At 48.4% G+C, this 288,358-nt stretch overlaps 1 protein-coding gene across 1 annotated transcript; it reads right to left on the minus strand.

Annotated features, from left to right (window-relative positions):
* Nucleotides 1-5,764: 5,764 nt before the first annotated feature.
* On the minus strand, nucleotides 5,765-128,520 carry SH3PXD2B (SH3 and PX domains 2B). The gene is made up of 13 exons (XM_061393217.1): nucleotides 128,355-128,520; nucleotides 94,610-94,690; nucleotides 77,481-77,556; nucleotides 70,538-70,614; nucleotides 58,632-58,723; nucleotides 50,819-50,844; nucleotides 42,799-42,933; nucleotides 37,023-37,127; nucleotides 31,894-32,011; nucleotides 28,642-28,868; nucleotides 26,995-27,044; nucleotides 25,998-26,123; nucleotides 5,765-12,172 (listed from the first exon to the last, which is right to left on the minus strand). Exons 1-13 carry the CDS (start codon nucleotides 128,427-128,429, stop codon nucleotides 10,595-10,597), a joined length of 2,766 nt encoding a protein of 921 aa, XP_061249201.1. The 5' UTR covers nucleotides 128,430-128,520; the 3' UTR covers nucleotides 5,765-10,594.
* Nucleotides 128,521-288,358: the final 159,838 nt, after the last annotated feature.

Genomic DNA, 288,358 nt, shown 5'->3' on the forward strand with positions numbered 1-288,358 from the left:
TTTAAGTATACAGTTCAGAGGTATTGCGTGCATTCACACTATGCAAACAATATACAGTGAATACACACACACGACATACAGTGAAAGTAGCTTAGCAAATCCGTGTCACAGCAGCAAGGACGGGCCTGGTTTTCAATCTTCTTCAAGAACACACAGCAGCTCTACCTACTTCCCAAGGTGCACGAGTGCCGCCCGAGGCATCCTGATCCTTCCGAGAGGCACTTCTCTGGCTCTCCAAGTGAGCATTCTTATGGTCCCGAGATAAACACAGGGAGGAAAATCAGCAAACCTGCAGCTCTTGCAAACTGAAGCCCAACTTGGCCTGTTCACTCTGCCAAAGATACTAACTAACACAGTGTCCAAGCCAGAGTTCTCAGGTGGATGCATCATGGTGGAGCATAAACTCAACTTAATACAGTGAAATGCTGAATAGCCATTAAACTCTAGAATCTACAGCAGCATTTTGCAAAGTGTGTTCTGTGAGATGTCCATAAATGTTATGTGAAAAAAATTCTGTTATGAGATACACTTTGTCACACTGGATTAAATAGGTTAAACAGCGTCTTTACTGCGGTCTTCTGAGAGCCGTGCTAGTGTGTGACCCAAGTGGGATTCCAAGCGGGGAGGCCTGGAGAACACTCATGCAAGTGTTTGCCAAATGAACCTGACCACACAGGATCATGCTTTTTCAGGATTATGTGAAGGACTGATGTTTCATAAACCCACTTTGGAAAAACTTTCATTTAGAGAAAAGTAGTAAAGTAGGAAATGGATATACACCTAGTCAGGGGTCAGCAACCTGTAGCCTTTGGGCCTACATCCGGCTGCTTGTTTTTTCACAGAATTAAGAATAACTTTTACATGTTCAAATGGTTCCATTTTAAATAGTTATGTAAATCCCTGAATAATATTCTGGTTTTGCGTTTTGGTTTCCAGAGTCCCATATATTTACTATCCGGCTCTTTAAGAAAAAGTCTTTCAACTCATGTACTAGGCAATAAAAATATTTAAAGAATGTTCATTGTTTTTGACTCTTCATAGGAGCAGTAATGATTATGATGTCCTGTTAGAAGTGCCTACTATGTGTGAGGCATGTCATTGTTTAGTTGCTAAGTCATGTCCAGCTCTTTGCAACCCCATGGACTGTAGACCGCCAGGCTCCTCTATCTGTGGGATTTTCCAGGCAGGAATTCTGGAATGCGTTGCTATTTCCTTCTCCAGAGGATCTTCCCAATGCAGGGATCAAACTTGCATCTCCTACCTGGCAGGAGGATTCTTTTCCAGTGAGCCACCTGGGAAGCCCTGTGCAAGGCATGTATTATTCCATTATACATCACAACAACTCTGTGAGAAAGGCATTTTACAGATGAGAAAGCTGAGTATCAGAGAAGGATGGTGGGGAGGAGACAGAACTCAAAGCCAGGTCCAACCCCAAAGTCGGTCATGGTTCCTTTGTCACTGGGTCCGCATGTTCCAGGGGGACAGAGAAGACAAACCACTGGAGCACAGAGGAAACCTAGATCTTTTCATTTCACATAGTTTTAACTTATCCTTCACTTTAAAATTTGAGTATCTATTTCATTATACTATGTCATAGTTATTATAATAATCAGCTAAAACTAGCCTAAATCAGTAGCCAGTAGACAGTTTTTCAGGACCCTCATAATTTGCTCCCCTTTCTCCTTACCTGAGTTCAGAAGTAGCCAAGAAAGACAGAGGGATCCAGGGACCAGAGAACAAAATGCCACCTTTCCCCTTGAGAGAGCCATGCGAGAATCTGCTTAGGTGAGGTGTGTGGTGGTTAATGGGCTTCCTAAGGCTGAATTTCAGAAATAGCCATGTCCCTTGATCCAGTCACAGGCACCCCTGAAAAGCACAGGATGGCTTCTGGGGGGGCCCTGAACTAGTAAGCCTCCCACTGACAGAGGAAGAGGGGAAGGGGTACTCCCTGAAGACATCTGTCCCCACACAGGAGAGGCGGGGCTGAGCTACACATGCCTGGCTCCTGCAGTCCCAAGTAGCAGTCTTCTGTATCATTCCCTCTTCTTCTATAGGGAGAGGGAAGAAGGGGGGGCTGGAGCAGCATGCTAATGGAGCTCTCCCTGCCTGTGGGAAGGAACCCCAGGCACGGGGTGTGAGAACTTTCCACCTAACAATATCATATATCAGGGGTCCTCAGCCTCGGTATGTAATGCCTGATGGTCTGAAATGGAACTGATGAAGTAATAATGGAAATAAAGAGCACAATAGATGTAGTGTGCTTGAATCGTCCCCAAACCATCCCCCACCCTCTGTGGTCCATGGAAAAATTGTCTTCCACCAAACAGGTTCCTGGTGCCGAAAAAGAAAGGGACCCCTGTTGTACATGATATATCTATTTAGGGATATATGTTTTTATATTATTATTATCGCATTTGTGCGAAATATTTTTCTATCAATATTCCATCAGGTATACAATGAAAACCATCTGAAGACCACTATTCTATACTAGACTGTACACATGTGTGGCTAAAGTTCCCTGCAGTTGAAAGTGAAACAGAGAACACAGTTTATTGTAGGATCTGGGCCTCCAGGGTCTTAAGAGGAGATGAATCTGGACTTTACTGACTTGCTTTTGAATGCTCTGAACACTGCCACTAATTTACAGGTCTCTGAAGGAAAACTTGTTTATGAGCTAGAAAACAAATTCCATTTCCAGGGGCTGTTTTCTGAAGTTTCCTACTTGAGTGGTGATCTTGCTATGGGGAAATCCACTTGGAGAGCTCCAAGTTAGACCAATAGCAAATAGGAAGACTTGAAGCTCATGGCTCCATTCAAAGAAGTATTAATACTTTGTAATCACAATGCTGTGAGTGACAGCACTGAAGCCTGGGCTGCAGGGAGGGGTGGAGTTCCAGCTGGAATTAGGAGGGATCAGCTTGAGTTCAGAACTCAAGGTAGAGATGAAATGTAAAGTTTGACCTTTTCCAGCATTTATGACATGAAATAGTACTCTTGCTAGATGCTTTGTGGTTTCAGTCTAGTACAGTTGAAGAATTAGCTATAAATAAACCCCCTCTCAGATAGTCATACTACATGGTTTTACACAAGGAGCTTCAAAAAGTTCTGCAAAAAAACAGAATAAAATGAAGAACCCCCACACCAAACAAAAACAGAATAACTTAATTTTACCAAGCAGTTCTCAAATGAATGTGTTCACAGGACACTTATTTCATTATGTGTTGACACTTGTTTTGGAGAGCACACTTTAGAAAATGCTGAATGGAAAAATTATAGATTTATTCTATTAAGGAGCTATAGATCCAAGGTCATCCTCATATTAGCTGTGACAATCTGTGAACAATTTCTCAGACTATTAATTTCCTCATCTATAAGTGAGGTGAAGTCGCTCAGTCGTGTCCGACTCTGCGACCCCATGGACTGCAGCCTATCAGGCTTCTCTGTCTGGGATTTTCCAGGCAAGAGTACTGGAGTGGGTTGCCGTTTCCTTCTCCAGGAGATTTTCCCAACCCAGGGATCAAACCCAGCTCTCCCGCATTGCAGGCAGACGCTTTACCATCTGAGCCACCAGGGAAGCTCAACTATAAAATGGGTATAATCCCAACCTAGAAGAATTGCAGTGAAGACTGAAGAGACAATACGTACAAGGTAACTAGCCACGGTGGCACTAGTGGTAAAGAATCACCTACCAAGGCAGGAGACACAAGAGATGTGGGTTCAGGTCAGGAAGATCCCCTGGAACATGAAATGGCAACCTGCTCTAGGGTTCTTGCCTAGAAAATTCCATGAACAGAGGAGCCTGGTGGGCTATAGTCCATGGGGTTGCACAGAGTCGGACACGACTGAGCACGCAGGCTCGCAACCAGCCAATAGCATGTACTCAACAAAAAGTAGGCCTTTCCTCTTAATTGCAGTCTTAGGTTTTGGAAACAGAAAGTAGTTCTTGAGTATGATTTTGAACCCAGGAAAGAATTACATCAGGATAAGAAATGTGCCTAGATTAGCATTTGGGAGGAGACATATTATGGGGTAAAAAAGTCAGTTTTAGGGTCAGACATGCCATGTCCTAGCTACGCGAGACCTTCAGCCAGTGTCTTCACCTTCCTGAAACTTAGCACCTTCACAAGTGTAAAATGCAGTATCTACTTCACGGAGCATTCTGAGGATGAAATGAAAGTGTAGGCAATGTGCCCCCAGGCCTGGCACACAGCAAATGCTCAGAAAAATAATGGTGACATGATCACATTAGTATGACGCGCCATTTTTGAACACTTATACAATGCCAGGCAAGCAGCTGAGTTTGGACATTTCTTCACAGTGCAGCATGCAGACCATTTCCTCACAATGTACTTAACAATTTTCTTATTTGGCTGCACCGGGTCTTAGCTGCAGTACGTGGGACCTTAGATCTTTAGTTGCGGCACGTGAACACTTAGTTGCTTCACGTGGCATCCAGTTCCCTGACCAGGGATCAACCCCAGGCCCCCTGCATTGGGAAAGCAGTCTTAACCACTGGGAAGCCCCACAATGTACTTTTAAAGGATGCAGATTCCTGCTGATTCTGACCTTCAGGGGCTGCAGCCCAGGCATGCACACTTTGGCAAGCCCCCTGACTAAATCTTCTGGTCACCAAAATTTGAGAACTGGTGACTGGGAGGCATGGGGGTTGCAAAATGACGAGGTGTCACACTTGGAGCAGATGGACATGAACTAGAGAAGGAATGGGAAGAGTGGCCCCTCGATATGAGCTTTACCCCCGAGTTCACCACGACCCCTTGGAGTGTTTGCAGCTGTGGGTGAGCAGGCTCGTGCTTGGCATGGCATTCCTGCAACAGGAGAGGACTGGTGAGTATGCCAGTGCCAAGGCAGACCTGAAGGAGGGGAATGGTAAGAGACCCCTGAGAGACAAAGTCGTAACTCCTGACCAGTTCCCATCCCAAGCCATGAGGCTGTGGGGCCACTGCGCACCTGCCCTGGGAAGCCATGCCGTGGTCATTAGCAGTTGTGCTCTTGTGACTAAGCCCTCCTGGTTTGGGAGATTTGGGAGAAAATGCTCCTTGGCAGGGGGGGAGGGGAAGGAGCAGGGGGTAAACCACATAACGACTTTTCTTATGGGAACAGAGTTTAATATATGAACAAAGATGATTCTTATGGTGCACCAGAAGATCACAGCTTTAGACTGTTTCCTCCAAGGCGGGATGAATACTGTATATAAACACTCCCCGTTGAAGTTCTTCTGTTGCAGGGGCTCTGCTTGGTTCCATTCTTCTGTTCTTAGGAAGGTGGGTGGTCACGTCCTTTTGTTTAAAGATTCACCTGGGACCGAGGAGGCTCCACACTGGTGGTTGGCTTTTCCTTAGCTCAGCCCTTTGGAAAGTCCAACAGGCAATGCTCTCCGCCTCCCAGGAGAAAGCGGCCTGGGCAGTCCTAACCCTGGCTACACCCACCACCTCCCTGTCCATCAGCAGGCAATGCCAGAGAGAGGTCCAAGCTCTCTGAACACATAAAGTTTTCCATCTTTAGACACCGGGCCAAGATGGAGGAGACCCAGCAAATACAAGGAAGCTTGCTCTTGGTTTCTGAATACTGCAGTTAAAAGAATCAAAGTGCACAAGAGCCCAGAGAGAAGTCATCCCTATTTCTAAGCAATGCCCAAATCGAGCTCACACAGGCTTCTGCTTTCTGATCTTCGAATCCAGGCCAAGACGTGAGGGCACAAAGCTACTCACCCTTTCTTCAGCCAAATAAAATCCATAGACACATCTTCACAATGAAGCTTGAAACCAGTCAAGCACTCTTTATTAAAAAAAAAAAAAAGAAAGAAAAGTCTAATGGTAAAGTATATAGTTCATACATGCTACAGCTAACTCATTGTTCATCGCCCCTCCCCCTCACATTATATATGTTCATGTATTTTTGTGTGTGTGTGAAAAGGAAACAAAAACCACCACCAGAATTTGTCAGCTTGCCACGGGTACGGGGAGTACTGAGATACCCAGAGACCTGCAGCATCGTCCTGGGAGCAGACACCAGGTGGTGGGCAATGCTGTCAGTGCCCACTGTTCTGGAGGCATGCCAGAAACATCCTAGTTACTTGGTGGCTTCCTGAAGCAGGAAATGTGGGTTGTAGCCAAGGTGACCATTGTGTCATCACCCCCTGAGAATGAAGGGGGCTGGCTATTAACGATTTCTTGGGCACAATGGCATAGACAGGCACACACCGGGATAAAATATGGACACCTTTAGTTGTGTTAGGATTGCTTATTGCTGTAGTAAGCCTGGCAGGGGCACCTCCTTTTGTATGTTTATAAAGACCCGGAAGTGAAGGATGCTGGCCGTGGCACTGGGTTTGGTCTCTTTAAGGACAACAGAAGTTGAGTCCCTTGTCCCCGAGTGGAGCCAAAAAGGCTGACTTTGGAGTATAGATAGAAGTGGCAGAGAAGGTAGGATGCTGGCACACAATGGGTGGCTTGAGAACTTGGCAAGGTAGCACCAGAAAGCCGATGTTACCCCCAGGGGCTGGATGGTACAATCTGGGGTTGGGCCACTCTGGAGCCCATTCGATTTAACCCTGCAGCTCCACAGCTCTGTGATCTTCACGGGCTGAGGCGCATCTGGACGTGAGAAGCTTAGCCGAGTTAGGAGCAATTCCTGCAGGCCACGGGAGGGCTCTCTGCACCCTCAGGCCTCAGTGCCAGCCAGTCTCCTCCTCTTTCAGGCCCCACGGTCTGACGATAGGTTATCTTTGGTCTATGTCATATATGGCTGTTTGCAGCAGAAGCCCTGAAGGGTGGGCCTGGGAAATCAAGGAGGGGACAAGACTGCCACACGTGACTCAGGCTGTTTTGTGTCCAATGTCACAGCCCAAAGTGAAGGGCGAGACCTCCCAGAGAGCAGCCCGAGACTCAAACAGAGGATGGGAGCTGAGCCGGGCCACGCACGCGCCTGTTCTTGATGTTGACTTGCCAGCTATTTGAGGGCAGGAGCCATTTCTTCTCCATCCCACTGAGTACAAACTGAATGAATACTAGACTGTCCCATCTCTCAGCCTAAGCAGAGGGCCTTCCAAACTGGGGAGATTTGGCACTGGTCCTTTAATGTGGCAAGTTTGTTTTCCTACATTCTATTTGATGAGGAAATCCCCAGTGTGCCCAGAAATGTTTTAAGGCCAAGAACTTGGCCTAAGAAACCAATCACAGCGAGAGGCTTTGACACCTAACACACCTCCTGGAAGCCTGGCAGGGCTCCAGCTGCAGCCCAGCTCTCCCCAAGTCTCATCCTGAGACTGGGACATAAATCCATCAAATGGCAAATAAATTCAGAGTAAAAAACTTGAGCAAAGGCTTATTTTAGGTCCTAAAACTGTTTTTCCCAAAGATTTAGTGTTACCACGAGCTGCAGTCTTACCCTAAGATGTAAGATAAGATAGCCATCCCAAGGATACCTGCCTTTTTTGGACTGGCATTTGGCCTGTGACCTACTGACGTGTGTGATTGTGGGGCCGGGGAGGAAAAATCTAAATTAAGAGGGAGGGTCACTGCTTCCCTGAAAGCATCATCAACATTTCACTGCTGACGGCAGAGGAAAGGTCATGGGCCCTGGGGAGAAAAATTCCCGGATTCAAGTCTTGGCTTGGTCACTGTTTGGATGATGCTGGGCATGTGACTTCATCCTCTGAACCCCAATGTTCTCACTGCAGATTGGGGCTGACCCTATGCACCTCACAGGGTTGAAGCGAAGAGGATGTTAAAGGAGGGAGTGTTGAGCACCGGTAACCTGCCCGGCGCTCGGCACGGCAGATACTCCTACGGCCCCACGCCATTCCTATGACGTGTGCCACGGTGGTGACTCCAGGTCCAGGAAGTTTGCATTTGTTCCAGCAAAGGCTCACAGAGTGGTGGCTACAGTCCTGGATGGTGTAAACCTAGGTCCCCAGGGGAGGACAGCGAGGGAGCGCCCCTGGCCACCGGGACCACCCCTTGCAGCTACCTGGGGAAGTGCTGTCACTGCGATAGGAAGAGCTGGAGAGACAAGACTCAGGCTACAAAGGCATCCTCAAGAAAGAATGGTGAACAGAGAGGAGTGTGGCTTTAGTACCTTCAGTTCACGTCAGAATAATAGTAAAAAGGCGAATTCTTTCAAGTGCAGGGAAAACTTTCTGCCCTGGAAAAGGGAGAAGCTGTCCTTCCCACCTAGCTGACCCCTCAGAGGAGGAGATGAGGTCAATGACAAACCCCTTCAGTGGAATCCGCACACAAGAACCCAAGCTCTTCACAGCCAGGCATGGAGCCACCCACGGCCTGGTCTTTACTCAGCGCCTGGCACATAGGCTCTCACAAAATAGTGAAAAGTTTCATGAAGGCAGAGAAAGAATTGGAAAAAAAAAATTGAGAGTTCTGTCTTTTGAAAGGTAGTCAAATCCTACCTAACAGCTTCACAAATGGTGTTTAAACCAACGTGGGTCAAAAACAGGGAAACATGCTACGGGGCCTCCCCCAAGACGAGGTGAACTTGGAGGGTGGGTGGCCCTCTCCCATTCTCTCTCCTGCCTCTGGCTGCTACTCACCCCTGCAAAGTTCTGGGCACAGGGCCAAGGGGCAAGCGGGTGCTGCAAGGGAACCTTGGAGCCCTGCCCCAGACTCTGGGGTGTGGGATGTACAGACCTGCTGAAGGAAGGAATAAAGATGCTACTGTGGATCAGGGGAGGCTCCTTCTCCTGCAGCAGCGTCCACAGCCCACGTGGCAGTGGGGGCGGGGGGCAGGACGGGAGTCGGGGGAGAGCGTAGAGGACTGTCTGCACATCAGTCCTTGGCACTGCGAGCAGCCCCCAGGAAGCCACAAGAGCATGGCAGCAGATGACGGCTCTGAGTCAGAGCCTCTGGGGCAGGACGGGGCTACTTCCTGTCCTGCAGGGAAGAGGGGGATAGGGTGTGTGCTGCCCTCTCACGTCGTTCCCAGCCCTACCCCAGCCCAGGCAACCTGGGCCACAGGCTGTGGGCTAGGAGCCAGAAACCCTGGGTCCTGATTCTTGTTCTGTAGTGTAACTGTGCCTCTGTGTGCCTCAGTGAACCACATCAGTCAAATGGGTGCAAGGGCTGCCCTGGGTTCCTTCCCACGAGACCACAGAGAGGGAGAATGCGTGGAAAAAAAAGAAAAGGAAGAAAACTACTCTTCGAGAACCAGAGAGCAGCAGGAAGCAGCAGCAGAGAGAGACAGAAGGTTCTGCCTGGCCCCTGGGCTCCGCTATGGGGCTACTGCTTAACTCTGCTCTGTCTGCTGGAGATCCAGCCGCTGGCCCTTGAGCCACTGGGGCCCCTTGGGACTGGCATGTGAGACCACCTTGGCTCCCCTTGCTTCATAAGCTCTATCCCCCGGGGGGCACAAGAACAAGAGCAGGAAGCAGGGCTCCGTGGCAACACCAGGGTGCTGGGCAGCCCCTGGGTGGTGCAGCTGTGGGGGTTCAGGGCAGCCTTTAGCAGATGCCACAAGGGGTTGGAGGGGTGGTGGGAGCGGGAGCAGCCACGTGGCCCCCTGACACACACCCATGGCAGCCCACCGGTATCTCCCTCTCCCCCGCCTGGTTGGCTCTCACAGGGCACAGGCATGGAGGTCAGGCCAGCCTAGACTCACACCCCCTTCCCTCCTCTTCCCAGCTAGTGTGCCCTTGGGCACACCGAACCCCAGTTTCCTCATCTATAAAACAGGTACACTGGATCAGAGAGGGCTATTGTGAGGGCTCCACATGAAGGGAAAGTGCCAAGTACAGCGTTTGGCACCAATTAGCTACTCAGCAAAGAGGAGTTCCCAGGGGGTGTGGCCTGTGAAGGGTCCCCTTTCTCAAACGAACTTTGAGATTCTGGCACTAGGGAGGCAGAAGTGAAAGGCCCCCCAAAAGCCTTGGGGATTCTTGTTTAAATGCATTGGATTGGACCAGAGTCTGCAGCAGGAAAGTGAAGCATGCTTGCAGCTGGCTGCACTCCTCTAGAACTGATCACGGTCCCAGCACAGAAGGGAGGACGGCTGGGCGGGCCTCCAGGCCCCATGCCTGGGGCAGCTGCATCTGCTTGAACCTGAGAGGCCCGGGGACCTAAGGCCTTGGGCAAGAGGACACCTCCCTGGGATCAGCAACAGAGACGACTTCTACACGAAAGTTCTTTCTGGGACCAGGCATTTGGGAAGCGAGTGAATCAAGTCGCTGGACATGAACGAACTGGGTAGGAAGCTGGGGACATTCTTAGGACTCTGTCTGATCCGAGCAACGAGAAACCGTTTCTGCAGTTTCTCCAGATGATGGGTTCTGGTCCCAGAAGCCTCAGAGAGTCAGGGTCCCACTGCTGGGTGGGCAGCAAGCTGCTGGGCAGGAATGCCACTGGCCTTAAGGCAGGGATGTTGAGTCAAGAGAAAGGGGTGTGGCCTCGAAGCCTCCAGGGGATGCTATGATGGGAGGGATCACTCTCCAGCCGGGAAAGAAACCACAGTATTCCATTCTTCCTTCCTTTGACGTTGCGTGGAGGATGATAAATTAAGAGGCATATTAAATATGTGGGTAAAGCCAGCAGGGACACGCAAGACCTCCAGGCAGGAGAGGAGGCGGCTAGGGCTTCTTTCTGAGATAGTTGGAAGGAATCCACCCTTCCCAGGACGGGGCCCCACTCTGGACCTGGCAGAACCACCAGCCGCTGCTGTTCTTTTCCCGGACCTCGAACACCGTCCCCTCCTGGAAGCTGCTGGTATCTTGGTCTCCTTCAAAGTTGGCCATGGCCACGTACAAGTCCTTCGGGCCATCGGTGCTGGGGAAGGGACCTGCAGCCACTTTCTCCTTGTTTTCTCCCGTCTTGCCCATCATCCGTGGCCCCAGCCCACCTTTGCCTCGCATGTCATCCTGGCCCCCTGAGGAGTTGGAGAGAAAAGGTTTGGCTTTCGGGGGGACAAGCAGGGCCCGGCCTGGGGCAGGAGCTGCCTTGCCTTCACTGCTCTCCCGCTGCGGCCCTCTGACCTCTGGAAGGGGCCCTCTGACCTCTGGAAGTGGACCTCTGACCTCTGGAAGGGGCCTAGATGATGAGGAGGTTTTCTTGGGGGGTGGCGGTCTCCGAGGTGGGACCACAGGTCTCTGGAGGGATGCCTCTTGGAGAGGGACTGGCGTGGCCTTAGGCACAGGATCGGTGGTCTTGGCTGGCCTTGGAGGGGCTCTGCAGGGCGCCTCCTTTGGGCTGGGCCCCTCCTGCTTGCTCGTCCTGTCCTGGGCACGGCCAGGCCCCTCCCCTGGAGGGAAGCCACGACTGAAGGCCCCATCCTGGCCTCCTCCCGCCTGGTGGCTGCTCTCTCCGTCTACAGAGGCCTTCTCCTGGGACTTGGCAGGCCTGAGCTTGCTCCGGAGGTTACAGATGTCCACTTGGTCTTCGCCCTGAGGTGGCTCTGTCCTGGGGGAAGGAGCTGGTTTTGGCCTAACCTGAGGTTTGGACTTCAAGAAAAGGTTCTGGGGAACGGCTTCCGGCTTCTCCTCCGGCAGGCCAGCTTTGGATTTGGAGATAGGTCGCAGGCTGGGCTTCTTCACCTCCTTGGCCAGCACTCTGTGGCCGCACTCCAGCCCTGTCTCATTTTTCAGCTGGAACAACTTGCTTTTCTCAGGTTTGGGCTCTGCTTTCCTGCTGTCCCGGGCTGGCAGGGCATGTTTGGCTGGGATCATTGGCAAGATCATGCCAGGTGGCTTGGGTGAGGAACCCCTGAACTGCTCCATCCTCTGCCGCTCCTGCAGTTCCTCTTCCGACTTGATGATGGATTCTTTCCGGGGAGGGAGGCTGGGTTTCTCCTCCAGGTCGGGGTCTGAGATCTCCTCGTAGCCTGCACACGAAGACGTGTCTGAAGACGCCTTCCTCAGCACCTCCTTACCACCCTTCCAGTCTTTGGCCCACGGCGTCCCGGAGTCCCCTGAGCTGTGCGGGGCGTCGGGCAGGGGCCGGGAGGGGCCGCTGGCTTCACTGCCCGAGCTGTTTTCCATTGCTGCTGCGTCCCCCAGCCGGAGCTGTGCCACCTCGTTGGGCAACGGAGCCAGGAAGTTGGGTCTTGAGGCATTGCTAGTCTTCTTATACTTGTCAATGAAGGTCGCTGGGGCCCATCCCTCCTTATCTTCAATCTGAATGTACCACCAGCCGCTTAAGTTCTTCTCAATCACCTGAAAGGGAGGGCAGAGGAAAGCTCTGAGTAAGAATGGAGGCAGGGCCAGGGGCCAGGGTGGGCCGGGAGAGCCCACGTGCGACTGAGGCTCTACAATCAGAGACTTTACATTCAGCAGGTTCCCAGACTGTATCTACCAGGCGGACCATCTATGGAGACTGCTGTGTATAAGAAACATCTTACACAGGGGTAGGTGCTTGTCTACTTTAGGATTCCTCAAAAAAGCAGTCCTTGAGACATGAACTCTGGTGTAGGTAGGTAATTTGAGAGATGGTTCCAGGAAGCGGAAGTGAGGAAAGGGAGGGCCAATTAGGAACAGGTTAAGGCTCTAGGCCTACTACTACTACTAAGTCACTTCAGTTGTGTCCGACTCTGTGCGACCCCAGAGATGGCAGCCCACCAGGCTCCCCCATCCCTGGGATTCTCCAGGGAAGAACACTGGCGTGGGTTGCCATTTCCTTCTCCAATGCAGGAAAGTGAAAAGTGAAAGTGAAGTCGCTCAGTCGTGTGCGACTCTTAGCGACCCCATGGACTGCAGCCTATCAGGCTCCTCCATCCATGGGATTTTCCAGGCAAAAGTACGGGAGTGGGGTGCCATTGCCTTCTCTGAAGGCTCTAGGCCAGCGGGGCTTAATTCAACAGGACCCTATGAGAGACAGTGCAGAATCAGACACGGGGTGGGGACACTGACCTCCTGACTCCTAGTCCCCCCACCGCCTGGACATTAACCTCCCCCCTTTCGGGGTGGTGCGCTCAGGCGAGCATAGGGGGTGGGAAGCAGTCAGGGGGCGGGGATGCAGGGCAGTCCACCAGCAGTGTCTGCTAAAATTCTGAAGTGGTTCAAGACAAACCCCCAGTACAGCCCAAACTAGCCTTGATCATTGCTCCTTTGGTTGAGCACCAGACAAAGATGCTGGCTGGTGTTTACAGACACGGTGTATGAAAAACGTGCATCCTTAACTGTGGGAGTCACACCCGCTCCTGTATGGATACAGGGGAACTGATGCTGATGGAAGTTTAACAGACCCCCCTCTCATCTCTCTATCCCTCTGGGACACAGGCTCATTGACTGGCTCGTTGACTGGAATGGTGGGTAGAATCACTCATATTATTTAAGATCTTATGTTTCCTGTCTCCTTTTTGTTTAGAACCATGTGGCTGAATTCACATGGGTGAAAAATGCACATGCTCGATATTATGGGCTGCATTGAGGCGCACCCCCCCGCCCCGCATTCACACACTAAGCCCTAACCTCCCTACCTTAGACCGTGACTATATTTGAAAACAGAGCTTTTAAAGAGGTAATTAAGTTAAAACAGGGTCGTTGGGGTGGGGTTGTGAATTGTTATCCTTTTAAGAGGAGATTAGGACACAGAACATCCAGCGTGAGGGGAGACCACGTGTGAACCCAGGGAAGTGACCGGCTGTGAACCAAGAAGAGGCTAAACCTGACACCTTGACCTTGAACATCCAGCCTTAAGAATATGAGAAAATACACCTCTGCTGTTTAAACCAACCAGTCTGTGGTCTTTGGTGAGGGCAGCGAGGGCAAACGAATACACAGCAATACGTCAGCAGGCTCTGTGCACAGGAGAGCTGACTAATCATTACAGCCACCCGAGAAGACAGGGATTTTCACGCCATTGTCCACTTGCAGAGCTGAGCCCCATGAGAGCTGAAGGACTCACAGAGGCTCACACGGAATATCAGGGGTGGAGGTGGGAGTCTAAGGCTGGGGAGCAGGCTCCAGAGCCTGGGTCTTTACCACAAGCCAGCCCTGCCCTGGAAAGTGGACCCTGCTTGGGGCGGGGGGAGGGAAACGGTGCCTGAGGTGAGAAACCACTGAGGCAGAGGGCTGTGGGTGCAGTTCTGCTGTGCGCTCTGCTGCCCAGACCACAGAGGAAGGGCAGCCACAGACCCAGCGCAGGAGCAGAGGCTGGGCTTGGTTCTGGCCGCCTGAACAGCCCCGCTCAGGCCCGGGCCTGAGACGCCATGCCACAAAACAGAGAGGAGGGGAAGAACAATCACGCCCACGAGCAGGGTTTCCATGATGACCACAGAAGGGAATGTGCAGCAGCGCTTGGTAAAGGAGGGCAAATGCTACCTACTAGTAATTCAACTTCAGGGGAGAGCACTGGGAGCGCAGCAGGCACGTGGCAGGCAGATATTTAACACGTCCCATTGGAGTCTCTCCAGGAAAGGGTAATGAGAAATGGAAGTCTCTTATGTGCAGGTGGCCAGCGTCTTACCAACACATGCTAGCTCTGGTGATGATCACAGGTGATTCTTGGTGTACAAGTCATTGCTGGCACATCCATAAATTTAAACTCTAAGTATGTACATAAGCGAATGAAAACAGAACAGCAATCAAACTAATACATCAGGGAGGGTTTGCTGAGCTTACACTCTACCATGTACCGTGGCGGAAGCTCTAAACATTTTTGTTCTTTTTAGTTTTGTTGTTGTTAAAAGGTAATTTTAATTTATCCTTTTCTAGAATTTACTTTTATTTATTTATTTGACTGCACCGAGTCTTAGTCGCGGTGTGCAGGATGCAGCATGTGAACGCTTAGTTGCGGCCTGTGGGGTCTAGTTCCCTGACCAGGGGTGGAACCCAGGCCCCCTGGACCACCAGGAAGTCCCTGTGTATCTGTGTTCTTAATCATCACGTATGGTAGTTTTCATTTACTAGAGAGAAGCTACGAGCTACTGTGAATACAGACATACCTTGTTTTCTTGTGCTTCACTCAATTGTGCTCTACAGATACTGCATTTTTTTTTTTTAAACAAATTGAAGGTCTGTGGCAACCCTGCATTGAGCAAGTCTACTGGTGCCATTTTTTCAACAGCAGTTGCTCCCTTCATATCTTCCTGTCTCATTTTGGTCATTCTCACTACAGGACTGGAAAAGGTCAGTTTTCATTCCAATCCCAAGGAAGTGCAATGCCAAAGAATGTTCAAACTACTGTGCAATTGCACTTATCTCAGATGCTAGCAAGGTTATGCTTAAAATCCTTCCGGCTAGGCTTCATCTGTATGCAAGAACTTCCAGATGTACAAGCTGGGTTTACAAAAGGCAGAAGAACCAAAGATCAATTTGCCAACACTCCTTGGATCACAGGGAAAGCTAGGGAATTCCAGAAAAACATCCACTTCTTTTTCAATGATTATGCTGAAGTCTTCGACTGTGTACTTGTTGTGTGTGCCTGTGTTTAGTTGCTCGGTCCTGTCTGCCTCTCTGCCACCCTTTGGACTGTAGTCCACCAGGCTTCTCTGTCCATGGAGTTTTCAGGCAAGGATACTGGGCTGGGTTGCCATTTCCTCCTCCAAGGGATCTTCCTGACCCAGGGTTCAAACCCACGACTCCTGTGTCTCCTGCATTACAGGTGGGTTATTTACCCAGTGAGCCGTCAGGGAAGCCTTTGACTGTGTGGATCACAACAAATTGGAAAACTCTTAAAGAGATGGGAACACCAGACCACCTTATCTGTTTCCTGAGAATTCTGTATGCAGGTCAAGAAACAACAGTTAAAACTGAATATGGGACAACTGACTGGTTCAAAATTGGGAAAGGAGTATGACAAGGTTGTATACTGTCACTCTGCTTATTTAATTTATATGCAGAGTACATCATCAGAGAAGGCAATGGCACCCCACTCCAGTACTTTGCCTGGAAAATCCCATGGAAGGAGGAGCCTGGGAGGCTGCAGTCCATGGGGTGGCTAAGAGTCGGACATGACTGAGCGACTTCACTTTCCCTTTTCACTTTCCTGCATTGGAGAAGGAAATGGCAACCCACTCCAGTGTTCTTCCCTGGAGAATCCCAGGGACGGGGGAGCCTGGTGGGCTGCCGTCTATGGGGTCACACAGAGTCGAACACGACTGAAGTGACTTAGCAGTACATCATGCAAAATGCTGAGCTAGATGAAGCACAAGCTGGAATCAAGATTGCTGGAAGAGACATCAACAACCTCAGGTATGTAGATGATACCACTCTAATGGCAGAAAGTGAAGAGGAACTAAAGAGTCTCTTGATGAGGGTGAAAGAGGAGAGTGAAAAAGCTTATTAAAATTCAACATTTAAAAAATGAAGATGATGACATCCAGTCCCATCATTTCATGGCAAACAGGGAACAAATGGACGCAGTGAAAGATTTTCTCTTGGCCTCCAAAATCACTGTGGACAGTGACTGCAGCCATGAAATTAAAAGACGTATGTTCTTTGGAAGGAAAGCTATGACAAACCTAGACAGCATATTAAAAAGCAGAGACATCACTTTGCTAACAAAGGTCCACATAGTAAAAGCCATGGTTTTTCCAGTAGTCATGTATGGATGTGAGAATTGGACCATAAAGAAGACTGAGTGCCAAGGAATTGGTGCTTTCAAATTGTGGTGCTGGAGAGGATCTTCAGAATTGCTTGGACTGCAAGAAGGTCAAACCAGTTTATCTGAAAGGAAATCACCCTGAATATTCATTGGAAGGACTGATGCTGAAAGTGAGGCTCCAATGCTATGGCCTCCTGATGCCAATAGCTAATTCATGGAAAAGACCCTGATGCTGGGAAAGATTGAAGGCAAAAGGAGAAGGGGACAGCAGAGGATGAGATAGTTAGATAGCATCATTGACTCAATGGACATGAATTTGAGCAAACTCAGGGAGATAGTGAAGGACAGAGGAGCCTGGGGGGCTGAAGTCCATGGGGCTGCAAAGAGTCTGACAGGACTTAGTGACTGAACAAACATCATATTTCAAACTCTTTCATTGTTATCATATAAGTAATGGTGATCTGTGATCAGTGATCTTTGATGTCATTGTTACAAGAAGATTATGACTCACTGAAGTTTCAGATGGCTGGTAACATTATTTTAAGCAATTAAGTGTTTTTAAAATTAAAGTCTGCACATTTTTTTTAGACATAATGCTTAATGGACTACAGTGTAGTGTCAACATAACATTTTTTTTTGGCTCTGCTGTTTGGCATGTGGAATCTTAGTTCCCTGACTAGGGACTGAACCCACAGTCCCTGAAGTGGAAGCATACAGCCCTAACCACTGGAGCACCAGGGAATTCCAACACGATTTTTATATGCACTGGGAAACCAAAACATTCACGTGACTCGCTTTATTGTAATTTGGCTTTATAGTGGTAATCTGGAATTGAACCTGCAATCTCCAAGGTTGGTTTGTAAAAGCAAATGCAAAATCATAAGAATGGAGATGAAAGAAAAGAGCATGGACTTTAAAACAGGAGAGATCTAAGCTCAAATCCTACCTCCACCACTTCCTAGATATGTAACTTTGGACATTTACCTAACCTCTCTTTGTCTCAAACACATGTATAAAATGGGCTAAACATATCATCAACCTCTTGGGACTTCTGTAAAGATTAGTTATCAAGGATATAAGGGATCTGGCACAGATAAGTGCCTGTATCATCATATCATCACTAGTTAAACATGTCTTGAAGATACATAGACCACACAAAGAACTAAGCTATTCCTATAGCTATACTGCTAGAATGCTGTGCTTCCATTAATGAATTCTGAACACTAAGATGGTGTTGAATTGAACCAGGAAGCAAAACTGAAAGAGAAGAAAACAAAGGATAACAGTGTTTATCATGTTAAGAGAAGACTACCTGGTTAAACCAAAAACTTTAGGGACAACTATTTCTCACCTGAGTCCTTCAAGTCACCACTGGAAGAACCTATGCCAACATCATAGAACAATAAAGCAGAGAAGTTTCAAGGATGGGTTACATCTGTCCTTCTGGAAAAGAATGCTGGCTATGTGAGCTATTTATTGGCTCAGCTTGAGCAAAAGCAGACAGGATAAAAGCCAGAAACAAGAAAGGGGAATGGGTCTGCTTGAAGTGGGGTTGGGGCCTTGAAGGGAGACTCCCCAGCTCCCCAGAAAACCCCAGGGATCCACTCACTACCTATGGCACACAGTCAGCCCTCAGCATCAGCACAGTGTCTGGGATTCCCTGGTGGATTTTGTAACGTTCTAAGCCAATGAGTGCTGGTACTTATCAGCAAATGTCCTGTTAGCTGGCATGCTCAAACAGTGGTGTGTGTTTGCACAAAATCCTGGAAACTCCTCATCTTAAAGGAAAAGGTTTTATCATGGTTTTCAGCACTCTTGGGGAAAAAAGCAAAACACTTTTATAATTTGCAAAGCGGACTTCTGGTTTCAAGATGGGAGATGGAATGAACAGCAGTTTTCTTTTAGTGCAATAAAGCCAGGAAATGAATAAACGAACACAAAGCCAAGCTCAGAAGGAGGCAGACAAGAAGTCGGTGGACCAGGAATTGTGAGGAATCACTAATGGATGGAAGCTGTAGTGGGGGCAGTGGCCCAGGAATACTACGGGAGTTCTGCCGCAAACGGCCTGCCAGGCTTCCAGGAGGTGGAATCTGGGAGTAGTGAGGTCCGGGGGGAAGTCACCGGGGATTGATTACCCGCGATACCAGGGCAGAAGCAACCACGCTGGTTGACCCCTCTGTGCCCTCCACTCCGTTTCTGTAAAGCAGGTGGAGAGAACGAAGTGATTGCTCACAAGTGGAAACAGTGGAAAGGTAAGCTTGGGTCAGAGACATGACATTGCTCATCGTCTCTAATCTGGCCCTGAAGCCACTGGAAGTCAACCAGCCCCTTGGAGATACTCCCCAGCTGGGCTTTTGACTGTCTGTCGCCTCTTTTTGTACAGCCCAAGTACTAACACCATGAAAAGAACTGAAATAAATACCAACACCACTGCAAAGGATTTAACATTGAGGAAAGAGATCATGAACAGTAACACATTTAATATTCTTAGATAAAGAACAGTATAGAAATCATGAAAGAATGGGCTATTGTGAAACATGAACAGGTAACTATGAAAAAGAATTGGTAAGAGCTTTTGGAAATAAAAATGATAATTGCTGAAATAAAATAATAAAGAGACTGAATTGTTAAAAAAAAAACAATTAATGGACTAAAAGATGAAGCAGAATACGCCAGGAATGCAGAACAAAGTGATGAAAATGAAAAAACGGAAAGTTAAGCGACATGGAGTTCTCATACTGTTTCATAACCATTCCAGAGGGGAAGAATAAAAAGAGCAAAGATAGTCAATATTTAATTATGTACAAGTGGGAAATTTTATAGGTAGATCTCCTAGTCCTACAATTGGAAAGATCCACCATATACTGATCAGGATAAAAATAAAGGTACCTAGACATGCTGTAGAGAAATGCCAGCATTTTAAAGACAGTGAGGAGCTCCTGAGAAAATCAGAAGAATGACAGCTAATGAGAAAGAACAAGGAACAGGTGATAGCAGCACCGGCTAGCAACGGTCGACGCAAGAAGAGAATGGAATAATCTGTTCAGCACGCCAAGGGAAGACGACCGGAATTCAAAAGTCAATCCCTGAAGAATGGGGGAGGATAACATTCACTCATCATAATGCCAGGAAAGCATTATGGGACGTCCCTGGTGGTCCAGCGGTTAAGGATCCTCCCACCAATGAAGGAGACACAGGTTTGACCCCTGGTCTGGGAAGATTCCCTGCTTGCTGCAACTAGAGAAAGCCCGTGTGCAACAACAGAGACCCAGCACAGCCAAAAATAGGATTAAAACAAGAAAGCATTCTGGACACAGATAAGGGCCTGCCCTCAGTTAAGGACTGAAATGTATGGACCCATTGTGCATATGTGTGTGTTTGCAACGCTATGGACTGCAGCCTGCCAGGCTCCTCATCCATGGAACCTTTCAGGCAAGAATACTGGAGTGGGTTGCCATTTCTTCCTCCAGGGGATCTTCCCAACCTAGGGATCAAACCCATGCCTCCTGTGTCGGCAGGCGGATTCTTTACCACTGAGCCACTTGGGAACCCCATACAAACCCACAGAAACTACCAAAGGGTAGAGAAGGGACACCATTGTGAACCCAGGGAGGCTTCCCAGATGAGGCAGGGATATGAAGAATAAGTTGGATTTTGATATGCCAAGTTCCATTCAAAGAACGGCCTTGAGTGCTTTCCACGAGAAAGCAGGTAGTGGGCTAAGAGCTAGGTTAAAGGCAGAGAGGGATAGGGAAGCCTAGCGTGCTGCAGTCCATGGGGTCACAGAGACTCAGACATGACTTGGTGACTGAACAACAAAAGGCAGAGAGAGCAAGAGAGGTGGGGCAAGGGTTCAGTGGAAAGCAGTGAAAATAAGGCTGATCAGTAGTGGGAGGAGGAACAGCCCTTGATGTGGAACGATGTTAAGAAACAGGCATATGTTTCACACCAGAACATCAGTACATGTTTTGCAACAGCAAAATGGGAGAACTGGACATAGAATTTATCTTGAAGCCCAAGCAGGATATCTTGAGAATTTGCTCTGTGGACTTGAAGTTAGTAAGAACAGATTGGGAGAAAAATAATAGGAGCAGATGAAGACCCTTTTAGAGTCTTGGAGGTACTTCTACTGTCCCCTCAGTTTCTCTGTGAGAATTGGGATTTGAATTTTATAAAAATAAGTTTGAGAGGCTTCAACTCAGGTTCTTTAAATACCACTTCAGACAGCCCCTCTGATGCCTGCATGGACTGAAGAGCACAGGGCGTAAAGCAGCTTGGGTGAGGCACGGGAAGCAGCTCCTCCAGGGCTCACCAGGCCACTGTCCCGGGACGTGAGAGGAAGACAGAGGGAGGCAGGCGGAGTCGGAGCTGAGGAAAAATGGTGGGTGCTTCAGAGATCTAGAAAAGGGACTGAAGACCCTTAGGGGACTTCCCTGGTGGTCTAGTGGTTAAGAATCCACCTTCCAAGCCTGGATGGGAGGGAAGTTTGGGGGAGAGTGGATACATGCATATGTACTGCTGAGTCCCTTGACTGTTCACCTGAAACTGTCACAGCATTGTTTGTTAATCAACTGTGGTGGTGTTCAGTCGCTCGGTCCTGTCTGACTCTATTCTTTGTGACCCCATGGACTGCAGCACACCAGGCTTCTCTGTCCTTCACCATCTCCCGCAGTTTGCTCAGACTTATGTCCATGGAGTCAATGATGCCATCCAACCATCTCATCCTCTGTCTCCCCGTTCCCCTCCTGCCCTCAATCTTTTCCAGCATCAGGGTCTTTTCCAGTGAGTCGGAACTTTGCATCAGGTGGCCAAAGTACTGGAGCTCCAGCTTCAGCATCAGCTACACCCCAATATAAAATAAGAAGTTAAAGAAAAAAAAAAAAGATCAGCTTTCCAAGGCAGGGGACATGAGTTCTGTCTCTGGTTGGGGAACTAAGATCTCATATGCTGTGGGGCAACTAAGCCCACACATGGCAACTAGAGAAGCCCACGTGGCATAGGGAAGCCCCAGCATGGCCAAAAAAAGACGCTTAGGACACACACCACACTCATGTACTGGCTCATAATCATCTGTTCACTCTCTGTACCTGTCATTCATTCCAATGTGCGTTCACAAAGGAATGGCTCTCTGAGTACCTACTGCGGACCAGACAGGGTTAGAGGCGAGAATGAAGAGGAAAACATTCCCTGGTTTTCTGGGTATTAGCAGGAGGCTAGCGGGGAGATGGATTTTCATTGATTTAACAACATTTATTGCAAATCCACCATGTGCCAGGCACTGTGCTAGCTCTGGGGTTACAGAAGTAAAAAAACAGATACGGTCTCCATCCTCCTGAGATCCTCAAATACTGGGCAGATAACCAGCAGGCTGTCAATACGTCTGGTTCTAATCCGGAGACAGACAAGGGTTCAAATCCTGACTCTGTCACCTTTTGGCTGTGTGACTTTGAATAGCACCTTTTTTCTGAGCCACAACTTCCTCATCTGAAAAACAGGGATTGAACCATTCCTGCCTCATAAGAATAAATGATAATATGATTAAGGGAGACACAGCCTGCGAGGTGCTGAGTGCTGTGGCTGGCACCTAACTGCTTCTCCGTTACTTATGGACTTCCGTTCAAGCTCTAACCCCATGAGAAAGAGAAGAGAAATGGGAGAGGAGAAAAAATAAAAGAGAGAAGAGGCAAGTAGGGAAGGAGGTGATCAAAACAGAATACAGGTCAGTCACAAAGGCCACACAGTATATGATTCCACGCATATGAAAAGTCCAAAATTGATAAGTCTCTGGACACAGAAAACAGAGAAGTGGTTGCCTGAGGCTGGGGCAGGGGCACTGAGAGGGAATGAGGAGAAATGGAGAGGGACTGCTAACGTGCACAGGGCTTCTTATGTGGGTGATGAACTGCTCTCACGTTGATTATGGTGATGGTTGCATAACTTTCTAACTATACTAAAAAACCACTGAATTTTATACCTTAAATCACTGACTTGTATGGTATGTGAATTATATCTCAATAAAGCTGTTACCAAAATTTTAAAAATGCAGAAGTAGAAGATGGTGGCTATACCAAGAATCCCAAGTAGAACAAGCTTGTATACAGCAAAGGAAACTGTGAACTAAAGGAAAAGCCCACAGACTGGGAAAAAAATATTTACATATGATGCAACTGACAAGGCTCAATTCCTAAAATAAATAAACAGCTCATTCAACTCAACAACAAAAAGCAAACAGGCTAACTGAAAAACGGGCAGAAGACCTAAACAGACATTTCTCCAAAGAAGACACAGAGATGGCCAACAGGCACATGAAAAGGTGCTCACTATCACTAATTATTAGAGAAATGCAAATCAAAACTAAAATGAAATATCACTTCACACGGGTCAGAATAGCCATCATTAAAAAAATCTACAAATCTACAATAACAAATGCTGGAGAGGCTGTGGAGAAAAGGGAACCCTCCCACACTGTTGGTGGGAGTATAGATTGGTGCAGCCATGAGAAAACAGTAAGGAAATTCCTCACAAAACCAGTAGACCTGCCAAATGATTTAGCAATCCCGCTTCTGGGTACATATCCAGGGAGACCTCTAACTCAAACAGATAAGCACCTCAGTGTTCAGTGCAGCACTATGAACAGCCAACGGGTAGAGACAACCTACAGGTCCACTGACAGATGATAAAGATACAGTGTGCACACACAGAGATACAATGGAGTACCACTCACTGACGGATGAGTGACAGATGATAAAGATACAGTGTGCCCATATGGAGATACAATGGAGTACCACTGACAGATGAATGACAGATGATAAAGATACAGTGTGCACACACAGAGATACAATGGAGTGCCACTCACTGACAGATGAGTGCCAGATGATAAAGATACAGTGTGTGCACACAGAGATACAATGGAGTACCACTCACTGACGGATGAGTGACAGATGATAAAGATACAGTGTGCGCACACAGAGATACAATGGAGTGCCACTCACTGACGGATGAGTGACAGATGATAAAGATACAGTGTGCACACACAGAGATACAATGGAGTACCACTGACAGATGAATGACAGATGATAAAGATACAGTGTGTGCACACAGAGATACAATGGAGTACCACTCACTGACAGATGAGTGCCAGATGATAAAGACACAGTGTGTGCACACACAGAGATACAGTGGAGTGCCTCTCACTGACAGATGAGTGACAGATGATAAAGATACAGTGTGTGCACACAGAGATACAATGGAGTACCACTCACTGACAGATGAGTGACAGATGATAAAGATACAGTGTGTGCACACACAGAGATACAATGGAGTACCACTCACTGACAGATGAGTGACAGATGATAAAGATACAGTGTGCGCACAGAGATACAATGGAGTGCCACTCACTGACAGATGAGTGCCACTCACTGATAGATGAGTGCCAGATGATAAAGATACAGTGTGTGCACACACAGAGATACAATGGAGTGCCTCTCACTGACAGATGACTGACAGATGATAAAGACACAGTGTGTGCACACACAGAGATACAATGGAGTACCACTCACTGACAGATGATACAGTGTGTGCACACACAGAGATACAATGGAGTGCCTCTCACTGACAGATGAGTGCCACTCACTGATAGATGATTGACAGATGATAAAGATACAGTGTGTGCACACACAGAGATACAGTGGAGTACCACTCACTGACAGATGAGTGACAGATGATAAAGATACAGTGTGCGCACACAGAGATACAATGGAGTACCACTCACTGACAGATGAGTGACAGATGATAAAGATACAGTGTGTGCACACACAGAGATACAGTGGAGTGCCTCTCACTGACAGATGAATGACAGATGATAAAGATACAGTGTGTGCACACAGAGATACAATGGAGTACCACTCACTGACAGATGATACAGTGTGTGCACACACAGAGATACAATGGAGTGCCTCTCACTGACAGATGAGTGCCAGATGATAAAGATACAGTGTGTGCACACACAGAGATACAATGGAGTACCACTCACTGACAGATGATACAGTGTGTGCCCATATGGAGATACAATGGAGTACCACTGACAGATGAATGACAGATGATAAAGATACAGTGTGTGCACACAGAGATACAATGGAGTACCACTCACTGACAGATGAGTGCCAGATGATAAAGATACAGTGTGTGCACACAGAGATACAATGGAGTGCCACTCACTGACAGATGAGTGCCAGATGATAAAGATACAGTGTGTGCACACACAGAGATACAATGGAGTGCCACTCACTGACAGATGAGTGCCAGATGATAAAGATACAGTGTGTGCACACACAGAGATACAATGGAGTACCACTCACTGACAGATGATTGACAGATGATAAAGATACAGTGTGTGCACACACAGAGATACAATGGAGTACCACTCACTGACAGATGAGTGACAGATGATAAAGATACAGTGTGTGCACACACAGAGATACAATGGAGTGCCTCTCACTGACAGATGAGTGCCAGATGATAAAGATACAGTGTGTGCACACACAGAGATACAGTGGAGTGCCTCTCACTGACAGATGACTGACAGATGATAAAGACACAGTGTGTGCACACACAGAGATACAATGGAGTGCCTCTCACTGACAGATGAGTGCCAGATGATAAAGATACAGTGTGTGCACACACAGAGATACAACGGAGTGCCTCTCACTGACAGATGAATGACAGATGATAAAGATACAGTGTGTGCACACACAGAGATACAATGGAGTGCCACTCACTGACATACGAGTGACAGATGATAAAGATACAGTGTGTGCACACACAGAGATAAAATGGAGTGCCTCTCACTGACACATGAGTGACAGATGATAAAGATACAGTGTGTGCATATAGAGATGCAATGGAGTACCACTCACTCATAAATAATGAATGCCAACTGCAGCATCATGGATGGCACAGAATTATTGCACTAAGTGAAGTAAGTCAGAAAGAGAAAAACAAATACGGTATGATATCACTTATGTGTGGAATATAAAATATGACATAAATAAACTCATCTACGAAATAGAAATAGACTCACAGACATAGAGAACCGACTTGTGGTTGCTAAGGGGAAGGGCGAGTAGAAGGAAGGATGAATTGGGAGTTTGGGGTCAGCAGATACAAAGTACTACATACAGTATGGATAAACAACGGGGCTCTACTGGATAGCACAGGGAACTATATTCAATATCCTGTGATAAACCATATGGTAAAGAACATGAAAAAGAAAATATATATAAGTTTTGGGTTGGTTAAAAAGTTTGTTCAGGTTTTTCTGTAAGATGTTATCAAAAACCTGAACAAACTTTTTGGCCAACCCAATAAACCCAAATCACTTTTTGGTACCACAGAAATTAACACAACATTGCAAGTCAACTATACTCCAAAAAAAAAAAAAATAATTGAGAAAGAAAAAGAATCACAAGTAGGCAAAAGAACACCAGGTCTACTCACTTCAACCTTGAGGCCCGCCTGGAAGCTGATGCCATCAGGGATGGTCGTCTGGAATTCGGCAATGGTGTAATACTCTTCCTCCACTTGAGGTGGGATGGGAGGCTTGGGCAGGTTGAGACCTCGAGGCTGGTACAATTAAACACAGTGTTAAATCCAATATAACTCCATTCCCTAGTGCTGAATGAGGGGCTAAGGGACAGGGGCACACAATCACCTTTAAAGGGGTGCTGGTGGGCCCATTTGGATTCTAAGGGACAAAACAAAGGGGATCAATGACTATCATCTTCTAGATAAACCCTTCAGCTTTAGGGTGATAAGGAAAAACCTGGGACATTTGCCCACAGTCATGAAAATCAGGTGCAAGACAATACTCTCTGAACCTAAGAAGTAGCGAGGGTTGTGAAATGAACACAGGTTTCCAAGTCAGACACACTGGTGTGACTTTGGGCAAAGCCCATCCCCTCCTGAGAGCCTCAGTTCCATCTCCTGTAAAATGGGGATAATAACAGGATCTACCTGGTGGGGTCACCCTGAGCATTCGATGACTTCACGTAGTGAAACATGAGCACACTGCCTAGCACCCAGTAGGTGCTCCGTAGATGGCAGACACTAAAAACGAGAGGCCCATTTTTCACGGTACTGCTTAAAGAGGTACCTAAGAATTAAAAATGGAATATGAGAGTAAAATGCCAGAATGGCACCAAAAGAGAAATGTGTCCCTCATTCTGTTTCAGTCTTAAGTCACCTTATTGGAGAAGACTCATTTACGACAAAGCAGAGTGCGCTCAGGAGGCAGAGAGCACACACCCAGGCCTAACTGTCACAAAGCCATAGGCCAACTGTGCGATCTCCCTGGACCCGAGTTCTTCCACCTGTCAATGGGATTAGCTTCACAAGGCTGCTGTGTAAAAGAACCCATCCTTGGAAAGGGCTAGGTGAGTGTTGGGGTCCAGTCTTAGGTCGGGGGCTGGCTCCCCAGTTGCAAGGGTCCACTTACTATGGTCATATCCCGGCGAGGAGGGGGTCTCTGCCTCATCTTGGGTGATCCTATAAAGAGACAAGATATTGTTTCACAAACGATGAACATAATCCCTGAGGTGGACACCATGACAGATCCAACCTCTCCTGCAGGAGATGAGGTATCATGTTTTGCACAAGCGTCAGGGAGCGGCTGTGACCCTTCCTGTGGGAGAAGCCTGATGGGGGCGGGGCCACGAAGATTGGGTCCAGGACTCTCTATTAGCAATGGGATGCTTCTGAGTCCTGGAGCGACGGAAAGCCTTCCAGGAAAGGCAACAAGTGTAATGTGAGGTGGGAGGCAACAAGTTATGTGACTTTGAACCACGCAGCCCTCTTCTGAGGAGTGGGGATAATGCCTGCCTCCTGGAGGTACTGGTGGAGATGAAAGTCAGCAGTACAGGCTTGCCTCTTGGCACGTGGCAGGGACGCATTAATGTTACTGCCCCTGTCTTTGTTTGCTCTGGAGCAAACCCAAATTAAATAATGCATAAACAGAGCCAAACAAACCTGGATTGATGACTTCAGGGGTTTTTACTCTGAAATTGGGCTGCTCCTGCTCTGGGTCAGGAAGAGGATGACTCTGCAGTGGGCCAATGCTCCTGGCTAAAGGCAGACTATTGAGGAAGGCACCCCACATGCTGCCAGAGCTGATTTAGTTTGAGTCTACACAGAGGGGTGGTTTGTCAGTTGGGGTGTGGGGAAGACTGCTAAACTCTTAAATACCCATTTCCTCTGTCTCTTATTAGAATAAATAGCAACAGAATTTTAGCCAGACACTTGACTGCCTACATAAAGATGACATTTCCCAGACTCCCTTGCAGCTAGCTAACGGCACGGGACTCAATTCATTCAGTTCGGTTGCTCAGTGGTGTCTGACTCTTTGTGACCCCATGGACTGCAGCACACGAGGCTTCCCTGTCCATCACCAACTCCTGTAGCTTGCTCAAACTCATGTCCATCGAGTAAGTGATGCCATCCAACCATCTCATCCTCTAAGTCTGGCCAATGGGATGTGGCCAGACAATCTACTCTCAGGTGTGCTGGGAACATTCAGTCGTAAAATATATACAACAAAGTTCTGAAAAGCAAGCTAAGTAAAGAACTATCTTTGGAGTAAACCCAACACAAGGGTCCATTTTTTCTTCCCCAGGCTCAGAAATGAGGCCCTGCAGACAGAACACTGGCCCTTGAGTCAGAAGGCTGTGGGTTTAAGTCCCACTGTTCACTATCTGGGTGGTTTTGGACAAACCACTTCATTTCTCTGCTTCCTAACCTGTAAAACAAAAGCAGTGAGTCCTACAAAGTTTGTTATGAAGGATTAGTAAGACTGATTATAACATTCCTGGCACACGGTAGGGGCTTGAGAAACAGGAGGTCTGGTGATTATCATGAGACAGTGGAAAAACCACAGCTTGAGTAGGAGAGCCACATTTCTCCACTCAGGTTCTGTAACTTGCTGGTGGGATGATCTGGAAACAAGTGACCTGGGGCTGTGAGCCCATTTTCTTATCTACAGGATGGAGGGCCACAGGGCTGCTGTGAGGGTGAGGGATAGCGACAGCCTGTGAGCAGCTCTGGACACAGAGCCTGCCGTGACTCTGGGAGCCAGGTGGGTGCCACTTACTCTGCCTGATGTCACCGTCGGGCACAGGGCGGCCCTCCAACCGGCCATCCCTCTGGTTGTTAAGCAGCTCCTTCTCCCGGCCCACCGAGTTCTGCTGCCGGGAGACGCCGTCGAGCTCCAGGACGCCCACGTGGGCGGGTGAGCCAGGGGCCAGCTTTGGGGGTAAGGGTTCCCCGCTGCTCTTCCTCAGGTAGGAGGCTGGGGCCCAGCCCTCTTTGCCCTGGTACCTGGGAGGAGGGGAAAGATGTCGTCCAGCCTGCTCTGCCAGGCCCATGGGAAGAAGCCGAGCTTCTACAATGAATCTCCCTTCTGGCCCCAAATGGTAGGAACGATGGACCATCATTGCCCAGGGCCAGAGGCTGGCACACTGCTTGCTGCCTCCTGCTGAAGCCTAAGCCCCTAGCTGGGCATTCAAGGCCTCCCCAGTCTGGCCTCTCCTTGCCTTCCTGGCCTTGGCTCTCAACAGCAACCTCCACATCCCACCCACCCCATGTAGCCTGCAGTCTTGCAAATGCTCCACGATCTCTCACCCTCTCGCCCCAAGCTCCTGCTCTGGGAGACCCTCTGCCTGGAAAGCCCATTCTCTATCATCCTCCTCTCTATCATCCCAGCTCTGCTTAAGGTGCCCTCTCAAGGCTTTCCTGAGCCTCCTTCCACAGTGCCCCGGTGGTCTTGCCCACACAACAGCATCCCATCTAAAATGCACAGTGACACTTGGCAGTGATGGTCTTGTCTCCCCACTTAGAATGTGAGGTCCTGGGGGTGGAGATCACGAGCGATTCATCTCTGCGTGGGCCTCACTGCCCGTGAGCTGAATGAAGAAAAAGGGGACAGTGGACAAACTGTCGACAGAACTGGCAGGAGTGAGCGGCCACGGAGCTCTGCTCAGTCCTCACACATCCCACAGTCACCACTGCAGTGACAACAGCGATGGGAACCGCCACTGAGGCACACCACTCCGTGTCAGTCCTGTTTCAAGCACTTTATAGCCATTGATGCATTTCATCCATCCAATCTGTTGGGTGGGTGGCAGGAGTGGGTTCAGCCCTAGACAGCTGGCACCTGTCTGTGCTGTTCACCTCTGCTCTGCAGCCTCTTCCCAGCAGCCACAGCTGCTGGTACAAAGCCTGGTATAGGCGGGGTGGGGCTCCGGTCACAAGCAGATTAAAACATGTTCAGATGGGACTGGAGCAGGTCGGAGGCTGGTTCTAGGGTAACCAAGGGTCACTGAACTCCAGAATGACTGACACCCTAAGAGCCCAGCTCACTGAATTCCAAAGGGAATTGAACAAGTGTAACAATCATTTAATTCTCTGCATGATGGAGTGTGGTTGAATAGCATTACCGGAGGGGCTGACTGGGGACCACAGGTGTGCAGGAGGTAGCTCGTGAGAACCAACTGTTCATGTCCCTTCCCAGCTCCACGTTTAGCACAATCACAGTGGAAGCCTGAAATCTACCCCGGAGGGATGACGTACACCATGGAAACTGGCAAACACCACAACTCAAGAGCACTTTTTCCTTCTGGGACTGGCTGTGAAACATTTGCCAGCAGACCACTAGTCTGAACCACAAAACAGGTGCCCAGACCTTTGGGGAATAAGCCTAATGGACTGGAGATTGCACAGAGCAGGCCCATCTCTCATCAAGAATCACTTTAAGTGCTAAACAGCACTGTGTTTCAATAAAAAGGGTCCTTTTTAACTAGAAGCAAACTTATAAGGAGACAGAAATCTGCAGATTTTGGTGTCTATCAACCTTAAAACACCCTTTGAGAAGGACTAAATCTCGTGCCAGCTGGAAAATGCTGGGCGCCACACAATGCAGGCATCACCATGAGACAGTTCATCATCTGGAGGCACTGCTGAGTGGGCTCTGGGGTCGGAAAGGTACAGGTTCACATCCTGGCTCCGTCACTTTCCAGCTTCGCTCAAAGCTTCTGATGACCACGGCAGCATCCCGCTGCCGCCTCGTGAGGGAGCCTGAGCCCAGTCAAGCCACCTGCATTCCACAGCCACTCAGTTTGGGGATAATTTGTTATATCACAAGATAAAACACACTCAAGACATGTGAGCCGCCACTGTCATTGTAAGCGTATGCTGAAGTGTTAGTGGCTCAGTGTGTCCAGCTCTTTGCAACCCCATGGACTGTAGCCCACCAGGCTCCTCTGTCCATGGGATTCTCCCAGCAAGAATACTGCAGTGGGTAGGCATTCCCTTCTTCTCCATCCAGGGATCGAATCTGGGTCTCCTACATTGCAGGCAGATTCTTCACCGTCTGAACCACCAGGGAAGCCCATCACTGTCCTAAATATGCCTTCATACCTCAGTTCTGAGGTCCTGACTCTAAGGAAGCCTTCTTTGCAGGCTGAGGAGCTGTCTTCTGGGCTCCAAAGTCCCCTATGCATTCCTCCTGCACTCACTCACTGCCCTGCCCTGTATGTGTGTCCGAGTCTGTCTTCCACACCTGAGGGTGTAAACTATTGTGTCTTTCTCACTGTTGAGTCCCAGTTTTCACAATACAGCTTGGCCCAGAATAGATTCTGGTGTAGGTTGGCTCAGTGAATGAAGCATCACACACTCAGCCCCAGTGACTGGCCCCAGTGTCTTGTCTCACACCAAGGCACAGACACCAGGGGGTAGGGCCCCCAGACTTCTTCTCTTGCCTAAAACTCCTGAGGTTGCCGCCTGCCCACCAGAGTAACCAAGGAGGGAGTTCCCAGGACACTTATTACTAAAACTAGGAAAGTCCCAAGCACAGCAGGATGAACTGGCCACCTTACCTACCGATGAGCTTTTGATTCCATCACATAGATGAAAGAACTGTAACAAAGTGTTGGAAATGCCGGTCTCCACCAGACTCGCAGAGATGACGGCAAATGATGAGCTTTAGGACGGGCTACAGTCCGTGTGGTGTTACCCACCCTGTTGCTCTCAGAGTGGGGCTGGAGTAGGAAATCACTCCCACACGGCAGCTTCAGCCTCCAGTTACTCATTACGAGACACACCTGGAGGTGAAGACCAGTCTTGCTCAATGGGGTTACTGCTATCTGTGGTTCAGTGTGTTCAGAGACAGTTTTGCTTACTATGGCTTTTTAGAGAAGGATATGGGTATGGAAGGACGCCAAATAGCACAGAGGAGAAGTGTCCTTCCATGGCTCAGGCTGAAGCCTCATCTCCTCTGCAATCGTTTACAGACACCTGTGCAGCTGGAGTCCACGTGGCCTGAAACCCACCCAGCTGCAGAGGGTACCTGATCTTCCACCAGCCTTCCAGGTTTTTCTGGATGACCTCCACCACGGCTCCTCTCTCCAGGTTCATTTCATCTTGGTCACGGGCTGTGTAGGGGTAGATGACTGTGTACTTCTCTTCTGTGGGGACAAAGGTATGCTGGGGTAAGTCAAGGATGCTGTAAGCTTGGAATGTTGATGGCCAAGGCTGTGATCCTGAGATGCCCTTGCAGGGAAGGCTTTCTTCCAGAGGCTTCTGTGCACCATCCTTCCCCCAGTCCCCCACCATGCCCCAGTGACCCTCACTTAGCCCTGGATGACCCTGGTCAAGCAGCAACAAGACACAGGACAAAGGGCAGGTCCTCAGAAATCCCTCAGCATTACACATCGCACTCACCTTCCTCCAATCTGTGCCTCAAGGTCACCTTCCTTGAACGTGCCTTATGTAATACCCAGATCCAGGGCACCCTCACCCTACTTAACAGGAACAACCTTCTAACATACCAGATTATTTATTTATCTATTATGCTTCATCTCTCTTTCCCCAGATAGAATAAAGAGTTCCAGAAAGGCAGGATTTGAGTCTGTCTTGTTCATTCCTCTATCTCTAGCACTGGGAATATTTCGGAACTATTCAGTAAAATAGCCAAGGTTTAGTAAATGAATAAGTCCTGAAGGCCTGGTGGGAGTCACCTTGCTCATGCTGGGGTAGAGGACCGGTGTTAAACCCTTGTGGTAGCTCCTCTGCAGTCCTTGTTGGTGAAGGGGTCAGGAACAAGCTGGACTTGGCAGCATATGGTTTGGGGTTGAATCAGTATCACGGAGGAGATAGCCATTTTTCATTACCTAGCTGGTAGCTGATTTCCACTTTTCATTTATTTTCCAGTCCCTGGATCCAACCATGCCTGCAGCTTGCTGCTAAGTCACGTCAGTCGTGTCCGACTCTGTGTGACCCCATAGATGGCAGCCCACCAGGCTCCCAGGTCCCTGGGATTCTCCAGGCAAGAACACTGGAGTGGGTTGCCATTGCCTTCTCCAATGCATGAAAGTGAGAAGTGAAAGTGAAGTCGCTCGGTCGTGTCTGACTCTTAGCAACCCCATGGACTGCAGCCTACCAGGCTCCTCCATCCATGGGAGTTTCCAGGCAAGAGTACTGGAGTGGGTCGCCAGTGCCTTCTACAGCCTGAAGCTTAAGTTTTATTAAAAAATTATTTTTTAATTGAGATATAATTGACACCTAACACTGTGTTAGTTTCGTGTGTACAACATAACGGTTTGAGATATGTATCATGAAAAGATTGCCTGCTTCTGTTTTTATTAATGTCACCGGGGTGCTTTCCATCCCCGTCTCGGTGGATCCCGGCTCCCCTTACCCCCAGAGCCAAGAGAATTGCCTCCAGCAGGGTCACTCCCACTGCCCTGCAAGCCCTGCTGGAAGGCTGTTCACTGTCCTCCTCAGACGGGGCCCTCCCCAGAGCAAGGGCACAGCTCCCACCCCCGGCACTGCGGGCAGTGACTGCTGAAACAGATAACAGATGAGAGTCCCAGGGGAGACAGTGAGCAGGGGAAGAGGGCCTTCCTGTTTCAGTTACATTCCAGACCCCAGGGAGTCACCGAGCCAGCTGTGCACCGATGCTGATGGTGAGTGTGTCGGGGAAAACACCACGGGCTGCCTGTGGCCTGCCCAGCTGGTGCAGAGGGAGGCGGAAAACACACAGGGCGTTTATTTATTTATTGATCTAGCCCCCTGACCTGCGCGGCGGGGGCTGAGCTGACTCAAACGCCACACATCCTGTGTACAGCAGAGTCAGCGGTTCTCCTCACTCACGGATGCAGGCTGTGAGGGCTGCCGCGGGGAATCCAACCCCGTGGAGGCAGAGAAGTTCTGTCTGGCTAGGTGAGAAGGGCACTGCCTGGGCCCCAGAATAAATAGGGTCATTACTACGGGCTCCAAACTCCTGGGGGTTCTCTAGCACCCAGAGGCCTTTCTGGACTCCATCGAAAGTCCAGTGATCCCTAACAAAGCTGAAGGCGGGAGACCTTGTGGACTGCATGGTGGTGACACCACCTGCTTACCATCCATCTGCCCTTCCCCTGGTGGCACCGCCGACCTCCAGCCACATGTTTGGGTGAGGCTGCCCTCGCCAGCACCTAAAGGGAGGGTCCAAAGTGACTGGCCACTGTGATTGGTTTAGGGATGGTACATGACCCAGCTGGCTCAGCTGGAATCAAATCCTGGGACTGTGTTGAAGGAGAAGCATGTTCTTTGGTGGGTGTCCCCAAAGAGTGCCTGTAACTACCATCACCATGAGAGAATGGTTCCAGCAGGGCAGAGAATGGAGCTGAGGGTGGCAAGCGTGAGTCTCAGGTGCCAAGGGCAGGTGGAAAGGAAATGTTACCTGCCAAGCCAGTAAACAAAGAATGATGCCCACCATCAAGCCATCAGCCACTGCAGCCACCCCCAAGAGTGCACCCTGAGGGTAATTCAGATGTATAAAAACAGGAAGCATTCTTTGCTCTGGGTACTGGCCCAAGATAGATAAGGTACGTATCAAAGGAGTAATTTCAATGAGTCCAGACTCTTGCATCTTTCCACTCACAGAAAAGCATGAAAACCATTAACTTAAGATGTTTGCCTTCTGTGATTAGCAGTAATCTTTCAATGTTAGACTACGTGTTTTGTTTTTTTCAGACAAAACTCCCCTATATATCCTGGCTCCTCCCTTACCTCTTTGGGGGCGGTGCCTCAGATCTGTCTGAGAGACTGTCTCCCAGGCTACAGTCCTCAGTAAGGTGCCTGAATAAAACTTAACTCATAGCTGTTAGGTTGTGCATTTTTCTTCAGTCGACAGATGTTTTCAAGCTCCCGAATCCAGCCATGCTTGAAGCTGCCTCTACCTAGAGTTTTCAGCGACCTGAGTCAACACGCTTCCCTTTTGCTTAAGCTGGTGTGACATGGGTTTCTTTACCCTTGTCACTCAAATGTGCCAGATACAGGGAACAGATCACTGGATCAACATTATAGAGGCCTCTGGGAATCATTTATTTTTACTTTATTTTATTTTAGAATCAAATGATCTTTATCCTTCTTGCAATAAATTTGACTTGTTTTTTACATTTAACTTTTCTTGCTTTTATATTTTTGCTTTATTTTTTAAATATTTTGCTTTTGATTCGATATAAAATACAGTTGGCTTTGATAGTTTTGTCTCTGCAACATAACACAACCTTAGGAAAAGGGTTTTTATTTTGTTCATTAATTTTAGCACCTACACCTCTAGGTATCATTTTCTAACCTGGGAAATTTTAGGGCCCCAGGTCGAGAAACACCCCAGGCTCCCTCCTCCCAAACATACATGCCGACACACACATGGTACAGACCAGATCACCGTTTTTCACATGCAACAGGCACAGGCAGTCCTGGAGCAGGGGGATGCATGCAGATGCAGGATCCGGTTCTGGACACCGAATGGGGAGGAAAACTCCAAGGTAGGCACCTTGACGCCAGCTGATGGCATACAAGTCCCCCAGTGTCCGGCGGCGACCCGCAGGCTGGGGCAGAGACCAGTACCTCCAAGACACTGGTCGGGCAGCATGTGGAGGTGAAGGGCAGAAGGAAGAGGTGAGAAGAAAGCACTTCCAGGGTCTTGAGGCAAAGGCAGCAGCAAGCACGTGCTCCCACTTAGGAGCAATTAATTCTGTGTCTCTGCCAAGCCCTAGCTGTCTCAGAAGGACCAAATTCCTCAGTATTAGCCCTGAACTTGAGTGAAGAGCCACCCAGGAGACACAGTGCTATTCCCAGCATGATTATGAAGAGGCCCTAAGAGAAATCCTCACGGCAGAGGGAAAAAATGTACAGACCCTTAGGAAAATGTGGTCCCTCTCCCATCTTCTAGCTGTGTGATCCCGAGCCAGTGTTTCTACCTTTCTGAGACTGTTTTCCCATCTGTAAAATGGGGATAATAATCAGTCCTTTACAGAGACACGCCCCATGGTGGGCATCATTAACTGTCTAAGAGAGCTATAGTTTCCAGGCAGCACACCACTATCTTTAAGCTGAGTTGGTTTTTGTACTTTTTCTTCATTAGCCCCGCCCCTAGAGCCTGGTGGCCCTGCAAACACAGAGCAAAAAAAATGCATTTTACTCTGCTGGTGCTGGCTGTAATAAAACTAGATGTAAAACCACGTGTGTGCTTTTTTGAGAACCTTTGAGCATAGAAACCCCTTTTCCTCACTCTCTCTTATATTAAATACATACATAAGAAGCTCTGTGCTTTCTAAAAAGAGTCAACTAGAAGCAGCAAATATTCAACCCTAGGTAAGCCACAGCTCTGATAAAACGGTGGTAAAAACCGTTCCTAGTTATTTATTATTTTAGGTTCTTGCCAACTGCTTTGCATGTGGGATCTCATTTAACTTAAAAGAATCCCATGATGTCGATACCATCATTTCCATTTTTAGAGGAGGTGGCTGAGGCATAGAAAGGTTAAGTTGCTGGTCCAAGATCACTCAGCCAGTTAGTGGTACAAATTCAAATTCAGTGGTGAGAGTCAAATTCAGGCCTGACTCCAGAACCCCTTTGTTTAGTATTTAAAGTGAGTTCATAGTCTCGATTTAGGAATTCTTGGTGGGTGAGGGGAGGGGAGGTGGCTGGGTTAGGATTTCTGATGCAGCAGGAACCACTCTTTAGGACACCTGTGGGGAAAATTCTCTGGGAAACAGAAGTGAGTGGAGAGGGTCAGTTCTGATCCTGACACCCAGGCAGGGCCATTAAGCCGACACAGAAAGCAGACAAAGCAGAGATCTTTACAGATGGCTTCAGATGTTTTGTAAACGAGCCAGAAGCAGTGCCAGCACCTTGGCCATCAGAATAATTCAAGGGAGGATGAGTGGGGTGTGGACAGCAATCCAGCCGGGCCCGCTGAGGCCCCACGGAGGCATCAGGGCCCCAGCTCTGGCCAGGCTCACCTGGGCTGGCTCCCCAAGGCCACCAAGAGCGGGCGGGCTTGCCCTGTCCCAGCCACAGGGCCTGGCTTCCTGTCCACAGGCTACAGAGCCTGAGCCAGGAAGCTGCTGAGACTGCACTGGGTGAGGAGGCCCCCGCGGGTGACGGCCGGCGGCACAGCAGGCCCGGGGGCCTGGCCCCTCCTACCTTCTTCAGGCTGCAGGGAGAACTCATCTTGCACACCGTCCTGCCCTTCCAGGCAGGTTGCAGGGACCCAGCCTTGCTCTTCAGCAGTGCTGACGAACCACCAACCTGAGAAAGTGAGAGTGCAGACTGAATGTAGTTGGGTCAAGTATGAGCCCTGTGCGTCAGAATATAATAACAGACTCAGCCGTGAGAGGAGTCAACACTCAGGGTGAGGCTAAAAAAGTCACCACTTTATTAGAGAACACAAATACCCATGCAGGGCTTCCCAGGTGGTATTAGTGGTAAAGAACCTAACAACTCAGGAGACATAAGAGATGTGGGTTTGATCCCTGGATTGGGAAGGTTCTCTGGGGGTGGGCATGGCAACCCACTCCAGTATTCTTGCCTGGAGAATCCTATGGACAGTTGAGCCTGGTGAGCTACAGTCCGTAGGGTTGTAAAGAGTTGGACAGGACTGAAGTGACTAAGCACACCCGTGTTTACCGACTGTTAACTGCTACAGACAGGCTAACGGGAAACCTGCTCTTGAGCCTGGGACAGGGCTGGGGAAGGGAGTCAGGGGTGGGGATGTGGAGAAAGGTTGTTCTAAAGGACGAGAGTGAAGAAAGTAGCTACCTTCACTAAGGTGAGCAAAGCACTTACCATTTTACTTGTAGTTTATTATCCCTATTGCGCAGACGAAACTGAGGCTACAAGAGACAAGACTTGTCCAAGTTCACAGAGCTTATGGCTGGGCTGAGACTTGTACCCAGGGCTCTCTGACACGGAAACCACTGCCCTAGTAAGTCATCTGAGACACTGATTTTGCCTCTGTTCATGTCAAGGTAAACCTGACTGCAGATGTAACAGTTTGAGAGGCTGTTCACTCAGACTCAGGCCCTCCCTGTTTAGAGAAGGGGCTGTCATGGGGCCTGTGGTAGGCAGAGTAATGACTCGGGTGGCAAACAGTTACAATTAAGGTTGCAGACAGGATTAAGGGTGCTAATGTGCTGAACTCAAACAGGAAGATCCTGGCTTATCTGGATGCTGCTGTTGCTGCTAAGTCGCTTCAGTCACATCTGACTCTGTGACCCCATAGATGGCAGCCCACCAGGCTCCACGGTCTCTGGGATTCTCCAGGCAAGAACACTGGAGTGGGTTGCCATTTCTTTCTCCAATGCACGGAAGTGAAAAGTGAAAGTGAAGTCGCTCAGTCGTGTCCGACTCTTAGCGATCCCATGGACTGCAGTCCACCAGGCTCCTCCGTCCATGGGATTTTCCAGGCAAAAGAGTACTGGAGTGGGGTGCCATCGCCTTCTCCATATCTGGATGGGCCCAATGTAATCTCAAGTGAGGCAGAACAGTTCGAGGGAGATGTGGTAAGGAAGAAAGGCAGAGAAGGGGGCAACTGCTAGACATAAGATGGAGGAAAGGACCACAAGCCAAGGGATGTGGGTGGTCTCTAGAAAACGGAAAAGGGAAAGCAGCAGATTTTATCCAGAACCTGCAGAAGGGAACATAGCCCTGACAGTACCTTTTCGTCCAGTGGGACCCATTCTGGACTTCTAACCCCTCAAACCATATGATGATAAATCTGTGTTAAGTCTGTAGTTTGTGGTATCTCATTACAACAGTCATAGCGCATCAACTCAGGGCCCAAACAGCTCATGCACAGCATGAATGGGAAAAACAGGATCTGCTTTGCAGGATTACAGACCTCCAGGCTCTGGAGACCCCAAAGGAGAAGAGCAAGAAGGGGCAGACTCTGAACTAGCTTCCTGGTCTCACATGGAGGCCTTGGCTTTCAAGCTCCTTGAAGCAGAAGCCACCTTCGGCTTTGCTTGACTGGGTGCACCTCTTAATACATGTTTTGGTGGCTGAGCAGTGTGGGTGTGTATGTATGTGTGTATATGAATGAATGGCGTTGATAAACCTGTGGAAAATCAGGAAATATGCCATATATGTCTTCCTAAGGACTCATCTTTGTAGGTATGTGTGTGGCAGATAAAGAAACTGTCACGATAGCAATATGTGTTCCATTATGAGCCCATTTTACAGATGGGGAAGCAGGGTTCAGAGAGGGGCAGTGACTTGACCAACGTCACAAAGAAAGTGGGAGAGCTGAGATTCACACCCAGCCTGTCTGGCTTCGAAGCCTCCGCTCTTAACTTGGCACTAATGCCTCACACATTGCTGGAGGAAGAGTAAATGGGTTTGGCCACAGTTTGGAAGCAGGTTGTTTGCTGTGTCTTAAGATTTAAAATGTGCCTATCTTATGGTCCTGCAGTGTTCTGGGTATGTGCGTGCCAAGTCGTTTCAGTCATGTCCAACTCTGTGAGACCTCCTGGACCATAGCTTACCAGGCTCTTCTGTCCATGGGATTCTCCAGGTAAAAATACTGGAGTGGACTGCCATTTCCGCCTCCAGGGGATCTTCCTGACCCAGTCATCGAACCCATATTTCTATGTCTCCTGCACTGGCAGGCAGGCTTTTTACTAGTGCCTCCTGCGAAGCCCACTGCCATGCCAGCCTTCTGGGTTTCTAACTTAAAGAGACAGTCACAGTGTATACATAGATACACTGTTCAAACTAGAGGAAGAGAAGACTTCTAGTATGCCATCTCTCCAAGTAGGGTGCAGATGTTATGGGAATAAGAGCTAAAAGTTGACTTGAGAAAGAGCACGTTGGGACTCCCCCAGGGGTCCAGTAGTTAAGAGGGCTTCCCTCGCAGCTCAGTCGGTAAACAATATGCCTGCAATGCAGGAGACCCAGGTTCGATTCCTGGGTTGGGAAGATCCCCTAGTGAAGGAAATGGCAACTCACTCCAGTATTCTTGCCTGGAGGATCCCATGGACAGAGGAGCCTGGCAGGCTACAGTTATGACTGAGTGACTAAGCATACACCAGTAGTTAAGACTCTGTGCTTCCACAACAGGGGGTGCAAGCTCGATCCCTGGTTGGGGAACTCGGCATCACCAAAAATAAAAAAAATTTAACAACAACAACAAAAAACAAAAAAGGAAAAGCAAGCTGCAGGTCAAAATGCATAGAATGATACACCACTGGGGTTAAAAAAAATCTATAAATATGCATGAAATATGACCTGTATGCGTGTGTGTATAGTTATACATGTACACATGCATATGCAGGTGTGCATGCACATACACACGTACAAATGTGTACACTGTGCATATACATATATGTACACACACGTGTACACACGCATATACACATACTTATATACACCTGTGTATACAATTATCAAGAAGCATTCACCCCAAACTGACAGAAGAGCAACCTGTCTGGAAAGAGGACCAGGCAAGAAGTTGGTGGGAAAAATTACATTTTAACTTTATCATTGATGTTTCAAGAGGAACATATCCATATATTACTTGTGTAAGTAAAACATAATTAAAAGTAATTGTTGACTTTGTGGACCACTTGAAGATTTGAGCATCTGCTCTCTTTCCCCTGCTGCCCTCTGGACACACCAGGCTCGTCCTCCACCCCATCCCTGCTCCTCCTCTCCTCCCAGCAACATGTTCTTCCTAACATCACTCAAGGGGCTGAAGCAAAGCGGGGGGGGGGGGGTGCTCCCTTCTTCTGTCTCCATGGAGCATCCCAGTCACACCCATGAGCTGACTATACTCATTTCCAGGAATTAGAACGTCACATGGCCTTGGGGCCAGCTGGAACTGGTTAGGAGTTCCAGCTCGGCAACCTGTCACGAGATTCTGGATGAGTGACCGAGTCACTTGGAGTCTTAGCGTCTTCAGCTGTGAAGCAGGAATAACAACTGCTATATTGAGTAATCAAGGAGTTTTGGTTGGCTAAATGCTCATCTCCTGACTAAAGGGAACACAATCCAGAGACTGCTGGAAATGATTTTTCCCCTTTTTTTGGACCTTAGCTAGTCACTGCGGAGAAGGCGATGGCACCCCACTCCAGTACTCTTGCCTGGAAAATCCCATGGACGGAGGAGCCTGGTAGGCTGCAGTCCATGGGGTCGCGAAGAGTCGGACACGACTGAGCGACTTCATTTTTACTTTCCACTTTCATGCATTGGAGAAGGAAATGGCAACCCACTCCAGTGTTCTTGCCTGGAGAATCCCAGGGACGGGGGAGCCTGGTGGGCTGCCATCTATGGGGTAGCACAGAGTTGGACACAACTGAAGCAACTTAGCAGCAGCAGCTAGTCACTGGGATATCACAGAGATAGGCCCACTAATACCAGCCCACGTCACATTTTAGCCACAACAAAGTCAGTGGGTTTATGCCTCTTTCTCCTGGAGAGGGTCCACTTATGCCCTGCTCCTTGATCTGTCTTCAATGGTGCCAATGGCCTATTCCGGCTAAAAAAGACAAAAGGGAAGGAAATTCATATTTTTGAGCACTTGCTGTGTGCCAAACACAGGCTTGGGCACTCTCTATGTATTGCCTCATTTAATCCTTGGAGCACCCTTTTTGATGAAGCGACCTGCATGGCTGTGAAATGCAGAGTTCAGGTAGGAACCCAGGCTAAGTGCCTCAGCGTCTCATCACACTCTGTCCCGGCCAGTAACCAGACAAATGTTTTATGGTGCTTCTCTTTATTGCATTTCACAGATAATGTGTTTTATTTTTTTTTTAATTGGAGGTTTGTGGCAACCCTGCATCAAGTAACTCTATCAGTACCATTTTTCTTACAGCATTTGCTCACTTTCTGTCTCTGTGTCACATTTTGGTAATTCTCCCAATATTTCAAACTTTTGAATCTTAGCCACTGGACCACCCTGTGATTGGTGATCTTTGATGTTAGTACTGCAAAAAAATTATGACTCACTGGAGGCTCAGATGATGGTCAGCAGGGAGTATTTTTAAAATTAAGGTACGTACGTTGTTTTTTTGACACAATGCTATTGCACACTTAACAGATTACAGTACTATATGCTGTGCTGCTGCACTGAGTCGCTCAGTCATGTCCGACTCTTTGCGACCTCATGGACTGTCGCCCACCATGCTCCTCTGGCCATGGGGATTCTCTAGGCAAGAATACTAGAGTGAGTTGCCATGCCCTCCTCCAGAGGATTTTTCCAACCTAGGGATGGAACCCAGGTCTCTTGCATTGCAGGCAGATTCTTTACCATCTTAGCCAACAGGGAAGCCCAAGAATACTGGAGTGGGTAACCTTTCCCTTCTCCAGGGGAACTTCCCAACCCAGGAATCCAACCAGGGTTTCCTGCATTGCAGGTGGATTCATTACCAGTTGAGCTACCAGGGAAGCCCACGGTATTGTGGGCTTTTATTTGCATGGAGAAACCAAAAAAATTCACGTGATTTGCTTTATGGCAGTGGTCTGTAACTGAATCTGCAACATCTCTCAGGTCTGATGGTATGTGAATAGAGGTTCCTGTGACAGCAAGAGGGCTGAAGCAGGGTGTGCATCCCGCCAGAGCCCACAGCTGACAGAACCTGCATGAGGACTCCCATGGTAGCCAAAGGCAAGCCAACAGAGCAAATTTCCGCTGCAATGGGGGGCTCTGTCTCCAGGTGCTTTGAAACCAGAAGGAATGTCCATCAGATGTGAACCTCAGGACAGTTGATAACATATGAGCCAAAGGATGCTGGTGAGCTGTGACCAAGTGGAGTACTCAAGCATTGTGATCAAACAAGGTCAGATTTCTAGAGAGTCATCAACTGGGTCTGTGGAAAGTGACCAGCCTGGATTGGCTACTGCCATTTCTGCACTCCCCAGTGTTCCCTGTCCCAGGGGCTTGCTGACAGTGTAGGGTGGAAGGGAGGGAGTCCAGGCCTCCTACCTGACTCGTTCTTCTCGATGATGTCCACCACTTGCCCCACGCTGAGGCTGATCTCCGAGCTCTCCTGCTTCTGGTAGTCTGCCACCACCACATACTGCTCCAAGACCATGGGGTCCACTGAGGTCAGGTCGCCCCCTGGGGGTACAAATTGTCATCACACAATCCATGTGTGAAGGACCAGGAGCCGGGAATAGCGGGCAGGTGGGTCATGAGGATATTCCAATTAGAGACAGAAGCTGTGGCAGGGCTGGTCTCAATGGTCACCTCATCCATTTATTCTTTCACTCATTTGCTCCCTCAACCACTGCAATTTACCAAGTGCCCGTCCTTTGGCAGGCACTGAGGATTCAGAGTTCATTAAGATATGGTACTTGCCCCAAATAGGATGACAGCCTAGTGGGAAAGTTCATTCATTCATATCTATTTATCTATCGATCTGCCATTATTCATCCATCACATCCACTCAACTAAGCATCCACTCATCATCCATCCAACCAAACATCCATCTGTTGCCATCCATCCATCCGAAAGGAAATCAACCCCGAATATTCATTGAAAGGGCTGATACTGAAGCTGATACTTGTCCACTTGATGCAGAGAGCCAACTCATTGGAAAAGACTCTAATGCCAGGAAAGACTGAAGGCAAAAGGAGAAGGAGGTGGCAGGGGATGAGATGATTACACAGCATTACCAACTCAACGGACATGAATTTGAGCAAACTCCAGGAGACAGCAAAGCACAGGGAAGCCTGGCGTGCTGCAGTTCATGGGGTCACGGAGAGTTGGACATGACTTAGCGACTGAACAACAACAAGTTTTTGATTGATGCATTGCTGGAAACAACCAAGATGGCAGACAAAGAATGAGCAGGAAAAGGAGGTTACATTAAATGGAGCGGTCAGCGGACCCCTCTGGGAGGTGACGTAAAGCAAAGACCTCTGAGACAAGAAGGCATAAAGAAGTGGGGACAGAGCAACGCAGGCACTGTCGGACAGGACAGGCCGGGAGCCTTCTAGGAACTGGAATGGGGTGGCTGAAGTCCAGGAACAAGGAGAGGGCATTCCTGTCTGAGATCACTTTTGCAGGCATGGGCCAGAGCAGGGAGGGTCTGCTGGACCAAGGCAAGGAGTCTGGATTTTTTTAAACCCTAAAGGAGAAAGCCATTGAAGGGCTTTAAGAAGGGAATGACAAGATTTACATCTTTCCAAAGACAATTCTGGCTGCCACACGGAGACTGGATTAGAGCCTAGCAAGAAAAAAAGCAGCAGACCAGATGGAGGCTGTAGATTTGCAGACAAGACAGGATGGTAGCTTTGAACGAGGGCAGGGGCAGTGGGGGAGAGGCGACCCGAAGGAGGCTGTTTCCACAGGATGCAGTGCTGTGCAGCCCTGGTTAAGTACTAAGACATATCTGATAGATCAATGAAAAGCTATCACAGGATATGGGTAATGTAAAGGGACATCAGACACTCCAAACAGAGGGGGCAGCACTTTCAGAGCAGCAAGCTGAATGTGGTGGGAGGGCAGCCTGGCTCTTGTTGCCACCAGGCCTGGTTTTCTGAAAGTCCTGATTCGAAGTATTTTCCCTTATATTGTTTCCATAAACCGCTAAAATAGCCGTTTATATTCTGTGTCCAAATACACCCATACGGAGCTGAGTCTGTGCATCTCTTCCCAACTCTGCTGGGTGGTGCCTTACTGAAACTGGCCATAGTGGGAGTATTTACACCATGGAAATTGGCAAATGCTACAAAGCTGGGCTTTCCATCAGAAGGCTGGTTGTGAAGTATTTACCAGCAGGCCACTGCACCCAGCCTCTGGCATTCAGAAGCAACACAAGAGCCCTTTGTTAGAACCAAGCTTTCTGCATTTCTGAGGCAGAAAATCAGAGCAGGGCATGGTAGCCGGGTGAAGGGTCACTGCATTTTGGCTCTCTGACCACGCTCTGGCCATTCACCCTCCCAGGCTGAGGGTCACAAAGCAAAATGGCAGGGCCCCAGGGTAACCTCGCTACACACTCCCTGGGTGGAGAAAGCGTGAGAGCAGAGAAAGAGGGGAAAAAAGAGATGGAAGATGTGGAATGAAGGTTCAGAAGATTGGGAGGGAAGTGGCCCCACGTGAACGCCTACCACAGGCTCCACTGTTCATAAACCACCTCGACACAACCGCCCTGAAGGTGGGTATTACCACTCTCCTTTTATGGACAAGAAGACACAGGCTCAGCTATCAGGTGACTTGCCTCAGATCCCGCAGCCAGCTGGTGACAAGGCCAGATCTGAAGCAGGTCCATGGGTGGCAGCAGGTGAGAAAGAAAAGATGGTAGGAAGGAAGGGTGTCTGAGGTCTTGCTCTCCTCCTCTGTGGGTTCCCCCCGACTGCCCCCAAGTCTTATTTCTTTGTAGCTTCAGGGTGGTCTTCACTACTGCCAGCCCTCTCCTCCTCTGTTACCTCTCACCTAGGTCAGTCTGCAGAGCTGACTTCCTCCCAGCCTCAAGCAAGACAGACAGCCCAAACCAGCCCGGCCACTTGAGCGCTAACACCTTACAGTGGCCGCAGAGCAGGCTGGTGCCTGGCCTCCCCTGCTGCCCTTCTGGACAGTGACCTCCTGACCGGCTCCTTAACCCCCCGGCACTGTGCTCCTAGGAGGTACTCTCCTGTGAACGAGTAAAGCAGACGCTGGCTTGCTGGAGGCTCTTGGCTCAGGTCATTGTGAGCAGGAGACACATTCTCTAGTGAATGCAATAGATAGAAACCATGGGTCTACAGGTTTACCCCAGAATACAGCCTGCCCTGGGGTCTGCAGCCCCACGAATGCAGCTACTCTTCTGCTTTAACCCCTTTGGGGCTGGGTTCATTTTAACTATGCTTCCCTGGGTCTCCCCTGGAGACAGAGAACTAGAGAGACAGAAGAGAAGCGCCCACGTCAGTCAGGCTGCACGCGGAGACTGCTGCTCGGGTTAGTGCTCAGACAGCCCAGGTCTTCTGGGCAGGCTAGAGGGGGCAAGAGGTGTCTGCGCACATGTGTGTATGTGTGTGTGTGGGGGGTGGTTCTCTGCTGCCCCTAGAGGTGGCCGTCAGGACTCACCCTCCCAGAGCCGCAGGCCTGATGTGGGAGGACCTTCTTGCTAGCACTCTATCACCTCGCTTCACCCACATCCTCATGAAGCCACATCCTCTGCACCAGGGTCTGAGAAAGGCTTCTTGGGGCCGGGGGTGCAGAGGTGGGGCACCCTGTGATTGCTCTCCATCGCGCCCCTCCAGTGGGTCCTCCACACTGCAGGCAGAGTGCTTACTCAGAACCGCTACTCTGGTCACGCCACCCTCTGCTCAGCACCTGCTGTGGCTCCCTTGCGCCCTCAGGTCCTCCATGACCTGCACTGTTCTCTTCTCTCTGCTTATACTTTTTGGCCACCTCATTCCTGGCTCACTTGTAAAACTGGAAAGCATGCAGGTGCCTTTGCATAGCTGTTTTCTCTGCCTGGGATGTCTCCTCTTCTCCTCCACATTCAAATAGGAACCACCTATTCTTAGCCTCCTAAGTGGCCTCCTGCTGCCAGCCTTGACCCCTACAGTCTGTTCTGGACACAGCAGCTAAAAGAATCACACTTAAAAAGAAAGTGGATCACAGTTCGAAATTCAAGGCCTGGCAATGGCCTTCACTTCACTCAGGAAAAGTCCCACTGGCCTATAAGCCCTCCCTGGTCTGTGCTGATAGTTACTTCTCCTCCACTCTCTCCAAGGTGGCACAGATGGCTACTTCTCCCCCATTCTTTCTTCTGCAATAAATAGACTTGCCTGGGTTTTAGCTTGGCACAGGGCTACTTGGAATGAGACTCCTTCACACTGGGAGTGGTCACATGACTAACTGTTAGCCAGTAGGATATAAGTAGAAGTGTTCTATGTAACTGCTTGGTAAGGATCATTACAGGAGGGGCTTACTGTATTTCACCCTTTACTTGATACTGCTCACTAAAATGTGCAAGTGATGGCTGGTGCTGCAGCAGCCACCTTGGGCCATGAGATGACCTCAGAAAATGCTGGTCACGTGTGGCAAAGCAGCAAGACAGGAGTCTGGGTCACTCCTATTGTGAAACACAATATTACTTCTGGACTATCTATGGAATGTGAACTAAGAAACACAATTAAAAATTTAAAGGCACAATTATTTTTAGTTACTATGCTCAGGCCTCCTTGCTACTGTTTGATAACACAAAGCAATGTCCACCTCAGGGCACAGTGAATTTACTGTTCCCTTGCCAGGGACAAGTTTCCTCTAGATATCTGCAGGGCTTCCTCCCTCCCCCCTTCCTTCAGACTCCTGCTCAAGTGGCATCTCATCAGAGATGTCCCCTGACCACCTGCCCTACTTCACGCCTTTTTATTTCGTGCCACCATGCTTTTTTTTTAAACCGTCATGGGTTCTATATATCTCCTTGTCTCCTTGTCTGTTTTCTACTCTGGAACATAAGCTCCCGTCGGGCCGGGGACTCAGTTTCTTGCTTACTGCTGTACCCACACTCCCTAAAGGCTCACAGGCCCATGCTCCATTTTTGTGCAAGGGGAGCAAAGAATGTACTTTTATGTTTTAAAACCTTGTAAAGAATAAGAGAGAGAATAAAAAGAAGAGGAAACAAAAAAATTACTATTAGTGACAGAGTCTGTATGCAGCTTGCAACGCCAAAAATATTTACTATCTGGCCATTTAGAGAAAAAATGTTTGCCAACCCTTGACCCCAGAATATGAATGGCATCCGCAAAGGCTTAATAAATATTTGAACAGAAGAATGAATATTTTAAAACAGCTTTAAATGACTTCTGACCTCAGGGAGACACTCAAATGCCTTCTCACACGGCATTTACAGTTTTATTTTGTTTACACATCTGTCTTTTCTACCCAACTGTGAGGTTATTGCCCACATGATGCTGGCCTTTGCATTCCCTGGGGACCTAGAACACTGTCAGGCACACAGTAGGTGCTTAATAGACAATGAACGAATAACCATGTTGGTCTTATTCACGCAGCACAGAGGCTCAGTGAACATTTGTGGTGTGAATGAACAAAGGGGGAATGGAGACATCTAGAAACCCTTCCTGCTCTACACAGCTCGGGCCTCTTCCTGAGAACACTCCGTGCTGAGTCCATCGGCAGGCACCGGTCCACCTCACAAGCAGCCAAAGACTACTCCTTCTTATCTGTAGGCAGGGACACAGGCTCTGGTTAAGTCAGGGTCCGGGTAAGTTGGGTTACTCTGTTCAGAAAGTTTAGCAGTTGCCACCTGCTTTCAACAACTGACGGTGGTGCAGTGGTACCAGATACAATTGTCAGGACTCTGGTCAATGGACTGATCTATTCATTTCTGCACCAACTCTCCTCACCAAGCTGCCAACCAGTCTAGGATAACCATGAGCAGTGACGGGACCGGAGAGTGAGGGGACTCACGGTGAACAAGACATGAAGTCAGGAAGTGAGGAGGGCAGGGGGTAGGGTAGGGGACTCAGCGCTGGCCTGAGCGGGCCAGGTGCTGGCTCAGGGCTCAGGGCTGGCACTCCTTCCAAGTCTTGCTCAGGGGCCAGGGCTGAGCCTTACCTACATCTCCTTCCTATTCTTCTCTAACAGTAGCTTTAGACTGTAGTTTCCTGCCACTAAGTGGCTCAGAATTGGAGCTGCTTTTTCAGCATCAGTTCTTCCAGGGCAGGTTACCTTCATTTTACCCAGAGGACTCAACTTATCAAAAACATCATTCGTTTGATCTACAAGGAGTCTCAAACTAGGCCACAGGCCATTTAAGTGTTAGGTGGAGACATCTACTAGAGGACTATGATATTGCAACCAGGCTTTATAATGCATAGTAATCACAGTACTTAGAAGCTGATACAGAGAGAACTAAGTTCTAGGAGTTATAAGCGTGAAACCAAAGTATTTCTAGATAAGAAATGTCACTCCTGTGGTTCAGCAGGGAACAAGAGAGAAGGGAAAGGTCAGGAGAAAGGAGGAGCTTTGACAGTGGAAGGGCAATTTTATCATTAAGGAAGTATTATACTATAAAATATCCTCAAAAGGTAATAGCTTTCACCTACCACAAAAGCTTTCTGTTTGGCTATTTTTTTTTCTTCATGATGGTAGCTTTAGAATTTTTTAACTGATGAGTAATGGTAAAGCAGGGCTTTATTTCTAGAAATTCACTATACTGTCTGTCTTGCTGAAAGAGCCCCCAAACAAGAGACTACTTCGATAAGTAAAGGGTAGAAAAAGCAGAAAGAGATGGTCCTTAAATAATCACATGCTCTGTTAAATTTTGGTAAGAGGATTTTTTTTTCCCTGCAGGATGAGCAGAATTTGAGACCACATTAGCCAACGTCTGCAGGAACCAGCCAGCCAGCCACAACAGGCACGTTCTGGAGAGATAAGCCTTCTCCAACTCACAATTCGGGCACAGAAACTGCAGGGTTGGGCTGTCAACATTAAATCCTTTTTGAATTTAATCAGGGAGGCTTGTTCTAACTTAAAGGAAGTGTTCAAAGGTCAGATAAAAAAATAAGGCTAATCCCAGCAAGGATTCTTAGTCTGAATGAAGAAAGATGCTATTTTCCACCCAGTTGAACTATGAATAAATCTGTCCCCCATCATTGCAGGTGAATGATGTAACAGTGGTCACCACAAATTATAGAGCTCCTTCTTTCTTCTCCAGACCGGTCCCCTCATTAAGCCTGTTCTGACTGAATACCTTGGTTTTCACCAACCAGAGCTGTCTGTTTCCTCCCTCCCTCCCACCCGTCCACTCCAAGAAAGTCTCCGCACACTCAAAGCCAGAAACTCTATGACCGGCCTAAGACTGTCTGCTTCTCTTCTCCTCTCTGCTCTTTTCTAAGAAACCTATCATTATCCTCAGGGTTCAAGGGCTATTTGTAGATTTAGCAGGATGTCACGGCTCCAGCCAGTACCTATTAAGCAAGAAAGCAGAGCTATAAACAGACTGATGGGGGAAAGGCTGGAGTTCATGCATGACCCCATACCTTAAGGCAAAGAGATGCAGTTCTTTTCTACTCTTCCCTGCAAGAATAGCCTTGGGGCCTGTAAAGCTGACCACAGGCCTGGTACCCAGGGGGAAGTAAAGGGGTAAAAGATGTTGAATTTGGCATTATTACTGATGCTGGATGAGAACACCTTTGTGCGTTGAATGAGTAATTCAACATAAAAAGAGCATATATATCCTTAGTGCATGCCACACACGGTTCTAAGTGCTTTACATATTATTATATTAATAAATCCTATAATAATCCTACAAGGTAGAATACTATCCTTATCCCCATTTTACAGATGAGGAAACTGAGGCCCATCATAAAGAAGGCATCCTTTTTCACTTCGGGGATCTCTGCTTGGCCTCCTCTCCCCTCTTCCTTATCAACCCCCTCAAACTTCTTTGAGTTCTAGATAAATAAAAGAATTTAGAACTCTGGAAAGCTCTGAAGGCCGTGTTGCCTCCAGATGTGGCACGGGCTTGGGCCTTTGCAGACATGCAGGATGTTCTTGGGCTGCAGGAGGATAAAGTTGGGCGATTGTAAATCTAAGCTTATCAACCCCAGGTCTGTGAGAATTCAATCTTTACTCTGCACATACTCAAAATCTCACCTTCTTTTTTTCCACAATTGCTCCTGATGAAAGAGTCATGCTGTCCAGGGAATGAAAGTGCATTAAGAAGGCAGAGAACTGACTATGTGGAAGTGAGTACGGGAGCTGCCTGCAAGAACAGTCATCACTGCCCAGATCAGTGGCTGATCGAAGGAAGCACACAGACAGGCCTGGCACAGAGGCTGGCAAATGGATCAGGCCCAAATCTACTGCACACTCGCATTTCTGAGCTTGCACGCTGTCCCCTCAGCCCCGAGTGCTCCTCATTATCCATCCATCCATCCATCCATCCCATCGCTGTATCCCCCATGTGGTGCCCAGGGCCTTGGACATCACTCAGTAGGGGTATACTAAACATCAAATCAATAGAAGAAATGGAAAATATTCTTACCAGATTTCTTTTTCCCAACATGTTCCCTGTATAGGAAAGAATGGGGGTGGGGAAGAGTAATGAGTCAGTATCTCTTGTGTATTGCTACAAGTTATTCCATTAGGAAAAGGAGATTTTTCCCTCCCACAACATCTCCAGTGAATGAAGGTAAGATCCACGTCAGCCCCAGGGACCCAGACCTCCTTAAAAGAAGGAATTCCTTTTAATTTTCTCCTTTTGCTCTGGTGCCCTGGGGACAGCATCTGCACTCTGTTTGTAGAGGAGGGTGCTCCAGGGAGTTGATGGGCAGGGGTGGGTACGCAATCTGAAAACAGGAGGTAGACCCCCACGCTGCACGGGGCCTGAGGCCACCTCATCAGGCTCGGGGGCGGCCTCGCCTACCCTGAGCAGTGCCCTGAGCTGAACAACTGGAGCAGGAAACTCTTGGTGGTGAGGGGAATACATTGCACCCCTCCCTCATGGCGACACCCAGGACACCATTACAGGCTGGAACCCATACAGAATGAGCAATCACGTTTTATACTTGTGAACCACGGCAGAGTTTATATACACAACTGCGTTATGAACACAATGTTACAAATGAGGGTTTACAACATACTTTTAAGTAAATTATCCCATTGGTAAAGAGCTTTCTAGTGTTACAGAAAGTAAGATGAGATGGTTAGCTTGAGATAGATACTGTGACAACAGCAGTATTAGCTAATACTTAAATTTCTGATAAATACTGTTAACTTGTGCCAGGATCCTGCTAGGTATTTTGAGTTCACTCACTTAATACTCATAATAACCCTCAGAAATATGTGCTCTCTGAACACCCATTTTACAGATGAGGAAACTGAGACACAGAGAGGCTAACTAACTCACACAAGGTCACACAGCTTGCAAGCAGCATGGCCAGGGTCTGAATCCAAGTCTGTCTAAATTTTTAAGGATTGAGATGCAACTCACTTGCGTAAATTTCATTCTTTTAAAGTATAGAATTCACTGTTTTTTTAGTAATATTCACAAAGTTGTGCAACCACTGCCACCATCAAATTCCAGGAAATTTTCATCTAAAAAGAAACCCCGTACCGCTTAGCAGCTCCTCTCCATTGCCATTCCTTCCAGCCCTTGACAACTATTAACACACTTGCTGTTTCTAAGGCTCTGTCTATTCTGGACGTGCACTATGAATGGAATCATACAATAGGTGGCCTGTAACTGGTTTCTTCCATGTAACATAATGTTTTCAAGGGTCATCCATGTGGTAGCTCACATCAGTGTTCCATTCCATTTTATGGCTGAATAAAATATTATTCAATGGGATACCACTGTGTGGATAAATCACACTCTTATCTGTTCATGGACATTTGGGTGGTTTCCACTTTTTGGCTATTATAAATAATGCTTTATGAACGGTATACACAAATTTTCATGTACATATTTTTATTTCTCTTGGTTATATACATAGAGATGGAATCGCTGATGAAACAGTAACTCTAGGTTTAATTTTTGAGGAATTGTCAGGCTGTCTCCCACAGCAGCTACACCGTTTACATTCTCAGCAGCAACATGAGGAGGTTTCAATTGCTCCATGTCCTCAACACCACTTGTTACTGTCTTATCTTTCTGAGTCCAGCCACGCTAGTGGGTATGAAGTGGTATCTCCCTGTGGTTGGGACTTGCATTTTCTGATGGCTAAGGATGCTGAGCATCTTTTCATATGCTCACTGGCCATTTCTGTATCTTTTCTGAAGAAATGTCTATTCAGTGTCTGATTTTAAAGTCTGGGTTTTTTAATAATGTTTTGGTGTAATCTGAAAAGTTGGGGAGCAGGGAGCTAAGCTCTGGAGCCCGGGGCTGCCCTTCTGCATGTCTGGAAGCAGCGGCAGGGCTGGGCCGGTCAGGAGTGATGTCCTCTGGCCAGGTGTTGTCCAGCGAGGCCCAGTGTCACACTCTGTGTGGAGGAAGGCGAGGGTGACAAGGGAATCTCCCGCTCACTGTCCCTGCCGTCCACTGCGGACAGGGTCCTGGTCGGAGCGCTGTACCTGGACTGACCCCCAGAACCCTCCCATCACTCCACTCCACAGGTGGAGACATGGAGGCCCACTGAGGTGAGGCGCTTCTCCCAGGACTGGAACCCGGCAGGCCTGGCTGGAGCTCACTCTCTGACCAAGCCCCGTACAGTTCTGCGGGAGGAGCTATCCTTAAAACGGCCGGGTTCAGGACACACCAGCAAAGGCCTCTAAAGTCTGCTTCTAAGCAGAGCACCCTCTGTCCGCATGGCTGTCCAGGCTGTGACCTAGACTGTGGTCCGGGACACCTGAAATCCCGGCTCCTGCCCTGCCCTGTCCCCGCTGCTACCGCTGCACTGGCCCAGCTGGAGCGGGGAGTGAGGGGCGGCAGGGGGCTCTCGGGGTCAAGCAGCAGCTGGTGTGGGCTCAAACAAGCACACTATTTCCTCTGTGTGACTTGCTCAGGGTGATCCCAAGTTTTCCCAGGTATGGCAGCAAAAACCCTCCCAAAAAGCACCATTTGGAACCCATGATGTCTTTGCTTAGAAATGCTGGGCAAATCTCCCAATCTCCACTGCAAGCCCTTACTCAGGGCTGAGCATCAGAGACTTGATCAAGGGACTAACGCCACTGAGCGGCTGCCCTCACAATTCAGTACTCCCTAAACAACAGCTAGGTGACGCTGTCTGCTGTGGCCCCAGAGCCACCCCTTGGGCTCTCAGCCACTAACTTCCTTCCTTCCTTCTTTCCTCCCTTCCTTCCTCTTCAAAGTCTGGCTTAAGGACAGGAAGGCATCACTAGGAAAGTATCTGTCGTGTGCCTGACACCATTATCACCCTTCATGAGCAGGATATTGCTTCACCAAGATGTGAGCAAGGTTAGCTGTGCCCACTTTACTGATGAGGAAAGAGAAATTCAGAGATGCCAAGTCACTTGTCCAAGGGCAAAGCAGGGAATGGACAGAGAGACAGGAAACTTCCCTTTCCTTCCAGGAAACCTCTGGGAACCAGATAGACACACTCCGCAGGATGCCGGTTAGCTTATCCTAGCTGTTACCTTGTGCTTTTGCGGGGTACAGTCTAGGCTGTGTTTTGCATTTTTAGTGGATGTTCTTATTTGTGGGTGTGCTTGTGTGTGTGCATGCACACCTGTATTCACATGCTCACACAGCCTTTCCCACAAGTATAGCAATCTCCTGAGGGCAGGTGCTATATTTCTCTTGTATTATTCCTGAGGGAAGAAAGGGAAATGATCATTAAACGCTATAGGTTGTGGTCTTTTTTATTTTTTGTTTTTAAATAATTGGAGCAGTAAGATTCCTTTTAGCACTCAAAAGGTTATAACTGTAGAAAAAAACTTTAGATTCTCAGCACATACCGTCAGTTGAAATGAATGCTAATCGATTTCATGAGTAAATATTAAAAGAAACCCCAAACCATAAATCAACTAGAAAAAAATTAAGGGAACTATCTTGTGTCTGAATGGTAACTGCCCTTCTTAGACTGAAAGCAAGTGAAAGAAGTCACAACTAAAAAAACTGGGCACCGGATTTGACTTCGCAAAAATATAAAACTTATGCATATCATAAAATCCAGAAACAAAACATAAATGCACGATAAAAGGTGCACATATTTACAACAAATACAGCAAAGCTAATTCCTTACTATATAAATAATAAAATATTCCTTACTATATACAACAGTAAAACCAACAGAAAAACCGAGCAAAGAGATTTTCCCCTTCCAACCATGAGTCAAGAGCTTCTTTTTTTTTTTTTTTAAGAGCTTCTTACTCTTGAACTTTAATGCCAACCAGCTTGCCTCTTTTCTAGCTCAAAAAGTGCCCACCAGCCTGTAAGGCTCCCCAAGGCAAGAACTGGGATTGTTTTCCAGGCTTTCAGTGTGGGTGGCACTTGTGGGAAACATTTAGGAAATTAACTCACTTGAATGGGTTGACCCTGTCTCTGCTGGGTTTCGCCCGGAGATGTGGGGGATGGGAGAGCCATCTGGAAGGCCTGCGAGGAAAGACTCTGGTCCTCCCATAGGAGAACAAGCATCTACACACGGTACCCACTCCTTCCAGGGACGTACTACAACCAAACAGACCAACTAGCTTCTTTCTTAGCATCTCATAAAAGACTGCAGAATCCAAGCATCTTGGCCCTGACAGCCAAGGAGATGTGAAAACTGAGTACCTACTATGTGTCAGGCACTGTGCTAAGCCCTTCACACATACAGCCAAACCTCACAATGACTGTGGGTCCCACATCCGTGGATTCAACCAACCTTGGATTGAAAATGTTTGGAAAAAAATTTCCAGAAAGTTCCAAAAAGCAAAACTTATATTTGCTGTGTGCCTGGTAACTATTTCCAGAGCATTTATATTGCATCAGGTATCATAAGTAATTTGGAGATGATTTAATGTGTATGAGAGGATGTGTGTGGGTTTCATGCAAACACTGCACCATTTTACATAAGGGACTTGAGCATCCGTGGATTTTGGTATCTGTGGGGGGCCCTGGAACCAATTCCTTTGTCAATAATGACAGTACTATTATTCCCACCTAAGAGGAAACGGATTCACCTGAAAAGTATAACTAACTCCAGGAAACTGGAGAAAATCTATGTTTAGAATTTTCTAATAATACCGAGGGGGCACCATCATGATTTCAGCCCCCAAACTCCAGAAAACCAGCACTGATCATGTCCTAATCTCCCCATTGTTATTTCTGTTCAGTCTCCCGGTAACCCCATAATGTGGGTGGGGCAGGGGACGCGGTCTCATTTCACAGATGAAGTCAGTGGGGTGGGAGGGGAGGAGAGGGGGTCGTTCTGCCCGGGGGGAACAGCTGGCTGCCTGGCCAGCAGACCAGAAGTGCCCTGTGGGCACAGACTGCATCTGCCACGTCATCTCCGTGTCCCCGTGCCCAGCCCTTGGGCCTGGCAGGGGGCAGGACCTCGATGCCTATTTCCTGATGGATGAACAATGCTGGCACTCCTAACCGGGAACACCACTGGCTTTAGACCTCCCAGTCCTGTGCTCCTTCTGCCAGCCCGAGCCAGCCAGTAAGTGGGGAAGGTCACGCCATGGCACCAGTCTCTCTTGACACCCCGGGCCCTCTAGGGGGCTGGCTTCCACCCCGCGTGCCGCAGCGTCCTTCCTTCCTGCACAGAAGTGGCCAGACTCTTCTCCAGCACAGCAGGCTGCCCCAGGCCTGGCCCTCGCCCATCTCTGCAGATGAGCTGGGGTGAGGCCTGCTCAGAGGCTGAGGATGCACACACCATTCTCGCCAAGCAGGAGGCTGAGGACATGCGAGTGTTAACACTCACAAAGGGCGCCTGGGTGGCGGTTCTTAACTTCAGGTCCCTGAATGGGATCTGACAGAACTGAGGACCTCCAGAAACTGGGGCATTTTTTTTTTTTTTTTTTGAGAAGGAAGAAAGCATTTATTGGGTTCTCTAAATGTTCTGTGATCCTCCTCAAAGTTAAAATCCCTGGGATGCTGAGATGAGGCAGAAGAAAATCTGGATGTTATGGAATCCAGTGGCCCAGGGAAGCCACACCCAGGTCAGATCTGCCCCTCAGGGGCTGGCGTTTTGCCCTTCCTCCCGTGGGTGCCGAGTCTGGTTTGTAGAGTGCTGGCCAAGCACTTCTCTCTGCATCTTGTCATTGGACTCTTGAGCAAAGCTGCAAGGGAGGTGCAATCAGATCCACCCCATGAGACAGGAGATGGGAGCAGGCGTGAGCAGCAGCCTGCCCAGAGCCACTCGGCTTAACAGTGGCCCAGCAATCCTCCTGGTGAGGGCCTACCGAGGGGCATCCTGGACAACTCTGGGATATAAACAGCTATGGCTGGGCACCCAGAGAGGAAAAAATACCATGGGCCACCACTTTTTGAGCTCTTGGCAGGTTCCTGGAATTTCTACTTGTGGTAGCCACTCCATCGTCACTATAACCATAAGATACATTGCTATTTCCATTTCACAGGGATGGAAATCAAGGCCAAAGGCTACACAGCCCATGTGTGGTAGAGGCGAGATTTGAACCTGGATGTACCTGATTGCAAATCCAGACTCTTTCTCTTTAGTCTGGTTGTCCCTTTGGTGGAAGGAACACACAGAGCTTACGTTCAGACTCAGGGAGACCTGGGGAAGAGTCACCTCACCTCTCCCAAACTGTGTGACCTCAGGCAAGTGTCTCTCATTACTGTGAACCTCAACTTCCTCACCTGTAAAATGGAATGACAACTCCTCCCTGGCAGTTCTGTGAGACAATGAAGTAGGAACCGAACACGCTATGCTCCATATCCTTTGATTCACATCCCCACCCCACCCCACCCCGCCCCCCGCCCAGAAATGAGACTCAAAGCCACGGGCTACAAGCCTGAACTTGACAGTTTAACTCGACTGCCTGGAGCACTGCAAACAAAGATCCCTTGAGAATATTTCACCATGTCTTGTTCTGTCCATAAAAGCTGGGGAATGTTGACCAGGCACAAATGATGAAGACACCAGGAACGGAAATATCAGCCAGGATGGGCTGCAGGCCCAAGAACAGATTTATACTTATTCTGCATCTTTCCAAAAAAATCCACAGGTTGGCAAGGCATTCCCTTGTGATGTTCTGGTTCAAAAGATTTACTGGGGTCCCTTATGAAATCGCCCCCACACTTCTGTAGGCTGTCTCTGAGAAGGTATATTCGCTTATGCTGGGCTTGTCACAGGAAACGATATTTATTCCGGAAAGTTAAGTTTATCAGCCATGGATAACTAAGCCATTAGTCCTGAGCGAGCAGCTCACTTGGGTGACCTCCAAACCTGATTCTGCGTGTCGCTCTGTGAGTGTGTATACATGGCTTGATTCTACTTGTTAGAACTCTTTGCTGCTTTCACCGTACAGGACTATTAAAAAACTAAGCTTTGTGTCTTCACCAGATTCACTTCCAGAAGGCAATGTGGGTCTTTCGAGCCCCACCTAATACTGAACCCACGAGAGCCTGGGTCACCGCTGCTGCTCTGGGCAGTGAGTTATGCTCAGAGCTAAGAGGAACATTCGCACTCCTCCCAAAACTGTGCCTGGCTGGCACTTCTCAGCTCTTCCTGCCAGGGTCCCAGTGGACCCCCAAGCCTGCCAGCTCTTGCTCCTAGGACCCAGGAGAGCCCAGCACCTGTGATCTGTGTCCTCCACTCCCTCTACTGTGACTTCTCCATTAGACAGATCCCTTTCTGCAAACAGGCAGGAGGCCTCTTCCCCCAAAAGGGCTTTTTTTAAAAAGCACCATGCGTAAGTCAGCGTTTCCTGCGGGTGCCAGCCACTGCTGGCACGAGAAGGCCGGCAGGCAGGGCGTGTTGGGTTCTATGCGATGCGCACTGCACGTTGCGGGGCGGCGGCGGGGGGCGCGCAGGCTGTCTGCTGCAGAAGAACGCGACCACACCCTGGTCCCGCCACTCGCTAGCAACGGGGCCTCCACGGGGTCTCCCTCACTCACACCCCCGGTGGTCGTGTGCACATCCGCCCTCGAGGACAGGGCACACGGTCCCACCTCGGGGGCTCACCGTCTCCCGTTCACGTGCCATGGGGAGCGTAGGGCGTTAGGGATTTCAGAGGTGCATGCGGCCGGCTTCCTTCACCTGTAAAACTCGCCTACGCCGCCTGTGGTCACTGAGGAGGCCGTAAGAGGTAAGGCCTGGAAGGGGCTCCAATGAGAGAATCTAGTTCCGTTTTTACTTAGCTTTCCTGTAATTGATCCTGGGCTGGCTGGTCCGGCAGGAAGGAGGGCTTTGAGAACGCGCCTGAGGGAGATCCACAAACCAACTTACTCTTTGGGGGGATTCAGGTCCTCCGGTCTTGTTTCAAAGAACTGTAGCACCTCATCACACTGGGAGATATACGGGGGCAGCTGGATCAGGGCCTGGGGAAGAGACAGGCAGGCGAGCTCAGCGGAAGGGAAGAGGGGTCAGGATGCAGAAAGTCAAGACTCCATCGCGATCACCCACCCCCCAGAGTTTCAGATTCAGTAGGTCTGGAGTGGGGCCTGAGAATGTGCAATTCTAGCAAGTTTCCCGGTGATGCTCCATGGCTGGCTTAGGGAACACACACACACAGAATATATACACACATATATTACAGGCATACTTTGACAAATAATATGTACATATTTAGACAAAACAATAAATTGTGAACAAGGTCCTACTATAGAGCACAGGGACTAGTTCAACATCTTGCAATAAACCATAATGGAACAGGATATGAAAAAGAATATATACACACATACATATAGCTAAACCACTTTGCTGTACACCAGAAACTAGCACGACATTGTAAATCAACTAAACTTCAATAAAAATGCTTTTAAAAATTGTGAATTTCATGCCCTGTCATTATTCCTCTATATCACCATCTCTACGGGACACTCAGTGTCTGCTGGATAGAAATCTCAGGCTTTATTCAACTAGCTGCCTGCTGACTGGTGACAGTTAGGTTGTCTCCAACGTGACCTGCCCACATGTCCTAACTCACGGATCTGAGGGGTCAAGCGAAGTGACTATTTTATGATTTAGGTAGAGGTCAGAGAGGTTGAGATACCCGGGACGTCCTACTGCTCATGTCCATGTTCATCTGCCCCTGTGGCTCATCATTTTAAGGAGCTTCAACTGTCCCAACCAGCTAGATAAGGAGGCAGCGGGGGTGGGGGGAGGAAACAAAGTGGACCCAGGCATTTCTTATGCTGATTTATCTACCAACAGCTATTCAGTGATTCAACAGACATTTACTTATGCCCAGCACTGACTGATTTCTGGGTCAAACAGGACAGAATTACAGGGTACATCCCATCATGAAAAGATCTGAAACAAAGACCATGGCTCCAAAATGAATAAACAATTTAGCAAATATTCACTTAAACCCCCTCTGGCACAGGTTCTGAGGATGCAAATCTGAGTGCAGTAGAGCTGTTTCATGTACACACTTTATTATAAACTTCCGAGCAGGGAGAGGGCCAGTGCAGATACTGGAATTTAAACAGCACAGCTGTGCTATGGAGTGAGGCAGGACCCTGCTCTCCCCGCAGAAGGCCTCATTCCCTGGTGCTTCTCCTGTGCCTTCTTACCATGTTGATGTTGAGTCTGGAGTGAAAAAGATTTGTCTTGTAATTTCTGTGAAACAAGGCTCTAAAAGCCATCCCCATGCGAAGTGATTTTCTAACCCTACCACGGACGATGATGGACTATGGAGAAATGGCTGTGGGGTCTCGATTGTGGCACCTTCTACAGCATTTTCAGGGGGTATTTTGCCCATCCATGATTTATCCTTCTGGTTTTAAAGAAGTTTTAGTTGTGGTAAAATATACATAACATCATCACCATCTTGATCATTTTTACGTGTCCATTCAGTGGCATTGAGTACAGTCACGCTGTGGTGGGACCATCACCACCATCCACAGGTCTCTTCTCATCCTGGGAGACTGCAACCCCGCACCCAGCAAATAACAGCTCTCCACTCCCCTCCTGACCGGGCACAGCATTTCACTTTCTGTGTGTACGCATCTGACTGTTGCAGGCACCTCGTTGATATGAGGGCAATCACACAGTACTAGTCTTCTTTTGACTGGCTGGTTCACTTAGCATCAGGACCTCAAGGTTCACCCATATTGTATGCAGTGTGCCAGAATCTCCTTCCTTTTCAAGGCTAACCGGTATTCCATTGTATGTATATGACACATTTGTTTATTCACCCCTTGAGATTCAAGTGGGTTGCTGATCCAACAGGACCTTTGAGTCAGGCTCTGACTTTAAGTCACCTCCCTTCTCCTGATATATGCTGCTGCTGCTAAGTAGCTTCAGTCGTGTCCGACTCTGTGTGACCCCATAGACGGCAGCCCACCAGGCTCTTCCGTCCCTGGGATTCTCCAGGCAAGAACACTGGAGTGGGTTGCCATTTCCTTCTCCAATGCATGAAACTGAGAAGTTAAAGTGAAGTCGCTCAGTTGTGTCCGACTCTTCGCGACCCCATGGACTGCAGCCTACCAGGCTCCTCCATCCATGGGATTTTCCAGGCAAGAGTACTGGAGTGGGTTGCCATTGCCTTCTCCTGATGTATGACCTGGCCCAAACCTAAAGTGGAGAAGTGGGTGGACATGTTTTAGTAGTGTGCCTTCCTGGTCACTGTCAACTTTCTACAATGGATAAGGATAGAAGGATAAAGGATGTTGGCTTGAAGGGCCTGGTATCTGTGACTCACTGATATTTTTTATTAGCCTTGCATAAGTATCTTCTGCCCTGCAGCAACTTCCCAGAACCAGTCTTATCCAGGCCAGAGGCGGAGAGCTCAAGAGGGAGAAAACGGATACCACCCCCCCACCTCCCATTTCTGACCCTCTTTCTGGTTTGGAACAGTATTTATTCTCATGCTGTCCTGGGGCTCCCTGTGGGTCGCTCTTTCCTCTGAAATCCTGCAGTTCTTGCAATTGGAACCACATAATGAAGGAGCTGATCATACTATGCTGGACTGTGGTGTGTCCTGGCTGCCTCGTGGGCAGAAATCTTGCGGCTCCCCCCAGACTGCAAACACCACATTCCCTTTCTGTGGGCTCAGCACTTGACGGCTCCTAAAATACATCTGTCTGCATCATGTCATATCATCCTCAGAGGGCTGGCCCACTCTAGAGATGGGGAAATGGAGGTTCTGGGGAGGTTAACTAGGCCACGTGGGGGCCAAAGGAGCTGACTCCAGCTCCTCTACCTCAAATCAACAGAGGGTTTCCTCCTGTACCTTCCCTAGGTGCCTCGACAGTGCCAAGAGGGCCTTGATATCTGGTCCAAAGTGTCTGCTGGATAAATGAGGATGAGGCCTGGAGGTGGCCACAGTCTCTGCCTGGAGGGGGTCTGTCTGCTAAAATGGGCAGAGACCCCAAAGGACCAGTGAAGAAGGGTCAACGAGGCCCACAGAAGACAAGACCACGTTCTCTGTTTCTGAGCAATTCCTAAGGAGGTAAAAGCCCAACCAAACCCCTGAAGCATAAAATAAATCCAAGTTACTCATAAAGGGCGGCTCCAAATGCTTTGATACTTCCAAAATCATGACCCAGGGCACAGCAACAGTTCTGCTTCTGAAATACCCCAGAATCATTTCGTGTTTGGTCAGTAATGACAGAGAACCACAGTTCCAGGAAAACTCTGGTTCTGTTCCCCGTGGAATTGATAGATGTGGCTACATGACATAGGGCACAAGGAGAGGTGAGGAGAGCAAGTCCTGCTTGTCTGTGTAACGTCAGACAGGTCCTGGGTCTGCGCTGGCCACATTCTGGCACCTCTGAGCTTCAGTCTGTAAAACGGAAATAAGTAACACCCTACCTGCTACAGAACAAGTGAGCAAGTGTTTATCACACACTAGCTGCTTGATAAACATGTGGTTAACCCTCTGGCCCTCTGGACTGTACCAAGAACGACAGTGTGCTGCTTGCTTCCGGGGTGACTTTAGAGTCAGCAAGGTGATTCAGTTCAGTAACAACGCCTCAGCTAGAGAGACAGAGTTTGTGTCTTCAACAAAATTTTAAGCGCACAGCACAGTACTATTGGCTGCTGTACAGCAGATTTCTAGAGCTGATTCGTCTTGCTTGACTGAAACCTTGTGCCTATTGATTACTAACTCCTCACTTTTCCCTCCCCACCAGCCCCTGGAAACCACTGTTTCACCTCTTCTCTTTTTAGGTCACACCTGCAGCATTCAGGATCTTAGCTCCCTGACCAGGGATGGAAACTGTGCTCCCTGCTTTGGAAGCGCTGGAGTCTTAGCCACTGGATGGCCAGGGACGTCCCAACCATTTCACTCTCTGATGCTACAAATCTGACTATTTTCGATGTCTCAAGTGAGTGGGACCATACAATATTTGATCTTTCTGTGACTGGCTTACTGCACTTAGGGTAACGGGCTTAAGGTTTACCCTGTTGCTGTGTATGGCTGGATTTCTTCTTTGTATGGGCTGAATAGTATTCCACTGTATGTACAGGCCACATTTAGGTTGCTTGTACATCTTGGCTATGGTCAACAGTGCTGCAATGAACATGGGTGTGTTAACATCGCTTTCAGATCCCAATTTCAATTCCTTTGACAAATACCCAGAAATAGCATTGCTTGACTACATGACAGCTCTATTTTTAATTTTAACTGTTTTCCATAGCGGCTGCACTTTGCACACCAGCACAGTGTGCGAGGTTCCAATTTCCCTGTATCCTCACCAGCATGTTGTCTTGTTGCCGTTGTTTTTGATACCAGCCATCCTGACAGACGTGAGGTGATATTATATTGTGGTTTTGATTTGCATTTTCCTGATCATTAGTGACGCTGAGCAACTTTTCATATACCTATCGGTCACTTGTGTATCTTCTCTGGAGAAATTCAAGCCATTAGCCTATTTAAAAATTGGGATATTAGCTCTTTTTGTTTATTGAGATGTATGAGTTCTTTACATATTTAGGGGATTAACCCCTTATCAGATATTTGATTTGCAAATATGTGATTTCCCATCTGATAGCCTGCCTTTTTACTCTATAGATTGTATACTTTGTTGTGCAGAAGTATTTTAGTTTGATTTATTCCCACTTCTTTATTTTCGTTTCTGTTCCCTGCACTTTTGGTGCCATATCCACGAGATCATTGCCAAGTCCTGAAATAAAGCCATGCATGTGGTTAACTGATCCTCAACAAAGGCACCAAGAATACATACAGGGACAGGACAATCTCTTAAACAAATGGCGCTGGGAAAACTGATACCCATATGCAAAAAAAATGAAATTGCGCCCTTATCTTATACCATGCAAAAAAGCAACTCAAAATGGACTAAAGACTTAAATGTAAGACTGAAACTATAAAATTCCTAGAAGAAAGTACTTCCCAACTTGCTTCCCACGAGCAGGACCAGGCTTTGCAGACCTTCCTCCAATAGTAGGTAACAGCAGCTGGCTACATTTAAAAATATTTCTTGTTGCTGTTGCATCACTGATTTAATTTTTACTTTTGGGGTAAGTGAAATCAGTTTTATATTATGATTGTGCTATAAAATTTCCTCTAAAATATATATTCTTAAAAAAGTTTAAAAAGTGAATAATTAAAGAAAAATATTAATAGTAATACAGGTGGTTGAATATGGTAAGAACCTTCAGGTGAGGTCTCAGGGACTAGAGTCTGATAAACACTGTTGTTACACTGCCTATGTTGTTCTTGTTAGTTGCTCAGTCACATTCAGCTCTTTGTGACCCCCTGGCTTGTAGCCCGCCAGGCTCCTCTGTCCATAGAATTCTCCAGGCAAGAATACTGCAGTGGGTAGCCATTCCCTTCTCCAGAGGATCTTCCCAACCCAGCAATGGAACCTGGGTCTCCCGCATTGGAGGCAGATTCTTTACCATCTGGGCCACCAGGGAAGTCCCCACACTGCCTACAGCACAGTAGAGGCAGTGGGGGAGGGATAGATTGGGAGTTTGGGATTAGCAGATAGAAACTATTATATATAGGATGGTTAAATAACAAGGTCCTACTGGATAGCACGGGGAACTATATTCAATATCGTGCAATAAACCATAATGGAAAACTATGAAAAAGAATACATATGTGCATAACTGAGTCATTTTGCTGTACGGCAGATATAAACAAAACACTGTAAATCAATTATACTTGAATAAAATAAAAAAATCAAGTACCATGGCATGAGCACATACACTCACAAACTCAAAGGAATGCATATGTGTGTGTTAATGTAACCTATACTCTAATAATGGTGAGTTAATATCTGAAGGACCTTCATCAGGAATGAACACTTTAGCAAGTAATAGACTCTAATCACAAGTTCTCACTTCAGAAAAGGCAACTTTGGGGCTTCAGGTATATCCCCCTCTGACCAACACCACAGCCTCTATCCACTAGCATAACAGTTGTCAGAAACCATTTTCTTCACTGGCAAAATGAGGGATGGCCCTTGCGTGAACAGAACGTGCTGAGCCCAGCATTAAACACCCTTCGACATGGTGTCCTAGCTCTTGGATTCTGAATCCTCTGTGTTCGGCCTTTTCCTGAAGATTTTACTGTCACACCATGGTTAGGATTAGCTGATCCTGCCACTATGATATCATTGCATCTGTCTTGAGAAAACTTTCATGCAAAGTGGTGTCAGACAAGACAGCTGGTATTTCACCGAGTTTACAGAACAACTAGAGAAGCTGTTTAGGGAACTGCTTGATAACAAATGCTTGTGTGTGGGGCAGGATTTGGCTGAGTCTTGTTTTCATTGTGTCTTTTGATGAACAGAAGTTCTTAAACTTCATGTAGTCCGATAAATCAATCTTTTTATGCTTGGAACTTTTTGTGTCTTTAGAAGTCCCTCAATACCTTGAGATTATGAGGAATTTTCCTATTTTTATTTTCTAAAATCTTTTATAATTGCCTCGTACATTTAAGTCTTTAATGTACTTGGAAATGATTATATGTGTAGTGTGCTGCTGCTGCTGCTAAGTCGCTTCAGTCGTGTCCGACTCTGTGAGACCCCATAGACGGCAGCCCACCAGGCTCCCCCGTCCCTGGGATTCTCCAGGCAAGAACACTGGGTTGCCATTTCCTTCTCCAACGCATGAAAGTGAAAACTGACAGTGAAGTCGCTCAGTTGTGTCCGACTCCTAGCGACCCCATGGACTGCAGCCCACCAGGCTCCTCCGTCCATGGGATTTTCCAGGCAAGAGTACTGGAGTGGGGTGCCATCGCCTAGGCAGGAGTTATCCTGTTTGTTTTTTCCCAATACGGACATCCATTTACTGAGGAATCCTGCCTTTCCTCAAAGATCTACAAAGCTGCTTTTGTTAGTATCAAAGTGTCCAAATACACATGGATCTGTTTTGGGTTCTCTGTTCTGTTGCAATGGTTAGTCTATCCTTGTGCTGACAGCATATTGTGTTAATCACCGAAACTTTATAATAGGTCTAAGGGAGCAGCAAGTTACTTCCTAGCTGGTAGGTAGTTTTAGGGACATCTACAGCCCTCTTCTATCTTCATCTATTGGAAACTGCCCAATTTCTACCAAAATAATGCTAAGACAGAGATAGATCAAATTGGCTTAAGTCAGCTCACAACGATGTCAATAACAGAGCCCAAATGTTACATAAAGGTCTATGCAGTCTCTAAAAGACTCCACAGGCCTTGAGATAAAAGGCATAAGGTTTCATCTCCTTCCAGGAGGGCAGTGTCCCTAAGCCAAGTTCAGGGAATCTGGCCAACCAAACCCCCCAAATATCTGCTCTGCTTCTTATGCTGCATTAATAGCTGGGGTGGTAACTTCTACATGACTCATATAACATAAGCAGTTTCTCTCCTATGGTTAATCCAGGTCAATTCATGATCTCTGGACTGCTCCAAGCAGAGCAGATGCAGGCAGCTGCCGCTGTCCCTTACTTCTCCTGCATTTTATACTTCCTCTTTCAAATAAAATGTCCAGGGGTTCAGGGAACCCCGGGTGTGAGAAGAAGGTGTGACTCTGGAGAGAAATTGGGTGGGCTGGGGAAGAAGCAGGAGAATGCATATGGGCTGAGAGATAACACTTTCTGGGAAGGTACCAGGTAGAACTTGCCAGTTGGCTAAGATGACTCCAGAGTACGAAGTTTCTGCCAGCAGGGCCTGGACAAAGGAATTTCAGGCTCTAGACATTTGAAAAAGGACAAAGAGAAGAAGATCTGAATCTTCCTCTGAGATCTGGGAGGCAGAAGCGGTTTCTTTGTGCCTGAGAGACTGGCCCTGCCCCTCATCCCCATCCCTTTTAAAGGCATCCTTAGGAGAGGGAAAAGTCTACTTCTATGAAACTTGTGCTTGACTCTTTGGGCCTCTTAAGTTTGTACTTTCTCGTTGTTGTTGTTTAGTTGCTCAGTCGTGTCCAGCTCTTTGTCACCCCATGGACTGCAGCACGCCAGGCCTCCCTGTCCATCACCAACTCCCGGAGTTTACCCAAACTCGCATCCATTAGGTTGGTGATGCCATTCAGCTGTCTCATCCTCTGTCGTCCCCTTCTCCTCCTGCCCTCAATCGTTCCCAGTATCAGGGTCTTTTCCAATGAGTCAGCTTTTCGCATCAGGTGGCCAAGTACTTTCTTAGAGAGGCAGTAAGTGGTATGTGAGTGCTGAGTCCTAAAAGGCTCGGGTTTAATTCTCAAAGCCTCCAACACTGTTACTACAAGTAACTTGACTAGGTCTCCATTTTCATCAACACAAAGGGAAAAAGAAAACCTCCTCCTCAAAGTTACTGGAGGGACGAAACAAGGTCATGTCTGATAAAGAGCAGAGGCCCAATCAGAAGTAATGTTCTGCCCTTGCGTGACATCTCCTGCCAAGAGAGGGGGCATCTGTCCCCACACTGTCCCCCTTCAAATTTTTCAATAGACTTACTGAAGTAAAATTTATGCACCATAAAATTCACCCATTATAAGTGTACAATTCAATGATTCAAATTCAAATTACAGAGTTGGGCAATCATCACCACACTCTAGTTTTAGAACTTTTCCATCACCTCAAAAATTTCCCCAACCTCATCTGCAGTCAATCTCCATTTTCACCGCCCCAAGGCCCAGGAAACCACTGACCTGCTTTCTCTAAATTTGCCTTTTCTGCACATTTCATGTAAATGGAATCATACAATATGTAGCCTTTTGCATTTGGCTTCTTTTGCATAGCATCATGTTTCTGAGAGTCATTCATTTTGCAGCACTGATCAGCATTGCTCTGTTGAATAATATTCCATTGAATGCCTATTGAACATTTTCTTTATCTATTCCCCAGATGATAGACATACGGATTGCTTCCACTTTGGGGCTATTATGAATTAATGCTGTGATGAACAACTGCATCCAAGTGTCTGTGTGGACAGAAGTGTTCACTTCTTGAGAGTATACACCTGAGACTAGCTGGGTGGTCAATTTTACTTTGGAAGAAACTGCCGAAACTGGTTTCCAAAGTAGATTCCCTCATATGTCCCCGGCCATCGGCGGTTGAAACCGCGTGCTTCCAATGCGGGGGGTGCGGGTTTGATCCCCGGCTGGGGAACTGAGATCCCACTCGCCACGTGATGCGGCCACTCACCTAGCAGAATGAGGAGCCCATTGCTCCACATCCTCCCCAGCTCTTGGTCTTGTGTGCCTTGTCAGTTACAGGCATTTGGGGTGCTGTGTTGGCATCTTATGATGATTTTATTTCATGTTGCCCTAATGACTCATGATGTTGAACAATTTTCATGTGCTTAATAAGCATTGTATGTCTCCATGGATGAAATTTCTATTCAATCTTTTGTCTATTGTTAAACTGGCTGTGTTTTAAAAAAAAAACAACTATTTACTTATTTATATATGTATTTATTTAATTTTTTTGATCATGCTGCATGGCATGAGGAGTCTTAGTTCCCTGATCAGGGATTGAACCTGTGTCCCCTGCAGTGGAAGCTTGGAGTCCCAACCACTGGACCACCAGGGAAGCCTTAGCCTGGTTGTCTTTTTATTTCGAGGTTGTAAGCGCTCTTTATATAGTCGTAACACAAGTCCCTTCTCAGACAGGATTTACAGATATTTTCTCCCATCTGTGGCATGTCTCTCCCTTTCCTTCATGGCATCTTTCGAAGCACAGAAATGTGTAAGTTTAATGAGGTCCAGTGCATCACTTCTTTTGGTGCTGTATTTATGAACTCCTTGCCTAAACCAAGGTCATGAAGATTCTCTTCTATGCTTTCTTCTAGAAATTTTATAGTTTTAGCTTTTATATCTAGGTCTATGATCCATTTTGACTTGAGCTTGAGCTTTTGACTTGATTTTTTAATCATGTGTGTGAGGTCAGGGTCCAATTTAATTAAAAAATTTTTTTTTGCCTACGAATATTGCATGATCCCATCATTTGTTAAAAGACTACACGACCCTTGCCCATTGAATTTCTTGGTATTTGTGTTGAAAATTGACTGAGTATAAACCTAAAGAGTTTATTTGCAGACTCAATTCTCTTCCCCGGGTCCATGTGCCTTTCCTTATGCCAGTGTCACCATCTTGATTCCTGTGGCTTCATAAGAAGTTTGGAAAATGGGTAGCACAATTTCGTTCTTTTTCTTTTTTTGCAAAATTGTTTTGGCTATTCTGAGCCCTTTGTACTTCCCCATATACTTTTGGATCAGCTTGTTCCTTTCTACAAAAAAGCCTACTACGACTTTGGCAGAGTTTATACTGACTCTGTAGATCAACTGGGGGAGAACTGCCATTTAACACTATCGAGTCTTCCAATCCATGAGTATGGAATATCTCTCCACTAATTTAGTTTCTTTAATTTCTCTCAACAATGTTTTGCAGTTACAGTGTATAAACTTGGTATTTCTTTTATTAAATTTATTCCTAATTACTTCATTCTTTTTGATGTTATTGTAAGTGGAATTATTTTCTTAATTTCATTTTTGGGATTTTCACTTCTAGTATATAGAAATACAATTGATTTTTTAAATATTTGTCTTGTAGCCTATAATCTTACTAAGTTCATTTATTAGTTTCTGCAGGGTTTTTTTTGTGGATCGCTTATGATTTTCTATGAGAACTTCCCTGGTGGCTCAGACAGTAAAGCATCTGCCTACAATGTGGGAGACCCGGGTTCAATCCCTGGGTTGGGAAGATCTCCTGGAGAAGGAAATGGCAACCCACTCCCAGTATTTTTGCCTGGAAATCCCCTGGATGGAGGAGCCTGGTAGGCTCCAGTCCATGGGGTTGCAAAGAGTCGGACACGACCGAGCAACTTCATTTCACTTATGATTTTCTAGAGTAGAATCATGTCATCTGTGAATCAAGGCAGTTTTACTTCTTTCTTCCTTTCATTTGGCCATGCCACACAGATGTGGGATCCTAGGTTCCTGATCAGGGATTGAGCCTCAGCATTGGAAGGACGGACTTCCTACCACTGGACTGCCAGGGAAATCCCTACTTCTTCCTTTCTAATCTGTATTCCCTGTATTTCTTTTTCTTGCCTGCTTACGCCAGCCACAATCTTCTGGAAAACACAGAACAGAGGTGGAGAGCGCAATCATACTTGCTTTGCTCCTGAGCTTCGGGGGAGAAAGTGGTCACTGCTCCATTGTTAAGGCAGTTTTTGCTGTTCCCACCCTTCTCCAATCAAACTGCTAGTTGAGTCAGAGAAACAAATACTAAAAATTAGGGAAGCTAAATAAAAGAAAAATAGGCTTCTTTCACAACCACAACCTCAAATCAAATGAAATAAAAGCAAGAGGCAGACAGGCTCCATGTGGTTGAGAACATTCAAGGGACTGGAAGCCAGCTGCACTGTGCAACAACAGGAGCTGGCTGAATAGCTTCTAGAACATTCACGCACAATGGAATACTATGAAGCCACGAAAAGCAGGTTCAAGGAGATTTTTTAATAGCACAGGAAATCCTTATAATGCAAAAGAAGAGAAAGAGCGACAAAAATAACATGTCGGATGGTCTCAACGTCATAACGAAAGGCACACAAAAAGAAAGGAAATATGTAAACACCTTCACGATTGTCGCCTTTGAGGTGAAGGATCATGGGTGATTGGTTTTTCTAATTTCTTTACATTTCTTTCACCTGTACAGATCTTTCACAATGGGCATCCTTCAGTCAGAAAAAGAGAAGGGGAAAAACAAAAAACTATCCAAGGAGAAGACGAGAAACAGGGAAGTACTGGAATTTCTCAGACTTACCTTACAGTATTCGTCTATTGGGATCAGGCGCTTGACGGCCACGTCCCGAATGTGGCTTCGTCGGAAGAGAATTTTGCCTGCGGAGGACAAGAGTGCGTACAGTGTTGAGAGGCAGCGGTGACAAGCTCTCAGCGGCTTGGGAGGATGAGGACGTGCCTGCCTCTGGCATGCTTGTGTGCGCGTGCTCAGTCATGCCTGGCTCTTTGGGGCCCCATGGACTGTAGCCTGTCAGGCTCCTCTGTCCATGGATTTTCTAGGCAAGAATACTGCAGTGGGTTGCCATTTCCTACTCCAGGGGATCTTCCCGACCTAGGGCTTGAACACTTGTCTCTTGGGTCTCCTGCACTGGGCAGGTAGATTCTTTACCACTGCACCATCTGGGAAGTGGTCCCTAAATTCCTGGCTGCCATCAAAACCCACTGCTGCTCATCCACAGGGTTTGGATGACCCCATGCCTGGTCCCCCAAAACCTTGTTCACAGCTCTAGTACAAGAGTCTGATGAAGTCGGACTTAGTGGTTAAGTTTTGGTGAGATAAGGGAGACTGGAAGCAAGGAAGACCTGATGCTCAGAGGCCCCCTGTCTAAATATAACATTCTCAGACCTGTGAGCGGTTCAGTGAACACTCAGCTGTGCCCTCAGCCAACAGCTCAGCCTCCTTCCCTCCTCTTCCTGTGTATATTTCCTGCCCTCACCTGACGTGTCCCCGGTGTGCTCTGCTCTCTCGTAGTTCTGCGCCTTTCCCTCTTCCTGGAATACCTTCCCCATCCAACCTCACCACTATCCCTGCTGGGAAACTCTTACCCACTTCAAATGGGTTATGAGTTCCTGTGGCTTTCGGAACAGACTTGTGGTTGCCACGGGATGGGGGTGGATTGGGAGTCTGGGATTAGCAGAGCAAACTAGTACATAAAGGATGGATAAACAACAAGGTCCTACTGTATAGCACAGGGAGCTACAGCCAATATCCTATGATAAACTGTAATGGAAAAGAATATGAGAAAACGTATATATGTGTAACTGAGTCACTCTCTGTAGAAATTAACACTCTACCTGCCAAGACGACAAATCCCTCCCATCCCTTCCCTAGTCGGTGTGTAGCAGAGGCTCCATGCCTCCCCCCACCAAACACTAAGAGATGGTCCACTCACTACTTGCTTGGCGACACCTGAGTGCTGGGGTGTGATACCAGAGCCTCCAGTGTGACGTAGAGGCAGAGGATGTGGGTCATGGGCAAAGCTAAGTATGTAAATGGTGCCACCAAGGGTCTTGGGAAATATCCAAGAGGCTGAAATGTTACAGGTGAGGTTTGTTTCAAGCACATCAGTGGGTTCCCTCTGATTTGCCACTTCTCACGGGGAGATGGTGGCAAGGTTCACGCACTGAAGATCCAGACAGTGTGGCCATACCACACAGACAGGGGGCAGGCAAAATCAGAAATAAGACAGCAAGGAGGGGGAGACGGGGACAAGCCCCCACGCCATGCTTACGCAGGGCGACCAGGGGGTCTCCAGGGCTCAAAGAGGACAGCACGGGCAGGCCACAGCCCTCCAGACAGCAGAGCGCGGAGACCTACTGAGAACTTCACCTACTTCTGGTCCGAGGAGGCAGGTCATGGAGACAAATTTGGGGCACGAAGCTGGCAGGGGGAGGAGAGATGGCACTGGAGGGACTGCTGTCTGCCTGGGTCACGCTTGGGTGAGCAGGGACAAGACGGCAGGAAAGGTCCATAAAGAATTTCATCATAGGACAGAATCGGAAGGGATAACGGAAAACAGCCTCTTGACTTTTGAAGATTTGCAATCTAAGGTGCTCAGGAGATGTGCACCCAAAGAGGCCATATGCTTAATGTCACATGTAAAATAGTCGGACAGCTTGCTCTTGGGCAAAAGGGCACAATTAGGAAATTAGGTAGATATGATAGACCTAATAGTCATCCTTTCTTTGTTCATTTCCATCAATTAAAAATAACCCACAAGGAGATGAAACATGTATTTCTTAATAACGAAGATCTCCTTTCTTTATAGTGGTGATGGGCTTAATTCTGATGAATCAGTCAAATTTCTGATATACCACGCCTGTTAGAAGAGAGAAAAAATCTAGAGGAAAATGCATCACGGTTCAAAGTGCTTGTCTCTGAGGGTGGAAGACAAAGCTTTCTTGTGTTCTTCTTTATACTTTCCCCAAAGTCCCTACCCTAAACATTGATTACTTGTGCTATCAAAAACATTCATGTCATTTAAAACAAAGAAAGGAAATTACGCAGGAAGTGAGAAGGGGTTTACAACCTGGTCTCCGTAGAACTGATGGCATTCCCTCATTTACTCCCGAGGCGCAGGCTCTGCGTGAGCCCCATGTGTGCAGGGTGCTGGGGGCCTGCCTTTTCTACACTTGACAGTCGATGTTTCCCAGTAGGGGAACAGGGCCCCTGCCCTGCAGGAGGCTTGCATCCTTGGCCTCCAATCCAGAGAAGGCCGCTGGCCTTCCTGTTTCCATACCAGCCCTAGTCACTGTGATAATCAAATCACCACTCTCACGGGTGGGACCACCTGAAGATCACAAACTCTAGGAGAGTCCTAAGCCTTTAAAAAAAAAAGAGAGAAATCCCACAGGGCAAACGCTTCCTGCCTCTAATCCATTTCTCAAAATGGGAGGAGTCCCTATCAAAAACATTTTGCTCTCCGTTTAGTATAATTTCCCCTTCTATAAAATCAGAGGAAGTGGGCAGAGTGGGGTGTACAGGCTTGGCTGAGAAGGCTGCGACTTACAGCGGCCGTGGTGCTAGCCCTGGCCGGCGGGAACAGCACAGGCCGCCTCGGAGCCACCACCACCCAAGAGAATCTGCCTGAGGCCTGTCCTGCAGAGGCTGGGAGAGGACAGAGAACTCAGGCGCCTTCGTGTCTCCTGGGGTGTGACACAGCAGTGTCTCTCCTTTCCCTGTGTGGCCTCAGTGGGACCAGTCTCTGGGCTCATGTCAGGGCCCCTGCACAACACAGGAGGCAGGAAGCCCCATGGCAGGATTAGCATGTGCCGGGGAGACGCACAGAGGCTCTGGGGTGACGAGCAAGGCCCCCCCGGGCCAATCCCAGGGGGTCCTCTTCCTTCCTGCGCTGCCTTGGAAAATGCATTTACCTGCTGGAGCCTCAGTCTCTTCATCTGCAAAAAGGGAGAACCGCCCCCATGTCTTAGTAATCTCCAAGACACATGGGCACTGGGCTTGGCCCTTGCTAGGTGCTTAAAAAAGGGTAATTACTTGAAAAAAAAAAAAAAGTTACAGGGCACTGCCTGACTCCCCGCTAGGAAGGGCACATGTCTTTTCTTCAACTCCCAGCTTGGTTTCTTAAGACCTGTCACCGACAGGCTCCCTTATCATTTACCCCCAGCAGAGCTGGAGTGCCGCTCAGGCTTGGGGGCAGAACTGCGTGGCCAGCACCCCCTTGGCTGGTGCCTCTGGGCAAAAGGCTGGGAGGGCCACACCCGCAGCCCGCGCCTGTGTCCAGGTGTTTCTGTGCGAGTTGTGGGGAAGGAAGGCAAGCGAGCCTGCACCCAGCCCTCCCAGGCAGGCCAGCCTTGCTGGAATGGAAAGGGTCCTCAGAGAAGAGAAGAGCCTTTGGTGGGAACGAGCAAGCTTTTGTTTTCCACAGTGGAGAAAGGCCAAACTGTAATTCTTATTTTTCAAGCCACATCCTCTGCCAAGTTGGCTTTCCCCAGCTCTTGCTGGGATGGAAAATTGCACAGGCCTGTTCTCCCCTCCCCTCCCCCGCCTTTGTGCTAACAAGAAACTTGCTTTTGTTCTGCTGACGCGGCAGTCTTGGCAGAAAACTGACCCCTCGGAGTGGGGGACGTTTCTCCCACCCGTCCCTGCCCTTGGCCTTGGCCTAGAGGAAAAGCTAAGAGGTGGGTTGGTAAAGGATGCTCCAGGGGTCCTGGGGCCCAGCAGGACCTCTCCAAGCTGCAAGTGGGTCTCCTGAGCAGGGACAATGGAGCCGAGTCCCTGAGAACGGCATCTCCATGCACTCGTGGGTGGATAAGGATTACGTAACCACGAAAGCTTTCAGGGGCTGGGGAGAGGGTCGGCTCAAGTTCTTCCCTGTTCGGGGAAGTTTTTCCAGAGCTGGTTTTGCCTTTCATCCAGCAGAGTTCTAACTCACGGCTTTCCTTTCCTGTCTTGAAGAAAAATATACATTCAGAGCCCATTTCAACTTGAATATCCAGATGGATCACTTAAGCAGGATTCCATGATACAAAATACCCTGAAATTCCAAAAGAATGTCCCCGGACTCTGTTTCTGCCTTTACTGAGAACCTTCTATGTGCCAGGGAGAGAAGCTTATGAAGCAGGGGTCACTGTTCCATTTTACAGATGAGGAAACTGGGGCTCAGTGGTGGGAGATGTTGTCTGCTTGAGGTCACAGGACTTGGTCCACTGGACTCCAAAGCACACGCTTTGGGTGCTGAGATTTGACTCCTGCAGCTGGCACACTGGGTTATCTCCAATAGAGGAAAATTCCAGTGTTCTTTCCCCATGGAAGAACTAAAAACATTAATTTTTTTAGGTAAACGATGCTCCCAGTAAATGGGGGCCTGGCAAATACATCTGCTGCTGCTGCTAAGTCGCTTCAGTCGTGTCCGACTCTTTGCGACCCCATAGACGGCAGCTCACCAGGCTCCCCCGTCCCTGGGATTCTCCAGGCAAGAACACTGGAGTGGGTTGCCATTTCCGTCTCCAATGCATGAAAGTGAAAAGTGAAAGTGAAGTCGCTCAGTGGTGTCCGACTCTTAGCGACGCCATGGGCTGCAGCCTACCAGGCTCCTCCACCCATTGGATTTTCCAAGCAAGAGTACTGGAGTGGGTTGCCATCGCCTTCTCTGAGCAAATACATCTACCCTGTCTCTAAACTCACTCAACAATGACAATATTTGAAAGAACACAATGATATGCTGATAGCAGGATCTTGGAATGGGAGAGGGGAGAACGAGCTCCTGGGTGACTCAGAGTCTCCCCATCTTGGTGCTTGCCCCCCTGTCCCCTCAAAATGAAAAAGACTGAAGGGCCAGGAAAGTGAAGTCACTCAGTCGTGTTCGACTCTTTGCAACCCCAGGGACTGTAGCCTACCAGGCTCCTCTGTCCATGGGATTTTCCAGGCAAGAGTACTGGAGTGGGGTGCCATTTCCTTCTCCAGCAGATCTTCCTGACCCAGGGATTGAACCTGGGTCTCCCTCGTTGTAGGCAGACGCTTTACCATCTGAGCCGTCAGGGAAGTCTAAGGGCCAGTCTAGCTCCAAATATTTGTGATTTAGGTTGATTGTCAATCTGCTGATCATCTGTACAGAAAGGTAGTAGTAAGTGCTTACTTGTTGCTAGCTACACACCAGGCACTTACCTAATCCTCAGAACAACTTCATCATTTATGTACCGTTATGATCTCCAATGTGCAAGTGTAGAAATCAAACTCTGTGCGCTCACATAACTTACCCAAGAGAACAGACTGGATGATTAGGGACACTGGGGTTTGAGCCTGCGGTGTGTGACTTTCAGGCATAAATTTTAGAGCCTGCCACACCTGTGTCTGAATCCCAGCTCTGCCATTTGTGCAAGAGATCATAATTTCTCTCAGTCTTCATTTCCTCATCTGTGAAATGGGCATAGTAATGTCTGCCCTGCCGGGTTGTTCTAAGGACTAAATGAGCTAACGAAAGCACCTGGCCCAGTGACTGGCCCACAGCAGATATCTAATGGTAGCTATTATTATTGGAAGCTATAACACTGGTTTGGGTAGCTCATTTTTTTGAGTTGAAGCCCTGATGCTATTTCTTGGGTAAAAAAATTTTGGGGGGGATGTACTGAGAGCAGGAATGAGCGATGGCTGCATTGAGCCTGGCCCTTAAAAGGTGCTTGGTGGCTGTGGTAGGCGGGCAGGCAGGCAGAATTTCTTAAATGGCTCCCGAAGATATCTCTTCTCAATCTCAGCACCTGTCAACAGAGTGGGAGCTCCCGCCTGGGATCATGTTACATGATATGCCTCAGTTCATTTCAAGCGAAGGAGATTATCCTGGATTAGCCAAGTGGGTACAAGATAATCCCATGAGGCTTTAAACGCAGACAACGTTCCCCATTGGAGGCAGGCGGGGGAAGTCAGAGCGATTCCGAGCCCAGGAGAGATTCCATGCCCTGTTGCCAGCCTGAAGGTGGATGAGGAATACAGGCAGCCTCTGGAAGCTGAGTTCGCAGCGCACAGCCAGGAAGGAAACAGGCATCTAGGTTCTAGAGCTGCAAGGAACCGAGTTCTGCCAACAACCTAGATGAGGTTGGGAGGGATTCTTCCCTAAATCCTCCAGGTAACTGTCCAGCCCAGGCAAGACCCTGACTTTGGTCTTCTAAAATGCTAAACAGAGAAGCAGGCTGAGCCTGCCTGGACTTCAGACCAGCAGAGCTGTGAGATAATAAACGGGTGTTATTTTAAGCTGCTAAATGGGTAGTAATTTGTTATGCACAACAGAAAACAAATATTTTAACAGAAGCTGTTAAAATAGGTGCCACTCACTACACAGACCACATGAGCTCGAATTATTCCTTTTATTTTGTTATTAATTTATTTTGGAAGGCCTTGCCACGTGGCACGTGGAATCTTAGTTCCCCAACCAGGGATTGAACCCGTGCCTCCTGCGGTGGAAGCATAGAGTCTTAAACATTGGGCGGCCAGGGAAGTCCCTACTCCCAGAGATGGGAGAAACTGAGGATCCCAGAGGCGAAGTGTCTTGCCTAAGGTCACGCAGCTAGTAAATGGCGTAGCATCTAACTCCAAAACCCGTATTCTTAAGCACTGAGTTCTACAAAAGACTGAGGTCTGGTCACCGGGACAATGGACAGGGACAAAGAGGGGAGCGATCCAAGAGCTGTATGAGAGCCTAGAGGCCCCATCTGAGAGCACGCGTCTCACTCACCGGGGAGAAAGGGAATGATCCGCTGTTTGGGGTCCTTCTGTCCTCCTTCCATGGGAAATTTGTCCAACATCTGCATCTAAATGGGAAGAATAACAAAATGAAAGCCTTTAAATGATAAAAGCGTCTCTGACAGTTTACAGGAATTACGTGAACTACGTGATTTGATAGAGAAAAGCTCACTTTGCTCAGTGTTCCAAAAACCCAAACTAGCGGAAGACAAAGTCAACCAGACCTAGGATCTCCATACAAACAATTCTCTAGATCCGCAACTGGCAGCCTGGTGCAGGCTCAGGGCTGGGAGAGACCAATCTCAGTTTTCCCGTGGGCTCTAGTCACAGGACCTGAAGCATGAACAACGCCCACTAGAGCCCCCCAAATTCCACGGATGGCAGGTCATCCTGTTTCCTAAGAATTGCCGGGTGGTGCTCAAACCACGGAGACTCAGTTAATCTGGTTAGGTCTCTACCTGTGAGGTCATGACACACTCCTGCCGCAGGAAAAATTGCCCTGGCTGGCTCAGCTCCGTTCCTAGCTCTGAGTCAGGCACATGGGGTGCAGCAATGAAGCAACTCAGAGTCTAGGGAGAGACTGAAAAGTAAACTGATCATTGACGGGTGGTGTAGGAAGCATCTTGAGAGGTAGTACAGACTGCTGTGGGCACAGAGGAAGAAGAGGGATGGAACACCCCAAACAAAAACCTTTCATGTCTTCTGATAACAGCAAATGCATCCCTGATATTTTAAGGAATTAATGTGAAGTATCTGATCGGATATACACAATCATCAGGATCTGTTATTTGTGATATCTTGCGCCTCATCCTTAGTTGACCATAATGGTACCCACTGCCAGCGTTGCTTTACAGATTAAAGCTGGGATGTGGTGGTCATTAATGCTGTCGCCAGATTTCTGGTTCTTCCTTTCAGCACGTGGTAGATTCCTACCTCCCCACCCCCCTGAAATAAGATGCGGCAAATTCAAGGTGAGCAGAAGGGACATGGCTCACTTCGGGGAGAAGAGCTAGGAGTGGTACTTTACCCATCCCTCTCCAGTTCTGCCTGCCATGTGACAACCATGCTCCATAGTGTGGCTTTTCTGTCAGCAAGGGACCTAGAGCGAGGGCCCAGGGCCCCCAGCAACCTCTGTGGACAATCTTTATTTCCCAAGCGAGAAGTAAACCGCGTGTACAGTGAGGCTGTCTGTCATAGCATCGTATCTTTTTTAAAAAAATTGGATGTAACTGCTTTATGATGTGCTAGTTTCTGTTGTACAATGAAGTGGATCAGCTCTAAGTACACATATAGCCCTTCCCACCCCTCTAGGTTCACAGATCGCCGAGTTGAGCTCCCTGTGCTGTGCAGCCGCTTCTCACCACCTGCTTCACATGTGGGCGTGTATATATGTTGGCACCACTCAGTTCGTCCCACCCTCCCCTCCCACCCGCGTGTCCACCTGTGTCTGCTGTATGCCTCATAGCAGACCATTTTAAGCCACTCTGATTAGTATGCAGGCCCAGGATTCAAGGAGAAGAAAAGGGAGTCCTGAACCTCCCACAGTGGTGGCCGAATGTGAGAAACCTGTCCATCATTTTGCCTCAAGGAGAAAGGCACCCTGGATCTTCAGATGTGTCCCTCTGGATGTGGAAAAAGGGAACTTTTGTGCACTGCTGGTGGGAATGTAAATTGGTACGGCCACTATGGAAAATGGTCTGGAGGTTCCTCAAGAAACTAAAAAAGAACTACCATATGACCTAGCAATTCCACTCCTGGGCATATATCTGAAAAGAATGGAGACGCTAATTTGAAAAGATACACGCACCCCAACATTCACAGCAGCACTACTTACAGTAACGAAGACAAGGAACAACCCAAGGGCCCGTCAAGAGATGACTGGATTAGGATGGCGTGGGGTGTGTGGGTGCATATATACACATATAACACACACAGACACAGTGGAATAGTATTCAGCCATAAAGAACGAAATTCTGCTATCTGCAGCAACATGGATGCACCCAGAGAATATTGTGCTTAGTGAAATAAGTCAGAGAAAGACAAATATTATATATTAACAATATCACTTGTGCTGCTGCTGCTGCTGCTAAGTCGCTTCAGTCGTGTCCGACTCTGTGCGACCCCATAGACGGCAGCCCACCAGGCTCCCCCGTTCCTGGGATTCTCCAGGCAAGAACACTGGAGTGGGTTGCCAGTTCCTTCTCCAACGCATGAAAGTGAAAAGTGAAAGTGAAGTCGCTCAGTCGTGTCTGACTCTTAGCGACCCCATGGACGGCAGCCCGCCAGGCTCCTCCGTCCACGGGATTTTCCAGGCAAGAGTACTGGAGTGGGGTGCCACTTGTATGTGGAACCTAAAAAATAATACAAATAAATGTATATGCAAAACAGAATCAGACTCAGAGACACAGAAAGCAAACTTGTAGTTACCAAGCGAGAAAGGCAAGGAGGGAGGGGCTAATTAGGGGTGCAGGATTAACAGACACCACTACTATATATAACGCAGATAAGCAACAAGAATATATGGTACAACACAGAGAATTACAGCCATTATCTTGTAAAACTATAGTGAAGTATAATCTACAAAAATCCTGAATCATATGTTGTACACCTAAAACTAACATAGCCCTGTGAATCATCTACATGGTGGTGGTTTAGGCGCTCAGCCGTGTCCAACTCTGCGACCCCATGGGCTGTAGCCCACCAGGCTCCTCTCCCCATGGGATTCTCCAGGCAGGAAAACTGGAATGGGTTGCCATTTCCTCCTCCAGGGGAATCTTCCCAATCCAGGGATCAAACCTGGGTCTTCTGCACTGCAGGCTGATTCTTTACCCACAGAGCTACTAGGGAAGTTGGTGAATCAACTATACTGTGATTAAAAAAAAGATGCGTGCCTCTGATAGCATGAAAGCAGCTTTGAATAGCCTGGGAAAAATAAGCACAGCTATGGTGCAGGGGGACGGAGGAGAGGCCTGAAGTGGGAGAGCAGAGAAACATGTATACATGCCAAGCCCAGTTAGATTCTTCGGACACATCCTCTCACAAAACCTGCAGAATACCCCTTCAAGAGACGGACATTATCATGTAGGGAACTGAAGTCCAGAGTGAAGAAATCCCCCATGGGCCTGCAGCCAGCAAGGGGCAGGGACACAGACAGAAGCCCATGGCTTTTCTGCCATTTTATCACCTGCCTCTGAGATGCTACAGTGGTAATTAAAAAGGATTGGTCCCCAGTATTCAGGAAACAGGGTCATTTAAGAGCACCTTGCCTCCTTAGTACTGTTCAGTGTGACACCCCTGGGTAGGGGGTGGGTCACCCTCAGCTTGGCTGACAACCCTGAAGGGCTGCCCATGAGGCTGTGGTTTTATTTGTGATTGCCAACTGGCCCTTACTCTGTGCTATGCTGTGCAGTGATGGGGAACTGTGGCTTACCAGCATCTGGAAAGGACTTGCTGGAAAGGCAGGCTTCCCTTTTTAATCCAAGAGTTTTTCAATGCTGACACATAGTAGGCATGCAATAAAAATTGGCTAAGCCAATGAATGCACGTAAATGAAGTCTGGAAATACGGGCAGCTTATTTGCGAAGATATTTGCAATGCACCCCTGATTAATAATATTCAATTTACTAATGCATGAGTGTGTGCACTAAGTCACTTCAGTCGTGTCCGACTCTTTGTGACCCTGTGGACCGCAGCCCGCCAGGCTCCTCTGTCCCTGGGATTCTCCAGGCAGGAAAACTGGAGTGGGTTGCCATGCCCTTCTCTAGGGGATCTTTCTGACCCAGGGATGAAACCTGCATTTCCTGTGACTCCTGCATTGTAGGAGGATTCTTTACCACTGAGCCACTGCATTACTAATAATAAATAATAATTAGTAATGGTTTTAGAAAAGGCAGAGGAACCAGAGATCAAATTGCCAACATCTGCTGGATCATGGAAAAAGCAAGAGACTTCCAGAAAAACATCTATTTCTGTTTTATTGACTATGACAAAGCCTTTGACTGTGTGGATCACAATAAACTGTGGAGAATTCTGAGAGATAGGAATCCCAGACCACCTGACCTGCCTCTTGAGAAACCTATATGCAGGTCAGGAAGCAACAGTTAGAAGTGGACATGGAACAACAGACTGGCTCCAAATAGGAAAAGGAGTACATCAAGGCTGTATATTTTCACCCTGCTTATTTAACTTCTATGCAGAGTACATCACGAGAAACGCTGGGCTGGAAGAAGCACAAGCTGGAATCAAGACTGCCGGGAGAAATATCAATAATCTCAGATATGCAGATGACACCATCCTTATGGCAGAAAGTGAAGAGGAACTAAAAAGCCTCTTGATGAAAGTGAAAGAGGAGAGTGAAAAAGTTGGCTTAAAGCTCAACATTCAGAAAACGAAGATCATGGCATCCGGTCCCATCACTTCATGGGAAATAGATGGGAAAAACAGCATCAGACTTTATTTTTGGGGGCTCCAAAATCACTGCGGATGGTGATTGCAGCCATGACATTAAAAGACGCTTACTCCTTGGAAGGAAAGTAGATAGCATATTAAAAAGCAGAGACATTACTTTGCCAACAAAGGTCTGTCTAGTCAAGGCTATGGTTTTTCCAGTGGTCATGTATGGATGTGATAGTTGGACTGTGAAGAAAGCTGAGCGCCGGAGAATTGATGCTTTTGAACTGTGGTGTTGGAGAAGACTCTTGAGAGCCTTGGACTGCAAGGAGATCCAACCAGTCCATTCTGAAGGAGATCAGCCCTGGGATTTCTTTGGAAGGAATGATACTAAAGCTGAAACTCCAGTACTTTGGCCACCTCATGTGAAAAGTTGACTCATTGGAAAAGACTGATGCTGGGAGTTATTGGGGGCAGGAGGAAAAGGGGACGACAGAGGATGAGATGGCTGGATGGCATCACTGACTCAATGGATGTGAGTCTGGGTGAACTCTGGGAGTTGGTGATGGACAGGGAGGCCTGGTGTGCTGCAGTCCATGGGGTTGCAAAGAGTCGGACACGACTGAGTGACCGAACTGAACTGAAATGAATGACTATGAATGTTGGTTTGACAGTTTACAGCTAACAAGCCTTCTCAGACACCTGGATTCATCTGTCCTTCAGAATAATTCTATGAAATCAGTGCACAACCCCCAAGTCACAGATGGAGAAGTTACAGAGCAGAAGGACACAGTGACCTGCCTGAGGTCACACAGCTAAGTGGAGGTACAGCCAGTTCAGATATCTTAGCCTAAATCCTCTTCTTTTCCCCTCAGACCACTCTCTTAGGCAGCTTCAGAGCGTCACATGAACATGAAAAATCAGCCAGGCTAAGTTTCATGTTCCATGCACAGGTGGAGTATGCTTTCTGTTTAAATGCAGAGTGATTAGTCAAGCTCAGCTGCAGAGTCTTTCTGGCACTGTTTAAGTTTTGTATTTACGCTATCCTTTTTTTCCTGGAGGAGGGCATGGCAGCTCACTCCAGCATCCTGCCCTGGAGAATCCTGTGTACAGAGGAGCCTGGTGGGCTGCAGACCCCAGGGGCGCACAGAGTCAGACCCAACGGAAGCGACTTAGCACGTACGCATCTTCTTTTCTTCCTCTCAATTTTACTTGTGAAGACAATGTTGGAATACAGGGGAACATTTTCTTAGAAGGTATGCCCTGGTAACCCATCAACCACACCCTGCCTGTGTGCACTCGTCGAGGCTTCTGCTGTGCTTCTGTCTGAGTGCGCACGCAGGCTCAGCGGCCCAACCCACTGCTGCGTTGCCCTGTGGTCTTCACCGCTCGGTCAGGAAGTTATTCATCCTCTGTCCTGACTTGCTTTTACCCACATAAGTGGAGCTCAAAGAGCTGAAGTGTCTCCCCAAGTGGTATTAATTTGAGGCAGGTATTATTAATTTGAAGCAGTAGTCTCGGGTTTAATGTTGCAAAGTCTAACCACAGACATTATCCCTGAGGACCAGACAGCCCCGGGGTTTAATCCTGATGTTTCTTCATGCCAGCTGTGTGTCCCTGGCCAGAGACCTAGCCCAGTGAGTCGGAGTCACCATTTGCAGACCGACGGATGCGGCCTGCTGGGCAGGGGGGTTTTGTAAATGATTCTGCATGTGAGCTGGACACGGGGGCGCACCAGGTGCCCAACAAGGAAGGCCCCTCCTTGCACTCTGCCCACAAAGAATGCTGTTCTGAGAATCATCTGGGAATAATTATCAGTATTTTATAAGACTGCATTTTGGGGTTAAGCATACATAACATGAAATTGATCATTTCAACTATTTTAAGTATACAATTAAGTGGCATTAAGTACATTGTTGTACAACCACTGCCACCCTCCATCTTCAGAGCCTCTTCATCATTCCACATTGAAGCTCTATGTCCATTAAACACGAACTCCGCATTCCTCTTCTCCAGACTGTGACAACCACCACTCTACTTTTTATCTCTGACTTTACATCTGACTATTCTAGGGACCATATGTAAATATCTGTCCTTTGTGTCTGGCTTATTTCACTTAGAATAATATCTTCAAGTTTCATCTATATTGTAGTATGCACTGTAATTTCCTTCCTTCTTAGGTCTGAATAATATTCCACCATGAGGCTGTGTTTTAAGGTTGGCCAAACTCTTCCCACTATCAAGGTCCCCACAGTGGCCAGAGCTGGGCTTTCTAGTAGAATTTTCTATGATGATAGAAATGTTCTACATCTGTGGTGTCCCTTACAGTAGTCATTGGCCTTGGATTGCTATTAAGCACTTGAAAGGGAGCTCCTGTATTGGAAGTGGAACCTTCACTGGATGGAGGAACTAACCTTTTAATTTTATTCAATTTTAATTAACTTAAATTTAAGTAGCCTCACATGACTAGTGGCTACTATATTGGATAGCACAGGGCTGGACTATAATACTCATTCTCCTCTTTTAGCCATATCTATCGGAGAAGGCAATGGCACCCCACTCCAGTACTCTTGCCTGGAAAATCCCATGGATGGAGGAGCCTGGTGGGCTGTAGTCTATGGCGTCGCTAAGAGTCAAACGTGACTGAGCGACTTCACTTTCACTTTTCACTTTCATGCACTGGAGAAGGAAATGGCAACCCACTCCAGTGTTCTTGCCTGGAGAATCCCAGGGACGGCAGAGCCTGGTGGGCTGCCGTCTATGGGGTCGCGCAGAGTCGGACACGACTGAAGCGACTTAGTAGCAGCAGTTTTATTTCTGGAGAAGGAAAGGCAACCCACTCCAGTTTTATTTCATTTTCTTTATTATCCCATCAGTGGTAACTGCAATCTGTATGACGGCTATTCGCCAGGAGAGGCGAGCAAAGCCTGGGAGCTATTTGGCTTTAGGTCTCAGTGTGTTGGGGTTCACAGGCCACAAGCTACTTCTAGCCAGGGAGCTGTCACACTTGGCCCCATAGGCTTTGAAGCAGACACAGGCAGCATCCAAGACCCTCTGTGGGGACCCCAGGCGGCCTGCGGCAGCAGGACCAGAGGCATGCCAGGCAAGTCCGACGGCAGACGGTGTCCTTGGAGACTGGACGTCCATGCCCCGCCCCTCAGAGAATGAAAGGAAGTGGTGCTGAGAGTGAGGAGGACTGGAAACCCCGGAGGAAAGTGAGTCAGTCTCGGGGGTGGGAAGGGAGAGGGAGCCACGTCAAGCAGCCACATCACAAGGGAACGGGAGAACACTCCATCAGCAGTTTTCAGGACGCAGCTTGTGGTGGAGGGAGAGGAGACGGGCTGTCCAAGGAAAACATCGTGGAGGCTGGCGTGGAGGTCCACACGTGGTTTGTGTTAGCGGCAGACTGGACTTGGAGGGGTGTACTACCGCACTGGGACAAAGGCCCCGTGTCCCAGGAGAGCCAGGGCAGGCAGTGTGCAAGGGCCCAGGTGACCGTCACGGGCAGCTGCAGGCTGGCAGGGAGCCATGTGGTTCTCGGGGCAGGACACGCTAAGACCCAAAGCAAATCAGCTCCCAGGCTCTGATCGCCTCTCCTTGCAAACAGCTGTCTCACTGCAGTTACCATCGACTACAGTTACCACAGATGGTGCGTTGCTGGTTGCCTCTGGGGATCCTGTCCCCTCGACGACCTTGCTTTGCTAAATGTCGGCATGTCCTGGTCTCCACTGGAGCCCGCTGTCCGTCCTGTCTGTCCCCAGCCCCACTTCTCTCCTTCTTACGGCCCCTTCTCAGTCAGGGCAGCATGTTCTCAGCCTGACTCCCTTACTGGGCGGCCCTCTGGCCCACCCCCTTCCCCATCACCTCCTCTCTGGTACATGGTAGGCCCTTGGGATATATATGTGCAAAGAATGAATGAATAATGGACGAACAAATGAATGAAGAACTGGTTAACTGGCTTGTCAGCTGCTGTCTAGAAATGGAGACATTATTTTCCAGGTGGTGCTAGCAGGCCCTGGTTTGGGCCTTAGATGCAATCAACCAATACAACCTTCCCTCTTTCTGTTTTCCAAATAAAGAATTGCAGTTGGCCCTCCATACCCTCAGGTCCCCTACTTGCAGATTCAACCAATGGCAGATCAAAAATATTTGAGGGAAAAAAACTTTCAGAAAGTTCTAGAAAAGGCAAACTTGATTCTACTACGGTTGGCAACCATTTACATAGCATTTACCTTTTATTTACATAGCATTGACACCGTGTTAGGTATAAGTAACCTAGAGATGATTTAAAGCTATACAGGAGAATGTGTGTAGGCTATATGCAAATGCTACACTATTTAATGCGCTTCCCAGGTGGCACTAGTGGTAAAGAATCCACCAGCTAATGCAGGAGATGCAGGTGTGACTCTGGCTCAGGAAGATCCCCTGGAGGAGGAAATGACAACTCACTAGAGCGAGTATTCTTGCTTGGAAAATCTCATAGACAGAGGAGCCTGGTGGGCTACAGTCTCATGGGGACCACAGAATCAGACACGACTTAGTGACTGAGTACGCATGCACAATATTTAATACAAGGGACTTGGGCATCTTTGGATCTTGGTGTCTGTTGCGGGGTGAAAGGGAGCGGTCCTGGAATCAATTCTCCCACAGATGCTGTGAGAAGAAAGGTAACGGTTACATGTTCTCAGCTCTACACCATCAATATGGCAATGGTTTTCAGACACAAGGGAACAAATATGCTGGTGTGTATAACACCCCAATTTCAGAAGATAATGTCTGGGGAAAGAAAGTGCGTCTGAGGAGCCAGCAAAGACAGTATCTGGGTAAAGATGCTTGGTGGAATCCCAGGCCAAGTGTTGGCTACGAGCTCGCCGGGAAGTCTTCCCAACTGGGCGAGGCCTGCCTGCGGAGCGAGAGCTTCAGCTGTGCCCCTCCTACACCTGGTCCAGAAAAGACGGGAGAAAACACTCCCTCCCCGTGGCTTCTGTGGTGCAGCCTAGGGGCTTCCGGCAGTTCCCAGGGCTCATGAAGTGCGTCAGGGGCTGTCCTATCTCAACAGAGAGTGGAAACAAGCGATGCTTGCCATGCGACACTGGACAGCCTCTCTCGTCTCCGGGTCTGAGTTCCCTTCTCTGGGGAGAAACAAAAGGCTCAGACCAAGATGTAGCAGCCTGCCTTCAGCTCTGTGACGTGCTACGTTTGGGAAACAGACCCCGCTGAAAGCACCCATGCCCAGAAGCCGTCCCCACAGTGTGGAGGGCTCCTGCTTACAGGACACAAGCAGTCAGGGCTTCTCTCGCCAGCTCCCTGCCTGGCAGGCTGACCGGCTGGCTCGTGCGCCACGGGAATTCTGCAAGATGCCAAGCTAACAGTCCTGCTCTCTCACGCTTCTGCATCTTTGCACACATGATGTCCTCTGTGTGGGATGACCTCCCCCACCCTGTCGGTGAGGCAACTCCTTACTCATAGTCAAGACTCTGCTCAGCTGCCACCTCCTCCAGGAAGCAAGCCCTGCCTGAGTTCCCTGGCTAGGACAGAGGACGCAGGGACAGGCAGTAACTGGAGTCTGGTTCAGCAAACCTTTAAGTGTGCCCTCCATGAGGGAACCCTTGGTTCCAGGGACGACCATCTCGGCCTTGAGGATGCAATGAACTCTCGGGAAAACTCAGAGGGCAAAGGTCGCAAGGCACAGATCCATCATACACTCAGGGTCTGTCTGTGAGGGGCCGCGTCCTGCTCAGAGCAGCCCTCCACAGGACAGATGCTACCTGAATCTCACAAGGAGGTGCTAAGTGGGCCTTCAAAGAGCAGCTCTCTTCAAAGGGCAGAACTCTATGAGGAGACAGACTCGAAGGCAATCCTGGGCCTCCAGGAGGTGGGGGTGCAGCGGTTAGGAGCACAGGCTTCAGACTCAGCCACCCCTAGGGCTGAATCCCACCCACGCTGCCTTCTAGGCACATGATTTTTGCCTCTCTGAGCTTCCCTTCCCCCATCTGACTTTATGCCTGTAAGTGAGGACTTAATGTACGTGTGTGTGCACTTACTCGCTTCAGTCATGTCTAACTCTTCTCGACCCCATGGACTGCAGCCCACCAGGCTCCTCTGTCCATGGGATTCTCCAGGCAAGAATACTGGAGTGCGCTGCCATGCCCTTCTCCAGGGGATCTTTCCGACTCAGGGTCCAACCTGCATCTCCTGCCTTGCAGGCAGATTCTTTACCACCGAGCCACTGGGGAGGCCCAAGGACTATATGAAATGATGCATAAATCAGGCAGCTAGCATGTTTTAGTAAACAGCCACCAATACTGTTTGTTATTACATTGCTCAGTTCAGTTCAGTCGCTCAGTCGTGTCCAACTCTTTGCGACCCCATGAACCGCAGCACGCCAGGCCTCCCTGTCCATCACCAACTCCTGGAGTCCACCCAAACCCATGTCCATTGAGTCAGTGATGCCATCCAACCATCTCATCCTCTGTCATCCCCTTCTCCTCCTGCCCTCAATCTTTCCCAGCATCAGGGTCTTTTCCAACGAGTCAGCTCTTCACATCAGGTGGACAAAGTATTGAAGTTTCAGCTTCAACATCAATCCTTCCAATGAACACCCAGGACTGATCTTTAGGACAGACTGGTTGGATCTCCTTGCAGACCAAGGGACTCTCAAGAGTCTTCTCCAACACCACAGTCCAAAAATTACATTGCTCAAAAAAAATTACATTGCTCACCAACCACACTTCCTCAAGGCTCCGCCCTGGGCCCTTCGGGCTCTCCGGGCTCTCTTGTCCCCGCCCAGTGCCCTGCTCTGAGGCCAGCTCTCTGTTACACTCTGCGAGATTCTCCAGAGAGGCTCAGATGAGGGCAGAAAGGGAGGTTCAGAGAGGCTGAGGGGCCTGCCCAAGGCCACACAGAGGGTCAGACAGAGGACTGGGACGGCACCAGGCCTTTCACTCCAAGCCCAGGGCTCTCCCGCTGACACCCTCACACAAGTCGTATGGTCAGATGTCAAGCAGCAGCAGTGGGCGTGACTGTCCCCAGAAAGTGCCAGAGGGGCCCTTCTTGCTGGGAACTGTGAGTCTCTTTTCCCACAGAGGAGTCTGAGTCATGCTCCTTCCTTCCACCCTGGTGGCCTCTGTGCAGACCTTCCCCTCTGCCTGAGTGTCCTGCCCCCACCAGAGGGGGCAATTACTGTTGTGTCACCCACAGGTTATCTTCTCTTCTCTGGCAGCAAGTCTCTGACTTCTTCTGGGGGATCTTCTACTCCTCTGCCAGTCAACAAGCATGGATGTGGTAGGATTCCTCCACTTCCTGGGCTCTTCCTGGCCAGACACCCAGGATGAACCCCTAAGACTTGTGCTGAAACCGCTGGGGTGTTCTGTTTTTCCCTGAAGTCACTGAGCTGAGTTGTTCGATAAGCTGGGAACTGTATGGCCACCACCATACAGTCAACACCCCGTCTGGACACAGAGCAGGCCGAGAACCAGAGGAAGGCAGGTCCTCACTGACACTGTGCCCCTAGATCCAGGCAGACCTGAAGCCAAGCACCCTCAGTCTTCTCAGTTCCATTTAGCTAATCAATGTTCTTTTTGAATAATCCATACAGACTAGGTTTCTGTCATCCATAACCAAAACACTTCTGACTAAAACAAGGTCTCATGGCCAGGAAGTGGCAGCATTTGGATCAAAGCCCAGGATCCTAACCACTCTATTAAACTGGCATCATCTCCTGCTCTAATCTTCATGCCAGTTCCTAACAGCAACCCATGCCCATCAATAATCCCAACAGCTGACATTTGCTGAGGGCTTGACAGCCCAGAAACTGCTCTCGCACACATCATCACTTTTCTACAAAAAGGAATTGAGATATACTTCACATACCATAAAATTCACCCTTTTAAAGTGTTCAATTCAGTGGTTTTTAGTCTATTTACAAGGTTGTGCAACAATTACCACTATCTAATTCCAGAACAATTTCATCACCCCCGAAAGACACCCAGTACCCATTAGCAGGCTCTCCTCCTCTCTCTCTCCCCCTGGCTCCTGGCAACCACTAATCTGCTTTCTATCTGTATGGATTTGCCTCTTCCGGACACACGTCATCACTTTTAACTCCAGAGGGGCCTTGTGAAGTAGTGACTCACGAGGGGCGCACAGGCCAGCAGAGTGGATGAGGCTGTGGACCCCGGTGGTACCGCCCAGCTTCAAATCCAAGCTCTAATGCTCACCGGCTGTGTGACCTTGGGCAGATGCCTGAACCTCTCTGAGCCTGGGTTTCTTCATCTGTATGATTTGATAACCTTGACAAGAGGATTAAACAAGTCATTTTATCTTGAGGCTGAGTGGGCAACATCCCAGCAATGCCAGCTGTTTCTACTATCGCCACCCCCATGCTACTGATGAAGAAATGTGGGCACAGAGGGGTTAAGGGGTGTGCCCACGGCCACACAGCAGAGGTGGCTGGGTCCCAAGTCTCCTGACCGAGTCCTCTGCTGTTTCCATTACGCCACACTGGCCAAGCTGCTCCTTCACGAAAGATCGACTGTCCCCTATACTCTGAGCCAAGCTGTCTGAAAAAGCCAAGGCTACTCCCAGCCAGGAGTGGGGGTGGGGTGAGTCATGAAATCACCGACTTCAGGGTGCTGAGGTCCCATGCGGGCGGCCTCCTCCTGCCTGGTCCTTGGGATCAGCCCACGTTGGCGGATGGGGTCCTGCCTTGACTTCTTCCAGTTTCCCCCAATCAGGCAGGTATGGGGTTGGAGGCAGGGCAGGCCCCTCTGGAATTTCAGAACTCTCCCACTCCAGCTGCCCATCTGGAACTCTTTAAAGCTCCCTTAAGCCCTGCTTCTAGACGACTTTGTTTTGGGAGTGGAGTCTCAGGCAGCTTTATGTCACAGTAAACCTCCAGTTAATACCTATTATGGCGAGGCGGGGAGGAAACCTCACTTTTAAGTTCTGGGAGAAGTAAGAAAGTTGAGTTAGAACAGGAGAGTGGAGGGAATACAGGCTCTGGGCCAGGGCGCCCTGGGATCCAACCCCACCTCAAATGTTCCCTTAATGATGTCACTTTGGGCAGGTCCCATCTGGGCAGAGTGACAGCAGGTGACTGCTCCTGCTTACTGAGCCAGGCACTGCTCAGCGAACTGTCAGGGGGGATGCGGGGAAAGCGCTTTCATTCTCAACATGAGGACGGGGAAACTGAGGCTCAGAAACAGAGCGGGACACCAAGCTGAGACTGAGACGGCAAACTGAGATGTGAGCCCAGGTCTGTCAAACCCCGGAAGTCAAGGTCAGAAGCCTTGAGCGCAGCTGCAACGGGCAAATCGATGACCCAGTCAAATTCCCCACACACTGCCCGGCCCACGCTCCACCCTTCGGGCCACAGACGGCAGGCTCGGGGGTGGACTCTGACCCCGGACACTGACACTCAGGTGCTCTCTCTCAGACACTGGAATCGGTACCCAAACTCCACTGCCTGGACACGGGGAAGGGCACTTCACCTCAGGACTGAAGGGGCATGTAGGTCAACGGGCCAGCAGAGGAAGCTGGTCCAGAGGGGTTGGCAGGAAAGGGAGCTTGTTCGGAGAGTTTCTGGCCATGTGACACGTGGCCTGGGGGCTTCTGGAGGATCACTCTGTTGCTGGCTCCGGGACCCTGTGAAGCCAACTACACCCCTCGCTCTGGGTTCCAGGGGGGCACACCTGCCTCCTCGCATCAATCCACCCCACTGCTGTCTGCCTCAGCTAGCTGGGAAACTGTCTGTTCTGTGCACGCCATTATTCTCCAGGCGAGCAGTCACCCACGTCACCCGTCTCTGCCCCCTCTGTTCCTTCTTGGATGCATCAGGCAGGGAAGAGGCCTCTGAAAGCAAAATACAGGCAGCACTCCCCACTCCCCCCAGTGCATAAAAAAATCAGTCTAACAACTTGCAAAACATTTACCCAGCACCTATGCTTTAGAGATCTGCCATAAAGGGTCTGCATAAACCACCCGTGTCTGGGAAAGAGGGTGTGGATCTCCATCAGTTTCACACAGGACTGAGGTTTGGCTCATGGTGTCTGGAGGTGTTGGGCATTATAGCTATCACCTTCCCTGCCTTTGCCCAGGGTCAGCCCTACCCGACACCCCTCACCATGCCTGTGTCTTCTCCTTCCTTTATTTATTGGCTGTGCCACACGGTTTGTGGGATCTTAGTATCTTAGTTCCCCAAGCAGGGATTGAACTCACGCCCCCTGCAGTGGAAGCCTGGAGTCTTAATCATAGGACTGCCAGGAATGTCCCCTGCCAAGTCCATTTTAGATAGTATCTTAGCATCTTTAACACAGAGCCTCTTCGGGTATTGACATTCGGTTCATGTTTGCTGTGGACCAGAAGAAAAAATCAGAGAAGGCAATGGCACCCCATTCCAGTACTCTTGCCTGGAAAATCCCATGGATGGAGGAGCCTGGGGGGCTGCAGTCCATGGGGTCACGAAGAGTCGGACACAACTGAGTGACTTCACTTTCACTTTTCACTTTCATGCATTGGAGAAGGAAATGGCAACCCATTTCAGTGTTCTTGCCTGGAGAATCCCAGGGATGGGGGAGCCTGGTGGGCTGCCCTCTATGGGGTTGCAGAGTCGGACACGACTGAAGCGACTTAGCAGCAGCAGCAGCAGCAGAAAAATATTGTTTGTATATGACCCTGTTTGGTTTTATTGCATCACTGAGTTCATCACATTTTAAGTAGTTAGGCAACAGGGGTTAAGGGCTGGCCCGTGTGCAGTGACTCTTGGCAGTTTGTAATGTAGACTGCTCGGTGACTGTTTGGGGAAACTGGTTAAGAGCACATTAACATTGCTCCTCCCCCTTTAAAATACTGGAACACAGGCTCTGAAAATCGTCCATTTGACATTTTCAGGAACAGATCAGGTCTGCTCGACCAAGGATGCCTGTGGTTAATATCACCTAACCTTCAGAAAGCAGGTGGGCGGCACAGAGGCAGGCTGGTGTGTGGAGGACGAGGGCTCTTCTGGCGGCCCCACAGTGCCCCTTCTCCCTCGGATCCCAGCTGTTCTCGCCACGTCTCAGCCCCTGCCCCGTGCCTGAGAGGCAGAGCAGGGACCGGACGAGTCCACTGGCCGCCACGTTCGTCAGCCCTGTTGACTGGCTTAGAGATGAGCCTAGAAAACACTGTGTTTGCTGGCACTTCTGTGAACTGACCTTTCACTCTTTCCTGCTGAGTGTGAGCCCAGAGCATTTTGCAACCACATGAGACCCAAGATAAAGCCAATGCAAGGGAACTGGGAATCCAGAACAAGAGAGAGAAGCTGGACAAGAGGACACAGTGGAAAACCCTGGATCAAGCTGTGCCTGAAGCCTGCCAGTTTCCCTCTCCCAGGGCATTCTATTACAACAGTCCCCTAAATCCTCCTGTTTACTTAGGCCAGTTTGAGTCGGGTTTCTGTCATTTGCAACAAAAGCAGCCTAATTGGTACAGAGGAAAAGAAGACAGTCATCTCCACGAGCCCTCACACTGGTCTGTCGGGTATGTGAGCCCCTCACCACAAGGCACGGAACACTTGTGGATTCAGGAAGCCAAGCCAGTTCCCATCTCCTCCTAAGGCCTGTGTTTCCTAAAGAAATTTGCGACATGATATCAGGCACTGTGACTTCTCATCGAGATACACTTGCTCTGATTTGCTGGCTGTTGGTGATGTCAGCATAATGCTACTGATCCATGGATTAGAGTTCTTTTGCCCTAGTTGGGAGGGGCTAACACGGAGCTGTCCACAGAGGCTCCCTATGAGACTGGTGGTGCTCGGTGTGGGTATTAGTTCGTCCCTTTGTTCATTTGTTCATTCATTCATTCACAAACGCTGACTGGCTACATACAGTGTCCTTGAGTAAAACACAAAGGAGGGACAGAAAAAAAAAAAAAAACAAAGGAGGGACAGGATAAAGAAGATGCGGTTCCTGCCCACAAGGGTCACGGATTAGAGCAGGACAGGCAGACAACTTCAAAAGAGTCAGCACAAAGGGATACAGAGCTGTGGGGATTAGGGGACATGGCTCTCTCTGGCTGGGAAGTGAAGTCAGACCAGGCTTTCCAGGGGATGAGAGCCCTGAGGGCGGCGAGCCGACAGGGCCTGCAGGGTGCAGGAGGCGTTTCAGGTGAGGACAGGCCTTAGGAAAGGGCAAGTGCGATGCCCTCAATACACAGCAGGTGTTTCAGGCTAAACATGGAGCCTGATGGGGAGAGGAGGCCAAGGTGAGGAAGATTTGGGTCTGTCTTGAGAGCAGAATGGCCCCATAAAGTCTGATCACACGTAACTCACCAGCAAACACGATTACACAAGTTTACGATCTGAACGCCAAAGCCAAACACAAACAATTTCCAGATTAGCCTCCATTCTGGAGCAGGCAACATGAGACTTTATTTTATTTAAAAAATACTGAATACCAAAGCAAAAGCAATACAGCCCATCACTTATGTCCCCAAAGTGATGGACACCTTTTTTTTTTTAATATGGAATGCTCCACAAATTTGTGTTATCCCTACACAGGGGCCAGACTCATCTTCTCTACATTTTTATAGTATGTGAGCTGCTGAGGTGAGCAGATGGACATCATTTTTAAGTCTAGGAAATAAATACTGCGCATCCCCTGTGGGTGAGGACCCAGGCTCTGAAGTCAAAGCGGAAAGTAGATCCATACACACTCTTTCCTACCCTGCAGCTCCCTGGAGACCCCACATCCTTACCTGGAGATCGAAGAACTTGCTGTAGCGCCGGTAAATGGCCTCCGTAGAGCCACTGGACCACGTGACCCGGATGATGTAGACCTGCAGGGAGGAAGGGAGACAGCCGTTAACGCCGAGGCAGCCTCTCCATCGCCAGGGCTCTACAGCAGAGCACCAGGGTTAGAGGCAGCAAGGCCTGGGCTTGACTCTCAGCTCTGCCCCTGACCAGCTCTATGACTTGGGACAGGCTACTCGCCCTCTCTGCGACCCAGCTTCCTCTTCAGTAAAATGGGTATAATACCCTCACCTCTGAGAGCTGTGCAAAGGATCACAGGAAATCAAGTCTAGGAAAGCATAAGCACCCTGCTTATCTCAGGAGATGCTGCTATTTTCAGGATTTCTTACTCTCCACTCAATTCAGAGAGCCATCGGGCTGGCTATTTTGTCAGCATCATTCTTAAAACTTGGAATTGTCAGAAGTCACAGCAACCTGTGGCTCTCAGCTCTCCCGAGTTTCTCATAAGCTTAGCCATCGTGTCGTTTCCTCCAGTTAGGGCCTGGGCCGAGTCATCATTTCCCTCTATGGGCAGTTTCTCCGTCTGTAAAGTGTGCTAATAACAACTGTTTCTGCTGCCTACCAGGATAGCGTGAGGCTCTGATAAAGCAGAGGATGGGAAACCACTCTACAAACCACAGGGCCATGTTTCTAATCTCTGTCACTAACTGAAGCACGCACAGAAAATAATACATCGACAACAAATTCAGGCACAAAAGGTGACGACGGGAGGTCAGAGGCCTCTGGCTGGGGACTCTGGTGACCTTGGACCCCACCTGGGTACTCAAGGGATAAGGGATGAGCACATCTATTTCTGCTTTGCACAAATGATCTGTGGTTACAGGGCGATTTTGACATGTAAAACATACATGTGTGAAAGCCACCTAGAAAGAGAAATAAACCCGAGGGGCTGGGTGTTGTTAGAGGCACAGGAATACACAGGCAAGGCTTCTGACTCCATGAGTGGAGAGTGAGCTGGGGAGACAGCATGTGCATAAATGAAGATAAATAACATGTGGACGGTGGAAATTACTGCAGATGCTGACTGCAGCCATAAAACTGAAAGACACTTGCCCCTTGGAAGAAAAGCTATGACAAACCTAGACAGCATATTAAAAAGCAGAGACATCACTTTGCTGACAACGGTCCATCTAGTCAAAGCTATGGTTTTTCCAGTAGTCTTGTACCAATGTGAGAGTTGGACCATAAAGTCTGAGTGCTGAAGAACTGATGCTTTTGAACTGTGGTGCTGAAGATTCTTGAGAGTCACTTGGACTGCAAGGAGATCAAACCAGTAAATCCTAAAGGACATCAACCCTGAATATTCACTGGAAGGACTGATGCTGAAGCTGAAGCTCCAATACTTTGGCCACCTGATGTGCAGTGCTGACTCATTGGAAAAGACCCTGATGCTGGGAAAGACTGAAGGTGAGAGGAGAAGGGGGCAACAGAGGATGAGATGGCTGGATAGCATCACCGACTCAACAGACAGGATTTGAAGCAAATGCCATGAGATAGTGAAGGACAGAGAAGCCTGTGTGCTGCAGCCCATGAGCTTGCAAACATTCAGACGCAACCGAGTGACTGATCAACTACAGTAGACATCATTATTTTTTGCATTTAATTTTTTTTAAATTGGAGCATAACTGCTTCACAATGTTGTGTTGGTTTCTGCCATACAACAATGTGAATCAGCTATAAGTATACATATATTCCCGCCCTCATGAGCCTCCCTCCCACCTCCAGCTCTATGTCAGTAGAGTGCTGAGTTGAGCTCCCTGTGTCATACAGCAGGTTCCCACTAGTTATGTTTACACATGGCAGAGTATACATGTCAATGGCACTCTCTCAACTCATCCCACCCTCTCCTTCCCCTGCTGTATCATTATTTTACTGTGTTAATAAACCTTTCTTTCAACCAGAGTGCCTGGACTTTTCTCCTGGGAACCTCCTTTCCCACCTCAACACAGTCCTTTAGACACCACGCTGGGTACCACTGTCCACGGTGACTGGTTAAGGAGTGATCACGTGACTCATGCCAGGCCAATCACAGGCACTAAGAACCAGCCCTGGGACTTCTGCTCCCACCCTGAGAAAAACCAGTTCTCTCTTCCTTGAAGTTGCTCTGCCATTAGGACACGACCTGGAGTCGCTGGGGGATCACAGCATCATCACTTGGGAGGAATGTGCCTGAGAATGAAATCAGCAGATTTCTGATGACACAGTCTGACCCTTAGATCCAGCTTTGCATGTAGCTCCGTCTACTCCTGGTCTCTCCTGAGCCAGTAAATCTCGGGCCACACCCACACTCCGGGAATATTTTTGAAGCCAGTTTGAGTTGGGTTTTTGACACATGTAATTTAGTCCTGACTGGCACAGGAAGCGGGGCAGGAGAGCTCTCTAAAGCTTGAAGTCATTGTGGTGTACCTTGAAGGGCATGTCGATCCAGAGAGCAGGAGAGGAAGGAAGAGGCCGTGGGTGGTGGGGGACGACGGTGGAGCAAAGACCAGCTCAGGGAGTACGGGGGGCCACACCTGGCAGTGGTTTCCAAGGTGGCGGTAAACAAAGTCTCTTCCCAAATGAGTTCTTGCTAGGATACCTTCATTCAAAACAGGAAAAGGAGGAGCAGCTTTGGGCAGAGGGAGCCAGAGCCCACTGTAAACACCAGGGACTTATGGGAGAAGTTTCTCCTGGTGAGAAGAGATGAAAAATTGAAAGACGAATCAGGACAAGGTGGGAGGTGCCCTTGAATGCCCAACTCAGAGGTTCACCGGGGACTCTCCAAATCCAACATCTATTTCATTTCAGTGAAGCACAGCAGGGAGGAAGGGACTTGGGCTCTTGAATCACAGTCTCCCAACCCCCAGAGCCTCAGTTTCCTTATCTGTAAAATGGAGTCATCAAGCCCACCTCACATAGCTTTATGATGATTATCAGAGATAAAGCTCTGAGTTCCTTGCCTGGCAGAGAGGAAAGGTTCAAGAAATCTTAGTATCCTGCACCCTGATTCCCCAATGCCTACCCAGCCCCTGTTTTAGAAAGAAATGATTTCATGATTTCACCAGGGATTCATGTATCTTGGCCCTTTTCTCTCCCACTAGTCCTGGGTCACTCATGGAGCCAAAGAACAGGTCAAGGCATCCTCTGGGAGACAGTCACCCTGGAAAAGTGATTTTACAACAAAAAGAATTGTTATCAAAGCCACGCCAATAGTCATTAGTGTTATGAAAAAGAAAACACCAATTCTAGTTCACTAGAATGAAGTAGACAGTCGGACAGTCCGGACCTTACTCTTGGAGAGTGGGAAGATGGGCAATAAACCAGCTGATGAAGAAATATGTGTATAATTTAAGTTACAGTCCGTGCTAGGAAGGACCCCAAAGCCTGCTGTGAGAGTGCAAGACACAAGTGGTGGGGGTGAGCGTTCCTGGAAAGGAAAGTCCCTCCAAGGAAGCAGACTCTGAACTGACACCCGAAAGATGAGGAACTGGTCTGGAGAAGAGCTGAGGAATGTGTATTCCACACAGAAAAAGAAGTGCAAACAACGATGCGCAGGCTGGAAAACGCTTGGCCTGTCGAGGAACCAGAAGACCATTATGGCAGAACAGCACTGGCGGGGAAGGGGGTGCTCCCAGGCGGGGAAGGGGGTGCTCCCAGGAGGGGCAGCGAAGGCATCACCGCAGGCTTACACACCAGGGCGAGGAACTTTATTCTTCTGAAGGTTTGTGAGGCACAGGGGTTGGGGAAAAAGCATGAGATATAATTTAATGTATATTTAAAAATAAATACATATATATATATATATAGATAGATAGATAGATAAATATACCCACAGGCATACCTCTGGCTGTTGTGTAGAAAATGGTCTTGAAAAGGGGCAGGGAAACTAGTAAACGGGCTTCCCCGCATCTGAAAGGGACCACGGAACTCAGTCAACCAAATGGTCCCACCTTCCAGATGGGTAAACTGAGACCCAGAATGCACCTTACCAAAAGCCCCCATCCTGGGGGATGTACAAGCAAAGTTTAGATGACTATCTGTGAAGGACAATGCCAATGTGGATTAAAAAACAAGAAAAAAAAAAGATAACTGAAGATGTAAAAGCCAACACAGAGCATACACCCATAAATGGAGAAAAACAATTCTGCTTACATAATTCATTCTTGACCTCTTGCTTACAATTTTTAAAGTTCTGTCCCTATGGTACAAGAACTCTGCAGCAGATCTAATTGGTTTACTGGAATCAACCTCTGAACACAATTTGATAGCTTCACTTTTTAGGCACAGATCTAACTTTTTAATAAGAATGGTCCCACTGCAGAGCTTTGGCCTTTCCCAGGGCTTGGGGGCTGGTGAAGGAGCCCGTGTGATGGGTTCTAATGCCAGCCCTGCTGTGGTTGAAACTCACAAGGTATCAGTCTCTCTGGCCACAGCATCCTCCTCTCTAACATGGGCACAGGAAACCAACTTATGGTTCCCAAGGGGTAAGCAGAGGAGGGATAAACTGGGAGGCTGCTGCTGCTGCTGCTGCTGCTAAGTTGCTTCAGTCGTGTCCGACTCTGTGTGACCCATAGACGGCAGCCCACCAGGCTCCCCCGTCCCTGGGATTCTCCAGGCAAGAACACTGGAGTGGGTTGCCATTTCCTTCTCCAATGCAGGAAAGTGAAAAGTGAAAGTGCGGTTGCTCAGTCGTGTCCGACCCTTAGTGACCCCATGGACTGCAGCCTACCAGGCTCCTCTGTCCATGGGATTTTCCAGGCAAGAGTACCGGAGTGGGGTGCCATTGCCTTCTCCGAAACTGGGAGGTTAGGATTGACATATGCACACTACTATATATAAACTAGATAACTAATGAGAGCCTACTGCCTAGCACAGGAACGCAATACTCTGTAATGACCTCTCTGGGAACAGAGTCTAAAAAAGAGTGGATATACGTTTAAGTACAACTGATTTCACTTTGCTGCGTACCTGAAATTAACACAACAGTGTAAATCAAGTATACTATAAAAATTAATTTAAAAACAAATAAAATGGAATGGGGATAGTATTTCCCCCGAGGACTCACTATAACAACTGAGGTACACAGGGCCTTGTCCAGTGCCCAGCACCCACGAGCTGTGTCTGGTGTTCCGGCTGGCCTGGCTCCCCGTCTCTCCTTTAGGTGGCGGCCCCCAATTCCCCTGGCTGGCCTGGCGCCCCGTCTCTCCTTTTGGTGGCGGCCCCCAATTCCCCTTGAAAAGCCATGCCCCTTCTTTCCCTTGTCTTTGTGACAGAGAGTGTCACGTTCCAAGCCTGGCTACCAGAGTACTATCGGTCCCTGGCTTCAATAATGGCTCAGGGATGGGCACGTCACCCACGCCAGGGTGATGAGACTCAGTTCTGGATGTCTGACGGCACAATCAGGAAAGAGACTGCTTTCCTCACTGCAGCGACTAACTGGGAGACCATCACACCGAGACTTAAGACGGAGAAAGCGCAGAAGTAAGCAGAGGTCAGAGCAAGAGAGACGCGCCAAGTCCCATGACATTGTTTGAATCCCTGGATCCAGTATCCTGGACATTACCTAGACACAGGCCCAAATTTTTCCTTACTTATTTAAGTCAGTTTGAGTGAGTTTCTGTTACTTTCAACCAAAGCAATCCTAATACATCTGATCTTGGCTTTTAGATTATATCTCCAAAACAGTTTAATACCCAGTGGCCTGGCATTAAGAAATTAAAAGTAGACTTCACAACAGCCAAAAGGTGGAAACAATGCAAGTGTCCACTGATGGATGAATGGATAAGCAAATTGTGGTATATTCATACAATGGAATATTACTCAGCCTTAAAAAAGGAAATTCTGCCATATGCTACAATATGGATGAAACTTGAAGACATGAGATGCTAAGTGAAATAAGCTGGTGCACAAAAAGACATGCTGTGTGATTCCACTCATAGTAGGTACTTAGAGTAGTTAAATTCCTAGAGACAGAAAGTAGAACGGCGGTTGCCAGGGACTGGGGAAAGGGGAACGGAGAGTTAGTGTTTAATGGGTTATGCAGGTTCAGTTCCGGAGATGAAAAGAGCTGTGGAGACGGATGGTGGTGATGGAGCACGACGATGTGAGTGCACTTAACACCCCTAAGCTGGACCCTTAAAAACGGCTGAAATGGTAATGTTTATGTTATACATATTTTATCACAATTTAAATAAATAAATAAGCAGACATCCTTCAGAAATTTACACAGTACCTGTCATACTCCCTGGACACGACACTATAATTTTATAGTGTAGTCCTCAAAACATGGACTGCATACCTGAAGAACTTTTATACCCAGAATATATTTTCAAAAACACAAAACCGGCTCAACAGTAAGGAAACAAACCGACCTGATTACATGATGAAAAAAGACCTAAACAGACACTTTATTGAAGAGGATATATGGATGGCAAGTAAGTGCATGAGAAGATGTTCAATACCATTAGGCATTAGAGAAAGGCAAATGAAAACCATGATGAGGTATCACCAAACACCCATTAGAATGGCGGAGATAGGAGATGCTGACAAAAACGTGGGCACAGGAACTCTCAGACATTGCTGCTGGGAAAGCAAGGTGGCACAGCTACTCTGGAAAGATCCTTGATGGGTGCTGGACCACTGGGTGAATGGTTATTGGAGAAAGGGAGGGTCACACAGGCTGAAGATATCACCCCAGGAATTACTCTCCCAGCAAAGGGGGAAAATATCCCTTTTCAGTGGAGAGATCTGGTGACCACAACTGTAACAGTGATCAAACCTAATGTCACCAATAAGAGGGATAATTAGACACTGAATGGTCCCTGAGGTGATGCAATAGGAGTATACAAAATCTGTCAAGTATCGATACCAAAACATTTAACCTGAATCTCAAGCCTCTTGACCCAAGTTTCAATTCATAGGAAATAGAGGAGGTAGAGAAACAAGCTCAATGACACCAAAAGGAAACAATCAGACAGATCCAGAAGATGGGATGGTTTACAAGTCCACTCACAGGGCAGAGTTCAAATGCTACCTCCTCCAGAAAGCCCTCCCTGACTGCTCCCACCCCATCAATATTAGGTTGGGTCTCCGTGGCACATGTCTCCTTGGAACCCACCTCCTCATCACAAAGTCAATCACATTTTACAGCAATTGCTGAGAGCAGGAACCATGACTGTCTTGTACACACATTGAATGCCCAGCACTGAGGTCAATGGAAAAATCTATACTTTGTGGGAAAAAAAATGAGGAAGAAACAGAGAAGCCAGGAAGTCCAGCCCTCTCTGGCTCTGTCCTGCTTCAGCATGGGACTCCCTTCAGCATGGGACTCCCTTCCTCTGGGAATGAGGAAGCAGAGACCATACTGGTGTCTGAAGGCCACCGAGGGCTTCCTCTCGCTCCCCACAGGAGGCTCTAAACTGGAATTAGCCACCATCAAAATCCCTTCTTACACAATCTCAGCAGCAGAGTCTGAATGATTAACCAAGTCTAGACTCCCCAGGCCTGGGTTTCCCACAGGGGCTCAGAGTCACCAGGGCCAGACGTCCTGAGCTTCTACTTCCTCTGAGTCCACAGGGAGATGAACTGGTGGCGAGGGGCAGGCTAAGGTGGGGGCGATGAGCCATAACAGGGTGCTTGGGGTCAAGGTGGGCTTGGTCTCCCCCAAATCCTCGTGAGCTTGCAGGTCAGGCGAACACCTTTCACGCTGTCCTGTTGAGGCTGGAGGTTCAGAAATGTAGTGACTTGCCTGAGGTCACAAGCTACGCTGTGCAGTCCAAGGACTCTGCCCTCCCATTACTTCCAACCCCGACAGCCTTGCCACCCCGGGGAACCATGCCCTTGCCCAGCAGCTGGGCCACAGCTGACTTGGCAAGGTGCCTGCTCGCTTTCTATCTTAGAGCTCCTCCTGAGAGCCTGCTGGAGGCTTCTGAGTTCAGGGCTTAAGAGGGCCTGGACTCACCCTCTGCCTCCATCTCAGCTAGCTGCATGGTCTTGGGAAAGGGGCCTGACCTCTCTGCAACTCAGCTTCCTCCTCCGTAAAAACAGGGGGATCATAATAGCATCAACCTCAGAGCTTGTGTGATAATTAATGGGAAAACGCACAGAGAGTGCCTAACATGGCCCTGGCACAGGGTAAACGTTCCATGAAGAGAAGCCACCATCGTCGTCATCCTCACTAAGAGCTAAACACAGGGACATGAAGCTGAGGGGACCTTGCCCCTGCTCTCCATCTTGACAGGGGAGCCCCCCAGAGTCCCCTCTCCAGTCCCCATCGCCCCAGGGCCCTGCCCCTTCCACTGTCTTCTCTGGGCCCACGGCCGTGCAGAGGGACTGCCCCTCCAGGGCCTGGGCACGGGTCTCCCAGCTGTTGGATGAGCCAGGGTGCTGCCCCTCCCACCCCAACCCCTGGCCTCCGTCTTGAGCCTGCTTGGTGCTGGGGCTTCAGCGGCCCTGACCCTTCCTCTCTCCGGGCTGAGGACCATTCCAGGGAGGCCCAGGGCAGTGTGACCTGCCAGGAGTCATCATAAACAGGGTGGAAACCCCACCTGCTCATAGATGCCATTAGGTGTCCTGAAGCCTGGGCCACAGGAACCCACCCTGTCCTGGGGCCTCCAGAGACCACTTTTCTTCAAGTCAGACTGCTTCTGGGAGACATAGAAGCCCCCTGGGAGACGCCAAGAATCCATCCATGGACCCCCTACATGAGAAGTGCCCCCTCTCCCATCCCACAGCCAGGGATGGTCAGTCTCTCTCAGGAACCTGAAATCAGACCTGAATATGCTGGCTCTGAGAGGATACTGCTGCAGCCCGAGCCACCTCCAGTTTGCGACAGACGTCTGGTCTGCAGAGCGGGATGAAGGAAGGAGACAGAGGGGAGCCTTGCTCGGCTCCCACGCACTCTCCAGATCCTGCTTCTGGGGCCCGCCCGGGGCTGCTGGGACACAGGACAGGGGACTGGCCTTCCAGTTAACGCCCCTCCCGGCATGAAGAAGGTCCGTGTGCAGCTAAAAGAATTCTGTAGTTTCGGGGAAAGTTCAGGCATCATCTTAGGTATAAGAACAGATTTCAATCTCAAAAAAACTATGTATACAATATATACATGTATGCATGTGCTTGTGTATATTTAATCTGTGTAGTTACATTCTGGAGAAAGAAATAGCAACTCATTCCAGTATTCTTGCCTGGAAAATTCCTTGGACAGAGGAGTCTGGTGGGCTATAATCCATGGGGTCGCAGAGAGTTGGACACGACTGAGCAAGTGTGCATGTGCACACACAGAGTGACATTCTACAGTCACTGTGACTACTGACTTAGTGAATGCAGACCTGCCACTCCCAGGGGAAATGAGGGCTGGGGCCTTGCAAGCCTCTGATGACAGCATTTTCATCTAGTAGTCAACAGTACACAGCCTGGTTGTATGTTTCTCTTTAACGACACCTTACTTAGTGTATGTTGTTCATTCACTAACCTTGACCTCATGGCCAGTGGCACTGGAACGAATGCCTGAACGGAGCTTACCTAACACCCATATTTTCTCCAAAAGGCACAACACAGCCATCCTGGTCTTAGGAACCCTAGACTGCCCTTCAGCACCACGTTTGAGGTCATTTTAAACAGTGAAATGGCTGATAAAGAGCGCAAGAATGTGAAGAGAATGTAGCACTAAACAGGCCATGACAAAGACACTTATGCAGAGTATTAAGAGCTGGAACAAGAAAGCAGAGGTCGCTGTGTTCAGCCCGAGCTGGGAACACGCACATCAGGACACACACAATTTCTGCTGCCATGCACATGCCCACATCTGCAAGTGACTGGGGAAGCACTGCAAGTATTGGCTGGATTAGAAATAAAGTTCAGCAAATAGGCAAATCCCCAAATATGAAATCCACAAATAACACGGATTGACTATATTCTATATAAATGTGCATACGTACATAACCCCCTGATATGTATAAATAAATAGACATATAAATGTACACACACGGTTTGCTCTGGGTTGGTAGGAATATTAGACTTTAAAAATTCTCTTCTTGAGACTCCCCTGGTGGTCCAGTGTCCACCTGCCAATACAGGGGACACAGGTTTGATCCCTTGTCTGGGAAGATGCCACATGTCAGGGTGCAACGAAGTCTACGAGCCACAACTACTGAGCCTATGCGCCCAGAGTCCATGTTCTCCCACAAGAGAAGCCCCCGCAGAGAGAAGCCCACGCACCACGGCGGGAAGGCAGCCCCCGCTTGGTGCAGCTGGAGAAAGCCTGGCTGCAGCAATAAAGGCCCAGCAGGGCCAAAAATAAATGAATATTAAAAACTTCTCTTCTTGATGCTTTCTTGTAGTCTTCTTCATATTTTCTATAGTCTGTTTTCTTTTAGGGGGAAAAAAAAAAGTCACTTTCCTAGGAGAACAGGAAGAAATGTGTCTGACTCAGCACCATGAACTCCAAGGTGGAACGAGCCCCAGCTTCCCGCACTACCCTGGCTCACCCTCTGGTGCGCCGGTCCGGATCACAGAGCACCCTGGGTGCAGATGCAGCTGAGGACAGAGGCGGGAGTGCGGGGCGGGGAGGAGCTGGGAGTGGGCAGAGGGGGGCCTCGGCCCTGACCGCACTCCAAGTTTGGGGAGGTCCTTTGCGCCTTTCAGCCTCTGTGTTCTCTGAGGATAATGGGATAAGGATGCTCGTCCTTCTTATCTCACAGGCAAAGACTGAATGAGGTATTTTTTTCAAAGTTCCTGAAATGGAATCTACCTTGGTCAGAATCTCTGCCCATGGCTGGGATTTGAGAGAGAATGTTCCATAAATGCTTCTTATGGCCTCCAGTCACCTCTTTTGGCAGGTCCAACCTAGCCCCATGGGTTGGGGGTTCCCAGTGCCTGGAGGACCCCATTAAACACACAGAAATTTACATTCCATTTCTAAGTGACAACAGCCAAGAGGTCACCCATGAATAAAGATTTAAACTAGAACAAAGTTTAGAGGCCTTTAAAAAATGCCTGGAACCAGGGCTGGGCATGGCTAAGTAGTGGCCCAGAAACGGGCAAGCCCCAGGCAGCTCGGTTTAACTGCCATGCCCTCTCCCTGCAGACCCACTGGCCCAGAGCTCTGCCCACAGCCGCGGCCCTGGGAGAGGCCCCAGAACTCCACCGATACAGCCTCCCCAGGGCAGGATGATATGAAACAGCTGTCTTCCCGCCTCGGGAGTGCTGTGATCTCATATGCTTTCATCATGTGAACTCACAAAACATGAGAAGGTGTTTTTGCCCTGAGAATAAAATCCCTGAGGCACGGGGGAATGGCCTCCAATCACACTTTGTTTCTGCAGATCTCTGTGGTGGGGTTTCTGGGGCTGAAATTCCCCACTGATGTTAATTAGAAGGGGCGTGGCTTCTGCACTAGTCACGGGACAAAGGGATTTCATTTTGATGGGAGGGGTGCGGTGGCCAGAGGTTTACATTTGCGGGAGGGTCTGGGGACGGGTGTGGTCCAAGCTCTTCTCAAGCGATGGTCTTTGCTTAGATGACAGTCTCAGGGCACGCAGGAGCTTGGGCACACCAGCGGGTTTCAGGTGATTCAGGGCTCGGCACTCAAACTGCAGGGAATCCCACAGTGAGAAAGTCAGTCTCTGCCATTCCCTTCCAGCCCTGACTGGCTCAGAAAGTTGGCAGTCGTGGTTTCTTAACACCCCTTCCAGCACTTGTTGGTCTCATTTCCTGAAGAAGGGACAGAAGACCTCAGGGCAGGCAACCCTTGCCAGGAAGAACTTTAACACGCTGATTTTCTTTTTCCTTTCTATTTAGTTCCCTTCTATTTCTAGCGAGGGCTGCTGGTTTTCCACTTACAGTGGACAGCTAAAATTTCCTTTAAAAATAATCTAAGTCAAAAAAAAAAAAAAGAGTCAGTTTGAAGAACAACACTGAGTTAAGGATTAAGGATATATGGTACAGGGGTTTGTGGCAGGATGGTGGCGGCGCGACAGTCCCCAATGAGGGCAGGGCTGTTTTAAGTGGAATTCCTTGCCATTCTCATCTGTCTGGAGCTGTTGTTTACAGGCCAATGAGCCCACATTTCTCAAGGTGAAAGCCCTCTCCTGGCTCTGAAGTATTGATGGGGAGCCTGGAATGACCTGGGAGACCAAAGAACACATCGAAAGCAAGGGTACCAACAGGACAGCAGGGTTGGGGCTGTTTTCCTGCAAGGGCTGAGAGAAAGGAGCAGCAGCAAGACACAGCTCTGCGGCCCATTAGTGATGCCTGCCCTGGGCCCCGGGCCCCGGGCGGACACGTACCACACAGCTCTGATTAGGGCAGCTCCTCCATTCTACAAATGGGGATTCAGAGAAGTGTCGTGACTTGCTAGGGGTTCCGCTCCCAGCATGGACTCTTTAAACTTCCATGGTAGTATGCAAATTTCCTTGCACGTTCCTCGGGGCCTCCTGCACAATGACACCCCAGAGGACTTCACATTTGGAGAGTTCTTAGGTGATTAGCCAGTGGTCAAATTGGCCTGCAAGAAGCCCGCGGCTGCTGGTGAGGTGGGTGGGTTCCCAGACTTTCCACCCTGGTTTCCACTAGGCATTGCCGCTTTTAGCTCTTCTATATGTGGAAGAGGGTGTAACTGGTCCACACTGCCACAAGGCAACCCTCAGTGGAGCCTTTAGACAGGGCTCAGGCTCCTCCATTGCTCACGGTCTTCCTTTGCCTGCTTCAAGCCGACAGCACAGGGTTCCAAGACTTTAAAATATACAAAAATCCTGCTCTAGATCATCCCTCATTTTATAGTTGGGGTTATGAGGTCATAGAGGGGAAGGGACTTGCCAAGGCCACACAGCAAGTGGGGAGGAGAGCTGGAACCAGATCTAGGGCCCTCTTAGGATGAGGGCTGAGGATGCTGGAGCTCCAATCTGGAATGCTGTTTCTCAGGTGTGGGGAGCTCTTTTTGGATTGAGAGAGGAAAAACTCCATCTTTCATGCAGCATGAAGAAAAGTGAAAGTGTCAGTCATTCAGTCATGTCCAACTCTTCGCAACTCCATGGACAGTAGCCCGCCAGGCTCCTCTGCCCAGGGAATTCTCCATATTGAGGGGCTATGACTTCTGTTCACAGACCACACGGTTCCTGCAGCAAGTCCTTAGCCCAGGATAACTAAAGCTGTCCTGCACTGCAGCCAGAACAACCTTTATTAAACACAAAACATGTGCAGCCCTGAAATCAAGCAGCAGTGTTAGTTTCAAGATCTAGATGGGTTTCTGGGGATATGTCTGAGGGCGCCCAAGAGTCTATAAACCCTCGTTTAAGAAACCGACTTTGAAAGGTAACTGCGACCTTCTGGGCCACCCCAATAAAGCTCCCACACCGGTTGGGTTTCTGGGTTGGTGGTTCCTGGGAAGAGCTTGGTGATTAAAGACTGGCTGGGCTCCAGGCCCACCTCGCTGGCTATCTGCTGCCAGGGCTTAAGGCGGAGGACAAAGTCGCTAAAGGGCGGGGAGGTGTGGGGCTGGGGTGGGGTGAAGCAGGAGGTAAGGAGGGAGAGGAGGAGAGAAGGGTGGAGGAGAAGGGGAGAGCGGGGAGAGGGCAGGGGCAGCTGGCCAGGCTCCACCAGCTTAACTAACGGGAAACATGATTCTGCCATTCCCCATGGAGACCACGCGCTCCCTTTGGTTCCCGATCTGTCAGCTCTCCCCAGATGTCTGCCCAACATCTGGCCTATGTAGGTCAGCATTCCCAACCTCTTTTTAGAATTGCAAAACCCTGCTGCATGTTTGATTTCCCAACACCCCAGAGCAGCATCACCACCGGAAGTGCTGAGAAACGTGTTATTTCTCTTTTTAAAGAAGGTCCATTAAATTTATATTAGTCACCCAGTCGTGTCTGACCCTTTGCGACCCCACGGACTGTAGCCCACCAGGCTCCCCGGTCCGTGGGATTCTCCAGGCAAGAATACAAAAGTGAGTTGCCATTTCCTTCTCCAGACATTAAGTTTAATCCTGGAGAAATGCCACTGAGTGTCATGATGCCCTTGAGACCTAGGATGTCAGAGTGAGGCAGGACCAAGCTGAGTGGTGTGTGTGTGTGTTAGCTGCTCAGTCGTGTCTGACTCTTAGCGACCCCATGGACTGTAGCCCGCCAGGCTCCTCTGTCCATGGAATTCTCCAGGCAAGAATACTGGAGTGGGTTGCCATTTCCTTCTCCAGGGGATCTTCCTGAGCTGAGTGGGGGCCTAAAATAAAAGCAGCATCCATGCCAGGAAACCTGCTGGCTACATGCTGACCCTGTGCTGGGCACTTTGTGGTTCTTTAGTCACTTACTTGTGTCCGACACTTTTGTGACCTCATGGACTGTAGCCCTCCAGGCTCCTTTGCCCATGGGATTTTACCAACATCATGTCAATCATCATGAAAGGCCTGTCAGAAGGTGGGGCCGTCCTCAGGTGGGGGAGGTGGAAACCCAGGGCCATGCTGCCATGCTCAAGGCCAGGTAGCTGGGAAGCTGGCGACCTCAGTCTCAAGCCCAGCTCCTTCAGCCCCCGAAGTCCCTTCTCCTCCTCCCAGATCCCCAAGGCCAGGCCTGGCCCCAGGCAGCGTTTTCCTGTCCCGAGTCAGCGTCAGGATTGCCAAGCTCAGGCGCCACAGCAAGTGACATACAGAGTGCGGCTGGCAGCCAAGGTTTTTTCTTTTCAATCTTTTCAATTAAGTGAATGCTTGGAAAGGGGCCCAAATACAAGTGCTTGTGGTGTTAGCAGCAGATAGAACGCTCTGGTTCAGGACTGACTGTACTCCTCGCCCCTAGGACATACAGTAAATGCTCAGGTGGGCGATAAGGCTGGTCTCAGACTGTGCCTACGGGCAGAGGGCTGCCAAGCTGGGAGGTGGGAGACAGGTCCAGTTTATCTCTAAAGTGCAAGTAGAACTGAGTCTCTCTTCTGCTACAAACACTTCAGTTCATTTATTCATTCAGCAAATATAGAGCACCTACTGTGTACCAGGCTCCCTTCCAAAGGCTGGAGATACGGCCACGAACCAGGAAGACAGAAGTCCTGACCCTTCTGGAGCTCTCAGACAGTGAAGACAACAAAGGCATGTCAGGTCTTTAGGGGGCCTCCTCCTGCTCCCACCTGACCAGGTGCTCCCCTGCCTGTGACCCCTGCGCCTCCCATTGCCTCTGGAGGGAGCATCTTCTCTCCCTTCACCTGTATAGCAACTCGTCACTTCCCAGGAGTCAGTGCAGAGGTCGCCTCCTCCTGGAAGCCTTCCTGGAGACCCTCATTCTCCAGGTTCCCACTAGGGCTGCCCTTGCTCAGCACATGTTCTTCCGGGAAATCTGTTCACATGACTTCAGCCCACTCCCCTGGGGGCCCTCAAGCCAGGCCTGTAGGGCTCACCCTAGTCTGTGCTGCGCCTGCTCTCAGGAACTGCCCAGTGGGAGACCAACAGGCGGATGGAGAGGCAGGCGGGCAGAATGAGAGAAAGCCAAGACAGGGCCACACGGTCATAAATCAAGGTGGCCTCATTCAAGGCTCTGAGTCTGGGGTAACAATGCTCTTGGAATGGCTGAGTGAACAGTTCAACCGCCAAGCATGCTAGAGACAGAATCGGCTTTGTTACAGAGAAGAATGCAGGCACAGGGCCCAGCCTGGGAGAGAGGTCCACTCTTCACCCCGAGACCTCTCTGGGCAGGCGATGGAGAATAAGAGAACAGCATAGGAGCAACTCCAACTGCGGGTGGAGGCAGCATTTCACATCATCCAAGAGTCCGGGCAGCCGAGGGGACTCTTAGGAGGTGATGGGCTCATTCTTCCTGTCTGGGGTGGTGGTTATGAGAACCTATACACGCACAAAAGCTAACAGAATGTGATACCAAAAAAGGGAATCCTCCTGCATGCTGCTGCTGCTGCTAAGTCACTTCAGTCATGTCTGACTCTGTGCGACCCCATAGATGGCAGCCCACCAGGCTTCCCCGTCCTTGGGATTCTTCAGGCAAGAACACTGGAGTGGGTTGCCATTTTCTTCTCCAGTGCATGAAAGTGAAAAGTGAAAGTGAGGTCGCGCAGTCGTGTTAGACTCTAGCGACCCCATGGACTACAGCCTACCAGGCTTCTCCATCCATGGGATTTTCCAGGCAAAAGTACTGGAGTGGGGTGCCATTGCCTTCTCCGAATCCTCCTGCATGCATGCATATAAATCAAAAATTAAAATTAACAACTACTCTTTAACGCCATTAAAAAAAAAAAAAGGCACTGGCTTTCGGGTACCTGGGTGTGATTCTGGGCTCTATAGCTTACCGCTGCTGTGGGACTTCATAAGTCACTTCATGGCTCTGAGTCTCCATTTTCTTATTTGTAAAATGGACAGAACAGTCGTACCTACTTTACAGGGTTGGCTAGGGATTCAACAGGCTAATGCAGGGCAGAATCTTGGCACACAGCCTGACTTACAGGAAGCTGCGAGTGCAATCACTAATAACTCTGTCAGAGATGGGGCCCTAGAGGCTCAGGCTGAGCCTGTCCCCCAGCCCCCTCCAGGCTGACTCAAATCTGTCGAGACAAGCTATGTTAAAGGGAAAAGTCAGGAATGTCTCGCTGTGAAATCCAATCAACTGCCCTCCCTGAAGCCCATCTTTCCCTCACTGCTGGGGTCTCACCCAGAGGATGGGCATGACCCACTCGCAGGGCCAGGGGGCCCAGCCCCTCTGTTCTTCTAGACGGAGACTCAGAGCTGGTGGAAACTCTCGCTGGACCGGGTCTGCAGCATCAGCCGGGCCTCTGGCTGCCAGCTCATGGCCTTGCACACATCTGGCCGGAGCGGCACGGGGAACTTTCCAATGGCAAGCAGAGGTGTTGGCAGCCGGAGCCCAGGCTCTGCTGAAACTAACCTGAAGGCTAGCTTTCTAGGAAAGCCTCCAGGGCAAGCACTGAGGGCTCGTGGAGATGGCCCAGGTTGCCAGGCCTCAGAGGAGCCCGGGGCAATGCAGGAAATGCAGCTGAGAGATTTTAAATCAGCGCCTCTCCTACGGGGAGAACTGGGTAGCCACCCGGAGCACCCACTGTGTGCAAGCGCACAGGCAGCAGGGATGAAGCTGAGTAACGCAAAAGAATCCAAACGGCCAGTTTACTTGGCTGACTGGGCATGGGGAGTGGTGACACTGGCTGGCACGAGGCCACACGGCCAGCACGTGACAGAGTTAAGATCTAAACCAGGGCTGTGGGGGTCTTCCCTGGTGGTCCAGTGGTTAAGATTCTGTGCTTCTACTGCAGGGGGCTGGGCACGGGTCCAACCCCTGATCAGGGAACTAAGCTCCTGCGTGCCATGTGGCACAGCCATGAAATCAACCAGGACGGTGGGACATTCGGTCCCATGGGTCTTACTGAGTGTGTGCTCAGTCGTGTCCGACTCTTTGTGTCCCCGTGGACTGGAGCCCACGAGGTTCCTCTGTCTGTGGGATTCCCCAGGCAAGAATACTGGATGGGTTGCCATTTCCTACTGCAGAAGATCTTCCTGACTGAGGGATCTCGCATCTCCTGCACTGGCAGGCAGATTCTTTACCACTGCGCTACCTGGGGTCTTGGTTCACACCTAAAGGGCCCATCACAGTGCCTGACACACAGTAGGTACTCAGCAGAGAAGAGAGTGGTGGAATCCTCTCACAGGCCACAGGCCCTCAGGGAGCACTTTACAGCCACTGATGGAGCACGGTGGAGGAGGACCTAATTCTGTTGGTGGAGCTTGGAGAGGCTCTGAATCTGGAGGGATTCACAGGGCTTCTCCAGCTGAGGACCAACACTAATGAACACTTGTGAAATCCTCAGGATTTCACTCTGATCTCAGGAGCCCTATGGAGTGAGGCTTACCGTCCATCCCATTTCACAGCATGGTGAACTGATGGTGGGTCCAAAGCCACACCGCTGCTTGAGAAGGGGGCCAGAATGCAAACCCAGGTTTGTCTGACTCCATAATGCCCCTTACAGTCCCCAACCAAAGCTACAGACACTGCAGCAGAAACTGCAGAAGCCAACTGTCCAAACCAGAACAAGAACCGTGGCATCCCACAGCGGCAGCTCAGGGAGTTTCAGTCTATAGCTGCCAGCCCCCAGGTCAGGGGCTCCAAGAGAGTGCTGGGAGCTCTCCTGCCACTCCACGGGGAGACAGGCAGCCCCGTCTCAAGACAGCAGCAAAGCAAACAGCCACAGACTCAGACAGACCTGGGTTCCAACCCTGGCTACATACTTCCTTGAGCAAGCTACTTAGGAGCCCCAGTTTCCCCATCTGGTAAGTGGGGATGCTAATACAGTCAGCCCTTTGCTTTTGTGGATTCAACCAAGCTCAGATTTAAAAAGAAAGAGGAAGAAAATCCAGAAAGTTCCAAAAAAACAAAATTTGAATTTGCTGTTTGCCGGCAACTATTTACATAGCATTTACATTGTATTTACAACTATCTACATACTTTGGCCACCTCATGCGAAGAGTTGACTCATTGGAAAAGACTCTGATGCTGGGAGGGATTGGGGGCAAGAGGAGAAGGGGACGACAGAGGATGAGATGGCTGGATGGCATCACTGACTCGATGGGCGTGAGTCTCAGTGAACTCCGGGAGTTGGTGATGGACAGGGAGGCCTGGCATGCTGTGATTCATGGGGTCGCAAAGAGTCGGACACGACTGAGCGACTGATCTGATCTGATCTGATCTGACATAGCATTTACATTGTATTAGGTATTATAAGTAACCTAGAGACGATTAAAGTATTTGCTGAGGATACACAAGGGGACTGCAAGGAGATCCAACCAGTCCATCCTAAAGGAAATCAGTCCTGGGTGTTCATTTGAAGCACTGATATTGAAGCTGAAACTCCAGTATTTTAGCCGCCTGATGTGAAGAGCTGACTCATTTGAAAAGACCCAGATGTTGGGAAAGATTGAAGGCAGGAGAAGGGGACGACAGAGGTGAGACGGTTGGATGGCATCACCAACACAATGGACATGAGTTTAGGTAAACTCCAGGAGTTGGTGATGGACTGGAAGACCTGGTGTGCTGCGGTTCATGGGGTCGCAAAGAGTCAGACACGACTGAGCGAATGAACAGAACTGAACAAGGTTATGTGCAAACACTATGCCACTGTATATAAGGGACTCCAGAATCCATGGATTTTGGTATCCACAAGAGCCTTGGAACCAGCCCCCCATGGATACCAAGGGATGACTGGAAGAGTGTTACCTGTCTCTCAGGGCTGTTGTAAAGGGATAATCTCGATAAGATGCCTGGTAGAGTGGTGGCCCCTAATCCCCTGCCGTGCAAGCAGAGTGGGTTCCGTAGGCCCAAATCAAACTAGATTATTAGGTTGAACTAAGTGAAATTGCCATTTGTTAAGTCAAAAACTGGCAATTTCATACGGTTTGACCTTGTAGCATCCCAAAGGGTTATAGTATTCCATCCATGTCCACTGGACTCTTGAGGGTTTGCTATGTGTCACTTACTGGTATGACTCCTCTATTTAAAGATGAAGAAGATACTGAGGTTCTGAGAGGTTAAGTAACAAACCCTAAACCGCACAGGCAGAAAGTAATAAAGACAGGATTTACACCCAGGCCTGGCTGCCTCCAAGGACTGTGCCTTATCCACTATGACACAATGCTTGGTCTGGTGGCAGGAGCGGGTCAACACAAGGCATCTGACTCTGTCTCAGCTGAAGGATGCCATCCATGGCCATCACCCTAGAATCATGGGACCTTGGGACTAAGAGGGTTCATTGAAAGAACAAGAACTGACTTGTTCTGGGTCAGGTCCTGGACTGTGAGGGACTCAGGGCCTAGTGGAGAGGAGACAAGTTAACAGACAACTAGACCCAATGCAGGAGCACTGAGACAGGCTTGGTCCAGTAGGAAGCATCTAAGCTGAATGCCCTGGTTGGGTGACAGGTAGATATAGGCCAATTAAGACAGTCTAGGATACTCCTTAAACATCTGCCTCCTCCATGTAAGTGCAGCTCCATCTTCCTATCCCCCTGGGCTTGAGGGCATGAGGGAGAAAAGAAACAGATGAGAATGTAGAGGGACTGAGCTCTCAAACCCTGGGGACAGCCATCTATTAGGGGTACCAGAAGAGGATTAGGGATTCTCACCCCAGATAAAGGAGGGGAGGCTGCATAAGTGGGTACCAAACTTTGCACATCCAAAGAGCCCCTTTTCCTGCATGAAACTGCATGTGGTTCCCAAAGGTCAGGTTCTGTGGATTCCTTGGCCACCCCTGTACCTGTGCCCTGCTGGTCTCCTCACCCAGCAGATTATTCCTCCTAGCCTTGATGTGAACCCCTTCTGGGGCTTCATATACAAGTCTATGAGACAGAAAAAACGGAGCAGGGGAAGGGGGGTCCCTCCTTCTCCCTCCCTTCAGGACGCTTTCCTGACTCTGGTCCTAACCCAGTCCTCTCCCCTCTAGAGACACCTGGCATAATACATAAAAATATAAAACAATGTAATTGCTCACAACCACCAGTGGTCTCCATCGTGTTTCCTACGAGGCTACACTGCATTACTGTTTCCACTCAGCAGTGGTGGAAAGTAAGACCCAGTGTGTGAAGTAACCTGTTCCGTCCAGCTGGTAATGAAGTCTGATGGCAGAGTCTGAGGTCTTAACAAGCATGCATGTTTCTACCACCAGAGATGAAGCTTTGGGTGTATTTCTTCCCAGATCCTTTTTCTATACGTTAGTTTATGAAATTAAGATCACATTGTATATATGATCTTTTTCACTTGTGTTATATGGTGAGTGAGTCCCTATTTCATTAAAAATTCTTTGAGAAAAATTTTTGAAGGATCTTCAGTAGTCCATTTATTTAATCATGCCTCTGATAAGCACTGATGTTATTTTCAATATTATTTTAATCACCACACTGCTAAACATCCGAATACATAAATCTTCAGGGAATGTTGCTTTTAAATCTTAGGAGGGGGTGTGTCCATTTAGAGACTGTTTCTCAAGGTGAGGTCATTCCAGACCACCCATGTCACATCGTCCAAGGTTGCTTATTAAAAATGCACATCATTCGTTAGGGGATGAGAATGATGATGATGATAAATATAATACTAACAGGTAACTATTCAGTACTTTATGTCCTAGGCACTGCTCTAAACCCTTTACAGGAAATAACCCACAGTGGGTACTATTCTTACCCTCATTTTACAGATGAAAAACTTGAGGCACAAAGAAGTCACTTACGAAGGTCACACACTCAGCCACTCACTAGCAGGGCCAGGTCAAATTGCCGCCTGACTCCCAAGCCCAAACTCTGACACTTCTACCCAGAAGTCTTTCATCTTTTTGCGTATATGTGCCATGGAGCCTCTTGGCAATCTGATGGTATCTATGGTCCCCTTCTCAAAATAACTTAAAAATGAATAAAGCATGTAACATTCCAAATGAAACTAATACTGAATAAAAATGTTTCAAAAAGACAATGAATAGACACACACTTTATTAATGCAATAAGTAACAAAATCCAGCAGTAGGTCAAAAAGCATCATGATTCTGAAGCAGGGGTAAGTGTAAATGATCTACTGGGGTCCATGAGACAACTGTAAAGTGAGTGGGAATACCTGTGAATTTCCACCTGTGACAAAGTCACAGGCATTAGTAAATATCCAAGGGTCGCTGTCTTCATAAAGGAAAGCAACGCTAAATTGCTATTGGAGGTTGTTGATGATAAAGATGTACTCCTCCCCCTTCGAAGTCCAAGGACCCTCCAAATTCTTCCCGTATTAAGAACTCTGCTAGCTGGCTCTCCTTGTCCGGGAACATCCATCTCCGGTGGACCCCAGCTCAGAATGCCGCCTCTCTGTCCTAGCGGGGCACAGGCAAGCCAGGCCTCGGCCCCTTGCCTTGTCCCCATGGCCCTATAGCAGGCCCCAGCACAGCCCTTACGTTGTAGTGACACGGTCTAAACAGATGGTGACCTCTGTGAGGACAAAGGCTGCCTGGTCATCTCAGCCTCTCTTTGGCTTGGGGCCAGGCCTGGCCCAGGGCAGACAACAAACCACATCTGTGCAACTGACTGGCAGCCAAGGATGGCCCAACGCCACCGCTGCTGATTCACACCCTGGCCAGGAAGGAGGAAACGGGGACGCCAGTGTGTGGGCTTCTGGCTTTCTTTGTCAGTGGAGCAGGCAGGGGGGTCCCTGCAATTCTGCCTAATTAAGCGGAACAGAAAATCCTATCCTTATGTGCTTTAAAGGCAAGTCTGAGGGGTGGAGGTGGTGGCGAGTTGAGCGTACCATTCTTTACATTCAGTGACAGGCAGCAGAGCCGAGTGTGATCCTGGGCAAAGTACTTCATCTGAGCCTCAGTTTCCATGTTTGTGAAATGGGCTAGTAACAGTGCCTGCGTAGCAGACATCTATTGTTTCCACCCATTCGGGCGCCATGCCCCACTTCTTCCAGCAACACAGCACCCCAAGTCCCCTACAACAACTACCGACAGTTTCGGTGGGCCGGTCTATCACAGCTCCTCGCCCTTCCTAACCAAAGGAGGGTCAGGTGACCCGGCTGGGCCAATCAGTTTCTCTCTCCCTGGAACTGGACTCCTGAGTGGCCACAGGGACCGAGGGATGGAGCAGGGGCCTGCTTCTCGTGATGCTGATGCCTGTTGGCAGTTTCAACTCCCTGGATGGCCCCAGCTGGCCAGGTCCTGTCTGTGACGGGGGGCTAAGCCAGTCCTGCCAGAGCCATTTATCCAATACATTTCCTCTGGCTTACGTTAGCTAGGTTCATTTCTGTCACTTGCTACCCAAGAATCCTGAGTAATACTCCTTATCTCACAGAACTGCTGCTCAGATTCTGCGACATAAAGCATGAAAAGCTTTTGAGCATATAATAAGCACTTGAGTAAATGAAAGCTGTTCAATAATAACAATAATAAGTAATTATTAAGTCTTGAGAACCAAACTAATCTGGAGTTATTTAATCCCTCCCAAATTTCAGAATTCCTACTGGCTTTCATGGTGTTGGTGGTGGTGGTTTAGTTGCTAAGTCATGTCTGACTTGTGACCCCATGGACTATAGCCTGCCAGGCTCCTCTGTCCATGGGATTTTCCAGGCAAGAATACTGGAGTGGGTTGCATCCCCATCTCCAGGGGATCTTCCTGACCCAAGGATGGAACCCATGCCTCCTGCACCGCAGGGGGATTCTTTACTGCTGAGCTGCCAGGGAAGCCCTACTGGCTTTCACAGACCCCTCTCTGTTTCCCATCCTCCACTCCTTCTCTGACTTCATCTCTCCTGTCTGCACACAGTCCTCCTGTGCACAGGTGCTCAGTCCTCCTGTGCACAGGTGTCCAGTCCTCCTGTGCACAGGTGCTCAGTCCTCCTGTGCACAGGTGCTCAGTCCCCCTGTGCACAGGTGCTCAGTCCCCCTGTGCACAGGTGTTCAGTCCCCCTGTGCACAGGTGTCCAGTCCTCCTGTGCACAGGTGCTCTCTCCCTCTAGCCTCCCAGGTTTGTTGTGTGTCTGCCCCTTCCATTCTCCTATGAAAGGTGTGCCCCCCACCCATCAAGCTGGGGGAGTGTCTTTGAGTCCCAGCTCCTCCTGACCTCTCCAGCAACTTTCATTTGGGACACCTCTGATTCTGAGCACTGGCTGGGTGTGTGTGTGTGTGTGTGTATGTGTGTGTGGGAGGAGGGGGGGAAGTGAGAGGAGCAGGGCATGGCCTTCTTAAAGGTAGAGTGTATGTTTATTTATTTAGGCTGCACCATGTGGCTTGCGGGAATTTAGTTCCTCAACCAGGGATTGAACTCAGGCCCCGGGTAGCAATAGGGTGGAGCCTTAACCATTGGACTGTCAGGGAGTCCCCTTTGCTTTTACTCTTCTGTGGGTTTTGGCCCAGTCAGAAACCCCCAGACCCTTGGGGCCCCCAGCCACCCATCAAGCTCCATCTCCATCACTCAAACCTCTCCTGCTTTTTGCAAACATGCCAGATGCCAGGGCTGCTGCTTCCTTGTCCTCTGTCCTCTCCGCCTGAAGCCCTTTACCCTTTGCCACTCGGCAGCGTCTCTCCTATGGCGTGTGAGCAGCCTTGGGTACCGTGCTGCCTTCTCCAAGTCCAGCTTCCCAGAATCCAGGGGCACAGGTCCCTGCTCATTCCTCAGTGCCAGACTAGTCCTAAACTGCCATCCATCTATCTCTCAGGACACTGGCCTCCCTGAGGTCTGAATCCCCGCTTTGCACATCTGGGTGTCATCTCTTTGCTCAAAAGCGCCTGGCCCCTGAAGGGATTTACCTGTGTTCAGTGAATTCTTAAGAACTGTCAGAATCACGAAGTATGATCGTTTCTTGGTAGTTGTCTTATTGAAAGTGGTAGTTTTAGCAGTCTTGCCAGATCAAGCACAGGATGCCCAGGGAAATTTGAATTTCAAATAAATAATGAATGATTTTTTAGTATAAGTATGTCCCAAATTTTGTATGTTTATCTGAAATTTAAATTTCCCTGGGCATCCTGTATTTTCTTTGGTAAATTTGGCAGCCCTAGGCTCTGGGACGGCCGGAGAGAGGCCTGCAAAAGCTGGCAGGAGAGCTCTGCCTCCCCAACCGCTAAACGCACGCGCGCGCGCACACACACGCGCACACACACACACACACACACACACACACACAGTAGATGGATCTCTGGTCCCTTGTCCCTTCGCTACATGAAAAAGGCCCCAGGCTTCGGTTCATCTCCTGTCTGCAGGTCTGCACCTGGGCCAGCAAGTATGAGGAGAGAACACCTGTAGCTTGGAAAATGGGACCAAAGGAGGATGGCTTCCAGCAAAGCTCGGGCCTGTGGGCTCCGGGTAGAGCCCCTGAGGAGCGGCACCAGCGCTTCCCCAGAGGCCTACTGGTGGGAGACCCCAGGCCTCCCGTCTATCGCATCAGCCAGTCCCCACAAACCAGCAGAGGGCAGGGATGCCAGCTCCACCCTGGTCTGGGTGACCCCACTGACAAGGGCTTGAGAGGAACCCCAGGGCCCCAGTTTCTGGGCACAACCCCAGGCCAGGAAGCACCAAGGTACAGCCGTGCCAGCAGCGCCCTCAGGCACTCTGCACAAAAGCTCATGCAACTTCCCCGCCAAAGCCGCCCATTTCCCAGAGGAGAAGGCTGAGGTCCCAGAGTGAGTGAAGAACAGAACCAGCCCCGGGCCCAGTCTCGGCGCAGATGCGCGCGCACCCTGACGGCCTCCGGAAGAGGCCTCCTCGCCGTGGGCCAGGGCGCGCACGCCTCAGCCTCGCGCCCGCCAGGCTGACAGGACGCTCAGTTGGCGGCTGCCCTTCTCATAGCTGCAGTGACCTGCAGCTGGCCCTGGCCTCCCAGGGGAAGGAGAAAACAGAGTCACACCACCAAGTAAGACCTTTCGCCTCCCCAGAGCTCTTTCTTCACGGAAAAAAGCATGGACGACTTGCAACAGGATACGAGCGTCCGTGCACAGAACAGTCCGCTAGGCCTTTTTGGCCGTGTGATGACTCTGCTGTGTGACGCGCCTGTGCACCTCCGGATGGGTGACAAGCCAATGGACGATCCGTCCAGGGGAGTGGGTGTGGGGGCACACCTCTAACCTGAACGACCTTTCTGGTGCCCCTATGACCTCATGGTGCAGACCCTTCCAACCTATTCCAGTATAAGCACTAGCGATATAAGAGCCCCTGGGGAGCTGCAGCAGCTCCCCCCACCAGCCGACTGGTGGGAGACCCCAGGCCTCCCGGTGGGGAGAGGGCCTGGCTCCCAAGCAAGGAGCACTTCAACCAGAAAAGCATCTGCTCTGGACTTTCTTCCCTCTTGCAACTGTGAACTCATCTCTTGCCACTTCTTGGGCTCAAGGATTGGAAAGCCACACCCAGAGCCCCAACTCCGCGGGACGAGTCAGGGGAGAGTCTCGGAGGCCAGAGCCTGTCTGCAGAGCACAGGCTCTCGGAGGAGCTGGAGAACTCGGCAGCTTCAGGACAGGACAGTGGGGCGGGGATGTGGGAACCTGGCTGGAGCTGCCATGGCCTGGCACTGCTTCTCTTTTAAAGTGAGCATTTGCTGTTTTTTGAATTTTTAACTAAAAACAGGAATATGGGTTCTCCGCAGAACATTTGGAAAACAGAGAAATGCACAGATGAGCAAAAAGAAAGTGACATATATTTCATGAGCTATGCTTCTGTGCTTTCACCGAGGCATCTTTTCAGCTTTCATTTGTAACCAGGTGGGAGTCAGTCTGAGCACGTGGTTTTGCCACTGGTTTTGCTATTTTACATTCCCGTGACAGAAGATGGAACGCATTTTTGCCATCTCGATGGTATTCTAGCTCTTTGTAGCTCAAGGTTATAGTGTGTTTTATTTATCTTATTCTCTACTGGTGGGTGTTTAAGTGGTTTCCAACTTTTACTATCATAAATGATACTACGTTTGTACACTCCTAATATAGCTCAGAGCTATTAAGCCCTTACTGTGTGCCAGGACCATTCCGTCCTCACATCAGCCCAATGAAATTGGAACCACCATTATTATTCCCACTTTACAGATGAGGAAACAGAGATGAGGTGCAGAAAAGGTAAGTAATCTGTCTGAAGTCACACTGTCGGGAGGTGGCCGGGCCGGGATTTGAACCCAGGCCGTTTGGTGCACTTTCTTTGCTTACCAGGAGCAAGGAATGGCACTGATTCAAAGTCTGAACTAAAGTGACATTTAAGTAAATATGAAGCTATGATAGCCTCACCCTCTTGGATCTTCAGACAAGTGCAGGGGTCCAGAGTATAAGACTGGCAGGCTGAGGATGACCTGGCAGGTGAGGTGAGGGGCCTGGCTCCTTGCAGCCATGGACCAGAGCGAGCAGGATGGCACAGCATGGCTGACAAAGCCAATAGCCAATGAAACAAACAAACAAACAAATCAAACCTACCCGAGGGGCCTTAATGTCTCCTGAGGGCACTAACTGTGTGCCACAGACAGGGCGCAGAACCCACCTATACGGAAGGCAGGTGGGCTCTGCCTCGCTCATGGGCCTCTCTCAGGACAGCAAGTGGCCTGCCTGTGGCAGCACCCGGAGTAGAGAAAACACTCGCAGGCTCCCAGGGCAGTAGGCAGGAGAGAGGCAGAGAGGTGGATCATGGCAATGACTATCATTAATAGTAGTTTTCATGACGGCCAACGATTGAGTGCCTTTTCTACAGGAGGCATCAGGCTCAGCAGCGTGTGAGGAGCACCAAGTCCCTGTAGGTAAGCACCATTACTGCTCCTATTTTACAGACCCTCGGGGAGCTGCTGTGCGAGGTCACCCAGGTTGGGAGCTCATGAAGAGAACTCAGAGTCAGGTCCTTCCTTCACGAAGCAATGGTGCAGCCGTAAGAAACGTGCTAGGAGCTGGCAGTTATCCCTCCGCAGGAGGGATGGAGAACGGTCAGTGCATACATTATCTAAACAAGCACACAATCATCCTAGAAGGGCGACACTGTCCCCATTTTACACATACGGAATCTAAGGCCTGGGGTTGAGTGAGTCACCCAAGACCGTGCAGAATTTGAAGGCAGAAATGTTTGTCTCTGACGCCCAAGTTCTTTTCACTCAAGTTTGTTGGCCTGCCCTGCATGTTTCTGCAAAATGGGGTGCCAGGATGTCTGGGGGGAGGGGCGGGGGAGGCTGGAAAGCAGAATGTAGCTAATTTGGGCAGCAGATTCACAGTTCGTTCCAGACCACTGAGCCTGCCAGCCAGTGGCCTCCCATAGACTGAAACAAGAATGCTGATAATGCCTCATATGGGCATGATCCATCCTGCAAAAGTCAGCTGCTCAGAGGAGAGACCCTCGGCTCTTAGAGCATGGCAAGTGAGGAGGGAGGTCTCAAAGCCAGAAGCACAGGGTCTGCCAACCCGTCACTCCAGGGCACAATCAACCTAGAGCTTTCCTGGGGTGACAATGACTAAGGGCTGGCGGCAGCTTGTGCTTCGTCAATCCAGGCTAGGCGGACAGTGAGATGAGGAAAGGCCAGGATGCAGAAGCTGGGGCCTGGAGGCTTAAATGATCCACCCAAGGTCACTTGGCTCAGGGGTGGGATCACAGGGCTGCTGAGTACACATACATCGATCCCCACCCTGCCATGCTTTGCTGCGTGACCTCAGGTATGTGCCTGTACCACTCTGAACCTCTGGTTTCAAGGGGAAAACAGGAACACTAATGAAGGACCAGGATCCCAAGTGTATAAATAAATCCTATAAATTAGCAGAAAACCAATAACTCAATATACTGAAAAAGGGGACAAAAGATAAAACAAGCAATTAACTCACAGAAGATGAAACTCAAATGGCTGAGAAAGGTGTGAAAAGGTGCTTAATTTTACTAGAGAGCAGGGAAATGCAAACACACACTGCTATGAGATACTATTCTGTACCCACTAAAAAGTCATGCAGGGGATGTGAGTCCATCCAGTAGTCATGTACAGGATGTGAGAGTTGGACCAGAAAGGCTGAGCACTGACCTGATACTTTTGAATTGTGGGGCTGGACAAGACTCTTGAGAGTCCCTTGGATGGTAAGGAGATCAAACCAGTCAATGCTAAAGGAAATCAACCCTGACTATTCATTGGAAGGACTGATGCTGAAGCTGAAGCTCCAATACTTTGGCCATCTGATTCGAAAAGCTGACTCACTGGAAAAGACCCTGATGCTGGGAAAGACTGAAGCCAGGAGGAGAAGCGGGCAGCAGAGGATGATATGATTACATAGCAACACTGCCTCAGTGGACATGAATCTGAGCAAACTCTAGGGGATAGTGAAGGACACAGACCGTGGCATGCTGCAGTCTGTGGGGTCACAAAGAGTCGGACACAACTGGGCCACAACAAGAAGTCTGACAATTCAGAGTGTTAGCAAGGACCCAGAGCAAAGAGACACACAAACACCGCTCCCAGGGACACTGAATGCACAGCTGAAAATGCACAAAGCCCAAGGCCCAGTAAGCTGGGTCTGAGCCTTGGGTCTGACCCATACTGAGCTGTATGTACAAAGCAGCTAAAAGAAAGCATTCTAAAAGTCTCCTCCAGAAGCATGAACCAACACAAACATATTCATAAATGGAATGTGAAGCAGCAGTTGAAATGAACTGGAGCTCCATATACCAACATAGATCGCAAAAGTATGTTTTTGTACAGTTTTTAAAACTTTCCATATAAGATCCTGGGGAGTGCTGAAAAGGTAAGAACATTAAAAGGTACACAGGACCTAGGTGGCAAGGGGAGTGATTGCCCCAGGGCACAGGGGATCTTTCTGGGGGTGATGGGCATATGATAAAGCTGGATTGAGATGATGGCTGCACAGCTCTATACATTTCTTTAAAAAATAAGCCAACCGTATACTTATAATGGGTGAATTTATGGTATGTAAATCATACCTCAATAAAGCTAGTGAATTAAAAAAATCATGTCTGTTGGTTATTTTTAAAGTGTGCACGGGAACGACAAGCGCCAAATGTAGGATACTGTGATTTGTTTTATAGGGGAGCTTGTTGGGATGAATGCGCAGGGGGCTTTGCAGCTGCAAGATTTTATTTCTTAAAAAATAAAAATGACTTGACTACGGAAAAATGTAAAGATCTGACAGCTGGATGGTAGATAGATATTTAACTTTTTCCATGTATCTGTATATTTAAAATTATGTATGAGTATAATAGAAATCCATTCTGAAGGAGATCAGCCCTGGGATTTCTTTGGAAGGAATGATGCTAAAGCTGAAACTCCAGTACTTTGGCCACCTCATGCGAAGAGTTGACTCATTGGAAAAGACTCTGATGCTGAGAGGGATTGGGGGCAGGAGGAGAAGGGGACGACAGAGGATGAGATGGCTGGATGGCATCACTGACTCGATGGACGTGAGTCTGAGTGAACAATGGGAGTTGGTGATGGACAGGGAGGCCTGGCGTGCTGCAATTCATGGGGTCGCAAAGAGTTGGACACGACTGAGCGACTGATCTGATCTGATAATAGAAAAGTACTTATTTAAAAGGACCACTCTGATGACTAAATATGAACACACAGAGCTCATCTAATGCCTGGCCCACAGCAACAAATTAAATTTCAGCTATTAAGATTATTGCTTCTATAACTACTGCTAGCATCTTGTTCTTCTTAACATCTAAAGATCTCAAGACAGAGCAAGCTAGTGTCTCCTGGCCCCTGCTAACAGAGACTGTTTTCCCAACCCCAAGGCTTCTGTACCTCCCTCTCCAGTGCCGGAACTGGGACAATTCAAATAAAACTTGCAAAACCTACAGGAAGCACATCCTTCTCCCCTCAAGCTGGAAGATAACCTAGCTGGGAGGGTCTCTCAGGGTGTCACACGTGAAAGCCCCCTTTCCATTCATTCAGAAAGCCTGGATAGATGCCAGCAGAGAAAGGCCAACAGACAGAGGGCAGTGGCTCCAGGGAAGTCCTCTCCAAATGATAATACTGTTGATATTATTGGCAACAATAATCCCTACCCATCCATTGGGATCTCGGAGGCCCTGGGAGCTTCTGTGCCTGAATTCTCCAAATGTGGCCTCTGGCTGTGCCCTTGGGCCCACTGATGATGTGTCTGCCCATAAGGTGAAGGAGGCTGGGACCAGGCCTAATAAAGATGCCGCCTTGATTATGGAGAAGATGCCATTTCAGATGGAACAAGTAGCCCAGTCCTGATGGGCAGCCCTAAGCTCCAGGTGCAGCTGGAGAGATACAGCATCTCTGACTTTTTCTTTCTCAGGCAACCAAGCTATGAGCAGAGGAGATCAAAGTAGCTGCAAATGGGGAGCAGGTGGTGGGGAACCCTCTGTAACTGACTTGTATATTCTCATAGAGTCATTGGAGCAGGGGGTTAGAGGTTGGGGGACATGTGTGGGGACATTTTGGACATTTTTGGTATAATTAGGGAGGGGGACGCTCTATGGGGGGCATCTCGGGGGTGGAAACTAGAGATGCTGCTGAACATCCTACAATGCACAGGACCAGCCCCCAACAACAAAGAATGATCTGGCCCCAAATATCGACAGTGTGAAGGTTTAGAAATTCTGCTCTGGAGGAAAGCAGTATTTACAATTTGCAGATATAGAAGGTGGGGCTCAGAGAGGTAAACAGAGGTACAGCAGCCCAAGGTGGCACAGCAGGAAGTGGCAGAGCCCGCGACGGGCCAACTCCCCTGCTCATGCTCTCTCTCCAGAGCGGCTGGGCCAGCTGCAGATAAGGGGACACTACGTGGGGAGAAAGTTCAGGCTCATGCCAGCAGCTACCTCCATCCCAGTTCCCAGAGTGGCGGAGGCAGGTATGACTGGAGAACGAGTGGGGATCACTGGCAGTTTCTGGTGGGCTTCTTGCCATCAAGGCACTTAATTTTCTCTGTTCCTGTGGATGACTCAGGTTTCAGTTCAACTCGCTACCCCTCTTCATCTGATAAACCCAAAAGCCTGCCTGGAAGGGAGGGGGCCCTTTTGAATCACAAGAGTGACTAAACCCACATGCAGAAAAACAAATTCTCGGTGAAATCCTCCTCACATGACGTCGGCACGTTCCCAACCAAAGTGACATGGATACCACAGGGCAGGGAGGCAGGCGGCTAGCTGTTATGGAATGTCAACCCTGCCAGTCACAAGGTCTCTCCCCCTAAGAAGTGGGCACCATTACCCCCATTTTACAGATGAGGAAACCAAGGTCACAAGCTAGCAACTTGTGATGCCAAGATTTAAACTGAAATCCATGTTAATATGTAGAGATTTATCTGAAGGGGCCCCTAAAAAGTGGTTGAAGGCTTAGAAAGATGCCCTTCAGAGCTGCAGAACCTCCAAAACACTGGTAGGGAGGGATCTAAGCAGAGAATGAAAAGCCTCAGAGTGATCACAAATGATGGCAGATTTCCTAGTCTTTGAGGGGAGTCTGCTTAGGGAAACTATGGGGCATGAAATCTGCAAAATGGTGTGGCCTGGTGGAAAACACTTTCTGGTGTTGAACAGACTTGGGTTTACATTCCCGCTTTCGCCCTGATTGTGACCTCAGGCATAGGACCTCACCTTTCTGAGCCTTAGTTTTCTCATCTGTCAAGTGGGCTTAATTAAGAACCTGCATCTGATGTGATAGGAGAGGACAGGAGCGTGGACGATGACGCCCAGTTCTTGGTGGCTCACAGATCTGGGGGGAGGCAGCATGGAGACTTTCAGACTTCCTCCTGTTGCCAAGTTGGTAAAAACTGTCTGTATACCAAAGAGGCAACTCAGTTAAGCAGTCAACAAGCTCAAACAAGAAACCAAGACTTGGCAGCATTTGAAACAGTTAAAAATAAATAAATAAGGGATTAAAAAAAAGACAGTTTAACCTAGCTTTGGAATCAAGGGAAACTTCACTCTATTTAAAGATGCCACAGGTCCAGGAAATAGCTTCCCACCGCCTGGCTAAGGCTTGAATAACTGGCTGCCCAGCCAATAACAATACAGGCTCACACAGCACAGCCTTTCTGTAGGGAGTGCAGAGTGGATTCCCGGCTATCTCCTTTCAGAATTGTGTAGACTATCTGTGGAGGGCATGTAGATCTATCTTAAAAGAAGGAGCCTCTTAAGACAAGAGACCCAAAGAGGACTTGCCGAGATGTCAAGGAGCTGAATTTAGCCAGCCAACGCCCCTTGCTCTTTATTGTTCTACACTTCTTTGTTAGGATTTTTTTCCCTCCTTCTTGCTCTTTTTTCCCTTCCCGGTTAACTTCTCTGCAACTAGGCGCTGCCACTGCCCCCTTCTCACCACCAGAGACACCAGAGCCCCTTCCCTCCTGCAGAGAGGCCTCCCCAGGGCCCAACACCCCCCAGCCCCACTAGTCCTCATCTAGAACCTCTGAGGCCCTCTGAGGGCCCTCCGAACCCACAGATTGAGCTCCTAGGCTGGTGAGGGAATCCATTCCCATGTGCGGGGAGGCGGGGTGGGGGGGAGGTCACCGTCTACCCCAGGCACATCTTCCAGAAGCACAGAAAAACCAAATGCAGCTCAGCCTTGTTACAGAACCCAATGCCTCCCAGAGTCTCAGCCTTCCCATCTGCAAAATGAGGACACCGGCCCATTTTCTCAAGTCCTCGCCAGCTCTAAACAAGTTCTCATTTTGCCAGGGAGATACCAGGAAAAAACTTTCATACATCTTTAAACAGAAGTATTGGAGAGAAGGGGCAAAAAAAAAAAAAAAAAAAAAAAAACCTTTTCATGGTGCAGGCACTGAAAGGATCCATTCTCAGAGATTTCAGGCTGCCTCTTCCAGAAGGACGGGGCCAACCTGGTGATCCCCGGCGGGGCTACCTGTGGCTGGGCACTGCGGGTCTGAGCGCCTCCGGACAACGAGGGACAGGGCAGGCGGCCTGAGAAACAGGCGCCTCTCTCTCAGCCTCTCGTTCCCTACACCGGCTGGGGCCAGACTTCTCCACGGATGGAAAGGGAGGGACTACTGGGGGACAAGAGAGAGAGGGAAAGGGGGAGATGGCACGCAAAGAGGCGATGAGGGGCGATGCCCGAGCACTGGGTGGAGGAGCTGAACAGGGCAAAAGGGAGGAGGGGGAGGGGGAGAGGGAGGAGCCGGGAGAGACCCGGGCCGCGCAGCAGCAGGGCGGCGGGGGAGCGCAGGGGCGGTGGGGGAGAAAGAGCAGGAGGCAGAAGTTTTCAGAGCTGGGGGGCTCCCGGCCGCCTCCGACCGGGCCCGGGCTCGAGGGGGCGTGGGGCCGCGAGGCACTCACATAATGCTTGTTGGGCACCCGCCGCTTCTGCACGTCTAGCACCTTCACCTCCACGATGCTGCGCCGCGGCGGCATGGCCGCTCCTCCGCGGGGCCGGGGGCGGGCGCGGGGGTTGCGGGGGCGCGCCGCCGCGGGCCGGGAACCAGGGGCCGGGCGCGATCGGGAGCCCGGGCCGAGCGCGAGCTGCCGCCGCCGCCGCCGCCCTTCGCTCCGCTCGCCCTCCGGCCCGGCCGCCGCCGCCCGCCCCCGGCCCGCCCCCGGCCCGCCCCCCGCGCTGCCGGCCCGCCCAGCTTAAAGGGCCCGGCCCCCGCTCCCGCCCCCCGCGCGGACCCGGCTGGCCGACGTCCGGCCGCCGCGGGGCCTTTGTCCCGGCGCTGCGCCCCCGCGGTCGGGGGAGGGGACGGGCGCGCGTCCGCCCTGCGATCATGATTGACTGGTGGCTTCGTTCCCTCCCTCACCCCTTGTGGTAGCCGCGGTCTGGCGCCGGATTTGAGGGGGGCTCTGCTGCTCTTCGACTGTGACCTTGGGCAAGTGGCTTAACCTCTCTGGGCTCAATTTCTTCATGTATAAAATGGGCCTAGTACTGCTGCCTTCGAAGCGGGGCTGTCTTCAGGATTAAGCGCGTGTCAGTGCACTATAAATATTGGTAATTGTCAGCTCAGCCCAAAGCCATGGGTATTCAAGGAGGAGCAAGAAAAGAGCCCCCCACCCCCAGTATGCAAGTGTGGTATAATGTCAATAACAGCAGCAAAACCGAGCAAGAGGGTGGTGAAGGGGGGAGACGCAGTGGGTGCTTTTTAACAAGAACACCGATTCCCAGATTTGGGGCACTTACTCCATGCCTGGCCCAGTGCCTCCTGTTTTGTAAAAAATAATTTCTCTTTGAATTCTCAGGCCAACTGTGGGGGGGAAAAGTGGTTGACTCATATTATAGAGGAGGTGGGCTTCCGAGGTGCACCGGTGGACGCAGGATCCATCCCTGGGTCGGGAAGACCTCCTAGAGGAGGAAATGGCAACCCACTCCAGTATTCTTGCCTGGAGAATCCCATGGACAGAGGAGCCTGGCGGGCTACAGTCCATAGGATTGCAAAGAGTACTCACACTCCGAGAAGGCAAATGAGAGCAACCTCTGGGGTCACAGAACTAGGGGAGAGACCCTGTCACCGGCCAGCCCTAGGCACAATCACGGGTTGAAGCCGAGGGTGCCTGGGGCTGCCCCACATTTCTTTATCTAGTGCCTCCCAGCTCTGGCTCCGCAGTGAGTCATTTTCAGGAGATGTTGACTGAACAGACCGTCTGAATGAGCGTACACAGTGCAGGGATGGGAAGTTCAGGCTCCTGGCCAATGTTCCCATATAGTAAGTAGTAAGCAGGTACAAAAAACCACACAGCTCCTTTCTGGGCCTGTGAGAGCCCAGGGCTCCTTACCACCCTGGGTCCAAGGTCAGCCTTTGAAAGTGGGTGGGGGTCTTTCAGAGCAGATGCTTCTCAGCAGCCCTGGCCAGGCAGCTAGAGATTTCAGTACCGTTTCCCTTTAGCTCTGTGCCACCCCTTGCCTCTCTGACTTTCTTGCCAGGTTTTACTACCCCACTCTGACCCTGGAGGCTGACTGGTACGGATTTCACTGATGGGTTCCCTGTCCTTTGGCTTCGTGTTGGGCTGGGTGAATAGAGGGGTGGCTTGGCAAGAGACTGAGGGCAGGAGGAGAAAGAGGTGTGGGAATTCACTTCCCAAACTTTCTTCCTGCCGGGTTGTCCTTACCAAAGCCACCTTCCCTTACCAGCTCTCCCAGCCTTCCCTCCAAGGGTGGTGACAGTCCTGCCTGTATTGCGCCCTTCTTTGACTCTTCGAACCCTGCCCACAACTTTGTAAACAGACTCTTCAATAAACTTTCCTCTGTAACCCAGTTTGTGGGTGACATTTGTTTTGTGGGACCCTCATTGATGTAACTCGTGTAAGGCACCTTCTTCCGCATCACAATTACAAGTCAAAGGACATGGAAATGTCCAGTGGATTGAAGGCTTGGCTTTTTTGTGCCTTTTGCCTCATCGTGTGCATGAGCCAAGCCTTCCTAATAAGGCAGAGCCGTGGAGGGCAGACGCTAGAGGAAGTCTGTGAATCAGCCTGCTTCCTCGGTTTTCCCAGAAAGGCAATGAGACCTGTCCTCAGTTGCGCCCTCCGCAGTGGAGCTGGTGCTCCGTCCTCCTGAGTGTCTTCCCCTCCTCCGCTGCGGCAGGCCTGGCTGGAGGAGGCACCGTCCCCCTACCTGCCTGTAGCAGAGACACAATCCCTGCATCCTTCCACGCCCACCCTCCCTTTTTCTTCTGTTGTACTGAAATACACATGAGATGAAATTTACCATTTGAACCATTTGTAAGCATACTGCTCTGTGGCATTAAGTGCATTCGCGTTGTTGCGCAACCATCACCACTATCCATCCCTAGAACTTAAAAAAAATACATTTTAAAATTGGAGGATAATTGCTTTGCAATGTTGTGTTAGTTTCTGCTGTACAACAACATGAGTCAGCTCTATGTACACATCTATCACCTCCTGAGCCTCCCTCCCAGCCCACCCCTGCCATCCGCCTCTTCTAGGTCATCACAGAGCACGGAGCTGAGGTCCTGTGCTGTGCAACAGCTTCCCACGAGCTATCTGTCTCACACATGGGATCCAGCTATCTGTTTTAACAACTCTCTCAATTGACATATATACACTTTCAGGACTTTTGTGATGCTCCCAAACTGAAATTCTGTACCCCTTAAACACCAACTCCCCGTTTCCTCTCCCCAAGCCCTTGGCAACCGCCTCTTACCGAGCGTATGAGTTTGGGCAAGTTACCTGACCTCTCCATACCTCCATCTCTGCATCTGTAAGATGCGATAAGAATACCCACTGACCACATAGGTTTGTTCTGAGCTCTAAATGAGATAATACGGGTTCAGTTCAGTTCAGTTCAGTCGCTCAGTCGTGTCCGACTCTTTGCGACCCCATGAATCGCAGCATGCCAGGCCTCCCTGTTCATCACCGACTCCCGGAGTTCACTCAGACTCACATCCATTGAGTCAGTGATGCCATCCAGCCATCTCATCCTCCGTCGTCCCCTTCTCCTCCTGCCCCCAATCCCTCCCAGCATCAGAGTCTAAAGCAGAGTCTTATTTTCGTTATTTTGCTACTAGCCAATCTGATACCCCTCAATATCTCCTTTTAACCTGCATCCAGATGCCAAACCTAACTTTTTAAAGTATTTTTGTTTGTTGCCTCGTGTGGGACCTTCCGCTACAGTGTGCAGGCTCAGTGGTGGTGGCACGTGGGCCTACTTGCCCCAACCAGGGATCAAACTCATGTCCCCTGCTTTGCAAGGCAGATTCCTCACCACTGGACTGCCAGGGAAGTCTCCCCAACCTAATTTTAATCCTGACTCTGCCTTGACCTATATGCACTCTTCCCAGTGCTCACCCTCTCTTTGGCCCCAGTTGCATGTCCTGCCTCATCTCCCACTGTGTGTGTGTTCAGTCGCTCAGTCATGTCCAACTCTGTGACCCTATGGACTCTCCCTGCCGGGCTCCTCTGCCTGTGGGACTCTCCAGGCAAGAATGCTGGAGTGGGTTGCCATTTCTCCTCCAGGAGATCTTCCTGACCCAGGGATCGAAACTGTGTTTCTTTCATCTCCTGCGTTAGCAAGCCTTTACCACTAGCTCCACCTTGGAAGTTCCCATCTCCCACTAGTCATCTCCACTTTCCTCGTCCCAACCAGAGAAATGGCTTGTCATCTCTAGAAGAAAACATATTCTGTTTTTTCCTACTGACATCCTTGGCATAAACTATTTATTTCCCCACCTTGTCTGCCAGTGACCTCTTATTCAGCCTTCAAAGCCCGGCTTGATGTCACTTCCTTCAGGAACCTCTGCCTCCCAGATATATCATCACTTCCTCCCATGGCTAACACTGTGTACTATTGCAGCCATTACTCTGGGCTGTAACTGCCTTCTTATAGATCTGATGACTTTGCCAGACTCTGAGCTTCCAAAGAGCTGGAGTGGGTCTCAAATGCCCCCAGCATCCGGCACAGACTAGTGTCGAGAGGCCCCAAGGAAATGTTTGCAAGATGAAAGAACGCAACTCCACCTCCCTAGCTTGGAACTCAGTCTCCACCGGCAGCATTAATCAAACCTCCAGGCAGGGCCTAGTTTTGTCCCTCCCCACCCCCAAAAGACATCTTCATCCCGAGCTCCACTGCTTCTGGGAACACTGGCATTCTCACTGATTGTGGTGTGGAGTGGACAGTGTAGAGAAGATGGTAAATCTGCTGTTTTTGCTTTAGAAGGACTTTATCCTTCCAAATTCCTCTTTCAGGAGTGCACTTTGCAAGCTTGAGAGCTGCAGACCGTGGAAAATCAGTGCCAGAGCCAGTGGACCTCAGAATTCCATATGGCAGGTTTATTTGGGAGGAGGGCTGCGCTTTCAAGGAGCATTTAGTCCATCAGCCTGAATTAGGCTCTGGTCTTTTTGTGATTTTTGGTGTCTATCGGGCTGGCAGGCTGTACTTCTACCAGATCCCAAGTTCCCAGGATGGACAGCCAGGCCCAGGAAGCTGAGGCCTGCTCCTTTTCTGCCTCTCCCCTCAACTGCCTCTGAGAAGGAACTAGGCTTCTTTCCAGGACAAAGCGGGAGACCTGGAAACAGACGCCTGCTCCCTCTCCCCCCAGCTGCTGTTTGATTGGCTGGCACGGCAAGATGCCATAATTAACAGGGCTAAGCCTGCGAATACCAAGTGGCCAGGCACATGTGGCCCTGTGGAATAGGCCATGGGTTGGAAGGAAGTAGGCCTTGAGGCAACATGGCCGGTGCCCGCTGCAGGATGTAGCTTCCAGGGTTGGGAGGAGGGTGAGTGAAGCTATAACTCAGGGTCAAGAAGGGGATCATGACTTCCTTCCTCCCACCTTCTTCCTCTTTTCTGGAAGCCAAAAATGGTCTTCCTCTGAAAAAGAAGCTCTGTCCTTGCTCCTCCCTGCTCAGAAACCCTCACAGGCTTCCACTGCTCACAGAGGTTTTCGTGCTTTAGGTTGGCATTCAAGGCCTCCACGCCCTGGTCCCTTTAGTACCGCTTTCCTCTCTCCCTGTTTTGTGTTTATTAATTGTGCATGTGGCTGTCTTTTCTCTACTTGGTAAAGGGATGTGTGTGATAATGTAACTCTTATCAAGCATCTACCAAGTGCTGTGCATAGCACCAGACATTCCGTATCCGCTTCTCTCATTTACAAATCCACAGTGTGAGTACTATCCCCCCCATTTTCCTGTGAGAAAACCAAGCTTAGAGAGGTTGCTCAGAGTTATAGCATGGGAAAGTGGTGAAGCTGGGCTTTGAACTCAGAATTGCTGGGCCGCCTGACCCTTGTTCTTCCCACTGGAGTCAGAGCTCCTTTGAGGACAGGGCTGGTATCCACTCCCTGCCGTAAAGTAGGCATCCCTCTGCTATAGACTGAATGTTTGCATCCTTCCGAAATTCACATTGAAATCGAGCCCCTCATTTGTTGGTATTTGGGAGATGGGGGAGGGGGGCAGTGGAGCCTTTGTGAACGGGGTTAGTGCCCCTTTAAAAGACACCCATAATTAACATATAAACACTATTAAAACAGGTAAACAGCAAGGACCTACCATATAGCACAGGGAACTATACTCAATATCGTGTGCTGCTGCTGCTGCTGCTAAGTCGCTCTGCGACCCCATGAACCGAAGCACGCCAGGCCTGCCTGTCCATCACCAACTCCCAGAGTCTACCCAAACTCATGTCCATTGAGTCGGTGATACCATCCAACCATCTCATCCTCTGTTGTCCCCTTCTCCTCCTGCCCTCAATCTTTCCCAACATCATTGTCTTTTCAAATGAGTCAGCTCTTCACATCAGGTGGCCAAAATATTGGAGTTTCACCTTCAACATCAGTCCTTCCAATGAACACTCAGGACTGATCTCCTTTAGAATGGACTGGTTGGATTTCCTTCCAGTCCAAGGGACTCTCAAGAGTCTTCTCCAACACCACAGTTCAAAAGCATCAATTCTTCGGCGCTCAGCCTTCTTCACAGTCCAACTCTCACATCCATACTCGCTGCTGCTGCTGCTAAGTCACTTCAGTCGTGTCCGACTCTGTGCGACCCCATAGATGGCAGCCCACCAGGCTCCCCTGTCCCTGGATTCTCCAGGCAAGAATACTGGAGTGGGTTGCCATTTCCTTCTCCACAATGTCATGTAATAACCTATAATGGAAAAGACTCTGAAAAATACTATAAATTTATCTGTAACTGAATCACTTTGCTGTTCACTTGAAACTAACAAAACATTATAAATTAACCATACTTCAATTAAAAAAGAAATTGTATAAAATAAAAATGTCATGGGATATATGTAAAAATAAGCTTATGAATTAACATTTTAACAAATGTAAATGTAAACAAAATTTATCAATTTGAATTTATTCATGAACACATTATTTACAGTAAATATACAGTAGCAAAAACTTCAGAGAGTGAAAATAAGGAAGCCCAAAGAAACAAAGTATTTCAAGTCTGCAAAAATGCACAGTGAAATGTTATATCATTACGTTGCTTTATAAGGCAAGAGAAGACAAGACATCTAGATGCATACAAGCAACAAAAACAAATCCCTTTGTTATTAAATGTAACATTTAATAAATAAATAAGACTGAAGAGAGCTTCCTTGTCCCTTCTGCTATGTGAGGACACAGTGAAAAGACAACCATTTATGAACAGGAGGCAGGCCCTCACCAGACTTGAAATTAGCACCTTGATCTTGGAATTCTCAGCCACCAGAACTGTGAGAAGTAAATTTCTGTTTTTTTTCTTTTTCCTATGAGGCAGCCAGTCTATAACATTCTGCTCTTAGCAGCCCAAAAGGACTAAGACATCCTGTAAAGCCATTCTCCATACCCAGCTAGATGGGTCTTTAGGAAAGAAAAGGCAAGCTGGATAATCTGTATAAAGTCAGCCCTCAATGGCCAGCTGGATCTGGCCTCTGCTGGCCTCTTCCCTGACACACACCCTCCACCCACTCGGGCCTTCTCTCCATTCCAAGAGCACTCACTGCTTCTCACCTGCCGTTCTGTCCTCCAGGAGTGCTTTCCCTTCACCTGGCCCATTCCTGTCTCGCAGGCTTCTAGATGCCGTCTCTTTGGGGGCCCTCCGTTAAGTAGCCCCTCGTTTCTCTCCCGTGTGTGTTTCCTTCACAGCACTCATCACCATTGTCATCGGAATGAAGAAAAATAGCGGTTCTTCCTTCCGACAGCTGTTCCTCTCCTGTTGTCTCCTTCACTACTTACAAAGGACACTTCACTCTGGCCACCAAGTATGTGGAGGTTTTCCCCAACGTCAAGCAATTGTCTGTGACACTAGCTGCTGCTGCTGCTAAGTCACTTCAGTCGTGTCCGACTCTGTGCAACCCCATAGACGGCAGCCCACCAGGCTCCCCCAGCCCTGGGATTCTCCAGGCAAGAACACTGGAGTGGGGTACCATTTCCTTCTCCAATGCATGAAAGTGAAAAGTGAAAGTGAAGTCGTTCAGTCATGTCCGACTCTTAGCGACCCCATGGACTGCAGCCCACCAGGCTCCTCTGTCCATGGGATTTTCCAGGCAAGAGTACTGGAGTGGGGTGCCATTGCCTTCTCCAGTGACACCAGCTGGGTGTCCTACAATTTAACTCAATTCTGACAAAGTCTACCTGGAAATAGTGTCAGGTCCCACAGACTAGGCATTTAGTCCCCTGAGGTTGCTCCCATCCACTTCAGACACCTAAGCAGTAGGTCCCCAGGCTACCCACGAGCCTCTCCTCAGGTTCAATTAATTTGCTAGAGTAGCTCATAGGACTCAGAGACACCCTTACTTATGTCTACCCATTTATTGAAGGATCTGATGAAGAATCCAGAGAAGGGAAGAAGAGAGAAATAAGTGACAGACATTAAGAGGCATAAACTTCCAGTTGAAAAATCCATAAGTCATGGGGGTGAAATGTGGGCATAATATAGGCAATAATTATATGACAGCTTCGTATGGTGACAGGTTATGACTAGACTTATCACGATGATCATTTTCAAATGTGTAGAAATACTGAATCACTATGTTCTGTAACAGGAACTAACACAGTATTGTAGTTTCTGTACTTCATAAACTCATAGAAAAATAGATCCGATTTGTGGTTTTCAGAGTGGAAAACCACAGGCGGGGAAAGAAGGAATTGGATGAAGGTGGCCAAAGGTAAAAACTTCCATTTATAAGATAAGTACTAGGGAAATAATGCGCAGCATGAGAAGTGTAATGAACAATGCTGTGTGTTATGTATGACAATTAAGAGAGTAAATCTTGAATTCTCATCACAAGGGAAAATATCCTTTCTATTTCTTTCGTTCTGTATCTGTATGAAATGATGGAGGTTCACTAAACTTACTGTTGCAGTCGTTTCATGATATATGTGAGTCAAATCACCATACTGTACACCTTAAACTTAGACAGTTGTTGTTATTGCTAAGTCGTGTCTGACTCTTTGAGGCCCCATGGACTTAGTGGTGTATGTCAATTCTATCTCAATAAAACCAGAGGAAAAAAAAAGAATATAGATGAACAGCCAGTTGAAGAGACATACAGGGCAAAGTCTGGGAGGGTCTTGCACACAGGAGCTTCTTAGTATCCGTGGAATTGGACTGCATTACCCACTAACTTGGAAGCTCAGAGGACCCCTTACAACTGGAACTTTATGGAGGCTTCCTCACTTAGGCATGATAACATTAATTCCATTTCTAGCCCCTTCATTTCCAGCCCCTCTCCCCTCTCTGGAAGATTGGGGTGGGCTGAAAATTCTAAGCTTCTAATCAGACTTGGTCTTTCTGGTGATCAGCCCCCAACCAGGAGGCCCCCAGCAGCCCATTCAGACCTGCCTCATTAGAACATAAGATGCTCCTAGTGTTCCTATCACTTAAGAAATTATAAAGGTTTCGGAGCTCTGTGCCAGGAACTGTGGGCAGAGACCAATGTATGTATTATCTATGGTCTTACAATGTTATTTATTTATCTTCAACTGGAAGATTGGATCCATGATGGCTGTCTACTCTGTCTCAGTAGTTACGATTCACAAACACCAGCATGGAGCCAGCAGGCTCTTGGTAAATTGTTGCTGACTACTGAATGGCTTTCTTTTCACAGGAAAGGCAGGACCTCTTTCCCCCCTCCCCCCATTGTCTGATCATTTATAGTTCAGTTTAGTTCAGCCATTCAGTCATGTCCAACTCCTTGAGACCCCATGGACTGCAGCACACCAGACTTTCGTATTCATCACCAATTCCCGGAGCTTGCCCAAACTCATCACCATCCAGTCGGTGATGCCATCCAACCACCTTATCCTCTGTCATCCCCTTCTCCTCCTGCCTTCTCTCTCTTTCCCAGCATCAGGGTCTTTTCCAATGAGTCACTTCTTCACATCAGGTGGCTAAAGTACTGGAGCTTCAGCTTCATCATCAGTCCTTCCAATAAATATTCAAGACTTATTTCCTTTAGGATGGATTGGTTGGATCTCCTTGCAGTCCAAGGGATTCTCAAGAGTCTTCTCCAACACCACAGTTCAAAAGCATCAATTCTTCAGTGCTCAGCCTTCTTTATGGTCCATCTCTCACATCCATAATGCAAAAAATCATAGCTTTGACTAGACAGATCTTTGTCGTCAAAGTAATGTCTCTGCTTTTTAATATACTGTCTAGGTTTGTCATAGCTTTTCTTCCAAGGAGCAAGCGTCTTTTAATTTCATGGCTGCAGTCCCCATCTGCAGTGATTTTGGAGTCCAAGAAAATAAAGTCTGTCACTGTTTTCATTGTTTCCCATATATTCACCATGAAGTGATGAGATTGGATGTCATGATCTTCGTTTTTAGAAAGTTGAGTGTCAAGCCAGCTTTTTCACTCTCCTGTTTCACTTTCATCAAGAGGCTCTTTGGTCCCTCTTCACTTTCTGTCTTAAGGGTGGTGTCATCTGCATATCTGAGGTTATTGATATTTCTCCCTGCAATCTTGATTACAGTTTGTGCTTCATCCAGCCCCGCATTTTGTGTGATGTACTCTGAATATAAGTTAAATAAGCAGTGTGACAATATACAGCCTTGATGTAGTCCTTTCCCAATTTGAAACCAGTCCATTGTTCCATGTCTGGTTTTAACTGTTGCTTCTTGACCTGCACACAGATTTCTCAGGAGGCAAGTAAGGTGATCTGGTATTCACATCTCTTGAAGAATTTTCCATAGTTCGTTGTGATCCACACAGTCAAAAGCTTTGGCATAGTCAATAAAGCAAAAGTAGATGTTTTTCTGGAACTCTCTTGCTTTTTCTATGATCCAATGAATGCTGGCAATCTGATCTCTGGGTTCCTCTGGCTTTTCTAAATCTAGCTTGAACATCTGGAAGTTCTCAGTTCAGGTACTGTTGAAGCCTGGCTTGGAGAATTTTGAGCATTACTTGCTAGTGTGTGAGACCTCTCATAACTGTTCAGCAAATGTTTGTTGAATGAATGATGAGTGGATGGATGAATGCATGTGTGTAAAAGATGATGCTGATCACAAAAAGGGTTTGGGCTTGCATTTCAGATCAATTGGCACATACTCCAGAGACCTCTGAGAGGGCCAGGACTGGTGACTCTCATGTTGTTAACAGCGCCTAGAGAAACTTGCAAACACTGAGTGTGTTAAGAGGTAGAGGTCACCTGCCATAGAGCCGCTTCCCAGTCAGACTGGGCGCATTTCCTCATTTAGCCACTAGGTGGAAGCCTGTAATGGCCGCAATGCACCACCAGAATCAGGTCCCCAGCCCTAACTGATCATCCTCAGGGCTTCCCACACCCCACATTCCCAGGGGAACCTAAGTGCTTTGTTACCATATAAATTTGTTCCAGTGGTTATGAAGGTTGTGACTCAACCTCGCCTACTCAAAGTGTATCAGAGCATGATCCCAAAGGGCAGGTAGCCCAGGGAGCCCCATTATGTATTCATTCCTATTTATACATCACTTGTATACAACTATTTATCATTTGTCTAAACAGGTTTTCTTGAACCCCTGATATGCGCTAGGCACAGTAAGAGGTGGTGGGAATATATCAGTGAGCTGAATAGGTAAACATTCTTTTCCCTGTGGTGCTCATGTTCTAGTAAGGAAGGCAGACAAAAAGCAATAAACATAAGAAACAAGGCAATTGTGAAGCGCATTAGAAGGTAAAGTGTGTTATGAAAAACCGAGCCAAATGAGAGGGCTCAGGAGGTGAGGCCTCCACTTCCAGAACCAGGCAGAACAAACACTGGGCTCAGATCAGTTCAGTTCAGTTCACTCACTCAGTTGTTTCCGACTCTTTGCGACCCCATGGACTGCAGCATGCCAGACTTCCCATTCCATCACCAACTCCCAGAACTTACTCAAACTCATGTCCATCTAGTTGGTGATGCCATCCAATCTTTTCATCCTCTGTCGTCCCCTTCTCCTCCTGCCTTCAATCTTTCCCAGCATCAGGGTCTTTTCCAGTGAGTCAGCTTTTCGCATCAGGTGGCCAAAGTATTGATTGGAGGTTTAGCATCAGTCCTTCCAATAAATATTCAGGATTGATTTCCTTTAGGATTGACTGGTTTGATCTCCTTGCAGTCCAAAGGACTCTCAAGAGTCTTCTCCAACACCACAGTTCAAATGCATCAATTCTTTGGCACTCAGCTTTTTTTATGGTCCAATTCTCACATCTATACATGACCACTGGAAACAAAGTAATGTCTCTGCTTTTTAATATGCTGTCTAGGTTGGTCAGAGCTTTTCTTCCAAGTGTCTTAATTTCATGGGTACAGTCACCATCTGCGATGATTTTGGAGCCCAAGGAAATAAAGTCTGTCACTGTTTCCATTGTTTCCCCATCTATTTACCATGAAGTGATGGGACCGAATGCCATGATTTTTCTTTTTTGAGTGTTGAGTTTTAAACCAGCCTTTTTGCACTGGGCTAGAGCTTCGTAAAAGCTCCCTTCCCAGAGCAAGGGGCCTCTGAGGGGTCTGGGAGTGGGAATGCCTACCAGAAAGAGTCTGAGGGGTGGACCCTCAAAGTAGGGGATCTGAAGACAGTCACAGAGACCTAAGCCAGGGACTGGGCAGGAAAAGGTCTCCGTAGTGGTGGGAAGCTTAAAGGCCCTACAAAGCTCACTCTGAGAGGAAGAGATAGAGAGGTTGCTCAGCTATGACCAGGAGCGGGCGGAGGGAGGCTGCAGCGGTTCTGAAGACCGTCAGGGATGCAGTCAGGTCAGTTCCTGCTCGTCCCCGGGGTTCCCGAACCCCTGTCTCCAGCACAGTGTTCGCCCTGGCCTCTGGTTCTGTTTTTCCAGGATCCCAGAGTGGGAGAGAGGAGTCTTGCTGAACGCTGTGAGGAGGCATCTCCCGCCACAGGGACTGAACGGTGGATCCTGTGAAACACTGGAGAGAAAAGGATCAGTCAGATCCGTGGGGAGAAGCAGGAACACACAGTCTAGGCTTCCTTTTAGGCAGGGGTCAGACTCTCCCAGAAGCCCCACAGCATCTGTCCTGAAGTTACTGAAGGCACCCCAGTGTCCCTTTAACCACCGCCCCCTCCCCGTTTTTTGTTTTTTTTTTTCTTAACCCATGCAGTAGGTATGAAACTCAGGTCACAGATGTAAGTGTCCGATAATGACATCAGTTCTAAATTTTCTTAGAACAACTTCATTTTGAATTTACCTCCTACATGCTCAACCGCTGCTGGGGTACCCCTTCCCTAGGTTCTAACAGAATTTCACATTAAGTAAAGCCCCAGTAGCTTTCCTTCCATTCATCATGTCCAGCCTTTCATGCCAAGTCACCCTTAGCTCTGGCTCTTATTGTCCCTTCATGTCCCTTGGTTGGCAGGTCCACACCCTGCTAGGGGCGCAGGATCTCGGGGGAGACCTGGGGTCCAGCCTCGCTGGTAATTCCAGAGTCCACCTCAAGGTGAAGCTGGGGAGCAGGCACAGCTCCCTTCTGCTCTCAGATCTGCAGGCCCTCCTGCTTCTCCCATGCCCAGGGAGGGCTCTTTTTGTCCTGGGGGAAATCCCTGGTTGATGCCTACAAGCCAAGCACCCCAGCACACACCTGTAGGCAGACATACCTGTGAGTGTGCCACCTGCTGCTTTGAGGTGGGGGGAGGGGATATACACCATGGGGAGCTTCGTGTCCGGGGGAGAGAGGGTGAGGGAGGGCTTGTTAGGGAATTGGAGCCTGTGTTGGAGGGTGTGGAGAGGGCCCAAGGAAGTGGGGTCTGTTCTAGATTGGGTGCTGTCAGGAAGCGGGGGTACTCAGAGGATCGGCAGTTCTTTTCACCCAGGAGGCAGGAGAAACAGAGTCACAGTCGCAAGTCAGGCAGGAGGGGGTGTTGCTGACTCAGAGGTGGTTGTCTCCTCGCTTGCTTGGGTGTGACGAAGGAGTGTTTGCTTTTCGTTCATTCCCTCACCATCACAAGACGTCCTCATCTGACACTGATGTTCTGGGAAGTTGTGTATGCTTAGGATGCAGTGGCACAGCCTGGCCAGGAGCAAGAGGCCAGCTGCCAGCTGTCGTCCAGCAGGAATGCTTCTTCCTGTTTCCCTCTCTTCTTCAAATCCTGTTCTCCTCAGCAGGCTCGAGTTTGAGAGGGAAAAGCCCTGCCTCAAATCTCTCAGGAGATAAGGAAGCGTGGAGCCTGCTACCTGCTTGGGTCAGGGGAGGGATGTCCATGGTGAGGAAACAGGACCTCATTTGTGGACACGTGTTTCCAGCCTCACAGGCTTGAGGGGGTCTCTGCAGAGTCTAACCAGGGTCCCCATGGTAGGCATGGGGCCCCTGCTTTACAGAAGCTCAGAGGAGAGAATGTGTGCTCTAAGGTCACATAGCCAGCAAGCTGTAAACTTGGATTCTGAAAATTGTTATTTAGTTGTAGAGAGTCATTTTATGTTGAGAAAGGTACAATTTGAATTGATGATATGAGTCATCAGCCTAGGTGTGCTGGAAAACATTGCAGCCAAAAAAAAAAAAAAAAGAAGAAGAGAAGAAGATGAAAACAAAATAGAAAGAAAAAGAAAGAAACCCAAGAGGGGATGGGCAGGTTTAAACATCCATCTCATTCTTTGGTAGGTCAAATAGACAACAACCGCATATGGGCACAGAGCAATGTTTCTTGACGTTTTGCAGACTTGAATGAGCCCAATGAACCCTTGCTCCAGAAAAGTGCAAATCTGATGGTAGTTTAGTATTTTACACACATCTGAGGCGCTCTTTGCCCCCAGCAGGAGCTCCGTGAATTCCTGATACTGAAGACTCTAATTATAATTCAGCCCAATCTTAAGAATCAGACTTAAATTTGAATTCCAGCTCCACATCTCTGATGGCAACCTTATACATTCTAAAGGAAATCAGTCCTGAATATTCATTGGAAGGACTGAAGCTGAAGCTCCAATACTTTGGCCACCTAATGCAAAGAACTGACTCATTGGAAAAGACCCTGATGCTGGGAAAGATTGAAGGCAGGAGACGAAGGGGATGATAGAGGATGAGATGGTTGGATGGCATCAGCGACTTGATGGACATGAGTTTGAGTAAGCTCTGGGGGTTGGTGATGGACAGGGAAGCCTGGCATGCTCAGTCCATGGGGTCGCAAAGAGTCAGACAGGACTGAGCGACTGAACTGAACCTTATACTAGGCAGCAAACCTCTCTAAGCCTTAGTTACCTTATCAGTAAAATGAGGATCACAAGAGACATTTCTTAGGCAAATATTATATGATGTCACACATAGAATCTAAAAACTAGTACAAATGAATTTATTTATGAAACAGAAACAGACATGGAAAGAAAAAGGTTACCAAAGGGGAAGGGGAGTTTGGTATTACCAGATACACATTGCTGCTGCTGCTGCTAAGTAGCTTCAGTCATGTCCAACTCTGTGCGGCCCCATAGATGGTAGCCCAACAGGCTCCACCGTCCCTGGAATGCTCCAGGCAAGAACACTGGAGTGGGTTGCCATTTCCTTCTCCAATGCATGAAAGTGAAAAGTGAAAGTGAAGTCGCTCAGTCGTGTCCAACTCTTAGCGACCCCATGGACTGCAACCCACCAGGCTCCTCCACCCATGGGATTTTCCAGGCAAGAGTACTGGAGTGTGGGTGCCACTGCCTTCTCCAAGATACGCGTTACTGTATATAAAATAGATAAGCAGCAAGGACCTACTGTATAGCACAGGGAACTATATTCAATGTCTTGCAATAAACTATAATGGAAAAGAATTTTTAAAAAGAGTAGAGGTAAATACATATATCTGTATATATAACCGATCACTTTGCTGTATGCCTAAAAACTGACAGAATATTATGAATCAACTGTACTTCAATAAAAGAATTAGAAAGCAAAAATAAATTATATTGAAAAACAAAACCCCACACCACCAGCCCCTCCCCTAGCCAAAACAAACAAAACAGCAACAACAACAGCAAGACACATGTCTTGCAGGACGCTGAGAGGGCTACATGAGAGCCTGGCACAGCGGGCTCTTCGCTTATGGCAGCTTTTACTACTGCTGCCGCTAGAATGATAGTGCGGCTCACGGGTCTTGTCCTTTGCAAAGAAATAAAATACCTTCTTTCTGGTGCCCATGTACCGAGCACAAAAGTAGAAACTGTCTGAAGCCACTAAGAACAGTTACTTTAAACCAAAAGGCAGAAAGTGGATGGTCCATACCTTTTACTCACAAACCAATACGACTGAGATGTGAATAACACAAGTTTAAGGGAAAAAACCCACATACTTATACATGGAAAAAATAAAAACAAAAACCATTCTCCTGCATAGACCTTGGACCCGAGGGAAATCAATAAACGTGCTCTCATTGTGATGAAGAATCCGCGGCAATTTTGCCTCCTGTCCCAGGGATCAGGGCGTCTCAGGCGCTCTGGGTCTGGCCGCCCCCGGGCCATTTTCTTTTCTCTGCAGAGTTAGGGTCAGACAGGGGAGATTTCTGTAAGCAAAGAGCAGTGCGGGAGGACCCGGGGACGAAGGCCAGGGTAAAAGAGCCGCCTGGGAGTGGAGCCAGGAGCATGATGGCTTTGGCTGTGGCACAGGGGCCTTTATTGTGACCTTAATCAGCGAAAGGGAAATGGGTTCCGGAAGACAGAGGCTTTCCAAATGGAGGCATTAAGTGGCACTGGGGACAATCAGGAAGTGCAAAATGGAAATGTCGATCAATATTGATTCCTTTGAATTTGAACAGGCTGGGAAGCCAGAGAGTAGAACTGGGACTAGAACATCGAGATTCTGAACTGAAAGCACGTAGAGAGAATATGGAAAGCAGGGGGAAAGAACTACTATGTATGGAGTCAGAAAGGCAAAAGGAAAAATTCAATTAGAGATTAATAATTGAGCTGTATTTAAAAGCCAACTAGAACAGGAAGGAGCTGGCGTAAATGAAGAGCTGAAAGATGGATGGCTGAGAGTTACAAGATCATAAGTAATGAGAAAGGCCCGGCTGCTGGGCACACTCGGTTTTTGCTCTGACAGAAGACATACAACGGGAGAACACATCTGTTAATGTCCTTCACGAGTTCGTCTGAACTTGAAGCGGAAGCGAGGTCACGAAGGAGTGATGCCCGACAGTTGAGAAGCATTTGTAAATCATCTCATTTGAGATGCAGTATCCAGGAAGGGGTCCTGGAGCCTCAGAGAGCTTGCCGCAGGAAAAGGTAAGATACGATCAGGGACAAAGATGAATGGTTGGAGGGAAGACCTTTTTATCCTTCAGAAAGGAACTGGGAGATTACATTAGAAATAAATCACTGCAGGGCGAGAGAAGCGCTGAACATATTACATATGCCAGAGGACTGTGGAAACCCCTGTTTGCTGTGAAGATTATAAGAGGTGCTGAATTAAATATGGAGCGTGCAGTAGCTATTGTAGGGCTTGTTTATCAGCCAACATTCCCCGTGTGCTCTTCGTGTGCCTGGCACTGTGCTCACATGACAGGTAACACTCACCTAACCCTTGTGGTTTTTCCAGTGGTCATGTATGGATGTGAGAGCTGCACTGTGAAGAAGGCTGAGCGCCGAAGAATTGATGCCTTTGAACTGTGGTGTTGGAGAAGACTCTTGAGAGTCCCTTGGACTGCAAGGAGATCCAACCAGTCCATTCTGAAGGAGATCAGCCCTGGGATTTCTTTGGAAGGAATGATGCTAAAGCTGAAACTCCAGTACTTTGGCCACCTCATGCGAAGAGTTGACTCATTGGAAAAGACTGATGCTGGGAGGGATTGGGGGCAGGAGGAGAAGGGGACGACAGAGGATGAGATGGCTGGATGGCATCACTGACTCAATGGACGTGAGTCTGGGTGAACTCTGGGAGTTGGTGATGGACAGGGAGGCCTGGCGTGTACGATTCATGGGGTCGCAAAGAGTCGGACACGACTGAGCGACTGAACTGAACTGAACACTTGCGGAGCTCTGGCATTAGTTCTGTGCACCATCATGATGATGATATTAGTTGCTCAGTCGTGTCCAACTCTTTGCGACCCCATGGACTGTAGCCCACCAGGCTCCTCTCTCTGTCCATGGGATTCTCCAAGCAAGAATACTGGAGTGGGTAGCCATTCCCTTCTCTGGGAGATCTTCCTGACTCACGGGTGAAACCTGGGTCTCCCGCATTGCAGGTGGATTCTTTGGCATCTGAGCCCCAGGGAAGTCCTCTGTGCCTATATCATCTTATTTAATACTCACAGCAACACTGAGAGGGAAGTGCTATTGTTATTCCCATTGTCCAGATGAGGAAACTAAGGTACAAAGGAATTAAACCTTTGTACAAGGCACAGCCGGAACTAGGGTGAGCTGAGTGAGGCATTCACCAGAGATGCAAAGTTTAAAGGTGGTGAGGAAGACCCTCAGTAATCAAGATAAGTACTATGTAAATACAATATTTAAGGGGATCAAAATTAATGTGAAGAAACCTATGATGAAAAAATACTAGAATTTTAAATAAAAACAGAATCAGCAAGCTCACACGGTTTGTAAGTGCAGGGGCAGGATCTGAACCCAGGCAGCTGTCTGCGGATCCACGCATTACCCACTGCCCTATCCTGGCCAGCGGGCTACATCTGCCTTTTCTGCCTCTCTCTGCCCAATCCCACTGCAGGCCCTTGCATGTAGCGGGTCCACAGTCAATGTTTGTTGAAAGAACATGGAATGAAGGCGTGGGCCTTGCTCTCAGGAGTTTTCATACCTCCTGCTGTAGGCCTGTCCTGTGGCCATGCCGAGGGCTTTCTGTGTGTCACAGACTGTATATGACGTATACTAATCAGGACAGAGTCAAGCTGAGCCACAAGTACTGGGAGCCCAGGAATGGCAAGGATGCCTTTAGTGTTGCCATGCTGTGGCAGACTTCTTTTTTTAAAAAAAGTGCTGGAATCAAGATTGCTTGGAGAAATATCAATAACCTCAGATATGCAGATGATACCACCCTTACGGCAGAAAGTGAAAAAGAACTAAACAGCCTCTTAATGAAAGTGAAAGAGGAGAGTGAAAAAGTTGGCTTAAAGTCCAACATTCAGAAAACGAAGATCACAGCATCCGGTCCCATCACTTCATGGCAAATAGATGGTGAAAGACTTTATTTTTGGGGGGCTCCAGAATCACTGCACATAGTGACTGCAGCCATGAAATTAAGACGCTTACTCCTTGGAAGAAAAGCAATGACTAACCTCAATAGCATATTAAAAAGCAGAGACATTACTTTACCAGCAAAGGTCCATCTAATCAAAGCTATGGTTTTTCCAGTGGTCATGTTTGGATGTGAGAGTTGGACCATAAAGAAAGTTGAGCACTGAAGAATCGATGCTTTTGAACTGTGGTGTTGGACAAGACTTGAGAGTCCCTTGGACTGCAAGGAGATCCAACCTGTCCACCCTAAAGGAAATCAGTCCTGAATATTCATTGAAAGGACTGATGCTGAAGCTGAAACTCCAATACTTTGGCCACCAATGTGGAGAACCGATTCATTGGAAAAGCCCCTGATGCTTGGAAAGATTGAGGGCAGGAGGAAAAGGGGATGACAGAGGAGGAGATGGTTGGATGGCATCACCAACTCGATGGACATGAGTTTGCGTAAGCTCCGGGAGTTGGTGATGGACAGGGAAGCCTGGCGTGCTGCAGTCCATGGGATCGCAAAGAGTGGGACACGACTAAGCGACTGAACTGAATTGAACTGATTTATTTTTAATTGAGGGATAATTGCTTTACAATATTGTGTTGGTTTCTGCCATACATCAGCATGAATCAGCCATAGGTATACACACACATGTCCCCTCCCTCTTGAACCTCCCTCCCACCTCCCACCCCATCCCACCTCTCTAGAGGGGTGTGTCATACAGCAAGTTCCCACTGACCACCTGTTGTGCATATGGCAGTGTATGTCTCCATGCTGCTCTTTCTGTTCGCCCCACCCTCTCCTCTCCCCACCCCTCTCCCGTGACCACAAGTCTGTTGTATGTGTCTGTGTCTCCACTGCTGCTCTGCAGATAAGTCCATCATACCATCTTTCTGGATTCCAAATATACGCGTTCATATAGGATATTTGTTTTTCTCTTTCCGACTTACTTCATTCTATACAATAGGCTCTACGTTCATCCACCTCATTAGAACTGACTCAGATGTGATCCTTTCTATGGCTGAGCTTTATTCCGTTGTGTATATGTACCACAGCTTCTTTATCCATTCGTCTGTCAGTGGACACCTAGGTGGCTTCCATGTTCCAGTTTTTGTAAACAGTGCTGCAGTGAACATTGGGGTACATGTGTCTTTTTCAATTTGGTTTTAGGGCATATGCTCAGTAGTGGGATTGTTGGATCATATGGTAGTTTTACTCCTAGTTTTTTAAGGAATCTCCACTCTGGGCTTCTCTGGTGGCTCAGATGATAAGAATTCACCTGCAACGTGGGAGACCTGGGTTCGATCCCAGGGTTGGGAAGATATCCGGGAGGAGGGCATGGCAACCCACTCCAGTATTCTTGCCTGGAGAATCCCATGGACAGAGGAGTTACAGTCTATGGAGCTGCAAAGAGTCAGACACGACTGAGTGACTAAGCACGTACTGCTCTGCATAGTGGTTCTATCAATCGACACTCCCACCAGCAGTGCAAGAGAGTTCCCTTTTCTCCACACCCTCTCTAGCATTTATTGTTTGTAGATTTTTTGATGATGGCCATTCTGCCTGGTGTGAGGTGATATCTCATTGTAGTTTTGATTTGCATTTCTCTTATAATGAGTGTTATTGAGCATCTTTTCATGTGTTTATTAGCCATCTGTATGCCTTCTTTGGCGAAATGTCTGTTTAGGTCTTCTACCCACTTTTTGACTGAGTTGTTTGTTTTTCTGGTATTGAGCTTCATGAATTGCTTATATATTTTGAAAATCCTTTGTCAGTTGTTTCGTTTGCTGTTATCTTCTCCTATTCTAGAGGCTCTTCCTTCACCTTGTTTATAGTTCCCTTTGTTGTGCAAAAGGTTTTAAGCTTAATTAGATCCCACTTGTTTATTTGTGTGTCTATTTCCAGTACTCCGGGAGGTGGATCACAGAGGATCTTGCTGTGATTTATGTCAGAGTGTTCTGCCTATGTTTTCCTCTAAGAGCTTTATAGTTTCTGTCCTTACATTTAGATCCATTTGGAGTTTATCTTTGTGTATGGTGTTAAGAAGTGTTCTAATTCCATTCTTTCACGTGGTCCACTTTTCCCAGGACTACTTACTAAAGAGACTATCTACTCCACTGTATACTCTTGGCTGTGGCAGACCTTTAGAGGGGGTGATATTTGATCTGGACTTGCAAGAGCTGATGAATTTCTTCAAGTAGGAAAGGGGGGATGTTCCCTAGCGACATGGCTGAATCCCCATGCATTATTGAGTCAAAACCATTTGTCAGCCGTGATGTTTCTAATGTAGTACTAATGTTTCTAATGTAGTAAAGAAACCTTCCCGAAGTATGCATATGGTGACACACACATGTGGGGAGAGACCTAGGAAGATAATCACCAAACTCTGGGGAGGGCTGCCCGTGGGTATGGTGATTGGAGGGGTCTTAGAGAGCTGTCAGCCTTACACGCAAGGTTCAGCTTTAAAAAAAACCAGAGGAGAGTCATTATTGATTATGTCATTAAAGATTAATTTTTCAAATAGATGGAAAGGATCTCTAGGAACTGATATGGAGTAATTTCCAAGATGTATTATTTTTTAATTATTTATTCATTTGATTGTGCAGGGCTTAGCTGTGGCATGTGGAATCTTTAGTTGTGGCATGCGATTTTTTTTTAAATGTATCTGTTTATGGCTGTGCTGGGTCTTCACTGCCGCACAAGCTTTCCTCTAGTCGTGGCAAGCGGGGGCTACTCTCTAATCGTGGCGTGTGGTCTTCCTGTTTTGGTGGCTTCTCTTGTTGGTGAGCACAGGCTCTAGAACACGCAGGCTTCAGTAGCCATGGCACCTGGGGGGCTCAGTAGTTGTGGCTCTCGGGCTCTGAAGCACAGGCTCAATAGTTGTGGCATGCAGGCTTGGCTGCTCTGCAGCATGGGGTTTTTCCTGGACCAGGGATCGAACCCATGACTCCTGCATTGGCAAGTGGATTCTTTACTACTGAGCCACCAGGAAAACCCCCACATGTAGAATCTATTAGCTGTGGCATGCAAGATCTTTGGTTGTGGCATGTGGAATCTAGTTCCCTGACCAGGGATCAAACCCAGGCTCCTGTGTTGGGACCGTGGAGGCTTAACCACCGGGGAAGTCCCCCAGGATGTATTTTTAACAATTGAATACAATTGACATGCTGTTGTTCAGTCAGTAAGTTAAGTTCAACTTTTTGCAACCCCAAGCACACCAGGGCTTCCTGTCCTTCACTGTCTCCTGAAATTTGCTCAGATTCATATCCGTTGAGTCGGTGATGCCATTTAACCATCTCTTCCTCTGCTGCTCCCTTCTCCTTTTGCCTCCAATCTTTCCCAGCATCAGGGTCTCTTTGCATCAGGTGGCCAAAGTATTGGAGTCCTTCCAATGAGTATTCAAGGTTGATTTCTTTTAGGGTTGACTGGTTTGATCTCCTTGCAGTCCAAGGGAATCTTGAGAGTCTTCTCTTGTCATAATTGACATATAACATCATACAAGTTTCTGGTGTACAACATAATGATTTAATCCTTGTATATATAGCAAAATGATCACCACAGTAAGTCTGGTTAACATGTATCATCACACATAGTTACAATTTTTTTCTTGTGGTGAGAATTTTTAAGATCTACTCTCTTAGCAACTTTCAAGTATACAGTACAGTGTTACTAACTACAGTCTCATGCATTGTTCTGCGTTACATCCCGGTGACTTTTTCATCTTAGAGCTGGAGGTTTGTACCTTTCGACCCCCTTCACCCATTCTGGCTCTCTTGCCCAAACCCTGCCTCTGGAAGCCACCCATCTATTCTTTGTATTTATGTTTCGTTCTTTGATGCTGTTTTTTACTTCCACATATAAGTGAGATCTTGCATCATGTGTCTTTCTCTGGATTATTTCACATTGTGCAGAGCCCTCAAGGTCCATTCACATTACTCCAAATAGCAAGATTTCTTTCTTTTTAGGGCTGAATTATATTCCAGTGTATACCTATATATGCATGTGTGTTAAGTTGCTTTAGTCATGTTTGCGACCCTAAGGATTATAGTCTGCCAGGCTCCTCTGTCCATGGGATTTTCCAGGCAAGAGTACTGGAGTGGGTTGCCAAGACCTCCTCCAGGGGATCTTCCTGACCCAGGGATCGAACTTGCATCTCTTCTGTCTCCTGCACTGGCAGGCAGGTTCTTTACCACTGGTGCCACCCGGGAAGCCCATACCTACCTATATGCATGAAGTGAAGTGAAGCTCTCAGTCGTGTCCGACTCTTTGCGACCCCATGGACTGTAGCCCACCAGGCTCCTCAGTCCATGGGATTTTCCAGGCAAGAGTACTGGAGTGGGTTGCCATTGCCGTCTCCAGGGGATCTTCCTGACCCAGGGATTGAACTCGGGTCTCCCACATTGTAGACAGACGCTTTACAATCTGAGCTACCAGGGAAGCCCCTAATACAGATACGATACTACATTTTTTTTTTTAAATCCATTTCACCATCCACAGACACTTAAATTATTTTATGTCTTGGTTGTTGTAAATAATGATGAAATGAAAATGGGAGTGCATTTATCTTTTTTAGTGTTTTCATTTCCTTCCAATAAATACCCAGAAGTAGAATTGCTGAATGCATAGTAGTTCTTTTTTTAAAAATTATGAATTTATTTGTTTTTGGATGCCCTGGATCTTCATTGCTGCTCACAGGCTTTCTCTAGTTGCAGGGAGCAGGGGCTACTCTCCAGCTGCAGCTAACAGGCTTTAGAGAAAGGGCACAGTGTCTGTAGCTCATGAGATTAGTTGGTGCATGGGCTTAGCTGCCCCATGGGCTTAGCTGCATCAGAGCATATGGAATCTTCCCAGAGCAGGGATCAAAGCCTTGTCCCTGACATTGGCAGGAGGGTTCTTAACCACTGGACCACCAGGGAAGTCCCATATAATAGTTCTATTTTTAATTTTTTGAGGAAACTTCATTTTGTTTTCCATGGGGCTGGACCAAGTTACATTCCTACCAAGAATACACAAGCGTTCCCTTTTCTTCACATCCTCATCAGCAATTGTTGTCTGTCTTTTTGATAACAGCCATCCTGCAGGTGGGAGGTGGTGTCCCACTGTGGTTTAGAGTTCCATTTCCCTGATGATCAGTGATGCTGAGCATGTTTTCATGTACCTGCTGGCCGTCTGTTGTATTCTCTGGGAAGATGTCTACTCAGAACCTTTGTCCATTTTTAACTGGGCTGTTTGTTTTTTCAATGTTGAGTTGTATGAGCTGTTCATAAATGTTGGATATTAATCCCTTGTGACAGGCTGTTTTTATTATCATAGCTTTGTAATATAGTTTGAAATCAGGTAGTGTGATGCCTCCAGCTTTGTTCTTTCTTATCAAGATTGCTTTGGCTATTTGAGTAATATTTATTTTTATGTGCAAAAAAGTACTTATAGCATATGATCTTTTTTATCTATGTATATATGTCTATGTATTTATCTTTTTTGTTTTGTAAAAATGAAACATGGGAAGAATACTAAAATGATGAGAATGATTACCAATGACAGTAGGTATGAATGGTGCAGAAAAGATAGGAATAGAAGAATCACTATCCTTTTATAGTTTTTGAATTTTAAATAGTTTACCTAATCAAAAATTAAGATGAAATAGAAATGATGGGGAAACAACCCTAAATTTAAATATAAATTGAAACAAATGAAGTTGTCCGTAAAATTGATACCAACTACCCAGAGATATTGATAACTTCAGATTTACAGATGACAGCACCCTATGGCAGAAAGTGAAGAAGAACTAAAGAGCCTCTTGACGAAGGTGAAAGAGGAGAGTGAAAAAGCTGGGTTAAAACTCAACATTCAAAAAACGAAGATCATGGGATCTTGTCCCATCACTTCATGGCAAATAGATGGGGAAACAATGGAAACAGTGACAGACTTTATTTTCTTGGGCTCCAAAATCACTGCAGATGGTGACTGTAGCCATGAAATTAAAAGACACTTGCTCCTTGGAAGAAAAACTATGGCAAACCTAGACAGCATATTAAAAAGCAGAGACATTACTTTGCCAACCAAGTTCCATCTATTCAAAGCTATGATTTTTTTCCAGTAGTCATGTATGGATGTGATAGTTGGACCATAAAGAAAGCTGAGCACTGAAGAAATAATGCTTTTGAACTGTGGTATTGGAGAAGACTCTTCAAAGTCCCTTGGATTGCATGGAGATCAAACCAGTCAATCCTAAAGGAAACCAATCCTGAATATTCATTGGAGGGACTGATGCTGAGGCTGAAACTCCAATACTTTGGCCAATACTTTGTCTATGTATTTATCTTTTTTGTTTTGTAAAAATGAAACATGGGAAGAATACTAAAATGATGTGAAGAGCCGACTCCTTAGAAAAACCCTGATGTTGGGAAAGACTGAAGGTGGGAGGAGAAGGGGATGACAGAGGACGAGATGGTTGGATGGCATCACCGATTCAATGAATACGAACTTGGGCAAACTCCGGGAGATGATGAGGGACAGCAAGGACTGGCATGTTGCAGTCCATGGGGTCGCAGAGTCGGATACAACTGAGCGACTAAACAACAACAACCGAGAGATTAGAAGTAGCTTCATGACAGTGACTACGTACTCTTCATCGGATATATTTTAAGGATGAAAAGAACTTCAAGTAAATCATGAACTTTACTTAGTAGCGTTTTTGTTGTTGCTGTTGCTAGTGATATAGGTGTAGTAGTTTGTATGTGCTGTGAAACAGAGTTATATATTGATGTCATTACAAGCCAGAGTTCTCACTCTGGAAGAAGGAAGATGTAAATAGGAATGGGGGAAAGTGCCAAGGAAACCTGTGGTGTTGGGCTTGAATTGAGATAATCATTATAAACTGATAACTAAAACTAAAGTAAAGCAGCGGTTAGCACATCTGTCCCTTAGGTGTTGGTTTCTAAACACCATTTCTCACCAAAAAGAACTCTGATGACATGAGAGATTCCTGGGTTGGGGCACGGAGAGCACAGGTTAAGTCTGTAGCTTAAAAGCCAACGAAGATGAGATGAAAGGACCAAAAGGAGGCTCTTCCCTTGCGGTTCAGGGGTTGAGAATCTGCCTTCCAATGCAGGAGACACAGGTCTGACCCCTGGTCAGGGAACTAAGATCCCACACGCCAAGGGGCAGCTGAGCCCACATGCCACAACCGAAGAGCAGCCTGCACACCACCAGCAGCGGGCAGCCTGCGAGCCACAGCTGAGACCCGACGCAGCCAGAGACAGACAAACAGACAGTTGTTAGAAGGACAAAAGGGACACAGAGTTTGCTTGAAGGACCTCCCACTGGTCAATTTGGACATGACTTAAATATCAAAAAGAAGAGCAATGAAAATGGATAATAATATATCGAATTTTTTAAATCCATGAATCTATAATGACACTGAAGAAGAGGAAAGAGAGCTCTCTTTTATAGTAGAGTACCAATGAATACATTTAGAAGGGATGAAAGGAGTATAAAATCACCATTTAGTAAGCAATAATTGATTGCAGGCAAAGATTGAATGAATGCTAAAGCCGGTAGGTGAAAATTTGTTGAACAGAACTGTTGCATGGTCTTGCAGAGCTGTCCTACACTTTACTCATCAGTTACAAGAGGACCAGGGTACAATGAAGCAATCTAGTGGATATTATCTTCATCAAGCATGGAGAGCTTTCCCTGTTCAGAAGGATGAGTGCTCATCTGAGAAGTTCACAGTAGACCAGTTATGTACACAGTCTCTGCCTCTGGACTACCTGGGTCAGGGCCCAGCTTAGCTCTGGGCAATCCTGGGTACTTATGCTTCCCGGGCTTCATTTATAAACTGGAAATACCAGTAGCACTTACTTCCCAGAGTTATTGTGAAGGTGAACGGAGCTGGCTTGGAGAATGCCCCTAAAACAGAATACAGTGGACTCGTAGCAAGCATTTGGAAAGTGTTGGCGGCTCTTTTCACAAAGGAGCCACGCTGTCCAGGGCACAGATGATGCTCAACAAATGCTGTTTGCATCCCTTCCTCTCTCCTCTCCATCTGGCAAATAGAGCCTGGGCTTTGGGACTCTTTGGCCTGGGTTTGACCCTGGTTCTCCTATTGAACAACTGAGTGACCTTGGCCAGAGCAGCAAACCGCTTAAAGTCTCAGTGTTTTCTTCTGTATAATGGGCACTCCAGGGTTATTGTGAGGATTAAATGAGGAGGCTCACGGAAAGAGCCCGGCACACGGCAGGTGCTCATTGAAAGGTCAATCTTACTGGCTATTTTGCCAGCTTGGGGCTGTTGGGACTCTTGGCTCTTTAATCAAGAGTCCTGTCTTCCTGTCTCCCGCCAGACGGGGGCAATCACTGCTTTCTTATTCCCCGCATGCTCATAGAAGACTTTTCCAGGAGCTGGCTCACTCGCCACCAGAGGGCTTTGTCACCTCTTTTAAAAACATTCTTGGGTGGACAGACAGAGTCCTGGATGACAGACAAAGCCATCAGATTCTAATTTGTTTCTCAGTTGATTGCGTCTTCATCTGAAACGAGCTGTCAGACAGCACCCCACTCTGAGCTCGGTCTGAGCTCACACCCACTCCAGCTGCCCTGACGGGGACCCGATTTTCTTGAGAGATGCTGCCCAGGTACACAGGTGACCCCCGCTCTGTCCTCCATGTGAGAGGGGAGTCATCTGGTGGCAGTGCCAAGCTTGAAAACGCTAGAGCTGCTTCGCCAAAGATGCACAGTCCACCCATTCATCTGCCTTCTACTCTGAGCCCCCACAGGTGCTGAAGGTGCAGGGGCGACTCAACTCCAGCCTGAGTAAGTCAGCTTTCACAACTCACAACTCATGGTGGCTTCACACAGGGGACTGGATTCATGTTTACTGTGACTATGCCAGTCTTGCTTCTGTAAGAGCAAGGAGGCGGGGATAGAGAGGAAATGCTCTCCAGCGAGCCCTACCTGGCACAACAGTGTGCCAAGGGCCCTGCAAGGGTCAGATGGAGAGAGTGACTTCCGCGGTGTCACACAGCTCGGAGTGGATCTGGATCTGAACTCCAGTTGTCGGGCTAAAGAAACATGATGCCTTCCCCGTTCTCCATCCAGCCCCAAACCGGCGGCCTTTGTGGAGAGTCAGTGCTGTGCCCAGGCCTGTGTGGGTGTCTCTGGGAGATATAGGGAGAATGATCAGCCTGCTGGCAACATGAGACCCATTTACTGCTATTGTTATTTATTATTGTGCGTGTGTTAGTTGCTCAGTCATGAACAACTCTTTGCAACCCCAAGGACTGTAGCCCGTCAGACTCCTCTGTCCATGGGGTTCTCCAGGCAAGAATATTGGAGGGGTTGCCATTTCCTTCTCCAGGGGATCTTCTGGATCAAACCCACATCTCCTGCATTGTAGGCCGTTACTATGCCACTTGGGCTACCAGGGAAGCCCTTGTTTGTTACTACTCTCTGAAATCCCGGAGGAAGAGAAACAGAACCAGGCTGGAGGAGAAGGAGCAGGATTTCTTCTCCACCAGATTGATGATTGAGAGGAAATGTTTTCCTTCATATACTTCAGTCTGGACTTCTTAAAACTGTTCTTTTTCACTAGTTTGACTAAATATATCTTTCCGTGAACATTTGCACAGATTTTTGTCTTGTCATTTTTTCCCCTGAGTGACTGGTGTCACGGGCAGAGTTTGGTTCTGGAATCACGCTGACCTGGTTTTGAATTCTGACTCTGTGGCTAAATGAGTGGTGTGACCTTGGACAAGTTACTGGACCTGTCTGTGTTTCATCTTCTTCATCTGTGAAACGGAAATTAGAGTATCTTTCTCATGAGGTTCTTTGGACAGCTTTAAAGTATACTTTCCATTATGAAACACTTCAAACACAAATAAGAAACACAGACAGGACACTTTAAAGTCCCACGTTCTCACCTTGTAGCTACAACAGTGTTGACGTTTTAGACACTTTTTTTTTCATTACTTTTTTCACCCATGTTGCCCCCATCCCACTGGATTATCCTGAAGCAAATTCCTATCATTATGGTATTTTATTTGTAAATATCGTGATACACGTCTCTCTTTTAAAACATAGCTTTGGAGAGGTTTCATGGAGCTTATTCTTTGTGACCAGGATTTTTAACAAAATTTACAGGATCTGAGGAGAGCTCTCATGTCCCACCATTAGAGTTTTCCAAGAATAATTATAATCACATGCTCTTGCTTATTGATTGTTGGATCATTTGACTGCAAACACAAGCAGTAGTGAACCATTAGACTATCGTGTTATAATCTGCTGCTAAGTCGCCTCAGTCGTGTCCGACTCTGTGCGGCCCCATAGATGGCAGCCCAACAGGCTCCACCGTCCCTGGAATGCTCCAGGCAAGAACACTGGAGTGGGTTGCCATTTCCTTCTCCAATGCATGAAAGTGAAAAGTGAAAGTGAAGTCGCTCAGCCGCGTCTGACTCTTCGAGACCCCATGGACTGCAGCCCACCAGGTTCCTCCATCCATGGGATTTTCTAGGCAAGAGTACTGGAGTGGGGTGCCATCGCCTTCTCCGGTGTTATAATCTAGCTACACTTATATACCTGATGACCATTTTTGGGGGGCAATGCTATCTACCGAGCTATGTATTTACAACCATTTAAGGTGAGAATGACTATCTCCATCTGTAGGCAAGGAAAAAGAGATATAGAGAGGTTAAGGCATTTCCTGGGTCACACAGCAGTGAGTGGTTGAGGTGGAGTTTAAAACCAAAGCCTGTTTGACTCCAGAGTCCATATCCTTTCCTCTGTCCTGTGCTGTAACCTTTGGAATTTCAACTGGCTTCTCTGTTAAGATTGTAAATTCTTCAGGGTAAGGGCTCTACCTCACATGTCTATTTCCATGGTCCCAAGAAGTTTGATGATTTGACTAATACAAAGTCCAGAGCAATCTCTGAAAATTGGTGTGTAAAAGCCAATCTTATCATCATCACCATCAGTTTGAACACACAAGTGCTAGTTACATATCTCTACATAGCACAGCACTCAGACCCTGTGGGGAGTTAAATACACAGTCTCTGTCCTCCAAGTTATTTATGGCATCTGCCAGGGATTGATTCAGACATAACAGCAATAAGATGGGGAAATGGGTTGGAAATATTCCTGCCTATGAGAGTGGTTCCTTATCTGCTTAAATGGCTTCATATTCCACATGAAGGCAAAGACGTGCATATGAGCTGAAAAATATTTATCTAGCCCAGTTTGTGCCAGGAGCTGTGCTGGGGATCTTCTAGTACTAGGGAGAGGAGGAGGAAGCAGGATGCTGGGGCCAGTGGACAATCACATAGACAGTATAGAGCAAGTGGAAAACACACACGGCATTTTGCAGCAGCAACAGCGCTGGATGAGCAGGGTGATGTAGCAGACGGTAACAAGGGAGAGGAGACCTAGTGTGCTTGTGGAGGCCAGGAGGACCCTCTTAGAGGGTGGCCTCTGAGCATGCCCAAAAGGTTGAGCCACAGGCAGCAAATGAGAAGCCACAGAGGCACATTCCAGGCAGGGAAGAGCACGTGCAAAGGCCCTGAGGTGGAGCAGGGTTGGCACAGTTGTGGGACAGCAGCCTGGTGGCTCAGCTGGTCAGGAATCCACCTGCAATGCAGGAGACCCCAGTTTGATTCCTGGGTCAGGAGGATCCCCTGGAGAAGGGATAGGCTACCTACTCAGTGTTCTTGGGTTTCCCTGGTGGCTCAGATGGTAAAGAATCTGCCTACAGTGCGGGAGACCTGAATTTGATTCCTGGCTTGGGAAGATTCCCCTGGAGGAAGGCATGGCAACCCACTCCAGTATTCTTACCTGGAGAATCCCCATGGACAGAGGAATCTGGCAGGCTGTAGTCCATGGGGTCGCAAAGAGTTGGATATGACTGAGCAACTAAGAATTCGTGCATGCAGAGGGCCAGCACATCTAGAGACTAGAACATGCTAGGCAAGGAGGAGAGCAGGGTGAGGCAAGACCAGAGACACTGGTTGGCCAAGGCCAGATCCCATGGGGCCTGTGAGGCCAGGAGAGGAATTTGGAGTTTAGTCTCTGTGTGAGGAGAAAGCACAGGATGGTTTTAGAGCAGGGAGTGGTGTGATGTGACCTGACCTTGTCACTTTCTAGAGCTAAGTCCCTCCTCAGAGTTCTAGGGGGTGAAGGCTATTGAATCTGGCCAGGGGCCTTGATGCAGCCCTTTGGCTCACCCCTCTGCAGGGAGCTAGGCCTCTGGTCTGGACGGGTCCAAACATGAGCCAGAGAGGGCTCACCTGCTTCTCTCCTGCCTCTCTGCCTCCTCTGCGCCCTCTGCGCTGCCTCCAGAGAGGCCCTTCTGAAGAGCAAAACCACATCCCTCCTTGCGGCTCCCATCACCCTCTGGAGAGAGTCCAGCCACTTTAGCTTGACCCCATGACCTCTGACCTCTGTCAGGCTCTCCCCACTGTCTGGAATGCTCTCTGCCACTGGTTTATCTGGTGACTTTCTAATCACTCATCGAGGCGCTTCCTCTCAGAAGCCTGCCCTGAGTTCCCAATGTTTGGCAAGGTGCCTGTTTCTATTGGAGTACTTTGTTGGTCAAATACAACAAAACACTCAATGAAAAGAAGCTGAAGCAATGAGGACCTTATCACTTCACTTAATGAGCAGTCTAGAGATAGGCCAGTTCCAGAATTGGTTAATTTAGGCACAACTAGGTCTTTCTTCTGTTGCATCTCGTTGATGGTGGTGACTTTCCTCAGGACTGAAAAATGGCTGCCATAACTTCAGACAAATTGGCATATGCCATCTGAAGAAGGTGCGATGGTTTCTTCCTTGTAGCAGGGGGGCAAAAGCTTTCTCAAGAGCTTCTTAATTTCCCTTGGACAGATTTGGATCAACTGTTTTAAACCAACAAGGAATATGTGATTATCTGATTAAATCAAATAAATCATATGTTCTCCTTGGAGCTAAGGAGGGATTGTCTGATTGAAACGGGGGTTTTATTAGCAAGAGACGAGGAAAGGTTTTTATTGGGTGTGGTAGTCAGCCTCCAGGGCCGCCCTGTGGTCCCTCAGGCTGTCATTCATGTCCCGTACGATCGCCTCTTCTTTGTGCATTCACTGACAACCCGGCTGCCACCCGCTGGGAGGCCTTGAGCAGGAACAACCCAGCTCGGCTGCTCACAGATACCTGATCATCCGAAACTGGGTGGTAATCAGTGTTTGTTGTTTTAGGCTGCTTAGTTTGCGGGTAATTTGCTATGTGGCGGTAGATAACTAACACGGCTGGGACACAGCACTGGCTACCATGGGGCTGCCCTCTTATGGCCTGTAAGTCACAATCAGAACATCACTTCCGTAATCTGTGGATGTCTCTTCCCCTTCCCCCTCAACCAGCTTGTGAATGCCTTGATTTTTAATTCACTTGTGTTCAAGGATCTCAAGTGTATATGTGCATGCCTGTGTGTGTGTGTGTGTGTGCGCGCACTAAAGTCACCAATCTTCTCCTTCATGGCTCCTTCTTACTGGGCTCTGCCTGGACTCAGGAACGTCTTATTTCCTCTGTATGTCCCAGGTCTGGCCCAGACCTTGGCACAAAGTTGCCTCAGAGAATACAGAGTATCAGCGATGTTAACAGGATGCTGAGGTGGGTGAGAACCCACTTGGCTGCCATGGCAACCACAACATGGAGATCTCAGAGCAGCCTGGGTCCTGCTAAGGAGCTGGGAGGTTTGCGGTAATTTTTCTGTGAGATGGCTCAGGAGGTGGGAATTAGTCTCTGTTCTCACCGCCTTGGAAAAAGGGCACCCAGAAGCATGGGGTGGGGTGGGGGAGACAGTTGAGTGGCTGCCTGCTCTGCACACTCCCACGCACAAACCCTCTCACCTCCACGTCCTCAGTGGCGCCTCATCAGAACTCCTCCAAGCCTCTCTTTTGTTTACTGAAGACCTACTATGTGCCAGTCACTTGGCTGAACATTTTATGCCCAGCTCTGATCTATAAGTCTTACAAAGATCAGCCATGGGAAGAATTAGGCAAAAGGAGATAAGCAGAGGATGGGTAGGATGGAGAGAATATTCCAGGCCAGGAAATAGCATGTGCAAAGGTCCTACACCCTCCAAAGGGGTGAGACCACAGGGAGTGCCTAGCGCCACGGCTTGGAAGACAGGCTGCCTGAGCCTGGCTCTGCCACTGCGTAGTTGCGCTTACCCGGGGTGCTGCCTCAGCCTCCTCATCTGCCGATGGGGACAATAGCAGAACCTACTCACAACGTTTTTGCATCACGAAGTGAGCGTATGGATGGAAAGCACTTACAACACACAGGTGCTATATTGTGAGGACTTCCCAGGTGGCTCAGTGGTAAAGAATCTGCCTGTAATGCAGGAGATGCAGGTTCGATCCCTGGGTCAGGAAGATCTCCTGGAGGAGGAAATGGGTAACTCACTCCAGTATTCTTGCCTGGAGAATCCCATGGACAGAGGAGCCTGGTGGGCTACAGTCCCTGGGGTCACAAAGAGGGGGACACGACCAAAGACACGGAGCATGCCTGCATTTTGTGGGTGATGGAGCTGTGCAGAGGCAGACACCAACTGTGTCCCTCCGGAGGGCAGCCAGGACAAGTAAAACATTGGCCATCGCCCTGCTGAAGTGGAAGCAGGCAGTCAGGTGCGTTCGAGCCTCCCATTTCTGCCTGAGCCTCCCACTCCTCCGCACTGATCAGAAAGGACACTTGGTGTAAGGGATTTGTCCTTTGCCTGAAGCCTCCAGTTTCTGAGAGTTGGAGACCGTGTACAGGGCCCATTGTCTCTGATTCCAGACAGTTCTAGACAAAACCAAGTGTGACTGCTTTGCAGGAGCACACGGGTGAGACAAACCTACTATTTTGAGGCAGCTGTGGGAGCTGCGTGTCCACTCTCTTGTCACAGGCCTGTCAGAGGAGCTGGAGCAAACCCGAGAAGCTGGTGTGGTGGGAGCAGGCCAGGAGCTGGGTGAGGGGAGGAAGGCTGACACACCCAGACCCCAGCAAAGTCATGGCCAGAGGGGAAGCCAGGCGCAGCAGCGGGCCTCCAGCGAGGGTAGCACAGGAGGCAGAGAAGCTGTTTTCAATCCCAAGTGCCTGCAGACATCATTTAGGCTGATACCTCCGTTTTATGGGATTCCCAGGTGGGTCAGCGGTAAAGAACCTGCCTGTCAACGCAGGAGATGCGGGTTTGATCCCTGGGTCGGGGAAGATCCCCTGGAGGAAGAAATGGCAACCCACTCCAGTATTCTTGCCTGGAAAATTCCATGGACAGAGGAGGCTGATGGGCTACAGTCTGTGTGACGCATCCTCGGTTGCTTCGGTTGTGTCCGACTCTGCGACTTCACCGACTATAGCCCACCAGGTTCCTCTATCCGTGGGATTTTTCAGGCAAGAATACCGGAGTGGGTTGCCATACTCTCCTTCAGGGGATCTTCCCAACTCAGGGATTGAACCTGTGTCTCCAGTGTCTCCTGCGTTGCAGGTGGATTCTTCACTGCTGAGCCACCGGGAAGCTGGGCTACAGTCTACAGGATTGCAAAGAGGTGGACACGCCTGAGCACACACACACACTCCGTTTTATAAATGAAGAAACTGAGGTTCAGAGTTGGGTCTGTGGTTGGAGGAGAGACCTCGTTTTCTTTATAAACTGACACACACTTTTCATTTTCTTTTAAATAATCACTGCATTAAATAGTTAAATAATGTACGCCACCTCAATGCTATGGTTCTTTATAGGATTTAAAAAGAAGAAAAAAGATGTGTATGAACCAGCAGACGTCTCTAACGCTTGTTAAGAGAAAAAAAGCTGCAGAAGAATATATATAGCATGCTACTACTTAAAAAAAAACAGAGCCAAGCCAGAATGACATGTTTTGATAGGTCTGTGTATGTATATAAAGGCCTCAAGAAAGTTCCGAAGGACATTCATCAAGTCAGGTAGGATGGTCACTTTCAAGAGGGGACCCAATGGGGAATGTGGGGCAGAGGGAATCTCAACTTCATCAAGATGGTTTTAATTTTTAAGAGAATCTTTTCATATATTATGTGTGTCATTCAAACATGGAATACAAAATATTTTTTAAAAATCATTGTCAAAAGTTTGTTTGACCCTGGGGTTAGATTTGTCTAGAAAACATTTCTCTTCTGGGTACCAGACCTAATAAAATCCTGACCTCTCCTCTCTGAAGCCTCACCCCTACGACCACTCATCATATGCTGGATTTTGTAAAAGACAGAAAAAATGATGAAAATGCTAATTCAAAGACACTCACCCAACTCCCTTTGCCCAAAGGCCGTGAGAAGATGGGTTTTCTCAGGATGTCAAGGCTTCCGGGAAATTCCCCAGTCCCGGGGGCCAGACTGACGTGGGTGCACAAGCCCAGTGTGATTAGAGGTGGGGAGCAGCGGGGCCTCTGGGCTTCCTCCTCCCTGGAGTCTATCCCCCCCTCCTGTGTTTCTTCCACTCTGCTTTGAGAGGAGCGGTCAGCACCCTGGATGCTCTTCCCAGAAAAACATAGTTATCATGAGTTAACCATGTTCCCGGATTTGATCTTTTTTCTAAATTAATCTTTAGAGCACAAATTAAACAAGAATACATTCTCCTCGGGGGATAAGCACTCTAAATGAGGCTCAAGTCCCTTTGGACAGCCCTCATCTACAGAGGTAACCACTGTTAGCAGTTTGATATGGGTCCCTGCAGAGATTTCTCCCCTGCGTTTTGTATCTAGTTATTCGTACTCTTAAAACAATGTATTTCACTGTTGTGTACTGTGTGGACATGTGTGTAGGCACTGTATATGTGTGTGTGTACGATGTGTGCACATACATGTGTGCAGGCGTGTGCACTGTGTATATGCACCGTGTACACATGTGTGTACACCGTGTGTGCACATATGCATGTGTGTACAGTGTATATGTACTGTGTGTACGTGTGTGTGTGTCCTGTATATATGTGTGCATTTATGTGTGTGCATGTGTGTACGTGTATATGTGTGCACGCACTATATATATATGTGAGCCACATGTGCGCACATGTGCACCATGTCCATGTATCTGTACTGTGTGTGCATTTGTGCATGTGCTGTATATGTGTGTGTGCCATGTGTGTACACGTGTGTGCATGCGTGTGTACTGTGTATATGTACCGTGTGTGTACATTTGCGCTTGTGTGCATGCCTGTGCAGGGTTATTAGGTGCGACTGGAGCCAGCTGTGCACACTGGATAACTGTCCTTTGATGTCATAGACTGCTCCCCCTGAGGCAGCACCGCCTTTGTCCTGTTCCTGGTTTTCCTGCTGCCTGGCACACAGTGGATGTTTACAAGAGCCCCTGCACTTCAATCTCAGGCACCGCCTCTGCCCAGGCCCCTGGGCACCGCATCGGAGACCCTGAGCTCTGCCTCTGTGCCCAGTAGTGCCTCGGAAGGGAGGCTCCTGGGTGTCTAATGCGGAAGTGGCCCGTCAGAGCCACTCCAGTGGGAGGAACAGCGCAGCAGATTTGAGCTTGTACAGTAGCCTCTCAGAGAGAAGAGGCCAGTCTGGAGGCAGCTTCTGGGTGGGAAAAAGAGAGCACTTGAGATATGAAGTAAGCCTCTTGACCACAGGAAACAGGGCTACGTTCTTATCCCACGTCTGTGGAATTAATAATCGGATCAATGGGGACCCAAGGCTCACTGGCCAATGCTGCATTTGGGGGAAAGTCCCCTCTTGGGCCTTCACTTCTTAACTGACTGACGACCCTCTGTCCCTGGCATGTAGTGGGTTCTCAACCAGCCTGGGTTTTATTTTCTTAGATCAAGGGTCCCGCTGTTTGTCAAGTCGTGGTGCTGAGCTCTGGAGCTAACTTCAGTTTGGTGCACATGTATCCGTCCTCTGCTGCATGCCTATAACCATTAGAATGCTTTCGGTTGCACATGACAGAAAAAAAAAAAAAAAAGCTCATGTAATTGAGCAGACAAGGGCAGCTTGGTCCAGGACTCCTGTGTCTCCCTCTACCTGCTTCATGGGTTAGCTGCTTCCATGAAGCTCTGCCTCAAGCAGGCCTTTCCTCTGTGGTCCCGGGAGGGCTGCCAGCAGCCCAGAGTGACATCGTTCTTCATTCCTGTTGAGCAGAGGACAAGCACGTAATTCAGTGTTTCCAGCAGAACCTTGAGATCCATCCTGATGGGTCATCTTGGGTCCCAGGCTTTCCCTAAACGAGTCAGGCTAGCTGGTGCATGGGTACTTAAATTGGCCAGGCCATTCATGGGTCAGCCCTGGTGTGGGGTCAGCCAACTTCCCCAACTGTCACGTGGACCAAGGGTTGGGAAGGATGTTGGGCGGCTAACCCCCTGTGCGTTGAAGGCTGTAGGAACACTCACCCTTTGTTCATACTCACAAAGCTGGAAGATGGGGTGAGTTTCAGTAGAACAGAGGTGAGGACTGAGGCACCTGTGTCTGTACATGGAAGAGGTATGACCACTGCAGTGCTTTAAAAATCACCTACAAGCATCATAGCTTCTAGAAACTAGATTTCCCAACAGAGAACAAGATCTATTATTTCATGAATAAGGAAACAGAAAGTCATAACTTGCCTGGGTCACACAGAAGTGCTATGATCCAGTTGATGGTAGAATTTAAGATTTTTAATTTTGGGACGAGTGCTCAGTTGGGTGGTGTAATTTGGTGCCCCAAAAGTTACACCCCTGGGGGGAGGGAAGGTGGGTAACTGCTCCTAGGTGGAGGTGAGTGGTGTATGTGCCATAGGGCATTGCCTCTGAGGGTGGGCTTAGCCCTCTCTAGTCTGAAGTGGCCCCAGGCTCTTGTCTGTTAGGCTTCGGGTCACCCCCTGGTGGGCAATCCCAGAAGCTCACCCCGAATTCCTGGTATTGTCTCTCTGGTATAGAAAGAACGTGGATGAAGAGCCAGAGAGACCTACCACTTGCTGGCTGCGTGACCTTGGGCAAGTTACTTCTCCTCTGTTGCCCCCTTAGTTGTGTAATGAGAACAATCACCCCTACTTCTCCAGAGGGTCAGGAGGAAGAAACGACGTAAGATATGAGAAGTGTCCAGCACGATGCCTGCCCATGGCCACTGCCCAATAAGTGTGCGTGGCTCCCTGTGGGGCGACAGATGGTCCATTCCCCGGGCACATGCTTGCCCCCACGGTGGCTCCAGGCTTCCTCCTGGGGAGGCATGGGGGCTCTGCCTGGTGTCTGTAGGTTGAGCTGGAACTGCATTTGGAGCGATCCAGGCCAGCCTGGGTGCACCACTCCTGGGCCAATCTGCCCACACTCCTGGGAGGTTCTTTCCCCCAGCCCTGCCTCTGGGGCTCCGAGGCGAGGCTTCTGGGCTGCCCGCCCAGAGAAGCTGCAGGATGGGTACAGGTGACTCATGCGCAGAGAGGGAGGCCAAGACAGGGCATCAAACAAGACAAAGAAAGGCTTCTCCCCCACCCCACGGATTATGAGAGGCTTCAAAAGGGACCCACACGTCACTTATTATTCATGGGGCCTAAAGGAACCCATGTGAAAAGCCCAGCTGGAGAGCAGGGTGGGATGATAGGGTGAGAACTGGGAGGCACCTCACCCAGGGGCAGCCCCTCCAGGCTGGTTCCCTCTCCAGTCGTGGGGAGCTAAGCTAAGGCCTTCTTTTTTAAATTAATTAATTAATTTATTTTAATTGGATGCTAATTACTTTACAATATTGTAGTGGTTTTTGCCATACATTCATATGAATCCGCCATGGGTGTACATGTGTTCCCCATCCTGAACCCCCCTCCCACCTCCCTTCCCATCCCATCCCTCAGGGTCATCCCAGTGCACCAGCCCTGAGCACCCTGTCTCATGTATCGAATCTGGACTGGCAATCTGTTTCACATATGATAATTTACATGTTTCAATGCTTTTCTCTCAAACCATCCCACCCTTGCCCTCTCCCACAGAGTCCAAAAGACTATTCTTTACATCTGTGTCTCTTTTGCTGTCTCACATATAGGGTCATCATCACCATCTTTCTAAATTCCATATATATGCGTTAGTATACTGTATTGGTGTTTTTCTTTCTGGCTTAATTCACTCTGTATAATAGGCTTCAGTTTCATCCACCTCATTAGAACTGATTCAAATGTATTCTTTTTAATGGCTGAGTAATACTCCATTGCGTATATGTACCACAGCTTTCTTATCCATTCATCTGCTGATGGACATCTAGGTTGCTTCCATGTCATGGCTACTGTAAACAGTGTTGCGATGAACATTGGGGTACACGTGTCTCTTTCAATTCTGGTTTCCTCGGTGTGTATGCCCAGCTGTGGGATTGCTGGGTCATAAGGCAGTTCTATTTCCAGTTTTTAAAGGAATCTCCACACTGTTCTCCATAGTGGCTGTACTAGTTTGCATTCTCACCAACAGTGTAAGAGGGTTCCCTTTTCTCCACACCCTCTCCAGCATTTATTGTTTGTAGACTTTTGGATAGCAGTCATTCTGACTGGCATGAAATGGGACCTCATTGTGGTTTTGATTTGCATTTCTCTGATAATGAGTGATGTTGAGCATCTTTTCATGTGTTTGTTAGCCATCTGTATGTCTTCTTTGGAGAAATGTCTGTTTAGCTCTTTGGCCCATTTTTTGATTGGGTCATTTATTTTCCTGGAACTGAGCTGCAGGAGCTTTCTGGGTTGCCTGTTCCTCAAGGATTTGCACTGGGAGGGGCACATGGCAGCAGGTTTCCTCAGCACCAGGCCTTTCTGCAACCTTTATGCTATGGCCGGCCAGCTGCGCAGTGTATGAAGACTAGTTAGCCCCATTGTATGGATGGGAAAACTGAGGAGCAGAGAGCAGAGAGCACACTGCTATAAAGTGACCAAACTGGGAATGAGTGAAAGGGGTCACTCATGTGAAAGGGGGTGGGTATTTGTTGAGAATCTACTGTGCGCCAGCATGGCTCTGGGTGCTGGGGACACAGTGGCGGACTATGCACGGCCTTCATCCCAAGGGGCTTATATTTTATTAGTGAGGTGAGAGGCAATAAACAAGCAACAAAGAAACATAAAAATAGTTTTAAGTAAGGGTAAGCGCTAGAAAGAAAAAAAAAACAGATGGGGTAAGGGAACAGAGAGAAGGAGGGACGGGATGGTGGCAAGGACAGGCTGCGTCACAGATGGAGTGACTGAGGAAGGCCTTTCTAATAAGGTGACATTTGAACTGAGGCCTGGATAAAGCAAGGGACCCGATCCTGTAAAGATTCAGAAAAGCATTTCTGTTGGGAGAACAGCAAGTGCAAAGGCCTTGAGGTGGAGGGCTCTTGCGTGTTCAAAGCGCTAACAGAAGGCTGGTGAGGTGCAAGGTGGGCAGGGCGGTAGGCTAAACGGGGAGTCGGGGCCGGGATGTAGGGGACCCGGCAGGCCATGGTGAGAACGGATGTGTGCAGGAACACAGGGTGCTGGGGCCGCCGAGTGGGAAGATTGGTACTGCATGCCTCACAGTCTCCTCTCCAGGTCAGCCCAGGTTTCTGGGGCTCCTTCCCTTCTGAAGCACCAGGAAGGAACCAGGGACACTCAGTCTACGGAAGAAAGGGAATGGATGTTCACAAGGCTGCCTTTGCACACCAGAAGAGATGCAGCCACCATCCTCTGCCTCACCCCTATCTTTTCTTTAGCTCAGCTCCCTGGTGCCAGGCCTGGGGAAGTGCACGTCATCTTGATTAATGCATGCTCGTGGCAACCCTGGGAGGAGGCACCCGTATGCGACAGATGAGAAAAGTGAGGCTCATCAAGACAGCCTTGAGGTCACACAGCTGGCACTGATGCTGACTCGAGCCCAGACACCAGAGACGATGCTCTTAACCTGGGGCAGGTTTTGAAGACGTGATGCACCTGCTGCTGGGGCCCCCACAAACCCACAGCACCCACAGCCCCCCACCGCTGAAGCAAGGCGTGCTTGCTCACTGGATGCTCACATCTCCAACCTCCTTCCCTCGGGCTTCCTACGGGGACCTTGGACACCCCATCAGCTGTGAGCGTTATCAGCCTCTTCTAGGGAACCACAAGCCCAGCTGACCAGGGAGTTGCTGGTGAGAAATTCCATCCCAGCGCCTTTTTGACCGATTACCAGATAAGCAGCTGGGAAAATGGAAAATGGGAATTCTGTTAGGATCATTCAGATTCTTTTAGAATCTCTTCTAAAGTGAGAGTGAGGCTTGAGACATTTAGAAGTAGATGTCACAATCTTAAAATGTTCCCTTATCCTTTGGGCCACTTAGAAATTCTGCTTCTTAGAATGTATGCAGGGGAAATCACAGGGTGTGTGCAAAGAAAAATGTGTGTGCAGTGGGGATACACAGCGCTGCCAAAGCAGCCACTTGTGACCACTGCACACTCCAGCTGGTTGGTGTCTAAGCCCAGATCCCCCCAGCTGTCACATACTTTGAAAGTCACTCAGTGTGTGAGGATGCTCATTGTACCCCTAACATTAATAGGAAGAAACTGGAAACGACCTAGGTGTGCAACAGGAGCGGACTGGTTAAATAAATGACGATATATTCATAGACTACTGCATAATGTTGAACAGTCTTTTGGACTCTGTGGGAGAGGGGAGGGGATGATTTGGGAGAATGGCACTGAAACATGTATAATATCATATAAGAAACGAATCACCAGTCCAGGTTCGATGCAGGATACAGGATGCTTGGGCTGGTGCACTGGGATGACCCAGAGGGATGGTATGGGGAGGGAGATGGGAGGGGGGTTCAGGATTGGGAACATGTGTACACCCGTGGCAAATTCATGTTGATGTATGGCAAAACCAATACAATATTGTAAAGTAATTAGCTGCTAATTAAAATAAATAAATTTTAAAAAAATAAACAAAAAAATAAGTATTAACCTTAAAAAACAATAAAAAATAAAATAAAATTTAAAAAAAGGAGAGTATGCTTCCGAAGAATATGCAAGGTTATGAAAAAATCATTATAATCTTTTGTTAGATGAAAGAGGGTTTTAACAGCACATTTCTAATCTAGAAGACCTGATATAAATTTTTCTGATTCTGACAAAATGGCAAACTGGGCTGACACTTCTCATTCCTCAACCAACAGAAACATCTAGAAGTGCTGGATAATACAAAACAAAGGTATTAAAAAACTTAGCTGAGCTTAAATAAAGGGAAATCCCCACTGGGACAGAAGACATGGGCTTGACATGCCTCTGGTGGCAGATAGAACTGAGACATGTTAATGAAGCAAGAACCTCCTAGTGTTCACCAAAAACTTCTAGAGCATTTAAGTGCCTGTGCAGATTGTCCAGACTGGGAATGGCTATTCCATCAGCCTGGGTCCTTGGGTGAGGACACATTGAACGGAATTCTCAACTGATCCCTGATGGATATGGGGAATCAGTAGGAAATAAACCTTTACTGTGTTGAGCCACAAAGAGTTTGGGCTTGTTTATCACCAAGCATAACTGTTCCTTTCCCAACTGCCATAACTATCCATGGAAGAGGGGCTGGAGGACCTTCACCCAAAATGTGGTCTCCACTTCAAGCTCTGGGTGGAAATGAATAAGTACCCCTGGAGAATTTGAAATCTCAAGCTTGTACCATGTGAGAGAGTAGAGATTAAATTTATGCTATCCAGTTAGAACAGGAAGCCCATACCAAGACAACATTGTAGAAACTGAATCTTGACTAGCGAAGACTCGGGAGCACCAAAGAGAAAATGTAAAACTGGTTTTCAAAGACACTTCTCCACAGGCACAGGATACTCTCACAAAATTCCCAGCACACAAATTATTAATATGTAAGAAAAGCGATCAACCACAGGGCAGAGTCAGCAAATAGAACAAGTTAGGAGGATGTGAATCTCAGTACTATGACATGGAAGGACAATTAGAAAAAGACTAGCATACATACATGAAAAAAATGTCCCCTTAAATTATTTTATGCAATGGAATTTGAAGCAGGAAGTTAAAGATGTGGTGAACTCCTTCCGTCAACTTTGGTCCTAAAATTATCAGTCCACCCCCAATGACTCATGCAGTACCCAGGGATCTATAATTTCCTGATACTTCTATTTAAGGTTTCATATTTGTTCTACTTGTAATATGGTATTCTTTTCCTACATATTTAAACACACCTCCTGTTGGTGAGCACAAATCAAATACATCTATATGCGTGTTTACATGTGTATACAAGTACCTAGCAAGGTACTATAGTATATGAACCATACCAAGGTACCCAGGTACGTGAACACAGCACTCTGTGTGCACGTGTGTGGGTATATGTGTAAATGTGTGTGGATACCTCACAAACAACACTTGTACAATAATGTGACATTTTATTATAAGTATGTCGCTCATACATAATTTTACAATGATTCAAGCAGATGGCAGCTCTAAGAATAAAAAAGAAGCCAAGAGACAGAAAGACAGCCACCCTGAAAGCACAGCCATCTGCACAGAAAAGTGACTGGAAGGAAATACATTCACATTCTGATCCTAATATTACCTCTGAGTGCAGCAAAAACAGGTGGTTTTAATTTTCTTTTTCATGTTCTTCTGCATTGTTTAAAAATTTGTGTTATGATTAAAAATGACTTTGTTTTTTCAATTTGCATTAGAAACTTTAACAATGGAGGTAATACATATAGATAATTAAAAGCAGGTAATATAATGAGAAAGAAGTTGAAGTATATATATGGGCTTCCCCGGTGGCTCAGTGGTAAAGAATCCGCCTGCAGGGCAGGAGATGCAAGAGATACAGGTTCAATTCCTGGGTCAGGAAGATCCTCTGGAGGAGGGCATGGCAACCCGTTTCGGTATTCTTGCTGGGAAAATCCCATGGACTGAGGAGCCTGGCGGGCTACTGTTCATAAGGTCGCAGAGTCGCACGTGACTGGAACAACTGAGCACGCATGCATGCATATAGATATGAAAACAAATTGCATTCCTTCTGTACTTAGGAAAAATATCTTTTAAAAATCCAAGATGAAAATATTACCTTTCCCTTTTCCAGTGGGTATATTGTAATTTGGGGAGGAGAGTGAGGCAGATTTTCCTTGGCTTAAGCTGGCATCAGGTTCCTAAGCCGGGGATTTTCATTCATACTTGGGGCTCTCTGGAGGGTGTGCAGTTGATGATCCAAAGTAGACTTGTCTGTGAAATCCCACACCTCCTGAAAGCTCCCATAGAGGCAGAGGATTGGGGAATCAATGAGCACTTCAATGGGGACTCAGTGGTCACTGTTTTGAGGGATCCTTAGCTTATTTCTTTAGAAGAAAATCAAGCAATACAAGTTTATTGTAGAAAATGTGGAAACTGACACAAAACGTAAAGAAGACATTAAGAATGGCGAAGGATCGCACCATCCAGGATCTCCACGCTTCTCAGCTTCTCCAACACATACCAGCTGCCTCGCTCTGGGCCAGGCACAAGGAGAATATAAAAGGAGCGTGAGGCAAGCTCATGGATCTCATCACTAGCTTGGGGGAAGCAGCCGGTGCTTCTGGTTGCAAGCAACAGAAACAGGTTGTCCAACTTCAGCTCAAAGGAACACACTGGAAAAATATGGTGTGGCTCCCAGACTCCACAGAGAAGCTGGAGGCTTCTGAAAGGGCAGGTGCTCTGGGGATCCAGGCAGTGAGGATAAATAGACACTCTCACAGGAAGCACTCAGCAAAGGTCACCGTATGGAGTCCCTCTGCTAGTCTGGGTCAAGGGTGGCTGAAGCACCCTGATGGACAGCCCTGCTGGACTGTGTGCGAGATGGGTGGTGGGAGGTGGTAATCCATAGGAAACCAGGCTGCCAGCACGAGGGCAGTGGAGGGGGAAGATCACTCCACGCCTTCCTTGACCTGGATCTGACTCCAGGCTCCACTTCTCAGCACTTGTGTGGTAGGGGGTGGGTTGCTAGCCTGTGGATCCTTCTGTTCTACCTCTAAAATGGGAATGGTAACAGCATTCTGGGGGGCTGCCATGAGAAAGAAATGAGGTACAGTTAAACATCTGTGCAATGAGTTGAGCAGGAAGAGGAGTCATGTGTCGGGAGTCCCAGAGATTGTGGGGACAAGGAAGGATGGAAAAACCCCTAAACCCTGGCTGAGTTTCATACTAGGGTCTGAAGACCACAGTTGCCTCAAGATCTGGCCACTTCTCAGCTTCAGGAGCGCAGGCAAATCGAGGGTCCTCTCTGGGTCTTAGTTTCTGTACCTGAAAGCAGGGTGAAAATCTTCCCTGCTGCCTCACGAGGCAGCTGTGAGCATCGAGAGGGAGGAAAATCTAACCGGTGCCAGATGTTACAGGAGAGGAGAGAGACGGACATATACCGTAGGGGCACCAGCAGGAGCAAGGGATGGAGGCGGAAACACACCAGCTCCTCTCCACAAGCCCTTAGATGCTAATAGTCTAATGATGGCATCTATCTGGGGGGCTCTTGCCCTGTACCTGGCTCTGTATGATGTGCTGGGCCACAGAGACAACAAAAGGGAAATGCTCCTGGCCAGATGGAGTCCAGGGATGGGGCTGGAGCTCAAATGACTAGGGGGTGCTTGTTTCTCCCTAAGCAGTAACAGGGATCTGAGCTGGTCTGAAGTCTGGGAAGGCTTCCTGGAGGAGGTGACCCTGAACTGACAGCTGAGCATGAAGGAGGTCACAGGGCCCCTAGGTGGAGGAAGAGCACTCTGAGCAGTGGCAACGGTGGTGCAAAAACCCTTTGGCAGAAGGGAGGGAGGCGTGCTGAGGAAACTCAGGCAGACTGCCAAGTGCATGCATGCTAAGATGGCCGGAGGGGGTGCAGCTGCCCTGAGGGGCCCTTTGGGAAGCAAAGACAGTGCTGCCCACGGACATTCTGCTGGTAGGGCCTCAAGACAAGCTAATGAGACAGAGACCCTTCCCCTCCCAAGGGTCTGGCCCTCAGGGAGTTTGAGTGCTTTGATCAAGGGCATTCAACCTGTGGGACAGCTGCGGAAAGATTCAGGCACAGAGGGCCGTGGCAGAGAGTGTGTCTTGACTGAGCACGGGGAGGGTGCTGCTGGTAGACGTGTTGAGGTAGACATGCTCCTCTGGGCACTGGGGAGCCATGGAGGTCTTGGAGCACCGCCGGTTCTCAGTACACGAGGAGCGCTTTAGCTCTTGTCCAGAAGCCTCAGGGTGGTGGCTGGGGACAACAGTTCGTGGCCCGCCACACCTCATGCCACGCTGAGTCACGGTCAGCAGTAAACCTCAGCCCTCTGTAAGTGGAGGTGGAGAGTGTAGTTGGAGTAAGTGGAGAACGCGAGTGTAGTTGTAGGTTGCTGCTGGGGCCACTTTGTCCTTTGGAAGAGGAAGGCCAGTTTTTCCTGTGAGAGGTCTGTTCCCGGGGAGTGAGGCTGGAGAGAGGAATTCGGGTTTCTGGCCATCTCCTGCGTACCAAGCCAGGCCGTGGCCTGTGTGCTCGCAGAGAGGTGACAAGTTACTCGGAGGGTCTCCGGATCCGGCCTTGGATAACCCAGCCTGGAGATGGGAAGGAGCAGGACGCACACGCCGCCTGTGAGAGCGGGCGCTAACGCTTTAACACTTTAACACTTGTTTGCCAGCATTCACTGTTTAAATACCTTCTATTTGTGGCAAATGTGCCCGGTTTCCTTTTTAAGGTAGCAACAGGAAGTTAGTTTCAATAAAGTTCCTATAAATATATTTGAGTAATAAATTGTGGTTCATTTAAAGAAAAAGCCTCTAGTGGTTAATGCAGGGGAGTAGTCTCCAAGTCATGTCCGACTCTTTGCGACCCCATGGACTGCAGCACGCCAGGCTTCCCTGTCCCTCACCATCTCCCAGAGTTTGCCCAAGTTCATCTCCATAGAATTGGTGTTGCCATCCAACCATCTCATCCTCTGTCGTCCCCTTCTCCTCCTGCCCTCAATCTTTCCCAGCATCAGGGTCCTTTCCAATGAGTTGGCTGTTTGCATCAGGTGGCCAAAGCATTGAAGCTTCAGCTTCAGCATCAATCCTTCCAATGAGTATTTAAGGTTGATTTCTTTTAAGATTGACTGGTTTGATCTCCTTGCTCTCCAAGGGCTCTCAATGCTGGGGAGACGAGGCCTGTAAACCAGGCGTGGTGGAGGTCTGGGAGCATTACCCTCTGTGATCCCCACGATAGCTCTGGAGTGGGGACTGTCATCCACATTTTATAGCTGGGAAAGCTGAGTCCTGAAAAATTAACGTTCCTTCTCCCCAACAATGGGCAAGGGCTGAGTCAGTTCTGGAATCTGGATGTCCCCTGACACTTGACCTCACTCCACTGAATGCCCAGGTTCCGCATATCTGGGCTGCAAAAAACCATGCCCACCTCTCCGGGTCACTCCTTAGCAGTTCAGAGCTCTCCTGATGTCACAGGTTCTAATCCAGGCCCCGGCGGCCCCTTGTGCTAGCTTGTGGCCTTGGGCTAATGTCCAACTCTCTCTCTGCCTGGTTACTCTCTTATCAAATGGGGATGTTGCTTGTACCTCAGAGGATTGTTAACAGGATTCAGTGAGATGATGTCTGTTATTATTCCCAACTTAAAAGTGAGACAATAGAATCCCAGAGCCATGAAGCCACCTGTCCAAAGGTGGAAAGCAGAGGAGCTGGTGGAACGCTGCTGTTGTGCTCGGTCACTCAGTCGTGTCCGACTCTTTGTCATCCCACAGACCATAGCCCGCCTGTCTCCTCTGTCCATGGGATTTTTCAAGCAAGAATACTGGGGTGGGTTGCCATTTCCTTCTCCAAGGGATCTTCCCAACCCAGGGATCGAACCTGCATCTCTTGTCTCCTGCCTTAGCAGGCAGGAATGTGGGTCTATGAGACTCCCAAACTGCTGTTTCCCTGACCCCGTGGTGCTGCCTCTCTTCTGTTGAAAGCCACCCATGCCCACGTGGAAGAAACTGAGAGGGTCTGCAGTGGATAAAAAAGAGGCCCTGGGGGGCACTGGTTTCCTTCAGGCATGAGCCCATAGACTCTACCCAGATCCCCAGAAGCATGCAGGGCCAGGAGTGAGGGAGCGCGCTTTCCTGTGGGAAAATGCAAGGCGTTTCCACTTATAGCCTGATAATTGGGCCCCGTGAGGTCCAGAGCACAGATGATGTAATTTATCCTCGGTGGCCTCTGGGGCCTCTGGGGAAAGCGGGAGGGGGAGGAAAGGCTAGAGGGCCGAGAATCTGGAAAGAATGACAGATGAAAACAAGAATCAGAGTTCTGGGTGTGTGCACTGTGTCAAGGGAGGTTTTTAGAGCAGTTGTAGCAGGAGACGAAATGCACAGGAATCAGAGGCAGAGGCTGGGGGCAGGGTGACAGGTGAGCCAGGGGCGCCTGAGTGGATGGTGGCTTGAGCGCAATGCTGAGGAGTGGGGAGAGATTCCTGGGAAGGCACTGGAGCCGGGACCTGGGTGCTCCGTGAGAGTGGACAGAAGGGAGTTCAAATCCCTGCTGACATTTACCAGCTCTGTGACTCTGGGCAAGTATCTTGACCTCTCTGAACCTCCATGGGGCAGATACTATCAATTGCCAACCAGACAGCCATGTCTCAAGTCATCCTGGTGAACGAAACTCTGCTCCTCCTTGGGGTGGCAATGCACTCAGCCTGAGGGCCTCTGTGTTCCCTGCCTCCCTCGCAGCGTGGGGTGGCCAAGGTGATGCCCTCAGCCTCCTCATCCCCAAAGGAAGATGATTTTTGCCTCTTTGCAGGGCTGGGGGAGGATTTCAAGGGGTGCATAAGCAGTGGTCCTGGCACACAGCCCATGTACACCGGTGAGAGTGAGGCAGACTTCTGCCCCGGGGGATGGGTCTACACTCCTGTCTCCAGCATTTGTCTCTCACTTCCCGGGACCTCCCCTTGGCAGTCCCCATCATCCCAAATGCAACAGACCCTACCTGCCCCCTCCCCCAGCTACCCCAGCAGCATTTTCCAGCTCTTGCAGGCCCTGGAACTAGCTGTCTGTCTGGACCTGAATCTTGGCCCATCTCTTCCAGCTGTGTGACTTTGCAAAACACCTAACCTGGGATAGTAATAGCACCAACCTCCTACAAGAGCTGTGAGGGTGCAAATCCGTAATTGGTGCCTGGCACTTGGCACACTGTGAGCGCTTGTCTGCGCCGTCCTGTCCTGACACCTTGGCTTGGCCTGCCACGCCCTGCGATGGGTCCTGCCTCCGTCCCCAGCTACAGAGCTGCGGGCCCTGCCCCACGCTGATTCTCACTCCTCACTCCTTGGTGCCTTTGCACTGGTAGTCCTCTATCTGGAATACTGCCCGCCCTTCTCTCTTCACTTGGCTCATTCGGCTTTAGTCTCTAAGCTGATCTCCATGTCACCTTCTCCAGGAAGGCATCTCTGGTCTCTGGCTCGCTCCTGGGCCCCACCGCCTTCCCTTGTGTGTCCCATCTGTCAGAGGCGTGTCTGAGGTTTTGTCATTGTGTTTCTGCCTCCACGGGGGCTGGTCTGTGAGCCCCTCCAGGGCCACTGCGGCCACATCGTCAGCATCCTCAGGGCCCGGCTCGGGGAGGGGAGGCGGGGGTCCTGAGCCCATGGCTCTCATGCATCTTCTGACGCTGTAATACCTGTGCAGCCCAGCTTGCAGCACCAACAGCTAAACCTTGTTTACTGTTTACTACAAGTTCCAGGGGCGGTGCCCAGCCTTCTCACACTTGCTTTCACATGGGCTGTGTCTGTTGGGATGTCCGCTGGGCAAACTGTGGTGGCCACTTGTTGGGCAAACACCAGGTGTGGCCATGAAGGTTGTTTTGTAGATGAGATTAACACCTATAATAGGTTGGTTTTAAGACAAGACTACCCTCCCTAATATGGGTGCGCTTTATCCAAAGAGTTGAAGGCCTGAAGGTTTCCCAAAGAAGAATTCTGCCTGAAGACTGTAACATAGAAACCCTACATGAGTTTCCAGGCTGCAGGCCTGCTAGGAAGTTTTGGATTTACCAGCCCTCACACTCAGTCATAGGGGCTACAGAGGACAAGATGGCTGGATGGCATCACTGACTCTGTGGACATGAGTTTGAGCAAACTCTGGGAGATGGTGAAAGACAGGCAAGCCTGGCGTGCTGCAGTCCACGGGGTTGCAAAAAGCTGGGCACGACTGAGCGACTGAACAGCACTCAATCATGTGAGAAAGTGAAAAGTGAAAGTGTTAGTCACTCGGTCGTGTCTGACTATTAGCTGACTATTAGCGATCCTACAGACTATAGCCTGCCAGGATCCTCTATTCTTGGGATTCTGCAGGCAAGATTACTGGAGTGGGTTGCCATGCCCTCCTTTAGGAGACTTACTCGACCCAGGAATCAAACCCGTGTCTCCTGTGTCTCCTGCATTGCAGGTGGATTCTTTACCTGTTAAGGAAGTCCTGAGTCAATTATATAAAATAAATAAATCGATTCTGTTCTTCTGGAGAATACAATTATCATCCCTCTTTTATAGATGGGGAAGCTGAGTCCTGGAGACGTTAAGTCTTGTGGTCAAGGTCATACACCTGCTCAGTGGTAGGGCCAGAACTGGGACCAGGAAGCCTCTCCAGGACCAACCGTCCTGACCACCCAACTGATGCTGGGATCCAGGGTCTTATCCTTCTTCAGACATTACCAGGCACCTGGAGCCAGCTTCCTGAGCCAAGGAAGCCGATCAGGGGAGTAGCCCCTTCCTGTAGAGCCAGGACAGTTTGCAGCTCTTCTCTGCACAGTGCTTCAAAGGAGAGATGTAGTGAAGCTTCTCTAGTATAAGAAAGAAGGCGGCGAGGACCTGGGAGCCCTTCCTTCCACTTCCTGGCTGTGTGACCTGGGGCGAGTATCTTCCCCTCTCTGGTCTTCAGTTCCACAATGTAAAATTCCCTTAATAAGGACTGGTAAGATACACTATGTTACCTCCAGACAGTGGGATAAAGTCAGGAGATTCTCTGTCTATTGAAATAGAAAAGTCTTCAAGGCGAATTGTAGGTTGAAAAGAACAAAGTTTTGTACAGCGTGACAAATATGTTCTATTTTATATAAGGAAAGAGGATTTTAAGACTGTGTTCTTGTATTTGCATACAAGAATGTATTTTTCTATCTGGAGAGATACACCAGAACCTATTCAGTGTGATTCCTTGAGGCAAAGAGTAGGTGGGAACAGGGATGAAATAAGACTTCTCACTTATTTCTAAAAGAAATAGTACTTTTAAGTGGAGATAGGGAGAGTATTTCCTTTAAAAACTTGTAGTTAGGATTAAATTTGAAAATACATGTAAAATGCAAAGTATTTTAGTTAGGTATTTAAAAGTAATAGCTAGCTGTCTTTTCACTGTGAACCTTCTGGGTTTTCCTCATAAAAAATAGCTCTACTTCCCACTGGAGCACCTGCTGAGTGTTTCCTGCTGAACGGGGTCCTTTGGGCTACAGATGAGATATTCCCCACAGGCTCTGGCTTTCCAGGTTTTAATAATCTATCCAGGGAACCTGGGCTAACATCCACTGACAATGTAGCGCTCACCATTCACTCAGTAAAGGGTCAAAAGGAAATTCTCACTTATTGCTGGTGGAAAGGCAAAATGGTGGTGTCACTCTCGAAGACAGCTTGGCAGTTTTTTTTTTGCAAAACTATACCTATTCCTACTATACAATTCAGCAATTGTGATCCTGGGTACATACCCAAGTGAATTAAAAACTTATGTCAAAAAAAACCACTTATGTCCATACAAAAATCTGAACATGGATGTCTATAGCAGCTTCATGCACAACTGCCAAACTGGGAAGCAACCCAGATGGCCTTCATCAGTCAGTGACTGGATGATAAACTGTGGCACAGCCAGACAGTGACATGTCGTCAGCACTAAGAAGAAATGTGGTGGCAAGCCGTGAAAAGACAAGGAGTAATCGTAAATGCATATTGCTAAATCAAAGAAGCCAACCTGAGAAGTCTACGACTGGGAGATTCCAACTATACGACATCTGGAAAAGGCGAAACTATTGTCAAAAGATCAGCGGTTGCCAGGGATGAGGCAGGGGGAGGGGAAGGTGAATAGGCAGAGCACAGAGCATATTTCAGGATGGTGAAAATACTCTATAGGATGTTATAAGGACAAATACAGGTCATTATCAGTTCAGTTCAGTCGCTCAGTCGTGTCCGACTCTTTGCGACCCCATGAATCGCAGCACGCCAGGCCTCCCTGTCCATCACCAACTCCCGGGGTTCACTCAGACTCACGTCCATCGAGTCAGTGATGCCATCCAGCCATCTCATCCTCTGTCGTCCCCTTCTCCTCCTGCCCCCAATCCCTCCCAGCATCAGAGTCTTTTCCAATGAGTCAACTCTTCGCATGAGGTGGCCAAAGTACTGGAGTTTCAGCTTCAGCATCATTCCTTCCAAAGAAATCCCAGGGCTGATCTCCTTCAGAAGGGACTGGTTGGATCTCCTTGCAGTCCAAGGGACTCTCAAGAGTCTTCTCCAACACCACAGTTCAAAAGCATCAATTCTTCGGTGCCCAGCTTTCTTCACAGTCCAACTCTCACATCCATACATGACCTCTGCAAAAACCATAGCCTTCACTAGACGGACCTTTGTTGGCAAAGTAATGTCTCTGCCTTTCAATATGCTATCTAGGTTGGTCATAACTTTCCTTCCAAGGTCATTATACACTTGTCCAAATCCGTGGAATGCGCTTAAGACTGAACAGTAATGTACACCACGGTCTCTAGGTGATAAAGATGTGTCAATGCAGCAAATGCAGGGATCTGATAGTGGGGCCGGCTATGCACGTGTAGAGGGAGGGGCTGTAAGGGCACTCTGTGTATTCCCTCTCACTTTTGTTGTAAACCTAAAACTGCTCTAAAAAAATTATGCTTTTTAAACGAGTTTTTTCTTTTAAAAAAACTTACATTGGCTGCACTGGTCTTCGTTCCTGTGAGCCGGTTTTCTCTAGTTGCGGCGAGTGGCGGCTACTCTTTGTCACTGTGCTTGAGCTTATCTTCGCGGTGTCTTCTCCAGTTGCAGAGCACAGGCTCCAGGCACAAGGGCTTCAGTAGTTGCAGCACGTGAGCTCTAGAGTGAAGGCTCAGCAGCTGTGGCACACGGGATTAGTTGCCCCAGGGCATGTGGAATCTTCCCTGACTAGGGATCGAACCTGTGTCCCCTGCATGAGCAAGCAGACTCTTATCCACTAAACCATCAGGGAAGTCCCTAAAAAATTGTCTTAAAAAAAAGATTCAAAAGGAAAGAAAGCTCACTGGTGGATAAGAAGAAGGGCTTTACAGGACAGGAGAAACATTCATTGATCTATGTTGCGTTCTTACATACACCCCCTCCTGGAGTCCTTATATCAACCCTGAGAAGAATGGTGATTGCTTCCGTTTTACAGAGGAGGAAACTCAGGCTCAGCGAATTGAACTAATCTTGCCAAGAAAACACAGTAGACCTTTGCAGAGTCAAAGTCTGACATCACATCTCTCCAAGTGCAAAGCTTTGTCTTCCCCTACACTCTGACACCTGGTCAAGGCCTAGAAGGGTCCATTGGGTTGACTAAGTGAAGTCGGGGTACGTGGTGGACAGGTGTGGGTCAGAGAGAGTGGTAGTAGCAGCATGAGAGTGAAAACTAGTCCTTGCAGGCATGCTGGGAACTAAGGACGTTAAAATGAGGACGCACCCAAGGAGTTCACAATCCAGCAGGGGAGAAAGATCCACAAATGAATGTGGGCGTTTGAACAGTGGGCTAGAGCATGAACATAGCAGTAAGAGAAGGTGGCGTGGCAGGGACAGAGGTCTTGGAACATGTGTAGGAGTTTGCTGTATGGGTTGGGACTCCAAAGGACAGCATGTGTAAGGACCAAGGTGGGAGAAATCGTGATGAGTTTGGAGAAGTGGCTCAGCGTGATTGAGGTGTATGGGGGGTTGGGTTGAGGGGTGTGAAGCAGGTAGGGAGGGAAAACAGCAAGGATGGAGAGATGGTTTGGGAAAAAGTCAGATTGTGACGCAGCATGACAGAGACTGGACACCATCCTATAAGCCCCAGCAGAGGAGCCCGGCACGTCTGGACTTTGGAATCACCACTCTAGGGGCCTGGGAAGGGGGCAGAGGGAGTGGGAACAGGGGGCCTGGGTCCATCTTAGGGTAGCTTCTGGTGACTTAGGGTACTCCAGAGTCTCTGCCACTCTCCTCTTTTTACAGAGATAATTATAGATTCATATGTGGTTATAAGAAACAGTTTGAGATAGCCCTTGCACATCGTGTCCATGTTCCTTCAACGGTAGCACATTCTGCAAGGACTGTGGATGCTGGGATGGGGGGCGTCAGTGTGCTGAAGGACAGGCGCCCCGAGAGCTCCAGTGACCTGGGACCTCCTTTCCTGTCACCTCCCCTTCTTCTCTAAGCCAGAACCACCTTACGGGTATGTCATGGAGCAAGTCTGGGAAGCCTTGTAATAACAGCTTACAAATACATTCTTCTAAACCTTGTAAAATCCCTTGTCTATCTCCTTGCAGGAGACCAGGCTACCTCCTTGGGCATCACCTTAACACGGCCTAGTAGAGTAGTTATAGATGATATGGTCAGCTGACCAACCAAGTTTCAATTCCCTTTCTATTATATGGTGGTGATGCTGGAATGTACCCACCCAGGCAGGAATTGTATCTCCCAGTCCTTTTCCTTGCCAATCATGTGACCAGTCCTCACCCATGCAATGTGCAGAGCACTTTCAGGATGAGGTGCTACGTAGTGGGTATATCACCTTCTTTCTTTCTTCTTCTTGTATTTTGTTTGGATGATTCGAAGATGACCTTGAGGCCAAAAGATGGCAGAGGAGACACAAGACAAAAGGGCCTGTGTCTTGGAGCGTCCATTAAAGGGAAGCCACCCCAGGAGAGCCATGGGCCGGGAACATGAGCACTGAGCTTTGTCTGAGTGACAAATAAATATTCATAAATGTTTGGAATATACAGAAGAAGTACAGAGTATGGTATAGTAACCCATCTTAGTCATCCATCATTCAGTTTCAAAATCTACTGACATTTTCCCAGACTTCTTTCATTTACCACCTCCACTCAACTTTTCAAACTGCTGGTGTTCAGTTTAGTTCAGTTCAGTCGCTCAGTCGTGTCCGACTCTTTGCGACCCCATGAATCGCAGCACGCCAGGCCTCCCTGTCCATCACCAACTCCCGGAGTTCACTCAGACTCACGTCCATCGAGTCAGTGATGCCACCCAGCCATCTCATCCTCTGTTGTCCCCTTCTCCTCCTGCCCCCAATCCCTCCCAGCATCACAGTCTTTTCCAATGAGTCAGCTCTTCACATGAGGTGGCCAAAGTACTGGAGTTTCAGCTTCAGCATCATTCCTTCCAAAGTAATCCCAGGGCTGATCTCCTTCAGAATGGACTGGTTGTACTTGAAAGTTATTCCCAGACATCGTGCAAAAAGAAGAGACAAAAAAAAAAAAAAACAAAACAGAAATCCAAACCCCTTCATCGTGCTGAGCCACCTGAGATGAGGGACCATTTGTCACAGCAATTAGCCAGCACTGACTAATGCAACGGAACCTTGGTACCCGGCTGTTGAACTGTACATAACTGAACACAGCAGACCTGTTTTTCTAGGCTGTGCAGCGCACAGAGGAATGTGTCTGGGCCTAAAACAGCAAGAATGCCAAGTCTTCTAGCTCTGTGAGAAGTAGTTCTCTTTGTTCTTCAGGCCCAGCTGCACCCAGCCGCACCCACCCAGCCTGTTGGCCCCTACCTCCGAAGTCTTCCTCCTTCCAGGCCCTGGGCTGCCCAAGGTGGGATCGGGAATAGAGGGCTTTCGGGCCATGTCTCAGCTTGGGCTGGGCTGGGTGTGGCGGGTGAGGCTCTGTTGGAACAGAGAGCAGGCAGAAGAGAGAGATGTTGGAAACCCAGAGCTAAGCAGCCCGCGGGGGCTGGGGCCAGGGGAGCGAGACCTTTTGTGCCCTTCAGCTTGGCCTGTGTTGATGACCCTGAAGCACAGAGACAGATCGGAGCTTTGTGGTCAGACCCTTGGGTGGGCTTAAGTCCCTTCAGAAAGTGATTCCGGAGCTCCGGCGGGGCAGCCCTGGGCCTGCTCCTCGGGATGTGCTGAATCCTGGCTTAGCGGCGCCCTGGTTCTGAGACCTGGCGGGTTCTTTTGCCCGTCTGAGCCTCGGGCTCCCCATATTGAAATGCGGATGGATATGGCTACCTCACTGGGCCCCGGGGAAATCAGCCATGGTGTACAGAGAGCCTGGCACTCAATAGGCTCTCCGTGACTCACAGCGATTGCTACTGATTTGTTACCCACAGCGATAAGCAGGGGAATGTGAGCGGGCACCCGTCCAGAAGGTGGATCGGGCTGGGGGAGGCCGCGCCCCACCCTCTCGGAGCTGTTTATAGAGAAGGAGAAGTAGAGAAAGGCGGGAGCTGGAGGGGGCGATTTCTCTGGGTGCCGCCAGGGCTAGTTTTGCACGTCAGAGTGCGGGAGGGCAGAATCCTGCGATTCAGGAGTTCTTTCCTGGAAGGGGCCGGGTCGGCAACACAATGTCCGCCCCCCTCCCCCGAGACACCCTCACAGCTGTCGGGAAAAACAGCCGAGGCTTCTCTTCAAAGAGGGGAAACCTCAGTCCTTAGGGGAGCAGGGCAAGATGCGATAGAAAACAGGAACGCCCAGGCAAGTTCTCTCGTGGGGGGAAGGGGTGGGGAGGGGCTGGGTTCAAAAGCCAGCTCTCTTGCTTCCTGGCTGTGTGACCTGGGGCAAGTCACTTCACCTCTCTGACCCTAGTGGCATCATTTTCTTTTTTTTTTTTTTTTTTAAAAAAAAACTTTGACGCCGGCTTCCGCTCAGACAGATTGTCTTTCCAAAAAAGCTGCTCAGCTTTGCCCAAGACATCACCAGCGGGAAAATGGCGGAGTGAGAGAGAGAGACGGAAGGGAGGGACTGCGTACACTTGAAATGAATCAGGCTGGTCCTGATAAGAGCCTCTGGATTGGTCCACCTGGCATCATTTTCTAAATGGGGATACCAATGTTTATCTCACAAGAGTATGGTGAGAAGAAGAAAAAAAAGTGTCTAAAGCGCCTTGCACAGTGCCTGGTACACAGGACGTGCTCAATCAAAGGTCATTGTAAGTCACTCAACCTAGAGCTAAAATGAAACTCCCTTTGTTTGCTCGAGAAGCTTCTAGAGACCTAGATGTAAAGACCAGACTTGTGGACACAGGGGGGAAGGAGAGGGTGGGACAAATTGAGAGTGGCATGGCAATATATATACTACCGTCTATATGTATATACACACACACATATATAAACATATATATCATAGATAGCTAGTGGGAAGCTGCTGTATAACACGGGGAGCTCAGCTCAGTGCTCTGTGATGACCAATAGAAGGATGGGATGTGGGAGGTGGGAGGGGGGCTCAAGAGGGAAGGGACATATATATATATATATATATATATATATATATATACACACACACACCCCCCTTGCGATTCACATTGTTGTACAGCAGGAACCAACACGACACTGAAAAGCAAATATCCTCCTATTTTTAAAAAAAAGCAGCTTTAAATGTCAGAGGTCCCTGTCACCTCCTCTCATGCTCTGCATTGACTCCTCGAGGGCTCAGCCACTCCACAGCATTAAACCCTGTTTCCACGACCTGGCTCCAGAGGTGTCCTTTGGAGCTGTGATGCCTTTACTATCGTAGGTCACAGATCCTTTATATTCCCCCTAAGCAACAACTGTCCCCCCAGCCCTGCCCATCTTGGGAAAGTGCCTCTGTTCAGTGGAAAGATCTTGATTATTCTCTCTCCCTCTGCCACCAAGTCCAACCCATCTGCAAATGCTGCCGCCTGTACCTTCAGAACACATCTCCAATCTCCCCACCTCCATCGGCATCGCTGTAGTCCACACCGCCTTCCACTCTCTCTCCTGTGCTGCTCAGAGTCCTCCCCATGCTCCCTGCTCCCACTCTTGCTCTCCAACAGCCAGCTCTGCAAGGCAGCCTCTCCTTTTCCTTTTAACTGTTCATGTTAATGTAACTTTTAGCCTCCCAGAAAAATGGCAAGAACAGTTCAAAGATTCTCCATACACGCTTCACTCAATCCCCGACATGTACCTTATCATCTGTGGTCTCAATATCTACACATTTTTTTCTCTCAAACATTTGAGAGGAAGTGCAGACATGACATATCTTTATCCCTAAACATTCCAGTGGATAGCTCCTATAAAAGGGGCCTTGTCTTACATAACTACAGTACCATGATTTAAAATATGTGCTGTTGAGCTAGTACTATCAGCTAATCTCCAGACCTTATTCATATTCTGTCTATTGTCCCCAAAGAAAAGTCCAGGGCATTGCATTCTGTTATCGTGTCCCTTCGCTCATCTTTAAACTGGATTAGTCCCTTGGTCTGTCTTCACCTGTCATGTCCTTGGCACTTCTGAGAAGTTCAGTTCAGTTCAGTCACTCAGTCGTGTCCGACTCTTTGCGACCCGATGAACCAAAGCACGCCAGGCCTCCCTGTCCATCACCAACTCCCGGAGTCTACCCAAACTCATGTCCATTGAGTCAGTGATACCATCCAACCATCTCATCCTCTGTTGTCCCCTTCTTCTCCTGCCCTCAATCTTTTCCAACATCATTGTCTTTTCAAATGAGTCAGCTCTTCACATCAGGTAGCCAAAATATTGGAGCTTCACTTTCAACATCAGTCCTTCCATTGAACACTCAGGACTGATCTCCTTTAGGATGGACTGGTTGAATCTCCTTGCAGTCCAAGGGACTCTCAAGAGTCTTCTCCAACACCACAGTTCAAAAGCATCAATTCTTTGGTGCTCAGCTTTCTTCATGGTCCAACTCTCACATCCATACATGACTACTGGAAAAACCATAGCCTTCACTAGATGGACCTTTGCTGACAAAGTAATACCTCTGCTTTTAATATGCTGTGTAGATTGGTCATAACTTTCCTTCCAAGGAGTAAGCATCTTTTAATTTCATGGCTGCAATCACCATCTGCAGTGATTTTGGAGCCCCAAAACATAAAGTCAGCCACTGTTTCCACTGTTTCCCTATCTATTTGCCATGAAGTGATGGGACCGGATGCCATGATCTTCGTTTTCTGAATGTTGAGCTCTAAGCCAACTTTTTCACTCTTCTCTTTCACTTTCATCAAGAGGCTTTGTAGTTCCTCTTCACTTTCTGCCATAAGGGTGGTGTCATCTGCATATCTGAGGTTATTGATATTTCTCCCGGCAATCTTGATTCTAGCTTGTGCTTCATCCAGCCCAGCATTTCTCATGATGTACTCTGCATAGAAGTTAAATAACCAGGGTGACAATATACAGCCTTCACGAACTCCTTTTCCTATTTGGAACCAGTCTGTTGTCACATGTCCAGTTCTAACTGTTGCTTCCTGACCTGCATACAGGTTTCTCAAGAGGCAGGTCAGATGGTCTGGTATTCCCATCTCTTTCAGAATTTTCCACAGTTTATTGTGGATCCACACAGTCAAAGGCTTTGGCATAGTCAATAAAGCAGAAATATATGTTTTTCTGGAACTCTCTTGCTTTTTCGATGATTCAACAGATATTGGCAATTTGATCTCTGGTTCCTCTGCCTTTTCTAAAACCAACTTGAACATTTGGAAGTTCACAGTTCACATATTGCTGAAGCCTGTCTTGGAGAATTTTGAGCATTGCTTTACTAGCATATGAGATGAGTGCAATTGTGTGGTAGTTTGAGCATTCTTTGGCATTGCCTTTCTTTGGGATTGGAATGAAAACTGACCTTTTCCAGTTCTGTGGCCACTGCTGGGTTTTCCAAATTTGCTGACATTGAGTGCAGCACTTTCACAGCAGCATCTTTTAGGATTTGAAATAGCTCAACTGGAATTCCATCACCTCCACTAGCCTTGTTCATAGTGATGCTTCCTAAGGCCCACTTGACTTGGCATTCTAGGATGTCTGGCTCTAGGTGAGTGATCACACCATCGTGATTATCCTGGTCATGAAGATCTTTTTTGTATAGTGCTTCTGTGTATTCTTGCCACCTCTTCTTAATATCTTCTGCTTCTGTTAGGTCCATACCATTTCTGACCTTTATTAAGCCCATCTTTGCATAAAATGTTCCCTTAGTATCTCTTAATTTTCTTGAAGAGATCTCTAGTCTTTCCCATTCTATTATTTTCCTCTATTTCTTTGCATTGATTGCTGAGGAAGGCTTTCTTATCTCTCCTTGCTATTCTTTGGAACTCTGCATTCAAATGGGTATATCTTTCCTTTTCTCCTTTGCTTTTCGCTTCTCTTCTTTTCACAGCTGTTTGTAAGGCCTCCTCAGACAGCCATTTTGCTTTTTTGCATTTCTTTTTCTTGGGGATGGTCTTGATCCCTGTCTCCTGGACAATGTCACAAACCTCTGTCCATAGTTCATCAGGCACTCTATCAGATCTAGTCCCTTAAATCTATTTCTCACTTGCACTGTATAATCATACAGTCCAGTTATTTTGTAGTATGCCTCTCAATGTGAACTTGTCTGATACTTCCTCCCAAGGCGAGCTTTTAAAAAGTGAAGGCGATCCCCTCAGTCCTCAGCTTCAGTCCTACGATGGACGTCCTTCACACTCAGAGAAAATGCAGACCCCTCACCACATCTCCACGACGACTGGGTGCAGTCACTGCCTGACTCCCCCATCACTCCCTTTCTGCTCTCTCAGCACTCTGACCTCCACCCTCAGATGCATCTTCACACCCTAGCTTCCCCTCCTCAAGCCCCTTATCCTGCTGCGCTGCTCTACACATGCCGTTAGGTTACACATCGTCTCCTCCACTAGGGTGTAAGCCCCGGAATCTGGCTGGCTTTTGCCTGTGTCTGTGCACCCAGCACCACAGGGGCGCCCTGGCTTCCACATTCCTCTCTGGGGGTTCCCTATCTTCTCACTTCTCATTGACCCTTGGTCCCTTTCTCCAATAACGCATCTTCCTTAACCCATCCCGTGTGATATTGTAGGATTTGTCCCAAGCCCTGGTGGGATCCTTTTGCATGACATGGACAGACCTGAGGCCAATATCCCTGTGCTGTTTCTTAGCTGTGGGGCTTTGGGCAACTCACTTAAAAACTCTGAGCCCCTATGTCCTTATCTGGCAAGAGGAAATAAGAATCCTGAGCTTGGCAAGATTCTGGACAGAGTCAAGATAAAGAATGTGGAGATATGTAGATAATGACACGAACCTGGCAAGAACAGGTTCTTGTCTCTCATCTCTCTCTAGTTGGTGGAGTAACAGGAACCATCACATCTTGTGGAGAAATGGGAATGCGGTTGTAGTAGGTTGAATGGTGTCCCTTCAAAAGATACATCCACCTCCGAATCCCAGAACCTGTGAACGCGACCTTCTTTGAAAACTGTCTTTGCCAATGACATTAAGTATGTTGAGATGATATCATGCTGGTTATCCAGTGGGTCCTAAGACCAACAGCAAATGTCATATTTATAAGAGACACACAGAGGACATGATGTGAAGGTGGAGGTAGAGCCTGGAGCATTGTGGCTGCAAGCCAGGAAATGCCAAAAATGGCTGGCAGCCACCAGGAGCAGCAGAGAGGCATGGCATGAAAGGGCACCTAGTCCTGCCAACTCTGTGATTTTGGACTTCCAGCCTCCAGAACTATGAGAGAATAAATTTCTTTTTTTTTTTAATTTATTTTTTATTGAAGGATGATTGCTTTACAGAATTTTGCTGTTTTCTGTCAAACCTCAACATGAATCAGCCATAGGTATACATATATTCCCTCCCTTTTGAACCTCCCTCCCACCTCCCTCCCCAGCCCACCCCTCCAGGTTGATGCAGAGCCCCTGTTTGAGTTTCCTGAGTCATACAGCAAATTCCCGTTGGCTGTCTATTTTACACATGGTAATGTAAGTTTCCATGTTACTCTCTCCATACATCTCACCCTCTCCTCCCCTCCCCCCATGTCCATAAGTCTATTCTCCATGTCTGTTTCTCCATTGCTGCCCTGTAAATAGATTCTGCAGTACCATTTTTCTATATTCCGTATGTGTGTTATAATACAATATTTATCTTTCTCTTTCTGACTTACTTCACTTTGTATAATAGGTTCTAGGTTCATCCACCTCATTAGAACTGACTCAAAGGCATTCCTTTGAGTAGGCTGAGTAGTCTGCCATTGTGTGTATGTACCACAACTTCTTTATCTATTCTTCTGTTGATGGACATCTAGGTTGCTTCCATGTTCTAGCTAGTGTAAATGGTGCTGCAGTGAACAATGGGATACATGTTTCTTTTTCAATTTTGGTTTCCTCAGGGTATATGCCTAGGAGTGGGATTGCTGGGTTATATGGTGGTTTTATTCCTAGTTTTTCAAGGAGTCTCCATACCGTCTTCCATAGTGGCTGTATCAATTTACATTCCCACCAACAGCACAAGAGGGGTCCCTCTTCTCCACACCCTCTCCAGCATTTATTGTTTGTCGACTTTTTGATGATGGCCATTCTGACTGGTGTGAGGTGATTTCTCATTGTAGTTTGACTTACATTTCTCTAAAAATGAGCGATATTGAGCATCTTTTCATGTGTTTGTTAGCCATCTGTATGTCTTCTTTGGAGCTATGTCTGTTTAGGTCTTTCTCCCACTTTTTGATTGGGTTGTTTGTTTTTCTGGTATTGAGTTGTTTGAGCTGCTTCTATATCTTGGAAATTAATCCTTTGTCAGTGGTTTCATTTGCTGTTATTTTCTCCCATTCTGAGGGTTGTCTTTTAACCTTGCTTATAGTTTCCTTTACTGTGAAAAAGCTTTTAAGTTTAATCAGGTCCCCCTTGTTTACTTTTGTTTTTATTTCCGTTATTCTAGGAGGTGGGTCATAGGGGATATTGCTTTGATTTATGTCATCGAGTGTTCTGCCTACATTTTCCTCTAAGAGTTTTATAGTTTCTGGTCTTACATGTAGGTCTTTAATCCATTTTGAGTTTATCTTTGTGAATGGTGTTAAGAAATGTTCTAATTTCATTCTTTTACATGTAGTTGTCCAGTTTTCCCAGCACCATGTATTAAAGAGGCTGTCTTGCCCCATTGTATCTTCCTGCCTCCTTTGTCAAAAGTAAGGTACCCACAGGTGCGTGGGTTAATTTCTGGGCTTTCTGTCTTGTTCCGTTGGTCTACATTTCTGTTTCTGTGCCAGTACCATACTGTCTTGATGACTGTAGCTTTGCAGTATAATCTGAAGTCAGGAAGGTTGATTCCTTCAGCTCCATTCTTCTTTTTCAAGACTGATTTGGCTATTCAGGGTCTTCTGTGTTTCCATATGAATTGTGAAATTTTTTGTTCTAGTTCTGTGAAAAATGCCATTGGTAATTTGATAGGGATCGCACTGAATCTACAGATTGCATTTGGTAGTATAGTCATTTTCACAATACTGATTCTTCCTACCTAAGAGAGAATAAATTTCTGTTTAAAAAAATGTTTTTTTTTAATTAGAGGGTAATTGCTTTACAATGTTGTGTTAGTTTCTGAGTAGTGAGATGGCTATACCTAGAGCCTGTTATACAGGTCTCTTGCATTGGCAGTTGGATTCTTTACCATCTGAGCCACCAGGGAAGCCCTTACACAGAGTGAAATAAGTCAGAAAAAGAAAAACAAATATCACATATCAATGCATATGTGGTGGTGGTGGTTATTCTCTAAGTCGTGTCCGACTCTTGTGACCCCATGGACTGCAGGTGGCCAGGCTACTCTGTCTGTGGGATTCTCCAGGCAAGAATACTGGAGAATAGCTCATTGCTCATTCTCCAGGGGATCTTCCCAACCCAGGGATCAAACCCACATCTCCTGCATTGTAGGCGTATTCTTTACCACCAAGCCAGGGAAGCTCTTGATGCATGTATATTTCTAAATTTCTATTGTTTGAAGCCACCCAGTTTGTGCTCATTTGTTATGACAGCCCCAGGAAACAAATACAGGAATGAACTTTTGCAAAACAATAGATGGAAGTTGCTGGCCCACAAGGAACACTTTCTGAATGGAACTTTCTACACCAGGGTTTCATTCCCTCTTGACCGTAGGTTGGAAGAGATTTCAAACATGATTCTCTTATGAGGGCTGAAGTCTCCTGAACCAGAGGGCTCCCCGTGTCCCTTCCTTTAGTGGAGTGGAGGGACCTCCCCTGGATCTCCCTTTGGAAAGACAAATGCCAGAGAGAGGCCCAGACAGACCACTTAAATCAAAGCAGAATGGAGTCGGGGTGCTGGCTGATTATAGGGGTGGTTTGCCTGTCAGCACCCAGGAAGCTTGGGGCCTCTGGGGGCCAGTGGGATGTTAAAGTTGGCCTCTGTGGTGGTGGGGAGAGGCAGCTGCTGGCCTGTGGGAGCAGGCTGCCTCCTGATAGCTCATTGCTTAGACAACACAGCACAAGATTCTGGGGCCCTTTTCAGACAACGCTGCCCACTGCACCAGTCTACCTGGAGATACACGCCATTTTTTCACGGCATCACAGGCTTCCCTGGAGAACTTCATGTCCATAGCCTGAATCTAACATTTGGTGACATGGCTCCCGCCTCAGAAATTTTTGTGACAACTCCAAGAAGCATGGAGTCCCCAACAGCAGGTTCTCATGTGACTGGATGCCAGGCTTAGGCATACTCTCATCCACAGTCTTCACAGCACCCAAAGAAGGACAAGGCTCCCTGCAAGTAGATCCTAGCCAAGGTGGGGCTTGAGCTAAGACTTGCTTGCAAGGGGCAGTGCCTGAACTACCTCTTCTGGGAAAAGCCACTTCCCAGTTGCTACAGGTTAGCTGAGCCAGAGGGTGGATTAGGGCACACATGCCAGCCTCAGGTTCTGCCCATGGCACCCCCACTGCTATTGGGGCCAGCTCAGGGGCTGCTAATGAATTCTCCAGCGTGGCTCACACACCAGGCAGGAAGGGAAAAGCTGCTCTGGGAATAGCAGGCCCAGCAAGTGAGGACTCCCGGGAGGCACGTGGGAGAGGCAGCGGAGGCGGCTCTTTCACACCCTGTCACAATGGAGATAGCAGTTTCCTTTTTGGACTGGAAATGTGACCTACTTCCTTGTAACAAAGATGCTACTTCAGCACTTAGATGGAAAACGCAGGTGAAGGACATGTACTTCCCCAGACAGAGCAAGAAAGAGAAGGGTCCTTGCCTTGATTTGTTCTGTACATTATTCCCCCACCTAAAATCCCCTGCTTAGCTATTCCATCTGGAAAATACTTCACTGTGCTTCATAAGCCAGCTGGAGGGAGCCCCCCTTCCCCCCAGGCAGCCTGCCACCACTTCTCCAGACTGAGCCACCCACACTGGGGGTGAAGTCATAGCCTTTTAGACGTGGGCTGAGAAAGGGGGCTGTCTGGCCTACATCCCTAGGCCCCAGCTCAGAGGCTGGCATGCAGATCAGGAATGTGTGCTGATCATCTGTGCGAAGCAGACATGTGGGATCCACTCTTGGAGCCCTGGTTCCTCATCTGGTGGCAGAGCTAGTGTTCAACAGCTGCCTTTATTAAGTCCTTCCTATAGAAAAGCTCAGGAGGTAGATGGTAGCGTTAGCCTCACTGACCAAGATGTAAGAAAACTTGCCCAAGATCTCTATATCTCCCTAGTCCTCTTTTAAGGATCAAATTATATGTATGTAAATCATGTGCTATGTGTTGTATTATATGCTATATAAAAATATGAGAATATATATGTGTTATATTTTATGTATAATATGTGATACATATATATATATGTGTATATATATATATATATACATAATGAATAAATTATGGCCTTTAAAGATATCAAAGTTCTAATTCCTAGAACCTGTGAATGTTCATAAAAATATGGATATGTATTTATATGTGTATTTCAGGGCAGTCACTGCCTGACACATGGGAACTGCCCAGTAAACAGGAGTTATTTTATTTATTCTCACTGCTATCTCCCCAGTGTTCCTAGCACTTCCCAGTCATTGATCTGCTATATCATACAGCTCTTGTCCAGTTCTCCTCCCTTGGACAGGGGATCTCTGAGCACAGGCCTGCCCATAGTAGGTGCTAATTAAATGCTATAGAATGAATATGATGAATGAAGAAGTGACTCTAAATGTGATTTCGTAACCAACAGATCTAGCTCCCAGGGAGACTCAAAGCCACTTCTATGAAAGGCCATTGTCACTAGTGAGTAACATTTTATCATAATCATTTCTGCAGTGGAAAGAGAATTTCCACTTTGGAAATATCTCATAATTGTTACCTCAGTTGGCCCACCCAGATGACTGCTGCAGGAGTTTATGGGACCTGTTTTATAGATAGTTGGTACCTGGTTTGTGAAGGATGTAGCTCAAAGAATCTTTAGCTTCTTGATGTCCAATTTATGCTCTGCCACATCTTCTGTGTGATCTGTGACCAGTCACTTCTCTACTCTGAGCCTTACTTCCTTATCAAAAATGTAAATATTCCTGTTATTACAAAAGTGTAAATAACCCTACGTATCTGATTGGTGTGAAGCTTGCGTGTACAGGGAGATAGTTTCATGCTAAGTGCTCAGTTGCTCAGTCGTGTCTGACTCTCTGTGACCCCATAGATGGAAGCCCACCAGGCTGCTCTGCCCATGGAATTTTCCAGGCAAGAATACTGGAGTGGGTTGCCATTTCCTACTTCAATAGGAAGATAGTTAATTAAGACCAAATCTTCCACAGAGGACAACTGAAAAGGATATAAGGAATATAAAAATATCTTAAAAGCACCAAAGAGCCAGTAAGAGAATAAAAATTTTTCTAACAAAATAAACTGAAAAATGAGAACCCAGAGAAGTAAGACTATTACCCAAAAGTGCATTTTCCCCAAGGACATTTAGAAATCCAGAAGAAATGACTGTGGTTTTGGTCATGTCAGGAAAATTTAAGTCCCAGAATCTGCCAAAAGTGGGGACTTTTAAATGTTCATCCTTCCTTATTATAAGCTGGGATCCTAAATAACTATACTGAAATTTATGATAAGTCATAAGTAAACCAAGTGTGTCATGGACTTTCTAGTTCCAATTACCTGGGTTATCTAAAAAACCTCAAGCTTTGAACTTTGACTAAAGTGGTTCCAGGATGGTAGAGTATCTGATTCCTGGCAGAAGCAAGCAAAAAAATCTCCTCTGTAGAAAATATCACTATCTTAGTTTATAAATTGTTCTTACATATAATTTTTTAAATAAAATTTCCAGCCCAAAGTGAAAAAAATCAGGAAGTGAAGGAAATAATAAACATGTGAAAACCACAGACAATAGAAATGTACATGAAACTTCAGTTATTAGAATTGTCAGACTCAGACTATAAGATAACAATGTTTACTGTGTTTAAAGAAATACAAAGGGACAAAAACTATAAAAGGAAACATTGTATATTGGCAAAAAGCAAAATAAACTTTGAGAACTGAAAACTTAAAAGTTCAAAGTTAGTTTAATGTCAGATTAGATACAGCTGAAGAGAAAATCAATGAACTGCAAGACAGATTGGAAGAAAGTATCCAGAATGCAGCAGGAGAAGCAAAAAGACTGAAAATATTGAAGAAAGGATGAACGAATATAGTGAGAACCTCTAACACATGTGTAAGTAGGGTGGAGATCTAGAAGGAAAGAGAGATACAGACAGATAATGGCTGAAAACTTTCCAGTTCTGTTGAAAGATACCAATTTCAATGTTTGTGAATTTAAAAAGCCAAGGTGGGATACAAAACAAAAATCCATATCCTGATACATCATAGTGATTCTTCAGGAAACTACAACAAAGAAAAAAGATGGAAAGAAATGAAAGAAAAAGTATAGTTTGTTCAAATAAGTGACCGAAGGACAGCTGACTTCTCAACAGAAACAATGGAAATGGGAAGACAGTGAAATGGCATCATCAATGTACTGAGAGAAGATAGTCCTAAGATAGTATTCTATACACAGAGACATATCCTTTAAGAATGGGTGTGAAATAAACACAATTTTTGACAAACAAAATGCCACCAATAGATAAGCACTAGTAGATATTCTTTAAAAGCAAATTATTTCAAACATAAGGCTAGAAATGAAAGAAGACAAGCAACAGAAGGAAAAAATTATAAATGAGCTTCATAAAAATTAAAAACTTTTCTGTTTCAAAGAACACCATCAAGAAAGTGAAAAAACAACCCATAGAATGGGAGAAAATGGTTTCAAATAATATTTTTCTATAAGGGACCTGTATATTGAGTATATTTTAAAAAATTCTTACAACCCAATAATGCTGCTGCTGCTGCTAAGTCGCTTCAGTTGTGTCCGACTCTTAGCGACCCCATGGACTGCAGCCTACCAGGCTCCTCTGTCCATGGGATTTTCCAGGCAAGAGCACTGGAGTGGGGTGCCATTGCCTTCTCCGCAACCCAATAATAAATAATTTAAAAATAAATAAATGATAAGAATAAGATTTTCTCCAAGGAAGATATACAAATGGCCAATAACACATGAAAAGATGTTTAACATCATTACTCAGCTGCTGCTGCTGCTAAGTTGCTTCAGTCGTGTCCGACTCTGTGCGACCCCATAGACGGCAGCCCACCAGGCTCCCCCGACCCTGGGATTCTCCAGGCAAGAATGCTGGGGTGGGTTGCCATTTCCTTCTCCAATGCATGAAAGTGAAAACTGAAAGTGAAGTCGCTCAGTCGTGTCTGACTCTTAGCGACCCCATGGACTGCAGCCCACCAGGCTCCTCCGTCCATGGGATTTTCCAGGCAAGAGTACTGGAGTGGGGTGCCATTGGGAAATACAAATCAAAACCACTTAGATACAACTTCATACCCACTAGAATAGCTAAACTAAGGTTAGATAATAATAAGTGTTGGTAAGGATGTGGGAAAATTGGAACCTTCATACACTGCTAGTGGGAATGTAAAATGGTGTATGCACTTTGGGAAAAATTCTGACAATTCTTCAAATGATTAGACACATGACCCAACAGTTCTACTCCTAGATATATATCCAAGAAATGAAAACATGTGTTCATGGACACAAAAAAGCCTGTATGTGACTATTTATAGTAGCATTATTCATAATAGCAAAAAGAAGCAACCCAAATACCTATGAACTGATCAATGGATAAACAATATGTGGTACATCCATGAAACAATTATTATTTGGCCAAAGAAAGGAATGAAGTGGAGTTCAGTTTTCTTGTCCATTATGTAAGGAGTTCCACTCTAACAACAAATTAAAAGTTGAACTTTTGAAAAATCAACTTTTTCAGATCTGATCATCAAAGGGATGTTACAGGGCAAACCACTGCCCCTCAAATGGGAGAAACAGGCAAATACAGAGTATTACAGAAAACCTCTGTAAATATCCAACTCCAGCCAGCTCTAGACCTGTTCCCTGGGGAAGAGAAATATCCAACTCCAGCCCTCTGTAGTCATCCTGTCTCACCCATGAAGACACAGTGTTCTAAGAATACTTAATGTCTATGTAACCAACAACACGAGGCAAAAACTGATCAAAATTCAAAGAGAAGTAGATAAACCCTCTGTTATAAATGGACACTTTAATATACCTGTATCAGAAGAACAGATTTAGTAGGCAAAAGATCAGTAAGCACATATTTGAACTCAACAGCACCATCAATCAACTGGATATAATTGATATTTATAGACTACTTCATCCAACAACAGCAGATTATACATTCTTTTCAAGCTCACACGGTACATTTACCAAACAGACCACATTCCAGACCATAAAACACAGATTAACAGATTTTAAAAGACTATCAATCATACAATGTCTGCTCTCAGAACACAATGGAATTAAACTAGACATCAGTAACAGAAAGATAGCTGAAAAATCTCCAAATACTTGGAGATTAAATAGCATATTTATAAATAACACAGGAGTCAAAGAAGAAATCTCAAGAGAATTTTTTTAAAAATTGAAATAAATGAAAACTAAAATTCAACATGAAGTATGTAGGATGCAGTGAAAGCAATGCTTAGAGAGAAATTTACAGCATTAATGTATATGTTAGAAAAGAAAAACATTTAAATTAATAATTTAAGCCTTTGCATTAGGAAACTAGATAAAGAAGGACAAATTAAATCCAAAGTAAGCAGAAGAAAAGAAATATTTAAGAAGTTGAGTACCAATCAATGAAATTGAAAATAGCAAATCAACAGAGAAAATTGAGAAAATCAAAGCTGATTCTTTGAAAAAAGTCAATCAAATTGATAAGCCTCTAGCTGGACACAAATTACTAATATTAGAAATCCCATGTACATTAAAAAAGGTGATAAATGAATACTATTAACAACTCTATGCCCATAAATGTGATAGCCTAGATGAGATGGACCAATTATTTGAAAGTGCAGTCTCTTAAAACTCACATAAGAGGAGCTTCCCTGGTGGCTCAGTGATAAAGAATCTGCCTGCCAATGCAGGAGACACAGGTTGGATCCCTATCTGGAAGATCCCACATGCTGTGGAGCAACTAAGCCTGTGTGCCACAACTATAGAGCCTGTGCTCCAGTCTAGGAACTGCAACTCTTGAGCCCATGTGCCACAACTACTGAAGCCTGTGCACCCTAGAGACTGTGCCCCGCAGCAGGAGAAGCCACCACAATGAGAAGCCTGGGCACCCTAGAGACTGCTCTGCAGCGGGAGAAGCCATCACAATGAGAGGCCTGCATGGCAGCTATAGAGTAGCTCCCACCTGCTGCAACTAGAGAAAAGCCTGCACAGCAGTGAAGACCCAGCAGAGCACAAGAGGAAACAGATAATCTGAATAGACATATGCCTATTAAAGCAATCGAATTAAGAATTAAGTACCTTGCAAAACAGAAAGCGCCGTGATCAGATGAGTTCACTGGTGAAGTCTACTGAACATTTATGGAAGAGAGTGCATCAATTCTCTACAATCATTTCCAGAAGACAGAAGCAGAACAAATACTTCCTAAGTTACTCTATGTTACCAGCATTACCCTAATACCAAAAACAGACACAGTTATTACAAGAAAACTACAGAACAGTATCTCTCATGAACAAAGAGGTAAAAGTCCTCAACAAAACATTAGCAAGTTGAACCCAACAATGCAAAAAAAATTATAGCTATAACTAAGGGGTTTATTTCGGTTATGCGAGGCTGTTTCAACATTTAGAAAACAATGTAATTCATCAACTCAGTAACTTAAAGAAGAAAATTCACATGATCATATCAATTGATGGAGAGATAAAATCCATTTACAATATGATTTTATGATTCACAATAATATCTCTCAGTAAAGTAAAATGGAAGGGAACTTCCTCAACTTGATACAGAACATCTGTAAAAGGTCGATAGCTAACATCATTCTTAATGGTGAGAAACTAGCTTTCCTTCTAAGATCAAGAATAAGACAAGGATGTCTCTTTCATCATGCCTTTTCACCGTCATACTGAACGTCTAAGCTCATGTAGTAAGACAAGAAAAGGAAATAAAAAATAAACAGATTGGGAAAGAAGAAATAAAACTGTCTTTTTACACAGATGACATGATTGTCTATGTAGAAAATCTGTAAGAACTGACAAAGAAATTGTAATGAATAAGCAATTATAGCAATATTGCAGGATAAAAGGTTAATATAAAAAGTAATTGCTTTCCTATATGTCAGCAATGAACAAGTGGATTTTGAAATTAAAAATGTAATATCATTTACATCAGCACTCAAAAAAGAGAAATACCTAGGTATAAATCTTATAAAATATATACAAGATCTATATGAGGAAAACTACAAAATTCTGATAACAGATATCAAAGAACTAAATAAATGCAGAGATAGTTCATGTTTATGGTTAAGTAGACTCAATATTTTCAAGATGTAATTTCTTCCCAATTTTATCTGTGGATTCAATTAAATCCCAGTGGAAATAAATCCCGTTAAGTTGTTTGGTGCATATTGACAAACAGATTCTAAAGTTTAAACGAAGAAGCAAAAGACCCAGAATAGCCAATTCAATATTGAAGGAGAAGAACAAAGCTGGACACTACCTGATTTCAAAACTCACTATGAAGCTGCAGTAATCAAGACAGTTTTGGCAAAAGGACAGTCACATAGATCAGTGAAACAGAAGAGAGAGTCCAGAAATAGGCCCTTCAAAATAGAGTTAACCAATCTTTGGCAAAGGAGCAAAGGGAAAACAGTAGAGCTCAGCAGTGTTCTCAACAAATGATGCTGGAACAACTGGGCATCCACATGCAAAAAAATGAACTTGGACACACATGAAGAGATGTCCAACATCATATATCATTTAGTTTAGTTTTTAGTTCAGTCGCTCAGTCATGTCCGACTCTTTGCGACCCATTGCAGCACACCAGGCCTCCCTGTCCATCACCAACTCCCGGAGTTTACCCAGACTCACAACCATCGAGTCAGTGATGCCATCCAGCCATCTCATCCTCTGTCGTCCCCTTCTCCTCCTGCCCCCAATCCCTCCCAGCATCAGAGTCTTTTCCAATGAGTCAATTCTTCACATGAGGTGGCCAAAGTACTGGAGTTTCAGCTTTAGAATCATTCCTTCCAAAGAAATCCCAGGGCTGATCTCCTTCAGAATGGACTGGTTGGATCTCCTTGCAGTCCAAGGGACTCTCAAGAGTCTTCTCCAACACCACAGTTCAAAAGCATCAATTCTTCGGTGCTCAGCTTTCTTCACAGTCTAACTCTCACATCCATACATGACCACAGGAAAAATCATAGCCTTGACTAGACGAACCTTTGTTGGCAAAGTAATGTCTCTGCTTTTGAATATGCTATCTAGGTTGGTCATAACTTTCCTTCCAAGGAGTAAGCGTCTTTTAATGTCATGGCTGCAATCACCATCTGCAGTGATTTTGGAGCCCAGAAAAATAAAGTCTGACACTGTCTCCACTGTTTCCCCATCTATTGGCCATGAAGTGATGGGACCGGATGCCATGATCTTCGTTTTCTGAACGTTGAGCTTTAAGCCAACTTTTTCACTCTCCACTTTCATCAAGAGGCTTTTTAGTTCCTCTTCACTTTCTGCCATAAGGGTGGTGTCATCTGCATATCTGAGGTTATTAATATTTCTCCTGGCAATCTTGATTCCAGCTTGTGTTTCTTCCAGTCCAGCATTTCTCATGATGTACTCTGCATATAAGTTAAATAGACAGGGTGACAATATACAGCCTTGACGTACTCCTTTTCCTATTTGGAACCAGTCTGTTGTTCCATGTCCAGTTCTAACTGATGCTTCCTGACCTGCATACAAATTTCTCAAGAGGCAGATCAGGTGGTCTGGTATTCCCATCCCTTTCAGAATTTTCCACAGTTTATTGTGATCCACACAGTCGAAGGCTATAGAGACTTATAAAAAGATTAGTGGTTGTAGGGGTTGGAAGTAGCGGAGACAGAGGGATGAATATGTGAAGCACAGAAGATGTTTTAGGACAGTGACACTCCTCTGTATGATATCACAATGCCATTATACATGTGTCCAAACCCACAGGATGTACACCACCAAGAGTGAGCTTGAATACAAACTATGAAGTCTGGGTGATAATAATGTGTTATAGGTTTACTGATAGTAAGCAGTGTACCTACTCTGGTGTGGAATGTATCAGTGTGGAAGAGGTTGTGTATATATGGGGATATATATATGGATGTGTATGGGAATTGTTCTTTCTGTTCAATTTTGCAATGAATTTAAAACTACACTAAGAAATAAAGTTTATTAAAGAAAGAATGAATTACTGATATGTGTCACAACATAGATGAACTTTGAAAGCATGTACTAAGTGAAAGAAGTCAGTCATAAAAGTCTACACATTATCTGCTTTCATTAATATGACAGTCCAGAGTAAGAAACTCCATAGAGACAGCTGGTATATTAGTGGGTCTATGGGGTCGCACAGAGTCGGACATGACTGAAGCGACTTAGCAGCAGTAGCAGCAGGGCTGAGGACGGGGTGGTGATGAGGATGGTGGTGATGGTGGTCATTTAGTCACTCACTTGTGACTCTTGTGACCCCATGGACTGTAGCCTGCCAGGCTCCTCTGATCATGGGATTGCCCAGGCAAGAATACTGAAGTGGTTGCCATTTCCTTCTCCAGGGAGTCTTCCCAACCCAAGGGTCAAACCTGGGTCTCCTGCATTGCAGGCAGATTCTATCCCGAATGAGCCACCAGGGAAGCCTGGTGATGAGGATATGGAAGGGTAATACCTAAAGTGTTTTGGGTTCCCTTCTGAGATGATGAAAGTGTTCTAAAATTGGCTGTGGTCATGGCTGCACTCTGAAATACATAGAACACATTTTAAATGAGTGAACTCTATGATATGTAAATTATAACTCAAGTTGTGTTTAAAGAAAACCTCAGCACTGACAAAATAAAAAAGAAATGAAATAAAAGAACAGTAAAGAAAGTGGTGAGTATAAATCTAAATAAAACTATACTAATGCCTCATGGAGACTTAAAAATATATGTATAATTAAAATGCACAGAAACTATGATGTAAAAGTCAGGATGAGGATAAATGGAGTTAAAGTGTTCTAAAGTCTTCTCTTTGTGAGGAAGATAAAGGCACTAATCAATTATACTTCAATAAATCAAGGATCATGTTAAGTGCTAGAAAGGTATGTGACTCCAAATTAGAAGAGGAAAAAATTATTCAAAAGAAATCAATGCATAAGTCAAAAACAGCATAGGTAAATAAGTAATTTAAAGTAATTATATTAAATGCAAACAGACTAAAAAACTCTCTTAAAAGATTAAAACTGTCAGACTGAGGGCAAAATACAAAATTGAACTATATGCTATTTATAAGGGTTACATCTAAAACATATGAATATAGAATGGTAGAAAATAAAATATGGAAAAAGAAATAATATATAAGTATTGACCAAGAGAAAACTGATATAGCTATATTAAATTCCTATAAAATAGACTTTCAGGATGCAGAAGAGTTCACAGCATCACTTGTAACACCCTAAACGGAAACTACCAAATATCCATGGAGAGTAGAAGGGATAAACTCTGGTATATTTGTGCATGCAAATGAGTGAGCTATAAATACCCACAGCACTTGGATAGCTCTTAAAAACATAATGTTGAGCAAAGGCAGTAAGACACAAAAGAATTCATGAAGTATGATTCCACTTAGAAAAGTATCCCAAAACAGGCAAAACTAAACAATTTTATTTAGCCAGGTACCTATGTGTTTACACTGTGAAAAAAGTCAAGGAAGTGACTGTCCTTCCATGGAGAGGCTTCATTCAGGCTATGTTGAGAGGGGTCTTTCCCCAGAAACACAAGGAGGTGTTTGGCAGGTTCTATATCTGGAAGGATCAAGACTCTGCCCGTGGTAATGAGGGATCAGGGCAGGGAGGGGAACTGCTGAGGCCAGGGCGAGCCTGTGCAGCCACCTGCAATATGAGGCTTCCTTGCCCGCTCCTTACGGAGTGCTGGCAATGTCCCCAGGGAGAGGGCAGAGAGGGCAGAGCAAGTGGGGAGAGGTCCGGCCCCTCCTCCTCGCCCTAGCCTGTCCTATCTCGCGCCAGGGTGCCAGCACTGGGGACCTCCTTGGGCTGTCCTTTAGGCTAGGGTGGCCATATTCAGGCTCACATGACCCTTATTCCCAGTTGGCCAACCCACTGCAAGCTTGGGGCCATGGACTCCATAAGCCATGAAACCGAAGGAGTTCAGGGCAGTTTCCCCTCAAGTTCACTGAACAATTGGGCCCCTCACTAACACCTGGACTGTAGGAGTCATTAAGATGAAATGATTTCAGGCTATTCCTATAACGGGGGCTTTCCTGGTGGCTCAGCAAAGAAGAGTTCACCCGCCAACACTGGAGACATGGGTTCGATCCCTGGGTTGGCAAGATCCCCTGGAGAAGGAAATGGCAATCCACTCCAGTAGTCTTGCCTGGGAAATCCCATGGATAGTGGAGCCTTGGGGGCTATAGTCCATGGGGCACAAAGGAGTCAGACACAGCCTAGCCACTAAACAGCAATTCTTATAATGAGGTCAGCTTGGAGTGGGGATTTGGTAGAGACTGAATTTGCCAACAATGGCTTCAGCTCAGGTCCCCATAGTTGGCCGTAACCACCCCCCACCTGCATCTGGTTTGGCCACAACTGCAGCTTGTTGGGGAATTTGTACGAGTGAGTGCTTCCACTCAGATCATCTGCAGGCTGCTCCCTGACCCTTCAAGCAGTAGGAGTGGAAACTGGCTGGGGTGTTTAACTTGACCTAGTGATTCTCGTAGGGTGAAGGTGATGCCTGGCTTCCCTCCTTCTTTTCTTAATTTTGTCTGTTTTTGGTCAACTCAGTGATTCACTGTTGGAAACCACAGAAATGAATCTTAGCCTACTCATAAAAAAAAGGAGTATACTGTAAGAATACTGGGTAGGTTGCTCTCAGAATCAGAGAAGGCAATGGCACCCCACTCCAGTACTCTTGCCTGGAAAATCCCATGGATGGAGAAGCCTGGGAGGCTGCAGTCCATGGGGTCGCAAAGAGTTGAACACGACTAAGCGACTTGACTTTCACTTTTCACTTTCATGCATTGGAGAAGGAAATGGCAACCCATTCCAGTGTTCTTGCCTGGAGAATCCCAGGGACGGGGAGCCTGGTGGGCTGCCGTCTATGGGGTCACACAGTCGGACATGACTGAAGCGACTTAGCAGCAGCAGCAGCAACAGCTCTCAGAATGGACTGAAGGGAATGCTGATGGGCCAAAGCACAGACAGGTCATCCCAAGGGTGTGGTCTGGTGCTGCCCTGGCTGGTTGCTGGTCTCTGGACCCCTGGACTCTCAACTCCATCCACAGCCATCTAGCACTCAAGATCCCAGATGCCACCACCCTGGTGATTAAAATGGAATTGGAGGAACTTCTGCTTGTCTCTGTTCCTCATCCAGACTTGTGTCCTAGACGAGATCATCTCACAGGCTGGCAGGACTGTGGTGGTCCGGAGAACACGTTTGGGTCTTTGCCTTCTGTAGAGAGGAGCGGGGTTCATCAGCACCCACATGGTGGGCATTTCTCCAAACCCAGGATGGGGGCTCAGATGCTGAGCAGCTAGCCCCCAAATGGTGAGCAACACTGCATGTGGCCTCCAGGACTGGGCATCAGGGCAAGAGGAGAGTCCGACCCAGCCCCTGCTATTGGGTGTGACACAGATACATGACAATTGAAACAACACCGGGGTCAAAAAACGACGGTGTCAGCACCTAGGAAGGAACCATGAATCTGGCCTCAGTTTCCCCATCTGTAAAACAAGAGCAGTAATGATAGCGCTTGTCTCACTCACACGGATGTTTGAGAAACACTGATAAACAACACGTGACACACCCTCTACCGTCCTGGCACGTATGGGGCCCTGCACTAGTGGCGGTGTTCTCATTAAGGAGGCAGTTGCGCAGAGGCAGAGCAACCAGGAATGTGGTCACTCGTGCTTTGGGGTTCTAGTAGCTCCACCCACACATTTCCAGGGGTAGCATAGTGGGGTGGGGTCAGCCCACAGGCTCTGGAGCCAAACTGACTGAGCCCGAAACCCATGTCTGACTTAGTTAGAGGAACTTGGGTGTCTTATTTACTGTTGGGTGCCTCAGTTTCCTTATTTGTAACTTGGGATGGTTACCATTGCTCACCTCACAGGGATGATGCAAGGATTATACAGGTGATGTATGAAGGTCTCTGAGCAATGCCTGGCAAGTAGTTAGGAACTCAGTGTGTCTGTGTGCGTGCTCAGCTGCTCAGTCGTGTGCTACTCTTTGCGACCCCATGGACTGTAGCCCGCCAGCCTCCTCTGTCCAGGAATTTTCCAGGCAAGAATACTGGAGTGGGTTGCCATGCCCTCCTCCAGGGGATCTTCTCCATCCAGGGATCACACCCAAGTCTCTTAAATCTCCTGCATTGGCAAGCAGATTCTTTACCGCTGTGCCACCTGGGAAGCCCACGATCTCAATAAGTATTAATAATTTTTTTTCATCAGAGTCCATTCTGGGCACAAAGGCCTGACAAATGCCAGACTGCTCCGTCTCGGAGGGAGGTACCATTTGCTCGTGCTAACTAAGGAACTGTACTGTACAGTTAGCAAAGGCCTGAGGGACCTAGTTGTTCAGACCCAAACTTCTCAGGCTCAGAACCTCATGTTCATAGCCTGTGTGAGCCTGGAGCTCACTGTTGTCAGTTCCTGGCTAAGTTCCTGCTAATACCCACATCCCCATTTCTATACCGAGCCTGCCATCTTGGCTTGGCTTCATCACACTTTTCCACACTACATCCGGTCTCAGGATGTTGAACCTCACAGGAGACTCGATGGGGGATAGGCTGGTATCTGGGCAGGGACTCCTGATCTCTCATTCCAAGTCTTCTCTAGGGAGCAGCCCTATATTCTAGCCTGTCTTCCTCTAGGACAGTGGGTCTCAACCAGGAAACATTTAGCATTGTCTGGAGACACTTTTGGTTGTCACAGCTTGGGGGGATGCAGGAATGCGACTGGCACTGAGTGAGTAGAAGTCCGGGCTGCTGCTCGATATCCTACGATGCACAGACAGTCCTGTGCAACAGAGAACTTTCCAGCCCAATAAACATTTTCCAGTGCTGAGGTTGAGAAATCCTGTTCTAGGAATTTCGTGAAATTAAAATCTATATCTTGCTATAATACAATTCTTGCATAAGAAAGCAAGCAAAAATCCCTCTAAATCTCCCTACTCACAAGTGACCACTGTATACATTTTGGTGATCTTGGCTCCATGTTTCTCTCTCTGTGTATGTACATGTAAATTTATAGATGTGTATAACATGACAGAAATATGCTCATGCTATACATGCTGTTCTGCAAACTTTTTTTTCCCTCAGCAATATACCATCAGCTTCTTTCTACTGTCAACAAATGGAGATTTGCAACATCCTTTTTAGAAGTCTGCATGGCATTCCATAGTACGGATGTAACACTTTATTTAGACAATCCCTTATTGATGGATATTCAGATCATTTCCAGTATTTTGCTTTATAAACACTACTGTGATGAATATCATTGTATATACATCTTAGTGTGCTTGGCTGAGTAAATCCTTAAGATAAATCCTAAGAGTGGAATTGCTGACAAAAGAATAACATGCCCTTTTAGGACTTTCAATACTCAGTGATGAGTTACACTTGAAAAGGTACATTAATTTACACAATCTCCGACAGGGCACAGGGATGCCAGTCTCTCTGCCCCTTTGCCCACACTGGATATTATCAATTGTATTAATCTGCAAAAGGGATTTTTTTAAGACTAGCAGAGAGTAGCCAGAAATGCTCACAGCTAAGTGTGTCAAGTTTGTGCTTGGCAGCTGAGTCCCAGGATTTGACGTAGCCCTGCTGGGGCCCGATCTTCTGTCTCCTCCCAGGTCCCTGCTCTCTCTGCAGAGGCCTCGGCGAGGCCAGGGCGGCCGAGGGAAACTTGGTGAGCACAATGTGCCTTCTCACGTGGGGCTACTGCTCCCCAACCAGTGTTCTCTCTGTCTGGCTGGGAACACTCCTTGGCCCTCCTTTCTCTGTGGTCACTTCTCTCCCTGATTTTTAAGGACCCAGGAGAGTGTGTCTATCAGGGAAGTCTCTATGGCCTGACCTGCAGCTATCTACTCTTTATGCTCTAATTGGGGCAGTCTCCACTCACAGCTCATATGATTTTCTCAGCATATATGCCCAGTAGTAGGATTGCTGGGTCATACCTGTAGAAGGGAATACTACTACCTGTAGTAGGATTGCTGAGTCACACCCACTCCAGTATTCTTGTGTGGAAAAGCCCATGGACAGAGGAGCCTAGCAGGCTACATACAGTCCATGGGGTCACAAAGAGTTAAACACAACTGACTGACTAACCCTTTCATACTTCCAGTTTTTCACAGTAATTTTATTTCTTTTTTTGATTAAAGGAATCTTCATATTGTTCTCCATATTAGCTGCATCAATTTACATTCCCATTAACAATGCAAGAGTGTTACCTTTTATCCACATCCTCTCCAGAATTTATTGTTTGTAGATTTTTTTGATGATGGCCATTCTGACAACTGTGAGGAGATACATCATTGTAGTTTTGATTTGCATTTCTCTAATAGGAGTGAGGTTGATTATCTTTTCCTGTGTTTGCTGGCCATCTGTACGTCTTCTTTGGAGCAATGCCTGTTTAGGTCTTCTGCCCATTTTTTGATTGGGATGTTCATTTTTCTGATACTGAGGTGCATGACCTGCTTGTATATTTTGGAAATTAATCTTTTGTCAGTTGCTTCATTTCCTATTATTTTCTTTCATTCTGAGGGTTGTCTTTTCATTTTGTTTATAGTTTCATTGACAGCATCCTTTCCCAATTTGGAACCAGTTTGTTGTTCCACGTCTGGTTCTAACTGTTCTGAGGAAGTACGACAAGACTGTGTATTGTCACCCTGCTTATTTAACTTATATGCAAAGTACATCATGAGAAATGCTGGGCTGGATGAAGCACAAGCTGGAATCAAGACTGTAGGGAGACATATCAATAACCTCAGATATGCAGATGACACCACCCTTATGGCAGAAAGTGAAGAGGAACTAAAGAGTCTCTTGATAAAAGTGAAACAGGAGAGTGAAAAATTTGGCTTAAAACTCAACATAAAGAATGAAGATCATGGCATCTGGTCCCATCACTTCATGGCAAATAGATGGGGAAACAATGAAAACAGTGAGAGACTTTATTTTCTTGGGCTCCAAAATCACTGCAGATGAGGACTCTAGCCACGAAATTAAAAGATGCTTACTCCTTGGAAGAAAAGCTATGACCAACCTAGACAGCATATTAAAAAGCAGAGACATTACTTTGTTGACCAAGGTCCACATAATCAAAGCTATGGTTTTTCCAGTTGTTATGTATGGATGTGAGAACTGAACCATAAAGAAAGCTGAGTGCCGAAGAATTGATGCTTTTGAACTGTGGTGTTGGAAAAGACTCTTGAGAGTCCCTTGGACTGCAAGGAGATCCAACCAGTCCATCCTAAAGGAGATCAGTCCTGAATATTCATTGGCAGGACTGATGCTGAAGTTCCAATACTTTGGCCACCTGGTGTGAAGACCTGACTCATTGGAAAAGATCCTGATGCTAGGAAATATTGAAGGCAGGAGGAGAAGGGGATGACAGAGGATGAGATGGTTGGATGGCATCACTGACTCAATGGACATTAATTTGAGCAAGCTCCAGAAGTTGGTGATGGACAAGGAAGCCTGGTGTGTTGCAGTTCAAGGGGTCACAAAGAGTCAGACATGACCGAGCGACTGAACTGAACTGAACTGAACTCACAGTTTCCTTTGCTATGCAAAAGCTTTCAAGTTTAATACACCCTGCTGCTGCTGCTGCTGCTAAGTCGCTTCAGTCGTGTCCAACTCTGTGTGACCCCATGGACTGCAGCCTACCAGGCTTCTCTGTCCATGGGATTCTCCAGGTAAGAACACTGGAGTGGGTTAACATTTCCTTCTCCAATGCATGAAAGTGGAAAGTGGAAAGTGAAAGTGAAGTCGCTCAGTCGTGTCCGACTCTTAGCGACCCCATGGACTGCAGCCTACCAGGCTCCTCCATCCATGGGATTTTCCAGGCAACAGTACTGGAGTGGGGTGCCATTGCCTTCTCCCAATACACCCTGAGAAAACCACAATTCAAAAAGACACATGAATCCCAATGTCCATTGCAGCACTATTTACAATAGCCAGGACATGGAAGCAACCTAGATGTCCACTGACAGATGAATAAAGAAAGAAACTGTGGTACATATATACAGTGGAATATTATTCAGCCATAAAAGGGAACAAATGTGAGTCAGTTCCATAAAAGGGAACCGATGTAGATGAACCTAGAGACTGTTATACAGAGTGAAGCAAGTCAAAAAGAGAAAAACAAATATCATATATTAACACAAATGTGTGGGATCTAGAAAAATGATACTGGTGAACCATTCCTGCAGGACAGGAATTAGAGATGCAGACACAGAAATCAAGACTTGTGGGCACAGCATCCCATAAATGTCATCCTTAGACATGCAACTAGAGGGCAGCTTAGAATGGTACCCACTGCTCCCTCTTACTCTCCTCTCTCTGACATGCCTATCCAATCCCAGGAGAGTAAGTAAAAGCAGCTGGCAAGTGAGAAAGGGGGTGAGCTTTCCTATAGCAAGCATTGATTTTTAGCCAAGCATCCCACAGGTATTTCTAGGACAGCGAGTTGAAACCAGGCTCTGGTTGAGTATTTGGAGTAGGGTTATGAGAAAATGAAATGAAGGCGAGCCAGCAGCTCTTGCCATCTAGAAGCTCACATTCCAGTGTAAGAGGCTGGCATATGAAAGATCATTACAAAATGGGGTGCATATAATAATAAAAACTAATCTTCATTGATTATGTGCTGAAGGCTTTGCCTGAATGATCTCATTTAATTTCCATAAAACCCTGTGATATGGGTATTATTAGGCTGATTGAAGAAATTGAAGGCCAGAGAAGTAAAGTAGATTTGAACTTGGTCCTTTCTGACTACAGACCCACGTCTTTACCATTCTGCTATCAAATGGTACATGGAGAAGGTAGCCACTGGGGATGGGATGTGGGAAATGGGATTTGAGAAGATGAGCTGAAAAGAGAAGGAAGTATATTCCATGGATATGGAGACGTAGAGAGGACTTGTGGACACAGTTGGGGAAGGAGAGGGTGGGATGACCCGAGAGCTGCATTGGCTGACACGCACTATGCGTAAATAGCTAATGGGACGCTGCTGTACAGCACAGGGAGCTCAGCTTGGTGCTCCGTGATGATTTAAAGAGGTGGAATGAGGAGAGGTGGGAGGGAGGTTCGAGAGGGAGAGGCTATACATATAGCTGGTTCACAATGCTGCATAGCAGAAACTAACATAACATTGTAAAGCAATTGTACTCCAGCTTAAAAGAACAAAAAATAAAAATAAATGTTTAAAAAAGAAGGAACTATGTTCCTGAAAAATGAATCAGTGTTGTCAAAGACTGCATATTTGTGTGGACGCAGTACATTGGTTATGTCTTGTGTGCTTGGTTGCTCAGTCATGTCAGGCTCTTCCAACCCTATGAACAAATAGCCCACCAGATCTGTCCATGGGATTCTCCAGGCAAGAATACTGGAGTGGGTTGCCTTGCCCTACATTGGTTTATAAAGCTGCTAATTAGCATTTACTGAGAACCTACTATGTTCTAAGCACTTTGCATGTGTTTAATCCCTACAGCTGTCTATATATTCTTACCTACATTTTTTTAAAGGGGGCCTAAGGCTCAAGGAGAAAGCTGAGTGCCGAAGAATTGATGCTTTTGAACTGTGGTGTTGGAGAAGACTCTTGAGAGTCCCTTGGACTGCAAGGAGATCCAACCAGTCCATTCTGAAGGAGATCAGCCCTGGGATTTCTTTGGAAGGAACGATGCTAAAGCTGAAACTCCAGTACTTTGGCCACCTCATGCGAAGAGTTGACTCATTGGAAGACTCTGATGCTGGGAGGGATTGGGGGCAGGAGGAGAAGGGGACGACAGAGGATGAGATGGCTGGATGGCATCACTGACTCGATGGATGTGAGTCTGAGTGAACTCCAGGAGTTGGTGATGGACAGGGAGGCCTGGCGTGCTGCGATTCATGGGGTCGCAAAGAGTCGGACACGACTGAGCGACTGAACTGAACTGCAGGCTCAGGGAGAAGTGACCCAGAGAACCACAGACAGTAAAGGAGAGAAGGCAGAACCAGAACCCAGATCTGTCTCATCCCCAAAGAGTGTTTTTTCCACTATAACAGTCCTATAGCTGGAAATTCAATATTGAGATCTGATCCCAGCTCCTGACCCGTCTGTCAATATACTGACTTTCCCTAGCTACAGCGGTTGGCTCAGAAGTGGGCACGTGGTCTAGGTTAGTCCAATCAGAGTAACTCTGGTGCTTGATGAGGAACTTCTGGAAAGAGGCTTCATTCTTGCCTACCTTGAACATGGGGGCAGGCTGGAGAGGCAGAGCTGAAGCTTTGGCTGAGAAGGAGATGAGGTTGAGGCTGGGGCAGTGGTCTTTAACTGCAGGGTCAAGGGCTGCAGATGTGGTAGGTAGGACAGCAAATGTGCGCAACACATATGAAGAGTTGTGAGACATAAAACACTGCCTGCCATATCAGAAACCAAGGATGTCACAGGCATCAGTAATTGCAACCCCTCCCCCAGTGAGTCCAGAGGGAACTCAGGATGGAAACAAGGAGTGTCCATCATCAAGCAGTCATCAGACCGCAGCCACCACTGAAGGTGCAGCTTGAGGAAACTCAGGATTTGAAAACAAAGGATATTGGCCCCATAGTGCCAAGGTGCATACCAAAGAAACTCAGAGAAGGCACTGGCGACCCACTCCAGTGCTCTTGCCTGGAAAATCCCATGGACGGAGGAGCCTGGTAGGGTCAGTCCATGGGGTCGCTAAGAGTCGGACACGACTGAGCGACTTCACTTTCACTTTTACTTTTCACTTTCATGCATTGGAGAAGAAAATGGCAACCCACTCCAGTGTTCCTGCCTGGAGCATCCCAGGGTCGGGGGAGCCTGGCAGGCTGCCGCCTATGGGGTCGCACAGAGTCAGGCACGACTGACGAGACTTAGGAGCAGCAGCATACCAAAGGAAGGATTTCAGTGAGCCCAGGCTCTCGCATCTTCCCATACACAGAAAAGCACTAAATTCCTTAACTTGAGATATCTGGTTTTCTTTAATTAGCAATAATCTTTTGACAATCCGACTACCTTCCCTTTGTTGCCCAAACTTCTATATATCCTGGCTCCTCCCCTTGCCTCCTCAGAGCAGTTTTCTTAGAGCTAAGATGTTATCTCCCAGGCTTGAAGGGCCTAAAAATGACAGCTGAATAAAACATAACTCTCAGCTTTTAGGTTGTGGCTTGTTTTCAGTTGACAGTTGGGAGGGGGGCGGAATTCCCAGCCCTAACTTGGCATCTGGCAGCCAGCAGTGCCCCTGCTTGAACCCAGCAGGCAGAGCTCGTTTGTGGGGGAGACCGTGCTATAAATGAAACCGGAGAGAATCAGGCACTCCTTGTACTTCCACTAATAACCACCCACTAGACTTGTAGACACAGTGTGTCCCAGGTGGGTCATCAGGCAACTGTATTTCATGTCAAGGTAATAAATAGGAGGCTGAGGTGCAGTAAAAAACCAGTTTGGACCTCTCCAGGGGGTGGCACGGTGCCTGTCACTCTGAATAATGCTGTGTTCTCTCAGTACCTCCAGCATGCCGGGCTCGCTCCAGCCTCCGGTTCGGCATACCGAATTCCTTTGTCTGACGTGTTCTTCCTCCATCTCTTCACCTGGCCACCTTATGGTCCGGGTACCAGAAGTGGCACTTTTCTCAGAGGACTCCCTGGACCTCCATCCCCTCCGTAGGGGGGCAGGCAGGCCTCAAAGCCCCGCCTCCGGAGCCCCACCCGCTGGGCCCGCGGAGCAGAGGTCAGTCTACCTTGCAGCTGGAAGAAGAAAGCCACGTGGCGGCAGGAGCCAGGCCGCCGAGCCTGGCAGCAGGAATCTGGAGCTGGGTTGAGTTTCACTTGCTCACAGGGTGTCTCTTGCAGAGACCTCACACCTGGCCCTTCAGACCAGAGTCCCTAGTGTGAAATGGCTGAGCGGACACCTCAGTCGTTGGACTGTGTGCAGAAGCGCTGCGCACCTCACTGCAATTCAAGATGGCGGAGCTGGGCCGTGTGCAGAGATGCTGCGCCTGACACTGCGGTCGGCAGCCCCGAGCAGCACCGCCCCAGCCCTGAGGACTCCTCTGCCCTCCCACTGACAAGGACCATGTAAAGCAGCCCTGCACAAACTCGTGCCTCCCAATGCTTTGATCAAAGAATAAAGCCTGCTTTTCCTTCTGAAAACACACACACACACATTTGTGACCATAACAAGCACTCAGGGCACCCTGTGCAGAAGGTCTCAGCACTTGGGGTTTAATGCTCCGTGGTCACCATCTCAATAGTCCTAATGACTATCGCTGAATTTGTGTTTATAGGTGAACAGAATGGGACAATAGAGCCTGCACTGGGGACTTGGAACCTCACTCATGTGCGGTCCCACCTTCCATCACGTCCTGGGATGGGTCCTCAGACATTTACTCTTTCTCTCCTGGTACCCAGGACATTCCAGGAGACTTGCTGGCTTCCCCCTCCCACCACCTGACCCAACAGGGGGCCTGAGCCAGGCCCTTGGAGGGTTGGAGCCAGCCATGCACGCTTGGTGGCACCTTGCGGCAGGTGTGATCCCCAACTTGTGTTTAACACAACAGCGGTCTGGTGGGTGACCAGGCAGAGACCGTGGGGCAAGGAGGTCAAACTCAATCCAGGTTCCCAGTGCATGTTAGCATGGAGGTCTAAATGTTCCAGAGGATCTCCAGTCTGCAGTGGGTCGGGCCTGATGCCTGAATCTGCTTTTCCATACCTGCTGGGCCAGGGCATGTGGTGGAGGGCTGTGAACGTCTGTGCTCTCCCCACTGGTAGCCTGAACCCCTAAGGACTCATGTAGCTGGCTGTGTGCCTGGGGGAGGAGGGATGGGGGTCTCAGAATCCCCTTCCTCTTTCAGTCTTCCTGTGTCTGGCATGTTTATCTCTGTGCCTAGCTTCAAGCGTCCTTTTTGGATGAGCCATGTAATACAAATTGTGTAATTTCAGTGGTTTTGTTTATGAATTAAATGCCCTGGTGATTACTTTTTGGTTTTTTTTTTTGGCCTCACCAAGTGCGGGATCTTAGCTCCCCAACCAGGGATCAAACCCACGCCCCCTCCGGTGGAAGCGTGGAGTCTTAACCACTGGACCTCCATGGAAGTTCCCCTGGTGTTTACAATTAAAACTGGAATCACCAACATGAAGACAGTAAATTCATGCTAGTATTTTAAAATTTATAGTTTTCTTTACTTAGAATGACACCAAATAACAAATGAAAAGCATTGTAAGTCAAGAGACAGATCACGAAAGAAAGAAGAAACTGTGTATGTACCTTTAACAGCACTTTTCCCTACTCTTTGACCAAGGAGCTCTGAATTTTCATTTTGCACTCACCCTACCACAGCTCATGTTTATTAAATGAAAGACTAACTAACTAAATAAATATTTTTATTAAAAACTGGAACACACTCATTATCTATTTCCTGACAATGCTTTGTGCACTCAGGACTGCTGGCATGAAATTCAAGAATATCTGAATCATACACTTCCTCTTGAATCATATATGCTTATTGTGGATTTATTTGCCATCTGTCTTCAAAGTCATCACATTTTGTCAGCACTGATGTTCTAGTCTCACTTGAGATCCGGTGCTGGTTCTGTTGGAGTTGCTTGTATCAGACTAATCCTTCCACAGACAGAAATTGTAAACTCTGGACATTTTAAAACAACCATTGAAAGATGCCAGAGAACAGACAAAAACAAGAGTTTAACCCATGAAAACAGTAAGCATACTGACACACACAGACAAAACACCCATGTCCATAGGCATGCGTGCATGCACACACACACACACACACACACACACACAGACACACACATTACAGAGGGACAGAATCTCTGTGGGGGGAAGACCATTGTCCACCTTGTTGATGATGCATAGTAGATGACCAGTACGTCAAATGAATGTTTTGTGGGTGTACATCTTCTTTCTTTAAATCGGGTGCATTTAGACATGAGTATGCGCGTGCTCAGTCATGTCCGACTCTTCATGAACTCATGGATTGCTGCCCACCAGGCTCCTCTGTCCATGGCATTTTCCAGGCAAGAATACTGGAGTGGGCTGCCATTTCTCTCTCCAGGGGATGTTCCTGATCCAGGGGTCGAACCTGAGTCTCCTGAGTCTCCTGCATTGCAGTCAGATTGTTTACCACTGAGCCACCTGGGAAGACCCTTATTGAGACATAATTTGTCTAAAGTATAATTCACATCTTTTAGTTGTGCTATGTGATAAGTTTACGTATTAATATATAGTTGTATTATCTCCACTACAGTCAAGATAGAATTTCTATCCCCACCGAAAGTTCCTTCTTGTTCCTTTGCAGTCAATCCCCAGCCATAAACCCCGGCAATGATTGACCTGATTTCTGTCATTACAGCTTTGTTTTTCAGAATGCGGTATAAATGGAATCATACTGAACGTAGCCTTTTGTGTCTGGCTTCTTTCACTTGCATGAATGTTTCTGAAATTCATCCCTGTTGTTCCATGTATGTGTTTGTAAATCATTCCTAGTCTGGCTGAGTAGTATTCCACTGTGTCTCAATGTGTGGACATTAGGGTTGTTTTCAGTTTGGGGCTATTATGAAGAAAGCTGCTACAAGTGTTTGCAGGTGGGTTTCTGTGTGCATGTGCTTAATTTCTCTTGGGTAAATAGCTAGGAGTGGGATAGTTGAATAACATGGCTAAATATGTGTTTTAACTTTCTAGGAACCTGCCAAACTGTTTTCCTAAGTGGTTCTATTAGCAATGTAATGAGGATTCCAATTGCTCCATATTCCCGTCAGCACTTAAAGAAATGCTTAACCATTCTACTAGATGTGTCGTGTTATCTTGTTGGTTTCAATGTGCATTTACGTAATGAATAATGAAGTCAAGCATTTTTCACATCCTTATTTGCTATCCACTTCTCTTTTTTGGTTACCCATGTATTCAAATTTCTTTTCCATTAAAAAGTTGGATTGTTTATTTTTTATTACTGAATTGTGGGAGTACTTTATGTATTTAAAGATACAAGTCTTTTACCAAATACGTGTTTTGCAAATGTTTTCTCCAATCTGTAACTTGTCTTTTCATTCTCTTAATAGTGTCTTTTGAAGAGTAAAATTTTAAAAACATGATTAAGTCCAATTTATTTATTTTCCCTTTAAAGTTTGTGCTTTTGTGTCCTAAGAAATCATTGCCTAAACCAAAATCACAAAGATTGTTCCCCAGTGTTTCTTTTTCTAGAAGTTTTTAAATTTTGAGTTTTTCTAGTGTTAAGGCCCTGATTAGTTTCAAATGATTTTTTGATATATGTTGTAAGATGGAGTTGAGGTTTATTGGTTTGTATGTGCAATTATTTCAATATCATTTATTGAAAAGACTATTCTTTCTCCATTGAATTACCTTTGTATCTTTGTTGAAAATAAATTGGCCATATACCTGTAGGTTTACTTTTGCTAAACTACTGGACTCTGGACTTCTGAACTATCTTTTCTTTCCATCTATCTGTGGGTCTGTCCTTTCAAGAGGGCCACATTGCCTCGATTACTGTAGCCTTATAATAAATCTTGAAATAAGGTAACACAAATCCTCCAACTTTGAAAAATTGTTTTGGCTATTCTAATTCCTTTGTCTTTCTATGTAAATTATATAATCAGCCTCTCAGTTAAAAAAAAAAAAAACCCAAATTCTTATTTAAATTTTATTTAATACTGTGTTGAACCTGTAGAACAATTCAAAGAGATATAGAATATTAACTATGTTGACTATTGAGCTTTCTAGTCTGTGAACATAGATTATCTCTTTATTTGGTCTTTCTTTGATGCCTTTTAAAATTTTATTTATTTTGGCTGCACTGGGTCTTTATTGCTGCATGTGGGCTTTGTCTAGTTGCAGAGAGCAGAGGCTACTCAATAGCTGAACAAGGGCTTCCCATGTTGCGGAGTAGAGGCTCTAGCCTCACAAGCTTCAGTAGTAGTGCTCTGCAGGCTCTGCAGTTTTGGTGCACAGGCTTAGTTGCTCCGTGGCATGTGGAATCTTCCTGGATGAGGGATCGAACCCGTGTCCCCTGAACTGGCAGGCAGATTCTTATCTACTGTACCACTAAGGAAGTCCTTTGATGTCTTTTAAGCTTTATAGTTTGACAGTTTTCAGAATATAGACCTTGCATAAATTCTGTCAGATCTGCCTCTATTTCATAATTTTTTATTTGATCATAAATTTTACTTTTTGAAAAACTTCAAATCCCAATTGTTCATTGCCTGAATACAGAAGCTAAATTGACTTTTACGTGTTGGCTCTGCATATGTGACCTTTCTAAATTCACCTATTAGTTCAAGTTGCTTTTTCATTAATTATTTGGGATTTTCCACATACAGATTATATCAGTGCAAATAGGGACAGTGGAAGCTTTGTGATATTTCTGTAGACCCATCCTTCTGAGGACATGAAATATAGCTGATGAGAATATGATTTTACCATCAGACCAACTTGGCTTGGATTCTAGGCCCTTTATTTCCCAGCTGTGCGACTACGGGCAAGTTATTTGACCTCTCTGGGCTTCCGTTCCATCACTGTAGAAAGGGAGAAAACCACCCTCGTCTAATGATTATCTAGTGATAATCAGGAGTGGGATGGTAGGTTAAAAGGCAATTACAACGTTAAGGTTTTTGGTATATATTGTCAAAAATGTTTCCCAGAACTGGTATTCCACTGTTTACCAACTACAGCAACATCATCCATCTGCAATTTTGTGTGCTTTAAGAGACTCCGAGAAAGCCAATAGAAATTTGACCTCTCTTACAATAGCTATTTTTACCCTCTTTGTTTAAAACTGTTGTCCAATTGAACTTTTATATTTCCTGTCTATTGTTTCAGTCTCATGGACTGCCTTCACTATTAGTTTGTTTATGTTATTCTTTTGATTTAGGAAGTGTTTTTCTTTTCAAACTAGAAACTGGATAACCATAACAGCAAAAAGAATTGACCTTTATGGAACATTTCCTATGGGACAGCCATTGTGTTTCACGGGTATTAACTAATCCCCATGACAAGTGTAGGAGACCTATCTTATCTCTATTGCAAGGTGAGAAATTAATGACTTTCCCAAGGGTTCAGATAGTCAACAGCATGCTGGGGATTTTGCCCTGGGTAGATGATTCTGGAGTGCTCACTGCCTCTCATTCAGTAAACCTAAGATCTAGGCAAACTGGCCAGGGACCTTACATCTCCTGCATTGGAGCCTTCCCAGATGACTCTAGTGGTGAAGAACCCGCCTGCCAAGGCAGGCGACATAAGAGACATGGGTTTGATCCCTGAGTTGAAGGGAAGATCCCTTGGAGAAGGGAATGGCAACCCACTCCAGTATTCCAGCCTGGAGAATCCCATGAACAGAGGAGCCTGGTGGGCTATCGTCCATAGGGTCACAAAGAGCACCCATTCTTTTTTCATATTCTTTCATTATGATTTATCACAGAATATTGAATACCATTCCCTGTGCTATACAGTAGACCTCATTCATCTGTTCTATATACACACCAGTTTGCATCTGCTAATTCCAAACTTCCAATCCAACCCTTTCCCACCCTCCTCCCCTTTGGCAACCACCAGTCTGTTCTGCTTTTTTGACTTTAGTTCCTGATTGCTTCTTTCTCTCTGATCTATAAAAGAACCTGGCATCCAGACCCAAATAAGATGGTTATTTTGAGGCGCTAGTCTGCCATCTTCGCGGTCAGCTGGCTTTCCAAATAAAGTCGTTTTCCTTGCCTCAACACCTCGTCTCTTGGATTCATTGGCCTGTCTTGTGGCAAGCAGAACGAGCTTAGACTCGGTAGCAATTTGGCTTAGCCAGCCAGGAGCCTTGTTGCTTGTGGCCAGCTGGCCCCAATCAGGGAATACTGGGGTAAGACCCTAAAAGTTGCCAGGACCATTTTCCTGAGGTTCTTTCCTTCAAGATTCCCTGAAGTGGCGCCGACTGCCCCCAGTGCTTGGCAGTTAAGACAAGGGATCAACAGACTTGTAGAGTCTATGGACTTGGTTTTGTTTGTAGGGTAAGTCTACCCAATCTGATGTCTGGTTTCAGCCGGTTCGCTTGTTTGGTGTGTCCTTTTGTGTTAAGAGCTGACAGGCTCGATTTTGGAGGGTAAGTCACTCTGGTGTGCATACCTGGAACATTTTTTCCCCTTAATCTGGGTTTTTTCTTTATGGAACAAATCAGTTTGGTTGGGAACCCATTTGCAGAGGGGAGGTGTTGTTGGACTCTATCCTGAACTGGTTCACTGGGAACTAGCTCTTGTAGGGCAAGCCCACTTTAGTTGGAATTAACTCATTTGTAGCATAAACTTATTTACCTGGTTTGAGAACTGGTCCAGATGGAATAGGTTCATTTGGGAGCTAGTTCTTGTGGGAGTGGGTAGCCTAGTTGGAATTAGTTCGTTTGTTTTATAGGGCTAATTTATTTACCCTACTGGGGAATCGGTTCATCTGTATGCATCAGTGCTGGAATCTGTGCTGTTTTTGTTGGAATTTTTCTGCATCTTTTGTGTTTTGGTGTTATAAAGCTTGTAAAAATGGGAAATATTTTATCTATCCTGAAGGAAAGATCTTTGGGGTGCATATTAAATGTGTTAAGATCAGGAGAGCAATGGCTCACTGACAGTCTGGCAATCAGAAGCGCTTTACAAAGGAGAGGAACGCTCTAATGATGAACATACCTGGGGGCTCCCTTGGACTTGAGGCATCTAATTCTAATTTGCCTTACAGGAGCTCCAGAGAAGGAAATGGCAACCCACTCCAGGATTATTGCCTGGAGAATTTCATGGACAGAGGAGCCTGGCAGGCTACAGTCCATGGGATCGCAAAGAATCAGACATGATAGAGAGACTAACACTTACTTACACCTAGTCTATTCTCTATATCCGTGACTCTGTTTTTGTTACTGGGATGTATCTGCTTTAAAGGGTTACAGGCAATCCCATGGATGGAGGAGCCTGGTAGGCTGCAGTCCATGGGGTTGCTAAGAGTTGGGCACGACTGAGTGACTTCACTTTCACTTTCATGCATTGGAGAAGGAAATGGCAACCCACTCCAGTGTTCTTGCCTGGAGAATCCCAGGGATAGGGGAGCCTGGTGGGCTGCAGTCCATGGGGTTGCTAAGAGTTGGACACGACTGAAGTGACTTAGCAGCAGCAGCAGCAGGAGGATTAAATAGGTTAACATATGATTGCAGTAAGCATTCCATAAACTTGAACTTTTTTTGATTATTATCCACTGGCAGTATAGAACAGTGTTGGGAAGACCTAGAGTGGACTCCAGCCACCCTAGGACTGGACTCCAGTCCACTCTAGTGGACTCCAGTGTTTCATTAGCTGTGTGACCTTGGGGCTGTCATATGACTTCCCTGAGTCTCCATTTCCTCATTCACTAAACAAAGATAATATACCTGCCCTTAGATAGCTTGTGGGGAGTGAGAGAACACAGCAAATGCCAGTTGCAAGGCCTGGCCCTCGGTGCGTCCTCAGTCTATGCCAGCTGTGATGATCAAGATATAAACAAACACGCAGCACACGTACATGCTCCGTCAGTACCCGTCCTCTGCTGGCCCTCATCTCATTCCTCCCCTCGCTCCCATGCTGTACCTTACCCAGAGCTGGGGTGCTGTCCTTAGGGTGAGGCAAGTGGGGTGTGGAGGGCCTGTGAAAGTAAAAGTGTTAGTCTCTCAGTCATGTTCAACTCTGCGACCCCACGAACCAGGGTCAACCAGGCTACTCTGTCCATGAAATTCTCCAGGCAAGAATTCTGGAGTGGGTTGCCATTCCCTTCTTCAGGGCATCTTCCCAACCCAGAGATCAAACCCAAGTCTCCTGAGTCTCCTGCATTGCAGGCGGATTCTTTACCGTCTGAGACATGAGGGCCTGCTGTCCTCTCTTTTCAGAGGAAAAATGTGAAGCCCTGCCAGGCAAAGGGCTAGCCCCCTAAGCTGGGTGTGGTTGGCAACCATGCAGAGGCTGGATTCATCCTGCACCCTCTAAGTGGCCCCACACCAGTTGGAGAGGCCAGAGTCCTGCTGGCGCCCAGGTGGCCGGCTGCCTCGTGTGCCCTGGGGCTGGGACGCTGAGCGCGGCAGCTGGGCTCCGCGGGCCAGGTGGCGAGGAGGCGGGCCTCTCCCCTGGGCATTGGCAGCCACTCTGGTTACCCTCTTGGATTTCCACACTGAGGGCCCCACACTGGGTGGGCACTTTGGGGCTGGTGAAGTGCCCAGTGTCTTCACCACAAGCTGCAGCTCCCGGGCCAAGGGGTGCCAGCTGAGCTGGAGGGTCCCGACCAGCACCATGGAGAGAGCAGCTCCCCAGAGAACCTGTCCACTGCGGCCGAGTAGGGGTTACGAGGCGCTGTTACTGAGGAGTGAGCTTAAGATCAGGAGCTGCCAGCGGCCACAAGGTAGGAGAGGCCTCCGGGCCCAGAGAGCACTGTCCCAGCACACACACCTGCAGGCCTGGGATGGGGGACTCTGGGGGCCATGCAAGGGACCACCTGTTTCCTTATATGTACCAGCAGTGCATGAGGCTGGGGCCCTGACTCAGGCTGGAAGCCTCAGAGCAGAGATCAGAACAGCCCATCCCAGAGCAGAGCCACAGACCTGGGGCTACAGGGCTGAGCAGGAAGACGAGGGATGCTGCGGAGAAGGAGGCCAGCAGGTACTGGGACATTCAAATCCTCTTTTTAAATTCAGATGCAGCAAACCAGATTTGAATCCTACACCCAAAATGTCCTGAGCGCAGTATTTGTCTGCTCAGGCTGCCATAATAAAATATTGGGTTGACCAAAACATTCATTCAGGTTTTCCCATTAGGTGTTATGGAAAACTGTTTGGCCACAGGCTGGGTGACTTAAACAACAGAAAAATGATTCTCACTCAGTCCTGGAGGCTGGAAGTCCCAGACTGAAGTCCAGCAGGGTGGATTTCTCGAGAGAGCTCGCCTCCTGCCTTGTAGATGGCCTCCTTCTCACTGTGCCCTCACGTGGAGAGTTGGTGTCTCTCCTGTCTCTTTTTATAAGGACAACAACCCTATGGCATCAAGGCTCCACTCTTATGACCTTCTCACTTAACCATCATTATTTCCGTAAATCTCCATCTCTAAACACAAGCATACTCGGGGTTATGGCTTCAATATAAGAATTTGAAACATTCAGCCTATAACAAGCACCTACTATGTGCCAGCAACATGGCTTACAAAGTTCTTGCTACCATGGGGCTCATGTTCCTATGGGGGGATGTGTGTGTACACATGTGTACAAATGCAGATGATTGTTATCGGGAATAAATAAGCACAGGGTTCATGATGCTGGGAAGGAATGAAGCTTCGCAGAAGGAGAAGAGGGCGGCGGCGGATGAGATGGTTAGATAGCATCACCGACTCAATAAACATGAGTTTGAGCAAGGTCCGGAAGATGGTGAGGACAGGGAAGCCTGGCGTGCTGCAGTCCATGGAGTCACAAAAAAGCATCAGACACGACTGAGCGACTGAACAACATCCATGGGTTAACTGTGTTCCTGTGGCCTGGGTCATGGGTTTGCTGTGTCTATGTAGAGTGGTAGCAATGCAAGCTTTGGAGCAGAAGGACCTGGGCTCATATCCTGAGTCAGCCACTTACAGACTGCACGTCCTTGAGCAAGCAGATTTACCTCTTTTCCCCTCAGGTTCCTTATCTGTGAAATAGGAATAATAATCCTTACTGCAGATGGCTGTTACAATGACCAAGAGAGCTGATATGAGGTGCTTAGTACAGGCTTTGGAATGCGGATATGAGCGATATAAGATGGTTGTTATTACTGCTTGTGAACAAGATCTCCTCCCTTGAGGTGAAGGCTCTGAATTAGAGATCCTCTAAGCTGTGAGGTCAGATGCTGGAAGATCTTAGCCGTGGAGGTATCTATCAGGGAGAATAGGTACTATTTGGGTTCAATGAATGATGCCTTTCTATGGTGCACGTCGTTCATCCACCCATCCATCCATCCATTCATTATATTTTCATGAGTTTATCCTCTACCCTCCTGAAGTCACCAGAATCAGCTAAGACATTGTTTGCCTGGCAACCTCCACCTTGACACGCTGATTGGCTCTGCTTGTTTGGGGACAGAGCTAGGGGCAGGCAGGGGCTGAGAGGTTCTATTGGTGCAGGTGGCTGCCTAGCAGATGCAGGCAGATAGAGCCTTCTTACATCCATAGCACTTGGTCTCGGTGTGCTGGAGACCCAGACTGCTTTCTGCTGATGGGAAGGTTGAACCATGCATGTGGCAGGGCCAGCACATCGGTGCCCTGGGCAGGAGATGGCTTGGCATTGCGCTCAAACCCAAACTCTATAAACCCTTGTTGGTTGCGTGAGCTGAGCGTGCTCCCTGCGCACTGAAAGGCAGGGCCCCGGGTGGTGGCCGCAGCTGCCGCTGTACTGGGGTTGACAGTTGGGCTCCGGCCTCCACAAAGTCCTGCTGTTCACCTGCTTTCCCCCCACCCTCGGGGAAGGCCCCCTGTGTGTACAGAGGCTCTCACTTTGAGGGGTGGGGTGAGGTAGGGTCGAACCTCCACGCAGAGAAGCTTGTAGAAGAACCCCTCCCAACCCTTCCAGTACCCAGCTAACAGACAGGGTGTACCCCAGGGTCCGCACCTCATCACACCCCAGGCTTGCCTCAGTGCCCCTTCGAAGTCAGTGTCTCAGGCCCCTGCTCCCTCCCTACTGTCTCACCCTCACCATTCACAGAGCAGTGTGGTGCTGGGCTCCATGAACCCTCAGGCTCCTTTTGTCTTGATCTTTCTGAGATTCTAAACACCCACCCTCTCTCCATTCCTGGGCTCTTCAGGGAGATGCCGGGATGAAGCAGGTTTAGGCCCAGCCCTGGGGAAAATCAAGCACGGTGTACAGACCATTAGCATGCAGTAAGGCTTGTCTATGCCTCAGTTTCTTTACCTGTAAGAGGGGGCGACAGTGACAGTGCCCCCTCAGAGAGCTGTGCTGCGCATTGAAGGAGCTGCTGCCCGCACAGGTGTAGCACAAAGGACCCGCAGCCACCGCCAGCGCTGTGCATTGGCTGGTGGAGGAAGTGGGGAAGGAGAGTCGCCCTCAAAGCGCAGGCGGTCCCTGGCTGCCCAGGAGCCGGTGGTGGAGCAAGGCGGCTGGCGCTGCAGTCTAAACCCCACTGTTGGCTGTACTTTCATGTTTGAACTGGCACGTCCAGCTAAAGTACTGAGGGGGTGTGGGGACCGACACAGTGTATAATGGTTAGAGTTCAGTCGTTTCAGAAAGAGCTGCGGGTCTAGGTGAGATGGGTCACCTACTATAGACAAGGCCCTGATCTCAGCACTGGGGATACAGCAATGAACAGAATTTCTGCTCCGAGTTAACTTACATCCCAGTGGAGAAGCAGATTGTAAACCTATAAGCCAGCAGATACACCACAGGTGGTGATGAGGATCAGGCACAAAAATAAAGCCGAATAAGGAGCCATAGAAGGGTGGGGGTTGTGTGGGGAGCTTTGTTCATACAGGGAGGTGCGGAGGCCTTCCTTTAGTGACTCAGTCAGAGGCTTGAGGGCATGCGAGGGACTCAACCATGAGGGTGTCTGGGGGAAGGCCATTCTGGGCAGAAGGAGCAGCCAGTGCACAGGCCCTGAGGTAGGACTGGGTTTGGCGTTTATAGTACACAGCACAGAGGCCAGTGTGGCCTGGGCAGAGTGAGTGAGGGGAAGGGTGGGAGGATCTGAGATCAGAGAAGGGCAGGAGCCAGATCACAGAGGGCCTTGCGGACTGTTGTGAGGATGCGGCTTTGACACTGAGAAGGGGAGCTCCTGGGAATAGAGGGGTGAGCAGAGGAGACACATGACCCAAGTGGCATTTAAAAAGGATCCCATGATCCTCTGAAAAATGTCCCCTGCCCTGAATGTCCACATCCTAGTTATCAGACCTTCAAATGCATTGCTTTGCATGGCAAAAGGGACTTTGCGGATGTGATGAAGGTTAAAGTCCTTGATGGAAAGAGGAAACTGGCTTATTCCGGTGGGGCCACGGATGGCCTCACAAGGGTCCTTATAAGAGGGAGGCAGAAGGAGATGCTGCTCCATAAGAGGAGAAAGAATTGTGACAACAGAAGCAAGAGGCTGGGGTCGTGGTTGCCAAGGAATGCAGCATCCAGAAGCTAGGAAAGGCAAGGAACAGACTCTCCCCAAAGCCCCCAGAAAACACTAGCCCGCTGACATCTTGACTTTAGCTCAATGAAGCTGATTTTAGCCTTCTGGATTGTAGAGAATAAGTCTGTGTTGTTTTAAGCCATCAAGTTTGTGGTCGTTTGTTACAGCAGCATCTGGAAACTGATACAGACAGCTTGTGCTCCTCTGCAGAGAAGAGGATAAAGAAGGCATTGGGGGGAAGCAGAAAGACTGGTCCGGAGGCATTCTCCATCCTCTCCCAGAAAGACAGTGGGGGCCTGGGCTAGGGCGGTGGATGTGAGGAGGAGGTGAAAATGGCTGGATTCTGGATACATTTTGAAGGGTCAGTTGAGGTGAATTAGGTATGGGATGGAAAAGAAGAATTAGGGATGGTCTCAAGATTTTTGGTTCCAATGGTTGGGAGTGCTGTGTACTGAAATGGGAAAGGGGGTGGCAGGAGCATGTTTGGGGGAGGTGTGGGTGGAATCGAGAGTTCAGCCTGGTGTGTGTCAAGTGTGAGCTGCTTATTAAACAGCCAAGTGGGAAGGTCCAGGGGATCCTTGGATATATGATCATATTAGGTATATTGGACATATGAGTCCATTTCAGGGGAGAGGTCCAGACTAGTGATGTAGATGTGGGGGTCCCCAATCCAAGTCCGTCCTGTCTGCCTGGGACAAAGGTGCTCTTTCTGCCTAGGGAGAGTTTTGGGTGGTCGTCCTAAACAGCTGTGTCCATCAAATGACTAACCTGCTTTAGGCTCTTCATCCCCACACCTTGGAGACCCCATCATCACAATCTGCATTCTGCAGATGGAGACGAGGAGGCTTAGAAAGGGAAGGGAGCTGCCCAGGGACATCAGGGAGGAAGAGGCAGAGCTGGATTTGAACCGTGTCTGCAGGGACACTGGGGACTTTTCAAGGGTTAAGCTGGAGACTGGCTAGTCCAATTCCTCCCCCTGCAGTCTAGGATGGTGGGTGCTATTATTTAAACCATTCTGGCAGCATGGTGTCCCTCCCACATGGAGCCAGGCTCCAAGTATTTGCCAGGAATCATCACGTGACCAGGAAACCTTGAACTGCTCAAGGCCTGATATGTACAAATCTTTTGCCTTAGACTTCACAAAGGCAGCTTACTCCAGGGAAGCTGAGGACGCACATCTTCTTGCTTTTTTTATATATAAAAGATTAATTAATTAGGCTGCGCCAGGTCTTAGCTGTGCTATGTGGGATCTCTTACTTGCAGCATGCGAATCTTTTAGTTGTGGCATACGAACTTTTAGAGGTGGCATGTGGAATCTAGTTCCCCAAAAAGGGACCGAACTTGGGCCCCCTTGCGCTGGGAGCAGGGAGTCTTAGCCCCTGGCCCACCAGGGAAGTCCCTCCCTTGCTTCCTGAAAGCTGGGCCTGGGTCCAATCCCTCTCTGGTTCCCTCGTCACATTTAATGCACAGCCCCTTACCCACAGCAGGTGAGGGGCCCGAGGCTATGGTGCTGATTGATCATGGGGAAAGGGACCGGGTGCCCCAGCCTCTCTTTTCTTTGTCCTCCATGTACCTTCCCTCTTTGAACCTTAGCAGCTGCAAGGCTGCTGCGCCGCCTGGCCCCATGAAGCCCTCACACCTGATGAAGGTAAGGCGACAAAGTGGACTCATGGCCACAGAGAGGGCGTGGGGCGGGGGTGCGGAATGAGACCTCCTCTGTCCTGATCGGTGTCTCAGGCAGAGACGTGAGCTGCAGCCGTCCCCCCCAGAATATCTGCCTCCTCCCTAGAGAGCCGAGCGGATGCCCCGCCTCTGGGGGTGAGAAAGAGCCTATTGTCTGCCCTGCACGCGAGGAAGGCCTTTTATTGTCTTCTTGTTTGGCTAAGATGCTCTGCCTCATTGTGGGTCGTTAATAAATGCATCTGTTTTGATTGCACTGGTATATTTGAACCCCTAAGTCTTCCTCAGCATACCAGAAGCAAACGTAACCACCCTTTTCAGACCCACACCCCAGCAGGATGTATGTGACATTAAACTGGAAATGACTGCTGGTGTGCAGAGCAGGCACCTAGCATGTAATGAGGATTTACCGTGTGTTAGGAGAGGTGGGAAGAGTCCTGCTATGGAGTCAGGCAGACTGGGGCCAAACCTCTACCAGCTGCTGACCTGCTGGGGGATCTGGGGCAAGGGACTCGCCTTTCTGAGCCTGGGTTTCTTCAAGTGCACTGAGAACGTGAACCTCTACTTGCTTGGATTGTGTGGTGTGATGTGTGTAAAGCAGATGCATTGATGCCACATTTGTTTCCCATGCTGTAAGGTAGGTATTCCTGGAGAAGGAAATGGCAGCCCACTCCAGTACTCTTGCCTGGAAAATCCCATGGATGGAGGTGCCTGGTAGGCTACAGTTCATGGGGTTGCAAAGAGTCGGACACAACCGAGTGACTTCATTTTCTTTCCTTCAAGGTAGGTATTAGCCATACCCACTTTGCAGATGAGAACACTGAGGCTTAAAAGCAAAGTAAATTGACCACCGTCACATAGCTGGGAAGTTAGCTCTGGCGGCTTCAAAAGTCATTATTCACTGCTAACCACTGCCTCAGACACAAGCAGGCTGGCTCTTCAGCCTTCATAAACCTGGCCAAGGATCGGAATCAGGGAATGATGTGACCTCCCCTGGCCTTCCTGTTGGCCTAGCTAGGGGCTGCTGGTGGGCTGGGTAGGCAGTTTGGGCCTTTCTGTGGATCCCGGGCCTCTTCCAAGTGCAGGTTTCGGCCTGGTGGCCGCTCCACCAACCTTTCCACCCGCGCCTGGCTGCTCTCAGCCTCGGGTCTTGGTTTGGATCACTTGGTTCCTCCTGACACTCGCAGGCTCCTCGCCTGCCTCCCATCCTGGTAGATGTGGATTTCCTTGTATGGACTTGACATGGCTCATCTCAGACCCCAGGGTTGACTTTGTACATGGATGTCTTTTTTCCCCCTGTCTCCTCTAGCTTCCTGGAAGGCAGCCCGTTTGATTTTTATAGGCACTGTCATTATAATTAACCTTCATTGAATTCTGCCCCGGGGCTGACTCAGCCTTCACAGAGGGGAGGGGTAGTCAAGCAATTTCTTATCTCTGCCACTTGCTGAGTGACCAATGTCCCTGATGAGATTTCACTCTCCCGAGTCTCAGTTTCTTTATTTGTGAAATGGGCATGTGATGTTTGACCATGTTGATGAGAAGTCCATCCTGGGAAAGATTTAAAGAGATATCACACATTGGCCTAGCTCAATGTGGAGCATGCCTGTGAGTGAGCGTGACCCCCTACGAGGGCAGGGCCTGGGCCTGCCTTCGCTGCTGTGTCGCATGCTGCATAGGTCATGTCCTAACTGGGCTCAGTGAGCCTGTGTTGAATGAATCGTTACACCTATCGCCTATCTCTGGGAAGTTCCACTTGGAACTTCATATGCTCTGGAGAGATTCGTAAAAGAAAATACGGATGGAACAGTTCACACGCACAGAGATGCCTACAAGGAGAAAAGCATTTAATTAAATCAATAGGCCAGTGTTTAAGAAGCACCATTGTTCCAAACTCAGGGCGTGCCTGTCTGGGTGTAGGGTGTCCAGAGCAGGGAAGGGGTGGCAGAAACTTGATGCCTAGGTGTGCTGGGCACGGTGGCAGATCTTTTGTGTACTGTAACTTATTGAATCCTCTCAAACATTTTTCGGAGTTAGGGTATCACCTCCATTTTCCAAATGAGGAAACAGAGAATCAGGAGGGGACGTGACTTGTCAAAGGTCACGCGGCAAAGATGAGGGAGAGCTGGGAAGCTGGGTAAAGGGCCAGGGGGATGCCCTTCTGTTTCTGCTCACCCAGCTTCTGTTCCCCTCGTCCGGCAACAGGGCCTTCATTTTCCTTTGGGGAAATAATCTTCTGCTCCTGTGACCAGGCTTCTCTGCTCAGAGTACCTGCCTCTGGTGACTGGTTCAGGAATGGGCAAGGCCAGAAGGGGTCAGGGGAAGAGGAGCTTGTCTGCTGGGGCGGTGGAGTTGGCAGGATGGCACCCAGGATGCTGGTGGCCATTTTGCCCCTGTTGGGTGGGCCTCCCGAGATTGGTGCAAACACAGCAGAGCCCCAAGCACAGAGAAGTCAGTTCCTGGTGGCATGGTTAAGCCCATGAGGCTAGCTTTACCCTTGCGCTTTCAGTCTTGGGGGCCAAGGCATGCATACTTTGGCTGAAGTCAGCTTGAGTGGGGTTTCCGTCCCTTGCAACCCAAACCATCTTGGCTCATGTCATCTAGCGTGGGAGACCAGACACACACTGTGAGATGACAAGCCAGGAGGAGGGTGTGATCGACTTGGCTGAATTGGAGAAAGAGCTTCCTGAATGAGAGAGAATTTGAACTGTGCCTCAAAGGATAGGGGGGAGTTAAACCTGTCAAAACGCTGTTGGTTTGGTCTTCTCTCTCTCTTTGTCTCTCCATCTCCATCTCCATTTGTCTCTCCCCCACTCCCCATCTCTTTTTCTCATGGGACAGAGTCTGACTGCCACAGACAGTTGGGCAAAGGTTTTTTCCTTGTCTGATTATTTTGCCCACCAAGATAACACTCTATGAAGTGACTCAGAACTTTGGGAGAAAAATCACATTTTCCCTCTTAGGCAGAGCTTTCTGCCCCAAGGAAGGGATTTGAGGGAATATGAATGAGCGGACCAGGAGAGGAGTGTAATGTAGTATCAGCAAGGGCCGGCGAATCAGACAGATCTGGGGTCTTGCTCCAGGACAACCATTTCTCATAGCTGGGAGAACCTGGACTATCTCTAACTCAACTTCCCTGAGCCTCTGTTTCCATGTCAGTGAAGTGGGAATATGACAGTGTTCAGAGGGTTGTTGTGGGGATAGAACAAGATTGGTCATTTATCTAACAAACAGGAGATGTGGCAAAAAAAGAAAAGGAAAGAAAAACCAATGCATGGTGTCCAGTCTTGAGGACCTCCTTGAGAGAGGTGGAAAGTGCCTGGCATGTATTAAGTCTCCTTTTCTACCCTTCTTCCAGAATTGGCAGAGCAGTTAACTTGGGTTGTAGGAATTTGAGCTGAGCCAAGGGAACAGCAATAGCCTTCCTGAGTCAGGGCCCTAAGGGGAAGGTTCTAAATGGTCAAGTGTAGGCTCTGCAGTCAAGGTTGAACCCTTGCTGCCTCACTCTCTAGTCCTAAAACTTTGAGTAACTTATATAACCTCTCTGAGCCCCAGTTTCCACATCCATAAAATGGAGCTTATTATATTGCCTTTTGGTAATTATAAGGTTGACATGACATTGAATCTCATTTGATAAACATACAATAGAAGTCAATTTACTATTCTCAGTATTTAATCCTGACTACTATCCTTTGGAGTAGGTGTTATCATGCCCATTTTATTAATGAGGAAACTGAGGTTCAGAGAAGGTTCATGGCTCCTTTGGGCTATGAATGATTTCATTCAGCAAATCTTCCCCTGAAGGATGTGCACTGAGCCTGGCTTCCCATTCCAGGACCCCTATTAGGCTAGGGGTGGTGGGCTTTAATCAGGAGTATTTCCAGCATACTAGGATCTCATCAACCTGCCAGCTTCCCCTGACCTCTGCCAGCCTGGGACGGCTGGCTCTCTTGGAAGAGGCTGGCCTGAGCCTAGGCCCCAGGATCCCCAGCTGGAAGATCTGATGTGTCTGAGGAGACACCCACCCCCGGTCATTCCTTCCCCACGTCTCCGGCCAAGGACAGAGAGAGTGAGCTACAGCTCAGAACGTGTTGGCCTGTTCCAGGGCTCACGCCCACAGGGGAGAGCGCTTTCTCCCGGAGCCCAGGAAATGCCTGGGCAGCATTCCTGGCCAGTGACTTCCTCCTCCACCCTCCAGACGTGTTCAGCCGCTCCCGCCCCTCAGAGCCGAGAGCAGGAGCTCTGAGTGTGGTCCATGTACCCACAGCACCCGCGCCACCTGAGTGCCTGTCAGACGTTCAAAACTCTGACCCGCGTGCCAGGCCCGTGGTGTCAGTCTGCTCAGGCTGGTGTTACAAAATACCACTGGGTGCTTTAAAGAGCAGGGGTGTATTTTCTCATGTTCTGGAGGCTGGACGTTCAAGACCAAGGTGTCAGCAGGGTTGCTTTTTCCCTGCGGCCTCTCTGCTCAGCTTGAAGCTGCACCTTCTTGCTGCGTCGTCAGTGTGGTCTCCTCTCGGGCTGCACACGTGTCTCTCACTGTCTTTCTCCTAAGTTTCTCTTCTTAACAGGATAACAGATTCGGTTTAAGCCCTAACCACCCTCATTTTGGGGCTTCCCTGATGGCAACAGCGGTAAAGAACCTGCCTGCCAATGCAGGAGACATAAGAGATGCGGGTTCGATCCCAGGGTCGGAACGATCCCCTGGAGGACAGCATTGCAACCCACTCCAATATTCTTGCCTGGAGAATCCCATGGACAGAGGAGCCTGGAGGGTTACAGTGGGTGGAGTTTCAAAGAGTCGGACACAACTGAAGCGACTGAGCATGCACACATCCCCATTTTAACTTAATTGCCTCCTTAAGGCCCTATCTCCAAATACCATCTCATTCTGGGAGACTGGGTGTTAACGCTTCAACATAGGAATTTTTAAGGGACATAAATCAGCCCGTAACACCTAATGAATCAGAAACTCTGGGACAAAGCAGTCTGTGTTTTAAAGAAGCCTTGGGTGAATCTGATGCATAGTCAAGTGTAGAAGCCATGGAATGGAGCTTACAGCACCCGCAAGGTCCTCTGTGCTAGCCGCTTAGTCATCAAATGATCTGAGCTCCTGAGTGATGGGGGCGGGGGTCACACAGAAACCAGACCCTGTCTTCCTGGGAAGCACACACAGTTTGAACAGGAAAACAGACCCCACAACTGATTTAAAATATTACAGTAGGTGACTTCCCTGATGGTCCAGTAGTTAAGAATCTGTCTTCCAATGCAGAGGACGTGAGTTCGCTCCCTGGTTGGGGAACTAAGATCCCACATGCTGTAAGGCAATTAAGCCCACACATGTGCTCTAACTACTGGGCCTGCATGATCGAGAGCCCGTGCACCACCATGCAGATCCCACATGCCACAATAAGACCCTATGAAGCCAAAAATAAATAAGTATTCAAAAAATATTCCATGAAATGATCATGCTGTAAGCAGGAGGCTCCAGATGAAGGAAATGGCAAAATGAGAGCCATAGCTCAGATCATTGTTTTCGGTGGAAATGCCCCCAGGGAAGGGTGGACTAAGCATCTTTATTTTCATTTGTCTTATGTACTGGGATTATATATAAGATTTGTCTCTAGACAAGGGATGTTATAGACCTGAAACCTTGGAATGGTCTTCAGGCACCCCAAGGAGTGTTAGGATAATTCCTTGGGGTGCAGGAAGAAATCAATAAAAATTCCCATTTATTTTTTGTTCTTGTTTCTTTCATTTATATTTGTGTATATTTTAAATATATACAATATGTTAGCACAGATGTACATGGGAATAATTATAAATTTTAAATGCAGATATTGGGGATGTGTTTGAAAAATCTGTGGGGATGAGGTGCATGCCAACAAAGTTTGGAGGCCATTGGTGTGTATGTACAAAGGCAGGGAGGTTGGAAAGAGCAAGGGAGGCTAGTATGGCTGGAGCCCAGAAAGGAGTGGGGCAGTGTATGCACAGAAGGCTGGAGGGGTGTCTCGAAGGGCAATGGAGAGCCACAGAAGGTGCTTGAGCAGGAGAGGGGCTCCAAGAGATCTGTGCCTTAAAAATGACAATCTGGCTTCTTTTGGGAGAAAGACGCGAAGGAGGCAAGAGCAGCTCCAGCTTACTAAGCTGAGACCTCTGAGCTCTTGGGGTGGCAGCCTGGGATGGTGAAGCAATGTGTTCTGGAGGCCCACAGCCTTGTGTCAAGTTCTACCTCCACTGACTTACTTCACTCTGTATAACAGACTCTAGGTCCATCCACGTCACTACAAATGACCCAGTTTCATTCCTTTTTATGGCTGATAGTCCATGGTATACATGGACCACATCTTCTTTATCCACTCATCTGTTGAAGGACATTTAGGCTGCTTCCATGTCCTGTCTATGGCAAACAGTCCTGCAGTGAACACTGGGGCACATGTATCTTTCTGAATTATGGTTTTCTCTGGGTGTATGCCCATATTAATGCTTATGTATGGAATCCAGAAAGATGATACAGATGAGCCTGTTTGCAGGGGAGGAATAGAGATGCTGAGAGTGGACACAGGGGCACGAGTGGCGAGGGGAGGCTGAGACGAGCGGGAGAGCTGGACGGACATACACACGCGACCGTGTGTGAAACAGCTAGCCAGCGGGAGGCTGCTCTACAGCGCAGGCAGCTCAGCTTGGTGCTCCGCCATGACCTAGAGGGCTGGGAGGGAGGTTTAAGAGGGAGGGGACAGATGGATACCTATGGCTGACTCATGTTGATAAAGGGAAGAAGCCAACCCAATATTGTAAAGCAATTATCCTCCAACTAAAAACAAATAAATAAAAAGAAACAGACAAAAGAGGGAGGAAACATGCACAGACAGCTGATTCCCTTCGTTGTACAGGAGAAACAAACACAACATGGTAAAGCAATTATACTCAAAAAAAAAAAAAAAATATCCCATCTCCACTTATTAGCATTGTGACCCTAGTGTTCAGCCTTCCTGCGCCTTGGCTCCTCATTTCTGAAACGGGAGTCTCAGTAGGCCACTGTGGAGCTGCGGCGAGGATGAAGCCAGATCAAGCAAGTGAAGGGCTGGAAGCAGGGCCCTGCTGAGGGAGGCACTCAGCGTGCGAATTTTCTCTAATTGCTATTTGTGTTTCCTCTGCCATTGGTCTGGGTGCTCCTCTACGGTGCGATACTTGTCTGCTCTACCCTATGTTGCCAGCAGCTCCAACCCAACTTTGGGTGCCCCTGGGCAAGACCCTTCTCTCTCAGAGTCTCAGTTTCTCCTTTGCATACTGAGAGCCACAGCTCAGATCAGCGCATTCAGCGGAGATGTCCCAGGGAGGGGTGAACTAAGCATCCTTATTTTTATTTGTCTTATATCCTGGGATTATGTATAAGATTTCGTTTGAACCAATGAATCTATTGCTTTAAAACAAAACAAAAAACTTCGAAAAAGCCTAAACACAAATGGATGAGACATTCTCCAAAGGCCTTCCAGGCTCAGAGCTGATGAATCTTGTTGCAAAAATCATAATAGGGTAACAGTTTAAGCTGTCCGTTATAAATATCACCCTGGCACAGAGTTTGAGTTTCTCGTGTATATAATTCCTGCCCCCATTAGGCCTGGTAATGCCTGCACGCCGGGATATATGATGCCTCTCAGATGGGCTGCCGGCCGTCTTCTGGGATTTATGTGTGGCTCCTGCTTTCCCTCATACAAACACTGCCCCCTCAGTTCCTTCCATCTTTCCTAATAAGTCATCCTCCTCACCCTTGGTAATCTCTCTCAGTTTTCCCTGAACTGCCTCCAGCTGGCCTCTGTTTATGCAGCAGGCTGATGCCCGTCAGCAGAGTCCGAGGGCTTCGTGTGAGAGGGGCCTCAGCTCAGACGGAGTGTTGAGTCGACCTGAGAGCTGTGGCTCTCAAAGTTTTTAAGAATGTCAGAATCTCCTGGCAAATGTATTAAAAATGCAATTCCCTGGGCCCCGGGTCTTCTGATTCAGCGTCTGCCAAGGGGTCTAGAAATCTAAACATCTCATGAACTGCACATGGACTTCTGAAGGAGTAGAGACATTGATCTGGGCTTAGATCAAGTTATACTGCTGGAGACCACTCCCTGCTTTAGCCAGATCATTCATTCATTCATCTATTCAGCCCCCCAGATAACCAGCAGGTCCTTGCTCAGCATCACTTCTGCCAGGCATTGCGCTGAGTTAAAAGATAAGTGTTATCCCGACTCTCCCCTTGCCAAGCACACAGAACAATTTGGGAGCATCCAGGTTAATGTCTAGTAGAATGAACACTGGAGTGGGTTGCCATTTCCTTCTCCAAGAATGAGACAATAGAGGCAGCGGGTTAAAGAAGTGACTCCCCAGGTTATGGAATGAGACAGACATGCTGCTAAATAACTTGGTGACCTTAGGTCAATTGCTTAACCTCTCTGAGCTGTACTTTCCTTCATTGTCAAGTAGCATAAAAACAGTGCGTGCTGCTCTGGGTCACCACGAAGATTAAACAGGGTTATTTAAGTGCGTGAAGCTCTTAGCTGATGCCCGGGATGCATTTGGTTCTCAGTAAACAGTAGTGATTTCTTTTTAGGTGAAATTTGCTTTAGATGTTTAGTTTCCTTTTTAATCACCCCGGTCATTTTGCTGCAAGAAGAACACTTCTGTACTTGGCTTTGGTGTATTTCTTTTCAGATCAAGGTCCTTTTCCCCTAGTACGCCCTGGGCTGGGCCTTGGTTAGTCCTTCTCTACACAAGTCCATGGCCCTTTGCAGTCCTGGATCATGGCTGAGAGCTCAGGCTCTGGCACTGGGTGGGTCTGCATCCTGATTCCAGCTGTGTGACCATGGGCAAGTCACTTCACCTCTCTGAGTCTAAAGATGGTAACTTTGTCATTCCGTTCAGTCGCCAACTTGTGTCCCACTCTTTGCGACCCCATGGACTGCAGCACTCCAGGCTTCCCTGTTCATCACTGGAAGACAGTATCTACATCATGTTATTGAGGTGTTAAATAAAAATTAGGTATACAATGCTTATCTAGGTGTATATTAAGCAGTCATGACATATTAGCTGTCGTTAGTCATTCACTGACTCAATATTCATTGAGTACTTACAAAGTGCCTAGTTCAACGTGTGAATAATGATATAACAGTTAATCCAAATGGGTCCAACAACAAGTGAATAAATAAATACACAGATATGTCAGATTGCATTAAGCACTGTGGAGGAAATAAAGCAGAGGAAGGCACTGACTGTGATGGGGGTTTTGTGTGGGGGGTGTTGGGGTTGCTAATCTAACTAGGATGCTGCAGAGAGGCCTCACCGAAAGTATGGTATTTGCACAGCGATCTGAAGGCGAGGAGACAGCAAGCCTATCTGTCTGAAAGAGCATCCTTAGCAGAGAGAACAGCGACCAAGGCCCTGAGGTGCAAGTGTGTTTGGAGTGTTAGAGGAAATCCAAAGAGGCTGCTGGGACTGGAGCCCGGTGGGTGAGGGACGAAAACGGGCCAGACAGGTAGAGGAGAGGGGTGGCGGGGCTATGGTGAGACCTTGCCGTAAGGCTGTGAGCGACCTAGACATGCAGGAGTTTAAAGCACTAACTTTGCTCCTGAAAGTCAATGAAATGTTAGAAGAGGCTGAGCTGAGAAAGGAGATCAATCACCAATGAAGTTACTGTAGGGCAGGGTATAGTGGCATTTTACTGTTTTGGACTTTATTCTGGGCAGGATGGGATAAAAGCAGGAAGACCACTTGGAAGCTTACATCCAGGTGAGGCATGCCCAAAGCAGAAGTGGTGAGAAGGAGGTGCACTGTGGCTCTGCTCTGACAGGACGTCTTCTCTTACGGGCTCGTCTTCTCAGTGCCTCGGCCTCCCTCCTATAGGCGGTGCTTCCCCGTGGCCATCCGGGGGCCACTGAGCATGTCCTCGGCCATGACTGCCGCCCGGGGCCCAGGCTGTTTTCACAGGAAGGAGTCCAGCTTTTCACATGACACGGGGGTTCTCTCCACATAGGGCCTCACAGTGGTATTCCCTAAGAGACGCCCCAGGAGTTCACTCAGGCACTGAGCGCCTATCCCCACTCCAGTCACATGTTTAGCTTCATCTCTGACTGCTCTCTCTTGACCTCTCCCCCCGCCAAGTAGATGAATGGCCTCGCTCTGCTCTGGGCTTGGCTCAGGTTACCATAAATCATCTGGCTGCGCACACACGCACGCTCACTCTCCTCTGGCCAGGACGAACCTTCCTGCGATAAACCATGAGTATTTATCTCTGTCTGTCTTATGTGTGTCCTGAAAACAGGAATGGGTTGGGGTTGGGGTGTGTTTTCAGCATCACGGTCCGTTCCTTTTATCCGCCAGAGTTTGACAGGCCCAAGTCAAGCCAGGATTAAGTTGACACACAAAACTGACCTGGGCTAAATTGTGAGCCCTCTAAGGACTGCTGAGTGTCATTATCATTGTTGCAAAGGCAAGTCCCTCTTCATGCAAATAAGTACCGCACAGGGTGCTGGCGACAGGGACATAGATGAGAATAAAGCCACCTCCCACCCTAGGAGAGCTTGCAGGCCAGTGGTGAGGTCTGATGACTATAAACCAGGGCCAAAGCTGCTAAAGTAATGACAGGAAGGCCACACATTTCTCTGAACACTCACCATGGGCCAGGGTCTATGCTAAAAACCCAGTTAACATGAACACATTCAAACCCCAGAACAGCCCTACTTGGTAGGGGCATGTTCCTGTCTGCCAAGTTCCCTGACTCCAAACAGCCCTAGGAGGGTCCTGGGGACACAGCAGGGTAGGAGCCTCTGGCCTGGGGTTAAATGTCCTTCGGCATCCCAGAAAGAAAACACATGAGTGAGCCTTGCTTCCGTGAAGAGCCACTTGACAGGTGGAAAGTTATTACAGGCAGTAGAATCAGCGTGGCTGGAGAAAGACACATGTGATCCCACTGAACACTCTCAGCCACCCTAGATCCTGTTACTGTGCCCATTTCCAGAGATCAGAGGGGTCAAGTGAGTTGCTCTAGGACACACAGGAGACAATGTTACAGATTCCTACATCTGGTCACCAAACCACTAGATCTTCTGTCTCCAGATGATTAATAATGTCATAGCTACACTTCAGGAAGAGCCTCCTCAAGGGCTAGTTTGGTCTCAGATGTTGGAAAGTCTGGGCCAGAATGTGAGGACACCGAGGGCTCTGCTATGTAGCTTGGACTTAAGATTGAGTGAACACTTTGTAAGCCAGGCATGCAGAGGCAGACTCTGGAAGGCTTGTTCTAGAAGGACACCCCCAAGAGCTCCCACCCCTTTTGCAGGAAGCCTGACTCTCCCAGACCACAGCCCGACGCCCAGCCATGCTGATGTCCAGACTCTACACAAGGGCCTCCAAGAGGGGACAAGATGTGATGCCACGACCCCCAGCAACCCCCCTCCTCCCAACACCACCGTCCCTGTGAGCAGAAATCCCCTGAATCCTTTCCTTCTTCGTCAAGGCCCTCCCTCAGGAGGGATCTTTGTGTGAGAGAGGAGCACTGATGCTTTGGGAGGATGGCAGGCCAGCCCGGGAGGGCTCAGAGCCTGGCCGAGCCAGGTCATCATGCCAGGAAAGGTGGAGGCGAGGGGCAGAAGAGCATGTGGTATTGAGGGGAAGGGGCTGGGAGATTGTGGGGATGAGGTGGGCTGGGCGGTGGCCTCTCAGTGAGGGAGAACCCGAGGCTCTAGGGGGCTGGAATGGGTGGGAGGGAGTTGCATGGGTCACGTTTCCTGCACCTGAGGCCACTCATCCCTCAAAGCCTCGCTTTCCTCCCTTAGATCTTGGGCCTGGGGGAAGGAGAAAATGAAGCGGGATATGGAAGAGCCTAGAGCTGTGCCTGGCACAGAGACAGGGTCCATTATCTGTGTGAGCCTCCGTGGGACTGGAACTCTCCAGACACCACTTCTGTGGCAGGAGACGCAGAATGGCCGGCACGGGGTAAGGAAGGCAGCCTTGACTGTGTTCTGCCCCACGGTGCTGTTTTCCTTCTGCAGGCGGCTGTGGCTGTTTTGGGGGGTGGGGTGGCTAGGCTTAGCTCTTAGCCAGAGATGTCTTAGCATTTGATGTGATACTGCTGTTGTTTTTGGCTCTACATCCAAGACTCCTGCGTGGCTAATTACTCATTGTCTTGGAAGCCTGGCGCAGGAGCCTGAGGAAGGAGGGTGGAAAGGGCTGGTTGCTGTTTTTCTCCTGGTTAAAGAGGCAGTGGCACTGGAGTGATGAGTTAAGCCTTTTGCATGATCTCAGCTGAACTGAGAAATAATCTATATACAATAAAATGCACATGATTTAGGACACAGTCCAATTAGTTTGCATAAAACTCCCATAAACCAATCAAACCCATAAACACATAAAATCACCAACCCAATCAAGATATGGAACATTTCCATCTCTGAATAAAGTTGCCTCTTGCCTTCTATCTGTCAATATCCCCACCTCTGCCCCAAATAACCACTAATACCCTTTATGTCTTTATATATTATTTTTCAATCTTTTCCAAGATTTCATATAAACGGAGTCCTCCAGTATGGATTCTTTTGCATTAGGCTACTCTCATGAAGCATTCCTGAAATTCACCTACCTCGTTGTGTGAGTCATTGCTCCATTCCTTCCTGCTGCTGAGTTGTATTCCACTATGGGGAGATGACACAGTTCCCTTATCCATTCATTTATTATTAAACACTCTGGTTGCTTTTAGTTTGGGGCTGTTATGAATATATAGCTGCTGTGAATGTTCTCACACAAGTCTTTAGGTGAACTCGTGTCTCCATTTCCCTCAGACAAATACCAGGAAATGGAGATGCTGGGTCATATGATAAGTGTATGTGTAGTATTATGAGGAATTTCCAGATCTTTTCTCAAAGTAGTCATGCCATTCTCATCAGTTTTGTCTACGGGCTTCAGGTGTTCCATTTTCTCGCCAACATTGATACTGGCAATCTTTTAAATTGTAGCCATTCAATTACTCAGCCAACAAAAAGGAAGGAAGTTGCACCATTTGCAGAGACATGGATAGACCTAGAGAATGTCATCCAGAGTGAAATAAGTCAGAAAGAAAACCAAATGTATAATATTGCTTTTATGTGGAATCTTGAAAAATGCTACAGATAACCATATTTGCAAAGCAGAAATAGAGACATAGATGTAGAGAACAGATGTATGGATACTAAGGGAGGAAGTGGCGGGCGGGCTGAACTGGGAAAAGGGGACTGACATACATACACAGTGTATGTACTCGCTTAGCCGTGTCTGACTCTGTGACCCCATGGACTGTAGCCCCCAGACTCCTCTGTCCATGGAATTCTCCAAGCAAGAACACTGGAGAAGATAGCCATGCCTTGCTCTAGGGTATCTTCCTGACCCAGGGATCAAACCCGGGTGTCCTGTGTTACAGGCAGGTTCTTTACCATCTGACGCACCAAGGAACCCTGACATATATATACATTTCTATGTATAAACTAGTTAACTAATGAGAACCTATTGTATACCACATGGAATTCAACCCAACACTCTATGCTGACCAAAATGGAGGAAATCCCCCAAAAGGGGGATATATGTATAACTATAGCTGACTTACTTAGCTGTACAGCAGAACCTAACATATTGTAAAGCAACCATGCCCGATAAAAATTAATAAGAAAAAACTGTAACCATTCAAATGGTAGGTAGTATTATCTTATCACGGTTTCAAATGTGCAGTTCTCTGGTGATTAACGCGTGAAACATATTTTCACAGGTTTATATCTTTCATGGGATTTTGAAAATGAAATGTGAGTCCTGAACCAGGTCTCTGGAACTGGGAGATTTGGGAGGGGATTAGAGGATCATGTGCCATAATCCTTATTTCAACTAACCTATTTTAATATGTGAATTGTTCATTATGTGAGTAATATATGCAAATAAATTCATATGACAAGAATATTAAAACATTTTGTGTAAGACTTGAGATTCCTTTGACCAAGTGCTCCTCTCCTAATCTGCTTGCTTCTCCTCAGAGGTCCTTCTTTATATTTTCAGATATGTTGCCATAGAAAATATTCAGTATTTATTTTTGTATGTGTATGTTCTTACATAGATAACACAATTCTATACAAATCATTCTTCAGCATGCTTGTTCTCATCATCAAACTATGGTGGAGACCTTCCCAGGTCATTATCTATGGATCTGCTCTGGCAAGAAGTGAAGAGGAACTAAAAAGCCTCTTGATGAAAGTGAAAGTGGAGAGTGAAAAAGTTGGCTTAAAGCTCAACATTCAGAAAACGAAGATCATGGCATCTGGTCCCATCACTTCATGGGAAATAGATGGGGAAACAGTGGAAACAGTGTCAGACTTTATTTTTGGGGCTCCAAAATCACTGCAGATAGTGACTGCAGCCATGAAATTAAAAGACACTTACTCCTTGGAAGAAAAGTTATGACCAACCTAGATAGCATATTGAAAAGCAGACATTACTTTGCCAACAAAGGTCCGTCTAGTCAAGGCTATGGTTTTTCCTGTGGTCATGTATGGATGTGAGAGTTGGACTGTGAAGAAGGCTGAGTGCCGAAGAATTGATGCTTTTGAACTGTGGTGTTGGAGAAGACTCTTGAGAGTCCCTTGGACTGCAAGGAGATCCAACCAGTCCATTCTGAAGGAGATCAGCCCTGGGATTTCTTTGGAAGGAATGATGCTGAAGCTGAAACTCCAATCCTTTGGCCACCTCATGTGAAGAGTTGACTCATTGGAAAAGACTCTGATGCTGGGAGGGGTTGGGGGCAGGAGGAGAAGGGGACGGTAGAGGATGAGATGGCTGGATGGCATCAACGACTCGATGGACATGAGTCTGAGTGAACTCCGGGAGTTGGTGATGGACAGGGAGGCCTAGCATGCTGCGATTCATGGGGTCTCAAAGAGTCGAACACAACTGAGCGACTGAACTGAACTGAACTGAAGAATTCCATTGTAAGGTGAACCATAGTTTATCAATTAATTTCCATGCTGCTGGATATTGAAGTTAGTTTGCAGTGTTTTGCTGTTACAGTGATACTGGCAATATCTTGTCCTTGGCACTTCTGTGGCCTGTTTGCTTCTCAAGTAGATTCTAAGGAGAGGAACTTGAGGAAATGGTATCAGTTATCTTTTGCTGCAATAATGCTGTGTAACAAATGACAGTGAAAGTCGCACAGTCATGTCTGACTCTTTGTGACCCCACGGACTATACAGTCCATGGAATTCTCCAGGCCAGAATATTGGAGTAGGCAGCTGTTCCCTTCTCCAGGGGATCTTCCCAACCCAGGGATTGAACCCAGGTCTCCTGCATTGCAGATGGATTCTTTACCAGCTAAGCCACCAGGGAGTGTAACAAATAGTCCTGGATTTAATGGCTTAGAACAACAACCATTTATTCTTTCTCACCAGTCAACAAGGTGGTTGGGCCGTTCTGCTGATCTGATTGTGGTTATGCTTCCTTATGTGTTTAAAGTTCACTAGCAAGTCAGCTGGGGAAGGCTGGTCTTAAATGGCTTTAGCTGGGACAGCCCATTTCTGCTCCGTATGGCCGCTCTTCCTCAATCAGATTAGGCTGGGCTTGTTCTCCTGGTGGAGGCGGGGGTCTAAGAGGTGAGGGGAAGTGTGCAGGGCCTCCGGAAGTCTGGGCTCAGAACTGGCCCACGGTCACTTTTGCTCCATTCTATTGACCAAAACAGACCACAAGACCACCTAGATTCAAAGGCTGGGGAGTAAAGTCCACCTCTAGAAAGGAAGAGTGGCAAGTCACACTGAAAGAATATGGCGGGAGCACGTGGGGGGCAGAATCGGGGCACTTTCTGCAGTCAGTCTACCACACTTTTTGAGTAGGCACCTGTTCCGTTCAACTGGATGCTGCCAAACGGTCCCCCGAGTGGCTGGTCCCATGGTCTGCATCCTATGGGCAGAAGGATTGTTTTCCACACCCTCCGCCGCACAGAGTCTGCTCGCTTGGGCTGGATATGTCATTCTCCACACCGTGTAAGCTTTTACGAAGACGCTGGAGCAATGAAATGCATCCTCTTAGAGTAACCATTTTACTCATCTTTTTGAGGGTCAAAAACCCATTTTTTAAAAAATCAAACACAGATATAACTCATCAAAATGCAAAATTTGCATGAAGTCTTAAGGAAAAAAAGGTAAAATTTCAAAGAAATATCTTGCTATCAAAGCCAGTTACTTTAGATTTTACACCATACTCTCAGAATTTCTGCACTGGTTCACTTGTGGCTCAACTAATACTGAGAGCTCACCTCCTATGCACCAGGCATGGTTTTGGTTCCAGGGACGCAAGGGGTGACCTGAGAGTCAAGGTCCCTTCCCTCTTGGAGCTGAATATTTATGGAGAGAAAAGAGACAAAAACATTAACATTGTAATTTCAAAAAATGATAGAAGGCATGAATAAAATAAAACAGGGTAATATGGTAGACAGCCTCCAGGGTTCGGAGATTTCATTGACTCCTTGATGGCTTCAGCAAATATTTACTGAGTTTCTTTTGACGATCAAGTCACCATTCTAGGTGCTGGGGTCAAAGAACAAAGATCCTTGCCCTTCTAGAGCTGATACTCCAGGGGAGGCAGGATGGCAGAGACAGACAACAAAGAGTAGAGATAACAAATATAAGTTATCTGGTGTATTAGGTGATGGGCTTCCCAGGTGGCTCTCAGTGGTAAAGAATCTGCCTGCCAGTGCAGGAGATCCAGGTTCAATCCCTGTGTGGGGAAGATCCCTTGGAATAGCAAATGGCAACGCACTCCAGTATTCTTGCCTAGAGAATCTCATGGATAGAGGAGCCTGGTGGACCACAGTCCATGGGGTTTGCAAAGAGCTGGACACAACTGAGTGGCTAAACACGCGCACATGTGTTAGCTGATAAAGGCTATGTCCACTCCATTGCCCCCACCCCCACCAGATAAAGAAAAGCAGGATAAAAAGGGGAATCAGTCCTGAGAGATGCTGGGGCAGTAGCTGAGTGAAGTGGGAGGCGGGGGCCTCCTGGCAGAATTGAAGGAGGGAAGGAGGAGCCATGCCCTCCTCTGGGGTGAGAGGAGTCCAGGATCAGGGCACACCTGTGGCAGAGGCCAAGTCAGGAGTGTGCATGGTCCATGAAGGAGCAGAAAGAGGCCAGTGGGGCCAGAGCAGAGCAGGGAAGGGAGGGCGGGTGACGAAGCCCCAGAGGGAGTCACACAGCCACAGCAGGCTTTGGGGTTTTCACCCTGCACCAGTGTGGGCCACCGCGGGGTCTGAGCAGAGGAGGGATGTCCTCTGCCTTCTGTTTCCAAAGGTGCCACTGGTTGCTGCAGAGAACACACTGTAGGCAAAGGGCTGGCAGCAAAGGAGACCAGTCCAGAGGCTCTGGCAGCTGTCCAGGTGATGGAGGCTCAGCCCAGGGTGCCAGCGGCGATGGGGTGGTGGAGTGAAGCGGCCAGACTCTGGATCTGTCCTGGTTAAAGCCCATTTGCTCCCATGTGATTCCTTGGGGAAAGAGAGTCCGGCCAGCAACTTCTGTTCCCCATCACCCCACCATGGTTCAGCACTGACTGTTGAAACTCAGGTCCCAGGAGATGTTGACTGATGAAGATTCTCCCACTGAGAGCAATGGGGTTGCTACCCAGGAGTAACTCAAGGAAGATGCATGTAGCCGCCAACTCTGACCCCAGCTGGTCATCTCTCTGCAGAGGCAGAGAATTTATTTTTAAAAATTTTTAAAAAGGTTTTGTTTTCAATGTGGACCATTTTAAAGTCTTTATTGAATTTGCTACAACATTGCCTCTATTTTATGCCTTGGTCTTTAGGCTGCAGGATATGTAGGATCCTAGCTCCCCGACAGGGACTGAACCCACACCCTCTGCGTTGGAAGGCGAAGCCCCAACCACTGGACCACCAGGGAGGTCCTGGGGAATTGAGTAGAGAGAGAGCTGGGCTGGAATCAGAAGCCCCAGGCCTGTGTGCTGCTTTGGCTTCTTATAAACTATGGTTCTTCTGTGGTCTCAGTGTCTCTTGTTCAAGTAGGAAACTCCTATCAGTCAGGCAGCCAGCTACCTTCTGGGAAGATTCCAGCAGGTCAGGGACAGAGACAAGCTGATGATGAACATCCTCCCATGCCATCCCACACAGGGAGGGGAGGCAGAGGAGGCAGACAAGCTGGGAGATTATAAACCAAATAAACAAGCCAAGAGAACACCGCAAGCTTTGTAAACCCAGCCCAGGAGGATGCCTGGGGCTCCTCTGAGGTTTGTTTTGGGGCTGTTGCTGACAGGCAGGTCCTGCCCCTGCAAGGTAGGGCCTGGGAGGGACCACATCGCACCTGGGAGATGAGCTGGACCCCTTTTCTAAACGATCACCTGAACAAAAGCATGAACGCCGCACAAGTGGGCGAGCCAAGGTGAGCCGGGCTCTCGATGGAACCACATAGACATGCGTGCAAAAGTGCAATAGCAGTACATCTTAGACAACACGCGGCTTGTCTATTCAGGTTCGAACACTGCCCGAGCACCTGCTTTGTGCCAGGGGCTTTCATCTGCGTCGTTTGGTTTGACATGTTCCATAGAAATCGGGGAGCAGCTTGGCAGCGGGAGACACTCACTTGTTTGTTGTTAATTTCAACCAGTAACTAGGCAGCTTCATACATGTTCCCTCATCCAGTCCCTCCAACAACCCTTGGAGGTGAGGACTTTATTCTCGCTGTACAGGTGAGGATGCTGTGGCTCAGAGAGGTGGAGTGACTTGTCCAGAGTCACACAGCCGGCAGAGACAGAGCTGGGATTGGAACCCAGTTTGTGACCTTGTCCTTCTCCATTTGTCTTTGCCACCTGGGCGGGCAATAAACGTGAATAAGAATGATGACAATAGCTTTGATAGCCTCAACCTACTGAGTAGCATTTATATACCAGGCACTGCCCTAAGCACATTACAGGCATCATTTCATTTGCTCCCCTGCCTCTGGGAGGGGGCTGGGAGCTGGCAAGGGGAGCAGTGGGGAAGTGGGTACATGTGGGGAGAGGGGTACTGAGCTGGGTTGATGACACAGCACCTCTCTGGGGGCTTCCTGCTCTGTGGAGTGATGGGGTGTGCCTCGCTTGGAGCCGTGAAGTGAAGTGAAAATCCAGGGTGATGCAGTGGCTGGCCTGAGCCCAACAGGTCTTGCCGCGCTGATGGCAGCCGGCTGAGAGCTTTGCAAGGGCCAGTGGCTGTCCACAAGGCCCAGCCTGTGTCCCCGCTGTCATTCCTCCTGGAAGGCAGGGAGCGTGGCAATTACAGCTTTGAGCCCTGCAGATGAGAGCATCGAGTCTGAATCTCAGGCCTGCCACACACTAGCAGATGATTCCTCCAATGATGTCTTCCTGCTTCCTCACTTGTAAAATGGGGGCGTCTCCAAAGTACCCCTCAGAGGTTGGTGGGTGGGTCACTCATTCAAAGGTCTGTCTGCCTGGAGCTGGGGACCATGGCAGGCTCCATCTGCTCTTGAAGACGTGCTCTTTCTGGGACCTCCCTGTCTCACACGGCCTGCCAGGGAATGGGAATCAGAAATAGGGTGGGAAAACAGATGGCTGGTGAAGAAGACCTGTCCCTCGCAGAAAAGGCTGGGGTGCTAATTTGCTAGGGCTGCTGTAACAAAGTGCCCCAAACTGAGTGGTTTCTGCAGCAGATGATCTACATGTACTGTTTTCTGGAGGCTGGTGGCTGAGATCAGGGTGTCGGCAGGGTTTCTCTCTGGTGGCTGGCAGGAAGAGTCTATTCCTGGCCTCTCTCCTAACTGCTGGTAGTCAACAGCAGTATTTGGGGTTCCTTGGCTTGAGGGAGCATCACCCTGATCTAAGTCTCCATCTTCAGATGGTGTTCTCTGTGTGAGCTTGCAACCTACATGTGTGTGCCTCCCCTCTGCCTCACTCTCTGTGTCCAAATTTCCCCTTTTTGCAAGGACAACAGTCATCCTGGATTAGGCCCCAACCTAATGGACTCATTTTAACTTGATTACCTCTGCAAAGACCCCATCTCCAAATAAGGTCTCATTTTGAAATACTGAGTTAGGACGTCGGCATATGAATTTAGAAGTGACACAACTCAGCTCGTGATAACCAGGCAGGAAGGGAACCATGGTGGTCTTCATCTGCTCTCTGCAGGAACTGTCAGCAAGACTGGGTCCCTCTGCACCACCCTCCAGGGAGGGCAGCTGAGCTGCCCTATCACATGAGCACAGCGGGGCTAGGACACTCCTCTCTGTGGTCGCCATCACCTGGCTTTGCCTCTTTGGAAGTTTATAGAAACAGGAGGCCAGAGTGAGTTTTCTGAAAAACCTTTCTAAGAAAAAGGTCACCAAATTATCCTCAGGAACACCCTGAGGGCAGGGCCTAGGCTGGTGAGCATAAGCAGCTCTGGCCTTGGAGTCCCAGTGCTGTGTGGCTTTGGGCAAGTTGCTTAGCCTCTCTGAGCTTCAGTTTCATGACTGATAAAATGGAGCTAAGAATCATATCTACTTTCCAATGTTATGAAGAGGGAATGTGAGAATGCTCAGCACAGGGCTTGGAGCAGAGTAACCACTCAAGAAATGTTTGCTCTTCTTACAATTGATTATGTGATTGGGAGAAGAGTGAAAAAGTCACTGGTTTCCTGATCATTCCATCCTTGGAAACTCATTAAACCTGCTTCTGGCATCAGATGGGAATACCATTCCCAACAGTTACTAGCCTGTGATCTTGAGCAAGTAATGACCATCCTGACCCTCAGCTTCCCTTCTACAGAATGGGAAGACGAGATCTCCAGAGTTGGCAAGAGAGTAAAGTGATGTGACTCCATCTGCAAAGTGTAACCCAGGGCTTGGCACACGGAGCTCTCAGGAAACACGGGCCCTTGTCACTGAACGAGCCTGGGGAGAGCAGCTTCTGTCAGCAGGTGGGCGGTCTGCCTGTGTGGCTTCGGGCAGGCGTAGTGTTTCCACGGCGGGCCTGGGGGTGTTTCTATTTTCAGATGACACTTAGTGACATCTTAACAATGCTGGAATGAGATAGGACCCAGCGAAACAACCGTTTCCTACCAAGGATCTGAGGCTTGATGGGCAGGGAGGGAGGGGTCCCTGAACCTGGCAGCCTGGGGACCTGAGTTTTAACTAAGCAATGGGGATTGGGCCTCGGGAGGGGGCCCTGTGGGCCCTACAGCCGTGCCTGCTTGCCCTCTACTTCTCCTCTGATGCTCTGGATTCACCCCCCACCCTCCACTCCCTGACCTGCGCCCCAGGAGGCTGACCTGCACTCAGGGACCCTTCAGCAGCTCCCTTGAGTGATGGCTTCTCACTGAGTCCATGCGGCAGGAGTTGGCAGGGGTCGGGGCACTGCTTCCCCAACTGCCTCACCACAGAGCTCCCATCCCGCAGCACTTCTGCCTGGTACCCCCTCCCAGGTCACCTGTCACCTTAAAAGTGAAAGTGTTAGTCGCTCAGTCGTTTCCGACTCTTTGCAATCCCATGAACTGTAGCTTGTCAGTCTCCTCTGTCTATGGGATTTTCCAGGCAAGAATACTGGAGGGGATTGCCATTTCCTTCTCTAGACGATCTTCCTGACCCAGGGATTAAACCCGAGTCTCTTGCATTGCAGGCGGATTCTTTACCGTCTGCAGATTCTTTACCACCTGAGCCACCAGGGAAGCCCAACCTGTCGCCTTTACCCCTTCAGTAAGTAAAACTGGCTCCTCCAGTCACCACTGCTCTGCCACATTGGTTTCCCCACACCTGGCCCAGACCTCTGAAAACATCTTTAAATTACCCAGTTTCCGGATCCTTCCTTCCCGCGCCATCTCCTCCCTTCTCCCTCCTCTCTTCCCTCCTTTCTTCTTTTCTCCCCTCCTCCTCACTTAGCTGTCCCCTTACCTCTCCTTTCCTCCAGGCCAGCAGAGTGCCTACAAGTCCTTCCACACCAGGCTCAAATGTCAGCCTCCTGAGGTGGGGACTCTCTCCTCTCAGCATCCTTAGCATCAGGGCTCCCTCACCCCAATCCTGGATCCCTTTGCATATGCCCGCCTCCCCAACAGGGCAGGACGAGAGCGCCTTTCAGTCCAGCCTAGGGTGGAGTCACCTTTTACCCACTGAGTCCAACACAGGGCCTGGCCCAGGGCTGGCTGATGCGTGGTAAATATTTACTGAGTTAAATGAGTGTACAGATGGCAAGTGTCCAGGGAGCTCGAAGGAAAGGACGGTCATAAAGAGCCCAAATCAAGGAAGGCTTCCTGGAGAAGGTGAAACTTGACCCTGGCCTTGAAGCGGTAGAGCAGGAGGTGCTGGTGGGGTGGGTGGGGTGAAAGGACAAGTGAGCGGATTCTCGGCAGAGGGAATGGCATATGCAAAGGCCCAGAGATAGGGCTGCCAGGATGCATCAGGCTCTGTTGGAGTAAAGCAGACGCCGGCGAGATGGAGTGGAAGGAGAAGGTAAACACTTTCTGTTGGAAACTGGGATCTCAACCCTGCCCTCACCAAATGCAGTCACGTAGTGTGGTGTAGGCCTGGCCTAGAAGTTATGAGGAAATGAGAGCCAGGCTCAGCCCAGCAAGTGCAGGGCCCAGGTCCTGAGCCCATCTCCATGCACCACCCAATCAGATGCTCAGTTCTCTGGGACTCAAACTGCTTGGCTTCCTGGATCTGACTGGGTGGGAAGTCAGCAGGTTCTGCAGGTCCTGTCTGGCCCACTTAATCCATCCCCATCCCATCCACCCTCCCCAAGATTGCCAGCCTCTCAGTCCCGTCCTGCTATGGGAATCACCAATGTCAATGGGATTTCCCTGAAAACACTCAGAGGAGAGGGGTTTTCTCAAGTGTGTTAAGCTTGATTCAACAGCTGATGTGACGTTTCACAATCAGTGTGAGAAATATCACTGGGCCCAGGGCTAACATCCACCAGGCACCATGGATACAGTGCCTAAGGCCCATTAGACCTTCACGGGCAAAAGAAAATATTCTCATTTCTTATAAAAGCATAAAATATTGATATGACCTATTCTGGATACATACATCTTTATACTGATGCTGTCATAAAATATGATTTTCAGGTAATTTTTGTGGAGTAAGGGCTATGGAGAGAAAAGTAGCCGGGACCCATACAATGGTGTCACAATCTGGCCCTGACTTTTGACGGGGTGGGACAAACTGTAGGAGAGGAAGCTGGAATGGAAGCTCAGGCCCATGCGGCCCAAGGATGTGGAGCTAGGACTGGGATTCAGCATTACCCAACTAGCAACCCTTGTTTGCTAGTTGACTGGTATTCTTGGGGTGGTTTCTCAAACCTCCATGTCCAGTCTTCTTTGAGGCCTCAGGCTTCCTGGTCCCAATGGCCAGGAATTTAATAGATAGCCCCACCTCTACCCGCTCCTCTTCCTGCCACGGCAGTTCTAATTGGCAGAGCTGGGAAGGACCTTCCGAATGCCTGGGCCACAGTCACGCTTACAGAGAGGGGCCCCGAGGCTCCACACGGAGAGCTGCTGCTCGTGACCTGAGCTGTGGGGGAGGCGGCTGGGACTAGCCTCCCCCGCTCCCGATCCACCATCCAGGGGTCCCCACCCCCACCCCAACGTTTTGTTTACGTTGAACCTGAATTAGACAAGGATCTGACGCTGTCCAGATGGAAAGTCCCGTTTTTGGCTGAAAAGCTCCTTGCTTGGGGAGCTATTGGAGGTGGGCGTCCTACAGCTCGACCCTGCTGGAGCAGGGTTCAGAGCTCTGCTTTCTCTCCTGCCCCCACCCTAGGCCCATCTCACCTGTCCCGTCCCCTGAGCAATAGCCAGCCAGGAGGCCAGGCCCCTCCTCCCTCTTCCTGGGGTGGGGGCAGCCTGGCTGTGCCCATTCAAGGGTGAGCCCTCTTCACATGCAGGGTTGGGGACACTTCTCTGAGGCCCCTGACCTGAAGACATCTCCCTCCTGGGAACCTGAAACCCCACCATTTGTGCCTGATTAAGAGCACAGGCTAAATTTACTGGGCATTGCCTTTAAAGGCAAAGGAGTGAATGGCTCTCAGATCGTCTTTCACTGTGGCCAAGTGCCTGGGCAGCCTGAGGACACTGAGGGTCTGCCCAAGAGTTTGTAAAGGGAGGGAGCTGGGGGCCGTAATCACCACCTTTGCCCTATATGGCCTTTTAGAGTCAGTGACTTTGACCAGGGCTGCTGCTGCTGCTGCTAAGTTGCTTCAGTTGTGTCCGACTCTGTGCAACCCTATAGACGGAAGCCCACCAGGCTCCCCCATCCCTGGGATTCTCCAGGCAAGAACCCTGGAGTGGGTTGCCATTTCCTTTTCCAATGCGTGAAAGTGAAAAGTGAAAGGGACCAGGGCAGGGAGCCACAAATTCGGCCTGGGTTAAGGGCCAGGCATGTGCGTGCTGGGGACATGTTGGGAGTCTCAGACAGCTCAGGTGAGAAAGATACGACATCAGCTGAGTTGGGGGACAAAGAGGGGAGGCAGGGCATGCCAGGCAGCAGGAACAGCATGGGCAAAGCCATGGCAACCAGAGAACTCACGGAACATCTTGGGAACAGCAGTAGCTGGAGCACAGGCTGCTGGGGTGAGGGTGGGGGTCAGAGTGTATGAGAGTAGCAGGGGGTCAGAGGGGAGGCTGGAGAGACTGACTTCTCATCTGGGAAGACAGGAGTCGAGAGTCCAGGAATCAGCACCCAGAGGTGTTTCCCTTGGGGCTTGTCCATGGTTTACCTGCGGGAATCCCAGGCTATATCCAGACAAGCAGCCCTAAGGTCACTGCTCCACGGCTAGGAAGAAAAGACAGTGTAGTTCAACGAGGCTGCAGGAAGACCTGGTTACCAGTCCAGCTCTAGCATTTGCTGGCTGTGTGCCCTTGGGCAAGTTACTTTGCCTCTCTGAGCTCCTACAGGTAATACTACTGCTTAATTTCCAAGGTGCTGATGAGTGTTAGCTTCTGACATAGATTACTCGGCCTGGTGCCTGAAACATAGCAGGAACAAGAGATACTGTTTTGTTTTTCTCACTTCATTCATAAGCTACTTTTGTCCTGTTATGTTAGCAAAACCACAGTGACCATCTGAATTTGTCAGGTTGGTTCAACTGTCAGAGACAGAAGCCAACTCAAACTGGCTTAAGGGAAAACAGAAGAGCTTAATGCCTAAGAACCCAGCAGTGAAGGAGGCAATGTGGATGCCAGTGAATGAACATTGTCTCTTCTTTCTCCCTGGCAGCCTGATCTTTTCCTCCTGCCACTGTCCCATTTCCAGGAGGCCGAGACTGAGGCCCTCAGAAACCCCTGCTCAGCAGCCAGGGAAGAAAGAGCTATTTCCTCCTGCGACTATCACTCAGTCCCAGGGAAGGAATCTGATTGGCTGTGCTTGGGTCATGTGCTCATTTCTTGGACCAATCAATCTGGCGAGGGATGGAGTATTTTAAGGGGCCAGGCAGCAACATCTAATACCAGCGGGATAAGGAGCCCTCGCTGGACTGAAAAGCAACCAATATAGAAAATTTTTATGAGACAGAAGCCTAGGCTACACAGCTGAAAACCTAACAAAGCGTTTCCTGGTCTGTTCAGCTCCGGTTCTCCCTTCCAGAACAAACTCAGGCGCCTCTCCCTCACTGGACACCCCTGGCCCCATGTGTGCCTCCCCCACGGGATCTGCCCTGCCTGGCTGCTCCTCCAGGCGGGTCTGGACTCTGCCCCTGTGCAGCTCTAAGGTCTGTCCTGGCTGTGCATAAAGCAGGGTTTGAACTCACATCTTCACAGCCAGCATCCTGCATCCTCCCTGCCGTGTCCATCTGAACACACCTCTGCTCTCCTCTGTCCAAGCCCTGCCTTCTCCTGGGGGACACGTGACTGCCGCGTCTTCTGGGTGGGGAGCAGATACACGGCACTTGCTTCTTGTTGAGTCCCCAAGGATCTGGCTGGAACCCCGGGAACTGGCACCAGGGTCGTATAGGTTTATTTAGCTCGCCTGAGGCTTTCTCCTTTTCCACACTTCTTAGACTGGAGGCTCAGAGGCCCCCCACAGAGGGACCGTGCTGCTTTATGTTCCCGTCCCCAACTCTGCCCGTGAGGCAGTGGAAGGAAAGGGCTGCAGCTGTTTCTACCAGGTTAGGCTGACCCAGCTCACCACCCCCTCGTCCTCCCCAAATTCACCCCACACAGGAGACAGGGAGCCTCTGACTTTCCCCGATAGGGTCCCTGCAAACGCCACCGGGCGGGCGTTTTATTCCACCCCGCAGTGGTTCATACCTCCCGACAAAGAGACATTCTTTCTTTCCTTTTCTTCCCTCCTTTTTGGTACTGTTTAAAGAGAGTAATGTAAGTCTCAGATCCCCTCACATCATGTTAATGTTAAAGTAGGACTAAAAATAAATCTTGGGTTGCCATAGGAACCCTGACTGTTGCTAGGTTTAGTCTGTGGGGGATTGGGAGCCCTGCTTTTTCCGGCCCTGCTGGAAGGCGGCCTTTGTGACTGCACCAAGCACCTGGGAGGGGCCCCCCGAGCATCAGCCACCCCACAAAACCCACTAAAGGTGACTGGGAGTCAACTCTCCACTGAGTGTCCTCTGCCACATTGGGATCTGCCTTGGAAGGGGGATTAAGGCTCTACAAAGTCTCTGAAGAGGAGTTTCCAAGAAAGGGGTGGAGGGGAAGAAAATAAAGACAGGAAGAGAGTGAGGTAAAAAGGCAGGAAGGAGGGAAGGAGGGAGGGAGGGAAAAGAGAAAGGAAGAAGTGAGGATATGGGTTTGCTGGGCACCCGCTCTGTGCCAGGTCCGTTTGGACAGAGTCATCCCTCTCTGTAACCGCCTTGCTGGGCAGACTCTGGAGCAGAGGTCCAGAGAGGTGAGGCGACACCCCCGTGTCACACAGTCAGCATGAAGCGCACTTGGGCACGGAACACAGGCTTTCTGGTTCAGTCCTGGGTTTGAGACACAGGGCCCCTCCTCGCTGCTCCCAGCCCTCTCCGCAGCTGGGCAAACAGGCGTCCAGTGGGCCTTGAGCCACGGTGGCTCCTGACCCCTGGTGAAGATTGCCTTCTTCTGATCTGGGCTTGCCAAAGACATGGGAAGCCAGCCCTTGCACTGTGGGAAGTCCCTGTGTCCCTTCTCTGTCAGCTCTGAATCTGCTGCAAAGCCCACGCTCAAAAGGGCAGATGAGAGTTCAAATCCAGCCTCAGCACTGACCGCTGTGTGACTTCCAGCAGTTTCCCCACGTCTCTGTGCTTCAGGCTCCTCCTCTTCACGATGGAGGCATGGGTACCTCCCAGGGAGTCGCTGTGGGAGCATGGGAGAAGGGGCATGCAGGCCGTGGACCTCGGCCCCACATTGCAGAGCCAGCAGCTGCTCTGACGATGATCTTGGAGAGCTGCCCTGCATCTGCTGGGACAGCTGGTGCCTCTGGCTCCTGCCCGCAGGACTGTGGCCCCAGCCACGTTACCTGGATGCACTGGGTGGCTTGAGTGTTGTGCCCCAAGGCCCCGGGGTGGGGATTCCGCACTGGCCTTGCTGATGACACTCCTCCCAGCTGGAGCACGGGCCCCAGTTCCCAGGCCACCGTGTGCATTTCTGGAACTGGCCAGATAATGCTGCCCAAGGGAGCCCCTTGCAAAACATATCGGCAGGCCGAGACAGAAGCCTGCCATCCTGCGAACGCCGCCGTTCCAGACTTCCCTCCAGCCCCTCCATGAACATTTCCTGACCAGATCCCGAGTGCTACACACTGGACAGGGCTCGAGAATGTGAGGCGATCACTCTGCTTTTAGTCCATGACACACACAGTGAACAAAACAAAGATGGTTAGAAGGGGGTCCAAGAGGCCCCCGAGCTGGGAGGACTCCCCTCCAGTGACATCGCAGGGCCAGCCAAGGGGGGCAGAAGTTCTCACAGCCCCCAGGGCAGAGGCCGGAGCTCACGGGTTCACAGATCCCTGATATTTCTGCAGTCGGGTGGCGCTGAGAGAGAGCCATAGAGGCATGACTTTGGTTCAGGCAGGAAGAGTTCTAAGGGGACACCTGAACAGATACTATGCTGGCTGCTTTGCAAGTAACATCTCATTTTATCCACATAAACGCACAGCAAACGGTATTGTTTTTCCCATTTTACCGATGAGGGCTCTGAGGCTCACAAAGGTTAATTACCCTGCCCAAGGTCACATAGGGAAGTCCCTAAGCCCATGCTCTTTCTATTACACTAATACAGCATCTGTATTGCATATGAGACGACTTGGCAAGGGGGGTCAAGGAAAGGGAGGTGACATTTGCTAAGCATCTACCATGTGCTTTCCGTATTTAATCGAGTATTATACCCACTTTACAGATGGGGAAATGTAAAGCTCAGAGAGGCGAAGGCCCTAGGCAGAGCGGAAGAGCTGTGTCTTGATAAACTTGATATCGTGTGCGTGTTAAGCGGCTTCAGTCGTGTCTGACACTTTGTGACCCTGTGGAGTATCGTCCACCAGGCTCCTCTGTCCTAGTGCACAGGAGGGGCATGATTGGTGACTGACGTGTGCTTGTCAAGATAAGCTGTAGAGCAACGGTGAGTCAGATTCCCAGATCTAGAGGGGCCGTGGCTCATGGCCACCTCATAGCTAGTAAACTGCTGTTTTGAGAAGCATTCAAGTGGAAGTGAGCGGCTCAGGCATGAAGCATGGTGGAGAAGAGAGCACCACCAAGGGGCATTTTTCTCTTTGAATGTCAGTATTTTAAGTTCAACATCAACCCTATATTGAGGCTTCACATTCATCTTTTATCATCATCCACTTTTTATTTAATTAAATGTATCCACATTCTGGGCTTCCTAGGTGGCGCTAGTGGTAAAGAACCTCCCTGCGAATGCAGGAGATACCAGAGATGCAAGTTTCATCCCTGGATTCTGAAAATTCTCTGGAGAAGGGAGTGGCTACCCACCCCAATATTCCTGCCTGGAGACTCCCATGGACAGAGGAGGCTGGCGGGCTACAGTCCATGGCATTGCAGAGTTGAACAGAACTAAAGCACATCCACATTCTAAACTGTACCATTAAACCACATATATTGTGGGCTAGTTATGTAATTTTTCTAATGCATCTTAAAGTTGATGCATAAATATTAAATTTTTAAAGAAAAGGTTTGTCTGTGTCCCTCCACACGTACCCCAGTGGTGCCCCGCTGGAGGGTACTATCTGGGAGGGCCACCAGGGTTCCTCAGGCCCTGGGAGAGGTGTAGATGCAGCTGGGAGTGGGGGGTCCCAGACTGGCACCTAAAGGTAGGCAGGTCCCCACCCAATCTGGTTGGTTCTGTTGGTTATGGGATGACAGGGGTTTGATATAAGATACACAGGAGAGTAATGGAGGACTCTGGCCTGGAGGCATGGGGATAGCCTTGCAGGGCTTTGGGGGCGGCAGATTCACCCTCTCCTCCACCCATGAGGTGACCTGCCTGAGCCCTGCCTGCTTCGGCTCTGGGCTGCTGTCGTTGGCATCCTCCCGCCCCGGGGCTGCTCCCATCGCCTCTGTGCGCTTTTCCTCACAGCTCCGGCCTTCTCCTGGCCTGCTGTGGCCCGCCGGAGCTCCGCAGCTGTGCACCTCTGGGCCTGCCTCTCCCGGCTCTGGTCTCTCATTCCAGTTCCCGTGTGCAGGGCTGGGACCTGCTTGGATCAGCCCTTCCCTGTTTGTGTCAGTCCACACTGTGACCTGGGAGAGAGGACAGAGAGAAATCTGGGCCAGACACGGCTCTGTGTTGGGCATCCCCTCCCAGGGGTGGCATGAACCAACCCAGGGTGGGGGCAGAGAACCACAGCCAGAGCCCACTCCGATTCCTGTGAGCCAGAAGCCCCGTCTGGGCCAAAAACCTCACAGCCCCATTGTTCTCTGAGTCCAGGAGCACCCAGCCCAGAGGACTGTAAACACGATGGGACCTGGACCCTAGAAACAGAGCACCGACGGGCACCTGACTTCCGGCGGCCCGCTCCTCCTCTTCCGTTCACCTCCGTCCCTTTGCGCTGCTGGCTGGAGCTGAGGGTGGGATAGCGAATCAAAGAGCCTAACTCAGTGTTAACATGAGACCATCTCCCCTGGCATAACCTGGCTGGCTTCCCCGTGGACCCTGGAAATGACACTCACCTGGAGAACAGGAGCCAAGCCCTGCGAGACCTCACATCGCTGCCTGCCTGCATCCCTCCGCCACCACCTCCCCCTCGTGTGTGGCAGCAGCCTTCCAGCTGGTCCTCCTGCTTTCAGGATCTCCCCTCTGTTGCACTTTCCCACAGCCTCCAGGTGACCCTCCAATACACCCTGCCTGACCCTTGCAGTGGCGCACAGGTTAACCCACAGGTTAGCAGTCAACCCCCCGGGAATGATATTCAAGGGTCCCCTGGACCCAGCCCCACCAGGCTCTTCTGCCTCCCCACCTACACATGTGGCTCCCACATAATGACCCAGCTACAGCAGCCAGCTCCGTTTTCCTGTGCCCCAGGCTAGTTCTAGCCTTAGATTTGCTGTGCCCTCTACCTGTGTGTGTGCTAAGTCACTTCAGGCATGTCCGACTCTTTGTGACCCCGTGGACTGTAGCCCGCCAGGCTCCTCTGTCCATGAAATTCTCCAGGCAAGAATAAACTGGAGTGGGTAGTCATGCCTTCCTCCAGGGGATCTTCATAACCCAGGGACTGAACCTGTGTATCTTACGTCTCCTGCATCGCAGGCAGATTCTTTACCACCAGCATCACCTGGGAAGCCCTCTGCCTAGAACAGCCTTTTCATCACCCATTCCTCTACTATCAATTCTTCCTTACGGGTTAACGCCTTGTGTAGAAGTTGGCTCCTCCTCCAGGAAGCCACAGGCCCCTCTGAGATGCTCGCAGAGTCAGACCACAGCCCAGCAGGGCCTCTGTGTCAAGATTTCCACTATGTCACAGTTGCCTGGGAGCCCGCCTCCTCCGCTGCTCCTGGCGAGCAGACACCATGTCTGAGCCATCTGATTCCCCAGTGCCTGGGGTAGGGTGCAGGGCACAGTCAGTTCTCGTGCTATTTTAACCCTGGTTCTCTGCAGGGGGGCGTCAAACACATCCTGCCCTGGGATGCTGGGGTGGAGGTGGCTCTCTTCAGCATGGAAGTGTGAGAATTTCCTTTGTCAAGCCTTCCACTGGTTGCCTTGAAGCCTGATGATTTGTCTCAGGTCTACTTTGAGGGGGTGAAGTTTAGTTTGGGGCGTTTCCTTTTGGGGAGTGGTAGGATAATAGAAGCAGGGGTTTCAAGATCAGTCACACTGGAGAGGCCACAGGATAAGCTAACTTGGGAACCGGCATGCTGGGCTCACGCCCACTGGCTCCAGGCCCACTGCCGAGGTCAGAAGCCCCATGCAACCCAGACAGATGCTCAGAGTAGCCGAGCTTCTTGGCTTCTCAGACACCAGAAAAGGAATTCCTAGTGTGTAACGAGTTTTCCCAGAATCCTCTTTTTTTCTTCCACCTGTGTCCTCTGTGCCCCACAGATCTGCCAGAATCTCCCCTCTCCTCTTTTCTCCCAAACTGGCATCACACACACCCCAAGGAATTGTCAGCAACAGGTCCTTCCTGGGAGGGGCGGGGCGGGGAGGGAAGCCAAGTGGCCCTGTCAGTACAGGTCCCAGGAAACGGATGGCACAAGGGAAACGCGTCTCCCAAAGAGGGCTTATAGCTTCAGTTGCAGAGGGATAGGTAAATGCTGGAAGCAACAGGATAACCCGCTCTTGGCCTGAAGGTAAGGGGGAGGAAGCCACTGAGCAGAAGCCAGAGGCTCTATGGAGAGGGCTGCCCAGGCCGGGGCCACGGCGATCAATTGATGAATTCACTCTTCTGCCTCTGCTTCTGCTGCCAGCCCTGCCCATTGGGCCACCCAGCTGGAAGTCAAAGGACATGAAGGGCCTCTGATGAGGTCCACACAGGTCAGTACAGAGCAGCACCAAGCCAGGTAGCAAGAGGAGGGGGGCCTGGAGAGACAGGGACCAGACATCTGAGCCAGGATGCTCTTTGGTGGTGGCAGAGGGGAAAAGTGGATTCTCAGGCCAAGCTGACACTCAGATCAACCATCATTTTTGCTTGGAGCAAATGGTTAAGAACAAACAAATACATATATGTATGTATAAACAGGTTTTTAATAATAATAGATTTAATTCTATTAATAGAATTAAAATCTAATTGGTTAATTCTATTAGCCAGTGTATAAAGGGGATTCCCCGATGGTTCAGTGGTAAAGAACCCACTTGCAATGCAGGAGCTGCAGGAGACATGAGTTCAATCCCTGGGTCAGGAAGATCTCCTGGAGGAGGGCATGGCAACCCACTCTAGTATTCTTGCCTGGAGAATCCCCATGGATAGAGGACCCTGATGGGCTATTCCGTAGGGTTGCAAAGAGTTGGACACAACTGAAGCAACTTAGCATGTACACGTGCATCAATGTATAAAGAAAAAAACAAAGGATAGTGAATTCCAAAAGAAAAATGCCTTGAAAAGAAAGTTCCAGAAGATGAGAGATTTATCAGGCAGCTAAGAGGAACCTGGAAAGGGCCTTGAGGATGAGAACCTTCAGAGCATGGAGCCACCTGCCTGGCACCAAGGAAGCCCAATGATTGACAAATGCTGTCTCATTTTCATTCATTTGCATATCCTGATCTAAGACCCCAACCTCCAGATTCACTAGATGAAAGAAAATAATTAGTGCAATCTTCCACAATTGTTTTTGAGCTTCATATGCTGCCTGGAACCTGTGTAGGGAGATGTAATTGCATTCTACACCACCACGTGAAAGGAAGGGGTTGAGGCCAGGCCTCAGCCTGAGTGTGGGAAGCTCCAGCTCCAAGACTGACCAGAGGCTGAGGCGGCCTGGAGGTACAAGGGGTTCATAGGCGAGATTTCCAACAAGCAAGGTTAATGAAGGTGGGCAGAGAGCATGGTGGATGGGCCACTGCAGATGCCCCTCTAAGCTCAGAGGTGCTGAGGGAAACCAGATACTCTCCTTGTGCACACAATACGAATTTAAGAACTGTTCAAATGAAATCAGTGCAAACAAATTGATTGACTGAAATTTTATTCCTCATAGTGTATTGTTCATCCTACTGGGCTCACAAGATGCCTTCAGAACAGAGGGTTTCATGTTCAAATAACTGGGAGGAAATGCATGTAAGTCACAGGGCTCCGTAAGGTGGTGAAGGAAGAGTCTGAAAGATACTCAGGCCTGGTCTTGGACCTGCCATTCCTCCAGGTCGAGCTCAGAGCCTGTTGTCTTTTATAGCTACTCATGTGCTATGGTGGGCTTGGTGACTCAATGCTAAGGAACCCACCTGCCAATGCAGGACATGGGGGTTCAATCCCTGGGTCGGGAAGATCCTCTGGAGAAGGAGATGGCAAACTACCCCAGTGTTCTTGCTTGGGAAAACCCATAGACAGAGAAGCCTGGTGGTCTATAGTCCATAGGATCTCAAAAGAGTCAGACTTGACTTAGTGACTAAACAGTGTCATCCTATGGCGTCACCTTGAGCAGAACCCCATCCCTGTGGCCATCACTGATGGGGCTCCTGGATTAAACCAGTGAAAAGGAGGCCCTTGCAGAGAAAAGTAATCTTCATTTGAAGGGTGAGACAGTCGTATATAACCCTGATTAGGCTACATCTCTTTCTCTTTGTTTGGCAGAACAAGTCCAGGTTGCTGGGTTTCATTCATTCAACAACCCCCCTAAGTGCCAGCAGCATTCCAGGTGCTGTTATAGGCAATGGATATGTCAGGGCACAAAAAGACAAAATCTTCACTCTGGAGGAATTTCTGTTCCCTTCCCGTCCTCTCCTCCTCCCACAGGCCAGGGTGCTAGGGGATACATCCCATCCTTGCGGCCATCAGTGATGGGGCCAGGAAGGGGCATCCGATCCAAGACAGTCGTTCAGAAGCTCGGTGGGGCCAATCGGTTCCAGGACACAGACCTTGCAGTTGGGCTGCCCAAGTTCAAACCCCAACCTCCCCACTCATGTGTTGAGTGATCATGGGCAAGTTACTCATTCACTCTGAGCTTCTATTTCCTTCTGTGGTGAGGATATTGATAAAACCTGTCTTGTAGTGTTATTTTGAAAATTAAATGAGAAAGCCCACTTGAAGGCCTTAGACCAGTGCTCACTACACAACTGGGGTGCAAATGTTTGTGGCTGGGTGTTTGCAGTTATGTAATGATGGTAATTCTTACTCTCAGAAAGGAAGAAAACTGCTTCATTGGCTGGGCCTGGGGGGCCATGAAAGGTTTAAGAACAAGGTTGCCATCTGGGGACCCTAAGGAGCAAACGAAGGGAGCTGATCTCCAATCAGAAAAAGGGTTCAGGGACTTCCCTGGTGGTCTAGTGGCTAAGACTGTGCTCCCAATGCAGGGGACCTGGGTTTGATCCCTGGTCAGGGAACTAGATCCTGCAACTAAGACCCAGGGCAACTAAATAAATAAATATTAAAAAAAAAAAAGATTTAAAAGTAGAGAAAGAAAAAGGAAAACAGTACAGATGGCCTGAGAGAGGAGGTCCCAGATGGAGGGAGGGCGCGACCACCTTGGTGTCTGACAGTTTTCCTCCACAGGCTTGTGGTTCCCATGTTGTTCCCCTACTGATTCCAGTTATCTTGATGGGGTTTTCTGTTCCTGCTGCTAAGTTGCTTCAGTCGTGTCCGACTCTTACTGACCCCATGGACTGCACCCCACCAGGCTCCTCTGTTCAGAGAAGTAAGCAATTCCTGACCAAGGTGAGGTATCCTCAAAACTCTGCTGGAGAAAAGAAGAGCTGTTCACAGCAAACCCAGACTGGAGAGCAGCCCAGCTCCCTCTGCCTGGGCCGTCGGCCCACCTGCAGGCTTGCTATCATGTGAGCCCTCCTGGGGGAGGAAGAGGAAGGAAGCGTTTGGAAGGTGGAAGAAAGGCCAAGGTGACAAGTTAAGGAGGACCCAAAGGCACTCCCGCCCAGCCCTTTGCCAGGCCTGAGGGAAACCGGCCAGAGCTAATTAGCAGGGCCCAGAACTGCTTCCTGCCATTCTTCAAGGCCCAAGGGTCACTCGGAGGAGCAGAAGACATCTGCTGTTTCTTCCCCTGCCGGAGTCCCCATAAAGCTAAACGTGTCCCTGCCCCGGGCCCCTCTTCCTGGAAGGAGCGCGAGCAAGGCTGTGCCCTCCCAGCCCCTCCGAGGCTTGAGCAGAGTGTCGATGCTTAGAGAAGAGACCGCGAGGGCATGTGAGGATAGCACAGAGGTGTGGCGGTGAGGGATGTCGGCGGGGGGGCCACAGGACTCATGGGCTGTCAGGGTAGGGGACAAACCCAGGAAATGGCTTGGGATACAGTGGCCTTGAAGCCTGCGCCAAGGAGCTGGGAGCCACTGGCAGCCTTTAAGGGGGCGTGGCATGGTCTGCCTGTGCTTTGGAAGTTTGTACTGGAAGCATTGTAAAGGTCTGACCCATGACAAATGTAGCTTGGTCACAAGAAACAGGAAGGAAGCTGGACAGGAGGGCATGTGTCCCACAGGGACCCTGGCACGGTCAGTGGTGTTGGAGATGCTGACCTACAGCTCCTTCGGTCCCCTGCCCACCTGCCCTGCATTGGGCAGGGCCTGGCAGGAGAGCTCCTGGCTGACCCTGGGAGGCAGGGGCAGCCCTGGGCTGGAGCTGGAGATACGTGGGGAGACAGCACAGGGAGAACAACTTTATAGGAAGGAGATATATTTGTTCATTTGACAAACACTCCCTACACCTCTGGGCTGAGCCCTAAGCAGACACACTTCATGCCTCTTCCCCTGCTGCTGCCCTCTCTCCCGCCCTCTCCTCCTCCTCTCTTTTTCTAAACTCTCAGCCCTTTCTAGTACATAAGTCAGACAAGTCCAAGAGCTGCCGTAACAAATTGCCCTAACTGAGTGCCTTAAAACAACAAGAATTCATTCCCTTGCAGATCCTGAAGCTACAAGTCTGAAATCAAGGTGTCAGAAGGGCCATGCTCTCTCTGAATGCTGTAGTAGAGACTCTTCCTTGTTTTTCTCTCAGCTGCTGGCTTTGCTGGCAACCCTTGGTGTTCCTTAACTTGTCTATGGGTCGCTCCCATCTGCCTCCACAGTCACATGACTTTCTCCCTGTGTGTGGCTCTGTGTCTTTTCTCTTCTTATTGGGGGCACCAGTCACATTGGATTAGGGCCCACATAAATCCATTATAACTTCATCTTACCCGATTATATCTGAAAAGATAACCGTTTCCAAAGAAGATCACATCCATAGGTACCCGGGGTTAGGACTTTAACATATCTTGTAGGGGGACACCGTTCAACCCACAGCACTTATAATAGGAAAAAATACAGAAAATAAGAGGAATAATAAATAAATGAATAAAATCTTAAAAATTTGCTTCATGCAGAATCTCCAACATCTTGGGATGCTCTTCCCTCAATCAAAAATACGTTACTGTTTTTGGAAAGATTCAGTTATGCTGTGCTCACCGTTGGGATTTGTTTATTTCACCTGATGTTACATAGTGCCTATTCTAATCGCTATATTTCATGCCCTGGGTTAGATCTTCCCTATTACATCTGGGAATCTACTACCCACGTCTCCTTCTGTATGCAGAACATAGTAATAATACGGTCATAGCTATAGCTTTTGGGGCCATGACAATGGCAGGATCAAGTCCATATATATCTCATGTTAATGTAAATTTCATGATCACCCTGTAAGGGCGGCATTTTGGTCCCATTCTACATATAAGGAAATAGATTTGGAGACATCAAGTACCTGGCCCCAAGTCACACAACCAAAAATCACTTGGGATTTGTACCCAGGCCCATCTAGTATTAGCAGACTAACACCTGACTGCCTTCTTTAATAGAGATGCCTCTGAGAGATTATGTCAGGGTGCTATTAAGAATTACGTCACAGGTCTTGACGGCCATGCACGAGGGAATATTCGCTATGCATGAAGGAGAAAGAACAGGTGGAGGTTATGGCAGCTGCCAGGGCCCCAGAGCTCTGGCCGGCTCGACCTGGCGGGAGAACTTCTGTCTGCTCATGTGTTTGTTCAAGGCAGGGTGTGGCTGGGCAAGGCCAGCTAGGGCTATATCCTGTGAGAAGTCTGGGGATTCTCCAGAGAGCAGACGGAGTCCCTGAAAACGTGTCGGCAGGGAGACAGCCTGTGCTTTGGAGAGTTCATTCTGGCTGCAGGAGGAGGACGGCTGGGGCAGAGAGACTAGGGAGAAATGGGACAAATTGACCAGTTGTATGAGGAGAAATGGGCGTGGGGAACAGTCAGGCCCAGAGGGCTGACAGCTGCTCCCTCAGGCTTTGGGGAAAGCTGTAACGTGGGCCATGCCAGGTCCAGTTCAGCCCCAGCTGGGAGCTGCCTGGGGTGGGGCATCTACTGCCCTCTTTTTTCTTGGCAGAGGACCTCCCAAGTAGCATCAGGCAAAGCCTCAGCCTCCCTGGTGGGAAGCCTGGCTCCTTGCCACAGGAAGGCAGAGATAAGTGGTATGATGGAGGTACTGAAAACACAGGATTAAACACTTAGGAGGTCACATGAAGCCACCCTTCAGAAGCTGGGAGACGGAGCCCAGGCCCTGCCTCCCGCTCTGGAAGGCTGGGCAGCTGGGAATGGAGGAAAGACCCCCTCCCTGGGTGATGGAGACAGGCCCACCCTCATCTTTCATACACGCTGCCGCCCATGGCCTGCCCCTCTTCTCTCTGCGCCCTGCCCTCTGCTCACCATGTTGCGGATTTAGCCAGCACTTCCAAATTCTAAACAGTTTCCTCTTCCTGCCTCAGATGGCCGCCCTCATCACCCCTCAGGTCTAGAGATGCCCCTGCACGCCAGTGATACAGTCCCTGCCCAGGAGGATGGCCTTAGGCCCTGGAAGTGTGGGCAGAGAATTCTAGGAGCTTGGCTATCTGGAGTGAGGTCTGAACTTCTGGCTTGAGCAGCTGAGTGGACAGGGCCGCTCTTGGGTACAGGAAGCTGGGAGAAAGGAAGAGGCAGCTGGGGGGAAGGAGATGCTGAGAGTGAACTTGGTTTAGACAGGTTGCTTGTGGACAGAGGAGACTCGGGGGCAGAGTCAGTGCAGGGGCTCCCCAGGCCAGGCTTAGCTACAGACCCCAGGAGGGACCCTCAGCAGCCAACAGTCACCGCCCTGAGAGACAGAGGGTTCACTCCAAACTCCTGGGCTGGGTGGGGTCCTCTCCTCCCAGCCTGCCAGCGGCAGTCACGGGGCTTGGAGGACGGGTCAGCTGCATCTCCTCCGGTCCTTCCCCTCGCTTGACCGCCCTGTGGAAGGGCTCGCGGGGGGGTGGGGGGCGCCGGGGCCTTCCAGGAAGAGGAAAAAACAGGATGTCTTAGTCAGCTTCAAGGTCAGGGCAGTTTTCTAAGGAGCATCTGGAGGTGGCAGAGGAGCCAGAGACATCCAAAGATTAAACCTGGAAGGGCCGGGATATAGAGAACTCTATAACAGGACTGGGAAGGGAGCCACTGTTGATTCACTGACCATGATAAAATACATAGAATGTAAAAATTTCCACTGAATTATTGTGAGAGTGCAATTCTGTGGCATTAATCTATGCACGATGTTGTGCCACCATCACCACTATCTAGTTCCAGAACTTTCCATCACCCCAAATGGAAGCCCTGTCAGCTCCCATTGACTGAAGACGTCTCTGTGCTCTACACACATTATCTCAGCTAATCTTCCCTGCAGCTTTGAGAGGAACCCGCTTTACAGATGAGGAAGTTGAGGCTCAGGAAAGGACAGTAACTTGCTCAAAGCCATGCAGGTTGTAAAGGCCCAGGAGAGGATGAGTCTAGGCTAGTCTAGCTCTAGAGCCCATCGTGCCTGAGGGGACTGTTGGAGGCTGTTGAAACTGGAGAGGACAGATGGGGATGCGGCTGCATTGATTTGTATACAACCCCAGAAAATGATGAAGAGGAGCTCAGCTCTGCTGGGGAACGGTAGATAAACCGAAGCATCCAGATTGGAGGCAAGGCTCAGCTGGGGAGCGGAGGGAGCATGGCACGGTAGCAGGGCTTTCGGCCTGTCGGGCAGCTGGCAAGGGCTTCCCAGGTGGTGCTAGTGATAAAGAACCCCGCTGCCAATGCAGGAGACACAAGAGACCTGGGTTCAATCCCTGGGTCGGGAAGATCCCTGAAGGAGAGCATGGCAACCCACTCCAGTATTCTTGCTGGAGAATCCCATGGACAGAGGAGCCTGGGGAGCTACAGTGCACAGGGTTGCAGAGTCAGACACAACTGAAGCGACTTAGCATGCACGCATGCACGCATGCACACGTGGGGCTGATAATAGGGAACGATCCTGTTCCCAGGGAAAGGTGCTGGTTACAACTGAGCAGAGGGGCCAGGGACCCAGCTAAGTGGGAACCACTGACCAAGGGTATACAGTAGAGAGCAGGTTGAAGGCTTGGGGTACAGAAGGGGAGCAGGCCAAGGTCAGAGCGAGCCTGCATACCAGGCAAGGAGCTGGTGACAGTTGCCAGGAGGACCACACAGAAGCAAGGCTTGACTTCAGATCCCACGCCATCCTGGCAAGGGTCTGAGTGCCGGGCAGCAAGTGTTGGGGCTCTCAAATCTGTGTCCCCAGTAGACCCTAAAGTTCAGGTTCAAGACCTCGCTTTGCTGCAAAGCCCTGGAACATGAAAAGTGTTCACCTTCTCTCTCATTTTCTCTTTGCTCTACGTGAGTAAAAATGGGATTTCTAGCAACATCCGGTTTTGTCACCTTTTCTTTCTCCTTAGAAATGTTGTGGAAATCTTTCCAAGTCATTATGTAAACCATCCTTTTTAACGGCCACACAGCATTCCATTGTGTGGCCGTCTCTCAGCTTATCTAACCCAGCGATTCTCATTTGGCAATGGCTGGGGACATTTTTGGTGGTCACAACTTGGAGAGAGTGGGGTGCTACTGGCAACTACCGGAGAGAGGCCTGGGATGTTGCTTAGCATCCTACAACACACAGATCCCTACTCCTTATAATAAAGAATCATCTGGCCCCAAGTGTCAATAATAGTTCCAACGTCTGAGAAACTTTGGCCTCACCAACCCCTCCTACTTAGCCTTAGGCCATGTCCAGTGGTTATGTTATCACAATGTTGCCATCAACTTCTTTTTGACACCAAGCTGATGCTCATTATTCAAAAATTCCGTATTTTGCCTACTTGCTAAAATTTATTTGCAACCTCAAAATCAATACTTGTGACACTTTGGGGGTCATTGCTGGACACACGCAGAGCAGCAAAACAAATGTGAGTCACCCGACATGGATGTCCCCAGCTGAGGTCAAATGGGGCGAGATGTTACTTTCTCATTCCAGCTCTCACACGTGTGTGAACAAGTGTCCTGTCTGTGAGCCGTGTAGCGCCACGTTTCCACATTGTTTTGTGTTTTCTGTTGGCGATTCTGCTGTTTGATATGGTCCCCCAGCCTAGTGCCAAGGGGATGCTAAGCTCAAGAAGGCTGAGCTGTGCCTTACAGAGGAAATACATGTATTAGGTAGACTTCCTTCAGACATGAGGTACGGCGACACTGGCCGTGAGTTCAGTGTTAATAAATCAGTGATATATTATTAAATAAGGTGTCTTTAAACAGAAACACACGTAAGACAAGGTTACACACTGATCGATCGATCACATGTTGTGACCAGTGGCTTGCAGGCCCCTCACCCTGTATTTTCCCCAAGAACAATGTTCCAGTATTTGCTAATTCAGCCTTTGGGTGTCTTCTTAGAGCTGGAGTGCCATGGATCTTGCGAATCTACTGTATACCATGACTACTTTGTATGTGTATGTCCTTGAAGTGTGGTGGCTTATTCAGAGGTGTGGTCTTTGGAGGTTTTTTCCCCTCCATCTTTACTGAGGTGTAATCGGCAAATAAAAATTGTGTATATTTAAGGTGTACAGCTCAGTGTCTTGATATACATACATTGTGAAAAAATTACCACAGTCAAGCTGAGTAACGTATCCATCACCTCACATCACCTCACCTGACTTTTTTGTGTGGTGAGAACGCTTAAGATCTAGTCTTTCAGCAGATTTCAAGTACATGACGTTGTCAACTAGCGTCTCCGTGCTGTGGGTCGGATCCCCAGGATGCACCCATCTCGCACACTTTCCATCTCCCCCTCAGCCCTCCCCACAGCCCTGGCGACTATCGTTCTGCTTCTGAGTCTGTGTTAGATTCCACACATAAATGAGGTCAGGCAGTATTTGTCCTGATGTGTTAGGGTTATCTCACTCAGCATTACATCCCTCAGATCCATCCATATTGTTGCAAATGGCAAGATTTTCTTCTTTTTAAAGGCTGAATAATATTCCACTGTGTAAATATACACCATGTTTTCTTCATTCATTCATTCGTCAATGGACAGTTATGCTGTTCCCATTTCTTGGCTATTATGAATAAAGCTGCAATGAATATGGGAGTGTAGATATTTCTCTGAGATGCTGATTTTGTATCCTTCAGTTAAATTTCCAGAAGTGGGATTGCTGAATCATAAAGGTTTTCTATTTTTAATTTTTTTAGGGAACTTCCAGACTTTTTTCATAATGACTGTATCAATTTACATTTCTACCAACAGTACATAAGGATTATCTTTTCTCCACATCCTTTCCAGCAATTGTTATCTTTTGTCCTTTTGATCATAGCCCTTCCAACAGGATACAATAATCAAATCAGTAGAGTAATGGCATAAAAACAGACACACTAGTCTTAATAGAACAGAATCCTAGAAATAAATCGATGTCTCTATGGTCAACTGACTTTTGATAAGGGTGTAAAGAACATACAATTGTGAAAAGATAGTCTTTTCAATAAATGGTGTTGGAAAAACCAGATATCCACATGTAGAAGAATGAATTTGAACCTTTAACTCACACCATAGACAAAAATCAACTCAAAGTGGATTAAAGACTTAACCATATGGACCAAAATCATGAAAATACTAGATAACATAGGGAACAGTTTCTTGACGTTGGTCTGTCAGTGATTTTTTAGAAATCACAGCAAAAGCACAGGCACTAGAAATCATCAACAGACTGAAAATGCAACCTATAGAATGAGATAAAATACTTGCAAATTGTGTGTCCAGTGAGAGAGTAATACCTAAAATGTCCAGGGAACTCATACAACTCATTAAGAAAAAAAAATTTACCCTAGATTTAGAAATGGACATAGAAACTGAATAGACATTTTTCCAAAGAAGATATACAAATGGGCAACAGGTATATATGAAAAGGTGCTCAACATCACTAACCATCAGAGAAATACAAATCAAAGTCACAGTGAGATATCAGTTCACATCTGTTAGGATGGCCATCATCAAAAAGACGAGAGATAACAGATCGGTGAGGGTGGAGTGAAAAGACAAGCCTTATACGCTGCTGGTGAGGATGTTAATTGATGCATCCTTTATGGAAAATAGTATGGAGCTTCTTTGAAAAATTAAAAATAGAACTACCATATGATCCAGCCAGCCCATTTCTGGGTATACATCCAAAGGAAGCTAAATTAGGACTTTGAAGAGATATCTGCACTCACGTTCATTGCAGCATCATTCATCACAGCCACGATACGGCTAAGAAACGTAGACTGAAGGCAGAATCTCAGAATAAAACTATTTTAGGTCCACTCCTACCCCTTGATATGAGCATTATTTTACAGCCTATGGAGGAGCTCTGGAGTCAAATGGATCTCAAATTTCTTCCTAGCTCAGCTACCTCCTAGCTCTGTGATGTTGGGTTAGTCACTTGACCTCTCTGAGCTTTTTCTCCCCTACGCTGCCTCAGGGTCTTTTCCAGACCAGAAGCCTTGGTGGAGCAGTAAGCCCTGTAGCCACAGTCTCAAAAAAGAAAGAAAGAAAAATGTCCTGTACTGGGAGAATTAAGTTTGAGGATGTCATCTGAACTCTGACATTTACTATCTCTGGGTCTCAGTTTCCCCATCTGCAAATGAGAGTCATAGATCAAAAATGAGAATTAAAAATTGCTTTCTAATGCTTTATATTGAATTGCCAGTTAAGTCACTTGGTTTGTATTTATTCCGTTCAATTCAGTTTATTTCATCTTAATACAGATCAATAGACATGACCTGAGCCCCTTTAACATGCCAGGCACAAGCTCAGTCAGTTGCTTCAGGAAGAGGCAGAAAATGTGTGATTCCTGTTGTACAGCACTCACAGCTAGACCAAGGGAAATGAACAGGTTGTTTGCTTCTAGAGCCCATGAGGCATTTGCTGAGCCTTGGGTCAAAGAAGGCTTTCTGGAGCAGAAGTCTGGACTTGAGGGTGAGTAGTACTCTTGCCTGGAAAAATCCCATGGATGAAGGAGCCTGGTGGGCTGCAGTCCATGGGGTCGCTAAGAGTTGGACACGACTGAGCAACTTCACTTTCACTTTTCACTTTCATGCATTGGAGAAGGAAATGGCAACCCACTCCAGTGTTCTTGCCTGGAGAATCCCAGGGACGGGGGAGCCTAGTGGCCTGCCATCTATGGGGTCGCACAGAGTCGGACATGACTGAAGTGACTTAGCAGCAGCAGCAGCAGCAGCAGAAGTCAGATACCCCACGAAGGGCAAAGGTTTGGCAGTGGGATGAAATACGGCATAAATGCCAGGAGTGAATTGAGTCTAGTGGCAGCTATGGGGTAGGGGACAGCCACAGGGGTCTGCAGGGCAGATCAGGGAGGGTTCTGCAAAGACACTAAAGAACCTGGGCTTCCTGTTGAGCAGGGAGAAAGGCTTTGATCTGAGGACCGACAAAGTCAGATTTGCATTTTACCAAGAGCACTCTGGCCACAGAGAGGACGCCAAGGGTGGACTGGAGGGAGGGAGATCAGTGAGGAGGCGAGTGCAATGGGAGAGGGGGTGACCTCCTCTGGATCGAGCCTGGGCTGAGCCGTGCATGGATGAAATAGACCCAGATCACTGCCCTCAGGGAGCCTCAGGACTAGTGCGGGAGAAAGGCAGACGAACAGAGGTCTTTGAGGTCCCTCAGGTGTGGAAGGTGCTGTGAAGGAAAGACAGCAGGGTGGGGCGAGAGTCACTTAGCAGGGGGTGGTGTGGCAAGTCCACCTGGAGTGACCAGGGAAGATCTCACTGGCAAGGAAGCTTAGAGAAAATCTGTGCCTCCATCCTTGCCTCCCCACCTCCACTCAGCCATAAGTGCAGCGGTATCCAGGGAGGGGCCCCCAAAGAGCCACTGCAGAGAGGACCTGGGACCCGCTGGGGATGTCCATCTTCTCAGGCTGAGTCTAAGGGGAGGCAGGGGACCAGGCCCAGGGAGAGTAAGGGATTTCCAAAGCTGGCAGTACCCATCACCAGCTGGTTTTTGGGAGTAACAGAAAGTATGAAAAAAAGAAAAAGCAGGACAGCCGTTGTTCTACCTGGGTTTTTTTTTTTTTTTTTCTATTTATAGGTCTTCTTTTCAACTTCATTTCAAAGGCCCTTGGCACATCACTCCCCAGGGCCCCCAGCCCCCGCTCACCGTCCTGTCCCCTCCCTGTGCGTGGCCTGGCTGGCCTTTCACTTTCACAGTTTTTAGAGTGGCCGAGTGCAAACCTGTCCCCTGTGGTGAGCAGGCTGGAATGCAAGAGCTGAGCACAGTTGCCGAGAAAGCGTCCTCAGCCCAGATTCAAATCCCTGCTACCGTCTCTGGCCCTCTCTGTGGCCATGGGGTGGCCACTGCACTTCTCTAGGTCTCTGCTTTCCTCTCTGTAAAATGGGCACAAGAGTCCACACACACCTGAGAGAGGCCATGGACTGGTCACTAAGGCTCTCTGAACCTCTAGTCAGACCACAAACCCAGCTGAGTCTCTGTTTTAAGAGTTCTAGGAAAGGCAAATGAGGCCATGAAATCACAGCAGAAGGTCTCTGGTAGAGATGGCAAGGAAAAATGCTTTCAATGCACCCGCCAAGAGGATAAAGGTGATTATCAGAGTAAGGAGGGGATTGGATAGGAGAGCAAGGTGCTAGGGAACTTAGTTTAAGGCTTGCTTTTTACAGATGAGGCAAAGAAGGCCCAGAGAAGTTCCGTGACTGCCCGAAGGTTGCACAGCATTTCAGGTGCAGAGCCTAGGCTAGAACTGGGCAGCGGGTACTCTCCTTGTAGGCAGTACCAGCCAGGGTCTAGAAGGTCTCTTCTAAACACCCTCCTCTAAACACCTACAAGGGAAGAATATGCCCAGGACCCCTCTGCCCTGGAGGTGTTCACTGCAGGAACTAATCCCAGGGTTCATCAATAGGAGAGTGATTAAATAGGCTGCATCGTGTAGAGGAATGATGTATGAGCATTGAAAATGTTGACATGGGTCTATGCCAACTCCAAGCTAAAAAAGAATCCAGATTGCTAACCAGACCCACTCCACACCCACGAGGATGGCTGGAATCAAAGAGACAGACAAGGACCAGTGCTGGTGAGGAAGTGAAGACGTTGGAGCCCCCATATCTTGATGGTGGGCGTGTACAGTGATACAGCTGGGGTGGAAAACCATCTGGCACTGCCTCAAATGGTGAAACCAAGACACACCACGTGACCCAGCACTTTCAATCCTAGGTAGATGTCCAGGAGAAATGCAAGGATACATCCAGACAAAAACTTCTACATGAATGATATAGCAGTTTTATTCGTAAAAGCCAAAACATAGAAAGAACCCAGTGGCCACCAAGGGAGGAGTGGACACATAAAATGTGGTCTCTCCATACAGCGGAATATTAGTCAGCCATGAAAAGAAGTACCAATACATGTTACAATGTTGATGAACCTTTAAGACGTTATGCTAAGTGAAAGAAACCAGTCCTGAAAGATCACGTACTCTATGACTCCATTTACATGAAGTGTCCAGACTAGGCAAGCCTGCAGAGACAGAAAGTAGATTAGTGTTTGCCTAGGGGTGAGAATAGAAAGGGATTGGAGGGTGATGGCTAAGGAGTGTGTGGCTCTTTTGGAGTACACAAAATATTCTAAAATTGGTTATGGTAATGGTTACACAAATTGTGAGTTTACTCAAAGCCATTGAGCTGTACATTAAATGGGTGAATTCTATGGTATGTGAACTCTACTTTAATAAAGCTCTTTGGAAACTCAAGTTGTGGGAGGTCAGGTATAGTCTGATTCTACATGTATGAGAAAAAGGACATACATGAGCATGCATGGGGCTTCCTTGGTGGCTCAGATGGTAAAGAATCCGCCTCCAATGCGGGAGACCCAGGTTTGATCCCTGGGTTGGGAAGATCCCCTGGAGAAGGGAATGGCAACCCACTCGTGTTCTTGCCTGGAGAATCTCACAGACAGAGGAGCCTGGCGGGCTGCAGTCCATGGGGTCACAAAGAGTCGGACACGACTGAGCGCCTGAGCACGTGTTGCCCACACCGTCTTCTCAGGATGCTCGGAGGAGAGCGCTGGTGCTGGACACAGAGGGAGCTCTACTTTCCAATATTAAGTACAGGGTGTAAGTTTTTATCACCCGTGTTGCTTTCATGATGAAAACAAAGACCCACCCTGCATTCAGTCACCTTGGGTTGGCCTGGCCTTCCTCGGGAAGCAGGCCTTGGGGTCGTGAGGGCCCATGTGGAGGCTCCTGAGGTTCCAGGAGGATGGGGCAAGTAGTCCTTCTCCCTGGGCCTGGAATCAATTTCCCATTAAAAACCTAGCAAAGTAACTAATTTTTGGCCACCTGGCTTCCTAAAAGCCAGCTGGAGTGCCCTACCAAGGCTCCTGAGTGGTCCCTTGGGGCCAAAATCAGAGTGCCTCCCCTCCCCAGCTCCAAGAAGCTGCTGCACCATGGATGATGGGAAGGGATTTCAGGAGGCTCCTCTTATAAGCCCAGGAGCAAGTCAAGGGCAAGGTCTCAGAGCGTGCAATTCTGGAGACTTATTTGGTGTCATCTGTATTAGAAGAGCCCAACAAGCTAGTCTCCATCAACAGCCCAGTCCATCAGGGTTTGCCATCATCATCTTACAAGTGAGGAAACAGGTGAAGCTCAGAGAGGGAAGTGACCCATTCAAGATCCCACACCTGGAGCTAGGTCTCAAACTTAAATCTGTGGTCTATGGCCTGACCTTCCTGTACTACATGCATCATTCAAGATAGTATACAAGTGAAAAACCTCAACTCAAGCTAATGCAGATAAGAGAAGAGATTTATTGACTCATATCGCTGGGAAATGGGGTATATGAGCTTCAGGTGAGGCTTGATCAGGGCTCGAGCTCCACTTCCCAGCTGTTCTCTCAGCTCCACCTTCCTTTGTGTCTCTATGAGCTTCATTCTTAGGCTGATTTCTCTCCTGGTGGCCGGATAATTTCTAACATCTGTCAAAAGAGAACTCTTCATGCATCCTCCCACAAATCTAGAAAGTCAGCAAGAGCATTCTGTCCCAGCATTCTAAACAAGATTCTGGAGATTGACTGTGATTATGCGTTTGGGTCACTCTTTCTCCAAATCAATTACTATGGCCAGGGACTGGGATGAGTGTCAGCCCTCCACAGAGGAGGGGGTGGGAAGCTGAGGGGATTGTTGAGTAAAACAGGATGGAGAGAGGGTACAGGGTGGTGTGTAGGTAATTGTTAAGACCTACCCACCGCCCCACTATTCTTGAACTACTTACTCTAAGACAATCTGAACACAGAGTACTGAATAAAATAGTCTCTCAGTTTCTCCAACTGTAAAATGGGTGAGCATCTAGACTATGTGTTCTCTAAGGCCTTTATATGCAGGGTTGTTATTTATTTTTAATCAGTCACACCATGGTTTGTGATGCCATGTGAGTAGCTGGATTTATTGATATTTGAATGTCTGCCTTTGTCACACATGCCCAGGTCTGACCCCTCCCCTACCTCCTCCCCCGGATCCTCTCCAAGCTCTGCTCTGGATCCTCCTGAGAGATGTCTTTGCCCTCCTTAGGACCTGGCCCAAGCCCCTTGGCCAGGCACCGGGATCCTTGCAGCCCTGCCTCCTGCCTGCTGCCACAGCCACTGAGGCCAGCAGGAAGCATGGCTTCCCCTGCCTAGCCTGGATCACAGGCTCTTCCCAGACGCAGAGGGGAGTCAGCATTCTCCAACACTCAGATCCCTAAATGGAAACGGGAGTTGCTGAGGGAGGGACCCGGGGAAGGGCCAGTTGTCAAGTACCCATCTGCACTCTCACGGGGCCCCCAGCTGTGGGCCCTTAGACAGGCCCCTTCCCTCTCTGAGCTTCCATTCCTCTGTCTGTGAAATGGGGGACTGACAACTCTCACCTCATGGGTGGAGATGATGGCTGAACGTACAATCTGTACTCACAGAACACTCCCTCCCAGAGCCGCTGGCTGCTCCCCCACTGTCTCCCCCGCCTTCCCGTCTCTCCAGGCATCCTTCGTTCTGGCGCCCCCCTTCTCTGCAGGTCAGGCTGCACCCCACCCGCTGCAAACAGCTGACCCAGAGGGCCCTTTCCCAGACTCTGTGACTCGAACCCATGAACTTTGAAGGGAACTCAGTGCTGCCGGCTGCCAGCATCTCAGAGGGGACCAGGGTGGGCGGGCAGCAGCCGCGGGGTCCTGGCCCGTCTGGGTTTCCATGAGCAGTTCAGGGCTGCTCCCGAAAACAAACGCAATGTGTATCTTGTCAGCCTCGTGCTGCAGATGTGTAAGATAAACCCTCGTAAATCTCTGTCCGGGGCCTGTTAGAAAAATGCTGAAAATCAGAAGAGCGTGGCAATGGCCACAGACCCACAGTCTTCCTCCGGTCTCTTCTCTCTCATCTGCTTCTTGTTCTGCCTCTGTTTCCCTCTTTATCTCCTTGACTCTCTCACCCTCTGTATTCTGTCTCTGTCTCTGAGGGTTCCCTCTCGATCTGTCTGTCTCTCCCATTTCCTCCCTGCTCAGCTCTCCCCACCCCATTAAGCAACGAGAGAGGCCCCAGCCTACCAGACGCCCACAGAGCACATATTTTAATGCAGCTTCACCATATTCCAGAGAAGCGGATGCACCATGTATGACATTCCTCCCGCTCCTTAGAACAGCGATGAAACAGAGAGGGCTGGGCGAGGGGAAGGAGAGCGAAGAAGAAAGGCTCCTTGCTGGGGGAGGGGCCGCTCTTCCTGTGTGGTGCTGTGACATCTTTCTGCCCTGCGCTCCGGCCTGGGGAGGGCTGTGCGGCGGCTCAGCAGGAAAGGCCTGGCATTGGGAGACAGGCAGGGGACAGCAGGGGGTCCAGGGTCCCAGCCAGAGGGGTGCTGTAGGCGAGCACAGGGCTCTGCATCCTGCATTCTAATCCGGGCTCTGCTCCGCGGGCCCACGTGAACGCAGGCGGCTTTCAAATACTCACTCGTGCTGTGGTTTATTCCCTAACTCATTCATTCATTCAACAAGCATATTTTGAGCCCTGAGCAGGTGTGGCGTCTCTGGGTATGTGGCTAAACTAGGGGTTAATAATTATCAGAACAACACGGGGGCGTGTGAACAGGGTTGCCTGGGGATCCTGGCAGCTCTCCCAGAGGAGATGAGACATCTCAAGACTGAAGGATGGGAAGGATTTGGCCGAATGGAGTGGGGTGGGGATGGCTGTCTGAGGGGGCTGGAGGTGCCATGGAGGGCCCTACAGCTTACAGGAAAGAGGATGGGGTCTAAGAGGACAAGGACCTGCCGAGGTCGGCACAGTGGCAGAGGGTCTCCAAGGAGACAAGAAGGCTGCCTGCGTCCCAGCATCGACACCGTCACCATCAGCCAGGGCTCGCCTTCAGATGCCAATGGGGGCAGGCCGAGGTCATGTGTAGGTGAGGCAGGCCGGGCAGCAGAGACCAGCACAGCACTCAGAGATCTGTGCTCATCAGAAGAGGACACCAGTGGAGGCCACGTCAGACTCAGCCCAGAGCTGCCAGACTATCCACGTTTTCACGAGATGTAAAATACGTGATCTGAGTCCACTGTATCCAGAAAGAAGAGGGTGACGCAGAAGTCTGTAGCACTCTTTACCATTCCCAGGAATCAATACGGCGCTTGGTTCCTCATGTTGGCCAAGCAACGAGGCAGTTCTGGGATTGCCAGACTTCCCTGGTTGCCCTCTCCTGTTCCCAGACATCCTCATGTCTCTCTGCAGTCTTGAAGCACAGGAAACATGCCCACTGATGACTGACCTTTCCCACATGGAGTTGTTTTTAGTTTTATGGACATTGAGAGGTTGGAGATCTCCTGGGTCAGCTATTTCCTCTCTTATGGCTAAGGCGAGGGCTTCTTTGAGTTCTTCACCTTTCTAACATTTCATCAACTCACCCACTCAGCTTAGAATGTAGTCATCTCATCAAGGAGACAAAAGTGGCCTGTGGCAACTTTTGCAAGCAGAAACTTCTCATACAGGATAACAGAGCTCTTACTGGAGGGATTAAAGGCAGCTTCCAAGGACAGGTAAGTTAGAGCAATCTTCACCCATAAATAGCAGAGCGAGTGAAGGAACAAATGACAGCATTGGGACACAAACAGAAGCACAACTAAAGCTTATTTACAGAAAGCACACGTGAGGTTCTAGAAATTTGCTATGATTGGGCACAAGATTGATGGTGAGCTTCCTAGCAGCCAGTGTGAAAAGGGAATTTTGGTCAGTGACATAAATCACAATGATCATGCCATGTGAACAAACCAATTACCCAGGAGAATTATAGTAATAGCTAGAATCTATTAGGTGTTTACTACCTCTCACAAGGGAGGCACTATTATTATCCTCACTAACAGGAAAGAAGAGTCCATAGCTTGCCCACTTGGTGGAACAAGGGTTGGAATACAGACTGTGTAAATTCAGAGCCTCGGCTTTCATCCCTCTTGTGGTTTTAAGAGAAGGATCTCTTCCAAGGATTCTCATACATGTGGACAGTGCGTAATAACCAACATTCTTGCAGTGAGCACAGAAGGAATGTCATGTTTTATCCCACCCCTCCACACATTTACACTTTCCTGCAACACACATTTCAGGTCCGCATGGTTCCCATGGAGAGTCTCTGTTCCCAACCGGCTGCCATCTGGCTGCCTCCAGGAAAGATTGGAGAATATTTGGAAAGGAAGGTGGACAATCTGTCTTTAAAGCAGTTCTTGCTCAACACTGTTTCTCTCACTGAGCTTTGGCTAAATATTGCCTCACTCATTCAACACATTTATCCTGAGGATGTACGCTGCCAGGCACAGTCCTAAGCTCCAGTCCCACCACTATAAGCACAGCAGGCAGGATCCCCACCCTCATAAACCTACAATCCTCCAGTAGAGACAAACATCAAACAAGTAAAAACTCAGATAAAACACATTTTCACATATTCGGATAAGCCTGCGAATGAAGCTTAATGAAGGGGACATGATTTCCACTGAGGCAGGGCAAAGCAAGTGCCCTTGGAGGAAATACCATTTAATCTGGAAACTAAATGATGAGAAGAAACTGGCCAGGCAAAGGCGAGAGACGAAAGCCCTCCAGGTCGAAGGAACAGCATGCGCCAAGGCCCTGAGCAGGGACATGGCTGAGAGTGTCCCAGGGGCTGTGGCTTGAGTGTGTTGCTGGAACACGGTAGATGAGAGAGGAGAATGGTAGCAGATGACACTGGCGAGGTGAGTAGGGTAAAACTCGTTTTTGTCGTTTAAATTTGCTTGAAATTAGACCCCTGGCAACTGACTGGATTTCTGTGATTCTGTGTTGTAGCTGAAAATAGGCATGCACAAGCAATTTGTTGGCTGGATGGATGGAGGGATGGATATATGGATGAATGGATGGGTTAAAGGCTGTGTCCTGAAAGCCTCGTGAACTCATCTTGGGCAGGACGAATCGGCTGGGGGAGACAGGAGGTAAGAGCTCCATTAAGACACTTTTGTCCCCACCCAAGCAAAGGCAGAAAGGACGTTTTGGAGGAAGGTCCTTGAAGAAGACGTTAGGTCTGCTCTAAGAAAAGTCGTGTTTGGTCAAATGAAGGCACTAGGTTCAAAGAATCCAAAGGGGTCCCATCTCTTCCAGAGAACATCGGCTTTGGAGCAGGACATGGTGGTCTATGGTGAGCTTCCTGATCAGAGCAGAGGAGCTAGAAGAAACACGGAGGGTCATAAGGGCAGTACGTTACTTTGTGGTTTACAAAGCACTGACAGTGTGATCAGATGATGACGACGACCATGACCGTGGTTTGTTGCACACCGACTAGGTGCCAGACCCTGTGCTAAGCACTTCAAACGCATTTGCTCATGCAACTCCCACCACGGTTTTGCATAGGTTGTGCTACTCCCACTTCGTCCCCCATCCCCATTTTGCAGATGAGGGTGCTGAGGTTCAGAGAGGTAACATAACTTGTCTAAGGCCACACAGCTCCCTCTCCACCTCTCCAATAAAAGCACCTCTGTTATTTGCAAAGCACCTCAGATACTTCGTACTGCCCACATCCACCTTCCCAGAGCACAGTTCTTAGTTGGCACCCATGCCCATGGCATGCTGAGTGGATGCTGTGGTATTTCCAGGCATATTTGCCTGAGACAAAGGTAGGAGTGGGGAGGGATGAGGGTGAGGAGTGACTGGGACAGGATGAGGTTGAGTAACACAGCAAGCAAGGAACCTTCTGGGCAAGGCTTTGATGCTGTTTGGTGAGTGACTGGCTCTCCTATTTAGTCTCATCCATAAACAAAGCCACGCACAAAAGCCATGTCCCCAAATTGCTTACCAGACACTGATAATCCCCAGAGGCTTTGTGAAATGTTTTGAAAGTTGCCCCAATAAAATTTCACTTAACTATAAGTTTAAAAAAATTATTCACCCAAAACAACGCAAATGAAAATAGCAATGAGCTATGATTATTCTATCAGATGGGCAAGATGAAAAGGCATGATAACAGCCATGGTTGGAGGGGCGGGGTGAGATGAGCAGGGATCTCTCACACTAGGCTGAGGGAGCACGCATCGATAACATCTTTCTGGAGGGCAATTCAGTATTGCTCACTCACAGCTTTGGGACTGAGCATATGCTTTGACAGCCATTTCACTCTGGGGAATTTATTCATAGGAAAGAATTCAGAATATGCACCAAAGTGGTCCCCAAAGGGAGCAGTGGGGCTCTGGCATGCTGGAAGCTGCCAGCACTAGATTCTGAGGACCATACAGACTTGAGGTCTTCAATTGCTTGAAATCAGCCACAGAGGAATGGGAAGATTTACACTACAGAAATGGACAAGCACTGCAAATCAGGGTCTTTCTCTCCCCTAGACAGTCTAACACTTACCAGTTTGACACACAGGGTGGTCAAGATGGTTTACAATTGGTAACAACTGATACGCCCAACAATTGGAAATCGGTTCCTGTATAAGTGCAGCCATCAGATAGAATAGTGTGTGAGAAGTATTGACTGATTGACATGGGAACACACGCCGGAGGGAGGCTGAGTAAAGAAGCATTTACAGAACACTAGGTGCATTCTGATACCAAACACACACATGTGTGCTCACACACGCACACGCACACACACACACACCTTTCTATCACCACAGTTTGTCTGGAAGTCTCTCCAAGAAAACGTAGCATGTTATCTCTAAGGAGAGTAAAGAGGGGCCCTGGGCAGGGATGGAAGTTCACTCTTCACTGTGAACTTCTTCCACTGTAGAGACTTTATTAGGAGCATGCTTTCCTTATTGTTTTTCAGTCACTAAGTGTCCAGCTCTTTGCGACCCCTGAGCTGCAGCACGCCAGGTTTCCCTTTGCTCAGACTCACGTCCATTGAGTCCGTGAAGCCATCCAACCATCTCATCCTCTATCACCCCCTTCTCCTCCTGCCCTCAATCTTTCCCAGTATCAGGGTCTTTTCTAGTGAGTTGATTCTTTACATCAGATGACCAAAGTATTGGCGCTTCATCATAGTTCTTCCAATGAATATTCAGGGTTGATTTCCTTTAGGATGGACTGGTTTGATCTCCTTGCAGTCCAAGGAACTCTCAAGAGTCTTCTCCAGCACCACAGTTTGAAAGCATCAATTCTTCGGCGCTCAGCTTTCTTTACGGCCCAGCTCTCACATCCACACATGATTACTGGAAAAAAACGGTGACGGTTTACATTCTAAATGAGGACCAGCAGTGGGGCAACCAGGGCACTAGGCTTCCCTGGCATCCAACAAGCCAGGACGTCTGGCTACGTGGAGCAACTGAAGGGCATTTCCCTGCCAGTCAGGGCCTGACAAAACGTGGGCCACTGGAGAAGGAGATGGCAAATCGCTTCAGTATTCTTGTTTTAAGAACCCAACGAATACAATGGTTTCCTTAAACCTTTTTAAAAACACGTTCATCAAAATTGTAATTATGTACGTTTCTAACTCCAATACAGAAACAAGACTGGACATATATGCTAAAATGTTAGCAGGACTCTCTCTGAGACTGTGGAGGACTTTTTAAAGTTTTATTTATTTTTTGTGTTTCCTTTTCTTCTCTTTTCTGCATATGGGCACAACATTGTATTTCAGTCAGAGAAACGGCACCCCAATTCACCTGTTCCAAGAGGAACAAGAGGGAGATGGAACAAAACAATGGAACAATGTTGGAACAAAATTGGAACAAAACAAGATTTTGTGGTGATGACAGGGAAAATGGCGCCCCAGTTCCAGGGCCCTGCGGGGAAGCTGGCAAAACCCCTGAGTCCAAGTAAAGACTGGCGCCGCTGGACTCCCGCTGTGGGGTATCCGGGGCAGATCTGAGGTCAGGGAATTTAGTGACCAGTCTCTTTCGCATGGGTTTTGAGAAGCGAGGATGGGAGGGTATTTACAGGAGGGAGGGTCAGGCTTAGGAAAGCCTAGGCCTCTCTTGGGGAGGAATTGAGATTTGCAAGCCTGGGGCGGTGAGTAGGCAGGATGGCTTTGTGATCAAATACGCATGCATGTGTTCATTCATTCATTCAGTGAATTCTTCATTCCTAGTTCCTAGGCAATTTCTCTGAGGCAGACCCAGGTCAAATACCTGACAAGCGGTTGTGTCTAACTCTTGAATCACAATGAAAACATTTCCCATTTAGCAGTGGAGGAAACTGATGCCAGGGAAGTAAGGTCCCTTGCCCAGGGGTTTCTTTAGATGCAGATTCTCTGATGCTAGAGGGCATGCCTGCCTTCTAGACTTGAGGGACTCTTGCAGGACGGCCATGGCTTAGAGATAAAATCGGTCTTTGGAAACTCACTTTATCTTCCCTTCTCCACTCTCTCTTTGGCAGCAAACCCGCTGACTCTGCTATACACAGATGAATGAGGAGGTGCTGCCCCTCAGCACACCCTGAAGCCAGGCAGGGCCCAGAGGGGTCCTGTCCCACAGGGGAGGGAGAGGGCAGCTGTCACATGGCCCCTCCTGCTGCCCTCGGCCCTGCCTGTGACCTACACTAGGCAGCCCCACCCCAGCACCCACACCACCAAGGTCCCGGGGACGGAGCCTGCAGGTGGGATGGTGAGCCTGGGCTCCAGAACCTGCAAAGGCCTCGTGCTGTCTCAGTTTGGCCTTCAGTCCCAGCCCAACAGCAGCTGGTGATCGTGAATCCCAAAGCTTGAAGCATAAACCTGGCCTCCCACCCTCCTGCTACTCAGCCACCCTGGTTCAGCCCAGCTGTCTGTCCAGAGGCAATAGTTGTAGAAGAGAGAAGGGGCTTTGGATCAGCCAAGCCTGTGCCAATCCCGGCTCTACCACTTACTAGCTGTGCAATCTGGGCAAGTCAGTTAACCTCTCTGAATCTCGTTCTGCCCAAGATCCTGGGCCCGAAAAAGGCATTAGAGCATGGGGTTATTGATGGTCGTTGATCACAGCCAGCCAGTGCAGGGACTTCTGCCCACAATAGAGGAACAGAATCTGGATTGACCCTCCCACCCGAAACAAACAAAACAGGACACAACACACAAAATAACAGTTCTCCAGGCTGGGCACGAGGCAACAGTGAGCCTGGAGTGTCAGGAAACACAAGGACAAGCCCACTGCTTTGAGAGTTCCCAGATCACAGCCTGGGGTAGAGGGAGGGGAGGGAGCCCCACAGATCCTGATGGCCTCGCTGAGCTGAAGAGATCAAATTGAGAGCCCTGGCAGTCCCAAGTGGCTAGAGTTTCCAGCAGAGGGCATTGGATGGGAGGGTACTCCAGAGAAAGAGAGACATCCAGAGAAACTCAGAAGTCCTCGCTTGCATACTCAGCTGAGTTGACCAGTACACACAAGTGGTAAACTTTTAATCTCTGAGCTGGGGAAAGAACCATCCAAAAGGATTAGATGGAGCAGTGGGTATTTATACTGGGGCAGGAAGAGTGCCTGTTCTCAGCACCCAGACTGGCAGACGACAGTGCACAGAGCATCGCGCCTGCATGATACGTAGAAGGACCTTACCTTACTAGCAGAACAGCCAGTCCTAATTCCTGAGCACTGCTCTAGCCCGGCCTGACAGACAAATCTTAAAAGCAAGCCCTGAAAGGATGAAATGGCTTCTAAATAATTTCACCTCAGAACATAGGAACATAAAAATAATCTATTACCAGCAAGGTAAAATTCACGATGTCTGCCATCTAATCACAAATGTCCAGGCAAGCAAAGAGGCAGGAGAATATGATCCATAGTAAGAAGCGTCAGTCAACGAAAGCTGACCCAGAACTGACATGAATGTAAGAATGAGCAGACAAGGACATTGAAACAGTTATTATAACTGCATTCCATATGTTGAAAAAGTTAAACAGAGACTTGGAAGATATAAAACAGACTTCTAGAGATGAAAACTACCATGTCTGAGACGTTACACTGGATGGGCTCCATGGCAAAAGATTCGTGAACACGGAGACATCAGTAGAGACTACCAAAAATGAAACACAAAGAGAAAAGAGAATTTTTTTAAAGGATAAAAAATTCTTAAAAGATAGTTGTGGGACAACTTCAAGCTGCTTGATACACATGTAACTATGGGAGTAAGGGACAAAAAATATTTTAAAAAATAATGGCCCCAGATTTCCCAATCAAGGATCTAATAGCTAATGCTTTCCAGGTGGTTTTCTTGTGCCAAGTATCATTCTAAGTACTTACACAGATTGAACTCACCTACTTCTTATGGTCCTATAAAAGCCATGTAATTCTTGATTTATCCCCACTTTGAAATCAAGACACAGAGGCCCAGAGGGTTAACCAATGGCCCAATGTCACACAGCTGATGAGTGGCTGAGCCCATCCCGGAATCCAGGAATGTCACATACTATTCAAATCTCAGCCCTGCCATTTCTGAATGTTTTCCACATCAGTAAACAGCATGCATCTATTTTTTTTTTTTAGTGGCTGCATAATATTCCATTGCTAGCATTTATTTCACAAATTCCTCATGGCTGAAATGTCGCCTCTAATTTTTCACCATGATGAAGAATGCTTCCCAGGATGTGTACAGAGCTGAAGGTGGTGGCCCTTGCCTGATTATGTTCCTCAGTTTCTCAAAGTGGGGCAACTAGGGCAGAAGCAGGCACATTTTGAGGGCTTTGCTGCATATTGTCAGCTTGTCCACAGATAGTCTGTACAACCCCCCAAACCCCACCACGGGCTCCCTGTTCTGCCTTGGGTAAATGAGCTAACCTGTCTGAGCCTCAGTGTCCTCATCTATTTAAAAAAAAAGAGCATAGCATCCCCTGCCTCTCAGGGCTGTTGTGAGGACTAAATCAGACAGCAGATGCCAAGCAGCCGTCACGTCACACCGCGTGGTATGTAGAAGGTGCTCCTTTTCTACAACATGAATGGTGCCTCCTTGGTGCCTCCTTAGAACTGACTTGTCCTGGGGGGCATGGGAGGAGCCCAGAGGTGCCGTCCGGCTCTAAGGCCAGCCCCCATGAGTCTCCCTCAGAGAACCCAGGGCTGCTTTCAGCATCTCCAGCTGGAACCTTCCCCTCCTGATCCGCCTGCTGACTCATGGTCTCGCCCGAGCTGTGGAAAAACAAATCTTCGCTTCTTTTCTTTCCATGTGGGTCCCTCCCTGCTTTTCTATCAGCTTCTTTCAGGTAGAAGAGGTTTCACTTCATAGGTAAAACACAAAATCCCCCAGCCCTCCCCACAGGGACACATGCACACACGCACTGTGTCTCCCCACCCCCGAAGCATCCCCCCAGAGACCTATGATGCCCTCAGAGGTATTTTTGCACAGAGACTCCTAAAGAGCACAGATAATGCAAAGGGTGATGCTAACAGCACAACCGCAGGTGCTGTGCGTGCTTGCACACCCGTACCCCGAGCTGGTCCCGCTCCACTGGCCAATCCCATCATGGCTTCTTCACTGGTAACGGGACTGGGCCCCAAACAAGAATTTCCTGACTCAAACATCATTTCCCACTAAATCAAATTCACAAGGGAATGCCTTCCCTTTTCGTCCTCCTCCCAAGAACACAGCTTTTAAAAATATGGTGTTAATGGGATTTTAAAAGCCTACGAGCTAATGTGACAGAGAAAGCAATGGCAATCCATTCCAGTACTCTTGCCTGAAAATCCCATGGACGGAGGAGCCTGGTAGGCTGCAGTCCATGGGGTCTCGAAGAGTCGGACACAACTGAGCGACTTCACTTTCCCTTTTCACTTTCCCTTTTCACTTTCATGCATTGGAGAAGGAAATACAACCCACTCCAGTGTTCTTGCCTGGAGAATCCCAGGGACAGGGGACGCTGGTGGGCTGCCGTCTATGGGGTCGCACGGAGTCAGACACGACTGAAGTGCCTTAGCAGCAGCAGCAGCAGCAGCAGCAGCTAATGTGAAGAGAGAAAGGTCCTGGGAGAAACATGTTCTCCTGATGGATTAAATTACAAACACTTGCAGTGAGGAGGGGACGAGTGTTTACTGAGCGCATACTGTGTGTCGGGCACGGGGTCAGCATCTGCTGCCAACCGCTCACCTCCAAGGCAGAGGGCAGCTGTGGTGATCTCCCAGGTGAGCGCTCTGAGGTCCCCAGAGGCCACAGGACTCCCCAGGCCACAGGGCAAGCTGTGGGTGGGCCACGAAGGTGGGCTCAGGCCGCCTGACACAGATATGAGGGACCCCAAGTCCCCTTCTCTTGGGGTTCAGTAGGTGGAGTGGGTCCTTTGTGGAAACCGCTGCCCCCGGTAGCCAAGTCTGGCCTCTTCCCAGCCTCCTCTAATCCATCTGAATCCCTCTGCACAACTCAGCTCTGTGCACATAGTAGGTCCTTCCTGTCTAATGATTTCTGTGCTCTGTTTGTCCTTTCCTTCATTCATCCAGCCAGCATTCATTGAATACCTACTACATGCTGGCCCTGTGCTGAGTCAGGGATGCGGCACTAAACAAATGATTACATTGCTGCCTATAAGAGCTCACTTTCCCTGTATGAGCTCACTTTGCAACAAATGTCTGTCTAGTCAAGGCTATGGTTTTTCCATTAGTCATGTGTGGATGTGAGAGTTGAACTATAAAGAAAGCTGAGCACCGAAGAATTGATGCTTTTGAACTGTGGTGCTGGAGAAGACTCTTGAGAGTCCCTTGGACTGCAAGGAGATCCAACCAGCCCATCCTAAAGGAAATCAGTCCTGAATATTCATTAGAAGGACTGATGCCAAAGCTGAAACTCCAATACTTTGGCCACCTCATGTGAAGAACTGACTCATTGGAAAAGACCCTGTTGCTGGGAAAGATTGAAGGTGGAGGAGAAGGGGATGACAGAGGATGAGATGGTTGGATGGCATCACTGATTCGATGGACATGAGTTTGAGTAAGCTCCAGGAGTTAGTGATGGACAGGGAAGCCTGGCATGCTGCAGTCCAGGGGGTCACAAAGAGTTGGACACAACTGAGCGACTGAACTGAACTGAACTATAGACTAGTCTCTGTCTCAAACCTCAGTTCCCACCTTTGTAAAGTGGGGACCAAAATAAAACCTGTCTCACAGGCTTGTTGGAATATCCCAAGGAGGAAACAGCTATGTAGCCATGCCTGGAGTGTGAATAAGTGCCCTATGAGGGTTAGACGTGGGGACTATATCCAAGACATCCTAGCAGAAAGAATGAGAGAGGCAGACATTTCTACTAAGGCTCTCAATGAGCAGAAGTACAGAGAGCAGAGCAACATTCAAGAAGGAGGTAGATTTTCCTAAAGACAACACTGTGTGGTCATAGACTGGGTTGGCAGGGAGGCAATAAGTAAATAAGCTCATGAATACATGCATACTTGTCCCCTTGAGAAGCTTCACAAAGGAAAAGGGTTTGTGTGGCAGAGATGGGGATGCTCAGAGCAAGATAGGAGACAGAAGGAATAAAGGCAAGTCTTCCTTGAAGTCTGAAGACTGTACCTAGGAGAAGAGGGAGTGGTGGGAAGGATTCCAGGACAAGGAAACAGGATGAAAAAGATCAGGGGCTTAGAGGGAGCAGATCCCATGGGCAGAACCAAAAGAGCTGAGATAAAGTCAGATGAGCAGAGGTCAGATCATGTAGAGCTCAATGGACCATAGCGGAGAACTGGGGTTTGATCCCAAAATAACAGGAAACCACTTAAGTGTTTTAAGCAGAAGTGTATTTGTGGGGAAGACACTCCAGGTGCTGTGAAGAGAAAAGGTTAATGCATGTGACAGCTTTAGTTTGCATGTGACTGTCTCTAAGCTTGGAGGTGCTGCTTTGATCAGGCTGACTGGGAAGGTATAAGGCACTGGGGCAACAACCACACAGGATGGTCTTTAGGGAAATCTACCTCCTTCTTGAATGTTGCTCTGCTCTCTATACTTCCTGCTCACTGAGAGCCTTAGTAGAAATGTCTGCCTCTCTCATTCTTTCTACTAGGGTGTCTTGGATATAGTCCCCACGTCTAACCCTCATAGG

The sequence above is a fragment of the Bos javanicus genome, chromosome 20 (assembly GCF_032452875.1).
Source record: "Bos javanicus breed banteng chromosome 20, ARS-OSU_banteng_1.0, whole genome shotgun sequence".
In the NCBI taxonomy this organism is placed as follows: domain Eukaryota; kingdom Metazoa; phylum Chordata; class Mammalia; order Artiodactyla; family Bovidae; genus Bos; species Bos javanicus.

Excerpts from the sequence above, each read along its gene's own strand:
- SH3PXD2B (XM_061393217.1), bottom strand. The coding sequence starts at position 128,429 with ATGCCGCCGCGGCGCAGCATCGTGGAGGTGAAGGTGCTAGACGTGCAG. Across the intron at positions 70,615-77,480 it reads GATCATTCCCTTTCTCCCCG|GCAAAATTCTCTTCCGACGA; the intron begins GTGAGTGAGACG and ends TGTCCTCCGCAG. Across the intron at positions 27,045-28,641 it reads CGACGGTGACATCAGGCAGA|GATCACCCAAGATGAGGCAG; the intron begins GTAAGTGGCACC and ends GTCTCTTTATAG.